This window comes from Ranitomeya imitator, chromosome 6, assembly GCF_032444005.1.
Source record: "Ranitomeya imitator isolate aRanImi1 chromosome 6, aRanImi1.pri, whole genome shotgun sequence".
NCBI lineage: Eukaryota > Metazoa > Chordata > Amphibia > Anura > Dendrobatidae > Ranitomeya > Ranitomeya imitator.
This window is the reverse complement of record NC_091287.1, coordinates 168179197-168467554: the sequence shown is the minus strand read 5'-3', so window position 1 is coordinate 168467554 and position 288358 is coordinate 168179197. Positions and strand designations below refer to the sequence as shown.

The following is a 288358-nucleotide window of genomic DNA, read 5'->3' as shown; positions in this document are numbered from 1 at the left end:
ATGTGAATGCCGATGCATTGTCCAGGATGCCCAACTTGCCAGAAACAGGAGAAGACTCGGAAGCACTTGAAGAAATAGATTTGCCAGCTTTCCACCACCCCAAGGCCACTCAGCATTCCCATCATGTGAGGAACGGGCGCAGGGACAGGCAGGACACCACGCTGAATCCCCTGCCCCACCATGGATGGGCAGAGACCCAGGACAGTGACCCCGTGGTCCGTCGGGTGAAAGAGCTCCTGACGCAGGCAGGTTCACACCCTGGCCCGGATGATCCACAAGAGACGCAACAACTGTGGAAGGGGAGAGGCAAGCTGTTTATCTACAATGGTAAGCTGTGCCGAAGAAGCATCGACCCACGCACCCATGAGTTGGTATGGCAGATAGTAGTCCCAAAGCAAGATGCGCCAATGGTTCTAGAAGCGTACCACGATGGAGCAGGACACTTCGGATGGAGGAAGTTGGAGAGTCTGCTTCATGGAAGGTTCTACTGGGTTGGCATGAACAAAGCCATCGAAAAGTGGTGTCGAGAGTGTGGCCCATGCAGCCTACGCAGGAGGGACCGTGACAGCCAAAGGGCTCCTCTACAGCCCATAATCACCAAACGACTGCTTGAACTGGTCGCGCTAGATCATGTGAAGCTAACACCCAGCCGGTCAGGCTATGTCTACGCCCTAACCATCGTGGACCACTACTCTAGATTTCTGGTAGTTGTGCCTGTCAAAGATCTGACAGCAAGGACCGCAGCCAAAGCCTTCCAGCAGTACTTCTTTAGACCACACAGGTACCCAGAAAAGGTACTGACTGATCAAGGACCAGCCTTTGAAGCGGAAGTGTTCCAGGAATTCTGCAATTTATACGGGTGTAAAAAGATCAGAACAACGCCGTATCACCCACAAACCAACGGGATGTGCGAAAAGATGAACCAAGTGGTAATCGACTTACTGAAGACCTTGCCTGTGGAGGAATGGAACTTATGGCCAGCAAAGTTACCCGACTTGGTAGACATGTATAACCACATCCCAGTGAATTCCATCAACTGTACCCCAGCATACCTGATGAGGGGAAGATCCAGCAAATTACCTGTTGATCTAGACATAAATAATAATCTTTATTTTTATATAGCGCTAACATATTCCGCAGCGCTTTACATTTTGCACACATTATCATCACTGTCCCCGATGGGGCTCACAATCTAAATTCCCTATCAGTATGTCTTTGGAATGTGGGAGGAAACCGGAGTACCCGGAGGAAACCCACGCAAACACAGAGTGAACATACAAACTCTTTGCAGATGTTGTCCTTGGTGGGGTTTGAACCCAGGACTCCAGCGCTGCAAGGCTGCAGTGGTAACCACTGCGCCACCGTGCCGTCCTAACCCCAGAAGATACCTCGCCAGATGCAGATTGGGATACAGAAAGACAGCAAAGGTATCGCAACGTACAGGAATGCGTGGAAAGAAGTCTAGCCCAAGCCAGACAAAAACAAGAAAGGTACTGTCATTTAAACAAGCAACCCCTGGGGCAGAGGGCCAACCCCCAGGGGTAGGATGACTAGGCCCACAAAACTGGAGAGCCAAGTACATTGGAGGATGACCTGTTCTCCCCATTGTGGTCGACGGTATCCCCATGAACGCTCTGTTTCAACCGGTACCCAGGTGACAACTATGCCTTACATCATTTATAAAGGTTATTGGGAGGACACCGACATTACTCGTGGCCCTGATGATGATTTCACCATAGTAGTCAGTAACGGTCAGCCATTGCCACAAGTGGGGTACAAAGAGGTCACCATTAAAGTGGGGCGGGTAGAATTGAAGGCCCAAGGAATTGTGATTGTTGATATTGACCGACGTTAATGTAACCCCATGATGACCATTGGTACTAATGTCATAATAAATTGTCTTGCAGAGGTGTTCGAAACTCTGTCCAACTTTGGCCTAAAGGTAAAACCGTCCAAATGTCATCTATTAAAGCCCAAAGTGCAGTACCTGGGCCATGTGGTGAGCGCTGAAGGAGTGGCCCTAGACCCTGACAAGGTCACTGTGATCAGAGACTGGCCGAAGCCAAGCAACCTCCATGAAGTCTGGCAGTTCCTTGGGTTGGTAGGCTATTACAGAAGATTCATCAAGGACTTCACCAAGAAAGTTGCGCCATTGCAAGACCTGTTAGTGGGTCAATCCAAGAAAACCAAGGGTAAGAATACCCCATTTGACTGGAACGATGGACTGGAGGGATCCTTCACTTGTTTGAAGTTGGCGCTGATGGGAGAAGAGGTACTGGCCTACCCTGAATATGACCAACCGTTTGTGCTGTATACGGATGCCAGCAACATGGGACTGGGAGCCGTATTGTCCCAGGTCCATAAAGGCAAATAGAGGGTAATTGCTTACACCAGCAGGAAACTTCGTGCCACTGAAAGGAACCCTGACAACTACAGTTCCTTTAAGCTGGAGTTCCTCGCCATCGTTTGGGCAGTGACGGAGAGGTTCAAGCACTACCTGGCCTCAGCAAAATTCACCGTCTTCACGGACAACAATCCACTGACACACTTGGACACAGCAAAACTTGGTGCCTTGGAGCAGAGGTGGATGGCCCGGTTGTCCAATTATGATTTCATCATCAAGTACCGGGCAGGGCACAAGAATGTGAATGCCGATGCATTGTCCAGGATGCCCAACTTGCCAGAAACAGGAGAAGACTCGGAAGCACTTGAAGAAATAGATTTGCCAGCTTTCCACCACCCCAAGGCCACTCAGCATTCCCATCATGTGAGGAACGGGCGCAGGGACAGGCAGGACACCACGCTGAATCCCCTGCCCCACCATGGATGGGCAGAGACCCAGGACAGTGACCCCGTGGTCCGTCGGGTGAAAGAGCTCCTGACGCAGGCAGGTTCACACCCTGGCCCGGATGATCCACAAGAGACGCAACAACTGTGGAAGGGGAGAGGCAAGCTGTTTATCTACAATGGTAAGCTGTGCCGAAGAAGCATCGACCCACGCACCCATGAGTTGGTATGGCAGATAGTAGTCCCAAAGCAAGATGCGCCAATGGTTCTAGAAGCGTACCACGATGGAGCAGGACACTTCGGATGGAGGAAGTTGGAGAGTCTGCTTCATGGAAGGTTCTACTGGGTTGGCATGAACAAAGCCATCGAAAAGTGGTGTCGAGAGTGTGGCCCATGCAGCCTACGCAGGAGGGACCGTGACAGCCAAAGGGCTCCTCTACAGCCCATAATCACCAAACGACTGCTTGAACTGGTCGCGCTAGATCATGTGAAGCTAACACCCAGCCGGTCAGGCTATGTCTACGCCCTAACCATCGTGGACCACTACTCTAGATTTCTGGTAGTTGTGCCTGTCAAAGATCTGACAGCAAGGACCGCAGCCAAAGCCTTCCAGCAGTACTTCTTTAGACCACACAGGTACCCAGAAAAGGTACTGACTGATCAAGGACCAGCCTTTGAAGCGGAAGTGTTCCAGGAATTCTGCAATTTATACGGGTGTAAAAAGATCAGAACAACGCCGTATCACCCACAAACCAACGGGATGTGCGAAAAGATGAACCAAGTGGTAATCGACTTACTGAAGACCTTGCCTGTGGAGGAACGGAACTTATGGCCAGCAAAGTTACCCGACTTGGTAGACATGTATAACCACATCCCAGTGAATTCCATCAACTGTACCCCAGCATACCTGATGAGGGGAAGATCCAGCAAATTACCTGTTGATCTAGACATAAATAATAATCTTTATTTTTATATAGCGCTAACATATTCCGCAGCGCTTTACATTTTGCACACATTATCATCACTGTCCCCGATGGGGCTCACAATCTAAATTCCCTATCAGTATGTCTTTGGAATGTGGGAGGAAACCGGAGTACCCGGAGGAAACCCACGCAAACACAGAGTGAACATACAAACTCTTTGCAGATGTTGTCCTTGGTGGGGTTTGAACCCAGGACCCCAGCGCTGCAAGTTTGCAGTGCTAACCACTGCGCCACCGTGCCGTCCTAACCCCAGAAGATACCTCGCCAGATGCAGATTGGGATACAGAAAGACAGCAAAGGTATCGCAACGTACAGGAATGCGTGGAAAGAAGTCTAGCCCAAGCCAGACAAAAACAAGAAAGGGACTACAACCAGCATGCTCCTGCAATTCCCTTGTCACCAGGTGAACAGGTGCTCAAACGGAAAAGGAGACTACACAAACTTGACGACCAATGGGAAGCAGAACCATATACCATCCTGCCATCTAACTTTGACAATACAAAGGTCTGTCTCATCAGCAAAGATGGAGGAGAAACTTCGACAGCAGTATCCAGAGACCACCTCAAAGTATGCCCTGATAAGTTGAGAGATAGAGAAACAGATCCAAGAACATCTCCGCCCGTGGAAGAGGAGAAGGCGATACACACTGTTCTTGGAGATTTTCCCCAGTCTTGGACTCAAATAAATCAGGCCATCGTGGTACCTGTTTTGACGTTTCGTCAGCCGAAACCGCCGGAACCAACTGTGATGCCAGATCATCTTGAGCCAAGAGAGACTCTGCACCAACAGATTCCAACAGCCGATATGATCCCAGCCAAAACTCGACAACAGCAGACTCCAACAGAGGACGCCATGCCAATGGTTGAATCGGCAAGTCCACCCTCTGCTATCGGTGAATCTGCCATGTCTACAGTTAATAGAAGCAGTCCTGAGAGCTCCAGCATACCAGTGCTACCTAGACTCACTAGAAGTGTAGCCAAAAGACAGTGCACTACACCAGCAATAGCAAGCACAGCAGGTCACTAGCAACCCCTGTATTGCGGAGGTCTACACGTAGCACCAAAAATCAAACCACAATTCGCTACTTGGAAATATTAATGGTTGCTGCTGTTTGTTTGGAAATATCTGTATATATATCTTTGTTACAGGTTAAAAATGGACAATGGAGTAATGGACAGTGAATTACTCAAAAACTTTCATTATACTTTTAAAAGGGATCCCTTTGTTTACCCGGGATCCTTGTTGTTTCAAGTTTGCACTCACTGAACTGGAAGTCATGAACTGTGCATGACCAAGACTTTTGCGACGTTCAAGTGTCCTCACCTCCCCTAAAGGGAAGCACCACTTTTATACAAGTTGTTTATAGCATTTAAAAATTGCATGTCTTTTGCTAACATGTATTGTTGTTCTTCTTTTCCCAGTCCTGGAGTACTGGATTTAACAGGGGGGAGTGCGGCGCCCCAGTGTCCTGGTCGTCGCAGTGATGTCATTATCCTTCCAGGGGGGAAATTATGTCATGTTTGAAGGCAATGAAAGACAACCACGTTCAGGTATCACACACATGCAACATGTTCACACTCCAGACCAGAAGAGGGAGCTCTAAACCTGTTTAGGGTGAGCTCCCCGACTTACATCCTGATCTGGAGGGAAAAGGAGTGCAGTTCCTGTCAGGCAGTGAGAAGGAGAGGAGCTCTGCTGGCATGACGTGCTGCAACTCCTGGGAAAAGACACTAAAAGGTGACCATACTGCAGAGAGTGTGCAGGACAGCAGAGCACAGGAGAGAAATACCAGAGGGAGATCAGCCAGGAACAAGCTACTCCTTTGAGGCGCAGAAGCCGGTAGCCAGAAACAACGAGGGAGCAACTGTCTCTAAGCCTTGCTCCAGAGACCGGCAGGACAGTCAATTCCAGGTTGGCTGCCCGACCTTTATACCTAAGAAGACACGGTGGCAACTTATGGTCAGGTCAGGGCGTCTCTAGGGTCCCTATAAACAAGCCCCTGGCCATCAGTCATACGGATTTGTCCTATCCACACTATCTGGGGCACAGAGAGGAAGAAATAATATAGAACATCTACAAGAGTTGTGAGGACCTTACCGAGGAGCTCAGCAGGGAGGTACTACAACACACAGGCGCTAGAAGGAAGGCTACTGATTTCCACCTGGATAAGGGGACTCTGGAATTGCCTTCAGACTGACCGGACTCTGCCTGCCCTGTCATCTGGTGCTCTGGGCTGAGGATACTATCTGAAGTCTTCAGTAAACAAGGTAAAAGACTGCAAACCTGTCTCCTCGTTCTTTACTGCACTTTGCCAATATATAAACTCTTTTACTGGACACCCCTGAGGGCCACGGACCGGGTCAGCCACCGTGACATCCCCCGGGTGCCGAGTACCCGATTGCCCTACTCTGGGGGCGATCCACCGGCACTTGCGATATTCACCTATTCCTGTTCCACCGCTGTGCGCCACTGTGTCTTCCGGGTTTCTGCAGTGACTGTTCAGGCAGAGGGCGCGCTCTAAACATGCCATTGCGCCCTCTAACCTGAACATCACAGCCAGAGGACGTGGAAGACACAGCCCGGCGGTGAATCGCATGGCTCACCCTCCCCATCATACTTACCCTCCTGGAATGGTCTCTGCACTTCCCTGCTTTGTCCTGGGGCCTGCAGCTCTTTCCAGTGCTGAGCAGTCACGTGGTACCACTCATTAAAGTAATGAGTGGTAACTATGGGAGTGGAGTCGCGTCCATATTCATTACTTTAATGAGTGGTGCCACGTGACCGCTGAACACAGGAACAAGCTGTCATGCGCCAGAGACCATCGGAGAAGCGGAGACCGTGCCAGGACGGGGTGAGTATAATGTGACAGCCACCACTCCTGTCGCTCCCCCTCCCCTGCCGACCCCCTGGGACAATGACTCGAGTATAAGCCGAGAGGGGATGAAAATCTCAGCTTATACTCGAGTATATACAGTATTTTGTGAATTTTTTTGTAACAGTTTTAAAACATTTTTTACCTTTTTAACTTTTTTACTTAGCCCATGTATGGGAATACAATTTTTATTTCTCTTATCACTGGTTTTATGCAATGCAATACACATGTATTGCATTGTAAGGGACATGACAGATTTAGGCTATGTTCACACTGGAGGAAGAGAGGAGAGACAGATAATCCAAGCTGCTTTAATTCTCCGTCAGGACTTGGCAGCTATCCACGCTGCCAAACCTACTAATACCTGGTTTAAAAACAACAGTATCACTGTGCTTGCTTGGCCAGCAAACTAGTCAGACCTTAACATTGTCAAGAGGAAGATGTCAAGAGGTATTGTCAAGAGGAAGATGAGAAACACCAGACCCAACAATGCAGACGAGCTGATGCTGCTATCAAAGCAATCTGGGCTTCCATAACACCTCAGCATTGCAACAGACTGATCACCTCCATGCCATGCCGCATTGATGCAGTAATTGATGCAAAAGGCCAAGTACTGAGTACATTTACTGAATATACGTTTCAGTAGGCCAACATTTGAGATGTTAAAATCATTTTTTCAAGCTGGAGTTATAAAGTATTCTAATTTACTGAGATTTGGGTTTTCATTGTCTGTAAGCCATAATCATCAACATTAAGAGAAGTAAACACTTGAAACACATCACTTTATTTGTAATGACTCTATCTAATATATGAGTTTCACTTTTTGTATCGAATAACTGAAATAAATTAACTTTTTGATGATATTCTAATTTTGTGAGATGCACCTGTATAAGATGTGCCAATTCTGGCACTTAACCTTGCTCTTCCCACTTGCCCTGTAGAACTGGCACGTGGGGTAATAGTTGATGGGGTACTGTCAGCTTTATATTGTCAGGTAACATAAAGCCCACAGGTTTATAATGGAGAGGCATCTGTAAGATGCCCCCGCTACCAACACCATAGTCATATTGAAAAAAAACCAAACAGAATAAAGATATTTAATTGAAAAAATGACACAGACTCCTTTCATAAATCTTAATTATACCAAACTTACATCTCCCACTCCAGTAATGCCATTGTCCCCTACAAGAGAATTAAAATAAAAGACAATTATATCCCTCACCTGTCCTTTATCCTGTCCCATGCCGTAATCCATGTCTGGGTGATAAACAGTTTTTAACCTGGGTGGTGCCAAAATGTGACTGTCCAGTCAAAGAACCACGGGGGAATGAGCTGCTGCGAGCGCAGTATTAGTGACTAGCATTTACGTCACTGAGGCTGCGTTCCTAGCTGGGCTGAACTGCGGTGACCTCGGTGAGATCCCCGCTAGCACCATGAGAAAGTCTCACGGTGCAGAGGTGAATAAACCGCAGTTCACTAGGAGAATTGCACTGCGGTGAATTTGAACTGCGGTGAACTCGCCTCTGCACTGCAAGACTTTCTCACGGTGCTAGCGGGAATATCGCTGAGGTCACCGAAGTTCATCCCGGCTTCGAATGCAGTCTCAGTGATGTCACCCCTAGTCACTGATGCTGTGCTCATAGCAGCTCATTCACCAGTAATTGTCAACCTGGATGGTGGCATCATGGCACCATCCAGGTTGAAAACTATTTATTCCCCAGACATGGATTACGACGTGTGACAGAATGACGGAGAGATGAGGGATATTGTTGTTTTTTATTTTTGTTTTATTACAGGAGACGAGGGATTCAGTGGAATTAGGCGTTAGGCGAGTATAACTGTGTTTGTTATTGTTAAATAAAAAAGTAAAAGTGTGTTTTGGTTTATTTCAAATAAAAGACGTTATTCTGGCTGTGTCTTTATTTACCAGATAACTATAGGATTAGTAATGGATAGGTGTTTTATAGACGCCTCTCCATTACTAATCAGTTGGCTTGATGTCACCTGACAATACAAAGGTAACATCAACCACACAAATATGAACCCCACTTGCCACCAGTAAAGGGCAAGTGGAAAGAGGCGGGGAAAGCACCAGAATTGGCACATCTAATAAATGCGCTGCGGTGGCTGCGGGCTGCTATTTTTAGGCTGGGGGTTCCAATATCCATGGCCACTTACCAGCCTGAGAATACGAGCTCCCATCTGTCTGCTTTAGCAAGGCTGGTTGTCAAAAATGGAGGGACCCCATGCAGTTTTTTTAAAACTATTCATTTAAATAATTAAATTATGGCTTGGGAACCCGTCTATTTTTGATAACCAGTCTTGCAGAGGGTTGCAGCAGCCAGCTGTGAGTTTTGCCAGGCTAGTTATCAAAAATACAGGGGAACCCACAATGGTCTTTTTTATAATATTTATTTACAGCGCAGAAGACGGATGATGAATACTTCCATCAGCCGCTCCTGCACTCACTGTTATTAGCTGCAGCAGGCCTGGGCTGATGGGAGCAGTGGTCCCATCAGCTGACACCAGTGATCGGAGGTATACCTCCGATCACAGCTGCTGGCATTGATGGTTGCACCGCCGATCAGAAGCTGTGCTTGCCTGTGGCCGGCGTTCATAGCAAATTATCACTTCTGCTACACAAATCAAGGCTGAAGCCCTGCTACATGTGTCACAGGCAATCAGAAGATCACAGTTTTTAGTCTCCTAAGGGAACAATAGAAACAAGTGAAAAGTAAAACTATTTAAAAAAAAAAATATATATATATATATATATATATATATATATATATATATATACAGTTAGGGCCAGAAATATTTGGACAGTGACACAATTTTCGCGAGTTGGGCTCTGCATGCCACCACATTGGATTTGAAATGAAACCTCTACAACAGAATTCAAGTGCAGATTGTAACGTTTAATTTGAAGGGTTGAACAAAAATATCTGATAGAAAATGTAGGAATTGTACACATTTCTTTACAAACACTCCACATTTTAGGAGGTCAAAAGTAATTGGACAAATAAACATAACCCAAACAAAATATTTTTATTTTCAATATTTTGTTGCAAATCCTTTGGAGGCAATCACTGTATTAAGTCTGGAACCCATGGACATCACCAAACGCTGGGTTTCCTCCTTAATGCTTTGCCAGGCCTTTACAGCCGCAGCCTTCAGGTCTTGCTTGTTTGTGGGTCTTTCCGTCTTAAGTCTGGATTTGAGCAAGTGAAATGCATGCTCAATTGGGTTTAGATCTGGAGATTGACTTGGCCATTGCAGAATGTTCCACTTTTTGGCACTCATGAACTCCTGGGTAGCTTTGGCTGTATGCTTGGGGTCATTGTCCATCTGTACTATGAAGCGCCGTCCAATCAACTTTGCAGCATTTGGCTGAATCTGGGCTGAAAGTATATCCCGGTACACTTCAGAATTCATCCGGCCACTCTTGTCTGCTCTTATGTCATCAATAAACACAAGTGACCCAGTGCCATTGAAAGCCATGCATGCCCATGCCATCACGTTGCCTCCACCATGTTTTACAGAGGATGTGGTGTGCCTTGGATCATGTGCCGTTCCCTTTCTTCTCCAAACTTTTTTCTTCCCATCATTCTGGTACAGGTTGATCTTTGTCTCATCTGTCCATAGAATACTTTTCCAGAACTGAGCTGGCTTCTTGAGGTGTTTTTCTGCAAATTTAACTCTGGCCTGTCTATTTTTTGTATTGATGAATGGTTTGCATCTAGATGTGAACCCTTTGTATTTACTGTCATGGAGTCTTCTCTTTACTGTTGACTTAGAGACAGATACACCTACTTCACTGAGAGTGTTCTGGACTTCAGTTGATGTTGTGAACGGGTTCTTCTTCACCAAATTAAGTATGCGGCGATCATCCACCACTGTTGTCATCCGTGGACGCCCAGGCCTTTTTGAGTTCCCAAGCTCACCAGTCAATTCCTTTTTTCTCAGAATGTACCCAACTGTTGATTTTGCTACTCCAAGCATGTCTGCTATCTTTCTGATGGATTTTTTCTTTTTTTTCAGCCTCAGGATGTTCTGCTTCACCTCAATTGAGAGTTCCTTTGACCGCATGTTGTCTGCTCACAGCAACAGCTTCCAAATGCAAAACCACACACCTGGAATCCACCCCTGACCTTTTAACTACTTCATTGATTACAGGTTAACGAGGGAGACGCCTTCAGAGTTAATTGCAGCCCTTAGAGTCCATTGTCCAATTACTTTTGGTCCCTTGAAAAAGAGGACGCTATGCATTACAGAGCTATGATTCCTAAACCCTTTCTCCGATTTGGATGTGGAAACTATCATATTGCAGCTGGGAGTGTGCACTTTCAGCCCATATTATATATATAATTGTATTTCTGAACATGTTTTTGTAAACAGCTAAAATAACAAAACTTGTGTCACTGTCCAAATATTTCTGGCCCTAACTGTATATACGTTCAAATCAGCTCCTTTTGTCTCATTCACAATAAAGCAATAAAAAATACACATATTTGGTATCACCTGTTCAAAAAACCCCGGTCTATCAAAATATATAAGGAATTAATGTGATAAGTAAATGGCGTAACCAGAAGAAAAATCAAAACAGTGTTTGGTTGCAGCAATATTGCAATAAAATACAATAAAAGGTGATCAAAACATCATATCTATCCAAAAATGGTATCAATAAAAACTGCACACAGAAAATAAGCCCTCACCCAGCCCGAGATCCTGAAAAATTGAGATGCTATGGGTCTCAGAAAAAAAAGTTTTTACAAAGTTGGATTTTTTTTCGCCATTTAAATAAAATATAACCTATAGATGTTTGGTATCTGTGACCTTGTAATGGCCTGGAGAATCATAACGGCGGGTTAGTTTTAACATAGTAAAAAAAAAAGACAACATAGTAAAAAAAAGGACAACTGTGGAATTGCACTTTTTTGCAATTTCACCGGACGTGGAATTTTTTCCCCATTTTCCAATACACTGTATGATAAAATTACTGGAGTAGTTCAAAGATACAACTTGTCCAGCAAAATAAAAGCCCTCACATGGCCATATTGATTGAAAAATAAAAAAAAGTTATGGCTCTGGGAATAAGAGGAGCAAAAAACGAAAAAGCAAAAGCAGAAAATCCCAAGGTCGTGAAGGGGTTAACTTTGACAATAATGATACCATATTTATATAATTTTTATGTTTAACTACTTTTCCAAGATTATAAAAATTGGGGAAAAAAAGTGGTTTGTGTTGATATATTTGAGACTCATAAGTTTATTTTATTTAAAAAAATGAGCCTCTATTCATCATTGTTTTTGCACCAAGTTTATTAGGGCTTTAGCGACAATTTTACAATAGTTTTTCAGTCTTTATCATTCTCTGGGCTTGTTTGACAACATTGGGGTGGTTTTCATTATCCATATATTTTGGATAATTTATCATTTGCGACCTCTTAAAATGTAGCTAAATTTTTGGGCACTAGTACTCCAATACAAGTGGAGTACAAAATCTGGCCAGGAGAGACCAGTCTATTGGTGCTTACATTTTACAACGGAAAGGAGACATTGGATGAGGGTAGAAGCAGGAACGCATAAGATAGTGTGACGCCCAGGAGACCGGGATACCCAGCACCGGACCAATGGAGTCTGTCTCTTGAGGGGGATGTCACGGGTGGCTTGACCCGGTGCTGTGGCCTCAGGCAATGCACAATGTAAGGGGTATCATGAGGGGACAGGCACTTACTTGATCAGCAGCAGGTTCTCCCAGCGGTGACGATCCCGATCCTGGATAGATGGCTATTGTCCAAATGAAAGACTGAAGCACTGAAACGTTTAACCAGTTTACTTTAACATAAAGGGATTTACAACCAGTCCTGTCACCGGAGTCTGTATGGGAACTCTGAGTTACTTTGACCCTGCCGGGGTCTTCGCCTCTTATTGTGCGCAATTTCTGTGTGGCCCTGCTGCTGTATGTGAACTGGCTGCCGGCCCAATCTGTCCCCTCCGGGTCCTGGTTCGACGGGCAACCCGAGTCCTTTTATCGGCTTACCCCCTCTGGGAGTACCGCTGAACTCTGTATCTGTTGCTGCGTCCGGCCCTAGTGAAGCTGATATCACCTCACGTTTTTCCGGTTGCTGTATTATATATAATGAATACAGCCACGGATCCGGTATCCGTCTTTGCGCCTGTTCTGGGTAGTGATTAATGCTACCCGGTTCTCACAATGTCCTTTTTCTCTAACCCTCTTCTCCTCAGGCCGGTGATTTAGGCCTGGTAACAGTCACAGGGCTGTTAGATATTCAACTGTATGACCTCTCACTTTCAGCTCCTTGGCCCAACTGCCATTTCTTCTCTCAGACCAGAAAGGATTAAGGGGAGTCTCTGGAGCTCCCCCTTCTGGCCGGAGGTGGTAGTGCAGTTTTGCTATCCTAATATTTGTGTTTAGTGTCAGTAACTATTTTTGTGGCAAATACCCCTAGGGGTGCCACATTCCCCCTTAGTTAAGAACAGTACTCCGGGACTGTGGGACGATAACATTTTGAAATAACAATTAATATGTACAGAGTCTTAAAAATGAAAAGTTACAAAAAACCACTCAAGGAAACAAAAATAGAGTTCTGTAAAAAGTCACTTCAAATAGCGTCCATTAATACAGTTCTACCCTTGAAGGTACTCAATAGAAAGTCTAAAGAAAGTTCAAAAAGAGCAAAAAGCAAAGTTCAAAAAGCAGTCTTTCCGGAGCTTTGATTTAGTGCCTCCGGGCTGATAACAAGTTCAAGAATATGCAAGAAGTTCATACAGACAAGTCTCTGTAGGTACTGGGCTTAAACGTTGCAGACTGATAACAATGACTATACTACATTTTCTGTTTAACTATATACGGCATAACATATATACAATTCACATTATGAGCTTTATAGTTGGTAATCTGCATACCTGGCCGGTAATTGACCCTGGGTACTACGCTGTGATCTACGTAATAGCGGTATCTCTTCATGTGGAGTACTACTGTCTACTGCGGATGTAGTATCTGCCCGCCCTGCTAAAGATAATTCCACGACTATGGAGTTGGCAAGTCCACCGTGAATGGGATTACTCTGACCAGGAATCTGTTCTTCCTGGCCTGGAACCTCCTGTAGTACGGGGTCAGCCTCCTCCTGTCTTGGGACTTCTGGTATTGGGTTCGGTGTTGGGTAAAAGGCCACCATGGGAACCACTACTCCACCATGGTATGTTAGTAGGGTTTTGGGAAAGTCTCCTATACAGGTGTGATACATTTCCTCTTCTTTTTCCTTTACTGGTTGGACCTGCATGGGTTGAATAACTTCTGGTTCTGGCTGGACAACTTCTGGCTCTTTCAATGCTTCCGGACATAATTTAAGATTGTCTCTTGACACTAGTACAGATGTTAAGCCTCCGTTTTTGCTAATGAGACACATTTTAGGATTATCCATTCTTGTTGGTAAAACTGTGTAGGGTACGGCTTCCCACTGATTGTCTAGTTTATTGGTTCGACGATTTCTCTTGAGCACTTGGTCACCCGGTCTTAATGGGGTCGCTAGAGCATTCTGGTTGAAAGTTCGCTCTTGTCTTTCTCTAGTTTGCTGAAGGCTTCTTTCCACACTCTCTTGCACTTGGCGATACTGCTTTTGCCGTATGATATCCCAATTGGAGTTTTGAACTTCTGCGTCTGGTTTCAGAATTCCCATTTCTAGATCAATTGGTAATTGGCCGGGTCTTGCACGCATAAGGTAAGCTGGGGTGCAGTTGGTGGAGCTCACCGGGACATGATTATACAGATCCACCAAGTCAGGCAATTTCTCTGGCCATTGATTCCTTTCTGTCTCAGGTAAAGTCTTTAGTAGGTCTATTACAATATGGTTCATCTTCTCGCATAAGCCGTTTGTTTGTGGATGATAGGCCGTCGTCCGGATCTTTTTGCAACCATACATATTACAGAATTCTCTGAAGATCTCTGATTCAAAGGCTGTACCTTGGTCGGTGAGAACCTGTTCCGGATATCCATGGGGTCTACAAAAGTACGTTTGGAATGCTTTGGCTGCTGTTTTTGCTGTCAGATCTTTTACGGGTACTACTACCAAGAAGCGTGAATAATGGTCCACGATGGTCAAGGCATAGACATAGCCGGACCGGCTTGGTGTCAACTTCACGTGGTCCATGGCTACAAGTTCAAGTGGTTGTTTGGTGATTATGGGCTGCAGTGGTGCTCTTTGGTTCTTTTGATAGTTTCTTCTGAGGTTGCACGGGCCACAATTTCTGCACCACTGTTCGATTGATTTTCTCATCCCGACCCAATAAAATCTTTCTCTTAGAAGTACTTCTAACTTTTTCCAACCGAAGTGACCAGCACCATTATGGTAAGCTTCGAGGACCATCTTGACATCTTGTTTAGGCACGATAATCTGCCAAACCAATTCATGTGTTTTCGGATTGGTGTACCTTCTACAGAGCTTCCCTTGATACAGGAACATTTTGCCTCTCTCTTTCCAGAGTTGATGCGACTCTTCTGGGGCATCCTCATCGGGATATGCACTTTGCTCAGTTAACAGTTCCTTCACCAACTTCACAGCCGGATTGCTGTCTTGGGTGTCAGCCCATCTATGGTGTGCTAACGGATTAAAATTCACCTCTTGTTGTTTCTGATAGGTACTTGACTGATGATGTTTTGCCTTGGGATGACGGAAGGCTGGTAGTTCAATTTCTTCAAGCTCCCCTGTTTCTTCTTCTACATCTCTCAAGTGTGGCATCCGGGATAGGGCATCGGCATTTCCATTCTTGCGACCTGCTCGATACTTGATCTTGAAGTTGTAATTAGATAACCGGGCTATCCATCGCTGTTCTAACGCACCTAATTTGGCTGTGTCCAGGTGGGTCAACGGATTGTTGTCAGTATAGACAATAAATTCTGCAGCAGCCAGATAGTGTTTGAAACGTTCAGTCACAGCCCAAACTACTGCCAGTAGTTCCAATTTGAAGGAGCTATAATTTTCTGGATTTCTTTCAGTAGGCCGGAGCTTTCTACTTGCAAAGGCGATGACTTTCTCCCGACCTTCTTGCTTTTGTGACAGCACCACTCCTAGTCCCACATTACTGGCATCGGTGTAGAGGATGAAAGGTTGATGGTAATCTGGGTATGCCAGAACCTCTTCTCCGGTTAGTGCCTTCTTTAGTTGTTCAAAGGAGTCTTCCCTTTCATCGTTCCACTGAAAAGGAGGGTTTCGGTTTGAAGGCTTCTTCGTCTGCCCTACCAAGGCGTCTTGCAAGGGTGCTGCCAATTTGGTAAATCCTTTTATAAATCTGCGATAGTAACCCACCAATCCCAGGAATTGCCTCACTTCTTTTGCGTTGGTAGGTCTTGGCCAATCCCTTATGGCGCTTATTTTCTCGGGATCCGGTGCTACTCCCTCCGAACTCACGATGTGTCCCAGGTACTGTACCTTTGGCTTGAGAAGGTGACATTTGGATGGCTTGATTTTCATGCCATACCTGGATAAGGCTTCGAACACTTCTGCCAGGTCTATTAAGTGTTGTTCGTAAGTCTTTGAGTAGACGATCACATCATCTAGGTACAGGAGGACGGTCTCGAAGTTCTTGTGTCCGAGGCAGCATTCCATCAGCCGCTGGAAGGTACCGGATGCGTTGCAGAGTCCGAATGGCATGCGATTAAATTCACATAGACCCATTGGTGTGGTGAATGCCGTCTTTTCCTTATCTCTCTCAGCCACAGGGACTTGCCAATACCCGCTTGTTAAGTCTAAGGTGGAAAAATAATTAGCAGATTTCAAAGCAGTCAAGGACTCTTCTATCCTAGGCAAGGGGTAGGCGTCTTTATGGGTGATGTTATTAATCCGCCGGTAGTCTACGCACATTCTCATGGTTCCGTCCTTTTTTTTGACAAGCACTAGAGGGGCCGCCCAGGGGCTACAGCTGTCTCTTATTACCCCGGCCTGTTTCATTTCCCTCAGCATATCTTTTGCACATTGATAGTGAGCGGGCGGTATGGGTCTATATCTTTCTTTTATTGGGGGATGGTCACCTGTGGGGATTGTGTGTTCTACCCCTTCTATCCGTCCGAAGTCCAATGGGTGTTTACTGAAGACTTGTTCATATTCCGTCACTAGCCTATACACCCCTTGTTTTTGATGGGTAGGTGTTGAATTTATGCCCACGTGTAGCTGTTGGCACCAATCCTCCATTTCTCCATCTGAGCCATTGCCTTCCACCTGACAGGTTGGTTCTAAGGGCTCAATGGTTGTGATGGCATTGTTGTCAACAGTATATAGCTTTGCCATTGTAGCATACCTTGGCAAAGTGACCTCTTCCTCTCCACAGTTCAAAAGTCGTACCGGCACTCGTCCCCGGTGTACCTCGACTATCCCTCGTGCTGTGAGTATAGTGGGCCTGCTGTCAGTGTACACTGGTTCTATTAAGGCTTGATAATCTCGTCCCTTAGTACCAATGGCTGCTCTACACCATACCAGCATTTCTGTTTTTGGTGGGATTACAATAGACGTTGAATCACTTACCCTCACACTGCCGATTTCTCCTCCTGCAACTTCTACCTGTTGCCTTAACATCAATACTTTTATTTCCCTCCGGAGAACTCTCTGCTGGCAGGATTGGGCAGTTTCAGCAATTTGCTGTAAGACAGAAATGACTTCGGAAAAGCAGTTCTCTAACACATTCATTCCTATCAATACAGTTGGTTCACAGTTCCGCCGGTCAACATCAACAACAATTATACCCTGTTTCTTCAATTCTACTTTACCAATCTTTATGGTCATCTCCCTGAATCCTAGTTTCGGCACCAACTTACCATTACTGGCCCATATATCTAGTTCAACATCAGAGGGCCCTTTATCAATATCTGTATCAGCCCAGTACCTCTTATAAAGGATATACGGTATAGATGAAATCTGGGAACCTGTGTCCAGCAAAGCGTTGAGGGGCATTCCGTCCAGCACGATAGGGATAATGGGTCGTCCTCCGATGTACCTGTCGTGCCAGGGTGTTGGGCCTTGAAAGTTCCTTCCTGTGAAGCGGCCCGCATTCCCAGGGGATTCCCGTTTAAATCACAATCTCGTGCAAAGTGGCCTGGCTGCTGGCAACGGCGGCAAATGGGCTGTCCATCCGGTTGGTAGTGGTCGCGGGGTCGTCCTCTCCATGTCGGGTATCTCCAGGGTCTCATCCATGGAACACCTTCTCTACGGTTTGACAACTCCATCTTGGGTCCTCTCATCTCCTGCATGGCTTTAGCCATTGAAGCAACAACATCAGTTAAAGAGTCAAGCTTTTGTTGAAGAGCCTCATTAGTACTGGGTCCCAGGGGCTTAGCAATGGCCCCGGACATAGCTGATGTCACTGGCACTCCCTGTTGTTGAGGTGCCTCTGCCATAGGTTGCGCAGGATCCTGATCCCGAGGTGCCTCTGCCAGCTGGAGACGTATAGCGCTCTCCTTTAATTGAGCAAATGTCAATTCAGGGTTCTTAAAAACAAGCATGCTCACATGCCCCCGGTGAGAAGGGGTGTAGAGTCCCTCCATAAATTGATCTCTTAGCAGTTTATCCGCTCCGGTGTTAAAAATGGGTTCAGCCAGTGTAAGTGATTTAAGGGCTTCCTGCAGGTTTAAGGCAAAGTCTCTCACGCCCTCATTAACTTTTTGTTTGCAATTAAAGAATCGTATTTTAGCTTTGCTGCTGGCAGTGGTTTCAAATGTAGCTTTTAATCCAGCAAATATGCGTTCAACAGTGCCTTTTAGATCAGCTGCCCATGCTGTGACTTCTCGCTTAGCATGGCCACTTAACTGCATCATCAGGAGACTAACACGCTGAACTTCACCCACAGGGAACATGTCAAAATGGACCAGCATCTTTTCTCTGAAATCGTCAAGGGTATTAGGCTCACCTTCATACATTGGAAGCCACGGGCCACCTGGGGTATATGGCATCAGCACCGGCATGATGGGCGCCACTCCTTGCACCGCTGCGCTACCAGACGCTCTATCGACACTCTGTCTTTCAGCTGCATTAGCGCCGCCGGGTGCTGCGGCGTCTCCGTGCTGCGACATACTGTGCCCCCTTAGTTAATCCGGATCCTTCCGGTCCTCCGCTTCCGTCGGGATAGTGTAGATTCGTTCCGCTGTGCAGCAGGATTGGTTTTCCCCTTGCTCTGACGTCAGAGCGCTCAGCTTGGTGCCGCCCACAATGACACGCCCCCTGCTGCTCCCGCCCGCCGCGCGCTCTGTAATGGCGGATTCTGAAGTTTTTCAGTTAGACTGGGGCTCAGGTAATGGCGTAGCTCAATTAACAGTCTCGCGCCTAACGGTTATGAGGTGATTACCTCAGGGGATGGCGGCCATCTTTACTCCATTATAACCAATGGGGAAAAGTCACTTTCAATAGTTTTTAATGGGAAATGGAATTTTCTTTAATAAAGTCAATTTTCACGATTTTTCATCCAAGTTTTCAAAGTTTTGGGCTCCAATCACGGCACACAATACCCGGTATATGGGCTGGCTCTATCCTGTTCGTGACGCCAATTGTGACGCCCAGGAGACCGGGATACCCAGCACCGGACCAATGGAGTCTGTCTCTTGAGGGGGATGTCACGGGTGGCTTGACCCGGTGCTGTGGCCTCAGGCAATGCACAATGTAAGGGGTATCGTGAGGGGACAGGCACTTACTTGATCAGCAGCAGGTTCTCCCAGCGGTGACGATCCCGATCCTGGATAGATGGCTATTGTCCAAATGAAAGACTGAAGCACTGAAACGTTTAACCAGTTTACTTTAACATAAAGGGATTTACAACCAGTCCTGTCACCGGAGTCTGTATGGGAACTCTGAGTTACTTTGACCCTGCCGGGGTCTTCGCCTCTTATTGTGCGCAATTTCTGTGTGGCCCTGCTGCTGTATGTGAACTGGCTGCCGGCCCAATCTGTCCCCTCCGGGTCCTGGTTCGACGGGCAACCCGAGTCCTTTTATCGGCTTACCCCCTCTGGGAGTACCGCTGAACTCTGTATCTGTTGCTGCGTCCGGCCCTAGTGAAGCTGATATCACCTCACGTTTTTCCGGTTGCTGTATTATATATAATGAATACAGCCACGGATCCGGTATCCGTCTTTGCGCCTGTTCTGGGTAGTGATTAATGCTACCCGGTTCTCACAATGTCCTTTTTCTCTAACCCTCTTCTCCTCAGGCCGGTAATTTAGGCCTGGTAACAGTCACAGGGCTGTTAGATATTCAACTGTATGACCTCTCACTTTCAGCTCCTTGGCCCAACTGCCATTTCTTCTCTCAGACCAGAATGGATTAAGGGGAGTCTCTGGAGCTCCCCCTTCTGGCCGGAGGTGGTAGTGCAGTTTTGCTATCCTAATATTTGTGTTTAGTGTCAGTAACTATTTTTGTGGCAAATACCCCTAGGGGTGCCACAATAGCACAGTGACAATGGGATAATTGCAGGTTTTCAGGTTGCTTCTGAACTCTCATATAGTGGTGGAGGGTCTTGGGAAGTGTTAAGCACAAAGATAATTGTACGTGTTCGTACAACCCCTAAGGTACTTGCACCTGTTCCAGGAGGAGGGTTAAAAATTCTTGTTAGTCTTGCTGAAACATACACAAAGGTATGTTGTATGTTTTAGGTTCTCAGGGCCAAAACTGCTGACACACTCCCTATGAGCTTTAAGGATAACACATGTTGAATCAGCTTGAACAAAGGCATACAGTGGGTACGGTAAGTATTCAGACCCCTTTAAATTTTTTACTCTTTGCTTCATTGCAGGCATTTGGTAAATTCAAAAAAGTTATTTTTTTTTCACATTAATGTACACTCTGCACCCCATCTTGACAGAAAAAACAAATGTAGAAATTTTTGCAAATTTAATGAGTAAGAAAAACTGAAATATCACATGGTCATAAGTGTTCAGTCCCTTTGCTTAGACACTCATTTTTAAGTCACATGCTGTCCATTTCCTTGTGATCCTCCTTGAGATGGTTCTACTCCTTCATTGGAGGCCAGCTGTGTTTAATTAAACTGATAGGACTAGATTTGGAAAGGTAAACACCTGTCTATATAAGACCTCACAGCTCACAGTGCATGTCAGACCACATGAGAATCATGAGGTCAAAGGAACTGGTGAAGGAGCTCCTGGACAGAATTGTGGCAAGACACTGAACTGGCCAAGGTTATAGCAGAATTTCTGAAGTACTCAAGGTTCCTAAGAGCACAGTGGCCTCCATAATCCTTAAATGGAAGATGTTTGGGACCACCAGAAGTCTTTCTAGACCTGGATGTCCAGCCAAACTGAGCAATCGTGGGAGAAGAGCCTTGGTGAGAGAGGTAAAAAAGAACCTCAAGATCACCGTGTCTGAGCTTCAGAGATTAAGTAGGGAGATGGGAGAAAGTTCCACAAAGTCAACTATCACTGCAGCCCTCCACCAGTTGGGCCTTTATGGCAGAGTGGTCCGATGGAAGCCTCTGCTCAGTGCAAGACATATGAAAGCCTGCATAGAGTTTGCTAAAAACACATGAACTACTCCCAGACTATGTGAAATAATATTTTCTGGTCTGATGAGACGAAGATAGACCTTTTGGTGATAATTCTAAGAGGTATGTGTGGAGAAAACCAGGCACTGCTCATCACCTGCACAATACAATCCCAACAGTGAAACATGGTGCTGGCAGCATCATGCTGTGGGGGTGTTTTTCAGCTGCAGAGACAGGACGACTGGTTGTCATTGAAGGAAACATGAATGCTGCCAAGTACAGAGATATCCTGGATGACAACCTCTTCCAGAGTGCGCTGGACCTCAGACTTGGCCGAAGGTTCAGCTTCCAACAAGATAATGACCCTAAGCACACAGCTAAAATAACATTGGAGTGGCTTCAGAACAACTCTGTGACCATTCTTGACTGGCCCAGCCAGAGCCCTAACCTAAACCCAATTGAGCATCACTGGAGAGACCTGAAAATGGCTGTCCACCAACGTTCACCATTCAACCTGACGGAACTGGAGAGGATCTGCAAGGAAGAATGGCAGAGGATCCCCAAATCCGGGTGTAAAAAAACTTGGTGCATCATTCCCAATGGCTGTACTAGCTCAAAAGGGTGCTTCTACTCAATACTGAGCAAAGGGTCTGAATATTTATGACCATATGATATTTCAGTTTTTCTTTTTTAATAAATTTGAAAAAATTACTAGATTTCTGTTTTTGTTCAGTCAAGATGGGGTGCAGAGTGTACATTAATGAAAAAAAAGGAACTTTTTTGAATTTACCAAATGGCTGCATTGAAACAAAGAGTGAAAAATGTAAAGGGGTATGAATACTTTCCGTACCCACTGTATGTATTCTTGATCATGAACTTAATCGGTCACACGTGACTTTGATCCTTGAGTAGCCATGACTGCCACTAATAAAGGGACAAATAAACCCACACCTGCCTAACAACTGCGACCTGGCAAGTGGAAAAAGTAACTAGATTGTAATCATGTGGGACTCAGGTTAGGAATGATTCACCTGCCCACATGAGAGGGAAGCTATCCAGATTTTCTACATGAGTCTCTGTTGTTCAATGTGAAAAGCGGTTGTGTTCTAAAATAAGTAGTTGAAACTACCTTTCCCTTAAATATATGGTGCTACTATCCACTATTAGGTCCATTAGAATGGCCATTATGTAAATGAATACCTATAACAAGCTGTTGAATTGAAACTGATAGCCATGGACAATTAAAGATCTGAGGTATGCATTATTAAAATGGTAGTTATCTCCATACTCCCAGAAGAACAATTATATTTTATGGTTTGTAGTCAGTAAAATACCACAGAGCTTTCAGTATCCTTTAGGGATGCACTATCTTTTCTGGGCCAAAGGCCACACTGTCAGATTGAACCAATCCCAAGAGCCATAATAAAATTTAAAAGGATGTTAACAACTGAGAAATTTAAGGCATATCAAAATATATTCCATATATAGGTTATAACTGCCAGTTCACCATTTTTTTTGCCGCAAGCGTCGGGCGCAGAAAACGCAACAAGTTGCATTTTTCTTGCGTCCAAATTTCGGCAAAAAATGACGCATGCGTCGCAAAACGCAGCGTTTTTGCATGCGTTTTGGTGCATTTTTATTTGCGTTGTGCGTTGCGTCGCTGACGCAGCGGCGCACAACGCAAATGTGAACGTAGCCTTAGGAGTCCAACCTCCCAAGAGAATGTGGTCCACTACTACCATTCACAGCAGTCCAGTAGGAAAGAGACCAGGCATGTGGCTCCTGCCACTGTAATGTATGTGAGTAGCTGAAACTGCTGTAGCCTCACTGTTCCCATAAAGTCTTATGCAGTTATCTCTCCACCTTATCCACTCTTCCAGACCTGTTTTCTGTTCATATATGAAGTCCAACAGCTGACTGCACAGTGCACCATAAGGCTATGTGCACACGTATAATGGTCCACTGCGGATTTTTCCGCAGTGGATTTGATAAATCTGAAAGGCAAAAACGCTGCTTTTTTGCTGCAGATTTATTGTGGATTTACCGCGGATTTACCACAGTTTTTCTGCGGATTTCACTGCAGTTTTACAACTGCGGTTTTCTATAGGAGCAGCTGTAAAACCGCTGCGGAATCCGCAGAAAGAAGTGACATGCTGCGGAATGTAAACCGCTGTGTTTCCGCGCGTTTTTTTCCGCAGCATGTGCACAGCATTTTTTGTTTTCCATAGGTTTACATTGTAATGTAAACTCAAGGGATACTGCTGCGGACCCGTAGCTGTGGAAACGCTGCGGATCCGCAGCGTTTTCCGCATCGTGTGCACATACCCTTAAATGGAGCTAAACTGACAGGACAAACTATGCACATAGCCTTCTAAGGCCAGTCTTACACGTTCAGATAATTCCGGTACCGGAGAAATCGGTACCGGAGTTATCCGTGTCCGTGTGCTCACGTGGCACATCAGTGTGGCACACGTGCGGCAGCCGTGTGCCGCCCGTGTGCCGACTGAGGACCACACGGACCGTGCAGGAGATAGTGCTACAGTTAAGCGCTGTCCCCTGCTTTTGGTGCTGATGCCGGCATTCATTCCTTCTCACCAGCAGCGTTCGCTAGAGAGAAGGAATGAAAAATCAAGTTTTTTGTTTTTTTTTTAAATAAAGTTTGGGGTCACCTCCCGCCTCCCACCCCCCGTGCGCCCGCCCGCTTGCAGAGAAATACTCACCCAGCTCCCGCGATGTCTCCTCTCAGCGCCGGCATCCTGTCCTGTGTGAGCGGTCACGTGGTACCGCTCATTACAGTGATGAATATGCGGCTCCCCCCTATGGGAGGTGGAGCCGCATATTCATCACTGTAATGAGCAGTACCACGTGACGCTCACACAGGACAAGCTGAGGCGCTTAGAGGAGGCATCGCGGGAGCTGGGTATTTCTCTGCTAGGGGGCATGTGCGCGGGGGATAGGGAGGGGTAGGAGGCATTAGATGACCCCCAAGCTTTATTTTTAACAAAAAAAACTTGATTTTTCATCCCTTCTCTCCTGCAAGCGCTGCTTTCAGCCGAGCAGGACAGAAGGGATGAATGCCGGCTTCAGCACCACACACAGGGGACAGCACCTACTGTAGCGCTGTTCCATGTGGTCCTTAGGCGGTACACGGATGGCACATGGACAGCATCCGTGTGCGGTACGTGTTTACATGGACCCATTGACTTTAATGGGTCCGTGTGATCCGTGCGCTCCCATGAACACTGACATGTCTGTCTCCGTGTTTTGTAAACGGACACACGGTCCGTGAAAAAACGCTGACATGTGCAGAGACACATTTATTTTAATGTGTCTACATGAGTCAGTGTCTCTGGTACATGAGGAAACTGTCACCACACGTACCGGAGCCACTGATGTGTGAAACCGGCCTAAGGGATATAGCCCTTGTAAAAGTAGCATCTTTAGTGTTCAAATTGCTGACTTCATTCTACAGAAACTGAAATTTAATTAAACATGCCAATTAAAGGTGCTCGTTACTGGTGGTCACATAATTTGGCAAATTTATAAGCTAAATAACTTATTTTGTAAGTATATTCTATATAGCAGTAATGCAGTTTAACTTTCATATATTCAAAATTTGCATAACTCTTATTATATACAGTGTATTTCTGTATTCTTTTGTACGCTTGCTTTATTTAGTTAGCAGGTGTTGGTGAGTTTTTGTTTATTTTCCCTAATTAGGTGCTTGTTGCACAAGCTACACCTGTCAGTCACCAGTGATGTACAGTTGTGTGAAAAAAGTGTGTGCCCCCTTCCTGATTTCCTATTCTTTTGCATGTCTGTCACACTTAAATGTTTCAGATCAAAAAATAATTTAAAATATTAGACAAAGATAACACAAGTTAACACAAAATGCAGTTTTTAAATGAAGGTATTTATTATTAAGGGAAAAAGAAATACAAACCTACAGGGCCCTGTTTGAAAAAAGTGATTGCCCCTAAAATCTAATAACTGGTTGGGTCACCCTTAGCATCATCAAGTGTAAACAAGCGTTTTCAGTAACTGGCAAGGAATCTTTTACAACGCTGTGGAAGAATTTTGGCCCACTCATCGTTGCAGCATTGTTGTAATTCAGCCACATTGAAGGGTTTCCGAGCAATGAATCAGGTCATGCCACAGCACCTCAATCTGATTAAGGTCAGGGCTTTGAATAGGCACTCCAAAGTCTTAATTTTGTTTTTCTTAAGCCATTCAGAGGTGGACTGGCTGGTGTGTTTTGGATCATTGTCCTACTGCATAACCCAAGTACATTTCAGCTTGAGGTCACAAACAGATGGCTGGATATTCTCCTTCAGGATTTTTTTTTGCAGCAGAATTTATAGTTCCATTAACCACAGTTGTCTTCCACGTCCTGAAGCAGCAAACAGCCCCAGACCATCACACTACCACCACCATATTTTACTGTTGGCATGGCGTTCCTTTTCTGAAATGCAGTGTAACTTCTACACCAGATATACTGGGACATACGCCTTCCAAGAAGTTAAACTTTTGTCTCGTCAGTCGACAGAGTATTCTCCCAAATGTCTTGGGGATCATAAAGATGTTTTCTGGCAAAACTGCAACAAGCATTTATGTTCTTATTGGTTAGCAGGGGTTTTCGTCCTTGAACTCTGCAATGCAGGCCATTTTGCCCAGACTCTGTCTTATGGCGGAGTCATGAACTCTGACCTAAACTGAAGAATGTGAGGCCTGCAGTTCTTTGTATGTTATTGTGTGGTCATTTGTGACCTTTTGGATGAGTCATAACTGCTAAGCACATAAGTGAAAACACAGTGTGCACAGTCACTATATGGTGCATAGACTAGGTTCCCAGACCATCAATACAAATAAAAAAGAAGTCTAGCACTCATCTTCAGCAAACGTGGAATAATTTATTTGTAGCACTTGAAATGTTTCAGTCCAAAGGGACTTTCATCAGTCACGTGCTAATGATAGCCAGTAGGGCTATGTTCATGGGAAAAGAAACAGTACCCAATCAATGTACAAAGACGCCGCCACTTTATAGGGCACAAAGGATAGGAGTAATATAACTTAGGCAGAGTGCTAGTATGGTGGGGCGATGACCACCTATAAAGTAAAACACCTGCAGTCTGAGGATGATGGTAACAGGAGAAAGAGAGGCACGACCTCCAGACATGGAATCCACCGCAATCCACTTTAAACAGTGTGAGGGCTTCTGTGGGGGTTAATATATTTTTTGGGGGGGAACAGTGGGGCCATCATTATGGTGTGTTGAGGGAGGATCTAAATTGATCCTTCACGGTTGACTCAGTGATTTCCAAATTAATCTACAGGGCGTTGCCGGCAACTGAAAATGACCAGACGGAGACTCGTGCCTCTGTATGGGGGATCGAGTAGATCTCTGGGCCCCCGTTTATTGTGTATGAGTTTTCATAGTCATAGAAATTATATTTCAACCAATCAGCATAAGAATACGCTCACAGTTCTTAACCTATAAGAATACAGGAAAAACTTAACCCATGAGGATACAGGAAAAATGGAAACTACAGATATGGTCGTGTCTTTTTGGCATAAAAAAGATATTAACAGATGCCTCAGTCTTATATAGCGATACACCCACGAGTCTCTTATCTGGCTCGAGTAAGAAAACTCAAGGTCTTTATACCAATTATAAACCATAGCCTAGTTGAATAACAGGCTTGTGAAAAACAAGATAAAATTACTTCATGGCAGCTGTAACCTTCTATATAATTAAATAACATAATTTATCTTTGACCAACAAGAAAATGGAGTCAAAGCACAAAATGGAGAATCTTTCATAATTTGTTCCTTCACATTTCCCCCCTAGATAAATTTTGTTAATTAATGTCCAGCATCAGAGGTACTATCCCAAGCTATAAGCTCGAGGGGTACTGGTCTTCACATGACTGGTGCCATGTTACCAGCCATGGCTGTTGCGGCGTACCCGTCCCCCCTGTATACTAGAATTTACGAATAACAATTGTTGATGACGGTGGTGGGGATCTTTTGAAGATAGCCATACGCTTGGCTTAAACATCTTCATCTGGTAACTTTGTGAAATCGGTGTAGAGAAGAGCAGGGGTGGCAACGCTTTTGGTTTCATCATTAGTTGTCTTGGTGCAGAATTTCCTAATACATACAGAAATACACCAAAGAACAAGTTTTAGTATTACATACATGACAAGGATAAAGGCAGCGATATGAAACAAACTTTGCAAGATTCCAGCTATCCAGCCGCAAGTCCCTCAAACCAATTGGCTGGATTAAGAAAGGAGAAGGTGTCTGCCCACCAACTGTCCTTATTACAGTCATTGTCTTTATCATATTGATCTCTGAGTCTTTGAATGTCTTCTAACTTTAACTTTAGAGTACTATTGGGTTCTATATAATGACAGCATGCGGGTCCAATAACCTGACACATACCACCCTGTGCTGCTGTTAAGTAGTCCAGTACTACAGTATATTGATTAGTGACTATGATAAGTTGGTTTTGGACAGCAACAGTAGTATAAAGTATATCCAATATATCCCAAATTTGATCATCTAGATAGTCTGTAGCCCTAAGCAATTTATCCCACCTTTGTGTAATCATACGGTAAATGAAAATAGAACTGAATTTTATTGGCTACACCCATCTGTACTACTAATCTTTCATGATATTGTACAAACTTATTATTCAAGGATATTGGAGAATTTAGGCTGTCCCATGCGGTTACCAATATTATTATATGGAAATACGTAAAACTAAAACATTATGTCCCCTTATTTGCTACTAGTCTGTTTGATCAGCTTGCAGTGCGATGCGTGGATCCATGTCGGCCTTCCTTCCAGCTTTACTGACATAGGAGTAATGAGGAGGACTTGGTAGGGACCGTCATACAAGGGTTCTAGTCCGTGTTTTCTGACATAGCTTTTCACGACCATAAAACCACCAGGCTTCAAATTGTGACAAGTGTCTGTTTCTGCTGAATCTGGAAGGGAAGAATAAACTAAAACATGGGCGTTAGCAAGATTTTTACTAAGCTGAATAACATATTGAACAGCACGGTCAGTTTCTTCTGATAACTACTGAGGCTGGGAATTTGCAACCGAGGGCCTAGCGCCAAACAATATTTCATTAGGGGACAGGCCATGTTTTGCAATAGGGGCAGTACGAATGTGTAAGAGCCCTGGCCATGGAGCCGTAGTCTCCTGCATCATTTTGGTCAATGTGCCGTTCAGCCTCTTAACTTTCCCACTAGATTGTGGATGGTACAGAGTATGAAGGGCTACAGTGGATCCAAGCATTGTCAGAACCTCCTGATACACATGAGAAGAAAAGGCCGGGCCTTAGTCACTTTCATCAACTTCTGGAACACCATATCTGCATATAACTTCCATCACCAGTTTCTTTGCTGTGGTCTTTTTGCAGTCATGTTGGTAACGGGGAATGCTTCCGGCCAATTGGAGAACATATCGACAACCACCAGACAATATTCATACCTTCCAGACTTAGGCAACGTGATGTGGTCCACCTGGAGCCTTTGGAAAGGATAGTCGGGCTTAGCAAGATGCTTTGGGGGTACACGTTGAAGTTGACCGGGATTGCAGGTCTGACAGATATTACATGCACGGTTGAGTGCTGCCAGGACTGTAGAAATACCTGGAGTCCAGTAGAATTTTTGTACCAGGGCTAGGGCCTGGTTTTTTTTCCTCAATGTGTGGGCCCATGTGCCCACGTGGCAATAGCAGGGTACATCCGCTTAGGGAAACACACAAGTTGGTCCTTTTTCCAGAGACCATTGTCCATACGTGCTCCATCAGCTTTCCACTGCTTCACTTCTTCCTTTGGAGACATTCTCTGCATCGTCATTAAGCGGTCTCGCGAGGTCCGACAGAAGACCTCAGTCTGTTGTGGATCATCAGGTTCCTGTAGAGTCAGTGTTTCTTGTAACTGTTTACGCTGAGAGCGTGTGGTCACCATAGTTGGTATGGTCTGTTCAACGGGTAGGAGAGCAGCAGCTTTTACTTGCATATCCACAAAGGTGTTGCCAACAGTCTGTGGACTGTTCCATAGTACCGTGCTCCTTAACTTTGATAATGGCCACCTGAGTAGGTAATTTGATTGAGTCCATGAGGGTTTTAACAGCTTCAGCATTCTCCACTGGAGTCCCGGCAGTAGTAACAAACCCTCGATTGGCCCATAGGGCTCCGGAATCATAAGCAATATCAAATGCATACTGTGAGTCCGTGTATATATCAGCCCGCCTGTCTTTGGCCAGAACACATACAGTAGACAGAGCCTGAAGTTCTACTTCTTGTACTGACAGTGAGGGAGGGAGTGCAGCTCTGGGCAATACAGTATCTTCCGTAGTAACAGCGTATCCGGTGTGGAATCTGCCAAAATCATCACCATATCTTGAACCGTCTTTCAGGGCCTTGTAGAGAGGTTGCATTATGCGGGATGCGTCCGGTATCCACTGACAACAATAAGTACATAGTCCAAGAAAACGCTGGAGTGCAGTCTCATCTTTTGGGAAAGGAAGGGAGCTGACAGCTATTTTTCTTTCTTCTGTGAGGTGTCTGGCACCCTGGAGATAGTGACCCAAAAATATCACTTGACCAAGGCAGAACTGAAGTTTCGAGGCCGAAACCCGACAGTTCAGATCTGCCAGATACTTGAGGAGGCTAACAGTGGCAACAATGGCTTTCTGCTCTGTCCATACACACAAGAAAAGATCAGCCACATACTGAAGCAGCGTGACATAGGGGTGATTTAACTGCCAGGGTAAAAGACACTCGCCCATATTTTTTTTTCAAACTGATTGGGACTGTTTTTTGGGCCCCTTGTGGCATAACTGTCCACGTCAATTGTCGTCCCTGATAAGTGAATGCAAACAGAAACTGGCAATCTGGGTGTAATGGAATGTTGAAGAAGGCATTGGCGAGGTCGATGACTGTGAACCAAGCAGCGTCTTGAGGTATCTGGGACAAGAGAGTATGTGGATTAGGCACCACCGGAGTTTCTAGAACAGTAGCTGCATTAACTGCCCGTAGATCTTGTAGTAGCCGGTACACAAGGGGTTGGCCGGGTGGGGTCTTTTTCTTAACGAGAAACAAAGGCGTGTTACATGGGGAAACACAGGGTACCAAGGCACCATTATCGAGTAACGTTTGTATTTGACCCTTGAGGCCCCACTCCTGATCATGTTTCAAAGGGTACTGATGGACTTTGGGAAAAGGGGCACCAGGTTTGAGAAACACTTTTACTGGTTCTACAGGCATTATTGGGGGTGAATCTGGGCCTATCAGGGCCATCATAACCGTGGAAAGGACGTGTAAAATACAGATCTCATTATGTTCATCTGCATAGGGGTTATATACCGTAAATACCATTTGTCCATCATCTTGGAATTGTATTCTGGAGCGGAACTGTGATAATAAATCTGCCCCCAGTAAATTTACCGGACATGAGGGAGAGATTACGAACTGAGCAGTAACTTCAGGGAAAGGTCCCACAGGGATGGGTTTTGTGAGAGTATATTCATTGGGTCTGCCATCTACTCTAATTAAAACAAGCTCTTGATCTGAGAATTGACATGGCGAGGGAGATTCCCAGACATAGGGTTAAAAAGGGATATTGGAGTATGAAACTGGATTTATGTAAGGTGGGAGGAGGTCAGGAGCTGGAGTCTGGTGGGCCACTGATAAGGAATGGAGCTGCGTCCTTGCAGCTGTGGGGGGGAGGGGGGGGCTGAGATTGGAGCAGAAATCGCTGCAGCTACTGATTTAACCTCTAATTTCACTGCTGATACAGAATGGGTTAAGTTCTTCTGAAAACTTTGCATTACTTTTAATGCATCATCCGGAGTGGAAGTCTCAATATCGGGTCTGACTGACATTATTGCCTCTTTCAATTCAGATTTAAGGCCGGACATCAAAGCTACTGCAAAAAGGTGTGAATGGGCTTTATTATACAGTGAAAACCCCAGATCTTTAAATACTACCATAAGACGCCCATAGAACTTCTCAGCAGTCCAGGATATATTGGTGCCTTGGGGTTAAGGGGCATAGGGCTTACAGTCGGGAGAAGAGGCTTAATTTCCTGGGGAGGGATCATATTACCTAAAAGGGAGCCCCCCTGTTTCAGATTTTTATTTTTAATTATTTGTCTTTCTAATACATTACCCTCAATCACTTTCTCAGTTCCTTCTTGTACCACAAACATCCAGTTTTTGCCATAGTAATAGACAACTTTCCTTTTTCAACGTAACAAAAATAAATCAGAATTCACTTTCTCTGTTAATCCTTAATTTGCTATATATCAACCACTCAACTTGAAGCAGGCAAATCTTTTACCAATCTTTCAATTACACTGATAACCAAACAATCTCTTTCAAGTTTCCTTCTAAAACTAGGCACAATATTTTACCTTAAACTTACAATATTTCTTTCTACTTCAATACAATATTGTACTATTGCTTTAAATAAAGCACAGATCTCCCAGCACATACTACACAAGGATAGAAAATTCAGAGAGGATGCAGCTTTGTGCCCCCTCCATACCAGAAACACAGAACAGATAACAACATCACAGCATTCCTCAACACAGAAAGAAAGCAATAGCGCAGCTGTTTGACCTACCCCTCCCATCGGATATTTTGGAAATCTACACACAGAAGCAGAATACAGCAGTTCTCAGACTTAATTAATTTCTACAAAACCTTCATCACACAATTCATATACCAGAACACCTTAGAAAAACCAATGATTGAGAATATTTTCCTCATCTTTGGGCTAACAATATCAGATTCAACACACAAATTCAAAGTCTTCTCTAACTTCCATGGAAACATGATTCTCCTTTAGAGCTAAATATCCTTACTTTGTCGTGCATAGTACCAGAGCGGCCGTATATAGTCTATTTCACTAGGTTTACCTGTCCCCCGCTGGGACAACCCATAAACGCGGTACTCAGTGAAAGGAGGAGGGCGTCTTAGACATTCCCTCCGGATACCTCTGGATATATATATTGTATACTTCTATATATTCCTGAGTTACGCATCCTACCCAATCTTCGATCACCTCACCGCGCCTGATTCTAACAATGATCAGGAATTCAGGATATTTTGACTATAAAGAGAATTACATCACTGGTCAATCCGGGGTATCCGTTCCTTATGAGGTACGGTTCGAGCACTGGGCTCCCAACGGAACTACACCTCTGTATGATTCCACCCAAAAATCACCCCACCATCGGGGACAAACCTTAGATCCTCTTTGCAGCACAAACACAGGAAAACCACACCAAACGGCCAGTCTGGAAAGTATAACTGCCAACTTACCGTGGTTGTTGTGGGGGATGATCAGTCCCAATTTTCCAGTGCCTCTGTCCGGTCCGAAGGTCCTTTGTCTGGTTGTCCTCCGGGGGGCAGAGGCGTTCCTGTTTGGGGCCCCACGTTGGGCGCCAAGCTGTTGAGGGAGGATCTAAATTGACCCGTCACGGTTGACTCAGTGATTTCCAAATTAATCTACAGGGCGTTGCCGGCAACTGAAAATGACCAGACGGAGACTCGTGCCTCTGTATGGGGGATCGAGCAGATCTCTGGGCCCCCGTTTATTGTGTATGAGTTTTCATAGTCATAGAAATTATATTTCAACCAATCAGCATAAGAATACGCTCACAGTTCTTAACCTATAAGAATACAGGAAAAACTTAACCCATGAGGATACAGGAAAAATGGAAACTACAGATATGGTCGTGTCTTTTTGGCATAAAAAAGATATTAACAGATGCCTCAGTCTTGTATAGCGATACACCCACGAGTCTCTTATCTGGCTCGAGTAAGAAAACTCAAGGTCTTTATACCAATTATAAACCATAGCCTAGTTGAATAACAGGCTTGTGAAAAACAAGATAAAATTACTTCATGGCAGCTGTAACCTTCTATATAATTAAATAACATAATTTATCTTTGACCAACAAGAAAATGGAGTCAAAGCACAAAATGGAGAATCTTTCATAATTTGTTCTTTCACAGGTGCATTAAGAGAAGTGCTGTTATTGTGCCAAACAGCAGGTTCAAACCCAGACTCACAATCTGGGCTGATTAAAACATCTCTCAGCACAATGTGTGCTGGAGCATGCTTCTCAGAGTCTTACATCACTAGGGCTTTGCATCTCAGGGACACATACCTCTCGTTCACGACCTGTCCAGCTGCCACCTTACAGGATACAGATGGCAGCAGCAGTTCAGTATTAGGGTGACAGCAGGATGAGGAGTTTGTGCAGGTTGAGAATAAATGGGGACGGTGCTGGAAATGTGAGAAGTCAAATGTGTTTTTGTTGTAATTATTATTATTTATTTATATAGCACCATTGATTCCATGGTGTTGTACATGAGAAGGGGTTACATACAAATTACAAATATCACTTACAGGTAGCAAACTAACAATTACAGGCTGATACAGAGTGGCAAGGAACCTGCCCTTTCGAGTTTACATTGTACAGGATGGTGGGGAAGGAGACCGTAGGTTGAGGGTTGCAGCAGCTCCGGTGTTGGTGGGACGGTAGCTCCAGTAGTGGTGAGGAGGCAGCGGGGTCATTGCAGGCCGTAAGCTTTCCTCAAGAGGTGGGTTTTCAGGTTCCATCTGAAGGATCCAAATGTGGTTGATAGTCGGACGTGTTGGGGCAAAGAATTCCAGAGGATGGGGGATATTCGGGAGAAGTCTTGGAGGTGGTTGGGTGAGGAGCGAATAAGTGTGGAGGAGAGAAGGAGGTCTTGGGAGGACCGGAGATTACATGAGGGAATGCACTGCCCCAGGGTCCTGGTCGTTGCAGTATTATAATTCTCCTCTAGGGGGGAGTGATGTTACATTTGGAGGCAGAGAAGGACAACCGAATCCAGGTATCACAAACATGCAACACATTTCACACTCCAGGCCACCAGGGTGAGCTATGCTCCTATTTATTAGGGCACTCTTCACACTTAGGTAAAACTGGTTGCCTGGAGAGGAAGTTAATAAAGGCACGAATGATTGACCTCATGGAGACCAAAACATCCAACACCGCGGAGACACCATCATGTGTTTCTCAATGCAGTGATCCAGAACACTGCCCCCAAATATGCAAATGCATGTAGAGGAGCTGCGGAGACACCATCACGTGTTTCTCAACGCAGGCAGTGAATAGCCAGGCCTTTCCCCGGGAAGGAACAACCAAGGGAAGGGCAGCATCCAATAAAGGAAAACACCCAATAAAGGAAAACCACCTATGCCAAGCATGGTATCCATCCACAGACAGCTGTTCCGAAACAGCTGTCTGTGGATGGATACCATGCTTGGCATAGGTGGTTTTCCTTTATTGGATGCTGCCCTTCCCTTGGTTGTTCCTTCCCGGGGAAAGGCCTGGCTATTCATTGCCTGCATTGAGAAACACGTGATGGTGTCTCCGCAGCTCCTCTACATGGAGAGGAAGTTAGGCAGTTGCTGGCTGAGCTTCGCTCAGGTAGTTGGTCCCTCACAGGGGTGGGAGCCTGACAGAGGCCTAGACAGAAGGACACGGGGCTGTGCCTGCCCTAAGTGTGGCAGTTCCTAAGAAAGGACATAAAAAGAGAACTGTATTGTAGAGAGGGTGAAGAAGTCATAGCAAAGCAGTGGATACCAGGAGGAGTTCTGCCCTACACAGGCTGCCTCCTTCTGAAGCGCAGGATCCCGGTAGCCGAAACACAGAGGGAGCAACAGTTCTTTATGCCTTGCTACAAAGACCGGCAAGACAGCTAATTTCACGTTACTGAACCGCCCCTACACCCAGGAGGCAAGGTGGCACGGCTTAGAGGCTGGGGCATGATAGAGTCCCTGTAAAACGCCTCAAGCCACCGGTCATACGGGTTTGTCCTATCCATCTGGGGGACAGAGAGAGAGAGAGAGACATAACATCTACAACATCTGTGAGGACCTTATGAGAAGCTTAGCAGTAAGGGACTACAACACCGCAGCGCTAGAGGAAGGCTACTGATTTCTACCTGGACAAGGGGACTCTGGATTTGCCTCCAAACCGACCGGACTCTGGCACTCTGGACTGTGGATGCTGAAATCTTCATTAAAAGGTAGAGACTGCAACCTTGTGTCCTCGTTCTTCACTGCACCTCTCACCATCCACCATCTACACACTGGGAAGCCCTGGGGACATACTTCACCTGTGGGAAGGTATACCATCTAGCTGCCATAACATCACCCCAGCGAACCCCTTAAAGCAGCGTCGGTCACCCTGACTGAATAGCACAGGTGGCGTCATGAACATTTCCCCTTGAAAGACCTTTCCCTTTTACATGGACGTCCCAGGGTCACGGACCGGGTCAGTCACCGTGACATCCCCCTGTGAACCGAAGAACCCGGTACCGAGTACCCCACCGCCCTTTGGGGTGCTCCAGGAAGATATCGGGAGATTAGCTCAGAGATATATGGAGGAGACAGGTTATGGATGGCTTTGTAGGTCAGTATTACTGTAGTAATTTGAACTGGATACTCTGAGGGAATGGGAGCCTGTGAAGAGATTTGCAGAGGGGAGAATCGGAGGAGTAGCGAGGAGAGAGATGAATTAGTCGGGCAGCAGAGTTAAGGATGGACTGGAGAGGTGCAAGGGTGTTAGCAGGGAGGCCACAGAAAAGGATGTTGCAGTAGTCAAGGCGGGAGATGAAAAGGGCATGCACAAGCATTTTAGTACAGGTCCTTCTCAAAAAATTAGCATATAGTGTTAAATTTCATTATTTACCATAATGTAATGATTACAATTAAACTTTCATATATTATAGATTCATTATCCACCAACTGAAATTTGTCAGGTCTTTTATTGTTTAAATACTGATGATTTTGGCATACAACTCCTGATAACCCAAAAAACCTGTCTCAATAAATTAGCATATCAAGAAAAGGTTCTCTAAACGACCTATTACCCTAATCTTCTGAATCAACTAATTAACTCTAAACACATGCAAAAGATACCTGAGGCTTTTATAAACTCCCTGCCTGGTTCATTACTCAAAACCCCCATCATGGGTAAGACTAGCGACCTGACAGATGTAAAGAAGGCCATCATTGACACCCTCAAGCAAGAGGGTAAGACCCAGAAAGAAATTTCTCAACAAATAGGCTGTTCCCAGAGTGCTGTATCAAGGCACCTCAATGGTAAGTCTGTTGGAAGGAAACAATGTGGCAGAAAACGCTGTACAACGAGAAGAGGAGACCGGACCCTGAGGAAGATTGTGGAGAAGGACCGATTCCAGACCTTGGGGAACCTGAGGAAGCAGTGGACTGAGTCTGGTGTGGAAACATCCAGAGCCACCGTGCACAGGCGTGTGCAGGAAATGGGCTACAGGTGCCGCATTCCCCAGGTAAAGCCACTTTTGAACCATAAACAGCGGCAGAGGCGCCTGACCTGGGCTACAGAGAAGCAGCACTGGACTGTTGCTAAGTGGTCCCAAGTACTTTTTTCTGATGAAAGCAAATTTTGCATGTCATTCGGAAATCAAGGTGCCAGAGTCTGGAGGAAGACTGGGGAGAAGGAAATGCCAAAATGCCTGAAGTCCAGTGTCAAGTACCCACAGTCAGTGATGGTGTGGGGTGCCATGTCAGCTGCTGGTGTTGGTCCACTGTGTTTCATCAAGGGCAGGGTCAATGCAGCTAGCTATCAGGAGATTTTGGAGCACTTCATGCTTCCATCGGCTGAAATGCTTTATGGAGATGAAGATTTCATTTTTCAGCACGACCTGGCACCTGCTCACAGTGCCAAAACCACTGGTAAATGGTTTACTGACCATGGTATTACTGTGCTCAATTGGCCTGCCAACTCTCATGACCTGAACCCCATAGAGAATCTATGGGATATTGTGAAGAGAAAGTGGAGAGACGCAAGACCCAACACTCTGGATGAGCTTAAGGCCGCTATTGAAGCATCCTGGGCCTCCATAACATCTCAGCAGTGTCACAGGCTGATTGCCTCCATGCCACGCCGCATTGAAGCAGTCATTTGTGCCAAAGGATTCCCGACCAAGTATTGAGTGCATAACTGAACATTATTATTTGATGGTTTTTTTGTTTGTTATTAAAAAACACTTTTATTTGATTGGATGGGTGAAATATGCTAATTTATTGAGACAGGTTTTTTGGGTTATCAGGAGTTGTATGCCAAAATCATCAGTATTAAAACAATAAAAGACCTGACAAATTTCAGTTGGTGGATAATGAATCTATAATATATGAAAGTTTAATTGTAATCATTACATTATGGTAAATAATGAAATTTAACACTATATGCTAATTTTTTGAGAAGGACCTGTAGATTGACAGCTGAGGAAAGGATGTATTCTGGAGATATTTTTGAGCTGGAGGTGGAAAGAGCTTGGATGTGCAGTTTGAAGGACAGGGTAGAGTCAAGGGTTACTCCGAGGCAGCGGACTTCTCTTCTCTGTAATCTCTGCAGACATTGGTCTAGGCCAAATGGAAAATATGTGAAAAATGAATGACTCCATCAGAAAGAAAGTCATCTGTAAATCACCATCTATGATTGTACTGTAATAACTTGTATGTTCTGCAGGACTGGTATCTACTACTATATGGTCATCAAATGGCAGTAGTATCAGTGTGCCACCATAGTTGTGATCAGGATTACAGGTTAGGGGCCCACTCAGATGATTCACCCTACCCCGAGCTGAACCCCCAGCTATGCCTCTCAGCCCTGCTTTTTTGTCTTGGACGCAATGACAACTGAAGATTGGTCTACAGCTTACGTGGACAATATCATCAAGAGGTCTTCACAAGAGGACATGAAAGTGTCCCACAACCCATTTTTCAACATGACAATGCCAGGCTCCTTGTGCTACTGTGAGCAGCCTGTATGATTTAACTGTGCTACTATGGCCTCCATCATATCCAGATTTGTCACCCATCGTGTAGATGTCTTTTGTCAGCAATTAAACAGGGAGATTCCAGCAGATCATCTTGGATGCTTTGGGTGACCAAAAGCATTCAGTATGGCAGAACATTCCTCAGACAACTATTAATAACCTTTTTGATAGCATACCAATGCATGTAAGTGTTTGCATTTCTTCGTGTGGCGCTAATACTTAATATATAATCACTGTCAACTTTTCCATCTTAAGGTTGCAATTTCAATGTTCAGGAGTGTGTATACTGCAACACCACACTGCTGCAGTATATGGTGAAAAACACAGTATCCTATGTGCACACTCTGTGGTTGGAATTCAGGGGGGCATTCAGCATGCCATGTTCAACAATGACATAGCATGTTCAGCTAATGGGATCTGATGCATGCAAGCATCGGCAACTGCACCATTTAGAAGCCACTGTTACAAATCGACAGCGGCATTTAAATGTTTAAGAGCAGCAATCGGTTTTAGCTTCGACAACTACTGTTAGACACAGATGTCTGCTATTTAATGTAATCTACATCTACAACGTGTTGTGGGAGCTCAGCTACTGAGCCCTCTCTCCAGACAGGCAAGCCATCAATGACATACCTATACGTAATTTCTTTTAACCCCTTCCTGACATGAGCCGTATATATACTCTGCTGCAGGAGCTGCATTGCCACAAAGTGAAGTATATTTACTGCGCCGCTATTTCTGATCACGGCGCTGCATCGCCAGATACCGACTTAAGATGGCTGTAGGCCATCCCTGCACGTCTCACCGTGGGGCTGTACCCCCCCCCCCCCCCCCCCCCTGCGTCGGCCCCTTTAGGAGGAAAACCAGGAGAGGGGGCAGGAGGAGGAAGAAATACCAGCTTTGACCACAAGAGAAAGCATCCTGGACATTAATGATATTCCTGCTGTTTCTCAGATCATTAATCTGACAGACCATTCATTGGACGCTGCTGCTGTTTCTGTCCTGTCTAAAGGTTTGGGATTTTGTTTACCTGGTGATTTTGATTTCATTGATTTTAAAGTTGATATGTTTAAAGGTACCGTCACACTGAACGATATCGCTAGCGATCCGTGACGTTGCAGCGTCCTGGCTAGCGATATCATTGAGTTTGACAGGCAGCAGCGATCAGGCCCCTGCTGTGCCATCGTTGGTCGGCGCAGAAAGTCCAGAACTTTATTTCGTCGCTGGACTCCCTGCAGACATTGCTGAATCGGCGTGTGTGACGCCGATTCAGTGATGTCTTCACTGGTAACCAGGGTAAACATCGGGTTACTAAGCGCAGGGCCGCGCTTTGTAACCCGATGTTTACCAGCGTAAAAGTAAAAAAAAAAAAAAAACACTACATACTTACCTTCCGCTGTCTGTCCCCGGCGTTCTGCTTCTCTGCACTGTCAGCGCCGGCCAGCCGGAAAGCAGAGCACAGCGGTGACGTCACCGCTGTGCTTTCCGGCCGCTGTGCTTACACAGTGCAGAGAAGCACAGCGCCGGAGGACAGACAGCGGAATGTAAGTATGTAGTGTTTTTATTTTTTTTTACTTTTACGCTGGTAACCAGGGTAAACATCGGCCCTGCGCTTAGTAACCCGATGTTTACCCTGTACACATAGGGTGGTGGGCACCATCCATGCAAAATATTGCACTAAAAGATGGGGAGGGGGGGGGGGGTCAACCCGAGCTTGACTGATTAAGTACAACCAAACAAAAAAGAAGAAACAGCATCAGGCTATATAGCAGGGACCACCACTAATATAATACACATGTAATTTTATTTGTCAACCAAAAAAACACACAAACATTTTGCATAGTGTGCCTATTATCTGTATATCTTGCTTACCTCATTCACCATGTCCAGGGGTGGCGGTTCCTTTTTTGGTACCCATGATTCATTTGAGTTGAGGTTTTAAATGTTTTTAATTGTTGGTGTTTGTGTGTTTTTTTGGTTGACAAATAAAATTACATGTGTATTATATTAGTGGTGGTCCCTGCTATATAGCTTGATGCTGTTTCTTCTTTTTTGTTCCGATGTTTACCCTGGTTACCAGGGAACCGGCATCGTTGGTCGCTGGAGAGCTGTGTGACAGCTCTCCAGCAACCAAACAGCGACGCTGCAGCGATCGACATCGTTGTCGGTATCGCTGCAGCGTCGCTTAGTGTGACGGTACCTTAAGACTACTAGGAAGATACATTTATGTAAAACCTTTGCAAACAGCAATAGTTAATACTGCTATATGCTGCGGGGGCAGTGTTCTATACAACGTGGCTGCTATATACTGCGTGGGCTGTGCTATATATTACGTGGCCAGTGTTATATACTGCGTGGGCTGTGTTATATAGTACATGGCTGTTATATACTGCGTGGCCACTGTTATATATTGCGTGGCCTGTATTAACGCATCGGGTATTCTACAATATGTATGTATATAGCAGCCACATAGTATGTAGCACAGGCCACATAGTATTTGTCTGCTATATACTACATGGCTCCTATATACTATGTGGCTGCTATATACATACATAAATACATATTCTAGAATACCCGATGTGTTAGAATCGGCCCACCATCTAGTACAGTGGTCCCCAACCTTTCTGACCTTGAGAGCCACATTCAGCTTAGAGGGTCGTGAGCTACATTCAGCACTGAGAGGGTCGCGAGCCACATCCAGCTCCCACCCTGTTCAAAGTAGTGTCTACCAAAGCCCCCATTAGGCTAGGTTCACATTGCGTTTACAGCAGCCCGTTCAACACATATACGTTAACGGGCCACTGTAAACGCAAGTGCCGGTATGGCAGCATGCTAGCGCAGATAGGTGACGGAGCCGGAAACGCTGCAGCCCGCGTCTCGGGGTCCGTCACTCAATGATGGCACATGGCTAGTGCACGCCCATTATGGGTGTGCACTAGCGATGCGGCCGACATTGTATTCATTGGCGGCGTTAACGGACTACGCTACACCGCGTTATGCCGCAGTGTAACGTAGTCCGTCTAACGGACGAGATGAACGCAATGTGAACCCAGCCTTACAGGTATAATGATAAGCAAAGCTTTTCCACAGAAATCACTCCAGAGCAGTACACTGAGATCCAGGGGTTCCCACAATACCTCCATTCAGTATTCTCCCAACACACTGTCACATCCATCTTTGAGCACCTCCTCTAACAGGTAGTACAACCCTCCAGCGTACCTAAAACATCTCTAAACCCCTAAGACCAGTAAATGTACATCCAGATCTGCAATTCTGTGCAGGGCTACTCACAAAATTCACCATTTTGAGATGTGCTTTTCATACCTGTTTGCTAGACCAGGACCTAATGCATCAAGCTGACAGACAGTCGCGATCCACAATTCATGGGTCCGCGAGCCACATGTGGCTCCCGAGCTACAGGTTGGGGAACCCTGATCTAGTATATATATATATATATATATATATATTAGTATTTCAATATTTTCATATTGTAGAGGTATACACTGGGTCATAAAAGGACAGTGCAGAGATATTAAAACTGGAATATATAAGAATAAATGGGAAAAATATACGTACATCTCATTTTGATGGCAGTTCCCACTGGGGAAGTTTATTTTGGTTTCTAATTAGTAACGGGCATCAGAAAAACACCCTTGCACAAAAATTTAGTGACTTTTGCATCAAGGAATACATTTACCCTGGTCTTGTACTGATTATGGATGTTGAGGATGAGGATAACACCAAACAGACAAAATCAGGAAGCGGATAGCCATGTGTGGTTGGGATAGAGGTGCATGACAATACACCGCCACAAAAAAAAAAAAAGACATTGTATTAGAGGTTATGTTTCGCTGTTTTCACTTGGTGGTGTACAGAAATCTTGCCCACTCCAGCCCTTGTTCATTTTTATAAGAGTCAGCCTGTCAGCATTTTCAGTTGACAGACGGATGCGCTTATCTGTTATAATTCCACCAGCGGCACTAAAAATCCGCTCTGACAGAACACTAGCAGCAGGGCAGGCCAGGACCCCCAAGGCGTAGAAAGCCAGTTCATGCCACGTGTCCAGCTTGGATACCCAATAATTATAAGGAAAAGAATTTTCCTGTATGTTTAAAAACCTATTTTACCTCACAAAAAGAATCAGCTGTGATCCCCTGCTGTAATGTCTGTATTCTCTTTTGCTGCCTCCCCTGCTCAGGAGCCGTGGTACGATCAGACCATGTCCCTGTAGGGTCAGACACAGCCATTACACAGTGCACAGCAGGGGCACATTTATAAGATTATCTCAGCACAAGAACATTTTATTTGAACATCCAATTGTGAAATTTATTATACCAATATCTAATTAAAATGTACTTTGTTTCTGGAAAAACCCCTTTCATCATGCAAAATGTTTCTGCAGTCAGCCATTCTATTACAAGAAAGAAAAAACAAAATTCATAACAAAACATAAATCTTTTATTTTAGAAGCACAAAGATGAATACAAGCATTGTATCAAAATAAAGAATCCATATAATCCTCCAAAATCCCCATCATGAAGATATGGAAAACAATTCTCCACTTCACCCTTGAAGAGGCCTAACAAAAAATATAAATAAAGCTGCGGTAACTTGTTATGCTTCACAATCCATTTATACCTCGGGGCCTTCTCCTCCAGGTACAAGCTGAAGAGGAAATACAGACGTTAGTAAGAAAACCATATACAATGCAAACAGATGCATCTATTCATGTACTGTGCGTAAGTTATTACTTTTTCTATAAATTATATGGAAATTATTCAAGTAAAACAACTGCCATACAGAGCATCAAATGAGAGAGCATTATTTGTAGTTTCTGGTCATTTCATTTACTGCAAGCAAGTGCCAAATTTATAAAGCGATTCTTTTATTTTTATAGGTTGGGCAGCGATTGCAATCAGGTGAAAACCTGTATTTACCACAGTTAGGTATCATTCAATTATCTGACATTTTATAGGGAACCTGTCACTTTGGTAAACCCCATTTACCTGCAGATATAGAGATAATCTGTAGATAAGTAGTACTGCATTGCTCTCTGGCTGCCTTAATAAAAAAGTGGCTACTGGGGAAAACTAACTTACCGTATATACTCGCGTATAAGCCGAGATTTTCAGCCCATTTTTTTGGGCAGAAAGTCCCCCTCTTGGCTTATACTCGAGTCATACCCAGGAGTCGGCATGGGAGGGGGAGCTGTCTATTTATACTCACCTACTCCCGGCAGCTTCTTCCTGTACTGAGCGGTCACATGGTACCGCTCATTACAGTAATGAATATGTGGCTCCACCTCCCATAGGGGTGGAGCCGCATATTCATTACTGTAATGAGCGGTAACGGTGACTGCTCAGAACAGGGAGAAGTTGCAGCGCCGGGGAAGCCAGGGACCGCGCCACGAGCAGGTGAGTATAGCGGGGAGGGGAGCGCTGCGCGATATTCACCTGTTCCTTGTTCCAGCCACTGCTCCGTCTTCTGCAGTGACGCTCAGGTCAGAGGGCGCGGTGACGTGGTTAGTGTGCTCCCTCTGCTGAACGTCAGTGCAGAAGACGCTGAAGATGGAGCGGCGCCGGAACGAAGTCAGGTGAATATTGAAAGTGCCGGGAGCCTGAGCGACGGAGAGGTGAGTATGTGATTTATTTATTTTTTATCGCAGCAACAGCAAATGGGGCAAGTGTCTGTATGGAGCCATAACGTTTGTGCAGCACTGTATGGGGCCATATCGTTTATGCAGCATTATATGGGGCCACGTTTGTGCAGCACTATATGGGGCCATAACATTTGTGCAGCACTATATGGGGCTATATCGTTTGTGCAGCATTATATGGGGCTATATCGTTTGTGCAGCATTATATGGGGCCATATCGTTTGTGCAGCACTATATGGGGCCATAACGTTTGTGCAGCACTATATGGCGCAATTATCTTTATGGAGCATCTTATGGGGCCATTATTAACCTTTATGCAGGATTATATGGGGCATATTTTAATATGGAGCATCTTATGGGGCCATCATAAACTTTATGGAACATTATATGGGGCTCCTGATTCAATATGGATATTCAAAAACACTTAACCTACTGATGTCTCAATTAATTTTACTTTTATTGGTATCCATTTTTACTTTTGACATTTACCGGTAGCTGCTGCATTTTCCACCCTAGGCTTATACTCGAGTCATTAAGTTTTCCCAGTTTTTTGTGGCAAAATTAGGGGGGGGGGGGGGGTCGTTTTATACTCGGGTCGGCTTATACTCGAGTATATATGGTATTTCTTCCCAGGTGCTGCCCAATTTCAGTCTTGAGGGAGTGAGTGCAGCCATCGCTCACTATACTGTAAGCCGGCTAGCAGACTGACATATTGCTCTGCAGCAAATCTGTGCACAGCGAGTTATCAAGTAAAGTCCTGGGGTGTGCTACTTTCACTTTCCAGCATTTTACATCAGGATTAGGCTGCCGTCACACTAGCAGTATTTGGTCAGTATTTTACATCAGTATTTGTAAGTCAAAACCAGGAGTGGGTGATAAATGCAGAAGTGGTGGATATGTTTCTACTATACTTTTCCTCTAGTTGTTCCACTCCTGGTTTTGGCTTACAAATACTGATGTAAAATACTGACCAAATACTGCAAGTGTGACGACAGCCTTAGGCCGGCATCATACTAGCGAGTTTTACGGACGTATGAGCGCATAAAATACGTCCGTAAAACACGCATTACACACGGCCCAATTATTCTCTATGCCCCTGCTCCTATCTGCCGTATTCTACTGATCCGTATTATACGGCTTTCTACGGCCGTAGAAAATCGCAGCATGCTGCGTTTGTCACCGTATTGCGCAAAAAAAAAAAAAAACCCACCAATGAAAGTCTATGGAAGTCAGAAAAATACGGATTACACACGGACCAGTAGTGTGACTTGCGAGAAATACGCAGCGGTGTTAGAGATAAAAGCCGTCAATTCAGCGCTGGTGTACAGTAAAATCACACTGACAGCTTTAGCTTTAAAGCCAGTAATTCAGTTGCCGGCTTTTGCTTTCTCCTTCCTAAACCCGACATGATGTGAGACATGGTTTACATACAGTAAGCCATCTCATGTCCCCATTTTTTTTGCATATTCCACACTACTAATGTTAGTAGCGTGTATGTGCAAAATTTGAGCTCTGTAGCTATTAAATTAAAGGGTTAAATGGCTGAAAAAATTGGCGTGGGCTCCCGCGCAATTTTCTTCGCCAGAGTAGTAAAGCCAGTGACTGAGGGCAGATATTAATAGCCTAGAGAGGGTCCACGGTTTTTGGCCCCCCCCCTGGCTAAAAAACATCTGACCCCAGCCACCCCAGAAAAGGCACATCTGGAAGATGCGCCTATTCTGGCACTTGGCCACTCTCTTCCCATTCCCCTGTAGCGATGGGATATGGGGTAATGAAGGGTTAATGTCACCTTGCTATTTTAAGGTGACATTAAGCCACATTAATAACGGAGATGCGTCAATTATGACACCTATCCATTATTAATCCAATAGTAGTAAAGGGTTAAAAAAAACAAACACATTAAAAAGTATTTTAATGAAATAAACACAAAGGTTGTTGTAATATTTTATTGTTCTCTCAATCCACCTGAAGACCCTCGCTCTGTAACAAAGAAAAAATAATAAACCAACAATACACATACCTTCCGAAGATCTGTAACGTCCCACGATGTAAATCCATCTGAAGGGGTTAAAATATTTTACAGCCAGGAGCTCTGCTATAATGCAGCTGTGCTCCTGGCTGTAAAACCCCGGGGAATGAAGGTAATGTAGGTCAATGACCTATATTTACCTTCATTCGCGGTGATGCGCCCTCTGCTGGATGTCCCTCGAGCGTGGGAACTTTCCTGGAAAGCTCCCAGGCTCGAGTTCATATGAGGACAACCAGCAGAGGGCGCATCACCGCGAATGAAGGTAAATATAGGTCATTGACCTACATTACCTTCATTCCCCGGGGTTTTACAGCCACGAGCACCGCTGCATTATAGCAGAGCTCCTGGCTGTAAAATATTTTAACCCCTTCAGATGGATTTACAGCGTGGGACGTTACAGATCTTCAGAAGGTATGTATATTGTTGGTTTATTATTTTTTCTTTGTTACAGAGCGAGGGTCTTCAGGTAGATTGAGAGTAGAATAAAATATTACAACAACCTCTGTGTTTTATTTCATTAAAATACTTTTTAATAATGTGTTTGTGTTTTTTAACCCTTTACTACTATTGGATTAATAATGGATAGGTGTCATAATTGACGCATCTCCGTTATTAATGTGGCTTAATGTCACCTTACAATAGCAAGGTGACATTAACCCTTCATTACCCCATATCCCACTGCTACACAGGAATGGGAAGAGAGTGGCCAAGTGCCAGAATAGGCGCATCTTCCAGATGTGCCTTTTCTGGGGTGGCTGGGGGCAGATGTTTTTAGCCAGGGGGGCCAATAACCATGGACCCTCTCCAGGCTATTAATATCTGCCCTCAGTCACTGGCTTTACTACTCTGGCAGAGAAAATTGCGCGGGAGCCCACGCCAATTTTTTCAGCCATTTAACCCTTTAATTTAATAGCTACAGAGCCCAAATTTTGCACATACACACTACTAACATTAGTAGTGTGGAATATGCAAAAAAATGGGGATATGAGATGGTTTACTGTATGTAAACCATGTCTCATATGTCGGGTTTAGGAGGGAGATAGCAAAAGCCGGCAACTGAATTACCGGCTTTAAAGCTATCTCGCGCTGTATGAAAAATTAATATATATATATATATACACATATATGTGTCTACTGAGATATATATATATATATATATATATATATATATATATATATATATTTTTATGATTTTTTGAGCCCATGGATACATTGTAAATCCGTATGTTGGTTTTGCAAGCCTGCGAGAAAAACACACAGTACGGATGCCATACGGATTACGTACAGAGGATGCCATGCGCAAAATACGCTGACACACCCTGCCTACGGAGGAGATACGGACCACTATTTTGGGGACTTTTATGCGTATTACGGCCGTAATATACGGACCGTATATTTATACGCTGAGTGACGCCGGCCTTAGTCTGTAAAAAAACAGGAATTAACACAAACATGGAAGAGGTACAAGACAATAAAAAAAATAAATAATGATTTCGGTCACCTACCATTGTTATATTGTTTCCATTTAGCAGAATTTGATCTAGCTTTGTAATCCGTCGTCCTTCAGGTGTGATCTCACTAAAGCAGAAGAGAAATACACACATTATTAAGTCAACAAGTATCATTTCTTGGTGAACTCAACCCTATCTAGAAAATCTAATTAGAATCTATAAAGAAAACTGAACACGTAGGGCCATCCACAAGGGCCAGATAGGCTAGGCTTGACTTTCTTTACATTGTGGACACTGCTGTAGAAATACTGTAGATTTATCATATATCACATTGCAAAGGCTGTGGATGCCTATATACATAAAGGGTCCAGCAGGCGTGGGCCATAAAAGGCCTTTCTATGTGTACACAGTAGAATTTGTAAGTTAAAGGGGGTTGTCCACTGCTTGAACATCACCTTCTAAAACGCAGTATTACACCATGTAAAAAAAAAAACACTAATAAAATGAATCCCCAGCACCATCGTCACCGGTCATTCTTGCACTGAGTATCTGTTTTTCTTGGTTTAAATTTTACAAGTGGGAACACTGAATTTAAGAAGAGGATGTCCAAGTAGTCAACAACCATTTCAACTTCCAAGGCTTCCATCTACGCTAACAATAATATCCTGATAAACAATGGCCAGTGAAAAAAAAAAGATACATTTTTATTATACTTACAATTCTGTGACATCTTCTAGGACCATATCTGAACAGTAGAGTTAAGGAAGCATGGTAACAAAGGCAAAAAAACCAACTGTGGAAGCATTTACTACTATTAATATGCACTTATTAGTAATAAGTCAATAGACAGCGACTCAGATCTTCTTGCGGTCATTTTTTATATTTTTAAATCCAGATAGCTGCCGTTTAAGTTGCGAGGGTCCACTGGTGACTGATCAATGACCAATAAATACAAGCCCAGACACATCACCTATGTTACGAAAGGCAAGAGAAAGTCCAGAGAAGGTTTCTGAGTTTAGGACTCCTTCACAGACAGGATACCTGCAGGGTTAGTAGACGCTTGTATAATAACACATTTGCTTGCTTTTACTTTGTAGCATTTAAAACATTCTTTTTATTCCTTGAGGGGTCATTTTTATATTTTTCTTTTTTTGCCAAAGTAAAACTGAAATTAAAAGCAAAGAGGAAAAAAAAATCCTCCAAAATATTCAAGAATTAAACACTGAAAAAAATGCTGTGTTAATTCTTGAATTTTTGGACGATTTGTATTCCTTTTTTTGCGGCTTTGCTTTTAATGTTAGTGTTAGGACTTGCAAGTGCGAGGACCCTTGACATGGGTGGCGAGCTTGCATATCTTGGCCAAAATATCAACAGATACCTCATATGTTATGTATATTTTTTGCACGTCATTTTTCAGGGTGCAGCCAAGCCTAGCATATTTGACCTTGTAAACTTTCCCCTATGGCTTCCATTCCTTCTATAATGCTCTCTTCCCCAAATAAATTATGTACACTCACCCGCCCATCTATGTGATGTAAAAGGAAATAGGATTCACTGGACTTGGCCACCTTCAACCATGGCCAATACGGACACGGGCTTACCCACTGAGCCGAACACGGATACACTGACCATTCTACAGCAAGCAATGATGTTGTGTTCCGATACCTCTCCATCCTGGCCAGCATTAACATTTCCACTTATTGGTGCTACACTAGCTTTGTGTGCGCGTTTGTTTAAGTCGCCAGTGTGACGCCAGCCTTAAGCTACAAGTCTGCAGTGACTGACTGACTTGTGTATCCCCACATCACGTTCATTGCCCGCTGTGAGGCTTTTCACATACTGGCCACAGGACCAGCGGTCATATGACTGCAAGTATATGATTCGCACACACTCACCCACATTCTGACAAGATGGGTGCAGCCTTGTTCAATACAAGCGTATTGTGCGAGGCTGGAAACAGTCTGGTTGGAATGCGGCCGTGACTACGCTAATGGCATACTTAGTGACGTGATCGCCGCTCCTGACACCGGAGAATCCTCACAGCTAGTGCAATGTGAGGAGTCACAGAGGGATGTCACACTTGTTTTAAAGAATTGGCAAACTTTGAGGCTGGGTTCACAATTCCATATTTGTGATATAAGATAGTAAAAGAAAAACGTTAATAAGTGGCGGATCCATCACAGGACAAAACCTAAGGGTTTAGCACTCGCTCCTAGATAACCAGGTGCTATACCCCGGCTGACAGCCGCCCGGCCTGGGTGCAGCAGCAAAGGATTTCGAATTTTGCTTAAAAACCACTGGTCTGTGCCGCACATGGCGCGGCGGCGATCACTGGCAGCCTGTGGCACAGAACGGTCATATTAGCGGCTGTTCTGTGCATATGGAGAGTGCGGTGACTGGCGCTACATGGAACCATCATAGCAGCGTGATGCCATAATCCCACTAGACAGCCAGCACTGGAATGTGTCCTTACACACAGGGGGGCGCCGCCCCAGTCACTGACCCCAAGATCACACATGGTAGCAGAGGATGCTGACAAAGTCATCGAAGCCCAGCAGCGTGCCCACAATCTCCTTGTCACTCTTCATCACGATGTGTATACGGGATCCTATACACTTATCCACCAGCTCTATGGAAACACAAAGGGAAGGTTGGAAATCGGTGCGTAGTCTACTAAACAACTACAAGTCCCAGCATAGCTTCAGTCTACAACCATGGCGCTTACGTACCGAGCGGCAGTAGCTGTGACGGGTTGGTGGTGACGTTAGCCGCCATTTTCACAGACGCTCGTACGATCACCCAGATTCTTTTCGTAACTGTCCGCCTCCAAGCACTACGAGCAATCAACCACCGAGACTATAATCTGCGCAGGCGCAGTGACGAACGCTCAGGCCTGACTAATCAATCGCATCCAGCATCACAATATGACGTATCCAGTGGGCGGAGCTTTCCTCTTGCACGTCACGCCGCAGGTGATAAATAGAAGGGACGGTCGTCGTATTGCCGTTCGGTTGACCGCTTGGCGGCGTTTTGTGAAGTGGACGCTGAAGAACTTCAGTAGACATTTATTACACTTTATGAGGGGTCTGCTACAGGTTCATGTACTGTGGACCTGCGCCCGAAAATCACAACATTTAGAACAAATGCTGTGTGAAAAACACATGCTGTGTGCTCGATACCACAACCTGAGGGAGGGCGGCTGCTCGCCTCTCCTAGCTGTAGCCGTATAGCTATCGCACTACAAAATGGCCGCCCGTGCAATACCGCAGTGGAAGGGCTGATGGTGCAGCTTCCAGCTACTGCTCACAGCTGCACACAGAAACCCCGAACACGTGGCCAGTGGAGGAACCATAGATGGGCCAAGCCTTGATGAGATGTGTTCTGACACAAATACCACAATTTGGCAAATACTGATTACATTGATTTTTTTTAAAGATTTTCTCAACATTGGGCGTTCCAATAGGCCTTACTTTGAAATGTGTTATCGCAAATGGACATTGCTGGTACGTCTTGGCGATTATACTAGCACAGGTGCAGCTGAGTGACAACCACGCTCCTGCCTCCATAGCCAATGCCCAAACCCTTCTGGCTGTGTAACTCGGCTAAAAAATCGGATTGCACTCTGACTAGTGTTGTTCTATCATTGTGTGTTCATCTGCGTTTTTAATTTCAGCTCAGATCGGACTGGAAAGAAGTTGCAGCATGCTGCGATTGTAATCAGAAATCGGATCGCATCCCACAATAGAAGTCAATGGGTGCAAGAAAACAATTGCACAGCACTTGCACCATGCAAGTGTCCAGTTTTTACACACCGATCACATTAAAGGGAATCTGTCACCTCATTTTGCTGCTATAAACTGAGGCCACCGCCATTAGGGGCTTAAAGGCCCCTTCACACATAACGATATCGTTAACGATATCGTTGCTATTTGTGACGTAGCAACGATATCGTTAATGAAATCGTTATGTGTGACAGCGACCAACGATCAGGCCCCTGCTGGGAGATCGTTGGTCGCTGAATAAAGTCCAGAACTTTATTTCGTCGCTGGACTCCTGCTGACATCGCTGGATTGGCGTGTGTGACACCGATCCAGCGATGTCTTCACTGGTAACCAGGGTAAACATCGGGTAACTAAGCGCAGGGCCGCGCTTAGTAACCCGATGTTTACCCTGGTTACCATGCTAAAAGTAAAAAAAAACAAACACTACATACTTACCTACCGCTGTCTGTCCTCCAGCGCTGTGCTCTGCACTCCTCCTGTACTGTCTGTGAGCCGGAAAGCAGAGCGGTGACGTCACCGCTCTGCTTTCCGGCTCACAGACAGTACAGGAGGAGAGCAGAGAAGCAGAGCGCAGCGCTGGAGGACAGACAGCGGTAGGTAAGTATCTAGTGTTTGTTTTTTTTTACTTTTAGCATGGTAACCAGGGTAAACATCGGGTTACTAAGCGCGGCCCTGCGCTTAGTTACCCGATGTTTACCCTGGTTACCGGCATCGTTGGTCGCTGGAGAGCGGTCTGTGTGACAGCTCTCCAGCGACCAAACAGCGACGCTGCAGCGATCCGGATCGTTGTCGTTATCGCTGCAGCGTCGCTTAAGGTACCTTCACACATAACGATATCGTTAACGATATCGTTGCTATTTGTGACGTAGCAACGATATCGTTAATGAAATCGTTATGTGTGACAGCGACCAACGATCAGGCCCCTGCTGGGAGATCGTTGGTCGCTGAATAAAGTCCAGAACTTTATTTCGTCGCTGGACTCCTGCTGACATCGCTGGATCGGCGTGTGTGACACCGATCCAGCGATGTCTTCACTGGTAACCAGGGTAAACATCGGGTAACTAAGCGCAGGGCCGCGCTTAGTAACCCGATGTTTACCCTGGATACCATCCTAAAAGTAAAAAAAAACAAACACTAGATACTTACCTACAGCCGTCTGTCCTCCAGCGCTGTGCTCTGCACTCCTCCTGTACTGTCTGTGAGCCGGAAAGCAGAGCGGTGACGTCACCGCTCTGCTTTCCGGCTCCCAGACAGTACAGGAGGAGAGCAGAGAAGCAGAGCGCAGCGCTGGAGGACAGACGGCTGTAGGTAAGTATGTAGTGTTTGTTTTTTTTTTACTTTTAGCATGGTAACCAGGGTAAACATCGGGTTACTAAGCGCGGCCCTGCGCTTAGTTACCCGATGTTTACCCTGGTTACCGGCATCGTTGGTCGCTGGAGAGCGGTCTGTGTGACAGCTCTCCAGCGACCAAACAGCGACGCTGCAGCGATCCGGATCGTTGTCGGTATCGGTGCAGCGTCGCTTACTGTGAAGGGGCCTTTAATGTGAAGGGGCCTTAACTACAGCACTCTGTAATGCTGTAGATAAGCCCCCGATGTATCCTGAAAGATAAGAAAGACAAGTTACATTATACTCACCCAGGGGCGGTCCGCGTCCGATGGGCGTCGTGGTCCGGGTCCAGCACCGCCCATCTTCATGCGCAGATGTCCTCTTCCTTGCTTCTGTGGCGGCTCCTGCGCAGGCGTTATTCTCTGCCTTGTTGAGGGCAGAGCAAAGACCTGCAGTGCGCAGAAGCCGGGAAAGGTCAGAGAGGCTCGGCGCCTACACACTGCAGTACTTTACGCTGCCCTCAACAGGGCAAATCAGAACACCTGCGCAGGAGCCGCAACAGAAGCAAAGAAGAGGACGTCATCGCATGAAGATGGGAGGCGCCGGACTTTCAACGCCCATTGGACCCGAACCAGGACTGCCCCTGGGTGAGTATAAGGCTTCTTTCACACTTCTGTCTTTTTAGATCCATCACAATGCGTCGTTTTGGGAAAAAAACGCATCCTGCAAATGTGCCCGCAGCATGTGTTTTTTTCCCATAGACTTGTATTGCCGACGGATCGCGACGTATGGACACACGTGGCGTCCGTCGTGCACTGGATGCGTCGGTATTTGGCGGACCGTCACAGCGAAAAACGTTCAAGGGAATGTTTTTTCGTACGTCGTGTCCTGCATTTTAAACTGCGCATGCCCGGCCGTAACTCCACTCCCTCCTCCCTGGGAGTTTTCTATGGGCAGCGGACGCGTTGAAACACTGCGTCCGCTGCCCACGTTGTGCAGAAAATCACCACTGTCCGTCGGTACGTTGCTCCGACGCTTTGTGAAGCCTAAGGCCTCTTTCACACTTCCGTCTCTTTTTCCGTCACAATGCGTCGATTTCTGAAAAAAACGGATCCAGCAAATGTTTCTGCTGGATCCGGTTTTTTCTCATAGACTTGTATTAGCGACGGATTGTGACGGATGGCCTTCCATTTCATCCGTCGTACACTGGATCCGTCGTAAAATCGCTGTACGTTGGGCGGAGACAAAGCACATAGAAACTTTTTTGTGCACGTCGGAAAATCGGCAACGACAGATCCTGCACCGTCTGTCATTGGCTATAATGGAAGCCTATGGTCGCAGGATCCGTCACTGTGTGTTAACCCCTATCTGACCTCGGACGGGATAGTACGTCCGAGGTCAGATCCCCTGCTTTGATGCAGGGCTCCGCGGTGAGCCCGCATCAAAGCCGGGACATGTCAGCTGTTTTGAACAGCTGACATGTGCCCGTAATAGGCGCGGGCAGAATCGCGATCTGCCCGCACCTACTAACTAGTTAAATGCGCTGTCAATCGCAGACAGTGGCATTTAACTACCGCATCCGGCCGGGCGGCCGGAAATGACGTCATCGCCGACCCCCGTCACATGATCGGGGGTCGGCGATGCGGCTCCATTGTAACCATAGAGGTCCTTGAGACCTCTATGGTTACTGATCGCCGGTAGCTGTGAGCGCCACCCTGTGGTCGGCGCTCACAGCACACCTCCATTTCTGCTACATAGCAGCGATCAGCAGATCGCTGCTATGTAGCAGAGCCGATCGCGTTGTGCCTGCTTCTAGCCTCCCATGGAGGCTATTGAAGCATGGCAAAAGTTAAAAAAAAAGTTAAAAAAAATGTGAAAAAAATAAAAAAAATATAAAAGTTTAAATCACCCCCCTTTCGCCCCAATCAAAATAAATCAATAAAAAAAAAATCAAATCTACACATATTTGGTATCGCCGCGCTCAGAATCGCCCGATCTATCAATTTAAAAAAAGCATTAACCTGATCGCTAAACGGCGTAGCGAGAAAAAAATTCGAAATGCCAGAATTACGTTTTTTAGGTCGCCACGACATTGCATTAAAATGCAATAACGGGCGATCAAAAGAACGTATCTGCACCAAAATGCTATCACTAAAAACGTCATCTCGGCACGCAAAAAATAAGCCCTCAACCGACCCCAGATCGCGAAAAATGGAGACGCTACGAGTATCGGAAAATGGCGCAATTTTTTTTTTTTAGCAAAGTTTGGAATTTTTTTTCACCACTTAGATAAAAAATAACGTAGTCATGTTAGGTGTCTATGAACTCGTACTGACCTGGAGAATCATAATGTCAAGTCAGTTTTAGCATTTAGTGAACCTAGCAAAAAAGCCAAACAAAAAACAAGTGTGGGATTGCACTTTTTTTGCAATTTCACCGCACTTGGAATTTTTTTCCCGTTTTCTAGTACACGACATGCTAAAACCAATGATGTCGTTCAAAAGTACAACTCGTCCCGCAAAAAATAAGCCCTCACATGGCCAAATTCACGGAAAAATAAAAAAGTTATGGCTCTGGGAAGGAGGGGAGTGAAAAACGAACACGGAAAAATGAAAAATCCCAAGGTCATGAAGGGGTTAAAAGCAGGAATCCAGCGACGGGTTCCATCTTTTGAAATTGAGCATGCGTGGAAGAATTTCCAGGGAAATTCTCTCTCGCTCTCTCTCTCTATTGATGCTGTCTATGCCTATAGATCTTTTATTTTTTTTTATTATTTTTAACATTATATCTTTTTACTATTGATACTGCATAGGCAGCATCAATAGTAAAAAGATGGTCACACTTGTCAAACACTATGTTTGACAAGTGTGACCAACCTGTCAATCAGTTTTCCAAGCAATGCTACAGATCGCTTGGAAAACGCTACGGATCCGTCAAAAAAACGGATCCAGTGCATCAGTTTTATACAATCTGCACAGGATCCATCTTTTCAACATTTTGACGGATTGTGACTGTAAAAAACAGAAATATTTGGCTTATCTACAGCATTACAGAATGCTGTAGATAAGCCCTTAATGGCGGTGGCAGCAGTTTAGAGCGGCAAAATGAGATGAAAGATTCCCTTTAACATCTCTGCGGAAAGGTGGAGAATATTGTTGTTTTTTATTTTAACTCTTTTGTAAAAGACAATGGCATCGGGGGAATGGTTGAGATCGTAAGTATAGTTTACGGTAATTAAGATTTATTATAGGGAACCTGTCACCCCCAAAATCGATGGTGAGGTAAGCTCACCGTCATCAGGGGCTTATCTACAGCATTCTGTAATGCTGTAGATAAGCCCCCCCGATGTAACCTGAAAGAGGAGAAAAAGAGGTTAGATTATACTCACCCAGGGGCGGTCCCGCTGCGGTCTGGTCAAATGGGTGTCACAGGTCCGCTCCGGCGCCTCCCATCTTCATTCCATGACGTCCTCTTCTGGTCTTCACTCCGTGGCTCCGGCGCAGGTGTACTGTTGTGATAGGCAATTCAGTATCACAATGGACATAGCGGTCAGAGCACATACAGTGATCTGACAATAACCCAAAATAATAGAACGAGCTCTGAGACGTGGGAACTCTGCAGACCGCAATCCCTAATCCTCTCCAAACAACACTAGAGGCAGCCGTGGATTGCGCCTAACTCTACCTATGCAACTCGGCACAGCCTGAGAAACTAACTAGCCTGAAGATAGAAAATAAGCCTACCTTGCCTCAGAGAAATACCCCAAAGGAAAAGGCAGCCCCCCACATATAATGACTGTGAGTTAAGATGAAAAGACAAACGTAGGGATGAAATAGATTCAGCAAAGTGAGGCCCGACTTTCTTAACAGAGCGAGGATAGGAAAGATAACTTTGCGGTCTACACAAAACCCTAAAGAAAACCACGCAAAGGGGGCAAAAAGACCCTCCATACCGAACTAACGGCACGGAGGTACACCCTTTGCGTCCCAGAGCTTCCAGCAAAACAATTAGACAAGCTGGACAGAAAAAATAGCAAACAAATAACAAAGAAGAACTTAGCTATGCAGAGCAGCAGGCCAGAGGAATGATCAAGGGAAAAACAAGTCCAACACTGGAACATTGACAGGAAGCATGGATCAAAGCATTAGGTGGAGTTAAGTAGAGAAGCACCTAACGACCTCACCAGATCACCTGAGGGAGGAAACTCAGAAGCCGCAGTACCACCAGCCACCAGCTCCCAGAGAGAATCAGCCGAAGTACCACTTGTGACCACAGGAGGAAGCTCTGCCACAGAATTCACAACAGTACCCCCCCCTTGAGGAGGGGTCACCGAACCCTCACCAGAGCCCCCAGGCCGACCAGGATGAGCCACATGAAAGGCACGAACAAGATCTGGAGCATGGACATCAGAGGCAAAAACCCAGGAATTATCTTCCTGAGCATAACCCTTCCATTTAACCAGATACTGGAATTTCCGTCTTGAAACACGAGAATCCAAAATCTTCTCCACAATATACTCCAATTCCCCCTCCACCAAAACCGGGGCAGGAGGGTCAACAGATGGAACCATAGGTGCCACGTATCTCCGCAACAATGACCTATGGAATACGTTATGTATGGAAAAAGAATCTGGGAGGGTCAGACGAAAAGACACAGGATTAAGAACCTCAGAAATCCTATACGGACCAATGAAACGAGGTTTAAACTTAGGAGAGGAAACCTTCATAGGAATATGACGAGAAGATAACCAAACCAGATCCCCAACACGAAGTCGGGGACCCACACGGCGTCTGCGATTAGCGAAACGTTGAGCCTTCTCCTGGGACAAGGTCAAATTGTCCACTACATGAGTCCAAATCTGCTGCAACCTGTCCACCACAGTATCCACACCAGGACAGTCCGAAGACTCAACCTGTCCTGAAGAGAAACGAGGATGGAACCCAGAATTGCAGAAAAATGGCGAAACCAAGGTAGCCGAGCTGGCCCGATTATTAAGGGCGAACTCAGCCAAAGGCAAAAAGGACACCCAGTCATCCTGATCGGCAGAAACAAAGCATCTCAGATAGGTTTCCAAGGTCTGATTGGTTCGTTCGGTCTGGCCATTAGTCTGAGGATGGAAAGCCGAGGAAAAAGACAAGTCAATGCCCATCCTACCACAAAAGGCTCGCCAAAACCTCAAAACAAACTGGGAACCTCTATCAGAAACGATATTCTCTGGAATGCCATGCAAACGAACCACATGCTGGAAGAACAATGGCACCAAATCAGAGGAGGAAGGCAATTTAGGCAAGGGTACCAGATGGACCATCTTAGAAAAGCGATCACAGATCACCCAAATGACTGACATCTTTTGAGAAACGGGAAGATCTGAAATAAAATCCATAGAGATATGTGTCCAAGGCCTCTTCGGGACCGGCAAGGGCAAAAACAACCCACTGGCACGAGAACAGCAGGGCTTAGCCCGAGCACAAATCCCACAGGACTGCACAAAAGTACGCACATCCCGCGACAGAGATGGCCACCAAAAGGATCTAGCCACTAACTCTCTTACCAAAGATTCCAGGATGACCAGCCAACACCGAACAATGAACCTCAGAGATAACTTTATTCGTCCACCTATCAGGAACAAACAGTTTCTCCGCTGGACAACGATCAGGTTTATTAGCCTGAAATTTTTGCAGCACCCGCCGCAAATCAGGGGAGATGGCAGACACAATTACTCCTTCCTTGAGGATACCCGCCGGCTCAGATAAACCCGGAGAGTCGGGCACAAAACTCCTAGACAGAGCATCCGCCTTCACATTTTTAGAGCCCGGAAGGTACGAAATCACAAAGTCAAAACGGGCAAAAAACAGCGACCAACGAGCCTGTCTAGGATTCAAACGCTTAGCAGACTCGAGATAAGTCAAGTTCTTATGATCAGTCAATACCACCACGCGATGCTTAGCTCCTTCAAGCCAATGACGCCACTCCTCGAATGCCCACTTCATGGCCAGCAACTCTCGGTTGCCCACATCATAATTTCGCTCAGCAGGCGAAAACTTCCTGGAAAAAAAAGCGCATGGTTTCATCACTGAGCAATCAGAACCTCTCTGCGACAAAACAGCCCCTGCTCCAATCTCAGAAGCATCAACCTCGACCTGGAACGGAAGAGAAACATCTGGTTGACACAACACAGGGGCAGAAGAAAAACGACGCTTCAACTCTTGAAAAGCTTCCACAGCAGCAGAAGACCAATTGACCAAATCAGCACCCTTCTTGGTCAAATCGGTCAATGGTTTGGCAATACTAGAAAAATTGCAGATGAAGCGACGATAAAAATTAGCAAAGCCCAGGAACTTTTGCAGACTTTTCAGAGATGTCGGCTGAGTCCAATCATGGATGGCTTGGACCTTAACCGGATCCATCTCGATAGTAGAAGGGGAAAAGATGAACCCCAAAAATGAAACCTTCTGCACACCAAAGAGACACTTTGATCCCTTCACAAACAAAGAATTAGCACGCAGGACCTGAAAAACCGTTCTGACCTGCTTCACATGAGACTCCCAATCATCCGAGAAGATCAAAATGTCATCCAAGTACACAATCAGGAATTTATCCAGGTACTCTCGGAAGATGTCATGCATAAAGGACTGAAACACTGATGGAGCATTGGCAAGTCCGAATGGCATCACTAGATACTCAAAATGACCCTCGGCGTATTAAATGCAGTTTTCCATTCATCGCCTCGCCTGATTCGCACCAGATTATACGCACCACGAAGATCTATCTTGGTGAACCAACTAGCCCCCTTAATCCGAGCAAACAAATCAGATAACAATGGCAAGGGGTACTGAAATTTAACAGTGATCTTATTAAGAAGGCGGTAATCTATACAAGGTCTCAGCGAACCATCCTTCTTGGCTACAAAAAAGAACCCTGCTCCTAATGGCGACGATGATGGGCGAATATGCCCCTTCTCCAGGGATTCCTTCACATAACTGCGCATAGCGGTGTGCTCAGGCACGGATAAATTAAACAATCGACCTTTTGGGAATTTACTACCAGGAATCAAATTGATAGCACAATCACAATCCCTATGCGGAGGTAGGGCATCGGACTTGGGCTCATCAAATACATCCCGGTAATCAGACAAGAACTCTGGAACCTCAGAAGGGGTGGATGATGAAATTGACAGAAATGGAACATCACCATGTACCCCCTGACAACCCCAGCTGGACACCGACATGGATTTCCAATCCAATACTGGATTATGGGCTTGTAGCCATGGCAACCCCAACACGACCACATCATGCAGATTATGCAACACCAGAAAGCGAATAACCTCCTGATGTGCAGGAGCCATGCACATGGTCAGCTGGGTCCAGTATTGAGGCTTATTCTTGGCCAGAGGCGTAGCATCAATTCCTCTCAATGGAATAGGACACTGCAAGGGCTCCAAGAAAAACCCACAACGCTTAGCATATTCCAAGTCCATCAAATTCAGGGCAGCGCCTGAATCCACAAACGTCATGACAGAATACGATGACAAAGAGCAGATCAAGGTAACGGACAGAAGAAATTTTGACTGTACTGTACCAATGGTGGCAGACCTAGCGAACCGCTTAGTCCGCTTAGGACAATCAGAGATAGCATGAGTGGAATCACCACAGTAGAAACACAGCCCATTCAGTCGTCTGTGTTCTTGCCGTTCAACTCTGGTCATAGTCCTATCGCACTGCATAGACTCAGGTTTAATCTCAGGTAATACCGCCCAAATGGTGCACAGATTTACGCTCACGCAAGCGTCGACCGATCTGAATGGCCAAAGACATAGACTCATTCAAACCAGCAGGCATAGGAAATCCCACCATGACAGGGCTTAAGGGCTTCAGAGAGACCTTTCTGAATATAGCTGCCAGTGCAGATTCATTCCATTGAGTGAGCACGGACCACTTTCTAAATTTCTGGCAATATACCTCTATCTCATCCTGAGCCTGACAAAGAGCCAGCAAATTTTTTTCTGCCTGATCCACTGAATTAGGCTCATCGTACAGCAATCCAAGCGCCAGGAAAAATGCATCGATATTACTTAATGCAGGATCTCCTGATGCAAGAGAAAATGCCCAGTCCTGAGGGTCGCCACGCAAAAAAGAAATGACGATCCTAATCTGTTGAACTGGGTCACCAGAGGAGCGAGGTTTCAAAGCCAGAAATAGTTTACAATTATTTTTGAAACTCAGAAATTTAGTTCTATCTCCAAAAAACAAATCTGGAATAGGAATTCTCGGTTCTAACAAAGAATTCTCAACCACAAAATCTTGAATATTTTGAACTCTTGCCGTGAGCAGATCCACACATGAAGACAGACCTATAATGTCCATTGCTACACCTGTGTCCTGAACCACCCAAATGTCTAGGGGAAAAAAAAGGCAAAACACAGTGCAAAGAAAAAAAAATGGTCTCAGAATTTCTTTTTTCCCTCTATTGAGAATCATTAGCACTTTTGGCTTCCTGTACTGTTGTGATAGGCAATTCAGTATCACAATGGACATAGCGGTCAGAGCACATACAGTGATCTGACAATAACCCAAAATAATAGAACGAGCTCTGAGACGTGGGAACTCTGCAGACCGCAATCCCTAATCCTCTCCAAACAACACTAGAGGCAGCCGTGGATTGCGCCTAACTCTACCTATGCAACTCGGCACAGCCTGAGAAACTAACTAGCCTGAAGATAGAAAATAAGCCTACCTTGACTCAGAGAAATACCCCAAAGGAAAAGGCAGCCCCCCACATATAATGACTGTGAGTTAAGATGAAAAGACAAACGTAGGGATGAAATAGATTCAGCAAAGTGAGGCCCGACTTTCTTAACAGAGCGAGGATAGGAAAGATAACTTTGCGGTCTACACAAAACCCTAAAGAAAACCACGCAAAGGGGGCAAAAAGACCCTCCGTACCAAACTAACGGCACGGAGGTACACCCTTTGCGTCCCAGAGCTTCCAGCAAAACAATTAGACAAGCTGGACAGAAAAAATAGCAAACAAATAACAAAGAAGAACTTAGCTATGCAGAGCAGCAGGCCACAGGAATGATCCAGGGAAAAACAAGTCCAACACTGGAACATTGACAGGAAGCATGGATCAAAGCATTAGGTGGAGTTAAGTAGAGAAGCACCTAACGACCTCACCAGATCACCTGAGGGAGGAAACTCAGAAGCCGCAGTACCACTTTCCTCCACAAACGGAAGCTCCCAGAGAGAATCAGCCGAAGTACCACTTGTGACCACAGGAGGGAGCTCTGCCACAGAATTCACAACAGTGTACTTTGTCTGCCCTGTTGAGGGCAGAGCAAAGTACTGCAGTGCGCAGGCGCCGGGCCTCTCTGACCTTTCCAGCGCCTGCGCACTCCAGTACTTTCCTGCTGAGGGCTGATGTTTTTAGCCTGGGAGGGCGCTCATAGCAATTAAATGGATCAAAGAATTCAAAAAGGTGAAAGACACGAACAGTCTAAGGTCAAAAGCCTCCTTTTTTGGACTCCTAGTCCCTCATATGACCCTGGTACCCTGAAATATTAGAGTGAGGGTAGGTCCGGTTACATTTTCCTTTTTCTTGTTCTTTTCCACAATTAATGGATAATACTTATGGCACGTTTTACTCACTTTTCCATCACAATTTTGTTGGTTGTACTGTTGAAATTCTCACTGCAGCGATGCTATTGTCATTACAGAGATATGTCTATAATGGTTGTGACCCCTTCGACTATTCTTGAATAGGGTCTCCCTGTATTGGATACCGTTGAACTATTGTAGCGTTAACATGTTATTCAATTGTTCTCCATCTGACCTGCAATTTTGTATATACTTTATTTATATTATGTTCATTTTGTTCTTTTGTCTCTAGTACATTGATGAAGGTCTTTATACAGACTGAAACGTCTACTGTATGTACTCTACCTCATTAAATTTTTTTCACCGCATTAACAATTTGTGTGTGCCAAGTTTATCTTAAATTTATTACGGCTTGGGCACCTACTTGAGCATTACTCTTTAGTAGTGCCTACGTTATTTCATCTAAGGTCAAAAGCAAAGACAAATTATTTTTGGACTGGGAAATTAACCCCTGATAGACACCGATTAACCCCTGATAGACACCTGTTCGGCATTCAAAGCTTCCTCTTTCAGATTCTGCAGCGAACATTTTAATAGACAGAGCAGCGACATGGTTATGCTCATAATAGCGTCATCAGCGCTCACCATCTAGGTGCAGTACTCAAAGTTTTGAAGAACCTCACATAGGTCAGCGATCCACACCCACTTGGCAGTTGGTAGGTGTGGGGGCTGAGTGTTACTCTGACGGGCATTGAGAAGCTGGAATTTAGAGAATTCCAGCATGTGGGCAGGTCACAAATCACTCAGTGATGAAGCAAATTAAAGCGCTGCTGCAGTGAAGCTAGACCGGCGAGATGACTTTCGGAAATGTGCTCTGACACGGCGTACCTTGGCAAGTAGATCATGTAAGTCAGCGTATGCCTTCAAAAAACGCTGTACAACCAAGTTCAGCATGTGGGTCATGCATGGAATGTGTACCAGCTTGCCGACTTTAAAGCAGCCACCAAGGTACTCCCATTATCGCACACAACCAGACCTGGTTGGAGGTTCAGCGGGGTGAGCTACTGATCGGTCTATTCTTTTATCCCTTTCAACAGCTTGACTGCATTGTGAGCTTTATCACCTAAAAAGATGAATTTCAGCAGAGTGTGCGGCTGCTTCGCCAAGCAGTGCAGCAGATATCCCAGCAGAGGAGGAGGAGGAGAGACAGGAAGTTGAATACGAGGAGACTGAAACTGTGCTGGAAGTTGGGACCACTATTCTTGGTGTGGGTAAGATGCAGGGCCGTATTTAGAGTTTCTGCTGTCCTAGGCACTTTTTGTGCTGCCTCCTCCATTGGTGAGTATGACTAATGCAGACACTGTCGGCAGGGACTTAGGCTACTTTCACATCAGCGATTTTTACCATTTGCGGCAGATCGGGCAGTTTTTCTGCATCTGACACATAACGCATCACTTACGGCAACACTGCTTTCAGCCTCATTTATTCCCTGTGGGACTTGCGGACATGTGCCGCACTTGCGGTTTTGCCGCGATCCGGTAAATGCGGTACTTGCAGCAATGGGAAAAAAATGCTGCTACCAGTGTTTTTTTGTCTCATCGTAAGTGCAAAACCGTAAGTGCTGCACATGTTCGCAAGTCCCATAGGGAATGTGTAAGGGGTCCAAATCTATGTATATGCCCATGTAGCTCTATCAAAGACAATTCCAGCAATATTTTTACATGTTCAGTCCATTCATCTGAAATCGGTTTGCATACATATGCAAGTGAGGGTCTAGATCTGTTACTCCAGCTCTATACCCGGTCAGTGCCACCTCTTCCTGATCGACTTACAGCCCTTTTTTCCAGAAGGAAACACAGCATAAAGGCTGTCAGTGAAGCAAAAGTTGTCACTGCGGGAAATAGAGCTGGAGCGATAGAGGGTTAAGATCCACCATAGTCTTTAGGCATTATTTATATATCAATTGAAATGCTGATTTCTGAATAAGGGAGAAAGGGACTGAGCATATGAAAGGTATTTATGTATTTGAAAGAGTTTGAGTTGGTCTTTGAAAGAGCTACATACGTGCACATATAAAAAGTTTTAAGGGGTGAAATCCTGCAGACAGACTGCCTTTAAGTATATAATTCCACGTGTGTTAATTCATAGTTTTGATGCCCTCAGTGTGAATGTACAATTTTCATAGTCATAAAAAATACAGAAAAATCTTTAAATGAGAAGGTGTGTCCAAACTTTTGGTCTGCACTGTATATATATATATATATAAAATAGTAATTAGCAATAAACCATAATATTAACATACAACAAGAACTAGTACAATTGTAAACTTTCTTTTTAACCTTGCTTATCTTCAAAAACGTGGTGAAAATAAATAATCAAAATTAACAAAAATATCGAGCAAGAATCAGTGCAGTTGGTAATAAGGAAAGTAACTGTGCATTTTGCACACATCTTTGCATTCTGTGAAGCAGATGTTTAAAACTTCTTATGGCGTGCTCTTTGGGCTGCAAAATGGTCAATGATTTTGTCATAATTCAGCGACCTTACAAGATCACTTTCAATGGCCAACATTGCAAGAGCATTGAGGCGATCTTCACGCATGCTAGACCTCAAATAATTTTTTATTCACTTTAATGCAGAAAACGAGCGTTCTGCTGAACAGTTAGTTGCTGGTGTGCACAGAAACATTCTCAAAGCAATATCCACATTTGGATAAATGTTATGAAGGTCGTCTTTACGAATTTTCTTAAGGATACTCAAAGAAGAGTTATATTCTTCCTCCAGAGTCAAAATGTGTCCACGCAAGTGTAGGCATTCTTCAGCAAAGTCAGTTGCCTCAATGTCTGTTTTGTAAATCTCTCCAAGTTGTTCAGCTGCTTCCCTGATAGCAGAAGCTTCTAGTTTGGTCAACTTTGGCAGAAATTAAAATTTTTCAAAAAACTCCTCATAGGCTGACTTTCTCCGTTCCAGTTCCGATATTAGATTGTCACAGATGACAAAATAGGTGTTTACACGGAAATCTTTTTGTAGGCCTTCTTGACTTTCCGTAGTGTTGCGCTTCCTTTTCCTGAATCATATTCTTTCACACTTGATTTAGCCATGGTACTCGACTCAAATGTGTCAAACATCTCCCTGATCTGCTTCACAAACTGCACAAGAGAATCATACAGTTCTATTACTAAACATATATCTATATCTATTTGTTGTAATTTGCGACTAACAGCTTGAAATCTTTCCAAAATGGAACCCCAAAAGTGTGCCATGAATACTGTTTCAAGTCGTTGTAGTTGATTAAGTAGCCCATCAGCGGAACATCGTGTAGCAGCCTTTTCACAGTTGTCTTCTGAGATTGCAGACAGTGCTTTTAATATTTGCTCAAAGTCCTTGTTTAAACTGTGACAGGCCTCCTCACGAGCAGACCAGCGTGTCTCTGACAATCTTTTTACAGTTAAAGTTCCTGGATCTGCAGATAATTCTTTTTGTAAAATATCCCACCGATTTGTGGAGGCTGTGAAAAACACATGTAAGTGCTGTAAAAGTTCAAAGAAAGAACACGCTTCCTTACAGCTCTCAGCTGCACATGTACCAATTAAATTCAGGGAATGTGCAGAGCAGGGAATATAGACAGCAAGTGGGTTAATTTGCTTAATTCTTGCTTGCAGACCACTGTAGTGACCAGAGACGTTGTTGGCATTGTCATATGACTGCCCTCGACAATTTCTGATGTCCAAGTCAAAATGCTTCAGAGTGTTAATGACCGCTTCTGTCAGCCTTTCTGATCGATGTCCTGAATTTGGTATGAAGAGTAGAAAACGTTCCATAGGTGTCCCATCATCCTTGACATATCGTATTATAAAAGCAAGCTGGTCAACATGTGAAATATTAGGAGTTGAGTCCACACTGATTGAGAAATATTTCTCAGTTTTGATCTCTTTGATGATATTTTTGGTGACTTCATCAGCCATCACATTGATAAATTCTTCACATGTGGCAAACGATAGGTATGATGTCTTTCCTTTAACCGGGTTCCCAAACCGAGTTATACGATCAGCCAGGAAAGGGTCATACTCTGCTATGACTTCGAGAAGCATTTAAAGTTCCCACTATGTTTGGAACCAAAGTGGTCATTACTCCCTCTGAAGGCAAGTCCGTGTGTACCAAGTGCCCTTACCACAGACACAACTCTTTTCAAAACATTTCTCCAATAATTTATTTCACAAGTCAATTCCTCAGTAAGCAGTTTATTTATTTTTCCCAATGTGCTTCCCCGTGTATGAAAAGCAAGTACACATGTTTTATGTTCCATTGACCGCTCATGTTCATTTAGTCTTGTGCCACTATTTTTCCAGTCATTAAAACCAACTAGTGCAATAGCTGCTTTGCCACCAAATAGTCGACATGGGGCACAAAAAAGCCTGCCAGTACTTTCAGAATATACCAGGTAGGGACGTGTTTGCTTTTCATCATTCACTAGCTGTTTTTCAAACATATTTTTGGTCAGCAACCTGTACTTGGTGCCAGTTTTCTTGAGTTGCAGAAGTCAGCATCCATGTTTTGATTAAAGCTATTGATAGCCACATAATCTCTTGTAGCATTATTTAGCAGCCATTCTGCGGGATCATTACTAATCCCTGGAAGTACAGCCGATTCATTTACGCTTGAAACATCTTCTGCAGGAGGGTCAGTCTCCTAATGAGCACTGGAACTCCAAGGCTCCTGTCTGGTATCTTCACTGACATCAATAACTTCTTCTGTTATTTCTGGCAGAGTGCTACTTGTGCTAGGTGTTCCAGGCTTCGAAAAAAAAGCATCAATTTTTACGGCTTTTTCTGTCTCTTTTGCAGTTCGCAAAGTCTTTTCCTTAGCACGTTTACGATACTCGGCCCCGCTCAGTTTTTTCCTGCCATCGCTCATTTTGGAATAATAAAATTTCACTAAAGAAAAAAAAAGATGTATTTGTTGGATGCTATGACACTGAGATATATAGCACTACAGTAAAGACTAGCACACAGAGGAAACCACAGAGTAAAAAAAAACAAAAAAAAAACACGCAAGATAATTAAGTTTTCCACGTGAGCCCAATTGAAGAAAAAAATATTGAGGATGTTCGCCATTATTAAACAGCCATAGGTTTCAAGCAATATGGGAAAAAAAGGGATCACTCTGCTGCCAAAAAATGTTGAATAGTGCAAGGCCTAGGACAAGGTATGAAATACAAGGTAGGAAGATTGCCTTGCGCTGGCGTGTACTTCGGAGGACTCAGCATGAACTTCAACCCAATATTGTGGCCAGCATGCAGCCAGCGGTTAATGAAAGGGTGAATCAAACACCTGAAAACCCCGCCCATATGACCGCAAACCTGTCCTGCCAAATTCAGGTGACAGGTTCCCTTTAAAGCTGCTGGTGTCTCTGGAGTCTGTGAACGCCAAGGTGCAGGATTCTCCAGAGGTTGCAGCTGTGCATAAACCTACTGTTCAGCTGCCCCTAACATACCCCTGCGGGTGTATGAGCTGTACGGTCTGGGTCCGGGCGCATGCGCAGTGCGCATATTGAAGCTGGCCCGTACACCTGATAAGCTCCCACAATGCACCGGACCGGAACTTATGTCCGTCTGTGCATCATACTATGAGGAGATGGGAATTTCAACATAGGGGGCGAGAAGAGAAGGAATGATGACGCCCAGCGGGGCGTGATAAGAGCAGTGAGGGGGAGAGAATGGAGACTGCCCATCCCAGTCTACGCCGTAACCTGGAGCCCTCATTATCATAGGAATATGTAAGTTAATAAGATGTTTTTCTAAAGCTTTATAGCGCAAACCGTGCTGCACATGTACACAAGGAGAACACACTTTGATGTCCTCCGGGTGCACGGCTGGCCGGCTGGGAAGTAGCGCTAATGAAAGCTGCTCTCCCTGGCGGCTGGTGCTGAACACGTCTGTCATTTTTCTCTCCTGCTCTGCCGCCAAGCTGGGAAGAATGAATGAATGAGAAACTGACCTGCTGTGACCTCTGGACCGTGGGAGGATGCAAGAGATGAGGTCACTGTGACAGAGCTTGAACTGCCGTGACCTCATCTCTTGCATTATCACATGGTCCGGAGGTTACAGCAGGTCAGTTTCCCATTCATTCTCCTATACTCACGCTGATCGCGGCAGAGCAGGGAGAATGGATGAAAGCCGGCTTCAGCACCAGCTGCCGGGGGACAGCGCTTACTGTAGTGATTGTTCCCCGGCAGCCATCCGTGTGGTCCTGATGCAGCACATGGGCGGCACACAGACACTGATATCAGGACATGTGAAACTGGCCTAAGCTAAAAATCTAAGATGGTGGGAGGTAGTAACCATCAAAACAGCAGCTCTGGGAGTCAATTCTGACATCCTGCAAAGAAATGCAAGCATAAACTATCCAAAAACTCAAGAGTTCAATAAATGCAAAAATAGTGAAGGTGATATGAAAGAAAGGTGATATGTTAACTTGTAACTTGGCCTGTTTAGGCTGCTTTCACACCATCATATTTTCCATTTTGATAGAATCGTTGAATTTCCAGTACTCCCTGGACAGGCAATGATCTATGCCAACGTATGTCCACCGACCGTATTTTAACAGATCTGTCATCAGTGACCAGAGATAGGGCTGGGAGGAGGAGCTGTACCTTGCTTCTGAGCATGCTCAGTACAGCAAAACAGATCTGTTTCTTTCACAGATCTGTACAGATCCGTCTCCATAGACATCCATGTTATTTGACTCAGAAAGCTACGGATCCGTGTCTGTCCGTTTGTGTAGGCGTTTTTCAAGGCAGCCCAAAACCGGAGCAGTCTCCGATTCTGGGTGCAGGAACAAAACTGACACAAATAGATCAATTACAAAACTGACACACATTGATGGCCATAGAGGACCAATCCGTGCCCATATGGATACATGGGAGGCCAAAACTGATCCGTGCCTATCCGTTTTAAAACGAATAGATACGTTATTGAAATTTAGCAGTGTGAAAGCACCCTAAGATGTTTTTGATTGAAACAGTATTTGAATTCAGTAAACGTGGCCTCTTAGACAGTGGAAACACACGGTGTGAGATGCATGCGAGATACTTGTACGAGTCTTGCATGACTCCCCTGGGACGGGTGCAGGAGGGAGCACGTCAGCTGTATGTGTTTCTATGCAGCTGAAGCACTCCCGTCCAGAGAGCCTGCAGCTTTCCCGTGTGAGACATGCGAGTATCTCGCATGCCTCTCAGTCCGTGTTTCCAGCCTTAAAGGGCCACTGTCACCTGAATTTGGAGGGAACAATCTTCAGCCATGGAGGCGGGGTTTTGGGGTTTTTGATTCACCCTTTCCTTACCCGCTGGCTGCATGCTGGCTGCAATATTGGATTGAAGTTCATTCTCTGTCCTCCGTAGTACATGCCTGCACAAGGCAATCTTGCTCAGAGCTGTCATCAAATACCTCTGCTTGAAAAAAATGACTACCAAAGACATACACAGCGACTTGGTGGAAACATTGGGGGACTCTTCTCCTCCATATTCCACAGTTGCACGCTGGGCCAAGGAATTTAAGCTGGGAAGAACATCGACGGAAAATGAACATCGTGAAGGACGCCCATCCACGTCCCTCAATGAAGAAAACGTGAAAAAAGTTGAAGAAGTTGTATTGGCAGATCGAAGAGTGACTATCAGGCATGTAGCTGAGGTCACAGGGATCTCATATGGCAGTATTCAAAGAATCCTTGCAAAAGAATTGCATATGAGAAAGGTCTCCGCGCGTTGGGTGCCAAAAATGTTAACCGACGAACAAAAGAAGAAACGAGTTGACATTTCAATAGCAAATCTCGAAAAGTTCCAAGCAGACAAGGAAAATTTTTTGTCACGTTTTTTGACCATGGACGAGACCTGGATCCACCACTTTGATCCCGAAACTAAACAACAATCGATGACATGGAAACGAGCCAACGAACCGACGCCGAAGAAATTCAAAGTGTCAAGCTCAGCAGGGAAGGTTATGGCGTCCGTTTTTTGGGACGCTGAAGGAATTATTATGGTGGACTATTTGGAGAAGGGAGCCACTATTACGGGCTCCTACTACGCAGAACAAATAAGAAGATTGCGGGAGGCTATCAAGGAGAAAAGGCGCGGCAAACTGCGGAATGGAGTGCTGTTTCACCAAGATAACGCGCCGGCTCACAAAGCTGCTGTTGCCATGGCTACCATTCAAGAAGCGGGCTTTGAACTGGTGGAACACCCCCCCTATTCACCAGATCTAGCCCCCAGTGACTTCTTTCTCTTTCCTCGGCTCAAGGAACACCTCCGGGGCAAGAAATTTGACGACAATAGCGACATGATAACCGCTGTTGGGGATTTTTTTGAGGGTCAAGATCAAGAATTTTTTCGAAGGGAATTCTAAGTTTAGAAAAGAGATGGACTAAATGTATAGACTTGTTAGGAGACTATGTAGAAAAATAAATTTATTTTTTGACTATATTCATTGTGTTTAGTATTGATTATCATTACTTTTGGATCGCCCCTCGTACATTGAAGCCTTTGTCTGCCATCCAACCCACAACATCCTCACACTTGTCTGGGTTAGTTAGTGGTGTAGTGCGATGACTATATTTTGACAGGAACCTAGAAGGAGATACAGTCACCTTCGGATCTGTCACACGGCCTTGGCGGGCGCCACCACATCTCTTAATGTCACCCTTTCCCATCTTGAAAGCATTATGCCTATAAAACAAAAAAATACACAACTGGTAGATAAAGATACAATATTTTTTAAAACAATAGAAAATTTGGATTTTTTTAGATCGCCCTGCTGACTCACTCTAAATGAGGAGTAATGAAGATTATTGCCCCTGCTAAATTGTCACGTACCATTATCTCTACCTGGATTGCGCCAGTCGCACAATTGCTAGATAAAGATACTGTATTTTTTAAACCAATAGAAAATTGTGATTTTTTTTCAATTGCCTTGCTGACCCACTCCAAATGCGGAGTAATGAAGATTATTGCCCCTGCTAAGTTGTCACGTAAGATTATCTCTACCCGGTTTGCACCAATCGCACAAGTGCAAGACAAATGTTAGGTATTTTAAGTATTAAACGAATAATATTATTTAGCAATTAGATTTTAAAATGGATGTTACTATATGCTGCCGCTGAGGAATACTTTTTTACGGTAAACAAAATGTATACATTGGCTGATACACAGGAATATTATGCAGCTCCCAAAAATGGTTTTGTATATGCTGTTACTACCTAATATTATTTTCCTCTACAAATAGCTGATTTTTATATTTTGGTAGTGGATGAAACCTTCCCTATTTCACCCTAATCCCACAGTCTGTTCCTAATACTAAACTATACAACACAGTGGAAAATAGCAGAGATCTGCAGCATGCACTTGCAACGATGAGAACACCCAGGTGTCTACCTTTCACCCTCCATCCTATTAAATCTCTCCCTACTTATATCCCCACCTAACAAAAAAGTAATCTCTTCACAATCTTCAGCTCCTAAAATTGCTTTATGGAATAAATAACGCTAACTATAACCTCCCATCACTCTCCCTACTCTCCTTTCACTCTCCTTATGCTGAAAATACGCTCCCCCTATGCTATTTCCGGCTGCAATGTGTGCAAGATGGCGCTGGCAGCCTTTAAAAAGTCTCTATAATGCTGGAAGGCCAGCCAATCACAGTAATGCCACACCAAAGATGGCTCCGACATTACTGTGATTGGCAAACCAGTCCAGCATGTTCATTGGCTGCCTGAACACCATACTATTTGTGTGATTAACGAATAGTGCCGAATGTATTCATTCATCATTAATCACTACATATCTTTAATCCTCATAGTTAAGTTTCTTGAGAATAAAGTCTAAATTCTCATAGCTTTCCTTCAAGCGCACAGAATGCCCTAGTGTCACTAAAGCACACTTGCTACCATTGTGCAGTTGCACAGCTTTCAGACTTTTTTTCCTGAATGAATCAAAGTCTCCACTTGCTCACATTGTACTCAATGTTACATTTTTCCATCATATATCGAATATAATGCAGCCCCCTCATATAGTATAAGGCAGCCCCTGCATATATATGGTAGCCCCCCTCATAGAGCATAATGCAGCCCCCCATAGAATATAATGTAGCCCCTCCATAGAATATAATACAACACCCCATAGAATGTAATACAGCCCTCCCCCATAGAATGTAATGCAGCCAGCCCCCATAGAATGTAATGCAGCCAGCCCCCATAGAATGTAATGCAGCCAGCCACCCATAGAATGTAATGCAGCCAGCCCCCATAGAATGTAATGCAGCCAGCCCCCATAAAATGTAATACAGCACAGCCCCCATAGAATGTAATGCAGCCAGCCACCCATAGAATGTAATGCAGCCAGCCCCCAGAGAATGTAATACAGCACAGCCCCCATAGAATGTAATGCAGCCAGCCACCCATAGAATGTAATGCAGCCAGCCCCCATAGAATGTAATACAGCACATCCCCCATAGAATGTAATACAGCCATCCCCCATAGATTGTAATGCAGCCAGCCACCCATAGAATGTAATTCAGCACAGCCCCCATAGAATGTAATACAGCACAGCCCCCATAGAATGTAATGCAGCCAGCCACCCTGTTGTGAATTCTGTGGCTGAATTCACTCCTGTGGTCACAAGTGGTACTGCAGCTTCTGAGCTTCCTCCCTCAGGTGTTCTGGTGAGCTCGTTGGCTGCTTTGTTATTTAACTCCGCCTGATTCTGTCTTCCTTGCTCCTTGTCAATGTTCCAGTGTTGGATCTGAGCTTCTGGATCTTTCCTGTGGCCTGCTGCTCTGCTTAGATAAGTGCTTCTTTGATTTTGTTGCTACTTTTTCTGTCCAGCTTGTCAATTCGTTTTGCTGGAAGCTCTGAGACGCAAAGGGTGTTTCGCCGTGCCGTTAGTTCGGCACGGTGGGTCTTTTTGCCCCCTTTGCGTGGTTTTTTGCTTTAGGGTTTTTTGTAGACTGCAAAGTTCTCTTTGCTATCCTCGCTCTATCTAGAATATCGGGCCTCACTTTGCTGAATCTATTTCATCCCTACGTTTGTCTTTTCATCTTGCTAACAGTCATTATATGTGGGGGGCTGCCTTTTCCTTTGGGGTATTTCTCTGAGGCAAGTCAGGCTTGTTTTTCTATCTTCAGGCTAGTCAGCTCCTCAGGCTGTGCCGAGTTGCATAGGTAGTGACAGGCGCAATCCACAGCTGCCTTTAGTTGTGTTTAGGATAGGTTCAGGTATTGCGGTCTACAGAGATTCCACGTCTCAGAGCTCGTTCTATTGTTTTTGGGTTATTGTCAGATCACTGTGTGTGCTCTGATTGCTGGCACACTGTGTCACTGGATTGCCTACATAACAGTACAAGGAGCCAACCTAATGATTCTCAATAGAGGGAAAAAAGAAGTTCTGACATCATTTTTTTTTCTCAGCTCTGTGTTCAGTCTTTTTTTTCCCCTAGACATTTGGGTGTTTCAGGACACAGGTGTGGACATGGATATTCAGGGTCTGTGCTCTTCAATGGATAATCTCGTTACAAATGTACAAAGGATTCAAGATACTATTGATCAGAAATCTATGTTAGAACCAAGAATTCCTATTCCTGATTTGTTTTTTGGTGATAGAACTAAGTTTCTTAATTTCAAAAATAATTGTAAGCTATTTCTGGCCTTGAAACCTCATTCTTTTGGTAATCCTATTCAACAGGTTTTGATTATTATTTCTCTTTTGCGCGGCGACCCTTAGGACTGGGCATTTTCTCTTGCGCCAGGAGACCCTGCATTGAGTAATGTCAATGCGTTTTTCCTGGCGCTCGGATTACTTTACGATGAGCCTAATTCAGTGGATCAGGCTGAGAAAAATTTGCTGGCTTTGTGCCAGGGTCAGGATGATATAGAAGTATATTGTCAGAAATTTAGGAAGTGGTCAGTACTCACTCTGTGGAATGAATCTGCGCTGGCAGCTTTGTTCAGAAAGGGTCTCTCTGAGGCTCTTAAGGATGTCATGGTGGGTTTTCCTATGCCTGCTGGTTTGAATGAGTCTATGTCTTTGGCTATTCAGATCGGTCGACGCTTGCGCGAGCGTAAATCTGTGCACCATTTGGCGGTATTGTCTAAGATTAAACCTGAGCCTATGCAGTGCGATAGGACTATGACCAGAGTTGAACGGCAAGAACACAGACGTCTGAATGGGCTGTGTTTCTACTGTGGTGATTCCACTCATGCTATTTCTGATTGTCCTAAGCGCACTAAGCGGTTCGATAGGTCTGCCGTCATTGGTACTGTACAATCCAAATTCCTTCTGTCCATTACCTTGATATGCTCTTTGTCATCGTATTCTGTCATGGCGTTTGTGGATTCAGGCGCTGCCCTGAATCTGATGGATTTGGATTATGCTAAACGTTGTGGGTTTTTCTTGGAGCCTTTGCGGTGTCCTATTCCGTTGAGAGGAATTGATGCTACACCTTTGGCCAAGAATAAGCCTCAATACTGGACCCAGCTGACCATGTGCATGGCTCCTGCACATCAGGAGGTTATTCGCTTTCTGGTGTTGCATAATCTGCATGATGTGGACGTGTTAGGGTTGCCATGGCTGCAAACCCATAATCCAGTATTGGATTGGAACTCTATGTCGGTATCCAGCTGGGGTTGTCAGGGGGTACATGGTGATGTTCCATTTTTGTCTATTTCATCATCCACTCCTTCTGAGGTCCCAGAGTTCTTGTCTGATTATCAGGATGTATTTGAAGAGCCCAAGTCCGATGCCCCACCTCCGCATAGGGATTGTGATTGTGCTATCAATTTGATTCCTGGTAGTAAATTCCCTAAAGGTCGATTATTTAATTTATCCGTGCCTGAACACGCCGCTATGCGCAGTTATGTGAAGGAATCCCTGGAGAAGGGACATATTCGCCCATCGTCATCACCACTGGGAGCAGGGTTCTTTTTTGTAGCCAAGAAGGATGGTTCGCTGAGACCGTGTATTGATTACCGCCTTCTTAATAAGATCACTGTTAAATTTCAGTATCCCTTGCCATTGTTATCTGACTTGTTTGCTCGGATTAAGGGGGCTAGTTGGTTCACTAAGATAGATCTTCGTGGTCCGTATAATCTGGTGAGAATCAGGCAAGGAGATGAATGGAAAACTGCATTTAATACGCCCGAGGGTCATTTTGAGTATCTAGTGATGCCGTTCGGACTTGCCAATGCTCCATCTGTGTTTCAGTCTTTTATGCATGACATCTTCCGTGAGTATCTGGATAAATTCCTGATTGTTTACTTGGATGACATTTTGATCTTCTCAGATGATTGGGACTCTCATGTGAAGCAGGTCAGAATGGTTTTCCAGGTCCTGCGTGCTAATTCTTTGTTTGTGAAGGGATCAAAGTGTCTCTTCGGTGTGCAGAAAGTGTCATTTTTGTGGTTTATTTTTTCCCCTTCTACTATCGAGATGGATCCGGTTAAGGTCCAAGCCATCCAGGATTGGACTCAGCCGACATCTCTGAAAAGTCTGCAAAAATTCCTGGGCTTTGCTAATTTTTATCGTCGCTTCATCTGTAATTTTTCTAGCATTGCCAAACCATTGACCGATTTGACCAAGAAGGGTGCTGATTTGGTTAATTGGTCTTCTGCTGCTGTGGAAGCTTTTCAGGAGTTGAAGCATCGTTTTTGTTCTGCCCCTGTGTTGTGTCAACCAGATGTTTCTCTTCCGTTCCAGGTCGAGGTTGATGCTTCTGAGATTGGAGCAGGGGCGGTTTTGTCACAGAGAGGTTCTGGTTGCTCAGTGTTGAAACCATGTGCTTTCTTTTCCAGGAAGTTTTCGGCTGCTGAGCGTAATTATGATGTGGGCAACCGAGAGTTGCTGGCCATGAAGTGGGCATTCGAGGAATGGCGTCATTGGCTTGAAGGAGCTAAGCATCGCGTGGTGGTATTGACTGATCATAAGAACCTTACTTATCTCGAGTCTGCCAAGCGCTTGAATCCTAGACAGGCCCGTTGGTCGTTATTTTTTGCCCGCTTCGATTTTGTGATTTCGTACCTTCCGGGCTCTAAAAATGTGAAGGCGGATGCTCTGTCTAGGAGTTTTGTGCCCGACTCTCCGGGTTCATCTGAGCCGGCGAGTATCCTCAAGGAAGGAGTCATTGTGTCTGCCATCTCCCCTGATTTGCGGCGAGTGTTGCAAAAATTTCAGGCGAATAAACCTGATCGTTGTCCGGCGGAGAAACTGTTCGTCCCTGATAGGTGGACTAGTAAAGTTATCTCTGAACTTCATTGTTCGGTGTTGGCTGGTCATCCTGGAATCTTTGGTACCAGAGAGTTAGTGGCTAGATCCTTCTGGTGGCCATCTCTGTCACGGGATGTACGTACTTTTGTGCAGTCCTGTGGGATTTGTGCTAGGGCTAAGCCCTGCTGTTCACGTGCCAGTGGGTTGCTTTTGCCCTTGCCGGTCCCAAAGAGGCCTTGGACACATATTTCGATGGATTTCATTTCTGACCTTCCCGTTTCTCAAAAGATGTCAGTCATTTGGGTGGTCTGTGATCGCTTTTCTAAAATGGTCCATCTGGTGCCCTTGGTTAAATTGCCTTCCTCCTCTGATTTGGTGCCTTTGTTCTTCCACCATGTGGTTCGTTTGCATGGCATTCCTGAGAATATTGTTTCTGACAGAGGTTCCCAGTTTGTTTCAAGATTTTGGCGAGCCTTTTGTGGTAGGATGGGCATTGACCTATCTTTTTCCTCGGCTTTCCATCCTCAGACTAATGGCCAGACCGAACGAACCAATCAGACCTTGGAAACATATCTGAGATGTTTTGTTTCTGCAGACCAGGATGATTGGGTGTCCTTTTTGCCGTTGGCTGAGTTCGCCCTTAATAATCGGGCCAGCTCGGCTACCTTGGTCTCTCCATTTTTCTGCAATTCTGGGTTCCATCCTCGTTTCTCTTCAGGACAGGTTGAGTCTTCGGACTGTCCTGGTGTGGATTCTGTGGTGGACAGGTTGCAGCAGATCTGGACTCAGGTAGTGGACAATTTGACCTTGTCCCAGGAGAAGGCTCAACTTTTCGCTAATCGCAGACGCCGTGTGGGTCCCCGACTTCGTGTTGGGGATCTGGTTTGGTTATCTTCTCGTCATATTCCTATGAAGGTTTCCTCTCCTAAATTTAAACCTCGTTTTATTGGTCCGTATAGGATTTCTGAGATTCTCAATCCTGTGTCTTTTCGTCTGACCCTCCCAGACTCCTTTTCCATACATAATGTATTCCATAGGTCGTTGTTGCGGAGATACGTGGCACCTATGGTTCCATCTGTTGAGCCTCCTGCCCCGGTTTTGGTGGAGGGGGAATTGGAGTATATTGTAGAGAAAATTTTGGATTGTCGTGTTTCTAGACGGAAACTCCAGTATCTGGTTAAATGGAAGGGTTATGCTCAGGAAGATAATTCCTGGGTTTTTGCCTCTGATGTCCATGCTCCAGATCTTGTTCGTGCCTTTCATGTGGCTCATCCTGGTCGGCCTGGGGGCTCTGGTGAGGGTTCGGTGACCCCTCCTCAAGGGGGGGGTACTGTTGTGAATTCTGTGGCTGAATTCACTCCTGTGGTCACAAGTGGTACTGCACCTTCTGAGCTTCCTCCCTCAGGTGTTCTGGTGAGCTCGTTGGCTGCTTTGTTATTTAACTCCGCCTGATTCTGTCTTCCTTGCTCCTTGTCAATGTTCCAGTGTTGGATCTGAGCTTCTGGATCTTTCCTGTGGCCTGCTGCTCTGCTTAGATAAGTGCTTCTTTGCTTTTGTTGCTACTTTTTCTGTCCAGCTTGTCAATTCGTTTTGCTGGAAGCTCTGAGACGCAAAGGGTGTACCGCCGTGCCGTTAGTTCGGCACGGTGGGTCTTTTTGCCCCCTTTGCGTGGTTTTTTGCTTTAGGGTTTTTTGTAGACTGCAAAGTTCTCTTTGCTATCCTCGCTCTATCTAGAATATCGGGCCTCACTTTGCTGAATCTATTTCATCCCTACGTTTGTCTTTTCATCTTGCTAACAGTCATTATATGTGGGGGGCTGCCTTTTCCTTTGGGGTATTTCTCTGAGGCAAGTCAGGCTTGTTTTTCTATCTTCAGGCTAGGCAGCTCCTCAGGCTGTGCCGAGTTGCATAGGTAGTGACAGGCGCAATCCACAGCTGCCTTTAGTTGTGTTTAGGATAGGTTCAGGTATTGCGGTCTACAGAGATTCCACGTCTCAGAGCTCGTTCTATTGTTTTTGGGTTATTGTCAGATCACTGTGTGTGCTCTGATTGCTGGCACACTGTGTCACTGGATTGCCTACATAACACCACCCATAGAATGTAATGCAGCCAGCCCCCAGAGAATGTAATACAGCACAGCCCCATAGAATGTAATGCAGCCAGCCCCCATAGAATGTATTGCAGCCAGCCCTCATAGAATGTAATGCACCACAGCCCCCATAGAATGTAATGCAGCCAGTCAACCATAGAATGTAATGCAGCCAGCCATCCATAGAATGTAATGCAGCCAGCCCCCATAGAATGTAATACAGCACATCCCCCATAGAATGTAATGCAGCCAGCCCCCATAGATTGTAATGCAGCCAGCCACCCATAGAATGTAATTCAGCACAGCCCCCATAGAATGTAATGCAGCACAGCCCCCATAGAAGGTAATGCAGCACAACCCCCATAGAATATAATGCAGCACAGCTCCCATAGAATGTAATACAGCACCGCCCCCATAAAATGTAATACAACCAGCCCCCATAGAATGTAATGCAGCACTGCCCCCATAGAATGTAATGCAGCACAGCCCCCATAGAATGTAATACAGAACCACCCCCATAGAATGTAATACAGCCAGCCCCCATAGAATGTAATGCAGCACTGCCCCCATAAAATGTAATGTAGCACAGCCCCCATAGAATGTAATGCAGCACAGCCCCCATAGAATGTAATGCAGCACAGCCCCCATAGAATGTAATGCAGCCCCGCCCCCATAGAATGTAATGCAGCCCGCCCAATAGCCCCACAATCCAGTTATCACTCAGTGATATATTTCAAAAAAACAAACACTCACCTCTCCTCGTGCCCAGAGCTGCTCTGGGCTCCGGTCTCAGCAGCTGCAGTCTGCCCGGTCACACAGCAGGTGTGCGATGATATGACGTCATCGCGCACCCGCAGTGTCAGTGCCAAGCAGAGCAGGGGATGATGGGAGAGGGAGTGTCAGCAGACACTCTCTCCTCCATCATTGCATTCAACTGTACCGGCATCATAGACACCTGTATAGTTGAATGCGGCGGCGTTGGCGGAGGGTGAGTCAGTGGTGGCAGGGAGGTGAGGCCGAGGGGGGGGGAGTCGGCGCTGGCGAGCGGCCCATGACCAGTCTGGCCCTGCACTAGAGCACCGTCTTGAGAAAAGTAAAGAAGGAATTCCTTTTCTCTGCTTCTGTACCATTAAAAACAGGCACCAGGAGCTAGTGCGGTGCCCCAGGGTCCTGGTCGTCGCAGTGGTATTGCTTTCCTCTCGGGGAGAGTGATGCTATGTTTGGAGGCAAAGAAGGATAACTGCATCCAGGTACCACAAACATGCAACACATTTCACACTCCAGGCCACCAGGGGGAGCTCTTGCTCCTATTTATTAGGTCACTCCCCACATTGGTAAAACTGCAGGGAAAGTTAGTCAGTTGCTGGCTGAGCTCCGCTCAGTTAGTTGGTCCCTGGCAGGGGTGGGATCCTGTCAGAGAGCGAAGGAGAAGGACATGGAGCTGTGCATGCCCCCAGAGCTGCAGCTCCTAGAAAGAGACATCGAAGGCAGAATTGTATAAGTCCAAAATGAAGAAAAAACAGAAGTGCACTCACCGGTCCTGAAACACTCCAATCCTTTATTTAGAACATGTGCAGGTGACAACAGGGAGAACGTGGACAGAAAGGACGACGGCCGTTTCGTGCTGCCGCGCTTATACGTGTCCTGATGTCGAAAGGAAATGGGAAAACACCCTTTATCTGCCACAATCAAAGGGAAACTCCCACCTGACGACACCATGAAAGTAAAAAACCCACCCACCAACAAGTGAATGACTAAATAATTAAAGGGAACCTGTCACCTGAATTTGGCGGGACTTGTTTTTGGTCATATGGGCGGAGTTTTCGAGAAAACCGGTCCCGCCAAATTCAGGTGACAGGTTCCCTTTAAACATATTAATACAAACAAATATGAATTTAAAGTTCACTTCAAAATTTGGGGGAGATGTCCTGGAATTCCTGAATGTTAAGCTGGTAGTGCAAGAAGGTAAAATTCACACAGAAGTTTTTCGGAAACCGTCAGCGTCCAACTCGCTATTGCACTATAGTAGTGCTCACCCCATTATACGAAACAGGCTCTACCGTACAGCCAATTTTTGAGGGTGAAGAGGACTAATAGTAAATTAAGTGGGTTCATAAAACAATCACAAGAATTGTACACAAGGTTTGAGAAGCGCGGCAGTGCGAAACGGCCATCGTCCTTTCTGTCCACGTTCTCCCTGTTGTCACCTGCACATGTTCTAAATAAAGGATTGGTGTTTTTCAGGACCGGTGAGTGCACTTCTGTTTTTTCTTCATTTTGGACTTATACATTACTGAAACAGTGCACCCGAGTGTCCTTTTACTAGGCATATACGGCACAGTAGTGGCAAGTAGCTGTGGAGATTTTGGGTTTTCAAACAGTAGTGGTGCCGTGTTATCTTTTCTTCATTTTTCATATTGAAGGCAGAATTGTATTGCAGCGAGCGTGCAAGGAAGTCGTAGCAAAGGAGTGGATATCAGAAGGGGTCCAGCCCTACACAGGCTGCCTCCTTCTGAGGCGCAGAAGCCCAGTAGCCGGAACACCGAGGGAGTAACGACCTTTATGCCTTGCTCCAGAGACCGGCAGGACAGCTATTTTCACGTTACCTGTCCGTCCTACACCCAGGAGGCACAGTGGCACCCCTTAGAGGCTGGGGCATGATAGAGTCCCTATAAACCGCCTCAAGCCACCAGTCATAAGAGTTTGTCCTATCCTATCCGGGGGACAGAGTGAGAGACATAACATCTACAACAGTTGTGAGGACCTTATGAGAAGCTTAGCAGTAAGGTACTACAACACTGCAGCGCAAGGGAAGGCTACTGATTTCCACCTGGACAAGGGGACTGTACCTGCCTCCAAACCGGCCGGACTCTGCCTACCCTGTGATCTGTTGCTCTGGACTGTGGATGCTGAAGTCTTCAGTAAAGGTAAAGAGACTGCAACCCTGTGTCCTCGTTCTTCACTGCGCCATTCACCATCTACACACTGGGAAGCCCTGGGGACATACTTCACCTGTGGGAAGGTATACCATCTAGCTGCCATAACATCACTCCAGCGGACCCCTTAAAGCAGCGTCGGTCACCCTGACTGAATACCACAGGTGGCGTCACGAACATAAACTTTATCCCTTTAAAGACCTTTCCCCTTTACACGGACATCCCCGGGGCCACGGACCGGGTCAGCCACCGTGACATCCCCCTGTGAACCGCAGGACCCGGTACCAAGTACCCCACGGCCTCATGGGGGCGCTCTAAACTTTGGCTTCACAAACAGGATCTACTAAAGCCTGAAAAACCGGGTCATGTGCGCCTAGAGACTGTGCCTAACCATGATTTGTGCTAAAAGGCTGTGTGACTAACGGACTGCGATATACCACCAAAAATTCCCGCCAAAACCGCCGCCAGTACAGCACCATGTGGCGTGCAGGAGGAGTGGGGCGTGTCATCGTGGGCGTAGCCTGGAAGAATGGCGCGAAAGGGGAACCAGCCCCTCACAGATACTATGTCTGATAGATATGCCCATCAACAAGAAAGATCCGCCTCCTGGTTTGGGATGGTGGGGGGAGAAGAAGAAACCGCCCTCCAGAAGAGGAGGAGCAAAAACAACAGGAAGATGCCGGGCAGAACATGGTTGGCAACATGGCGAGCGAAGGTCGCCCGGAGGAGGGGGAGAGAACCCGCAGCTGTCCTGACCAATGGTAACGGAGCAGGACCCTGCCAAACTGTAAGAACCCGGAGGTTCTTGGAGCAGAGGAGGAAGAGCTGTGTCGTCAGCTCCGGAGCTTGTGGTATTGTGTGACCGCCAGCAACGAGGAGCAGTGATGCAGCCAGCCGCCGGAGCCCCAGCTTGCAGAGGAGGAGGTCAGCACTGGAGACACAGCAGCAGTGGGTAAGACCACTGACCCTGCCCCGGTAGCTGACAACCCGACCCTGCTGGTAGCAGTTGACGCCCCACCACTACCATCTGGTCCGGTGGGCAGCCGTCCGGAAGGGGAAAGGCCCCTGGAGACCCCAGGTGCTCCATTGCAATCCATCGGAAAGGAAGAGGATATACCAGGGGAGCGGGTGACCTTTAAGTGTACCCCCGCTGTTACAGACCTCATCGGGTTCCCGGAGGAGGCCCAGCCAGAGGAGGGGAGTCGGGAGGCATACCAGCGCCAGCGGACCCTCCGACGTGAGTAGCAGGAGAGGGAGGTAGAGCGCCAACGTCAGGCGGCTCGCGAAAAAGACTTGCTGTCCAAAGCTCGGGCACGGCAGATGGGTCGCGAAGACTGGGGACCGCAGCGATATGGGACAGTTGTTAAATTTTGCCTTAACTCTGGCTGGGGTTTCATAAAGGAACCGGATCTTTACCCCGAGGTTTTTGTAAACCGGCGAAACGTCGAGTCACATTTGATGGACGGACACCCAGATAAAGACCTTCACCCTGGTGACCGCATTACGTACACTCGCCATTGGGGGGAAAAAGGGTGGTTCGCTCTGCATGTGTCCAAAGCAGATCAAAGCCTAGACCATCGCCACCTTGTGATAGAGAAACATCACCACCAGTGTCACCGTGCTATCCACTAGCACCTTTACCAGAACAGGTGACCCTTGAACCGGTCACCATGTGTTCTAAGTGCACTCAGACTACTGTGATGCGGAGAACTGTGAGTACTCAAACTCCCATTAAAAGTACAGACGCTTTGTGCGTGGCACCTGGTGGCTCCTACCCAAAGGGACTGCCTCTGCCAGTATAACCTGCTGAACTGTTGCAGTAATTTAGCAATTTGAACTGCCTGTAAACAGTTAACTGTTTGCCTTTTGCTGCTTAAAACCCGACCAGGGTTATTCTTAAAGTGGTCCTCAGTTCCAGGAGGATCCTATGTTTGCACAAGTTTTGCACCTGTTTGCACGAGTTGCTTAAAAGAACATTTGAATCATGAACTGTGCATGATCAAAAACTGCCCATTGTATATAGTTTGCACCTTCTTAAAGGTGCTTCCTACTGGTTTTACAAAAGGAAGCTTTTACAGAGACTGCTTCCAAGAGGGACTGCTGCTACTCTTGTTATGAGAACTGCTTTATTTTTCAGAGACCTGAAGAAAAACCCATTTGTATTGATATAGAAGGGTTAATAGTTGCCTTTAACTACCTTGCCTTTAAGTGCTTTTTTGCCTCTAAGTGTTAGAATTACTAGAATCTGTTGACTCAGTAGTCTGACGGTCTCCTCTTCAAGGAGACTGTACTTCTTATCATGTATGTTCTCAGTATGTTCCCAATAGTCAGTACAACATATTCTGGGTTATGGTAAATAAAGTATGACCCTGGGTGATGGTGGGGGGCTACATGAGTTACATTGAAATGCATTATGTGTAAATGGTATAAAACATTGCTTCTTGCTCTATTACTTCAGATAAAAGTGACTTGCTCACAGGATATGTGTGAGGTGTCTTTTTGTCTCCAAGCGCTTGTCAATTAAGGGCGTAATTTCACAATTCGGCCTCCCTGGTGATCTAGCTATCTGACTAGGTCAGAGCAAAAACAGCTACAACAGTTTTGGCGCCCAACGTGGGGCCGTGCAACCAGCCGACTCGGAATCCGTATGTGGGAGCAACCTTGGAGATTGGACACGCAAAACACAGCTGCAGCAAGGTAAGAAAATTTATTCTTACACTGTTTTGCACTGCAATCTCTTTTGGATCTCTCCAGACCTCTGGGTAAAGGCTGTGAACACGGTTCAAAGAACCTACTACATCACCAGTGAGGTTTTGTGTTTTGTCTGTTTATGTCCGTATAAGAGTTGAATAATTGTTATCTGTAATATTTGTCAATATACCCATTGGTTGTGTATTTATGTAGTACAGAGCTGGGATAGACTCTGTACAGTGCTGTTGTTTTGGTCATCTTGGATTGACAATACATTATATGAAGCTGTATTTTGTATTAGGGCCGTGGTTTTTAGTGTTTGGCCTTTAGTGTTTCAGAGTGTCAGTGGACACTGCTGCAGTTTTTATGTGGAGTTGTGTTAATTCCAAGGTGCAAAATAGGCAGGCTGTGTGAACTTTGTATGTATGTCTTATGAGAACCTCTGAATGAGATGACAGGTGAGTGATTGAGTATAAGGGATAAATAAATAAATCCCTGATTGATGAGGGGTTCCGTTAGGTGTGGTCCTCTGTATGTGACAAAGGACATTATTCATCTCAATCTGAGCTGAATCAGGCGGAGTAACTGAGATAAGGGATTTTTAATTCTGTTTTGAAAAAAATATATATATATATATGTATATATATATATATATAGATAAATAAATCCCTGAATGAGCACATATGAATGAGGAAGGAGCACAAGAGGGACCATTCTGTCAAGATTGCAGAGGAGTTTTAATTGTAGTGAGTCAAGGGGCAGAGCCCTACAGAATTTGTTCATGGAATCCTAATATTGTTACCTTTCCAGTTCTTGTGCAAGACCCAGGACGGGTGCGTTACAGATTTTTTAATCTACATCTGAGATTGAATGAATTGAGTAATGATATAGCTCATATTATATGTGGCATGACATTGGAAAGTTTCCTGGAAGAATTTGGCCAAAAAAGGGCAAGGCGCGGCTTCTCACATTATACAGTTATTTATCCTTACAGTGAAGTTCCGTGGTTTCCAGCTCCACAGGAGGATGAGGGTTTTGAGGAAACAGATTCAGATTCTGATTAAAATCTAAGAAGTGCTGCATGCTTTTACTGTGTAAGGGACACTAAAATTCTGAAATTCTGATTGAAGCTGGAAGTTAGCCGCAATTGTTTGTGACTTCCTTATCTCTACGAAATAGCTGATGGGAGGGGTAAGCTGAGCCCCTGCGCGACTTGCTTGACATTTCTCCCTTTTGTGCTTTGGGCCAGAGGAAGGGGGGTCCACATAACTGCATTCTAAAGTTTCTCTGTCTTTGGTTTAGTACACGCTGAAAGATTTGTGTTTAAAGCAATAAGTACTGTAGGTATTGAAGAAAAAAAAAAAAAGGGAATGTTGTACAATTGAAGTTGGAATTTGAAAGTGAAAGAATTGTGTCTATTTTAGAGGAAACCTGTGAGTGATTGAAGAAAGATTGGTAAAAGATTCTCCTGCTTCAAGTTGAGTGATTGATATATAGCAAATTGAGGATCAGCAGAGGAGGTAGCCAACTGCACGGCTGATGTAATAGGTGGTGTAACCTGCTACAGTCAGCCTACGGCAAATTGGTGGTGTAACCTTGCCGTTCCATGGAGCTGTGCTAGCCAGCTGATCTACCGAGTGGTAGGTGGTTAACCTGCTCGCTAGAATCCTTTAGGTCTACCGAGTGGTAGGTGGTTAACCTGCTCGCTAAACCTTGACACTCACTCTGACTTGTCACGTGTTGCAACCCTGGTTTAAGGCAAGGCACACTAATAAAAGGGCATTTTTAGAGGTGAGTGTCTGAGCGGATAAGTTGAAGCCATGGGCAACTTATTCTGTGTGCAGTCAGGGCCCCCAATGGGATCCAGAACCGCTATAGAGATTGTAAAAGACAGAGAAGGAAAGGAAGCAGTAAAAGATGTGAGACCAATATTGAAAAAGGCAAAAATGCCGGAGTGTGGATGTTTGAATGTACAAAAATGGCACAGTTTCAGAGAAGAGAATAGAGGTTGGATAAAGGACAAGGGGAGAGAGCAACAAGTGAATAAATGGTGTCGTGTGGCAGAGGAAATGCAACAGTATGGAAGTAGAGAGACTACAGTAGGACATAAGGTGTATTATGACTGTTTTGACCCACAAAAATCTATGACTGCTAGTGCCCCACTTCTGTATAATCAGAGACCGAGACAAGACAGATGGGATTGTAAACCCTGTGGTCAGCCAAACCCAGATTGGAGAAACACTTGTATGACCTGTGCTGCAACCCGACCTAAGCCAATTGCATTAAATCCTGTTCGGACAAGGTCACATGTTGTGACAGAGGAAGCTGACTCAGTAGAAGGAGCACTGACCTTTGGAGAGGAAGCTGACAGTATCCCTGAGGGAGAGGAAAATGTAGAACAGCATGTCTCCCCCATAGAACATCATCCAGTCATCTCCTCCACCAGACCCATCACCAGAGAAGCATCCACATCAAGACCTAGGAGGGTAACTAGAGTGAGACAGATACAGGAATATTATCCCTGGAGTCCATCTGACCAGTTGGCTATGCTAAAGCAGTTACCCAACCCTGAAATCCAGCCTTTTCCATTTTACAGACAAATAAAGGAAATACAGCGGGCATATGAGTGCACCTGGGCAGACCTAGAGAGCTTGGTGAGTTCAAAGGCAGGTGACGTACTAGGACACATAATTAAGACACATACAGATGTGGCAAAAGAACAAGCATGGGGCATGGATGATAAATCTGCACGGTCTGGAGAAACGTACTGTGAGTCACTAAAACAATGGGCGACAGTGAAACAATCAGAGCAGTCTGTACTCCTGACTGACGTGACACAGCAAAAAGGAGAGAGTGTGGAAATGTACTTTGGACGGTTACAGCTAAAATGGGTAGACATGGGGTACAGTCCAATGAACCCACTTGATGTTAAAATACTGGTAAATGCATTCATTGACGGTATGACCAAAGGGTTACGAGACGCAGTACAGACAGCAAGGCCTGAATGGAGAAATGTAGATCCAAAAGACCTTTTAAAGGTTGCTAAAGGAGTTGAACAAACCAGGACCGCAAAACGACCTGTCATGTATGCTGGAGCACAGGGAAAGCAGTGGAGACGCAGTAAAGGACCTAGGGATTTAGAAACAGTTAAGTGTTATAACTGTGGAGAGAGTGGGCACTACGCCAACCATTGTAGAAATCCTACAAAGGAAACTAAGCAGACCAATCCTCCACCCCCTTCATCTTCAGACTAGGAAACTGGCAACCCAGTGACAAGTGTGTGCCCTGTTCTTGTCCCCTCCGGACCTGGTCCTTCCTTAATGACCACCATAACAATGCCGGGAGGGAAGGAGGCAGAATTTTTGATTGACACTGGGGCAGCCGGGACTGTGGTGCACAAGGACTTGATAATGCCAGACTTGATTACTAACGAGACGGTGGAATGTGTGGGGGTGGAAGGACAAGTGACAGAAGCCCTAATGACTAAACAAATAAGACTAAAATTACGGGACAGCCAAGAGGTGCTTACAAAACTTATTGTTAGTGACAATACCCCTATGAACTTGCTGGGAGCAGATGTACTGAGCGCTATCCAGGCCACCATACAGTATTCCCCTGAAGGAATTACAGTCACAAGTCCCCTCTCAGAAAAGCACTTATGTAAGATTGCAGCAATGGTGTATATGACAAAAACAGTTACAAAAGTAACACCTGACACCAAAGTGTCTGAAGATGGGGAAATGAGTCAGATACCAGACACAGTTTGGGCAAGGGGGAAAACTGATGTGGGTCGACTGCCCATTCCCCCTGTCATGATTAAATTGAAAGAAGGAACCACTCCTCCTTGCTTAAAGCAATACCCTTTGAGCCTAGCTAAATCAATGGCCCTGAGCAGGGATATCGAAGAGTACGTTAAGGCAGGGGTTCTGGTGCAAAGATCTTCCCCCTGCAACACCCCTTTGTATCCCATTAAGAAAAAAGGACCCAAGGGTTCCCCTGACACTTACAGAATGGTTCATGACTTGAGGGCTATTAATGAGGTTACAGAGAGTATGACCTCAATTGTCCCTAACCCACACACCTTACTGTCACAGATTCCAGCGACTTCAAAATGTTTCACAGTTATTGATTTGGCAAATGCATTCTTCTCTGTACCACTGCACTCTGACTGTCAGTATCTTTTTTCTTTCACTCACGAAGGTAAACAATACTGTTGGACGGTCCTCCCACAAGGGGGAAAGAACTCCCCAACCATCTATTCAACAGCGATGGCAGGGATTCTTGAGCAGTGGCAACCACCTCATCCACAGATTGCACTATTACAGTACGTGGATGACCTCTTGCTTTGCTGCCCAGACCAGGCATCCTGCGAGGAAGCTACAGTTTCCTTGCTGTGTTTTTTGGCAGAAAAGGGTTGCAAAGTCTCACGTGACAAACTACAGTATTGCAAACAAAAAGTGACATTTTTAGAACATTGTATTGCTGAAGGTACAAGACACCTGACTGAAGACAGAAAACAGGCAATACAAAATCTCCCTTTACCCAGGTCACACCACCATCTACGTACCTTTCTAGGTTTGGTGACCTACTGTAGGCCTTGGATAAGGTCTGCTTCACAAATGATGCAACGACTTTATGACTGTTTGCCATCAGATCCCTACAATCTCACTCAAGAAGCAATTGACTCCTTCCACTCTCTCAAGCTGCTCATTGTGTCAGCCCCGGCCTTAGGCATTCCAAACTATGATCAGCCATTTTTCTTATTTTGCACAGAGCAGGGTGGACATGCTACCGCAGTACTGACACAACAACATGGAGAAAAACAGAGACCAATAGCATACTAATCAGCACAATTAGACCCAGTGATCAGAGGGTCTCCTACGTGTGTCCGTGCAGTTGGAGCAGCTGCATTACTACTAGGAAAGGCATGTGAGATCACGCTGACTTTTCCTTTGACAATTTATTCCCCACATGACATCCATGCCATACTCATACAAGTTCAACCAAAACATTTGTCCATGGCCAGACAACTGAGACTTGAATGTGCTCTACTGATTCCTGAATATGTCACCCTCAAAAGATGTAATGTTCTGAATCCAGCCACCCTCCTGCCTGTGGATTCAGAAAAGGGGGAACTGGTGACAATTTTAGCAAGTGAGGAAGAGTATTTTGACATGACACATGAACATGACTGCATAGAACTGATGAGTCAGGAGACAGTGGGTTTTGCACATGTTCATGAGAGACCTGTTCCTAATGCAGATTTTGAGTTTTTTGTAGATGGCTCCAGATACCACCAGGATGGGCGATTCTACACTGGATATGCAGTAGTATCCTCACATGAGGTAATCCGAGCTGAACCACTCCCTCCTCACATGTCGGCACAGGAGGCAGAGTTGAAGGCACTCACTGAGGCGTGTAGAGCTGCTGCAGGTAAAGTCGCTAACATTTACACAGATTCGAATTATGCATGGGGAATAGCCCATGATTATGGTCCTATCTGGAGAAGCAGAGCATTTCTTACATCAGCCGGTAAGCCCATTAAAAATGCAGAACTGGTGAAACAATTGATGGAGGCATTGATGTTACCAGTCCAGGTTGGCATCGTCAAGGTAAAAGCACACACGAACGGTAACTCTGTGGAGATAGAGGGCAACAGAAGAGCGGACGAGGCTGCTAAAGTAGCAGCAAGGCGGCCTAGGGAACAGTGGACGGTGGCGGGGAGTCAACGTATTCCAGCCACACTGAGCCTGGATGTCCTGAAATCCCTCCAACAACAAGCCTCCCCCTCAGAGAAAGAACAATGGGGGAGAGCAGGAGCCGAGCTGAACTCGAATGGAGTATGGGAAAATAAGAATAAATTGTGTCTACCAAGGTCCCTGTTCCCAATCATGGCGCAAGCAACACATGGCCCCACTCACGCATCCAAAAGTCACATGTGTGCCATAGTAAATGCCTTCTGGATCGCTCCTGGTTTCAGTTACGCAGCCACAAAGCTCGTACGATCATGCCTCATCTGTGCACAGCACAACCCTGGAAAAACAGTAAAAGTCCCTAAGAAAGCGACACCCAGGCCTCTCTACCCGTTTCAGAGACTGCAGATTGACTACATACAGTTACCAAAGGTAGGAGTGTATGAATACGTCCTAGTATGTGTAGATCTCTTCTCTGGTTGGCCGGAAGCCTATCCGGTAAAATCTGCAAATGCTAAAACTACTGCAGACAAACTGATGAAAGAACTGATCTGCAGGTATGGTGTCCCAGAAACCATAGAGAGCGATAGGGGCACACACTTCACAGGAGAAATAATGAGGGAAGTCATGCAGGCCCTGGGAGTACAGCAAGCATTTCATACACCGTATAGACCACAAAGTAGTGGGAAAGTGGAGAGACTAAACGGGACACTTAAGCTGAAAATTCAAAAGGCCATGGCAGATACAGGAAAGAGCTGGGTGGAGTGCTTGTCTCTTGCACTCTTTTCAGTTAGACACACTCCAAATAGAAAGACAGGCTTGTCTCCTTTTGAAGTCCTGTTTGGTAGTGCCCCAAAGACTGGTCTATACTTCCCACAGGTGCTACAAATGCAGCACGGTGCTATGACAGCTTATGTCCAGGCCTTGCAGGAAAGACTTAATGTGGTGCATAAACATGTGTTTTCATCCATTCCAGATCCTAATGAAAGTGCAGATGTGCATCAGCTGAATCCCGGTGATTGGGTGGTTATACGCAGACACGTGAGAAGGAGCCTTGACCCACGATTTGACGGCCCTTTCCAAGTCCAGTTGACCACATCCACCTCAGTAAAACTTGAGGGAAAGCCCACCTGGATCCACGCCAGTCACTGCAAGAAGGTCCTGTTACCAGCAGAATGACTGTTCTTCTAATCACCTTGCTGGCAGTGACAGGATTACTGCACTTTACAAAGACACAGGATGAACTTTTTAATGTTGACTGGGACAACAAGCTTATTCGACATCATGCTCTGCTTATAAAGGACATGGAAGGGCAGAAACCAAAAGACTGTTGGATCTGCACACACAGCCCAGTATCTGCAAGGACTATGCCATACTTAGCCTTACCTCTGGAGCCATGGCAGGTACTGACTCCACACTGCATACACAATGAGACTTGGACTCAATCCCGGTTTTGGGGAAAAGATGTGCCCCGTGATATATCTGCCTCATTGACTATAATCGGGTGGACTGCTAATCCCTGGTTTCAGTTTAATATAACTCGGCCTAAGGTTCAAATGTGGTGGCGGGAGTATGATTCAGATGTTGGAAATGTGGTCGCCAGGAGAAGGACTGAAATCCCTCGTTCTGACCCCATTCCCAACGATGGACTATGGTTCAGTCTTCAACACGCTGGAGCAAATACCTGTGATGAGAACAATGATTGTTTCCGTATATACACTCATGATCAAACACGAGTTAATGAAACAGTGTACCAAGATGGTGTTAAAGGCTGTGGAGCAGCTATGAGTAAAACACTAAGGAAAGAAAGGGGTAAATGTACATATGGTATAAGCGGAAAACAAATGAATAATACTTGGTGTGCCCATAAACCTATGTTGGGACTTTTGAGTTTATACCAATGTATACAGACACCTGGTCACGTTTGTGTTCTCCCAGAAGGAGTATTCTTGGTGTGCGGACATCGTGCATACAGGTGGGTGAGCCCAGACATAAGAGGGGTTTGCACTCTTGCCAAACTAACACCAGCCACCTTCATAGTTCCACATAGTAAAATAGACACCGCTGCGGTCCCAATTCACACCTTGTACAGAAGGGCTGCAGACAATAAGCCCCGGTCAAGTGGTAGACCGCATTTAGTAGAAATGGGAATAACAAATAAAATATTCAGTAGTATACTAATATACCCCTTCATAACACAAATGTGGGATAAATTAGTGGAGGCTACTGACTATCTGGATGATCAGATTTTCCAGATTCTTGAGGTTCTTAATGAAACTAATACAATACAGAGACAATTAATCATAGTTACTAACCAACATACTATAGTGCTAGATTACCTGACAGCAAAGGAAGGAGGAATGTGTCAAATAATTGGTCCCTCCTGTTGCAATTATATTGACCCTGCTGGCAATCTCCAGATCAGGGCCAGTATAGATAAAATAGGTGAACTTAGAGACCGATGGTTAAACCAACACAGTGCAAACAGAGACTCCTGGTGGGGGAACACATTCTCCTTTTTAAATCCTGCAAATTGGTTTAATGGCCTAGCAGGATGGATTTCTGGCATTATACAGACTTGTATGCAAATTTTGTTGCTTTGCTTATTGTTTTATGTAGCCGTAAAAGCGCTAATATATGTATTACCTAAGCTATGGAATAATGTATGTGTAGAGAAAAAAAACTCTAAGGCTGAACCTTCTGTAGTGTATCATAGGCCCCGTATGGCCACTGCTGTTGGGGAAGTTGAGTGTCCACACTGAGGGTGGATGGGGAAGCAGGTAGGAAGTCCCCTTGTGGGTACTAGACCCATGAGACAGTAGCTCCTTTGTGGACCTCGGCTAACCCCATAGCAGAGGTTATACCATTTACAAAAGGGGGAAATTGATATAGAAGGGTTAATAGTTGCCTTTAACTACCTTGCCTTTAAGTGCTTTTTTGCCTCTAAGTGTTAGAATTACTAGAATCTGTTGACTCAGTAGTCTGACGGTCTCCTCTTCAAGGAGACTGTACTTCTTATCATGTATGTTCTCAGTATGTTCCCAATAGTCAGTACAACATATTCTGGGTTATGGTAAATAAAGTATGACCCTGGGTGATGGTGGGGGGCTACATGAGTTACATTGAAATGCATTATGTGTAAATGGTATAAAACATTGCTTCTTGCTCTATTACTTCAGATAAAAGTGACTTGCTCACAGGATATGTGTGAGGTGTCTTTTTGTCTCCAAGCGCTTGTCAATTAAGGGCGTAATTTCACAATTCGGCCTCCCTGGTGATCTAGCTATCTGACTAGGTCAGAGCAAAAACAGCTACAACAGTGTGGCAGAATTCCGGGTTGGCATGCACACCTTGTAGCCCACCGAAGGCCAACGTTGGGGGTTAATAACGGGTCCCTCGCTTCGTTCCTGTTGTTACCGTATTAATATTTTGCACTAGCTCAGAAAGGAGACTTGAGTTTGCCCTAAATAGGGAATGTGAATTATTGCACTTTGCCAGATTAGACTTAAATATAGAATTATGTTTTACATAGCCGATAGTATGTAGCTGGTATTATAGAGCACTTTTGAATAAATTGAAGTAAAATGCAGTGAGCCCGAGGGGGTTGATAGACTGTTCTGCACTTGAATACAGAAAAATGCTTGATTTGCTTTTTAAGGTTTAAAGATAGTATACCCGTGAGGGTCATTGTATTTCATAGTTAGTTAACTGTTGCACTGTTCCGTTAGATTGTTCATAGGAGCAGGTCCGCGTTGTTATGCAACGTTCAAGAGTCCTCACCTCCCATAAAGGGAAGCACCAGTTATATTAACTTGTTTCATTGCATTCAAAAATTTGTGTGTCTTTTGCTAACCTGTAAACGGAGGTTTTCTTTTCCCAGTCCGGGAGTGCTAGATTTAACGGGGGGGGGGATAACTGCATCCAGGTACCACAAACATGCAACACATTTCACACTCCAGGCCACCAGGGGGAGCTCTTGCTCCTATTTATTAGGTCACTCCCCACATTGATAAAACTTGTCGCCTGTAGGGAAAGGTAGTCAGTTGCTGGCTGAGCTCCGCTCAGTTAGTTGGTACCTGGCAGGGGTGGGATCCTGTCAGAGAGCGAAGGAGAAGGACACGGAGCTGTGCATGCCGTCAGAGCTGCAGCTCCTAGAAAGAGACATCAAAGGCAGAATTGTATTGCAACGAGCGTGCAAGGAAGTCGTAGCAAAGGAGTAGATATCAGAAGGGGACCAGCCCTACACTGGCTTCCTCCTTCTGAGGCGCAGAAGCACGGTAGCCGGAACACTGATGGAGTAACGACCTTTATGCCTTGCTCCAGAGACCGGCAGGACAGCTAATTTCACGTTACCTGTTCGTCCTACACCCAGGAGGCACGGTGGCACCCCTTAGAGGCTGGGGCATGATAAAGTCCCTATAAACCGCCTCAAGCCACCAGTCATACGGGTTTGTCCTATCCTATCCGGGGGACAGAGAGAGAGACATAACATCTACAACAGTTGTGAGGACCTTATGAGAAGCTTAGCAGTAAGGGACTACAACACTGCAGCGCAAGGGAAGGCTACTGATTTCCACCTGGACAAGGGGACTCTGCCTGCCCTGTGATCTGGTGCTCTGGATTGTGGATGCTGAAGTCTTCAGTAAAGGTAAAGAGACTGCAACGCTGTGTCCTCGTTCTTCACTGCGCCATTCATCATTCACCATCTACACAGTGGGAAGCCTTGGGGACATACTCCACCTGTGGGAAGGTATACCATCTAGCTGCGATAACATCAACCCAGCGGACCCCTTAAAGCAGCGTCGGTCACCCTGACCGAATACCACAGGTGGTGTCACGAACATAAACTTTATCCCTTTAAAGACCTTTCCCTTTTACACGGACATCCCCGGGGCCACGGACCAGGTCAGCGACCGTGACATCCCCCTCTGAACTGCAGGACCCGGTACCCCACGGCCCTATGGGGGCACTCCACTTGCAGTTTATTTTACTTTAGTTTATAGCTTAAAACTCCCTAGTCCCTGACTAAATCACTTAATTTGAGTTGTGAAAAAGCTGTGGCTCCTTCTAACTGCATGAAAATCTTTTTCAGAATCCTGCTCAAAGAATATGTGCACACGTTGCGGATTTTTCCACACTGAATCAGCATCTCTTGGCAGAAAACGCAGGTGCGTTTTTTATGCGTTTTGTGTGGATTCGATGCATATTTGATGCATTTTTTTATGCATTTTTTATGCATTTTTTAAATCGTTTTTGAAAGCTAAATAAAGATTTATTATTTTACAAAAAAAGATTTGTGATGTCATTTCTTGTCCAACCTCCTTTTTTACATTTGTCCAACCCACATTCCATTACACACAGATAGATAGAGAGAAGGAATGAGATAGGTAGAAGGAATGAGATAAATAGATAGATAGATAGATAGATAGAATGTGAAAGAAGGAATGAGATAGATAGATGATAGATAGATAGATAGAAGGAACAAGATAGATAGATACTGTAGATAGATAGATAGATGATAGATAGATCTATAGATAGAAGGAATGAGATAGATAGATCTATATATAGTTAGAGATATAGATAGATCTAGATATATCTATGCATAGATATAGATAGATATATGGATAGTTAGATAGATATATGGATAGATATACTGTATCTATGTATCTATCTATAAATTTATAGATAGATATATCCATAGTTATATCTCTAGATATATCCATAGATATCCATCTATAGATATCTCTATAGAGATATCCATAGATAAATAATAGCAAGGCTTTTTTGAACAAAAATGGGGAAAAATGGTGTGGGCTCCTGCGCAATTTTCCCCCAGAGGGGGAAAGCCGATGGCCAGGGGCCAATATTTGTAGCCTGGGAAGGGGGTAATACCCATGGCCCCTTCCCAGGCTATGAATATCAGCCAGCAGCTGTCTGCATAGCCTTTACTGGCTATTAAAATAGGGGGACCCCCCAAAAAATGACATGGGGTCCCCCTATATTTTATAGCCAGAAAGGCTACACAGACAGCTGCAGGCTGATATTCATAGCCTAGGAAGGGGCCATGGATATTGCCCCCCCCCCCCCCGGCTACAAATATCAGCCCGCAGCCGCCACAGAAATGGGGCATCTCTAAGATGCACCAATTCTAGCACTTAGCCCCTCTCTTTCCACTCCCGTGTAGTGGTGGGATATGGGGTAATAAGGGGTTAATGTCAATTTGCCATTGTAAGGTGACAGTAAGCCTGGTTAATAATGGAGAGGTGTTAATAAGACGCCTATCCATTATTAATCCTATAGTAGGAAAGGGTTAAAAAAAGACACAGCCAGAAAAAAGTATTTTAATTTTCTTAATTTCACCAAACTTACAAGCACGCCTAATTCCTGCGACGCCCTTGATCGCCTGCAAAAAATAAAAAATAATAAACCAACTGTATACTCCCTTTCTGCCATTGTCCAATTAATAACGAGTGTCCCACGACGATCTCCCCTATAGAACAGTGATATCGAGTGATGTCACCGCTCTATAGGGCCTCCAGTGACACACTGACAGGACACAATGGTTCCTGCAGTGCATAATAATAATAATAATCTTTATTTATATAGCGCCAACATATTCCGCAGCGCTTTACAGTTTAACAGTTTCAAACACAAAAGTCATAAGTAACAACGTTAACAATACAATAATTAAAGCAAAATAAGACGACCCTGCTCGTGAGAGCTTACAATCTACAATGAGGTGGGGGAGATGCAAAGTACAGGTGTGTATTTACAGTGATGTATTTACAATCATGGTCCAGCCATCTTCAGGGGTTGGGGAATAGATGGGTATAGTGAATGGGCTACACACACACACAAACATAAAATGACTTTGCATCACAGTGCATCACTGAAGAGGTTACTTGAGTTCATTGCTCTCACTTTATGGCAATGCTGCGTGGGAATTTTTCCATGCAGCAGTGCCGTAAGTGACAGTATGAACTTTACTGTACTCACAGCGGAGGGATACAGTGAAGAAAGATACCTTCCGTCATTGTATTGCTGGAGCCCCTAGAGAGCGGTCACATCAGCTGATGTGTCAGGTCTCCCCGGGAGATCGTCGTGGGACAATCGTATTATTTGGATTACTGCGGACACAGGGAGTATATTGTTGGTTTATTATTATAATTTTTTTTCAGATGAGCAAGGGCTTCGGGATCAAGGTGATTGGTGAGTATGTACTCTATGTTGTATGTACTGTATGTACTGTCTGTACTGTATATGTGTGTATGTGTTGTTGTTTTTTACATTCAACACATTACCTGGATGATGGGACTACTACTGTCCCATCATTGGCTAATGTGTCAATCACTGTCACTGTAGCAGGCATAGCCTGCACACACACACACTGACACAGCCCCGCAGACCCCCGGACAGCCACAGCAGACCCTCGCACAGCCCCACAGACCCCTGGACAGCCCCACAGACCCCAGGACAGCCCTGAAGACTCCCGAACTGCCCGCAGACCACAGGACAGCCCCGCAGACCTCCGAACAGCCACGGCAGACACCCGCCTAGCCCTGCAGACCCCTGGAGAGCCCCGCAGAATCCCGGACAGACACACGGACAACCACGGCAGACCCACACAGCCCCGGCAGACCCCCGCACACCCAAGGACAGCCCCACCAAGCCCACACACAGCCCCACAGACATGCAGACCCTGCCCGCACACACAGACACACACATAGCTCCGCCCACACACTTCCCTCCTCTCGATCTGCAGCCTTTCATCCACAGCAAAACCGCAGATCTTTTTTACATCTGCGGTTTTGCTGCGGATGTGCCTGACTCAATGCAAGTCAATGGGTGCTGAAATACTGCTGATCCGCCCAAAGAATTGACATGCTGTGGAAAATACATCGCTGCGTTTTCGCACATTTTTTTCTGCAGCATGTGCACAGCGGATTTGCTTTTACATAGGTGCTACCTGCTACTATAAAACACATAGTAAACTGCTGCAGATCCGCAACGTGTGCACATAGCCAAAATGCTCTGAATCTTCTTAATGAGGTGTATCTTTAAGTTTAAGAGGTGAAGGGACAGGTATTCCTGAACCTTGAGGCACCCAGAGAGAATCACTGATGGGAGGCCTGGGTATATAATTTCCTTCTTATTTTTAAGGTTGAATCACTACACGTTCAAAAGTAGCAGTCATCACTATGATTTTGCGGTTCCCTCCAGATCATAGGCACACCAAAATTAAAGCTCTCTTTCATCCGTTTAGACCACTGTCATAGTTCTTTTACACAAAGAGAACACCCTACATGTGGAGCCCACCGTGTCCTGATCACCTAGTTTTCTAACAAAGTCCGTAAAGTTTCTTTGTTGTTTTTTCATTACAAAACAACTGCAAATGTAGAAAAAGTTGTCGGGTGAATTACAGCACCACTTTGTAGCCATTTCAATCACGTTACTGTATATAAAAATCACTTCTTACTTTTCAAACAATTTTACCCTTGCAGACCTGTGTAATCGATCTCAGGTTCATATTAACAGAGATTTGGGGGAGGTAATCCTAACCTTGTGTTGCATTTTAACCCCTTTCTGCCATCGGACGTGCTATCCCATCCATGTGACCTGGGACTTAATTCCCATGGATGGGTTAGTACATCATTCGTGATCAGCCGCACACACGGGGGGAGTGCGGCCGATCGCGGCCGGGTGTCAGCTGATTATCACAGCTGACACCTGGTACAAAGTGCCAGGAGCAGTCACGGACCGCTCCCGGCACTTTAACCCCCGAAACACTGCGATCAAACAAGATTGCAGCGTTCCGGTGGCATAGTGAAGCATCACGGAGGGAGGGCGCACCCTGCATGCTGTCCTGAGACCCTCAGAACAATGCGATGTGATCTCGGTGTTCCAAGGGTCTCCTCCCTGCAGGCCCCCGGATCCAAGATGGCCACGGGGTCCTGCAAGGAAGTGGCTTTTCATTGTCTGCTGAGAGCAGGACCTGAGAAGCCTCCTTCACTGCCTGTCAGATCGCTGATCTGACACAGTGCTATGCAAAGTGTCATGTGCCCAAAAATGGTACCAATAAAAACGGCAACTCGTCCCACAAAAAACAAGACCTCGCACAACTCCATGGGCCAAGATATGGAAAAATGATAGCTCTCAAAATGTGGCAATGCAAAAAAAATTTTTGCAATAAAAAGTGTCTTTTAGTGTGTGACAGCAGCAAAACGTAAAAACCTGCAATAAGGTCTCTTTCACACGTCCTGATATTTACGGTACAGAAGATGTCAGCGTCCGTGTGTGTAATACATGTGGCATGCATGTGCTGCATCAGTACCACACGGACGGTGCCAGGGAAGAAGCATTACAGTAAGCGCTGTTCCCTGGTGCCGGGTGCTGAACACGGCTCTCATCATTCTTCCCTGCTGTGCCTGCGATCGGCGCGAGCAGGGGAGAATGATGAGAGTTACATTTAAGTGATAAAAGAGCAAGTGGCGTCTGATAGGACTGTTACTCCCATCAGCCTATCCCTGCTGCTGCTAATAACCGTGACAGCAGGAGCCGCTGATGGGGGTATTCATCAGCTGGCGCATGCGCCATAAATAAATAAATTAGTGAAAAAAACAGCATGGGTTTCCCTGTATTTTCTATAACCAGCCAGGCAAAACTCACAACTGGGGGCTGCAACCCTCAGCTGTTAGCTTCAGCAAGGCTGGTTATCAAGAATAGAGGGGTCCCCACTCAGTTTTTTTTTAAATTATTTACTAAAATCCTTTACTAATTAACCAACTGCTAATGTTTCTGGATTGTCTAATATTTAAATAGCTCGGTGCTAATACAGAATCTTGTGTGGAAGCACGTTTTGAAACCACCCTAGAGCCCTTTTTTGAGAATAGGTGCTATATTAGGATGTTTTGCCAAAACCACTTTCATGATAATGCATTGGTTTTGCATATTTGAAAGGAGGACCCTCAGAATCAAGAAGTCCTCTGGTGACCCACATGTTCTTCAGTCCGACACTGTTTATGAACATCTCGTCCTTCAGTGCCGAAGTTATCATTTCACTATATCGACATATGTCTTTCTTCTGGGCACAAAACCCACACAGTTGAGCAGACCTTCTTCACTGTCCTAATAGGGAGTCTGTTAGCATGTTTCTGTTCCCTAACATGAGCAGCATTTTGTAGGGGCAAAGACCATGATTGCAGCAATGTGTCACTTGCTGTGCTGCTTGTTGTAGTTTTGATGAAATCACTTTTAACCCCTTTACCCCCAAGGGTGGTTTGCACATCAATGACCAGGCCAATTTTTACAATTCTGACCACTGTCCCTTTATGAGGTTATAACTCCGAAACGCTTCAACGGATCCTGGTGATTCTGACACTGTTTTCTCGTGACATATTGTACTTCATGATAGTGGTAAAATTTCTTTGATATTACCTGCGTTTATTTGTGAAAAAAACGGAAATTTGGCGAAATTTTTGAAAATTTCGCAATTTTCAAACTTTGAATTTTTATGCAATTAAATCACAGAGATATGTCACACAAAATACTTAATAAGTAACATTTCCCACATGTCTCCTTTACATCAGCATAATTTTGGAACCAATTTTTTTTTTTGTTAGGGAGTTATAAGGGTTAAAAGTTGACCAGCAATTTCTCATTTTTACAACACCATTTTTTTTTAGGGACCACGTCTCATTTGAAGTCATTTTGAGGGGTCTATATGATAGAAAATACCTAAGTGTGACACCATTCTAAAAACTGCACCCCTCAAGGTGCTCAAAACCACATTCAAGAAGTTTATTAACCCTTCAGGTGTTTAATAGGAATTTTTGGAATGTTTAAATAAAAATGAACATTTAACTTTTTTACACAAAAAATTTAATTCAGCTCCAATTTGTTTTATTTTACCAAGGGTAACAGGAGAAAATGGACCACAAAAGTTGTTGTCCAATTTGTCCTGAGTACGCTGATACCCCATATGTGGCAGTAAACCACTGTTTGGGCGCATGGGAGAGCTCGGAAGGGAAGGAGCGCCGTTTGACTTTTCAATGCAAAATTGACAGAAATTGAGATGGGACGCCATGTTGCGTTTGGAGAGCCACTGATGTGCCTAAACATTGAAACCCCCCACAAGTGACACCATTTTGGAAAGTAGACCCCCTAAGGAACTTATCTGGATGTGTGGTGAGCACTTTGACCCACCAAGTGCTTCACAGAAGTTTATAATGCAGAACCGTAAAAATAAAAAATCATATTTTTTCACAAAAATTATATTTTTGCCCCCAATTTTTTATTTTTCCAAGGGTAAGAGAAGAAATTGGACCTCAAAAGTTGTTGTCCAATTTGTCCTGAGTACGCTGATACCCCATATGTGGCAGTAAACCACTGTTTGGGCGCATGGGAGAGCTCGGAAGGGAAGGAGCGCCGTTTGACTTTTCAATGCAAAATTGACAGAAATTGAGATGGGACGCCATGTTGCGTTTGGAGAGCCACTGATGTGCCTAAACATTGAAACCCCCCACAAGTGACACCATTTTGGAAAGTAGACCCCCTAAGGAACTTATCTAGAGGTGTGGTGAGCACTTTGACCCACCAAGTGCTTCACAGAAGTTTATAATGCAGAACCGTAAAAATAAAAAATCATATTTTTTCACAAAAATTATATTTTTGCCCCCAATTTTTTATTTTTCCAAGGGTAAGAGAAGAAATTGGACCTCAAAAGTTGTTGTCCAATTTGTCCTGAGTACGCGGATACCCCATATGTGGCAGTAAACCACTGTTTGGGCGCATGGGAGAGCTCGGAAGGGAAGGAGCGCCGTTTGACTTTTCAATGCAAAATTGACAGGAATTGAGATGGGACGCCATGTTGCGTTTGGAGAGCCACTGATGTGCCTAAACATTGAAACCCCCCACAAGGGACACCATTTTGGAAAGTAGACCCCCTAAGGAACTTATCTGGATGTGTGGTGAGCACTTTGACCCACCAAGGGCTTCACAGAAGTTTATAATGCAGAGCCATAAAAATAAAACAAAATTTTTTTCCCACAAAAATTATATTTTAGCCCCCAGTTTTGTATTTTCCCTAGGGTAACAGGAGAAATTGGACCCCAAAAGTTGTTGTCCAATTTGTCCTGAGTACGCTGATACCCCATATGTGGGGGGGAACCACCGTTTGGGCGCATGGGAGGGCTCGGAAGGGAAGGAGCGCCATTTGGAATGCAGACTTAGATGGAATGGTCTGCAGGCGTCACATTGCGTTTGCAGAGCCCCTAATGTACCTAAACAGTAGAAACCCCCCACAAGTGACACCCTTTTGGAAAGTAGACCCCCTAAGGAACTCATCTTGATGTGTTGTGAGAGCTTTGAACCCCCAAGTATTTCACTACAGTTTATAACGCAGAGCCGTGCAAATAAAAAATTTTTTTTTTTCCACAAAAATTATATTTTAGCCCCCAGTTTTGTATTTTTCCAAGATTAGCAGGAGAAATTGGACCCTAAATGTTGTTGTCCAATTTGTCCTGAGTACGCTGATACCCGATATGTGGGGGGGAACCACCGTTTGGGCGCATGGGAGGGCTCGGAAGGGAAGGAGCATCATTTGGAATGCAGACTTAGATGGATTGGTCTGCAGGCGTCACATTGCGTTTGCAGAGCCCCTAATGTACCTAAACAGTAGAAACCCCCCACAAGTGACCCCATATTGGAAACTAGACCCCTCAATGAACTTATCTAGATGTGTTGTGAGAACTTTGAACCCCCAAGTGTTTCACTACAGTTTATAACGCAGAGCCGTGAAAATAAAAAATCTTTTTGTTTTCCCACAAAAATTATTTTTTAGCCCCCAGTTTTGTATTTTCCCAAAGGTAACAGGAGAAATTGGTCCGCAAACGTTGTTGTCCAATTTGTCCTGAGTACGCTGATACCCCATATGTGAGGGTAAACCCCTGTTTGGGCACACAGGAGAGCTCGGAAGGGAAGGAGCACTGTTTTACTTTTTCAACGCAGAATTGGCTGGAATTGAGATCGGACGCCATGTCGTGTTTGGAGAGCCCCTGATGTGCGAAACAGTGGAAACCCCCCAATTATAACTGAAACCCTAATCTAAACACACCCCTAACCCTAATTCCAACGGTAACCCTAACCACACCTCTAACCCTGACACACCCCTAACCCTAATCCCAACCCTATTCCCAACTGTAAATGTAATCTAAACCCTAACCCTAACTTTAGCCCCAACCCTAACTGTAGCCCCAACCCTAACCCTAGCCCTAACCCTAGCCCTAACCCTAGCCCTAACCCTAACCCTAGCCCTAACCCTAGCCCTAACCCTAGCCCTAACCCTAGCCCTAACCCTAACCCTAACCCTAGCCCTAACCCTAGCCCTAGCCCTAACCCTAGCCCTAGCCCTAACCCTAGCCCTAACCCTAGCCCTAACCCTAACCCTAGCCCTAGCCCTAACCCTAACCCTAGCCCTAACCCTAGCCCTAGCCCTAACCCTAGCCCTAACCCTAGCCCTAATGGGAAAATGGAAATAAATACATTTTTTTTTATTTTTCCCTAACTAAGGGGGTGATGAAGGGGGGTTTGATTTACTTTTATAGCGAGTTTTTTAGCGGATTTTTATGATTGGCAGCCGTCACACACTGAAAGACCCTTTTTATTGCAAAAAATATTTTTTGCAATACCACATTTTGAGAGCTATAATTTTTCCATATTTTGGTCCACAGAGTCATGTGAGGTCTTGTTTTTTGCGGGATGAGTTGACGTTTTTATTGAAAACATTTTCGGGCACGTGACATTTTTTGATCGCTTTTTATTCCGATTTTTGTGAGGAAGAATGACCAAAAACCAGCTATTCATGAATTTCTATTGGGGGAGGCGTTTATACCGTTCCGCGTTTGGTAAAATTGATAAATCAGTTTTATTCTTTGGGTCAGTACGATTACAGCGATACCTCATTTATATCAATTTTTTATGGTTTGGCGTTTTTATACGATAAAAACTATTTTACAGAAAAAATAATTATTTTTGCATTGCTTTATTCTCAGGACTATAACTTTTTTATTTTTTTGCTGATGATGCTGTATGGCAGCTCGTTTTTTGCGGGACAATATGACGCTTTCAGTGGTACCATGGTTATTTATATCTGTCCTTTTGATCGCGTGTTATTCCACTTTTTGTTCGGCGGTATGATAATAAAGCGTTGTTTTTTGCCTCGTTTTTTTTTTTTTTTTCTTACGGTGTTTACTGAAGGGGTTAACTAGTGGGACAGTTTTATAGGTCGGGTCGTTACGGACGCGGCGATATTAAATATGTGTACTTTTATTGGGTTTTTTTTTTTATTTAGATGAAGAAATGTATTTATGGGAATAATATTTTTTTTTTTTTTTCATTATTTTGGAATATTTTTTTTAATTTTTTTTACACATTTGGAAAAATTTTTTTTTACTTTTTTTCTTTGTCCCGGGGGGGGGGGACATCACAGATAAGTGATCTGACAGTGTGCACAGCACTCTGTCAGATCACTGATCTGACATGCAGCGCTGCAGCCTTCACAGTGCCTGCTCTGAGCAGGCTCTGTGAAGCCACCTCCCTCCCTGCAGGACCCGGATCCGCGGCCATCTTGGATCCGGGGCTGGAGGGAGCAGGGAGGGAGGTGAGACCCTCGCAGCAACGCGATCGCATCGCGTTGCTCCGAGGGTCTCAGGGAAGCCCGCAGGGAGCCCCCTCCCTGCGCGGTGCTTCCCTGCACCGCCGGCACATCGCGATCATCTTTGATCGCGGTGTGCCAGGGGTTAATGTGCCGGGGGCGGTCCGTGACCGCTCCTGGCACATAGTGCCGGATGTCAGCTGCGATAAGCAGCTGACACCCGGCCGCGATCGGCCGCGCTCCCCCCGTGAGCGCGGCCGATCGGCTATGACGTACTATCCCGTCCAGGGTCAGATAAGCCCAGGGCACCTCGACGGGATAGTACGTCTAAGGTCACAGAGGGGTTAAAAAGAGTGATTCTTTTAATAATTGCAGCCTGCATCCTAGTAAATGACACATCGCTGGATTCAGGGTCCTTTGCCCCTATAACAGGCTGCTCTTAGATCAGAGGACAGAAACCTCTGTTGGTACCATCAGAAAAGATTTTTTAAAACAAACATTACACTTACCTTCCTCTGCTCTCTTGGTAGTGTCCTGCTACGGTGCCAGCAGCTGCCGGCTTACTCACCAGAACCGTTCATCGCAGAGAACGGTGAGTATTCATTCCTCTTCAGTAGCGCACAGTGTCAGCCGGAGCCTTCCTGCTGCTATCGGCGGTCATGTGTGCCGATACTTAAGAGAAATGAATATTCTGAATATCATTTTTTTTTAAGTATCGGCACACGTGACCGCTGCAGCAGCTGGGTGACACTGCGCGCTGCTGAAGAGGAATGGATACTCACCGCTCTCTGCGATGAACGGTCCCAGTGAGAATTCTGGCAGCTGTGCTCTACTTGTGTCCCTGCCATGCTTGCTGCTAAACAGCTGCTGGCACCAGAGCAGGGCGCTGCGACTGCAACGGAGCGGAGGAAGGTAAGTGTAATAGTTTTTTTTTTTTAATCTTTCCTGATGGGGCTATGCATACCAGGAATGGGATGGGGCCTATTATAAAAGAAAAGGATGGGACCAATCATACCAGGAACATGATGGGGCCATTTATACCAGAAAAAGGATGGGACCAATCATACCAGGACCTTAATGGGGACAATCATACCAGAATTAGGATGGGACATATCATACCAGGAACGGGATGGGGCCAATTATACCAGAATAAGGATGGGACCAATCAAACCAGGACCGGGATGGGGACAATCATACCAGAATAAGGATGGGACCAAACATACCAGGACCGTGATGCGTCAATCATACCAGGATAAGGATGGGGCCAATCATACCAGGACTGTGATGGGGCTGTGCATACCAGGACCGGGAAGGTGCCAGTCATACCAGGATAAGGATGGGGCCATTCATACCAGGATAGGGATGAAGGGCCATGTGTATCAGAATAGGGATGAGGGGACCATATATACCAGGATAGGGGATATTGAATACAGAATTGACCATTTTTTGGTTCAATTTTTTTTCCTAATTTCCTCCACTAAAACCTAGGTGCGTCTTATAGTCCAAAAAATACGGTAGTTGTGTGCCAAAGCTACTAGTTTAGTCTTGGCCTCTATAGCATCAATGTTAAAATGAATTCTCTTACATATGTATTTTAGAACAGTCTGGAATGCTTCAAGTTCACCTGTATGACAAATTCTAACAAGACGATTCAAATCTTTAGTAAGCTGGGCTCCATAAATAATTTCTTGGACTTCATTGTGCTTATGTTCCTGGTTTCAGATGTAAGATGCCCAAGTGAGGCAGTCATGGGCGAGCTTCTGTTCCCACTCGCTTTGGCATCCTACAAACATCTCGTGTCTCGGTTCCGGCTCCGGCATGCTGCTGTGTGAGGTGCATCACACTTAAATTTAGGGCTGCAGGCCTTTACTTCTTCTGAGTCTAGTAATCCCTCTTCAGCATGGCGGTGGTAATAGCGGCTCCTGAGAAGCTCCCACTGCATAGTACCTGCCTGCTGAGTGACAATCTCTGGCATCTTCTCTTCACCGGTGTCTCCGGATGACCACACAGGTTGCTGAAGTCCCAGTTACTCTGTGCCAATTCCTACAGGAAACCTTCTGCTTCACTCCTCGCTCCTCACGTGTCACAGAGAAAATGGCACCAGACGCTTTATGATGGCCCGCTTCCTGTCTGTCTTGCCCCGCCTATTTTGGGGCCAAACTCTTGACTCGACCATGGCGTCACACCACACTCCGCAGCTTTGCCTTCAGCTGCGCTCCCTTCCATTACATTCTTTCACTCTGTGGGCCACGCCTCACACTGCGCCGCACCCTCCTCCGGAATGTACCTCCTATTCCGGGCTGACCTATGGCCACTGGACCTGTCCTCCTTCGGGCCATCATTCCTGGGGGCTAAACATCTTTTTGCACTCTCGGGTGCCGTCCACGCACACAATAGACGGCGCTTCTTCTCTTCACCGCTGCCATCGCCATCTTGAATCCATGCTTCAGGCTGCCATCTCAGGCCACATGTTTTCCGGCGCTCTTCCATCTGCGCCATAAAATACATCTTCCCCCATTTGTTCGTGCAAGGCACTCGCATCCTGAAGACTACACCAAATGTAAGATGCCCAAGAGAGGTAGTCGTGGGCGAGCTTCTGTTCCCATTCTCTTTGGCATCCTATAAGCTACTCGCCTCTCAGTCCCGGTGTGCTGCAGTGGGTGAGGTGCATCACACTTAGGGCTGCAGGCCTCTACTGCTTTTGAGTCCAGGAATTCATCTTCTGGAACCAGGGCAGCAATTAATCCAGGAGACACGAGGTTCATAAAAACAACCAAACTTTTACTTGGTGGATAACAGTATATACAGTATTTACAGGCAGTTGTAGAGGATAAGGCCCAATGGGTTGTCATCTTTCCCACAGGTACCGGAAACAACTTTAGCCCTGGCTCTCAGTATAGGTAGCATGTCCCTCTCACTGGCTTTCCTAGCCCTAGGGAGTCTTCTTCACCACTAGTAGTATATCCAAATTCAAATACCTTCTGCCCCATGTAGTCTGAGTCCATCTTTCCCTGTAGCTTCATAAGCTGTGTGTGCCTCAAGTACCCGATGTCCATCTCAAGGTTGCACCAAGCCACTTAGACGGAGTCACACGGAAGAGTAATTTCGGTACTCCACTGCCCTGAATATTAGGCCAACACTGTCCCTAGCAGCCTCTTGTCCTAGGTCCGCTACTTTACTCACTGCTGAAGACACAAAAGAGAATAGTAAAACCAAAAACACTCAGTTTGAAAAAAATTGCAGTAATCCGCAAGTGCTAGTAAAAGATGTAAAAAACAGGGTATTTGGTTGATACGTTTTTTGCAAAAAATGTATACTAAGCTGCTCTACCAAACTTCACGGTATACCCATATCAGAGCAGTCCTAACTAATGTATGCAATCCCTATCTGATGTATTTAAAAACCTGATCATCTGTATATTACCTGTGTGAACAGGGTTCAGAGAGGAAAAATCCATGTGTGCATACAGAGTAGAACAGCTTTTGTGCAGATAGCCCACGAGGAGTCCACACACTGTCTGGCCCTGCCATTTCCTGGACTTGCCACTAACACTCAGTTCCCACCCCTTCTCCCCCAAACTGGGCTGACTGTTAATCCTTAACTAACTCCATGCCTGTTGTGTTATTGGGAAAACTTCACTTACATTCTAGACAGTGACATCTTATGACCATTAGTTATAATTGCAGCCCACAGCGGAATTACAATTGTTATAACAAGAAAACATATCAGGAACAAAACGTTATTCACATTCTACACCACAATAGCATTGATGTCTTCAAGGAGATTACGGCAGCTAGTCCATCTCCTTACACAGAAATGTAGATTTCCTGGTTCATCAGTAGCTGGTTCGAGTTGACATTTTTTTTATAACAAGTGCTTTCTGACCAAGAATGCTTATTTGCAATATGATAGATAACAGACTGCCATCTCTTGGTTAGTTGAATTATATATTTTTTCATGTTTTAACTGACCACCAGAAAAGTTTTATTATTTTGCTTATCCAAAGAGTAATATCAGCACATTGTTTTGTTGGTATCTTATGTCAGTTTTTTTCTTCAAAGATTTAGCACAATGCCACACACCAAATTGATGAATGATTTCTGTTTTTTGTTTTGTATTACTTTTCCGATACTAAACATGCTGTCTCTTACCAGTATAGCTAAGACTGCTGAGACCTAGCAGACAAAGAGAACCCAAATATTCCCATGCTATGAATACAAGAAGGAGATTTAACAAAAAAAAAACCTTTAATGGATGGAGATCGGTCATAGCCCAAAACCAATGCCGCATGTTAACGTTAAATCGATCTCTACTTACGAGGGAGAGGCAGGAATTGAAAACGAATAAGGGTGTTTCATTACTGTTCAAAGAATTGTGATGAATAAATAAATGCTCACACGAAAACTGAATAAAACAAAAATAATTTACTTAACAAAAGATAATAAATATAAACAATCACTCAAAATAGCACATAATCAATACATTACATTGGCATGGTAGGAGTTCATCACTGATCGTCCAGAAAGCAAGGGAGCCCAACCACATGTCTATTCTCTTTTCCAATCTGTGTCTCCGTCCCCTGTCTCAGGAATACCTCACATTTATATCTTAAAACTGACCATGCAAATTGTCTCTCCAGAGAGGAAGAGGACTAGAACTCTAGTGCCACCTATTGGAAGTAGTAATCCTAACAGTCAATGTCGACCCTTTAACGAGCCTTGTCACATGACTTAGGATAATAGCCAAACCAGAATCTCAATTTGCAGACACTGTGCTTCGGGGTACTGCCCCTCGTCAGTGCAAAGTGGAGATCTGGTTTGGCTGATTGAGAGGCGTCTGACCGGGATCCAAGAAGTATCATTTCTCCTTGTGGAGAGTGACATGATAAGCATGTCTAGGTGAGGAGACTTAAAGCCGCAATGCTTAAAACTGACCATTCATTGTTATCTGAAGGCTTTGATCTATACCCTGGTATCCCAGTGTGACACCTCCTTCAGGCCAAATAGATAAGAACTCCCCACCTGGCATCTCTCAGAGCTTAACAAGTATCTGTCTAATTAACATTTACATGATACTTTTTCTTGGGACAAGTCCATTCCATTGGTTCTCATCCATGAAGATAAGTGTAAAGTGTACACTAAATCAAAATTACTAGTCATTAACTGACAATAAATGAACCAGTCATTTAGCTGGTTCATTTACATTCCTTTGTTTGGTAACCATCTGGAACAATTGACATATCGTTGAACAAGTTTCAATTACCTTTTGCCAACTCCATACAGCAAGGCTATACTATATATTATATATCAAAACTGATTGAAATCAATATCAATATCTCTATAATTCATATTAATTAATAGGAGTGTTGAAATTATTATAAAAATATAGCATACTACACAAAGGGGTAAACTATTTTCATGAGAGAAGAATGAATAACGCAGTTGAAGGACATGTAATTATTAACGAGAGTCAAAGGGCAAATTGGACTAAGAATGGAAAACAATGGTACCCAAAAACCAACTCCAGATGGGTCAGTTTTTGACCTACGATTATGAGGACCACCATCACAGAGGGAGACATCATCATGGTGAAGTCTGTTAGGTGTATATTTTTTTGATAAGGAAACCAATTCACCAAAGCGTAAGGCAACAAAGAATGCAAGGCCAAAAGCTGCAGAAAAAAGCAGTCTAAAAACGATGCTGGCCTGTTCCCAGCAAAATTAAACAACCTCTTGGCCCATGCCTTCCCCGTGCCACAGAAGATCTCCCCAAGGCCATCACCTAATTTCCAGTATTTCCCACATGGAAGATGGGCACAGACTGGGCATTGGGACGCAGTTCTCTGAACTTCTACCAATCAAAATGGAAGAGAGATTCAAGGATGGCATTATTAAACCCAGATGCAATGGTGAGTCCGAAACAGATGTTAAAGACCAGACATTTTAGTACTAGAAATCTAGTTAACGTGATCACAGGGTGGGAATAGGATGCTAGATGATTAATAGAGTGGAATATGCTCATCTGGTCCATCCAAAAGCATATTTTTGTCTCGCATCAAAGGACTCCAGGTAGTAATTGCTGTAGCAATAGGCAATAACTCCAATAGTGTAAGATTTTTAGTGAAAAAATGCTCCGGTCAAGGTTCAGCACACCACTGATGTCCAAAAATTATGCCGAATCCAACATCAGAAAAAAAGAGATATTTCCTCATTAATTACCTCCAGAGACTGGTAATAAGTGTAACAGTTATAGGTCAACAGAAATTCTTTCCAAACTAACAAATCAGCATGCAGAGGCGGGTTTGGGGGGAGGGGAGTGTAAGGGTTGGCGGATTGCACTAAATAAAATAAACAAAGGAACGCAATCGCAACCCAGGGTCCATCGTGCAGAGATGGAAAACTGCTGCTAGTGTACAATGACGGAATACATGGCGAGGGATTACCCGTACACACTGAGTTGAACGCCACTCAGTGTGAACAGCACATGAACTGAACTCGCACACAGAAACGAAACTGATGCTCTGCAACTGGGCTGTGTCACTCGCACACAGAAACGAAAGAGATGCTCTGCAACTGAGCTGTGTTACTTGTACACAAAAACAAACAGATGCTCTGCAACTGAGCTGTCTCACTCGCACACAGAAACGGAGCAGATGCTCTGCAACTGAGCTGTGTCACTGACACACAGAAACAAAAGAGATGCTCTGCAACTGAGCTTTGTCACTCGCACACAGAAACGAACAAATGCTCTGCATAATACATTAACTAGGGTTGTGCTTGCTCTGGAACTCTACTGTGCTGAACCTGAATGGGAGACCGGCGAGGCAGACAAGGCTTATAATCTACACTGTGCAGCAGGAGAATCCTTGGTGTCTAACAGGGGGTATACATATCCTAAAGTGAGGAAGTTCAACACCCTTAGAGAAAGCGACAAGCGTCTTGAAAAAAAACTATGACAATAGGCATCAAATCACACTGAATCAAATGTGTTTATTCACAAATCATGAATTCAGCTGTATAGTCATTGCATGGTATGTAACCCATATATTTATTGTTCTCACCTGGAAAAGACGTATGAACTTTAGAAAAAACACAACTCATAGAAGCGCCTTTTAAATGTAAAACAGACATCGTCCTCTCTCCTGCATATACCCCTTGTCACCGCAGTAATGTCCTACTTGATAGATGAAAGGATGTTATTAAATATGGAGGTATAAGATCTCAATAAGTGCTGAGTAACCTGGTGTCTGAAAACGTCTCTTTTCATAAGCTGGGATTGGTCGTCTGTTACCGCTCCCCAATGTGCCGTGAATCCATGCTGTAAAAAACCTGTAAGCCATTTTGAGGCACCTTCTGTTCTCATTATTATCTTGTACACCCTATGCTGTCCTCATACACATTAGCAGGGTGTGCAATGAGACATGTAGCTAAACCCTCATGTTCTTTAAGAAAAAGAGGCTGTAAAGTTGTAACCTTCTTTTATTGCTTGAAGATGTGACAGGAAAGGGTGAAACTATAAGATGCAATAACATGAGCATTTCAGAATATATAACTGTACAATGCATAGAATACAGATAGTCTGCAATACACAGCAACATGAGGTAATATACAAGGTGATGATTACCTATTTAAAGGGAATCTATCACCTCATTTTGCCGCTATAAACTGCGGCCACCACCATTAGGGGCTTATCTTCAGCATTCTGTAATGCTGTAGATAAGCCCCAGATGTAACCTGAAAGATAAGAAAAACAAGTTAGATTATACTTACCCGGGGGCGGTCCGTGCGGTCTTGTCCGATGAGCGTCACAGGTCCGGGTCCGGCGCCTCCCATCTTCATGCGATGACGTCCTCTTCCTTGCTTCTGTTGCTGCTCCTGCGCAGGAGTACTGATTTGCCCTGTTGAGGGCAGCGAAAAGCATTGCAGTGCGCAGGCGCCAGGCCTCTCTGACCTTTCCCGACTTCTGCACACTGCAGTACTTTCCTCTGCCCTCAGCAACGCAGAGAATAACGCTTGCACAGGAGCCGTGACAGAAGCAAGGATGAGGAAATCATCGCATGAAGATGGGAGGTGCCAGACCCAGACCTGCGACGCCCATCGGACCGGACCGCCCCCTGGTGAGTATAATCTAACTTGTTTTTCTTATCTTTCAGGTTACAACAGGGCTTATCTACAGCATTAGAAAATGCTGTAGATAAGCCCCTAATGGCTTTGGCCACAGTATAGAGCAGCAAAATGAGGTGACAGATTCCCTTTAATACATCAAACATTCTTACAAACACAGGACTGTAACATAGATAGTAAAGGCACAGATGATTGGCCTCGGGGAGACCAAAACATCCAACACCGCGGAGACACCATCACGTGTTTCTCAACGCAGTGATTCCAGAACACTGCCCCCATCCCTTATGGGAAATATGCAGATGCATGTAAAGAAGCTGCGGAGACACCATCACGTGTTTCTCGACGCAAGCAGTGAATAGCCAGGCCTTTCCCCGTGATGGTGTCTCCGCAGCTTCTTTACATGCATCTGCATATTTCCCATAAGGGATGGGGGCAGTGTTCTGGAATCACTGCGTTGAGAAACACGTGATGGTGTCTCCGCGGTGTTGGATGTTTTGGTCTCCCCGAGGCCAATCATCTGTGCCTTTATAGCCTTTTTACTAGGCACTGCTCCTAATAGCCAGATTCCTACTCCACACTGATGAGGGGCAAAAACCCCGAAACAGCTGTCTGTGGATGGATACCATGCTTGGCATAGGTGGCTTTCCTTCATAGGATGCTGCCCTTCCCGTGGTTGTTCCTTCCCGGGGAAAGGCCTGGCTATTCACTGCTTGCGTCGAGAAACACGTGATGGTGTCTCCGCAGCTTCTTTACATGCATCTGCATATTTCCAATAAGGGATGGGGGCAGTGTTCTGGAATCACTGCGTTGAGAAACACGTGATGGTGTCTCCGCGGTGTTGGATGTTTTGGTCTCCCCGAGGCCAATCATCTGTGCCTTTATAGCCTTTTTACTAGGCACTGCTCCTAATAGCCAGATTCCTACTCCACACTGATGAGGGGCAAAAACCCCGAAACAGCTGTCTGTGGATGGATACCATGCTTGGCATAGGTGGCTTTCCTTCATAGGATGCTGCCCTTCCCGTGGTTGTTCCTTCCCGGGGAAAGGCCTGGCTATTCACTGCTTGCGTCGAGAAACACGTGATGGTGTCTCCGCAGCTTCTTTACATGCATCTGCATATTTCCCATAAGGGATGGGGGCAGTGTTCTGGAATCACTGCGTTGAGAAACACGTGATGGTGTCTCCGCGGTGTTGGATGTTTTGGTCTCCCCGAGGCCAATCATCTGTGCCTTTATAGCCTTTTTACTAGGCACTGCTCCTAATAGCCAGATTCCTACTCCACACTGATGAGGGGCAAAAACCCCGAAACAGCTGTCTGTGGATGGATACCATGCTTGGCATAGGTGGCTTTCCTTCATAGGATGCTGCCCTTCCCGTGGTTGTTCCTTCCCGGGAAAAGGCCTGGCTATTCACTGCTTGCGTCGAGAAACACGTGATGGTGTCTCCGCAGCTTCTTTACATGTAGCATAGATAGTGACTCACCAACTATGCTTAGAGCCGGCTGCTTACAAGGAGCATGCACAAAAAACAGTGATCTGGTTTCTCATACAGGAACAATGGCTGCTGTTCCCTTCACAGTGTCATAATAATAAGACCACAATGGAACAGGAGCAATCCCACAGTGCCCTAGGAACTTCCCATAATACATTGCAAACTTAACTAAAATGTATACATCAAAACCGCCAGCAGATGGAGATGTTACAGTCATGGCCAAAAGTATGGACACCCCTGCAATTCTGTCAGATAATACTAATTTTCTTCCTGAAAATGATTGCAAACACAAATTATTTGGTATTATTATCTTCCTTTAATTTGTCTTAAATGAAAAAACACAAAAAGAATTGTCCTAAAGCCAAATTGGATATAATTCCACACCAAAAATAAAAAAAGGGGGTGGACAAAAGTATTGGCACTGTTCGAAAAATCATGTGATGCTTCTCTAATTTGTGTAATTAACAGCACCTGTAACTTACCTGTGGCACCTAACAGGTGTTGGCAATAACTAAATCACACTTGCAGCCAGTTGACATGGATTAAAGTTGACTCAACCTCTGTCCTGTGTCCTTGTGTGTACCACATTGAGCATGGGGAAAAGAAAGAAGACCAAAGAACTGTCTGAGGACTTGAGAAACCAAATTGTGAGGAAGCATGAGCAATCTCAAGGCTACAAGTCCATCTCCAAAGACCTGAATGTTCCTGTGTCTACCATGCGCAGTGTCATCAAGAAGTTTAAAACCCATGGCACTGTGGCTAACCTCCCTAGATGTGGACGGAAAAGAAAAATTGACAAGAGATTTTAACGCAAGATTGTGCGGATGTTGGATAAAGAGCCTTGACTAACATCCACACAAGTTCAAGCTGCCCTGCAGTCTGAGGGTACAACAGTATCAACCCATACTATTGGTCGGCATCTGAATGAAAAGGGACTGTATGGTAGGAGACCCAGGAAGACCCCACTTCTTACCCCGAGACATAAAAAAGCCAGGCTGGAGTTTGCCAAAACTTACCTGAAAAAGCCTAAAACGTTTTGGAAGAATGTTCTCTGGTCAGATGAAACAAAAGTAGAGCTTTTTGGGCAAAGGCATCAACATAGAGTTTACAGGAGAAAAAAAGAGGCATTCAAAGAAAAGAACATGGTCCCTAGAGTCAAACATGGCAGAGGTTCCCTGATGTTTTGGGGTTGCTTTGCTGCCTCTGGCACTGGACTGCTTGACTGTGTGCATGGCATTATGAAGTCTGAAGACTACCAACCAATGTTGCAGCATAATGTAGGGCCCAGTGTAAGAAAGCTGGGTCTCCCTAAGAGGTCATGGGTCTTCCAGCAGGACAATGACCCAAAACACACTTCAAAAAGCACTAGAAAATGGTTTGAGAGAAGGCACTGGAGACTTCTAAGGTGGCCAGCAATGAGTCCAGACCTGAATCCCATAGAACACCTGTGGAGAGATCTAAAAATGGCAGTTGTGAGAAGGCACCCTTCAAATATCAGGGACCTGGAGCAGTTTGCCAAAGAAGAATGATCTAAAATTCCAGCAGAGCATTGTAAGAAACTCATTGATGGTTACCGGAAGCGGCTGGTCGCAGTTATTTTGGCTAAAGGTTGTGCAACCAAGTATTAGGCTGAGGGTGCCAATACTTTTGTCTGGCCCATTTTTGGAGTTTTGTGTGAAATTATCAATGTTTTGCTTTTTGCTTCATTCTCTTTTGTGTTTTTTCATTTAAGACAAATTAAATGAAGATAATAATACCAAATAATTTGTGTTTGCAATCATTTTCAGGAAGAAAATGAGTATTATCTGACAGAATTGCAAGGGTGTCAATACTTTTGGCCATGACTGTATCTTACAATATAAAAATATAGGAAGGATTAATACAAACAGAAAAAGCATTGTCTGTGATAACTGAGACCCAAAAAAATAACTAAACTTTTTAGAGAGCAATTATATTGCTGGACAGAACACACCCGACTCTTGGAATTTGTTCATATGCATTCAATGCTATTTGTACAGTTTCTTGATGCTGACAAAAGAAGTTAAAAAAAATTCATGCCCAGTGATGCATGAGAAATCAAGAATATACGCTTCCACATTAGAGACCTTCCTTCAGCAGATGTTCTTCAAGTTAGTGGACATAATGATACAGTGAGAACAGGATCACCAGTCCAGACCACATATCTTCGATGAATCACGACCGCCATGATTTTCCCTTAATCGTTTGGTTAGAAAATATTGCTGTCAATAAATGAAACAAAAGGTTAACTGCTATTGAACTTGAAAAACTTTGCTGAGGCTAGGTTCACAATGCGAAAAAAAACACCATAAGAGGAAAAAAACCTCCACTATTCTTGACAAAAAATGTATTTTTTTTTGTCAAGAATAGTGGAGGTTTTTTCCTCTTATGGTGTTTTTTTTTTAGAGTAGGACTGGCAATACGTAAGGACCCTTGGCGTGGGTTGCCAGCTTAAATATTATGGCCATAATACCAACCAATACCTTACATACATTGTTATGTTTTTGGGCACGTCATTGTTTCAGGGTGCAGCCGGGCACTAGATGGCTCTGTAAACTGTGGCAGGATGCATTATAGCAATGGCTGGCCCGCTTTATGGCGTCACTAGTAGGGCTTGAGCCATATGCTCTGAATTTCTGTGTGAATATGCCACATACAGATTATTTTGCATAGGTGTGCCAGGCGGCCAAATCCTGATTGTAGGCTGGCTGCATTATCGGTATTATTGCACCTGTGCATCTGTCATCCACCATCTTAACTTGGGTCCGCTGCTCTTTGGTTAGTGTAATTGTTTGGAGGCCTTGGACAGGTAAGCATCTTTGCCTGTGTACTGGTTTTTTTATTTATTTTTTTTTAGGTTCACAATGCGAACATGCACCTAGCTTTCAGTATATCTTACATATACTGTAACATCGCCATTAGTGATGAGCGAGTATACTCATTGCTCAGGTTTTCCCGAGCACACTCGGGTGACCTCCGAGTATTTATGACTGCTCAGAGATTTAGTTTTCATCGCGGCAGCTGAATGATTTACAGCTACTAGCCAGGCTGAGTACATGTGGGGATTGCCTGGTTGCTAGGGAATCCGCACATGTAATCAAGCAGGCTAATAGCTGTAAATCATTCAGCTGCCGTGATGAAAACCAAATCTCCGAGCAGTCATAAATACTCGGAGGTCACCCGAATGTGCTCGGGAAAACCCGAGCAACGAGAGCCCCTGATGTGCCTAAGCAGTGGAAACCCCCAACAAGTAACACCATTTTGGAAACCAGACCCCTCAGGGAACTTATCTAGATGTGTATTGGGCACCTTGAACTCTCAGGTGCTTCACAGATGTTTGTAACGTTGAGCCGTGATAATAAAATAAAAATCACATTTTTCCCACAAAAATTTTTTTTGCTTCCAACTTTGCATTTTTATAAGGGTAACAGGAGAAATTTCACCATACAATTTGTTGAGCAATTTCTCCTGGGCATGCATTGCCGATATCATATGAGGGGTAAAACTACTGTTGGGGCACTCAGGACGGGAAGAAGCACCATTTGACTTTTTGAATGTAAAATTTGCTGGATTAGTGGATGCCATGTCGTGTTTAGAAACCCCCTACAAGTGACACCATGTTGTAAACTCAAGGAACTTATCTAGATGTGAATTGAGCACCTTGAACCCCTAGGTGCTTCAAAGAAGTTGATAACGTTGAGCGTTAAAAATAAAAAAAATCTAATTTTTCCCACAAAAGTATTTTTTAGCTCCAAATATTGTATCTTCACAAGGGTAACAGGAGAAAATGGACCCCAAAATTTGTTGTGCAATTTATCCTTAGTTCACTAATACCCCATATGTTGTAAAAAACTACTTTTGAGGCTCAGTGCAAAGCTCAGTAGGGAAAGAGCGTCATATTACAGTACTGGTTGGAGGGTGCCATGTCACATTGGCAGAGCCTCTGTGGTGCCAGAACAGCAGAACCCCCATAAGTGACCCCATTTTACAAACTAAACCTCTCAATGAAATCATCTAGGTGTGCAGTGATCATATTGACACCACGGGTGTGTGACAGAATTTTATACCATTGGGTGGTGAAGAAGAAATAATTTACATTTTTACCACCAAGATTGTGTTAGCCCCAAGTTTTACATTTTTATACTGGGAAATGAGTAAAAATTACACCAAAATGTGTACCACAATTTCTGCAGAAGGTAGAAATACCCCATATGTGCCTGTATAGTACAGCTTTTGCCACACAGTGAGACTCGGAAGGAACGGAGCGCTATTGCCTCCTGGATCGCAATTATTCCTAGAATAGTTTGCAGACTTCATATACAGGGCCCCTAAGTGCTAGAAAAACAGAATACCCACTCAAGTGATCCAATTTTAGAAATTATACGCCTTTGGGAATTTATCTACAGGTGTAGTGACGATTTTAACTCCATGGGTGTTTTCCAGAAACAAGCAGTAGTGGATGTTGCTGATTGAAAATTGCAAATTGCCATTGTAGTGACCAGTACGTTATAGTGACAAGTATGTTATGTCCCTCTCATGCTTCTGGAGACACGCACCTGAAAATTTGGCGGGCTCTGATCACTTTAGAAATGCCAAACATGGGTGCTAAATGTGATTTAGGCACACTAGGGCTCAGAAAGGAGGGGGGCATTTGGATTTGGGAGTGCAGAATTTGCTGGATTTCTTTTAGGGGGGTGAGGAGCCATTTCTCTTTTCCAGAGCCTTTGTGCTACCAGTAACGTGGAAGCCCGGCATTTCCGTTAACAGATGACAAACCTGAGTGGGGACTTGCTTTTTTGTGGATTGAGTATAAGCTTTTATTGCAAACATTTTACATAACTTTTAAGATCACATTTATGTGGAGATCTATGCTGAGCACTTTCCTTGGGGTTTCCATCTAAATCTCCAAGTGACATGATTCAAATGAAACCCTGAGGGATCCATTCACTATAATGAGGCAGCAGAGTTACTCTGGACTTCATCTGACCTCTGTTCAGTGTTGTCCTTTGCTGAAGTGCACAAAACTGTCGTCAAGTGCACTTTTATGCAATCCTAAAAAGACGGATACCACTGGATCACAGGTCCTATGGCTTCCACAGTGCCTCCATCTGCCTCATTATAGGGAATCTTCCGCCAGGGGTTCCATCTGAATCACGTATTTCTGAGATATACATGGAAAACACGGTGTAAGCACTCACTTCACGTCATTTCCTTTTAAAGGATATCCGACGTGTATACACATGACCAAATATATAAATCTTACAAATTCAAACAAATTAGTGAAATATTAGTGAATGTGACATATTAATAAATAATCCAAATGCAGACATACATCTCTAAAGGTTACTATAATTTTCCTCATTTATATATATATATATATATATATATATATATATATAAATATTAATATTATTCCTCAAATGGTCTATTTAATTAATACTTCAACCTTTCAAATTTATTATGAACATATGCTTCATTATAATAAGACCGACATATCAAGCCTATCGTTTAAACCAATTGACCCCTGGGCATTAGTATTCAAAATCCATCTAGCTTCTTTTTGTAATAAAAGTTTATTTTGATCGCTTCCCTGTGGGGGGGTATTTCATGATCTCTATGCCGGCAAAATTAAACAGATCAGGATTTCTGAGATATACATGGAAACCATGGTGTAAGCACTCAACGTAGAGTGAAGGATAAATGTGAGCCGTGCCTTACTGCGATCTTTGGAAGGCAGAATGGAAAAAATCAATAGCAAGTGAAGAATTAGTATTATTTATTTTTTTACGCAGTTCCGTGTACAGTATAACTAATATGTCGACTTTACTCCATGTCGGTGCCATTACAGCGATACCAGATTTATATGGGGTTTGTATGGTTGCTGCGGTCACACTAAAAGGCGCTTTTTATTGCAAAAACTAGTTTTTGCATCCCCATATTTTGAGAGCTATAATTTTTCCATATTTTGGCCGACAGAGTCATGTGACTGCTTGTTGTTTGCGAGATGAGTTGATGTTTTTATTGGTGCCATTTTCGGGCACAAGACATTTTTTGATCGTTTTCTATTCCAATTTTTGGGAGGTAGAATTAATAAAAATCAGCAATTCAGGAATTGTTTTTCATTTTTTTCTTAAATACTTTTCCGCGTGTGGTAAAATTGATAAGGCAGCTTTATTCTTCGGGTCAGTACAATTACAGCAATACCCAATTTATATTGTTGTTTTGGCACTTTTACACAATAAAACTATTTTATAGATAAAATAACTATTTTTGCATCGCTTTGTTATGAGACCTATAACTTTGTTATTTACATTTGTCTTTTTGATCGTGTTTTATTGCACTTTTTGTTCATCAATATGATAAAGAATAGTTTGGGCATTTTTTTTAATTTTTTTATGGTGTTCACTGAAGGGGTTAACTAGTGGGACAATTTCATACAGTGGGTTTGCGCCGGACGTGGTGATACCAAATATGTGTACTATTTATATATACAGTGAGGAAAAAAAGTATTTAGTCAGCCACCAATTGTGCAAGTTCTCCAACTTAAAAAGATGAGAGAGGCCTGTAATTGACATCATAGGTAGACCACAACTTTGGGAGTCAAAATGAGAAAACAAATCCAGAAAATCACCTTGTCTGATTTGGCAAGATTTATTTAGCAAATTATGGTAGAAAATAAGAACCGTATATACTTGAGTATAAGCTGAGATTTTCAGCCCAAATTTTTGGGCTGAAAGTGCCCCTCTCGGCTTATACTCGAGTCACGGTGGGTGGCAGGGTCAGCGGGTGAGGGGGAGAGGGCGCTGAGGCATACTTACCTAGTCCCGGCGATCCTGGCGCTCCCCCTGCAGTCCCACGGTCTTCGGGTGCTGCAGCTCTTCCCCTCTTCAGCGGTCACGTGGGACCGCTCATTAGTAAAATGAATATGGACTCCACTCCCATAGGGGAGGAGCCGCATATTCATTTCTCTAATCAGCGTTAACGGTGACCGCTGATAGAGGAAGAGGCTGCGGCACCGAAGACCAGCTGTCCGGGAGAAGGAGCGGGATGCCGGGAGCAGGTAAGTATTACATATTCACCTGTCCACGTTCCACACGCCGGGTGTCGCTCCATCTTCCCCGCGCCGCTCCATCTTCCCGGCATCTCTCCGCTCTGCCTGTGCAGGTCAGAGGGTGCGATGACGCATATAGCGTGCGCGCCGCCCTCTGCCTGATCAGTCAGTGCGGAGAGACGCCGGGACGGGACGCTGAGGAGCTGCAAGCAAGAGAGGTGAGTATGGCATTTTTTTTTTATTGCAGCAGCAGCAATGGCACAGCTTTCTATGGTACATTAATGGGGCAATAATGAACAGTGCAGAGCACTATATGGTACAGCTATGGGACAAAAATGAACGGTGCAGAGCACTATATGGCACAGCTATGGGACAAAAATGAACGGTGCAGAGCACTATATGGCACAGCTATGGGGCAAAAATGAACGGTGCAGAGCACTATATGGCACAGCTATGGGGCAATAATGAACGGTGCAGAGCACTATATGGCACAGCTATGGGACAATAATCAACGGTGCAGAGCACTATATGGCACAGCTATGGGGCAATAATGAACGGTGCAGAGCACTATATGGCACAGCTATGGGACAATAATGAACGGTGCAGAGCACTATATGGCACAGCTATAGGGCAATAATGAACGGTGCAGAGCACTATATGGCACAGCTATGGGGCAATAATCAACGGTGCAGAGCACTATATGGCACAGCTATGGGGCAATAATGAACGGTGCAGAGCATTGTATATGGGGCACAGCTTTATATGGAGCATCTATGGGGCAATAATGAACTGTATGGAGCATTATATGTGGCACATTTTTATATAGAGCATCTTATGGGCCCATCATGAACTGTATGGAGCATTATATGGGGCTCCTGATTCAATATGGATATTCAAAAACACTTAACCTACTGATGTCTCTATTAATTTTACTTTTATTGGTATCTATTTTTATTTTTGACATTAACCGGTAGCTGCTGCATTTTCCACCCTAGGCTTATACTCGAGTCAATAAGCTTTCCCAGTTTTTTGTCGCAAAATTAGGGGGGTCGGCTTATACTCGGGTCAGCTTATACTCGAGTATATACGGTATTTTGTCACGTAAAAACAGGCAAGATTTCTGGCTCTAACAGACCTGTAACTTCTTCTTTAAGAGACCTGTAGTAATAGCACCTGTTTGAACTTGTTATCAGTATAAAAGACACCTGTCCACAACCTCAAACAGTCACACTTCAAACTCGACTATGGTGAAGACCAAAGAGCTGTAAATGAACATGGAGCGCCCCCAGACACAGGGCCACACGTTTCGGTACCGGGCCTCTCTGGTTCGGTTCTGAGGCTGTCACGGTGGCTAGACCCGGTCCGCGACCCTGCTAAGAGGCGTCCAATGAAAGTAGTATTGCAGTCTGTCAGGGGTTCGTGACGCCACCTGTGGTGTTCGGTCAGGGTGACCGACGCTGCTGTGGGGTCCACTGGGGTGATGGAATAGCAGCCGGATGGTATACCTTCCCACAGGTGAAATAAATCCCCAGGGCTTCCCAGTAGTGTGGATGGAGATGGTGTGAGGTGCAGGCAATAACGAGGACACAGGGTTGCAGTCTCTTTACCTTTTACTGAAGGCTTCAGTACACTCAGTCCAGAGCACGTTGTACCGGGCTATCAGAGACCGGCCGGTCCGATGGGCACATCCAGAGTTTCCCTCGCAGATGGAAATCGTTGCCTACCAATAGCGCCTGTGTGTTGTAGTCCTACCCTGCTGAGCATTCGGAATAGTCCTCACAACTGCTGTTCTAGTTCGTTCATTCTCTACAGCTTTCTCTCTCTCTCTCGTTCTTTGGTTCCAGATGTTGCTAGTTTCTAACGTCCCCCAGATATAGTATGGCTAGGACGCCACCCGTTTGACAGGAAGGCTTGGAGGTCTTCCGGGACCCTAGAGACGCCCCTCTCCCAATGTTGCCCCCTATGTCTTCGTAGGTGTAAAAGGTAGACAGCCAACCTATGATCAACTGTCCAGCGGAATTTGAAGTAAGGCCTGAAGTCAGTTACTCCTACGGTGATCCGGCCACCGACTACGCACCTCAGTAAGATGTTGCCTTCCTCTCTCGGCACGACTCTTACTGGCTCTCCTTTGTGCTGATCTCGTTTACACTGTTCCACAATATTCTTCCCCTCTTGTCTCTTTCTTAGGATACCGCCGCAAGGTGTGCAGGCGCGGTTCCGTTCCTTTCTGTTCTGTTCGCTAGGCGCCTGCCAGGTTCCCACGCCTGACAGGGACCCCCCTGTGTCTTCTCCCCGCAACACCCCCTGCCACGGGATGTTGCCTGGTTCCAACCCAGTCAGCTTCTGACTAACTTCCTCCCCAGCCCCTAGTTTTACCAGTGTGAGGAGTGGCCCAATAAATAAAGCCTTTTTCTCCCCCTAGTGGCCGGAGTGTGAAGTGTAATGTGTTCTGGTGATACCTGGTCAGGAGAACTCCTTAGTGCCATCGGACGTATCGCTACTGGCCTTGGGGCCATACTGCAACGACCAGGTCTCTGGGGCGCTGCAAACACCAGAAATAAAATTGTAGCCCTGCACCAGGCTGGGAAGACTGAATCTGCAATAGGCAAGCAGCTTGGTGTGATGAAATCAACTGTGGGAATAATAATAAGAAAATGGAAGACATACAAGACCACTGATAACCTCCCACGATCTGGGGCTCCATGCAAGATCTCACCCCATGGAGTCAATATGATCACAGGAATGGTGAGCAAAAATCCCAGAACCACACGGTAGGACCTAGTGAATGACCTGCATAGAGCTGTGACCACTGTAACAAAGGCTACCATCAGGAACACACTACGCCGCAAGGGACTCAGATCCTGCAGTGCCATACGTGTCCCCCTGCTTAAGCCAGTACATGTCCGGGCCCGTCTGAAGTTTGCTAGAGAGCATTTGGATTATCCAGAAGAGTATTGAGAAAATGTCATATGATCTGATGAAACCAAAGTAGAACTGTTTGGTAGAAACAAAATTTGATGTGTTTGGAATAGACGGAATGCTAAGTTGCATCCAAGGAACACCATACCTACTGTGAAGCATGGGGGTGGCAACATCATGCTTTGGGCTGTTTCAATGCAAAGGGACCAGAATGACTGATCCGTGTACATGAAAGAATGAATGGGGCCATGTATCGTGAGATTTTGAATTCAAAGCTCCTTCCATGAGCAAGGGCACTGCTTCTGCACTGCAGAGCATCAGATCAGCGTCTGACAGGCAGGGAAAGAGGCGCCTCAGCTCCTGCTCTTAGTAGGATCTGAGAAGCCACCTTCCCTGAAGAGCCCTGCAGCCAATTTGCTGCTGGGGGTCACCATGGAGACCATCAGCACAACACGATCACAAATTGGCTCCATCTTGATAACCTAGAGAATCATAGTGGCAGGACAATTTTAGCATTCAGTGAACATGGTAAAAAAAAAAAACCAAACAACAATTGTGGAATTGCACTTTTTTTTGCAATTTTACCGCACTTCAAAATTTTCCTGTTTTTCAGTACATGATATGGTAAAACCAACAGTGTAGTTCACAAGCACAACTCATCATGCAAAAAAACAAGCCCTCACACAGCCATATTGATGGAAAAATAATAAAGTTATGTATCTGGGGAGCACAAAACGAAAAAACCCAAGGTGGTGAAGGGGTGAAAAGTGGGTCCCATGTATGCCTCAACCTCCATCTTGAGAGTGCACCCAGTCAAAGTAAAATGTGACTTCAGCATCCAGTGGTGGTCAGCTTTCTTTATTATGGCATCACATAATACAAAAACAATATCAAGGTTTCGACCACTAGTATAAGCTAGGGTATTTGTGAAGTTTGACAAAGACCCAGCCTATACTATAGGTTGAAAAGTTGCAGTTTCTGCATTTTTGCTGTCATAATATAGCACGTTGACCATCACTGGATGCTGAGGCCACTTACTTTACTTGGGTTTTGCTTGGGGAAAACGGATCATCCCGCCTTTTGCATCTACACAGTCAGGTTTGTTTGCAGTCTCAACACCACTATTGTTAGTGTACATTGTCGACGCTCGACAATGTGCACTGACAGTATGCACAAACTCAGTGTGGACTGGGCCTAACCTCTCCACAAAAGAGACTGCTTTTGTAAACTTACTTGTCAAATTCTGGATGCTAGGGGACATGGCCTGGTCGAGCATGTGAGAGGCCACATCGCGGAAGAGCTTGGGGACAGCTACCTGCATATTACTCCACTGGACCCCCTAATATCCAAAAATTGAAATAATACTTACTCGACAGTCCTCTGCATCCTGAAGTGACCTGTCATATAAGCCACAATGAGGCACTGAGGCCAAAGTATGAAAAAAAGAGCCGCTCACAGTCCTGCCCTGAAGCATCTCATTAACTGAAAACTTTCTAAAACTGATGTGGATTTCTTCAACCCAGATATTTTTATCAGTGTAACGGCGCCAACCTGACAATGCCTGTAGTTTACTTAGCAAAATCCTGCTGACAAGTTTGCTTTAAAGATAAAATTGCTCACAGTCATCTAGATGGTAGTTACCGTAAAGTCACAGAGATCTGATATGGTCGTGGCACATAGGAGCCACGGTTCGGGATAGGGGAAACATCAATGTCTTCAGGATCCTTTTCACATTTGAGATCAAATTTCTGTAGCAGATATGTAAGGAACAAGAAAATTTCCATACGTGCAAGTCCTTCACCAAGACAAACACGCTTCCCTGTAAAAAGAATACATAGGTTTTTTGCATTTTTCAAATCCAGCTACATCCCCAAAACATGGTGTCTGTATTGTACCGTATTATGAAAGTACTGTATGTTAATTCAATTTTCTATAATTTTGTATGAATCTGTAATTAACCCCTTTGAGAACTAGCCTGTTTTCACCTAAATGATCAGGCCAATTTTTACAATTCTGATCACTGTCACTTTATGATGTCATAACTCTGGAATGCTTCAATGGATCCCGGTGGTTCTGAGAATGTTTTCTCGTGACATATTGTACTTTATAAGAGTGGTAAAATTTACTTGGTATGACAATTTTCAAAATTTTAACTTTTATGCTCTTAAATCAGAGTCATATCGCACAAAATAGTTAATAAATAACATTTCCCACATGTCTACCTTACATCAGCACAATTTTGGATACATTTTTTTTTTGTTAGGACGTTATAAGGGTTAAAAGTAGACTAGCGATTTCTCATTTTCACAACAAAATTTGCAAAATGTTTTTTTAGGGACCACCTCCCATTTAAAGTGACTTTGAAGGCCCTATATAACAGAAAATACCCAACAATCACACCATTCTAAAAACTGCACCCCTTAAGGTACTCAAAACCACATTAAGGGTATGTGCACACATCCGGATTTTTAGCGTTTTTTTTGCGGAATTTCGCCATAAAAACGCTATAAATCCACTAAAAAAAAACGCTAACATTATGCATCCTATCAATTATGATGCATTCCGCATTTTTTGTGCGTATGTTAGCGTTTTTTTCCGCAAAAAAACCGCATACCGCAAAAAATCCGGACATACTCTATCTTTTTGCGGATTTTCTGCGGATTTCCTATCAAAATGGACATTCCGGAAACATCCGCAAAAAATCCGCGTCAAAAACGCGCAAATTCCGCGAGAAATCCGCACAAAAAAAGCACGCGGATTTCTGGCAGAATTCTCCGGATTTTGTCAGGAAAAAATCCTGACGTGTGCACATACCCTCAAGAAGTTTATTAACCCTTCAGGTGTTTCACAGGAATTTTTGGAATGGGGAAGGAAAAAATTGCAAATTGTCTCTTCAGAGAGGAAGAGGACTAGAACTCTAGTGCCACCTATTGGAAGTAGCAATCCTAACAGTCAATGTCAACCCTTTAATGAGCCTTGTCACATGACTTAGGATAAACGCCAAACCAGAATCTCAAATTGCAGACACTGTGTTTCGGGGTACTGCCCCTCGTCAGTGTAAAGTGGAGATCTGGTTTGGCTGATTGAGAGGCGTCTGACCGGGATCCAAGAAGTATCATTTCTCCTTGCAGAGATTGACATGTTAAGCATGTTGAGGTGAGGAGATTTTAAGCTGCAATGCTCCTCTGGGAAATATGCAAATTAAAAATAAACATTTACTTTTCTTTCACAAAAATTTTCCTTTAGACCTAATTTTTTTTTACTTTCACAAGGGTGACAGGAAAAAATGGACCATACGTTTTGTTGTGCAGTTTCTCCTGAGCATGCCGATACCCCATATGTGGGCGAAATCTACTGTTTGAGCACACCGCAGGGCTTGGAAGGGAAGGAGCGCCATTTGACTTTTTGAATGTAAAGTATGCTACAATAATTAGAGGTTGTCATGTTGCTTTTGGAGAGCCCCGGATATGTCTAAACAGTGGAAACCCCCAACAAGTGACCCCATTTTAGAATCTAGGCCCCTTATGGAACTTATCTAGATATGTATTGCGCACCTTGAACCCACAGGTGCTTCACAGAAGTTTATAGCGTAGAGCTGTGAAAATAAAAAAAAAATCTATTTTTTCCCAAACAAATCTTATTTAGCTCCATATTTTGCATTTTCATAATGGTAACAGAAATAATTGCTCCATACAATATGTTGAGCAATTTCTCCTGTGTACACTGATACGTGGGGAAAAACCACTGTTTAGGCACATGGCAGGGCTTGAAAGGGAAGGAGCGCCATTTGACTTTTCGAATGCAAAATTTGATGGAATAATTAGCAGACGTCATGCCCCGTTTGAAGAGCCCCTGATGTGCCTAAACAGTGGAAGCCCCCCACAAGTGACACTATTTTGGAAATTAAACCGCTTTGGGACCTTAGCTAGATGTGTATTGAGCACCATGAACCCCCAGGTGCTTCACAGAAGATTATAGCATAGAGCCGTGAAAATAAAAAAAATCTAATTTTTCCTACAAAAATCTTTTTTAGCTACAAATTTTGTATTTTCACAAGGGCAAAAGGAGAAAATGGACCCCAAAGTTTGTTGTGCAATTTCTCTTGAGTTCATCGATACCCCATATGTGGTCAAAAACTATTTTTGAGGCACAGTGCAAAGCTCAGAAGGGAAGTAGTGCAGATGTACTCCCCCCCATAAGGGATTCCATTTTGGAAATGATAACCCTTTGGAAATTTATCTAAACATGTAGTGACCATTTTGTCTCCATGGGTGTTTTCCAGAAACAGGCAGCAGTGGATGTTGCTGAGTGAAAATTGCAAACTGCCGTTGTAGTGGCCAGCATGCTGTAGCGACCAGTACATTATGCTCAGCTCATGCTTCTCATCACTACAGAAATGCCAAACATGTGGGTTCTAAATGTTGTTTAATGAGAGTCAGTGATGAGCGGTTATATAGGAGCGCTTAGGAAGCAGGCCAGGGGGAAACAGAATGTCAGGTCTCCACCGCAGCTCCAGCCGAGAACCTCCAATGGAGGATGGGAGCAATGAGACAATGATAAATGGTCTGAGGAGCACAGTAAAGAGACACAGACGAGAGATGGGGTTAAACCACAACGAGTTTCAACGGAGGATCTGTCTTCATCAGGTGGATGTTGTTTAGGTACACTGGGGCTCAGAAGGGAGGGGGCATTTGGATTTGGGAGCGTAGAATTTGCTGAATTTCTTATGGTGTGTGAGGAGCCATTTTGCTTTTCCAGAGCCTTTGTGCTACCAGTAAGGTGGAAGCCGCCTATATTTCCATTAACAGATGACAGATCTGAGTGGGGACTTGCTTTTTTTGTGGATTGAGTGGAAGCTTTTATTGGGAACATTTTCCATAACGTTTGGGATCACAGTTATCTGGTGCTCTATGCTGACCACGTACTCTGCTGTTTCCATCTAGATCTCTGCGTGACGTGATTCAGATGAAACCCCCGATGGATCCATTCACTATAGTGAGGCAGATCAACACAACAGTAACACCCCTAGGTCCTAAATACATATGAAAGTTCAATTAAAGGATATATATATATATATATATATATATATATATATATATATATATATATATATATATATATATATATATAGTAAATAGCCCCGGAGCTCTGTAAAGAGAGTGGAAACCACTCAGGGTGAGGAAACCAAACCCTAAAGCAATGGATAGCCATAAAAGTCCAGACAAGCAATGTTCAGATAGACTAGGGGGTGTTTCCCCCTCATGAATTTTGAGCATATATAACTATATAATTTTCCTGGATGATATTATTTATTATTTAATTTCTTGGCAGTATCTTTGAGGATTTTTGTGCTCACCTCTATTTTAATTCTCATATTTTTGATTATCCCCCTTTCTTTGGGTCCGCCGCTTGCAATATTGGTCTTAGGCTACTTTCACACATCAGGTTTTTCGCCGCATTCCGGTTCCGGTGTCGCGCCGCAGATCCGGCTTATTTTGTGAAAACTGGATGAGACGGATCCGGTTTTCTGCCGAATCCGGATTTCAGATCCGGCAGAAAACTGGATCCGTCTCATCCGGTTGTCATCCTTTTCGTTCGTTTTTCCATCTGTTTTTTGATGGATCCGGTTTTTAAAAACGCCCCCTGACAGGCTAAAAATGTGATTGGCCCTCTTAAAACTATATATACAGTGTTCCTACAGGCCATCAGTGACAGGTTTGAGAGGAGCAAGATAAAGAGCAAGATGGACGGCATTATTGCGAAGATTCTGCAGAACAACTTGGATTTCATCATGGAGGCGAATCGATTGAAAACAATTGTTCTTGAGAAGGAGCGAGAGAGACAGTGCATCATGCGTCTGCGCCGACGCCGTTTGTGTATCCAACCCATCACGGCACAGAGAATGACGCAGGGAGTCTTTTCTACTTTATACATGGAGCTACGAGGAGACCCAGAGAAGTTTTTCAGCTATGTGCGGATGAAAGTGGAGAACTTTGATGTATTGGTGGGGCAGATAGAACATCTAATAAGAAGGAGTGATACATATTGCAGATTGTCCATTACACCGGCTGAGCGTCTGATTGTCACTCTTAGGTAAGCATTCTTTTTGGATGTACTCTTGTAGCGCACTTTCATTGATTGATATTTTGAATTTGCAGTAATTTCTGCCTTGCTTTTGTTCACAGATTCCTAGCTACTGGAGAATCCCTGTCTTCACTACATTTCCAGTTCAGACTGGGAATTTCAACCATATCTGGAATAGTGAGGCACATTTGCCATGCACTGTGGGACTCTCTGCACGATAATTTCATTCCACATCCCACAATGCAGACATGGTTGGAAGTAGCAGACAGATTCCAGGAAGTGTGTCAGTTTCCCAATTGCTTGGGCGCGGTGGATGGGAAACATATCCGTATCGTGAAACCGGCTGGTTCTGGATCCGAGTATTTCAACTATAAAAAGTACTTTTCCATCGTGCTGATGGCCATCACCGATGCGGATTACAAATTTGTAGCAGTGGATATTGGGGCGTATGGCCGCTCAAATGATTCACAAGTTTTCAAACTGTCTTCTATGGGGCGGCATTTGTATGGACAAACCTTTCAATTCCTCCTCCCAAGACCACTGCCTCAAACCTCTGAGCCACCAATGCCTTTTGTTTGTGTTGGGGATGAAGCCTTTCAGCTTTCAGAACATCTTTTGAAACCCTATTCCAGCCGTGGTTTAAACAATACTAAAAGAATTTTCAACTACCGACTCACACGTGCACGGAGAATGGTGGAGTGTGCGTTTGGGATCTTAACCGCCAAATGGAGAGTTCTCCTGACATCTATTAACTTAAAGACAGACCCTGTGGATGAGGTAGTGAAAGCTTGTGTTGTCTTGCACAATTATGTGTTATCCAAGGAACAGATTTCCATTGAGGACCAGTCTGAACAAACCACCTTGGCTGATTATAGCAACCAAACGTATAGAAGTTCTGCCACTGTTTTCAGAATTCAGGATAAATTTGCAGAATATTTTATTTCACCTGAAGGAAGAATAGACTGGCAGGATGAGAGAGTTTGAACAATTTGTCTTTTTCCTTGTAACAAGTATTTTACCTTTTACCGAAGTTGTGTACCTGTTTGGTTTTACCTTTTACCGAAGTTGTGTACCTGTTTGGTTTTACCTTTTACCCAAGTTGTGTACCTGTTTGGTTTTACCTTTTACCCAAGTTGTGTACCTGTTTGGTTTTACCTTTTACCCAAGTTGTGTACCTGTTTGATTTTACCTTTTAACCAAGTTGTGTACCTGTTTGGTTTTACCTTTTACCCAAGTTGTGTACCTGTTTGATTTTACCTTTTAACCAAGTTGTGCACCTGTTTGGGTTGTACCCAAAGTATTTTACCTCTGACCAATAAACCTTGTTTAACCAAAGTTTATCTATACCTTATAAAGAATAAATACAAAATAGCTGTAAACAACACAGTTCTATTAATTTTTTTTTTTAAATAACAAAAACAAACTTTTATTTTGAAACACAAAAATAAACTTTATTTTGCAGCACACAAAACTATAGATTGGAATAAGTCGGGGTGGAGATAGTGCTGGAGGGGCTGTCAGCTAGGGACACTTTGACAGTTGGAGTGTGGATAGAGGAATGTGTTGGTGGTGGGGAAGGATCAATAGGTAGTCGTGAAGGAGTAGAGAAGGCAATTGAGCGGGTGGACAGGAAAGTGGGATTGGGGTAGGAATTTGGTAAGATGGAGGGGTGTAGGTGATGTTTTGGGAGAATTGGGAGGCAGAAGCAGTGATGGGTGGAGAATAGGGTTGGGAAGGAGGTGACAGAGGCTGTTGGTAGTGGGCAGGGAGAGGAGGCACAGATGAAGTAGATGGGAAGTGGTATGGGTCGGGATCATCATATTGGTGGGAAGGGGCACGGGCGGGAGGCTGGTAGTGTGGCTGGTGGGAAGGGGCACTGGAACGCTGGAAGTGTTGTGGCTGGTGGGACGGGACACGGGCACGATGTGGGTGATGGTGAGGTTGGTGGGATGGGGCACGGGCAGGTTGGTGGTATGGGTCAGGAGGATGGTAGTGGCTGTAGTGATGGACAGTGGAGGAAGGGGGGGCAGTTGCAGCATGGGTGGCTAGAGTCTCTGCTTTTGAGGCAATGAGCGCTAGTGTCGACTGGCAGGATTCCATTACTTGCATCTGCTGAGAAGTAGATAGTCTCCATTTGCTCAAGTACCGACTGGAAAAAAGTGTTGTTTGGTGACTGTCTTGCCTCTGAACGCATCGTTAACAGAAGTGTATGCATCTCGAGTATACTTTTATTTATTAAATTAAAACCTGCAGCCATTTGCTCGGACAAAACTTTCAGACAGTTCTGGAAGGATGCGTTCAGGTGTAAGAACTCGGGCGCATAATTATGTACCTGACCCCTCTGCCAATGGCGCCCCAATGCTACAGGTGTACTAGAGGTGGCAGCAGCAGAGGAGTGGGGTACAGGAAACGCTATATCCTCACCAGCAGATACATGCAATGGAACTGGCCAGAATGCTCCAGCGCTCGTGGATGGGACAGAGGGCTCCGATGTATGGGAAGGCTGGGAAGGTGCAGAGTGGGAAGGTGCAGAAGGGCCGGCACTGTCAAAGTGTCCCTCGGTGGCGGCCCCCTGAGGGATCGCCCCAGATGGATTCAACTGTGCTGCAGGCTCCTGAGTGCGGCCGACGGTGCTGTGGAACAAACGAGAAAAAAGAAACAATTAATATACTGTAATTGCATGGCCCTGGCTGAAAGAGCAAAAGAGGGTTAGACATGTAAAACATTGGTTATTATCACATGTGGTGGGTAATATTTACCTTCGTGTCAGCATCGTTAACCTGAGGAATGACAGGGCTTGAGCATACTTGTATTTGCTCCTGCGTCCTCCAGATCCACTCGGGGCCCGCATTTCTTTCTTGAACTCCTTCTTAAAGCGATCCCTAATCGACCGCCACCGTTTGACAATCATCTCACCTGTTAAAAAAGGAGAAACACAACTTGGTTAGAGAAAATACTTAGAATGCATCAAGAAAACTGAACAGAGTATACTTACGTTCTTGATTCTGGGCCTGAACATCGAGGTCCTCCCACTTCGCTATAAGCTCTTGGCAGACTTGCTCCCAGAGTCGCCGGGTCACGATGATATCAGCATGGCGGCGGTCACCCATGTTCCACAGCGGCTCCCTGTCTCGGACAAGATCGATGAGGAGGTCAATATCGAGGCCGACCTCCTCACCGTCAGAATCAGGAGCACGCTGTGAAGCCTGTTAAAAGAAAGGGAAAAAAATTTAAACTAAATTGTAAACAACATAAAGAATAAACCTTAAAATAAATTAAAAAAACATATATGCTTACACGATGACGGCCGCCATGACTCTCACGCCTACGACCCTGGGAGCCCCTGGGAGGACCTCCGGATTGAGCACCACAATCCGAGCCCTAGAAGAGAAAAAAACATAACAATTATGTGCTTGTATGTAGCCTTTTTATGTGTAGTGTGCCATGTGATATCTATAATGATAATTTTTTATGTGTTGTGTGATGTCTGAATTTATCAGTTTGTATGTGTTGTATTCTATCTGTAAGTATCTTGTGTTGTTATGTGTTGTGTGTAGTGTGAGGTTGTGGTTCCGTGATACATGAAAGAAACATACCAATTGTGATCCCGCTCCAGGTCTTTCTCCACATCTTCCCTCTTCTACGGGGAGCACCTCTTGGACTGTGGCAGCAGCTTCAGCAGCATCCTACAAAGATGAAAAATGGCAAAATACATTAATATATACACATACATACACAAATACACACACACATACACACACACACACACATACACACACATATATACACACACATACATACATATGCAGTGCCCCAGGGTCCTGGTCGTTGCAGTAATGTCGTTCTTCCACCAGGGGGAGTGATGTTACGTCTGAAGGCAATAATGGAGATCACCTTACCAGGTATCACAAACCACACAACACACTTCACACTCCAGGCCGCCAGGGGGAGCCATGCTTCTATCTATTAGGGCACTTCTCACATTTAGATAAAACTGGTAGTCTGGACAGCAGAGAGAGAGAGAAGCTGGCTGGAGAGAGAGGGAGCCAGAGGCAGACTGAGGTCTGCGGAGGATGAGGGTCCATGGACCTGCGCCTGCCCCATGTGCGGCAGCATCCTAAGAAAGAGACATCAGAAGAGAATTGTCTTGTAGTGAGTGAGAAACGAAGTCATAGCAAAGGAGAGGAAACCAGAAGGAGTTCTGCCCTGTAAAAGGCTGCCTCCTTTCTGAGGCGCAGAAGCCGGTAGCCAGAACACCGAGGGAGTAAGGATCTCTATGCTTTACTTCAGAGACTGGCAGGACAGTCAATTCCACGTTGGCTGCCCGACCTTACACCCAGGAGGCATGGTGGCAACTTGTGGGGGCCGGGGCGTGATAGAGTCCCTGTAAAAAGCCTCAGGCCATCAGTCATACGGGTTTGTCCTATCCTATCCATCAGCGGGACAGAGAGAAAAAGAGACATTACATCTGCAATAGTTGTGAGGACCTCACCGAGAAGCTCAGCAGGGAGGGACTACAATACACAGGCGCTAGAGGAAGGCTATTGAATTCCACCTGGATAAGGGGAACTCTGGATTTGCCTTTGGACCGGCCGGACTCTGCCTACCCTGTGATCTGGTGCTGGCTGGGCTCTGTGGCAGGTTATAGCTGGCTGGCCTCTGTGGCAGGCCTGTGGCTGGCTGGGCTGTGGCAGGTTATAGCTGGCTGGCCTCTGTGGCAGGCCCGTGGCTGGCTGGGCTCTGTGGCAGGTTATAGCTGGCTGTCCTCTGTGGCAGGCCCGTGGCTGGCTGGGCTCTGTGGCAGGTTATAGCTGGCTGGCCTCTGTGGCAGGCCCGTGGCTGGCTGGGCTCTGTGACAGGAGAGCTGGCTGGGCTATGTGGCAGGTTATAGCTGGCTGGCCTCTGTAGCAGGCCCATGGCTGGCTGGGCTCTGTCGCAGGTTATAGCTGGCTGGCCTCTGTGGCAGGAGAGCTGGCTGGGCTCTGTGGCAGGAGAGCTGGCTGGGCTCTGTGGCAGGTTATAGCTCGCTGGCCTCTGTGGCAGGCCCGTGGCTGGCTGAGCTCTGTGGCAGGTTATAACTGGCTGGCCTCTGTGGCAGGAGAGCTGGCTGGGCTCTGTGGCAGGTTATAGCTGGCTGGCCTCTGTGGCAGGCCCGTGGCTGGCTGGGCTCTGTGGCAGGTTATGGCTGGCTGGCCTCTGTGGCAGGCCCATGGCTGGCTTTGCTGTGTGGCAGGTTATAGCTGGCTGGCATCTGTGGCAGGCCCATGGCTGGCTGGCATCTGTGGCAGGCTATAGCTGGCTGGCCTCTGTGGCAGGAGAGCTGGCTGGGGTCTGTAGCAGGAGAGTTGGCTGGGCTCTGTAGCAGGAGAGCTGGCTGGGCTCTGTGGCAGGAGAGCTGGCTGTGCTCTGTGGCAGGTTATAGCTGGCTGGCCTCTGTGGCAGGCCTGTGGCTGGCTGGGCTCTGTGGCAGGTTGTAGCTGGCTGGCCTCTGTGGCAGGAGAGCTGGCTGGGCTCTGTAGCAGGGGAGCTGGCTGGGCTCTAGCAGGAGAGCTGGCTGGGCTCTGTGGCAGGTTATAGCTGGCTGGCCTCTGTGACAGGCTCCGCTCCAGGCTTGGCTGGCTGGACTCTGTGGCAGGGTCCGCTCCAGGCTTGGCTGGCTGGGCTGGGCTCTGTGGCAGGTTTATAGCTGGCTCCGCTCTCTGGCTCTTTTGTCAGGTTCTTCAGTCTTGGCAGGGTAGGGGCTCTCTGGCTGGCAGTATGGCTGGAAATGAGTGAGGGCCTCAATGGCATTGCTTTATATATGTGTCCTGTGGGCAGGCCCATAGTGTCTGAGCATGCTCAGTGTAAAAAGCCGAATCAGGCTGCCGGATCCGCCTTTTTACGGATCCGGCGCGATCCGGCGTCCATAGACATACATTGTAGCGAAAAAACGGAAAGGCCGGATCCGGCAAAAAAACGGAAGGAACACTGGGCCATCCGCCGCAATCCGGCGCTAATACAAGTAAATGGGGGAAAAACCGGTTCCGGTTTTTATTTTTTCCAGTTCCGGTTTTTCTCCAAAGAGCCGGATTTAGCCTGAAACAAAGAACCTGATGTGTGAAAGTAGCCTACTGTTTGCCACTATTGTTGAATAAAGTTATATCATTTTTTATCTGAACATTCCTTGTCTGGACTTTCATGGCTATCCATTGTTTTAGATTGTTTTACTATAGTGAGGCAGCAGAGTTACTCTGGACTTTGTCTGGAATCTATTCTTTGGTTTCCTTTTTTTTCAGACGTGCACAACACTGTGACCGACAGTTTTGTGCATCCTAAAAAGATGGACAGACCCCACAGTGCCTCCATCTACATCATTATACGGAATCTTCTGCCAGAGGTTCTGTCTGAATCACATATTTCAGAGAACACGGACACCCCGGTGTAAGCACTCAGCGCAGAGCGCAGGATAAATGTGCGCTGCACCTGTGATCTTTGGGAGGCAGAATGAAAAAATCAGGAGTATGTGAAGAATTAGTTTTATTTATTTTTTACGCCATTCCTCATGCAGTATAAGTTATTAGGCTTTATTCTTTGGATCGCTGCGATTACAGCGATACCAGATTTACTGTATATAGAGTTTTTATGTTGTGCTGCTGTCACACACTAAAAGACGCTTTTCATAGCTAAAACTATTTTTTGTATTACCATATTTTGAGAGCTATAATTTTTTGATATTACGGCAACAGAGTCATGTGAGGACTTGTTTTTTGCAAGACGAGCTGACGTTTTTATTGGTATCATTTTCGGACACATGACAATTTTTGATCACTTTCTATTCCGATTTTTGGGTGGCAGAATTAACAAAAACCAGCAATTCAGGAATTGTTTTTTTTTTGTATACCGTTCCGCATGTGGTTAAATAGGTAAGACAGCTTTATTCTTCAGGTTAGTACGGATACAGCAATACCTCATTTTTATCATGTTTTGCCTCTTTTACACAGTAAAAACTATTTTATAGAAAAAATACATATTTTTGCATCGCTATATTCTGAGAGCTATAATGTTTTTATTTTTCTGCTGTGGCTTATTTTTTGCGGCACAGGATGACGTTCTCAGAGGTACCATTTTTATTTACATCAGTCTTTTTGATTGCGTTTTATTACACTTTTTGTAAAATGATAAAGCAGTGCTTTTTGCCACTTTTTTTTTTTACAGTGTTCACTGAAGGGTTTAACTAGTGGGACTTATAGCCGGTCGTTATGGACGTGGCGATACCAAATATGTGTACTTTTATTGTTTTTTTTTTATTTACATAAATAAATGTATTTATTGGAGAAATATGTTTTGGTTTTTTTCTTTATTTTAGGATTTTTAAAAAATATATTTTTACACATTATAATACTTTTTTTTTTACTTTATTACATTGTCCCAGTATGGGACATCACTATATAATGTCAGATCGCTGATCTGACACTTAGCACTGCTGAGTATCAGATCAGCGATCTGACAGGCAGGGAAGGAGGCTTCTCAGATCCTGCTCTCAGCAGGCTCTGACAAGCCGCCTCCCTGCAGGACCCAGAAGGACCCCGTGGCCATCCTGGTGCCAGGGGTCTCCATGGAGACCATCAGAACAATGTGATCTCATCACATTGTTCTGAGGGAAGCGCACAGGGAGCCCCCTCCCTGTGCAATGCTTCTCTATGCCGCTATCACTACTGACAGTGGCATCAGAGGGTTTAAATGCCCACGATCGGTGCTAGCACTGCTGCGTGTGTCAGCTGTCACATACAGCTGACACCCACACGCGATCGCCGCTGTGATCGCGTCACCATACTAGTACTTCTCTGGTCACAAATGCTTCTCCCGCAGAGCAGTACTAGTATGGCGAAGGTTGCAAAGGGGTTGGACTCAGGTACTAGGCTAAGGCTACACGGTGACAAAAATTGCACAACAGTGAAATCGCACTGACGCATTTCAACATTGAGTGCAATGATTTCCTACGGGGTTGCAAATGTTTCCAAATTTCTGGCAATGGTCACAACTCACAAGCAACTTACTCGCCACAAGCTTCAATGCACATCATACGCAACATGCCACTCACTTGCAAAGATGTGTTTGTCACGTGACTTTTCTGAGAATTGCTGTCGTGTGACATGATGCCGTGTGGCTTTATCCTTATGGCTGCACAAATTCTGTACTTGAATTTAGACAAAATGTAGATAGAAGATTGAAAATAGACGCTCACAGCTCAATACCTATTGAGAATGGGATAAAAGCTTCCAGTTTCTTCAGGTTGCCTTGCTCATCTAAGAAATGTCCTGGATCAAATATATATGGATCCCTAAAATATTTGGAATCCTTTAATGCAGACGTTATCATAGGAAACACAGTCACACCCTATGGAACAAAGATAAAACATACCTGTTAACATATCTTTCAAAAACTTAAGATGAAGTGTCATTTCCTTGATAAAAGCACTGACAACTTTGCAGCGTTTTTGAAAGCTGCAGCGTGTAAATTCTTTCTGTGTTTTTTCAGTCAAAAAATGCTATGGTATTATTACGGCATGTTCACAGTATTTTTGACGAATAATACCAACTTTAGTAAACATATACTGTAGACAATAAACATGAGATCACCACCCCAAAAACACATAAAAAATGCATGAAACGCGCATTTGTATTGGCATGAGCGCAGGTTTTAGGCTGCAAAAAAATGCAGAACAAACGTGTGTGAACATACCCTTGTGCAAACTCAAGACTTATGTAATGCAATAGAAGACTCAGGCACTGACCCCACTGAAAATGCTATATCGTAAACTAGTGAACACTGCTATTTGGCTGAACGTGAAAGCAAGTAACCTATTTTTTACCAACTATCAGACCTAAGAAAAAAATGTTAAATTTATAGTTACAAGTTCTGCCTCGGTTTGGATTTCTGTAACCTCTGACCTTTGGTATATGGTATCCTCTAAGGACTGTATCCTGATTGGTTGCTCGGGGTACTCCTAAAGGTGCAATATCTGTAAATCTCTGGATCTCATGAATCACTGCATCGGTAAATGGCATTTTTATCCAATCTTCTACTGAAGGGCATCGTGAGCTTCCAATGATATGGTCAATCTCTTCCTGCATTTTTTCTGTGGAGTATTAAGAACAATAATATTATGATATTTTACGAAAGATACATCTGAACTGTATATAATTCACAGAAGTAATTTCTTTGCTAAATCAGTTGATAGGAAAGGGCAGCTACGGGGAATTAATATCACACACTTCTGATCACTTGAGATTAGTGATGAGCAAGCACTAAAATGCTCGAATAATCAAATCAAATCGTAATGCTCGCCCTGAGTAATGACTATAATGGAAGTCAATGGGAAACTTGAGCAGGTTTCTGGCAGGTTTCTGGCAGCCCTCCCACACACAGTCTGGAGGGGGTATAAAAATTGCTGAAAACTATGCAAACAGCACTGAAATGGCATGGGAACAGCATGGGGAAGACCCCTGGAAGCATCTCTGAATCCCAGGTCGCTGCTGGGAACCATGTTGTCAGATTATTACGTGACTTTTACGGACTGACAATAAAACATACAAAACCACAGTTAAAATGAATTTGAGTGGAAAAAAATGTCGAGAAACATTCTTTACAGGATAATGACTTGTATATAAGACAAAATAAATGAGAGGGAAAAAAATGCTCATGCACTGCTTGGGCTGTTAGGTATCAAGTTCCTGCCACTGCACAGGGGGAATCTCAAACCATGTCCGCTGCGGTCTCCCATTCTCCTCCAGCCACAGTGGAACCTGCTCAGCAAAGATGTCAGTCCCAATGTCTCGCTCAAGCTGATACTGTTGCAAATTGTTACTGCTGTCTTTCCAGGCTCTGCCTTTGTAGCTAGCACTGATCAGCAGCGAGCAGCCCTTTCTGGGATCAAGTCCTGCTTTTCCCATACTGAGGATGCCCACGGGAAGTATTCCCATTGGAGGTCGGGGGTCACATGCTCAGGTCCTGTTGCGGCTACTATTGGACCATCAGGAAGGTCCTGAAGTGCTACTGCTATAAAAGGTTTGCATGGCCGATCGGCCATGCGCTAGTGTAAACTTGCTAATGTGTGTGTGTGTGGATGGTCGATGGATGAAAGCTCCAAATCATTCCCATCCCTAGTGTTGTTGCCTGCTTTTGAATGGTGGAAGCTACTTAGCACCATACAGTGCTACTCTGCACCTCCAGCACACAATTCAGCGTCTCTCAGCAGCAAACGCCAGTGCGGCGCCGGGCGCTTAGTGTGCTTTTCTGGCCCTGGTTAGGGTGGTTAGTGGCGCCCACCAGAGCACTCTTGTGCGGTAAATTATTAGTTCAGTTCTATTCCTGACACCACAGTAGCGGTGTCGAGCGTAAGAGGTCTAGAGGAACTCTTTCCCCGTGCCTTGGGACAGAGTTCTGTGACTCTTTACTTGCGCTCACTGTGCGGTATTGCGGCCCTGTGACGCAACAGGGTTCGCTTCCTTCATATCGGGTGAAGCTAACCCGTGTGTGTATTCACATTATACTGCCATCTAGTCCGCCATTACTGAGCAGCAGGTGTCCTTTCTGCACGGTGGACCCCGGACTGCGAACGCACCTCATATCCTCTCTAATTATTATTTGGTCCTAACATTACACTAGCACCAGGGTCTGGCTAGTAATGGCGGATGAACAGCGACTGCAGCAGTAGATCCAGCAGCTGGAGGGCAGGTTGGCGGCTCTCGAGCGCATAACCTCAGCTGTGGATGTTACCGCAGTAGCTGTTCAGACTGCTAGCGTGGCTGCAGCCACTTTGTCCACTGCCACCCCTGTTCCGAACTTATCCCATCTCCCGCTGCCAGATAAATTCTCTGGTGATAGCAAGTCTTGTAGGGGATTCGTGAACCAGTGTGTGATTCAACTTGAGCTCCTGGCTGCACGTTTCCCCTCAGAGCGGGCTAAAGTGGAATTCATTATATCTCTCTTGTCGGACAGGGCGTTCGAGTGGACTACGCCGCTGGGGGATCGCGACGATCATGTGGTGCACAGTGCTCTGCAGTTTCTGAGCACTCTGAAACAGGTCTTTTTGGGACCCCAAGTCACCCATGATACGGCGCTCCAACTGCTGGCATTGACACAGGGTTCATCCATGGTCAGTCATTTTTCCATCCACTTCCGGACTTTAGCATCTGAGCTGGAGTGGCCGGATAGAGCCCTTATCCCTGTATTTTTGAGGGGGCTGGCTGACCATGTGAAGGACGCCTTGGCCACTAGGGAGATTTCTGCCACACTGGAGGAGCTAATATCTATATCTACCAGCATCGACCTTCGATTTAATGAGCGAAGGTTTGAGCTAGCCCAGTTTAGGCAGAGGTTTCGGCTGGCTCCCACATTCGCCAAACCTCTGGGATCTCCGGTCCAGGCGTCCGAGCCATATAAGGCTGTAGAGGTGTCATGAGCGGGGTCTAAGTCCCGGACCGCTCGTGCACTCAAGGTCTGTCCTGTCTTCCAGCAGTTGGGACATTATGCCAGGAAATGTCCCCAGCGGTCGGGAATACGTCAGCGTCTAGTGGTAGTAGGAGGAGGTACACTGGACACGGCGTTTTCCCCCAAATTGTCCTTGAAGGGGACAATTACCTTAGGCCCATCCACTCATACGGTAGAGCTTTGCGTGGATTCTGGGACAGAGGGCAACTTCATGTCTTCTGTCTTCGCCCAATGGCACGCAATACCTCTGGTGATGCTTGCCAAACCAGTGACCGTACGAGTGGTAAATGGGTCGACACTGCCCTCACAGATAACACACCAGACCATCCCATTTACTCTTTCCATGTCGCCATCCCATCAGGAGATTATCTCTTTATTTGTCATTCCTGAGGTCCTGTTAGGGATACCTTGGCTACGGTACCACTCACCTCTTATAGAGTGGTCCACAGGCAGAATTTTTCGATGGAGTGAATCTTGTGAGGGTAGACGTCAGAGGGGGTGCATTCAGGTTGCTACTATTGAGGTACTCACAGATCTTTCCTCTCTCCCCAAGCACTATTGGCCCTATGCGGACTTGTTCTCTAAGAGGGCAGCGTAGACCCTTTCACCTCGCCGCCCCTCTGACTGTCCTATTGACCTCTTGCCTGGTGCTGACCCTCTCTGGGGTTGAGTCTATCCGTTATCTCTCCCGGAGACGGAGGCAATGTCTCAGTACATCCAGGAGAATCTGGCAAGAGGATTCATTAGGAGTAAGTGTCACCCTCAGGGGTTGGGTTCTTCTTCATGCAGAAGAATGGAGAACTACATCCATGCATAGACTACAGGGGTCTTAACGCCATCACCGTTAAGAATAAGTACCACTGCCCCTGATATCTGAGCTCTTTGATAGGCTTCGGGGAGCAGGGGTATTTACTAAACTAGATCTGCGGGGTGCTTACAACCGGATTCGTATCCATGAGGGGGACGAATGGAAGACAGCTTTTAACACCAGGGAAGGGCACTATGAATACCAGGTGATGCCCTTCGGGCTCTGTAATGCCCCAGCCATTTTCCAAGACTTTGTGAATGATATGTTACGGGATATGCTCTCCACCTCGGTTATAGTCTATCTGGATGATATTCTCATCTACTCTCCAGATATAGACTCCCACCGGAGAGATGTTTGCAAAGTCTTTGACCTCCTACGGGCAAACTCCCTCTATGCCAAGTTGGAGAAGTGTGTGTTTGAGCAGGAGTATTTGCCTTTCCTGGGCTATATCATCTCGGCCCAAGGATTGGCTATGGAACCCGCCAAGCTACAGGCTATGATGGACTGGCAGGAACCCCATTCTCTCAGAGCGGTGCAGCGCTTTATGGGGTTCATCAACTATTATCGCCAGTTCATTCCCCACTTCTCAACTTTGGATGCCTCTTCCGTCGGTGCTGGAGCAGTCCTCTTCCAGAAGGATGCTCAAGGTCGGAAGCATCCTTGCTTCTTCTTCTCCAAGACCTTCACACTGGCAGAGAGGAATTATTCCATTGGGGATAGAGAGTCACTAGCCGTGAAGTTGGCTTTTTCGGAGTGGAGACACCTCCTGGAGGGGGCTCACTTTCCCTTCCAAGTTTTCCCCAACCACAAAAATTTGGTGTATTTGCAAACTGCCCAGCGGCTAAACTCTCGCCAGGCGAGATGGTCCCTCTTTTCAGTGATCTACTGTATACTCAGGTGCTTCTTGAAGTATGTGTGGTGTTATTGTCCTGCTGGAAGATCCATTACATAGGATGCAAATCCAGCTTTCTGACCCCGGGCACTACATTGCAACCCAAAATCCCTTGGTAATCATCTCATTTCATGATGCCTTGCACACAGTCAAGGCATTCAGGGCCAGAGACAGCAAAACAAATCCAAAATATCTTTGAACCTCTACCGTATTTGACTGTAGCTAGTAGCTAGCTACTGTGTTCTTGTATTTGTAGGTCTCATTCCATTTACAGTAAACAGTAGATTCATATGCTTTACCAAAAAACTACATCTGTCCAGAAGACGACTGCTGGCCCGCTAAATATAGTGGAGGCTGCCTGCTTGGTCTCTATAAATTGTCAGGGCTGCCTTTTGGCCCTCCAAGTTTTAAACTTTACAGCATTAATATGAAAAAGAATATTTGCCCACCTCAGATGGATAAATTATATTGCAATAGCAATCGCCCTCCAAAAATACGTAGTGAGGGCTGGCTGCTGGCCCTCTATAATTACAGTGAGGACCACCAGGTGGCCCTTTGAGGATAGTGAGGGCCACCTGCTGGCCCTCTAACAATATTAAGGGCCGCCTGAAGGCCCTCTACAAATAGTGATGCCCTCCTGATGGCTTTGAAAAAAAAATTGTGACTTTCAGAGTTCCTCCTTCATAAATTAAACAAAATGTGTCTGATCATGTCTCACATGCCACATGGCGAGAAAAAAATACATTTCCTGTTCAATGTTTTTTCACCATTGAAAGCAATGCAAATCTGCAAAAAAAAGCAAAATCACTGTGTGTGAATAATTAGAGAGGATATGAGGTACGTTCGCAGTCTTGGGTCCACCGTGCAGAAAGGACACCTGCTGCTTGGTAATGGTGGAGTAGATGGCAATATAATGTGAATAAACACACGGGTTGGCTTCACCTGGTATGAAGGAAATGAACCCTGTTGCGTCACAGGGCCGTGATACCGCACAGTGAGAGCAAGTAAAGAATCACAGAACTCTGTCCCAAGACACGGGGAAAGAGTTCACTAGACCTCTTACGCTCGACACCGCTACTATGGTGTCAGGGATAGAACTGAACTAATAATTTACCGCACAAGAGTGTGTACAATGCCGCTCTGGCAGGCACCACTAACCACCCTAACCAGGCCCAGGAAAGCGCACTAAGCGCATGGCGCTGCACTGGCGGTTGCTGCTGAGAGATGCTGAATTGTGTGCTGGATGTGCAGAGTAGCACTGTCTGGCGCTAGGTAGCTTCCACCATTCACGAGCAGGCAACAACACTAGGGATGGGAATGATTTGGAGCTTTCATCCATCGACAGGCATACATCCACACACACACATTAGCAAGTTTACACTAGCGCATGGCCGAGCGGCCATGCAAACCTTTTATAGCAGTAGTGCTCCGGGACCTTCCTGATGGTCTAATAGGAGCCGCAACAGGACCTGAGCATGTGACCCCCTACCTCCAATGGGAAGACATCCCATGGGCATGCTCAGTATGGGAAAAGCAGGACTTAGTCCCAGAAAGGCCTGCTCGCTGCTGATCAGTGCTACCTACAAAGGCAGAGCCTGGAAAGACAGCAGTAACCATTCACACAGTATCAGCTTAAGCCAGATGCTGGGACCAACGTCTCTGCTGACCAGGTTCCACTGCAGCTGGAGGAGAATGGGAGACCACAGCGGACTTGGTTTGAGATTCCCCCTGTGCAGCGGCAGGATCTCAACATCTAACATTACCCCTCCTCCTTGGGCCTCAATACATTCAAAGGCTGCAATGAGCAGCGGAGCCCGAATGTGCTCCACAGGTTCCCAGCTTCTGTCCTCTGGGCTGTGACTCTTCCAGTCCACCAGACAGTATTTTTTGCCATGTACCACATTGCACCCCAAGATAGAGTTCACCTCGTACTCGTCCGTGGACAAACCCAATGTCCCAGCAGATGACTGGGAAAACCGGAACATATAGATGGGTTTTAAGAGTACATGAAAAGTGTCGGTGATACCTAGGTGTGGAGGAAGAGCCAAATGGTAAACCACAGGGTTAACCTGTTCCAGAACCTTGAAAGGGACTATGTAGTAAGGCGCAAACTTAGTGGACTCAAATCGCAGCCTGACGTTAAGGGCGGAGAGCCACATTAAGTCACCAGGAGCAAAGGTCGGAGCGGGGTGCCGGTGTGCATCGGCAGAAACCCTCGTTCTCTCCTTGGAGGCCCAGATAGCATCATGTGTGTGGTCTCAAATGTCACGTGCCTCTACCGCCCAGTCTGCCACCCTAGAATCGGTGGATGACACGGGCATGGGCACAGGGACATGCGGATGCTGGCCATAATTAAGAAGGAATGGGGTCTGCCCAGTGGATTCGGCTACGGCGTTGTTCAAAGCAAATTCCACCCATGATAGCAATTCCACCCATGATTTTGTCAGGCATGCCATGTAGACGGAAAGCATGTTTAATGAACAATGCCGCCAAGGCCCGTGCAGAAGGTTACCATGGAAGTGGCACCAAGTGCACCATTTTAGAAAAATGGTTGGTGACTACCCAGATAACGGTGCAGCTGTGAGGTTGGGTAAGCCGACCACGAAGTCCATCCCGACCATCTCCCAGGGCATGTCTGCAACCAGCAGGGGGTAAAGTGGCCCAGCAGGCTGTTGCCGAGGAGACCGATTCTTGGCACAGGAGACACGCCCAAATATAGTCCCCAATGTCACGGGCCATATGCGGCCACCAGTACGTCCTCGTTAGAAGCTCAGATGTCCTTTTGGTCCCAAAATGTCCACCCACCATGGCCCAAGAGAGAACCTCCGGTCACAAATTAGATGGTACGAAAGTCTTGCCTGGGGGCACAGACTCCAGCGAAAGCGGAGCCACAGTTCTCAGGCTCTCTGAAGGGACAATAAGCCAAGGCTCCTCCTCTAATGGCACTAAGGAGCGGGAGAGAGCGTCGGCACGAGTGTTCTTCTCCCCAGAGAGAAAATGGAGGGTAAAATGGAACTGGGAGAAGAAAAAACAAATTGCCAATGAGTGCAATGAAAAAAGCAGCAACTATTAAAATTTATAAAGCAATAATCCCTGATTAGATTCCGGTAATATGCTAAACCTACTGCCACACCTCACCTTCACGAATTGCAGATAACAGCAGTATTATTGTAGAATATACAAGGGATTTGAACCACTCATAAAAAATTTTATCTTGTACTAGGCAGAAACAAACTGCAGAGTACAGATCACCGTAAAAAACATGATTAGTCAATGAGTGCATGGAAAAAGCAGCAGCAAGGCTTAGAAATTATAGAGCAATAATCCCTGACTAGATGCCTGTTATACGTTATAACTACTGCCATACCTTACCCTGCAGGAATTGCAGATAAGAGCAGTATTATTGTAGAATATAGAAGGAATTGAATCGGTCATGAAAAGATTTTTTGTTGTACGTGGCAGCAACAAACTCTGGAGGAACGCAAGCACTGCTGCCAGCTTTGATGAATTTCATAGCACAGATCACCATAAAAAAACATGAATCTGTCGATGAGTGCATGGAAAAAAGCAACAGCAAAGATTATAATTTATAAGGCAATAATCCCTGACTAGAAGGCTGTAATACATTATCCCTACTACCACACCTCACCATAGACTAAGTGTAAATAAGAGCGGTATTATTATAAAAGAATAGAATCTAATTGAATTAGCTCTGAAAAAAGTGATAAGTTTAATATAGCAGCATCAAGGACTGTTATTTCATGAACCCTGAGGGGAATATAGTGTAGAGTTTCGCATCTACTCAACCTGATATGGAGGAGACCAGGAACTTGTGCACTTACTGTACAAACTTTCCTGTCCCATCTGTGAAATCCTGTAGGAAGTATGAAAATTCCCTATGTGACAACCACCTGACAGCACACAACAAGGCAATGGATCATACTGTATATTACCCACTGGCTCTTTTCGTTTACAAAAATGTTCCTTCAAGTAGAAGATGGAGCCTCAGAAAAGCATTTTTTTTTCAAATTACTAAGGAGTGAGTCTCTTACACTGGTAAGTATATTCACTAAGTGCAAGGGATGCCAAAAATTAGAAGGAGGCATTTTAATACTTTTTAAAGAGACGTAGTGGAGGGTCTCAGAAAACATTTTTTTTTCCTATTATTAATGAGTGGGTATCCTATGCACTAAGTGCATGGGGTGAAAAACATTTATCCCTGGGTATACATATGTATATCAAAGAATATACGAGGTAGGCCTCTAAAAATTGTTAATGCGGGCATCATAAACACCCTTAAAAAATTTATAGAGAGAGTACCATGATCACCCTGTTGATATGGTGGTGGAGGAGGAGGAGAATGACACACAAAAAAACAAAATCCTGAAGCGTATACCCATGTTTGGGTGAGAATGGGTGCATGGGAATAGACCAAGAAAAAAACTACACTGAATTTGAGTTAATGTTCCACTGCAGTCATCTGGTGGTGTAGAGAAATCTGGCCCAATCTAGCCCTTGTTAATTTTGATGATTCAGCCTTTCGGCATTTTCAGTTGACAGGTGGATGCGTCTATTGGTTATAATGCCCCCAGTGGCACTAAAAACCCACTTTGACAAAACTCTATCGGCAGGGTAGGCCCGGACCTCCAAGGTGTAGAGAGACAGTTTCATGCCACGTGTCTAGCGTGGATACCCAATAGTTGTAAGGCACAGAGAAATCATGGAGGATGCTGGAACCGTCAACAAGGTACTAATTCAGCATCTTCCAAAACTGTTCCCTCCTCAAAGTACCCTTCACTTTAAAACCCTATCAGCTTGTGTGCATTTATGTTTCACCTACCTCACTCACCACCACTGAAACAAGGAGGACACCTGCAATTTTAGATTAGTCCTCCTCACTGTCAGCTCCCTGTCCCACTGGTGAAGAGTTCTGCTGCAGCTACAGAGTAAGGCCGGCATCACACTAGCGTGTTTTATGGACGTAAGAGAGGTGCTGAAAATACGGATTGCATACGGTACAATGCTTCTCTATGCCCCATCTCCTATCAGCTGTATTTTACTGATCTGTATTATACGGTCTTCTACGGCCGTAGAAAATCGCAGCATGCTGCGTTTGTCACCGTATTGCACAAAAAATACGCCAAAGAAAGTCTATGGGGGCGAGAAAAATACGGATTACACACAGACCAACAGTGAGACTTGCGAGAAATACGCAGCGGTGTTAGAGAGAAAAGACGGCAATTCAGTGCGGTGTACAGTAAAATCACACTGACAGCTTACAATAGAATAGGTAGAATAAATGTGTACACATAGAATAGGTATATATATATATATATATATATATATGTCATTGAGACACATATAGATATATATATATTAATATTTCATCCAGCGCGAGATAGCTTAAAAGCCGGTAATTCAATTGCCTGCTTTTGCTATCTCCTTCCCAAACCCGACATTATATGAGACATGGTTTACATAAAGTAAACCATCTCATATCCCCATTTTTTTTGCATATTCCACACTACTAATGTTAGTAGTGTGTATAGTATGTGCAAAATTTGGGCTGTCTAGCTATTAAATTAAAGGGTTAAATGGCAGAAAAAATTGGCGTGGGCTCCCGCATAATTTTCTCCGCCAGAGTAGTAAAGCCAGTGACTGAGGGCAGATATTAATAGCCTGGAGAGGGTCCACCGTTATTGCCTCCCCCCCCCCACTGGCTAAAAACATCTGCCCCCAGCCACCCCAGAAAAGGCACATCTGGAAGATGCACCTATTCTGGCACTCGGCCACTCTCTTCCCATTCCCGTGTAGCGGTGGGATATGGGGTGATGAAGGGGTAATGTAGTTACCTTCAGTTGCGGTGATGCACCCTCTGCTGGATGTCCTCATATGAACTCGAGCGTGGGAAAATATTCAGAAAAGTTCCCAGGCTCGAGGTCATATGAGGACATCCAGCAGAGGGCGCCTCACCGCGAATGAAGGTAACTACAGGTCATTGACCTACATTCCATTCATTCCCCGGGGTTTTACAGGCAGGAGCACAGCTGCATTATAGCAGAGCTCCTGCCTGTAAAATAATTTAACCCCTTCAGATGGATTTACATCGTGGGACATATCGACGGAAGGTATGAGATATTGTTGGTTTATTATTTTTAATTTGTTACAGTTCGAGGTGGATTGAGAGTGGAATAAAATATTACAACAACCTGTGTGTTTATTTCATTAAAATACTTTGCAATATTGTGTGTGTTTTTTTTAACCATTTCATGCTATTGGATTAATAATGGATAGGTGTCATAATTGATGCCTCTCCATTATTAATCTGGCTTAATGGCACCTTACAATAGCAAGGTGACATTAACCCTTCATTACCCCATATCCCACCGCTACATGGGAATGGGAAGAGAGTGGCCAAGTGCCAGAATAGGCGCATCTTCCAGCTGTGCCTTTTCTGGGGTGGCTGGGGGCAGATGTTTTTAGCCAGGGGGGGGGGCAATAACGGTGGACCCTCTCCAGGCTATTAATATCTGCCCTCAGTCACTGGCTTTACTACTCTGACGGAGAATATTGCGCGGGAGCCCACGCCAATTTTTTCCGCCATTTAACCCTTTAATTTAATAGCTAGACAGCCCAAATTTTGCACATACACACTACTAACGTTAGTAGTGTGGAATATGCAAAAAAAAGGGGATATGAGATGGTTTACTGTATGTAAACCATGTCTCATATCATGTCGGGTTTAGGAAGGAGATAGCAAAGCCGGCAATTGAATTACCGGCTTTTAAGCTATCTCGCGCTGGATGAAATATATATATGTGTCTCACTGATTATATATCTATATCTAGATACATATGGCAAAACAAACCTCCAAGAATTGTAAAAAAAATCTTCTTTTTAAAAGTAGAGATAGAGTGGGCATAGCTCAACCCAACATTCAAGCATATTGTGATGAAGCAAATGTTATTTTACTGAGTAAAAACTGGCTTCTGAAAAATAATAAACACAATTGGGTGGTCTTGGAAGAGGATCTAAATGGAAAATATTACATAAACTCTCTATGAGCAACATGTCCACTGTATCATTGGAAAATATCTCCATAACTATCTTCCATACAATTTTCTCTAAATTTCGATTAGGGAGATGGATTGAATTGGGAATAAGTGATTGTTCTTCTTTATTCACAGGTGAAAACAAAAATTACTATAATAAATATTCAAGCATTAAAATCCACACATGGCTTACCAGAGGAGGAACTCCTCAAATTAATAGACCTCAGAAAATTCATAAAGAATAAGCTAACACTTCATCTTGTCCTTCCAAGAGCTATTTCCATATTATTGAATAATCCTTTATCCGACTTAGATAGATCTAAACAAAACAATTTCTCAGAAAAGACTGAAAGAATTGTATCCAGATTATTCCGATCTTTGTTGGGGAGATTGTAGAGGTAATATTAAGCATATTTTTTGGACTTGTTCAAAGATAAAACCTTTATTGAAAAAGATATATAATTTACTAAATGAATTAGGGAAACAAAAAATATATACTGTATGTCCTCACAACTTTCTCTCTTATCCCTAGAAGCAGACTCCCTTTACTAGAGAAGACAAACAAATCTCTTTGCATGTTTCTGCAATTTCCAAATTACTCATCGGAGCGAAGTGTAAAGATATAACTGATAAAATCACAACACATAACATGTTTGAACTAGCCTTAGCACTTAAAGACAATTGTCTTCCAAAATATGATTCCAAATGGTTTACACAGAATGCATCTTTTTCTTCCATTGTGGAGTCCAATTTGTATGACATTTCTCGATTGTCAACCAGTTAAAGGGAACCTGTCACCCCCAAAATGGAAGGTGAGCTAAGCCCACCGGCATCAGGGGCTTATCTACAGCATTCTGTAATGCTGTAGATAAGCCCCCAATGTATCCTGAAAGATGAGAAAAAGAGGTTAGATTATACTCACCCAGGGGCGGTCCCGCTGTGGTCCGGTCCGATGGGTGTCGCGGTCCGGTCCAGCGCCTCCTATCTTCATCAGAAGACGTCCTCTTCTTGTCTTCACGCTGCGGCTCCGGCACAGGCGTACTTTGTCTGCCCTGTTGAGGGCAGAGCAAAGTACTGCAGTGCGCAGGCACCGGGCCTCTCTAACCTTTCCCGGCGCCTGCGCACTGCAGTACTATGCACTACCCTCAACAGGGCAGACAAAGTACGCCTGTGCCGGAGCTGCGGCGTGAAGACAAGAAGAGGACGTGATCGTAAGAACATGGGAGGCGCCGGACCGGGACTGCCCCTGCGTGAGTATAATTTAACCTCTTTTAATTATCTTTCAGGATACATTGGGGGCTTATCTACAGCATTCCAGAATGCGGTAGATAAGCCCCTGATGCTGGTGGGCTTAGCTCACCTTCCATTTTGGGGGTGACAGGTTCCCTTTAAAACGTGTAAATATATAACTTTGATTTTTCCTTAGTTGTCTATATTGATTTTCACACCCTACCTTTATCCTCTGTCTAATTCTTTTCCATGGTTTAATCTTTCCTTACCCTTCTTTATCGTTTGCTTATATAGGCAATCACCCTTTACCTTTTCCACCATATTTCTTTTAATTTTTCTTCACCTTTTCCATTTTCACTTTTCCTTCTTATTCTTTTACATTTCTCCTTTCTTGCCTCCCTTACATCCTTTTCCTAAATTTTCCTTCCATTCCTTTCCTTTTCCCATTCTTACCTTTTCCCATTCTTACCTTTTCCCTTTATCCCTCCTTCTTTCCTAATCTTCCCCTTTAGGGCTATTTGGAGACTTGTAATTCCTTTATTCTACTTAAAATATCAATATTAACACTATGTGTATTGTTCTACATATTTACTTATTTTACATTGGTCTCCCCTTCGTACCCTCCATATGTTTGTAAACATTTTCCCCTAATAAACAATTATTTTAACAAAAGTGCATGCACTATATGCACCATAAGGCAAGTGGATAGGACTATGTGACCCACACAGTATCAAAACCAAGAGAAGTTCAAAAAAGTCAGAATCATTTGGACTTTTTGCAACTTGTTTGCCGGAGTCGCAGTACCTTTTGAGTTGCAATGCGACCACATTCACTTGCACTATGCTGTGATATAGGAATTGCATACAGCAATCTCTGGTAGCCCCAGTCTTAAGCAGGGATCAGACAAGTGTATGAAAAATCATTCATTCTTATCCATACTGTCATCCTTATGACATACGTACGACATCCGTTTTTATACATAAACAGTTAAAAAAAACGTACAAAGCCAAGTTCAGTTTTCTATGGACTTGTAAAAAATGGATGCCATGTGTTTTACACACAGACCATTGAAACTACCCCATTCACCTGCATCGGTCCATGTACTGTCCGTATGTTATCAGTTTTGCATACCGACAACACAGAGACATAAAATGTGCTCATCTGAAAAAGCCCTTAAGCTGATCAAAAGTGAGCTTTTTGCCCTTTATTCCACAACAACTATAATGATGCCAATAAAATGCCTGGTTGCTTACTTGTAATGTCTGGATACTTTAGTAGGATAATGATAGCATATGTCAGCGAGGTGCTGGTGGTCTCTGTTGCAGCCAAAAACAGGTGAATCAGATTGACTATTAGATTGTCATAGGTAAATTCTGTAGTTGGATTGCCTTTTTCCTGAGAAGAAAATAGTAAGATTTATCACTAGTTTTATATTGTCGTGTGTACAAATTTATTTTATAAAATTCAGACGATATACAGCTCTGGCAAAAATTAAGAGACCACCACATCAAAACCCTGTCATGGGCAGCCCAATCTCCAGACCTGAACCCCATTGAAACCCTCTGTAATGTAATCAAGAGGATGATGTATAGTCACAAGCCATCAAACAAAGAAGAACTGCTTAAATTTTTGCGCCAGAAGCAATGTGAAAGACTGGTGGAAAGCATGTCAAGACGCATGAAAGCTGTGATTGAAAATCGTGGTTATTCCACAAAATATTGATTTCAGTAGTATTGCTGTTTCTAAATGATTACGAACTTGTTTTATTTGCATTATTTGAGGTCTGAAAGCACAGTTTTGTTCTGTAATTTTGACCGTTTCTCCTTTTCAGAAAAAAAATACAAAATTTATTGGTTGGAAATTCGTAGACATGTTGTCAGAAGTTTATAGAATAAAAGAACAATTTACATTTTACTCAAAAATATACCTTTATAAAGAGAAAAATCAGACAACTGAACACTTTGCAGTGGTCTCTTAATTTTTGCCAGAGCTGTATATGGTGTTGAGTCCAAGACATTATATTGCAGCTCCACGCACTAATATAATTGCACTGCCCATTCTAGCACACTGTCAGCTAAGATAGAAGAGGAGATGAAGGATGCAGAGGATTGGGAATCTAGATTAGGTGAGTTTAGGCTTCTTTCTTTTTTATTTTCATTTACTGTTACCCTTGGAATTAGATGGTGTGGCATCATACTGTGTGTAAGGTACTGTGAAGGACATCATACTGTACAGTATAGTTAGCAACTTTACTGTATGGAAGGATGTGGGGCCATCATACTAAATGATGTGCCGTGTTGACCACCATACTCAATGGTACGTTGTGGCGGACATTATTGTTAGGGTTGGCGGATTGCACTAAATAAATATAATGCAATAGTGCAATCGCAACCCGGGGTTCACCATGCAGAGATGTTAAACTGCAGCTAGTATGAACAATGGCAGAACACACAGCGAGCAATAGCTAGCTCACACTGAGTTACACGTCACTCAGTGAATGGTACACAAGGTTGTGTCACTCGCACATCGCAACGGAAAAAATGCTCTGCAGTAAAGCTGTGTCACTCGCACACAGTAACAGAGCAGGTATGGCACTAAACATGATCCCTGTTAACCTCACATGAGATCGAAAGCCACACACGGGGTAAATAGCAAACAGTGGTCACACAGGCAGCCAAAAAACTCAGCCAATTCCTCTCCGGAGGCGCCGGAATTCTATCTTCTTACCGCCGACCCTGAGCACATGCTGACATAGACTACACTGCTACAATGACTCATACACACATGTACATGGTTGATACTAGAGCACGAGCATGCGCCTCTGAGAGCTTTTTATATGTAAAGCTCAAGTCCAGTCGGATAGGACCTTGCTTGTGGACCAATCCGGAGCTGCCACATTACCAGAGCAGCTGACGACCGACCACCAATGAGACATCGCCACATCATAAGTATGCTCAGTAGGGTGATTTCTGGACTCAAGTCTCCAGAACATTCGCTCGTCGCCTACCACTGGTTACAATAGCCTTGGATGAAGAGCCAGCAGTAACCAGACGAATAGCACGAGCCTCAGCAAAAACGCTGGAACCGATGTCTATGCTCAGCAGCAGCCGCAGTGGGCAAAGCTGGATGGGAGACCGCAGATGCAGGCAAGGCTTGGGATCTACCCTGTGCAGCTGGATAATAACAGCGCCTAACAATTATACTGTGGAAAAAGGGCTATGAGGGATATCAAACTGTGTGGGGGGTTGTGAGCGACATTAAACTGTATGGGTGCGGTGGCTGACAAATTGTATGGGGGGTCATCATACTGTATGGAGAACCATGGGTGATATATTGTATGGAAGGCTGTGAAAACAAATTGTGTATATGGGCTGTGGGGGCTATCATACTTTATGGGGCCATCATACTCTGTGGGGTGTTTTGGAAAACATTACACTGTATGCATACATACATACATACAGTATAAATACTGTATGTATGTAGTGCTGTGGGGACATTATACTGTATTTAGTGCTGTGGGGGACATTATACTGTATGGGGGTCTGTGGGGTACATTATACTGTATGGGAAGCTCTATAGGAGGCTGTGGTGGACATCATACTATATATAGGGGGCCTGTGGGGGATATCATATAGTATGTGGGGCTGTAGTGACAATTCTGTATAGGGGGATGTTGTGGACATCATACTGTATATGGGTGACTAATGTGAATATCATACTGTAGATGGGGAATGTAGTAAACAGAAATAAAGAGAAAATTCCAGCTCGACGAGGCGTGAAAAGTAAAAACTTGATACTTTATTCACTTCATGTCAGAAGCAGAGGATGAAACATCAGCACAATACAATAAAAACACTATCTACGCATTTCAGGTGACAGGGCACCCTTAATCATGATATCAATGATTAAGGGTGCCCTGTCACCTAAAATGCGTAGATAGTGTTTTTATTGTATTGTGCTGATGTTTCATCCTCTGCTTCTGACATGAAGTGAATAAAGTATCAAGTTTTTACTTTTCACGCCTCGTCGAGCTGGAATTTTCTCTTTATTTCTGGTCTCTTCACGCTTGACACAGCGTCTCCGTGCTCCGAGCCTTCTGGGATTACTACTATGGTGAGCTGGACTTCCCCTTTTTTTCCTATCGAATGTAGTAAACACCATACTGTGTGGGGACTGTGGTAACCTACCGTATTTTTTGGACTATAACACACACTTTTTTTCCAAAAAATTTGGGAGGAAAATGGGGGTGCGTCTTATAGTCTGAACACAGGCTTACAAGGGGGTTGCGGCAGTGGTGTAGTAGTGTCCCTTCATCAGGGTACCGGCAGTGGCAGAAGTGTGGCGATGCTGAAGCTCGGTGTTGGCGGTGAGGAGTGCGGAGTGCATCATTGGTTTCCCTATGGCCAGCTTCCTGAAGCCGTGGGCCGCTGGAGGCGGCGTGTGTACAAATTGAGATCTTGGCTGGGAATCTCACGCTCCATTTTCCTGGGGCTGTGGGCTTCAGGAAAATGGTTGCCGAAGGCCGAGCATGCGCAGATTGAGATCTCGGTGGCCCTCGGCTTCAGGAAAATGGCTGCTGAGAAACCATGATGCAATCGGCTCTGCTCACCGTGGACACCGGGCTGCAGCATTGCCACATTTCTACCACCGGCATTCTGAGGAAGGGACCTTGCTCCATGCAACGCACTCTGCTCTGCCTCACCGCCGACACTGGACCCACAGCATCGCACCGCTGGGATACCCCAGGGCCATATTTAGATTTTATCCTGCCCTAGGCACTTTTAGTGCTGCCTGGCCCGTTGGAGAGTATGACACTATTGGCAGTGACTTCGGCAAAAATTGCTGATATGAAAGTAGCCTTTTGCAGTAGAAATGGCAGTTTTTCCGCATTTGCCAAGTAACAGATCACGTACGGCAAGACTGTGTTCAGCCTTATTAATTCCCTATGGGACTTGCGGACATGTGCGGCACTTGTGGTTTTGCCGCAATCCGGCAAATGTGGTACTTGCAGCAATGGAAAAAAAACGCTGCTAACAGTGTTTTTTGTCTCACCGCAAGTGCAAAACCGCAAGTGCCACACATGTCCGCAAGAAGCCATCACTACCTGTCCCTGCACCTTGCTAGCTCATCCCTAACCATCCCTCTCTGACCTAAGGCTATGTTTACACGTTGCGGATTAGGCTTAGGAATTTCTGGTGCGGATTCTGCCTCTCCTGGCAGAAAACGCACCTGCGGATTTGTCGGGTTTTTTTGTGCGGCTCCGCAGCGTTTTTTGTGCTGTTTTTGCTGCGGTGTTCTTGCGGATTTGCTGTTTTTTACCCCTGCGGTTTTCTATAATGGAATAGGTACAAAAACGCTGCAGATTCACAAAAAAGAAGTGACATGCTACTTCTTTTAAACCGCAGCGTTCCCGCAGCGGATTTTCCGCAAAGTGTGCACAGCATTTTTTTTTTCTCATTGATTTACATTGTACTGTAAATCAATTGCGGATCTGCAGCGTTTCTGCACCTCAAAAAACGCTGCAGATCCGCAACGTGTGCACATAGCCTTAAACTGCACTATAAAGCTTTAGAAAAACAATTTATTAACTGACATATTCCTATGATAATGAGGACTCCAGGCTACGGTGTAGACTGGGATGGGCAGTCTCTGGGTCTCCATTCTCTCTCTGTGCACACCCTCAGTCCCTGCCTCACTGCCTGTGCTGCACTGTGTACAGACATACCTCCACCGGACCTGGTAATCACCTCTTGCAGTAGCATACCGGCAGAGGTGTATCTAGGTTTTCTGGCACCCGGGGCAAGAATTCATTTTGGCAACCCCCCCACCACAAGGACATATGAGATTTGCACACTTAGTTATATACCCACAAGCTCCTCTCCCAAATGCTCTCAATATTCAGTGAAAAACTGAGAGAAACAGGAAGAGAAGCTCGTTGTCACAGGACCACAAGTATGAAAATCACATATGTGTGAAGTGTCCATGTGATGGCTACTGGAACCTGCAGAGCTGAATCCTGACATCACAGCTTCTGAATTCTCAGAACTAATGAACTGCACACTTTTAGGATTCGCCCGTGCCAGTGGACAGTCGTGTCAGCACAAGCATGTGATTTGTAAACCTCTGACCACATTCCGACTAGACGTGCCCGGCCTCACTCAGTTCATTTTCATTGAGTGAGGCCACACATGTCTAGTCAGCGCCTGACTGCATGTTTGTAAGTCGCCAGCATGAGAGAATCCTGACAGCGTGCAGTGCGCACTGTGAGAATTCAGAAGTCTGCAGTCACAAAGAATGACTACACACTCAATACAAATCTGGACATTCCCTTAAACCCCTTAACTCCCGGAGCTTTTTTTGTTTTGTTTGTTTTTCGCTCCCCATATTTCCAGAGCCATAACTTTTTTATTTTTCTGTCAATATGGCTATGTGAGGACTCATTTTTTGCGGGACAAGTTGTGTTTTTGAACGATACCATTGGTTTTACTATGTCGTGTAATAGAAAATGAGAAAAAAATTCCAAGTGCAATGAAGTTGCAAAAAAAGTGCAATCCCACACTTGTTTTCTGTTTGTCTTTTTTGCTAGGATCATTAAATGCTAAAACTGACCTGCCATTATGATTATCCAGGTCATTACAAGTTCATGGACACCAAACATGTCTAAGTTCTCTTTTATCTAAGCAGTAAAAATAAAATTCCAAAGTTTGCAAAAAAAAAAAACATTGTGCAATTTTCCAAGACCTGTAGCATCTCCATTTTTCGTGGTCTGGGGTTGGGTGAGTGCTTATTTTTTGCGTGCTGAGCTGACATTTTTAATGATACCACTTCTGTGCAGATCAAAACATAATTCTGGCGTTTTGATTTTTTTTCTCGCTATGCCGTTTAGGGATGAGGGTAATCCTTTTTTTTTATTGATCAGGCGATTCTGAACCCGGCGATACCAAATATGTGTAGGTTTAATTTTCTTTTTATTGTTTTATTTTTATTGGGGCAAAAGTGGGGTGATTTGAACTTTTATTTTTTATTTTTTTTCTATTTTTAAACACATTTTCTTCCCATTTTGGAATGCTTCAATAGCCTCCATGGGAGGCTAGAAGCATTCACGACTCAATAGCCTCTGCTACATAGAGGTGATGCACAGATCACCTCTATGTAACTGAATTACAGCATTGCTATTTTGCTTATTGCTTTTATCCTAAGTCATATTGCAAGACTCGTTAAAGGGTTGATTGTGACTTGTAGGATCACTACTTCCAACAGGTGGCACAATAGATTTCAAGTCCTCTTTTTCTCTGAAGAGGCAATTTGCATATTAAATTTCCCAGAGCAGCATTGCACGGCGAATAAGCCTCCTAACCTTGACAAGCCAGAGCTGGTATGTCACTCTCCACAAGGAGAAACCTTAGACCTCAGTCCAGAGCCTCTCACCTAGCCAAATCAGTTATCATATTTTGCACTGGTGAGGGCCAACAGTCCAAAACACCGTGTCTGCGAATTGAGATACTGATTTGGCTTTTATCCTAAGTCATATTGCAAGACTCGTTAAAGGGTTGATTGTGACTTGTAGGATCGCTACTTCCAACAGGTGGTGCTATAGAATTCAAGTCGTCTTTTTCTCTGAAGAGGCAATATGCATATAGAATTGCTATGAACGCCGACCATAGGGTGGTGCGCGCTATAGTATGCCGGCCCCCACGCCATAGGGTGGTGGCGCGCTATAGTGCCAGCCCCCGCGAGTGGACCCCCGCCTGCTTCAGGCACTTGCGATACTTACCTCTCCCGGTTCCAGCATCTTCCATCCTCTGTCTGTGACATTCAGGTCAGAGGGCACAATGACGTCACCAGTGTGCATCCTCTGCCTGAGCAGTCGCAGCACAGAGCAGGAAGACGCCGACAGTGAGGAGTCCAGAGCAGAGCAGCGTCAAGCAACGAGAGGTATTTCATTTTTTTTTAATATTTGGAGCAATATATGGGGACCATCAGAAGGGGCCCATATAAGAAGCATTATATGGGGCTAATTCTATATGGAGTATCTTATGGGGCCAATAATATAGGGAGCATCTTATGAAGCCAATTCTATAGGGAGCATTATATGGGGCGAATTTAATATGGAGCCAATTTAATATGGAGCATCTTATGGGGCCAATTCGATATGTAGCAGTATATAGGGACAATTACATATGGAGCAATATATGGGGCCAATAATATATGAAGCATCTTATGGGACTAATTATATATGGAGCATTATATGGGGCCCATTATACATGGAGCATCTTATGGGGCCAATTAATTTTGGAGCATTATATGGGACCCATTCTGTATGGAGCATCATATGGGGCCTATTCTGTATGGAGCAATATATGGGACTCAGTATACTGTATGGAGCCGATCATATACTGTATGGAGCATTATATGAGGCCCATTATATATGGAGCAATAGATGGGGCCCATCATATACTGTATGGAGAATTATCTGGGGTCAGTTCCGTATGGAGCAATATATGCAGCTCATTCTGTATGGAGCACTCTGTGGTGCCCATTACACTGTATGGAGCATTATATGAGGCTCATTATTCTGTATGGGGCATAATATTGGGCTCATTATTCTGTTTGGAGCAATATATAGGGCTCATTATTCTGTATAGAGGACTATGTGGTGCCAATTATACTGTATGGAGCACTATATGGGGCCATTATACTCTATGGGGCAATATATGGGGCTCATTATTCTGTATAGAGGACTATAATGTCCGGATTCTGAGCTAATGTAGAATGTACAATAGATATCACTCATGTAATGTAAGAAGTAAGTGAAATCTTTGGCATTGTACTAAACCTATATTTCTCTGCCATATCGGTGCATTATGAATTGTGGTATGTGCTAAAGGGGCCTACCGGGACTCTTTCGCCCAGGGCCCATGAAAACCTGGAGCCGGCCCTGTCAACAACCATAGAGGTCTTCAGGAGACCTCTGGTTGTGATGTCAATGCAGCGATGATGGGGGTCAGTGGTGCGCGTATTTCCGGCCGCGCGGCCGGCAACACTTGTTAAATGCCGCTTTCAGCGATTGACAGCGGTATTTAACTAGTTAATGGACGCAGTGGATCGCGATTCCGCTCACTCCCATCGCGGGCACATGTCAGCTGTTGAAAACAGCTGACATGTCGCGGCTTTGAGGTGGGCTCACTGCCGGAGCCCACCACAAAACGGGGGATACTGCCAGCTGACGTACTATTCCGTCAGCTGGCAGAAAGGGGTTAATGCTAACATAAATATAAACATGAGAATTATTATCACAAATAACATTTACATCCAGGTTCCTTATAGATGGCATCATCTCTGGAGTCATTCTCTTTCTTTTCTTCATCTTGTCCAGACCCCATGATGAGTTTTTTCATCCATAGCTCATCTCTGCAGACTTCCATCGTCCCCACTCTTTTGCAGAAAATCTCCACATGATGCCTTTACAGATAGAAGTGTCATTATAATAATCCTGAATAAAAAATTACCCCTCACTATATTGTCTGCACAAAATATGACCCCCATACAGTCCCTCTTATGGAAATGCTCTTTACACTGACCTCTTCTTTCCATACCGGCTCCCTCTTCACACTGTCCTCTCATACTGTGTCCGCCCTATAGGGCCCAGTATTTATACTGTACTCTCATCACACTCCCCCTCCTTGGTATACTGTCCCCTCCTGGCTGTGCCCTTACACTGTCCTGAGATCTCGGGAGACGAGATCTGAATCTGAGCATGCGCCAACCAGCACAGAGAGCCCCGACTTATACGCCGGAAAATACGGTAACCAGATCGGTAACCGAAAGCAGAAAAAAATGAAGAATAGCAAAATTAACAGGGTTTTTTGGTTGCTACAATACCACAAAAAATGCTTTAACAAGTAATCAAGCAATTTTTATCATAAAATGGTATCAGTAAAAACATCTCACTCTGCAAAAAATAAGTAGTCACACAGCTCCATAGACTGAAAAGTAAAAATGTTACATCAGAATTGCGTTTTTTCTTCACAATTTCCCCCCACTTGGAATTTGTTTCCTGTTTTCCAATACACTACGTGGTAAAATGAATGGTGTCATTCAAAAGTACAACTCGTCTCAAAAAACAAGCCTTCATATGTCTATGTAGTCTGAAAAATAAAAAAAGTTAAGGATGTGGGAAATGGGGGAGGGAAAAGAGCAAAAAATGGAGATAGTCCATCTGATGGAGAGGTTATACAAGCATGATTCATTATTTGTATGAGATATTTCATTAATTAGTGATGATATTTCTTCCCATAGTCAATTTGAACCAACTACAAAAACAACACTATACCTATAAACATAAATTTTCTCATAGTGCCTTCTAAAAATCCCGAAAGCATCCTAAAGTTAGAAGCAGAAAAGGCATACTCCATCTTTCCAATAAGGATATCAAATTTAAAGTTCTCCTACTTGTATCTGTTGTTGTCTGGATTCTGCAAAGCTGATTGAGTCGATGTGTAAATAATGTCAGGCAAATTTTTTGAACTTTAATGTTGATATCTGTATTAATCAGTTATATTGGCCTGTTGATGATTGATGTACAGTAGGATCTCTTTTTGATTTAGGAATTAAGGTAAGGTTAGGGAAAAAAATCTTCACAAGAGGCATAATTTAATAATTTGGTTAACCCCTTGACAACCGTCGATATAAGTAAAAAAGGCGGCCGTTAACAGGTCTAATTCCCTCATTGCTACGGCAATCGGGAATAACAAAAACCGCCACCCTGTGACGGAAATTTCTACAAGTGACAGTTGTACATGACAGCTGACCCTCTGTGACATAAGCCCTGGACGATTTTGCAGCCGCTGAGGGCCAATTAACCTTTTAAATATCGCTGTCAATTGCAACAGTGGTATATAAGTGGCTAAATGGAGGTTAAAAGACCCCTTATAGTAGGATCAACCCCCTGCATATGACCGTAATTATGGGTGCTATGGTACCCTGAGGTCATCTGATGACTCCAGGGTAAGGTGCTCTATGAGATCCAGCTATACGCTGGGTCTCACAGGTTCTGTCAATGAGTCACTGACAGGTCTCAGGCACTGCAGTACATGAGTACTACAGGGCATGAGACCAGGTATCATAGTAAAAAATATACATGTCCCACAGTGAGACTTAAGGTACCGTCACACTCAGCGACGCTGCAGCGATATAGGCAACGAGCCGATCGCTGGAGCGTCGCTATTTAGGTCGCTGTAGAGACATCAAACACAGCAGCTCCTGAACGATGCAGGAGCGATCCTGTGACGTAACGGCGACTCACTTATCGTTGTAGCTGGTTGTTGGCTCCATGTAAAACATTGCTGGCATCGTGGCTTTTGCTGTCAAACATGACGATACACGCCGACCTGACGACCAAATAAAGTTCTGGACTTCTAGCTACGGCCAGCGATGTCACAGCAGGATCCTGATCGCTGCTGCGTGTCAAACACAACGAGATCGCTATCCAGGACGCTGCAACGTCACGGATCGTTGTCGTTCTCGTTGTAAAGTTGCTGAGTGTGAAGGTACCTTTAGTGAAAAAGTTAAATAAAATGTGTAAAAAAGTTAAACAAAATACAAAAGCACATGAAAAGCTGTTTTGCCACTTAAAACACAGCGCTTGTGATAAAACAAAGATAAACAAAAATAAGTACACATAACTAGTATCGCTTTGGCTGGAATGGCTTGTTCATTAAAACTGTAAAATAAAATAAAAAAATAAAAAATGTCACTTTTTCATCATTCTGACACAATTTTTTTTAATAAAAAGCTATCAAAAAGTCATATGTAAAAAAAATGGTAGAAATAAAAACACCAAACCGTCCTAATTTGGCTCAAGTGGAAAAAATAAAGTTACAGTTCTCAGACTATCATGATGCAAAAACACCACATTTTTGTAAAATATTTTTAGTGTATAAAAGCAGCAAAGCATAAAATAAATATAAATCTGGTATCGATGTAGTCGTACTAACTCTACGAATAAATAGGTCACTTTTACCACACAGTGAGCAGAGCAAAAAAATAGATAAAAATAATTCCTCGATTGTTGATTCAGGGTTAATGTCAGCTGGGATTTATAAAAAAATACAGCAGGCATCAAGACCTGTGGTTGGTAATGGAGAGGTGTCTACCAGACACCCCCATTACGAACCCAGTAGTCAAAAATTAAAAACACACTTTTTAAAAAAAAAACACTCCACAACACTATCCCTGGTTCACTAATTTATAAAAAAAAAGCCATGCAGGTTTGCCATAGTATAAGTAATCCGCCGTAGTGCACCGAATCCGAGGTGGTCCACAAATCGCTTCCTGAAAAAGATAAAAAGAGAGAGAAAAAAACAGGCCACTGTCCTCCGTTCACCAGTTTATTTGAAAAAATGTACCCACGCAGGTCTGATGGAGCACAGCATTCCCCAAATCTGGCCTCGGCCACTGTGAATAGCAGTCACCGCTCATCGGAGTTGCAGGCTCCCGCAGAGCTCTGCGATACCCGGCAAATCTGAACAGTGGTGATGTCAGTATCAATACTGCTCATCAGAGTAACCGGGTCTCACAAAGGGTAGTGTGACTCGCCGATTCTGAGAAGTATAGTTATTAACATCACCGCCATTCAGAGCCCAGAGGCTCTCGCGGAGTGCAGCGGTAGGCTGCAACTCTGATGAATTTAGTGAATCCTGCATTGAGCAAGGGATTGGACTCAAAGAACAAGGAGGTCCCTTCCAACTCTAACATTGAATGGATTCTTAAACACCCTTTAGTGCCACATGAAAGGCACAGGGTGCGTGTCTCACCAGAAGCACAAGTTTGGCACAACATTTGGGGGTGCTACAATATATGGGGACACAATCTCTGGGCACTAAACTGGCACATTTGCAGTTCTATAGAATAAAGCATAGCATGGATGTTACAAAATAGTCATTGCAGCTGTAGCTCAATTCATTGAGAGATGCAATTTCTACAATGGGGCCACTTTTAGGGGTTTTCTGCTTTTCTGGCACCTTAAAGGCAAATGTTGTCCGCAAACTATTCCAGCAAAATCTTTGCTTCAAAAGCCAAATAGTGATCCATCCTTGTCTACCCTGATGTGTGGCCAAACAGTAATTTCTGATGACATGTGGAGAATCACCGCATTCTGAAAAAATTGTGCGATAAATTGTGGGGTCCAGTTTCACCTATTAACCCTTGTGTAACTTGACAAATTTGCAGCAAATACAAAAATCACATTTTCACCACTAAAATGTTATATTTCCACATCCTAATGTTATAAAATTAATGTTATAAAATTCTGTGATGCACCTGTGAGTTCAAAATGCTCACTACACCCCTGGATAAAATCTATGAGGGGTGTAGTGTCAAAAGTTATTACCATATGAAGTGACACTGGTCAGATTTAAAAAATTTGGCTTCACCATTAGTTAAATTAGCCCGGTCACTAAGCCAATCTTGCTGCCCTTTTTGTGTTTCACGGTAAAGTCTGTTGTGAATGCCGCTCTTGGGCTCCCTCCGGTGGTTGTAAGTGGCACTTTTGTGAGTTCTGCTCTTGGGCTCCCTCTTGTGGTTTCTAGTGGTATGGCTGCTCCTTGGAGTTAGCTGTCATCAGCTGCCTCCACTTATCGTCTCTTCTGCTCGGCTATTTTGGTCTGGCTCTTTCTTCAGCCAGTGCCACTTGTAAATGGTTCCTGGTTGGATTCACATCTCTTTGGAGTTCCCTGTTACCCTGACCAGTTCAACTAAGCTAAGTTTTTGCTTGCTCTTTTCTGTCCATAGATTGTGGACTTGTCCATTCTGTGCTTTCTATGTTTGTCCAGCTTATCAGTGTGAATTAATTCTGTCTTGCTGGAAGCTCTGGGAGGCAGATTTGCCCTCCACACCTTTAGTCGGGTGTGGAGATTTTTTGTAAACTCTGCGTGGATTTTTGTAGTGTTTTATACTGACCGCACAGTATTCCATCCTGTCCTATCTATTTAGCTAGACTGGCCTCCTGTGCTCATCCTGGTTTCATTCTGTGTATGTCTTTTCCCTCTCCACTCAGTCATTATTTGTGGGGGGCTAATCTATCCTTTGGGGATTTTCTCTGAGGCAAGATAGTTTTCCTGCTTCTTTCTTTAGGGGTAGTTAGCTCTTAGGCTGTGACGAGATGCCTAGGGAGAGTTAGGAGCATTCCACGGCTACTTCTAGTGTTGTGTTGAGCTTAGGGACTGCGGTCAGTACAGTTACCACGTCCTTCAGAGCTCGTTCCATGTTGCTCCTAGACCACCGTATCATAACAAAAGTCATACTGTTGGACGGCAAGGCTCCAGCATAGCAACCTTCCGTTGGTACTAGAAACAGTGTGCAGCCAGCTCAGGGGGTAGTGGTCGGTCACCACGGTGAAGGCGCGTCCATACAGGTAGGGCTGCAAATGTTGCAGGGCCTAAACCATGGCCATACACTCCTTCTCGATGGTGGAATAGGACACTTACCTCGGCAGAAGCTTCCAGCTCAGGTACAACACGGGGTGCTCTTGGTTCCCCGAGTCCACCTGGCTGAGCACACCACCGAGGCCTAAATCACTGGCGTTGGTCTGTACCAGGAAAGGCCGACTACTGTTGATGGCTTTTAGCACCAGTGAACTGCTCAGGGCTGTTTTCAAAGCCTGGAAAGCCACCTCACAGCCGTCTGTCCAGTTGACTGTTTTAGGTAGCTTCTTCCTGGTGAGGTCCGTGAAGGGTTTTGCAAGGCTTCTATAGCTCTGTACGAAGCGCCTATAGTACCCTGCAGTGCCCAGGAAGGACATCACCTTGGTCCACTTTCCACTTTCCCAGGCTCGGGCCTCATGGTGCCCCAGGTAGTGGACTTCGCTCATGGCTATCTGACACTTTCCCGGCTTGATGGTCAGGCCCGCTTGGTGAATTGTACGAGGCGGAGGTGTTCAGGCAACTCAATAACAAAGATTGTTACCGTAAACTCGACGCCTTACCCACTTCAGTGTTCAAACTTTAATTGATCCACCTTTTGGATGAAGGATTGGAGAGTGGCGCTATTAACAAAAGAATGGGGGAAGCCTTACTTCCGGATTTCCCGGTGGTGCCCACCTTTTATATACTCCCTAAGGTTCACAAGGACCCTCGGTGCCCACCGGGGAGACCCATTGTTTCGGGCATCGGGGGCCTTTGTGAACCTGCATGTAGATTTGTTGATTTTTATTTGCAGAGGTGCGTGGAATCACTCCCGTCCTTCGTGAAAGATACTACCGATGTGTTGAGAAGATTTGATGGCCTCACATTGGAGGATGATATGTAGTTGGTGACTTGCGACGTGGAGTCCCTTTACACGTCGATTGACCACAGCCACGGGATGCGGGCAGCCCAATTTTTCCTTAATATGACCAATTTGGGTACTGAATTGATCCAGTTCATACTTAATCTCTTCCATTTTATACTTACCCACAATTATTTTGTGTTCAAGGACCGCCCCTTCCTACAGCTCCAGGGAACGGCAATGTGCGCCCTCATATGCAAACCTGTTCCTGGGGCTGTGGGAGAGGGATACGGTCCTTGACACACCTGGTCATGGCTCCGTCATCTCGTGGATGCGGTACATCGACGATGTTTTGTTTATCTGGCAGGGCTCCATGTTGCAACTCGAGCAATTCCTCAATCTTCTCAACATTAACATTCTCAACATCAAATTGACTTGGAAATTCAGTCAAACTAAAATAGATTTCTTAGACTTACAAATTACCAAATCTGAAGATGGTACCGTTTGTACGGATATCTTCAGGAAGACCACGGCACCAAAGCTTTACTACATTTTGCATCCTCACATCCGCCAAAATTGAAGAGCTCCATCCCTACGGGACAATTTTTACGAGCTCGTCGTATTTACTCAGATGATGCTATCTTTCATAGACAGGCTAAAGATCTGGAGGGAAGATTCAAAAATAGGGGATATCCGAAAAAGGACATAGCAAGAGGTTATTCTCGAGCTTTGAAAGAAGATAGATCTAATCTCCTAGCTAAACCCCCTAGAAAACAAATGTCACCGACCGATTTATGTCCAAGATTTATTACTAAGTTCAATTCAAATTGGATGGAAATTAATCAGATCTTTAGAAAACACTGGCCTGTTTTGTTGACTGACAGAGATTTGCAACATCAACTCACACCTTATCCTTCCATCACTTGGCGGAAATCTCAGACCTTGAGTGATGCACTATGTAGTAGCCATTATATACCTCCTAGAAACAATCCCTTCTTCAAAAACAGTAAAGGACCTCCGTGGGGATGTTTCCCTTGTGGTAATTGTTCTGCATGTCACAATATCATAAGAACGAAGGAATTCTCAAATGCAAAGGGCGACAAGACATTTAAAATTGTACATCATATCACATGTAACACCGAAGCAGTGATATACCAAATGAGTTGCCCTTGTGGCCTCATATATTTTGGGATGACGACCAGACCATTTAAAATTCGGATCCAAGAACTACACTAATTACACTAGACCACATATATCCATATCTGGTGTTATAATTGGGGAGATGGCACATGCCTGTCCATACTAATCCCCCATTGCTAAATATCACCAGTATCTATACTAGACCCCACAAAAGTAGATACGAAAAAGGTATACTAATTATAACACCAGATGAAAAAAACGGTTATTATCTTACCATTATGACAACAAGGTGAGATTGTGCAGTTCTCTGTTTTTCTTTCACGCATCGTCTAAGTGGTCATTTTTTTTACCTAAGCCAGCAATATTTGTTTATCCATAGGACATATGTGGTTTAGTGTAAATGACTTTTGAGGTGAAAGTTTATATTTTTCCGTACTGCTAAGAGGTCTAGGACCATACATTTTGAGGCCTGCGGTAGGTCAGTTTACAGGAATCTCATGATTGGGAGGTCTGTAGCAGTCCGGTTCATTGGTATTTTTGTATTTTGGCTTTTCTCTTCCTGAAAGGTGATATACTGTTTGTCCTAGGTGTTCCTCCTAGGAGAGACTGAAGATGGCAATGTCATCCAGGTACGCCACCATGTGCTTCTCCAGTCCCTGAAGCAGGAGGTTGACCATCCACTGGAACGTGGCTGGGGCATTCTTCATGCCAAATGGCATGACTGTGGAATCGTACTGTCCAAAGGGGTGATAAAGGCGGACTTCTCCTGCGCCTCGGAGCTCAGGGGAATCTGCCAATATCCCCGACTCAGATCCATTATGGACAAATATTCCACACCAGCTAACCGTTCAAGCAGCTCCTCAATGCGTGTCATTGGGTGCGCATCCGAGGCTGTGATGGCATTGAGCCCCATGTAGTCCACGCAGAACCGGGTGGTCAGATCCTTCTTTAGTACGAGGACTACAGGTGAGGCCCACGTGCTTTTGGACCTTTGAGTCACCCCCAGCTGTAACATCTCATCGATCTCCTGGCGCATAACCTGCTGCACCTCGTCAGAGATCCGATAGGGTGTTCTCCGTAGTGGGGCATGATTCCCGGTGTCCACCTCGTGGACCGCTAACTCAGTCCTTCCAGGTCTGTTGGTGAACACGGCCCGGAAGGGTTCCAGCGTGGTCTGCAACTGCGACCACTGGGGTTCGGATAGCAAGTTGCTTACCTCCGCGTCCTCGGTGGACCCACTGGTCTTGGCTTGGGCCAGCATATCCAGGAGGGGGTTTTCGGGCAGGTTGCAGACCGGTAGGATGCAGGCTTCACGTTCCTGATGAGACTTCATGATATTGACGTGGATGACATTCCGTCTACCCCGAGCGTGGTCAAGCATGACCATGTAGGGGACTGGGTTGAGCTGTTGGTGGACAACGTACGAGCCTTCCCAGGCTGCCTGAAGCTTATCCTTCGGTACGGGGAACAGCACCCACACCTTCTGACCCACTTTGTAGGTCCGTTCCCAGGTGTTCTGGTTGTACCAGTGCTTCTGATCAGCCTGGGCCTGCGTATGTTGTCATGCACCAACTGCGTCAAGGTCTGCATTTTGTCATGGAAGCACATGCCATACTCCATGATGGTCACTTCTGAAGGGTTCGGCTCTTCTTCCCAGGATTCCCTTACCAACCTAAGGGGTCCGTTGACTCACCTGCCGAACAGGAGCTCGAAGGAGGAGAACCCCGTCGAGGCCTGCGGAACCTCTCGGTAAGCGAATAGCATGTGTGGGAGGTACCGCTCCCAGTCGCATCCTTAGGTCTCAAACAGCATGCGTAACATCTATTTAAGGGTACCATTGAAGCACTCACACAAACCATTGGTCTGGGGGTGATACGCACTCGATACCAGACACTTCACCTGCATTTTCTTACAGAGAGCCTGCGTTAGGCGAGACATGAATTGGGTCCCTTGGTCGGTAAGCATCACCTTTGGGAAATTCTACCAGTGAAAAGATGGCCAACAGTGCATCCGCTACCTTATCTGCCCTAGTTGAAGACAGAGCCACTGCCTCTGGGTACCAGGTAGCGTAGTCTACCACAGTGAGGACGTATTGCTTTCCAGAGCTGCTGGGGACGGCCATTGGGCCCACAATGTCCACAGTGATTCTCTGGAAAGGCTCCTCTATGACTGGCAAAGGGATCAGGAGAGCCTTAAGAGCAGGCCCCGCCTTCTTCACTCTTTGGCAGGTGACAGGAGCGGCAGTAGTTTGTCACATCTTGCCCCATCTTGGGCCAATAGAAGTGTTGAGACAGCCGGGCCTTAGTTTTGCTGATCCCCAAGTGTCTAGTGAGTGGGATCTCATGGGCAATCCGCAACAACTCACCCCTGAATTGGTACAGGACGACCACCTGTCTTTCCCTCAACCACTCCTTTTGGGATTGACTGGGAACTATCTCCCGGTATAACCTTTCTCGTTCCCAGGACACCCTCCCCTCATCAGTCACGGAGATGGGCGTCTTGGCAAGGTGTCTCAAATTCTCCAGGCTCACATCTGAGTGTAGAGCAACCTGGAACTCCTGGCTGGAGGCAGCCAGAAGTTACGTCAGGGTCACTTCCCCACGGGAACCCTCTGGGACCTGCTCTGGGTCCATCTCTAGTTCAGTCACCCCTGTGACTGAGGAGGGTCCGGAAGGCAGAATGTTATCTGCGTTCGGGCACTCTGACTGCAGATGAAAGCAGATACGTAGGCTGGCTCCCTGGTGATTTCTACAGACCCATCAGCCAGCGCTGCTATGGGTTCTACCTCCCCATCCACCCCCAACATCTCAGGAGCAGTGCTATATATGGGGCAGTTACCTTCCTCGGTGGCACTGGTCAGTTACATGGCATCACCTTCCTCAAGGTTCCCATGCATCTCCCCATCGCTTGCTTCTGTTAGGGGTTCCTCAGCCATCCCACCCCGCAGAGTGACGTGGCTGAGCACTCCTGCACCTGTAGACACATCATCCTTAGGAAATAAATGGTTAGCAGGTAAAACATGCACATTGTCATCATCATCATCAGTATGAAATAAATCACTCTCAAGTAACGCATGCAATTTCCCGTCACTATCATCAGCATTAGCATCACCCTTAGCATCTGATTGGTTAGGGGATCATGAACGTAATATGCAAGCATTCTCCCCAAATCCGGCACCTCAATCTATAAACACCAGGGCCATTGGCAAGTGACAGCGGATGCCCCCAATCCAGGTGACAGTCAGAGTTTTCTCCAGAATAATCTCTTCAGAGGCCGCCAGTTCGGGTCGGATGAGGGTTCGTTCAGCCCCAGTGTCCTTCAGGCCTTTAGCGACATACCCCCTATGGTGATGTGCTGCATGTTGTCACAGACCCTCCCAACCGCCTCACCCACCAAAAGAACTGCCGCATTAGGCCCTGGCCAGGGGGTTCTTCTGCTTCTCCTGACAGCTGGCACTGATATGCCCAGTTTTATTGCAGGCAAAACACTTGCTAAGGCCAGTGGCAGGTATGGTGTTGGCAAAGGGGACAGGGCCTCCGGTGAGTCGGCTGGCAGGGGCACTGGGGTTGGTTGCAGGCTTATCCCCTCTCCAGCCGGCAGGAACTGGCTTCTGCACTTTCGATTTACGGTTGGCCTCATAGGCCTCGGCAATCTGCGCTGCTTTATCTGCATCTTTGGGCTCTCTGTCCATCACGAACTGTTGCACCTCAGCTGGGCAAAGATGTAGAAGCTGGTCTTTGATCATCAGGTCTTGCAGATGCTCAAAGGTGGTCACTGGCAGTCCTTGGATCCACTGGTGAAAGTGGGTCCTGAGTCCATGCAACACATCGCTATAACTGTCGTGTGGGCCAGGTTCGAGGTTCCGGAACTTTTTGCGGTAAATCTCAGGAGTCAGTTGGTACTTCTTTATCAGGGCCTGCTTGATGGCCTCATAGTCTTCATCTTGGTCTGGCGGGAGAGAAGCAAAGCTTTGCCTTTGAGCCCTGGGGTTAGGTATCGGGCCCATTCAGTCTCAGGCAGCCGGTACTGTCTGCAGGCTTTCTCAAAGGCCCTCAGAAAAGTGTCCACGTCTCTGTCCTATTACATCACAGGAAAGTGCTCTGGCCGGAGTTAAGGGGACTCGCTGCCCCGGGTGGTGGATGGTACGGCCATCTTCAGTTGATGGGCCATCCGAGCTCAGGCCTCCCTCTCGGCTCTCTGCGCCTCCAGTTCGGCTCTCGCTGCCTCCCGCTCGGCCCTCTCAGCCTCTTGGAATTGCAGGATAAGCTGCAGACGTCTCTCTGGATCATCTGAGGAGCAGTGTTGCAGAGCCATCTGCAGGTGGCGGTCCACGTTACTCTGGTTGGTAGTAGGGCCAGCATTCAGCGGTTGGATCTCGGCCACAGCACCACCTGCGCTGGTGCTGGCTTCTGCATCCGCTGGGCTCTGAGGATGGGCTTGGTCTGCTTTAAATCGCACCAGTTCTGTGACCATGTGGGCCTTGGTTTTGACAGCCATGGGGGTCCAGGCCATGGTACGTGCGTATTCCAACAAGAGTGTTCTTATGCTGCTTGGTGTACCAGTGCTTTCCTTTTGCGGCCATCATTGCCAAATAAAAGATAGGATAGAAAAACAAAGAGAAAGGGAGGGGGTAATCGCTTTACACACTATTGTCTCAGGACTAGTAAACACTGGTTTGTTCTCCAAAACTTTTTGTGCAGGATCCTCGCAAGAACTATGCAAGTTTTTAGTGAGAGGAATGATTGCTCAATCCCAATCTCTAATGCTCTATTATCCCACCGCTCTGCCACCAATATGTCATGAACCGGGGGTATTTGGTTGCCCCAGTTCTTTCTTCAGGGATTTATTTATATCCTACTTCCCAGTTCCAGTTTGGAACTTGCACCTCTCTGGAGCCCCCCTTACCCTCAGGTTAGTCAGGGAACTGCACATAGGATAATTAGCCACCAGAAAGGCTGCCTACTATGTACTGGCTATTGGGATCACACTGCAGTGAGGACAGTATAACTATTCCCAGCCGCAAGCAAGCAATACACTTATAAACCCGTTTCCGTCACTGCCAGTTTCCTCAAAAGCGCAGGACACTTCGCTGCCACCAGCTCCTATTACTATGATTAATAGCGGGTCAGGAGCCAACCCAATCAGTAGTGTAATTAGTTCAGAGGATGTTGCGGGTATGTTTTAGAACAAGGAGAACAGAGCTAGTAAATATTATAACTTTTACTCCAAAACGATTAAGCAGTGTTTACAAAAAGTATAAAAAATGATATTACAAGATGAGATAATTATAGTATGTACAGATCGATTACAAAATAAAAGGGATTAAAGATTAAAATAAACTTACATTTGTCTTATGTCATTCCATGGTAAGCCATGCAGCAGGGAGGAGGAGGAGCATATGTATTAATGCATCAGAACAGATTGCAGAGTATCTGTTAGCTCACTTCCTGGGCAAAAGCTACTGCTAAAATGAGATCCCATATTTTATACCCTCTGCAAGTGACATCACTGAGGGGCTCGATATGCCCCCTTGGAAAGGTATGAAAAACTTCTAATAGCTCATAGACATCCTAACTCGGTCTGTGAGGCTCGTAGATGGACGACCAAATTACCATTTTCCTCAGCATGATATTGGTGTTCATTTAATTCCAAACATGACTTGGCTATGTGCCTCGGTTAAGCAGTAATGCGTTTCTCAAATTCTGCCAGGCGCTGAGCTTAGAAAAAGCACCCCTATATCGCTACTTGGGGTCTAGTTATTTCATCTTGAATAACTTTTTTGTACGCACATGGAGCAGATGGCTGCAGACAAAGAGCTGGTGTCTGCTAATTAACACATTCTTGAGGGAGGGGGAAAGGAGTATAGGATTACACACACAGGCAGAGAGAGAGAGAAGGAGGGGTGGAGAGGGGGAACAAAGCTGCAGTGTGTGTCTGCAAAACCAAATGAAGTAGCAGAGCTCAGTGTGCGCACAATAAGAGGTTACGTGATATTTCCCTACAATGTTGGTTTATTATTTTACATTATTTCTAGGAGACAAGGGCATCGGGGATTGGGCGTTAAGGTGTGTATAATTTTTTTAAAGCATTTTATTTGAATATGTATGTAATTTTACCTTTTTTTTTAACTGTGAACACAGGCTCCGGCAGATGAGACTACATCTCCCATCAGCAGCACCTGCTGTCACTGTTATCAGATGTAGCCCGATGGGAGCAGTAGTCTCATTGACTCATGCCTGTGGGTGACAGTCAAAGCTGCGGAGTCACGCTGACATCTGCCAGCATGATCCCGCAGCGCTCTGACCAACAGTATGTGGTAGCATTACCGCGGGTCGCAGTCACAGCAGCGGGGTCACGCTGACATCGGACAGCATAATCCCGCAGCACTCTGACCGACGCTCTTACCGATAAGACCCACCACACTGGTGTTTCCCACGTTGTCACACAGATGGCTGCGTAGGAATCACCACAGGAAGCCGGTAAAATGCAAAACAAAAACTCAGCAAATCCGCAAACATTTTTATACATGCGTTTTTGCTGTGGATTTGACTGACTCGATTGAAGTCAATGGGTTTAGAAACGCTGCAGAAATGCAAAGATTATTGACATGCTGCAGAAAGAAACACACTGCAAATAAGCACAGAAGTTTACTGATCATGTGCACAACACTTCAGCATTGCCATTGAATAAGCTTGCATAAGGATTCCATAACGTTTTGGCCTTTTTTCGAGCAGCACAAAAGTTCCAAAAACGTATCAAAAATGTTCACAAGATTTTCTCTCCTTCCCTTCTCATATTAAACTTCGGTTTTGTAGCTGTAGTTGCTCGATATTAACAAGCTTTCCACAAGGGCCGTCCCCTTGCATTGTTTAGATAAACCGTTGATGACTCGTATTCTGCCTACATGCCTTTCAAGGGCTGCGTCCCTTGCATCACTCTACGTTGAGTTGAATTGTTATTACTTTTCAAAGTTTTTTGTGTCATGTGCTGTATTTGCCCTCCCCTATTTCCCTTTATTCTTATCCTTCCCCCCTCCCTTCCTCCCCTCCTTTCATTCCCCCTCCCCCCTCCCCCCTCCAGGTTAAAATTCAAAATCCCAATAAAGTTCTTTGGGAAAAAAAAAAATGCATTGTGTGCACATAGCCTTATACAGTATATTCAAGACCTTCTTTACATGCAGTAAATGGTGAGTTGGGTAATTGCAAATAATATTGGGTTAGTAATGGCAATTTTATAGTTTACTTATTAAACTTATTTATTAAATTTTGATTGTGTTGCATGGTAGTGCAATCATTTTTTAAGTTCTAACATTTTGAATAGTGAAAAGCAAAGACATCTGGAATTTCTTTTGGGTGTATACAAACTGTTCTGTCATTTTTTTAACCATATGAATTATTATTTTGAATCTTGGTGAACCTGTTTTGTGTGTCCAAATCTGCGCTGCTGATAAAGATGAATGGCACCATTCATCTTTATCAGCAGCGCAGATTTGGACAAATACACCCTGTTTCTCCATTAACCTCAGTTCTCTGGAACCGTGTCCTGCAGCAGCTGATCCATGCTTTTTACATGTTTCTTAGTTGCAACAAAACAAGGTGAGTGTACCTCTCCCCGGTGCAACCCATGTTTTTAACCAGTTAAAACCCTATTTGCGCTTTATTTGCTCTCCAGATTTTCTACTTCTAATTTTGAATCTTAGATGCTTAATTTTTCTAGCCATTATGTTTGAGGGTTCATATAATTTTATGGTTATTTTATTTATTAAGTTTTGGTTTGGTTGCACGATAGTGCAAACTTTTTTTAAGTTATAACATTTTGAATAGTGAAATGCAAATACATCTGGAATTTCTTTTGGGTGTATACAAACGGTTCTGTCATTTTTTTAACCACATGAATTCTAATTTTGAATATTAGATGCTTAATTTTTCTAGCCATTATTTTAAAGGGTTCATTTGTCCAGGTATGATAATTGGATTTTATTGTATTCTTCAAATAAAAGTACTTTGGGATGTTTTGGGTTGTCATTGTGATTTAAAAAGGGAAACACACTAGTTTGACAATAAATGGCTTCACCCAACCACTAACCATGAGTGGAGAAAAAGTTTTGATGTTATCGTTCATATTCTCTGAAAAAAGGCTAATAAAGCAAAAATTCTGCCTGGGTATGTAAACTTTTGAGCACAACTGTATAAATACAATCTTACAGCCAAACCCTCCTTTTTAGCAGCTGCAAAATTATACAAGTACCTATATGTAACTCTGAGATTAGACGAGTGATTAATCAATACATATTTTATCAATTGCAGCAAGACCTTGTGGAACAAACTATTTTATTTTGATACAGATATCCTCTAGACATAAACAAGGGTAATGAAAAAATCAATGCAACATTACAAAAAATGTGTGTAAAAAGATCTTCAACAACCTGTCCCAACCCCTTCTAGCTTAAATAGATACTGAAATGTTACACCTTTGATACAAACTTAAAAAAGTACTATTTTATTTCATTCAACCAATCTTACCTGACTCATTTTTATAAGAAAACAATCAATATAATCTCTTGGACAATTCTCATCCATTGTTCCTTCATGTGATTTCACTTTTTCCATAACATACTTTCTCAATTTGTCAAAGTTTTTGAAAAGTCTGGTGTGCGGGCCAGGAAAGTGTTTCAACAAGTTTGGAGCTAAATCAAATATCTATGAAAAAATAAGTGGTCTTGATTAGTTTGTACCAATCATGCATGCTTTTTATATTAATATACAGTTGTGCTAATAAGTAAAGATGAGCGAGTGTACTCGTTGCTCGGGTGGCCTCCGAGCATTTGTAAGTGCTCAGAGATTTAATTTTTGTTGACGCAGCTGCATAATTTATGGATGCTAGCCAGCCTGAATACTTGTGGGGGTTGCCTGGTTGCTAGGGAGTCCCACATGTATTCAAGCTGTCTAGTAGCTGTAAATCATGCAGCTGCGCAATGAAAACTAAATCTCCGAGCACTCACAAATACTCGGAAATCACCCGAGCAATGAGTATACTCGCTCATCACTACTAATAAGTTTACATCCTCTGGGCAGAATCTCTACCATTTTTTAGGAAACAAGTTATCATGGAAAACACGACTGTTATTTTAGTTTCAACTTTTTTGCAGATAGCATTAAAAATAACATAGGTGACAGATAATATGTAGTACAAGGATCCCCTCCCAGGGGAAATGTATCAGACTGTAAAGAGGAAGAACATTGTCCTTGACTTAATATGTTTAGTTATACAAAACAAATACATGACAATATAAACTCAACTGTGTGGTAATAGGTAAAAGAGGGGAATGAAGGGGTGGTGCAGTACCTTAGGTAATAGAAATGAGGGCTAAGTCGAAACAATCTAAAATTCGTGTAGATCTAAAGTCATATCCAGCGATTAGTGGTGTCTGTGTTATATGTTATATACATAGTAACATAGTAACAGTTATTAAGGTTGAAGGAAGACTTTAAGTCCATCTAGTTCAACCCATAGCCTAACCTAACATGCTCTAACATGTTGATCCAGAAGAAGGCAAAAAAAAACCATGTGGCAAATAGTAAGCTCCACTTTGGGGAAAAAAATTCCTTCCCGACTCCTCATACGGCAATCAGACTAGTTCCCTGGATCAACGCCCTATCAAGGAATCTAGTATATATACCCTGCAACATTATACTTTTCAAGAAAGGTATCCAATCCCCTTTTAAATTTAAGTAATGAATCACTCATTACAACATCATATGACAGAGAGTTCCATAGTCTCACTGCTCATACAGTGAAGAACCCGCGTCTGTTATTATGCCTAAACCTTCTTTCCTCCAGACGTAGAGGATGCCCCCTTGTCCCTGTCTCAGGTCTATGATTAAAAAGATCATCAGAAAGGTCTTTGTACTGTCCCCTCATATATTTATACATTAAAATAAGATCACCCCTTAGTCTTAGTTTTTCTAAACTAAATAGCCCCAAGTGTAATAACCTATCTTGGTATTGCAGACCCCCAGTCCTCTAATAACCTTGGTCGCTCTTCTCTGCACCCGCTCTAGTTCAGCTATGTCTTTCTTATACACCGGACACCAGAACTGTGCACAGTATTCTAAGTGTGGTCGAACTAGTGACTTGTATAGAGGTAAAATTATGTTCTCCTCATGTGCATCTATGCCTCTTTTAATGCATCCCATTATTTTATTTGCCTTTGTAGCAACTGCCTGACACTGACCACTGAACATGAGTTTGTCATCCACCCATACACCCAGGTCTTTTTCATTGAGAGTTTTGCCCAGAGTTTTAGAATTAAGCGCATAGTTATACATCTTATTACTTCTACCCAAGTGCATGACCTTACATTTATCCCCATTAAAGCTAATTTGCCAATTATCAACCCAAGCTTCTAGTTTACATAAATCATCCTGCAATATAAAATTGTCCTCCTCGTATTGATTACCCTGCAGAGTTTAGTGTCATCTGCAAATATTGAAATTCTGCTCTGAATGCCCCACACAAGGTCATTAATAAATATGTTAAAAAGAAGAGGGCCCAATACTGACCCCTGTGGTACCCCACTGCTAACCGCGACCCAGTCCGAGTGTGCTCCATTAATAACCACCCTTTGTTTCCTATCCCTGAGCCAGCTCACATATTTTCCCCTATCCCCATTACTCTCATTTTATGTATCAACCTTTATATATCAACCAATATAGATATTGACATTATTCTGGAAAAATCTTTTTCAGTCTGAGATTGGATCCATGGGTCCCAAATACATCGGAAGACACCAAGAGAATCGGATCTGATGGCTTCAATTTTTTCATATAACATTATTAGATTTATCCGTCTCTTCACCTGTTTTATCGACAATGTATTGGTTTTCCATTGTCCAGCTATGTGATTTCTTGTTTCCATGGTCATAAAATTGATAAGACGACAAGTTTTATTATTGGCGTTGATTGGTCTGTCACCTAAAAGGAGTACAGTCGGTGTGAGGGTCATTTCCTTTTTTAGGATGATGTTAATTCATTTTATTACATCTTTCCAAAGGAATTTCACTATAGGTCATGTCCACCAGGTGTGAAGTGTATCTCCCAAGACAACACATCCCATGAAACATTTATCTGAAATTGTAGGATAGATCTTGTGTAGGTAATTGGGGACGTGAAGAGTTCTATGAAATAATTAAAGAGACATTTCGGTAAGCAAAATCTAATTGCTTTCTTTTACAATGTTTTCATAACATTTATACCATCTCTGTGGTGAGAGGGTGATTTGTAGGTCTTCTTCCCATTGCTCCATGTTTTTAACTTCAAGGTTTTTTTGGGTTGATTAAATGCAGTGTAAAATTGTGATATTAGGCCCTTTCCCAGTGGGTCATATAAGCATTTCAATTCGAAATCAGTTGGTGTATTGATGGTTAAGGTTTGTAAGAAATGAAATATTTGTTCTAGTCTGAAAATTTCGGACACTGGTACTTGGCATTTCATAGTGAATATTTGTTTCGACATTAATTTAAAATGTGTTGTGAAGCGCTGCAATCTAGTTATCTTATTCTGTTTCCACCAAGTATGGTTCCTGGAGGCTACACCCGGGGGCAACATGGGATTATCAAACAGTCTCAAAAGCAGTGGTGTGAGATTGCAGAGCAGGTTGAAACCTGTTTGCTTTCCATAGGTGCTATGAATGAGATATGTATGGTGAATGTGTAGCCAGGTCGTTTGGTAAGGTCCAGCGGCACAAATCAGACTCTCTAAGCAGTAGGGTGCTATATGAGTGCTTTCTATTTGAGGCCAGAGGGGTGTATTCTGTTCTGCATTTACAGCTGCAAGTTGGACTATCTGGGCCACCTTGTAATAATGAGTAAAATTCAGTAATGAGACACCCCCTTTTCTTTGTGCCTGAGTAAAATTTGTTGTGATAGACGTGGCTTTTTGTTGTTCAATAACACAACACCTATAATGTACCCTACGGTGGTTAGCCGCACAACAAATATCCACCTATAGAAAGAGGCACCACACATTGATAATAAAAACCACTTTTTGACCCCTGGACTAAGCATTTCATTGCGAAATTGCGAAACGCGCGTCGGGTGTGGTGGACTCCTGGCCCTTCCTCCATTACTTGGTAAATATGTGTTGGTGGCCTTTCATACTTAGACTACATGCTTATTCCTATGTATGATGTTCTGTAACCAGTACCTATTAATTTACCACGCTATATATAGCTGTTAAAAATTCACCATGCCGATTTTTGTAATGTGAGATATCTGGACATACCAGTGTATATATATATATATATATATATATATGCATATCTTTGTAAATTGTGCTAGTTGTCTACCTTTATTCTGTGTCTGTTACCCCTCACCTGTTGCCTATTTAGGCTTTTTTATGGCCATTTATGGTCTTTTTTTTATATCAATAAAGTGTTTTTTATTATCAATGTGTGGTGCCTCTTTCTATAGGTGGATTTTTGTTGTTCAATATAAAACACAATATATGCGAATGGATCATTTTAAATGTCATTGAAGGTATCAGAATTGGCAGTGAACGAAACAAATACAGAAATTTGGGTAGTGTTACCATTTTTACTGAGTGGACTCCCCCCAAAAAGGAAAGAGATGGGAAAGACCATTTGGATAGAGTTTTCACTAAGTTTTGTAATAGTGGGGTATAGTTATGTTTAAATAAAGTAGTTTTGGATGGTGTGAGATTGATTCCCAAATAGGTGATGTATCGCTTTGTATGTTGGAAACGGAAATTAGTTAGAATTGAATTTAGGACTGTCGGAGGGGTATTGAGAAACATAATCTCGGATTTGTCAACATTGACCTTTAGTCCTGATATTTCCTCAAAGTGTTTGAGGGTTTTAATAAGATTTGGCAGGGATACATGAAGGTTCGTTAATGTTAGTAAAAGGTTGTCAAGACTGGTGGAACGCACCAAATATTAATTAGAGCGGATATGAGGTGCGTTCACAGTCCAGGGTCCACCGTGCAGAAAGGACTCCTGCTGCTCGGTAATGGCAGACTAGATGGCGGTATAATGTGAATACACACATGGGTTAGCTTCACCCAGTATGAAGGAAGCGAACCCTATTGCGTCACAGGGAAGCGATACCGCACAGAGAGCGCAAATAAAGAGTCACAGAACTCTGTCCCAAGATATGGTGAAAGAGTTCCTCTAGACCTCTAAGGCCATGTGCACACGTACAGTATTTTTCGCGTTTTTTTCGCGTTTTTTCGCTATAAAAACGTGATAAAAACGCGAAAAAACACTTCCATATGCCTCCTACTATTTACAATGTATTCCGCATTTCTTGTGCAAATGTTGCTTTTTTTCCGTGAAAAAATCGCATCGCGGAAAAAAAAGCAACATGTTCATTAAATATGCGGAATTGTGGGGATTCCGCACACCTAAGAGTGCATTGATCTGCTTACTTTCCGCATGGGGCTGTGCACACCATGCGGGAAGTAAGCAGATTATGTGCGGTTGGTACCCAGGGTGGAGGAAAGGAGACTTTCCTCCACGGACTGGGCACAATATAATTGGTTAAAAAAAAAGAATTAAAATAAAAAATAGTCATATACTCACCCTCGATGTCTTCCCGCCTATCTGCGCTGCATGCTGCCGCTTCCATTCCTATAGATGGTCTGTGAGAAGGACCTGCGATGACGTCGCGGTCCTGTGATTGGTCGCGCGACCGCTCATGTGACCGTGACGTCATCGAAGGTCCTTCACACACACACCATCTAAAGGAACGGACGCCGCTGAGGAGATCTGCTGTATGCGGGTAAGCATAACCATTTTTTTTATTTTTTTTTATTTTTAAACATTCCATCTTTTACTATTGATGCTGCATAAGCAGCATCTATAGTAAAAAGTTGGTCACACTTGTCAAACACTATGTTTGACAAGTGTGACCAACCTGTCAGTCAGTTTTCCAAGCGATGCTACAGATCGCTTGGAAAACTTTAGCATTCTGCAAGCTAATTACGCTTGCAAAATGCTAAGAAAACCGCAAAAAAAACGGGAAAAAACGCAAAAAAAAAATGCGAGCAGGAAACAACACTGGGGATGGCAATGATTCGGAGCTTTCATCCATCTACAGGCATACATCCACACACACATTAGCAAGATTACAGTAGCGCATGGCTGAGCGGCCATGCAAACCTTTTATAGCAGTAGCGCTCCGGGACCTTCCTGATGGTCCAATAGGAACCGCAACAGGACCTGAGCATGTGACCCCCGACCTCCAATGGGAGGTCATCCCATGGGCATGCTCAGTATGGGAAAAGAAGGAATTAGTCCCAGAAAGGCCTAATTGCTGCTGACCAGTGCTGGCTACCAAGGCAGAGCCTGGAAAGGCAGCAGTAATCATTCGCACAGTATCAGCTTGAGCCAGATGCTGGGACCGATGTCTTTGCAGAGAAGGTTCCACTGCAGCTGGAGGAGAATGGGAGACCGCAGTGGACATGGTTCGAGATTTCCCCTGTGCAGTGGTGGGAACTCAACACCTAACATGCCCCCTCCTCCTTGGGCCTCGCTATGTTCGAAGGCTGCAATGAGCAGAGGAGCCTGAATGTGCTCCACAGATTCCCAGGTTCTGTCCTCTGGGCTGTAACCCTTCCAGTCCACCAGATAGTATTTTTTGCCATGTACCACCTTGCACCCCAAGATAGAGTTCACATCGTACTCGTCCGTGGACAAATCTGATGTTCCGGCAGATGACTCGGAAAACCGGGACATATAGACGGGCTTTAAGAGGGATACATGAAAAGTGTCAGTAATACCTAGGAGTGGAGGAAGAGCCAAACGGTAGACCACAGGGTTGACCTGTTCCAGAGCCATGAAAGGGCCTATGTAGTGAGGCGCAAACTTAGTGGACCCAACTCGCAGCCTGATGTTACGGGTGGAGAGCCACACTAAGTCGCCAGGAGCAAAGGTCGGAGCGGGGCGTCGGTGTGCATCAGCAGAAACCCTCATTTTCTCTTTGGAGGCCCGGATGGCATCCTGTGTGCGGTCCCAAATGTCACATGCCTCCATCGCCCAGTCTGCCACCCTAAAATGGTGGATGGCACGGGCATGGGCACAGGGACACGCGTATGCTGGCCATAATTAAGGAGGAATGGGGTCTGCCCGGTGGAGTCAGCTACGGCATTGTTCAAAGCAAATTCCGCCCATGATAGCAAAGATGCCCAGTCATTTTGCCTGGCGGAAACAAAATGTTGCAGGTATGTGACCAGAGTCTGGTTGGCCCTCTCTACCAACCCATATGTCTCGGGATGGTATGCAGAAGAGAGATTCAGTTCAATGCTGAGTAAACGACAGAGCTCTCTCCAGAACTGAGATGCAAATTGGGGACCCCAGTCACTGACAATTTTGTCGTCAGGCATGCCATATAGATGGAAAACATGTTTAATGAACAATGCCTCAAAGGCCCGTGCAGAAGGTAACCGTGGAAGTGGCACCAAGTGCACCATTTTAGAAAAATGGTCGGTGACTACCCAGATAACGGTGTAGCTACGAGACTTGGGTAGGCCCACCACGAAGTCCATCTCAACCATCTCCCAGGGCCTGTCTGCAACCGGCAGTGGGTAAAGTAGCCCAGCAGGCCGTTGCCGAGGAGACCGATTCTTGGGGCAGGAGACACACGCCCGAAAATAGACCCAACGTCACGGGCCATATGTGGCCACCAGAACGTCCTCGCCAGAAGCTCAGATGTCCTCTTGGTCCCAAAATGTCCACCCACCCTGGACGAGTGAGCCCAAGAGAGAACCTCTGGTCGCAAATTAGATGGAACGAAAGTCTTGCCTGGGGGCACAGACACTAGCAAAACCGGAGCCACAGTTCTCAGACTCTCTGAGGGGACAATAAGCCGAGGCTCGTCCTCCTCCTCTGATGATACTAAGGAGCGGGAGAGAACGTCGGCACGAGTGTTCCTCTCCCCGGAGAGAAAATGGAAAGTAAAGTAGAAGCGGGAGAAGAACAGGGACCATCTGGCCTGGCGAGATTTTAGCCGCTGGGCGGTTTGCAAATACACCAAATTTTTGTGGTCAGTGAAAACTTGGAAGGGAAAGTGAGCCCCCTCCAGGACGTGTCTCCGCTCCGAAAAGGCCAACATCATGGCTAGCAACTCCCTCTCCCTGATGGAATAATTCCTCTTCGCCGGTGTTCAGGTCTTGGAGAAGAAGAAGCAAGGTTGCTTCCGAACTTGATCATCCTTCTGGAAGAGGACTGCTCCAGTACCAACGGAAGAGGCATCCACCTCCATGATAAATGGTTCATCAACATTGGGGCGATGTAAAATGGGAGCTCCAGCGAAGTGTGACTTGATAGAGAGGAAGGCCTTGGAGACCTCCACCGACCACAATTTTGGATTGTGAGGGCAACCAGGGGAGCTACCAAAGTTGAGAAGTGGGGAATGAACTGGGGATAATAGTTGATGAACCCCATAAAGCGCTGCACCGCTTTGAGAGAATGGGTTCCTGCCAGTCCATCACAGCCTGTAGCTTGGCGGGATCCATAGCCAATCCTTGGGCCAAGATGATGTAGCCCAGGAAAGGAAAAAAATCCTGCTCAAACACACACTTCTCCAACTTGGCATAGAGGGTGTTTGCCCGTAGGAGGTCGAAGACTTTGCAAACATCTCTCCGGTGGGAGTCTATATCTGGAGAGTAGATGAGAATATCATCCAGATAGAATACAACTGAGGTGGAGAGCATATCCTGGAAGATATCGTTCACAAAGTCTTGGAAAATGGCTGGGGCATTACAGAGCCCGAAGAGCATCACCAGATATTCATAGTGCACGTCCCTGGTGTTAAAAGCCATCTTCCATTCGCCCCCCTCACTGATGCGAATCAGGTTGTAAGCACCCCGCAGACATAGTTCAGTAAATACCGATGGAAGATGAAGAAAAAGTGTATACTCCAGCTTCTAAAATCTTGAAATGCTTTATTGGTGCATATAAATATAGCATGATTAAAATCCTTGCTCAAAGGTGGATGCAGTCATGAGGATAGACAACGCGTTTTGATCTATGCGATCTTAATCATGTCTAACAGCATATGAGCATTGCCAGTATTCATAGTACTAAGAAACCAATCACTATGAGTTTCACAGTCACATGACTGAGAAGTCGCAGGTCCTACCATGTAACTATAAAACTAAATATAAATGAATAAAAACTATTTAACAATAATGATATAATATTTCGTTTTTCTTATTTAAACCTAACGGTGATCTCGTTTGTAAAGTGTATATCCAATACGCCTCCCTAGTTAGGAGGCGTCTTTTGATATCCCCACCACAATTTGAGCATTTAACCAATTCTATGTCCTGGACAGACATCGCTGCAATGTTAGCTCCGTGGCAAGTAGCAAAATGTTTGGCAACCATAGATACATTTCTATTACCTCCGTTAAAATTACTTGAATCTCTTATATGTTCAGAGATTCTCGTTTTGAGCTTTCTAGTGGTACATCCCACATATGAAATTTTACACTGTGTACAGTTGATCTTGTATACCACATTTTTAGAGTGGCAATTTATAAAATCTCTAATTTTATAACTTTTAGAGTTATCATAATTAGTGAATGTATTGCCTAATTGGCTAGATGCACATGTGCTGCATGCAATAGTGCCGCATTTATAGAAGCCTTTACATTCCAACCACGTATTAGATTTATGTTTGGATGTGTATTGACTTGGAGAAATTAAAGCTCCTATGGTTGGGGCTCTTCTGGCTACTATGTTAATGCCATCATTTAGTATATTTGACAAAATATCATCCTGTTCTAAAATAGGTAGCCGTTTCTGTATAATCGATTTGATCTCATTGAACTGGGAACTATACTAAATGCAGACATATGGTTTATTTTGCTTAACTGCCCTACTTTCTTTAGATTTAAAATTAAATTTTAATAGATTTTCTCTATCTTTTTTATCCACCATATTTCGGGCTCTTTTTAGGCACCATTTAGGATAGCTGCGCCTATCAAGTCGTGTTTCCAAATTGTCAAACTCTCTTTCTCTGTCTATTGTTTTACTGCAATTTCTCTTGAGTCTAGTAAATTCTCCCACCGGTATGGATTTAATTGTGTGGGAGGGGTGACTACTCTTGGCGTGTAAAACCGTATTTCCACTCATGGGTTTGATATGCATTTTGCTGTGAATAGATTTACCGCACTCACCCTCCAGTTCTAGATCAAGGAACGATATACACTTTTTGTTGTGCCTGTGCGTAAACCTAATACCAAAATCATTACCATTGACATATTCCATGAATTCCGGTATGGCAGACACATCGCCCCCCCAAATTATGAGGGTGTCATCAATGTATCTGCCATACCACAACAAATGATCAAGAAACGGGTTATGAACAGAATATATGTACACAGATTCGAAAAAACAGCAAAATAAGGCAGAGATGCTTACCTGCCTAGGCCTCAAACAAATGCACTATCAGGATGCAGTGGACCCATGTGGTTAAGATAGAAAAAACACAGGTGCAGCATAACCGATGAGGCAGCCACTCTCGACCTGCCAAACTAATGGAGGGGGTGGCTGCTTGGCACATTGCTGCACATAAAAGGCATAAATGTATCTATGGTTGCCAAACATTTTGCTACTTGCCACGGAGGTAACATTGCAGCGATGTCTGTCCAGGGCATAGAATTAGTTAAATGCTCAAATTATGGTGGGGATATCAAAAGACGCCTCCTAACTAGGGAGGCGTATTGGATATACACTTTACAAACGAGATCACCGTTAGGTTTAACCCCTTTCTGATCTCGGATGGGATAGTACGTCCGAGGTCAGAAGCCCCGCTTTGATGCGGGCTCCGGCGGTGAGTCCGCATCAAAGCCGGGACATGTCAGCTGTTTTGAACAGCTGACATGTGCCCGTAATAGGCACGGGCAGAATCGCGATCTGCCAGCACCTATTAACTAGTTAAATGCGCTGTCAAATGCAGACAGCGGCATTTAACTACTGCATCCGGCCGGGCGGCCGGAAATGACGGCATCGTCGACCCCCGTCACATGATCGGAGGTCGGCGATGCTTGTACATTGAAACCATAGAGGTCCTTGAGACCTCTATGGTTACTGATCGCCGGTAGCTGTGAGCGCCACCCTGTGGTCTGCGGTCACAGCACACCTGATTTTCTGCTACATAGCAGCGAACAGCAGATCACTGCTATGTAGCAGAGCCGATCGTGCTGTGCCTGCTTCTAGCCTAACATGGAGGCTATTGAAGCATGGCAAAAGTAAAAAAGAAAAGTTAAAAAAAATGTGAAAAAATATAAAAGTTTAAATCACCTTCCTTTCGCCCCAATCAAAATAAATCAATAAAAAAAATCAAATCTACACATATTTGGTATCGCCGTGTTCAGAATCGCCCGATCTATCAATTAAAAAAAGCATTAACCTGATCGCTAAACGGCGTAGCGAGAAAAAAATTCAAAACGCCGGAATTACGTTTTTTTGGTCGCCGCGACATTGCATTAAAATGCAATAACGGGCGATCAAAAGAACGTATCTGCACCAAAATGCTATCATTAAAAACGTCATCTCGGCACGCAAAAAATAAGCCCTCAACCGACCCCAGATCATGAAAAATGGAGACGCTCCGAGTATCGGAAAATGGCGCAATTTTTTTTTTTTTTTAGCAATGTTTGGAATTTTTTTTCACCACTTAGGTAAAAAATAACCTAGTCATGTTAGGTGTCTATGAACTCGTACTGACCTGGAGAATCATAATCGCAGGTCAGTTTTAGCATTTAGTGAACCTAGCAAAAAAGCCAAAAAAAAAACAAGTGTGGGACTGCACTTTTTTTGCAATTTCACCGCACTTGGAATTTTTTTCCCGTTTTTTAGTACACGACATGCTAAAACCAATGATGTCGTTCAAAAGTACAACTCATCCCGCAAAAAATAAGCCCTCACATGGCCAAATTGACGGAAAATTTAAAAAGTTATAGCTCTAGGAAGGAGGGAAGTGAAAAACAAACACGGAAAAACGAAAACTCCCAAGGTCATGAAGGGGTTAAATAAGAAAAACGAAATATTATATCATTATTGTTAAATAGTTTTTATTCATTTATATTTAGTTTTATAGTTACATGGTAGGACCTGCGACTTCTCAGTCATGTGACTGTGAAACTCATAGTGATTGGTTTCTTAGTACAATGAATACTGGCAATGCTTATATGATGTTAGACATGATTAAGATCGCATAGATCGAAACGCGTTGTCTATCCTCATGACTGCATCCACCTTTGAGCAAGGATTTTAATCATGCTATATTTATATGCACCAATAAAGCATTTCAAGATTTTAGAAGCTGGAGTATACACCTTTTCTTCATCTTCCATTGCTGCACGTCTTGGTCAGGACGATATCTCCGTGCTCCTTCGGTCTGTCGGTGAGCTGGCTGTGGCTTTTTAGCCTTATTTTTCTATATATTTAGTAAATACCCTTGCTCCCCGAAGCCTATCAAAGAGCTCAGATATCAGGGGCAGTGGGTACTTATTCTTAAAGGTTATGCCGTTAAGACCCCTGTAGTCTATGCATGGACGTAGTTCTCCATTCTTCTGCACAAAGAAGAACCCAGCCTCCACGGGTGACACTGACTTCCTAATGAATCCTCTTGCCAGATTCTCCTGGATGCACTGAGACATTGCCTCTGTCTCCGGGAGAGATAACGGATAGACTTGACCCCGGGGAGGCTCAGCACCAGACAAGAGGTCAATAGGACAGTCAAAGGGGCAGTGAGGCAGAAGGGTCTCCGCAGCCCTCTTGGAGAACACGTCTGCATAGGGCCAATAGTGCTTGGGGAGAGAGGAAAGATCTGCGGGTACCTCAGTAGTAGCAACCTGAACGCACTCCCGCTGACATCTACCCTCACAAGATTCACTTCATCCCAAAATTCTGCCTGTGGATCACTCTATATGAGGGGAGTGGTACCGTAGCCAAGGTATCCCTAACAGGACCTCATCAATTCCCTCAGGAATGACGAGTAAAGAGATAACCTCCTGATGAGATGGCGACATTGAAAGAGTAAATGGGATGGTCTGGTGTGTTATCTGTGAGGGCAGTGTCGACCCATTCACCACTCGTACGGTCACTGGTTTGGTGAGCATTACCAGAGGTATTGCATGCCGTTGGGTGAAGGCAGAAGACATGAAGTTGCCCTCCGTCCCAGAATCCACGCCAAGCTCTACCATATGAGTGGATGGGCCTAAGGTAATTGTCCCCTTGAAGGACAATTTGGAGGAAAATGTCACTGGGTCTAGTGAACCTCCTCCTACTACCACTAGACGCTGACATTTTTTCGACCGCTGGCATAATGTCCCGACTGCTGGCAAACCGGACAGACCTTAAGTGCACGAGCGGTCCGGGACTTAGACCCCGCTCATGACACCTCCACGGCCTCTTATGGCTCGGATGCCTGGACCGGAGATCCAAGAGGTTTGGTGAATGTGGGAGCCAGCCGAAACCTCTGCCTACACTGGGCTTGCTCCAACCTTCGCTCATTAAAATGAAGGTCGATGCGGGTAGATATAGTTATTAGCTCCTCCAGTGGGGCAGGAATCTCCCTAGTGGCCAAGGCGTCCTTCACATGGTCAGCCAGCCCCCTCCAAAATACAGGGATGAGGGCTTTATCCGGCCACTCCAGCTCAGATGCTAAAGTCCGGAAGTGGACGGAAAAATGACTGACCATGGATGAACCCTGTGTCAATGCCAGCAGTTGGAGCTGGTGTCATGGGTGACTTGGGGTCCCAAAAGGACCTGTTTCAGAGTGGTCAGAAACCGTGGAGCACTCTGCACCACATGATTGTCGCGCTCCCACAGCGGCGTAGCCCACTCCAACGCCCTGTCCGACAGCAGAGATATAATGAATCCCACTTAAGCCTGCTCTAAGGGAAAACGTGCAGCATGGAGGTCAAGGTGAATCGCACACTTGTTCACGAATCCCCTACAAGACTTGCTATCACCAGAGAATTTATCTGGCAGCGGGAGGCGGGATAAGGTTGGAACAGGGGTGGCAGTGGACAAAGTGGCTGCAGCCACGCTTGCAGCCTGAACAGCTACTGTGGTGACATCGACAGCTGAGGTTGTGCGCTCGAGAGCCCCCAACCTGCCCTCCAGCTGCAGGATCTACTGCTGCAGTCACTGTTCATCCGCCATTACTAGCCAGACCTTGGCGCTAGTGTATTGTTAGGATTGGCGGAACGCACCAAATAATAATTAGGATATGAGGTGTGTTCACAGTCCGGAGTCCACAGTGCAGAAAGGACACCTGCTGCTCGGTAATGGCGGACTAGATGGCGGTATAATGTGAATACACACACGGGTTAGCTTCACCCGTTATGAAGGAAGCGAACCCTGTTGCATCACAGGGCCGCGATACCGCACAGAGAGCGCAAGTAAAGAGTCACAGAACTCTGTCCCAAGATACGGGGAAAGAGTTCCTCTAGACCTCTTACGCTCGACACTGCTACTGTGGTGTCAGGGATAGAATTGAACTAATAATTTATTGCACAAGAGTGCGTAGAACACCGCTCTGGTGGACACCACTAATCACCCTAATCAGGGCAAGGAAAGCGCACTAAGAGCACGGCGCCGCGCTGTTGGTCGCTGCTGAGAGACGCTGAATTGTGTGCTGGATGTGCAGAGTAGCACTGTCTCACGCTAGGTAGCTTCCACCATTCGCGAGCAGGCAACAACACCAGGGATAGGAATGATTCGGAGCTTTCATCCATCTACAGGCATACATTCACACATACACATTAGCAAGTTCACACTAGCGCATGGCTGAGCGGCCATGCAAAACTTTTATAGCAGTAGCGCTCCGGGACCTTCCTGATGATCCAATAGGAGCCACAACAGGACCTGAGCATGTGACCCCCGACCTCCAATGGGAGGTCGTCCCATGGGCATGCTCAGTATGGGAAAGGCAGGACTTAGTCCCAGAAAGGCCTGCTCGCTGCTCATCAGTGCTGGCTACAAAGGCAGTGCCTGGAAAGGCAGCAGTAACCATTTGCACAGTATAATAATAATAATAATCTTTATTTTTATATAGCGCTGACATATTCCGCAGCGCTTTACAGGTTGCACACATTATCATCACTGTCCCCGTTGGGGCTCACAATCTAAATTCCCTATCAGTATGTCTTTGGAATGTGGGAGGAAACCGGAGTACCCGGAGGAAACCCACGCAAACACGGAGAGAACATACAAACTCTTTGCAGATCAGCTTGAGCCAGATGCTGGGACTGATGTCTTGGCTGAGCAGGTTCCACTGCGGCTGGAGGAGAATGGGAGACCACAGTGGACATGGTTTGAGATTCCCACTGTGCAGCGGTGGGAACTCGACACCTAACAAAGGTCATCAGCAAATAGGCTAACCTTGTATTCATGTTTGCCGATTGTTTGGCCCGAAATGCCTGGGTGTAGGTGAATCTTTTGGGCTAGAGGCTCCATGACCACAGCAAATAGAGCAGGGGAAAGGGGGCACCCTTGTCTAGTTCCCCTTTTGATAATTATTGGTTCAGGACAAGTCAAAAGCAATTTTAAGTAAGCCACCGGGTCGCTATAGAGGAGTTTAGGTGAATCAATTAGTTGTTGCGAAATCCCCATTTTAGTCATAATGGTGAATAGGTATGCCAAGATGACAGTGTCAAAGGCCTTTTCTATGTCTAAAGCTAGTAGAATTAAGGGTATTTTTGCGTATGTTTTCTGGGGCTTGTCTTGTTGGTATGAACCCAACTTGGTCTCTATGGGCCAAGCTGGGCAGGCACTTATTGATCTTGTCGGCTATAACAGCAGAGAAGATTTTAAGGTCCAAGTTTAATAAGGATATAGGCCTGTAATTTTTCATGAGTAGAGGGTCTCTCTTTAGTTTTGGGATGATGGAAACATGTGCTGTATAAAATTCCGGGGACATTGCTTGACTTTTAAGCATACTATTGCAGCATGCTTGAATGTGCTTAGCTAAAATATTCTGGAATTTTTTATAATGTAGGGCGGTCAGCCCATCAGGGCCTGGGGCTTTCCCTGTTTTTAATCATTTGATGATGGACATAATTTCCCCCTCAGTGATGGGGAGTGTATGGTAGCAGCAAAGTCTGGGGTCAGTGATGGCAGAGAAACACTAGCTAGAAGTCATACAATTTAGTTGTGGAGAAATTTATGGTATCAGTGTATAATTTTTGGAAAAACTTTTGGAATGCTTTATAGATTTTGTTTGGATTGAAAGTATTTTTTCGTTTGTGTGCTAGCATTCGATCCATTTTATTAGAGAACCGATAGAAAGTAGCTTGGGTCCACCTAATTGCCCATTCAGTGCGGATGGTCAATAGAGTATTTAATTTAAGTTAACAATGATTCATTCAGCCTCCATTTGTAAAGACTAGCTCAAATTTAACCCCTTTCTGACATTAGACGTACTATCCTGTTGAGGTGGGCTGGGCCCGTATGACCACCGACGGGATAGTACGTCATATGCAATCAGCCGCGAACACGGGGGGAGCGCGGCCGGGTGTCAGCTGACTATCGCAGCTGACATCCGGCACTATGTGCCAGGAGCGGTCACGGACCGCCTCCGGCACATTAACCCCCGGCACACTGTGATCAAACATGATCGCAGTGTTCCCTGCGGTATAGGGAAGCATCGCGCAGGCAGGGGGCTCCCTGCGTGCTTCCCTGAGACCCCCGGAGCAACGCGATGCAATGCAATGTTATAGTGTAAAAAAAAATATTCACATGTGTAAATAAATGTAAAAAAAATCCTAAAAAAATAAACTTCTTAAATGTGGTTTTGAGCACCTTGAGGGGTGCAGTTTTTAGAATGGTGTCACACTTGGTTATTTTCTATCATATAGCTCCCTCAAAATGACTTCAAATGAGATGTTGTCCCTAAAAAAAATGATGTTGAAAAAATGAGAAATTGCTGGTCAACTTTTAAGCCTTATAACTCCCTAAAAAAAAAATTTGGGTTCCAAAATTGTGCTGGTGTAAAGTAGACATGTGGGAAATGTTATCTATTAAGTATTTTGTGTGACATATCTGTGTGATTTAATTGCATAAAAATTCAAAGTTGGAAAATCGCTAAATTTTCACAATTTTCCCCAAATTTCCGGTTTTTTTTCACAAATAAATGCAGGTAATATCAAAGAAATTTTACCACTATCATGAAGTACAATATGTCTCGAGAAAACAATGTCAAAATCACCAGGATCCGTTGAAGCGTTCCAGAGTTATATAAAAGGACAGTGGTCAGAATTGTAAAAATTGGCCTGGTCATTAACGTGCAAACCACCCTTGGGGGTAAAGGGGTTAAATACTGATAAGACACTATCATGACCTGACCACGATGAGGCAATGTGCCTAGAGTATTAGAATGATGGTTTATTTTCTGAATTGGTAAGTATCCAGTCTATCCTAGAATATGTATGATGAATTCTAGAAAAGTAAGTGTAGCCTCTCAATTCATGATGTGATTCTCTCCATGTGTCAAACAGAGAGTGGGATTTGAGAATATTTTGAAGTATATTTTTTTCTCTCTTGGGTATATCCAATCTTTTATTATAGGAGCTATCGAGCACTGCATCTATGGTTAACCCCTTTACCCCCAAGGGTGGTTTGCACGTTATGGACCGGGTCAATTTTTACAATTCTGACCACTGTCCCTTTATGAGGTTATAACTCTGGAACGCTTCAACGGATCCCGGTGATTCTGACATTGTTTTCTCGTGACATATTGTACTTCATGATAGTGGTAAAATTTCTTTGATATTACCTGCGTTTATTTGTGAAAAAAACGGAAATTTGGCGAAAATTTTGAAAATTTCGCAATTTTCCAACTTTGAATTTTTATGCAATTAAATCACAGAGATATGTCACACAAAATACTTAATAAGTAACATTTCCCACATGTCTAATTTACATCAGCACAATTTTGGAACCAAAAATTTTTTTTTGTTAGGGAGTTATAAGGGTTAAAAGTTGACCAGCAATTTCTCATTTTTACAACACCATTTTATTTTAGGGACCACATCTCATTTGAAGTCATTTTGAGGGGTCTATATGATAGAAAATACCCAAGTGTGACACCATTCTAAAAACTGCACCCCTCAAGGTTCTCAAAACCACATTCAAGAAGTTTATTAACCCTTCAGGTGCTTCACAGGAATTTTTGGAATGTTTAAATAAAAATTAACATTTAACTTTTTTTCACAAAAAATTTACTTCAGCTCCAATTTGTTTTATTTTGCCAAGGGTAACAGGAGAAAATGGACCCCAAAAGTTGTTGTACAATTTGTCCTGAGTACGCTGATACCCCATATGTGGGGGTTAACCACAGTTTGTGCGCATGGCAGAGCTCGGAAGGGAAGGAGCGCCATTTGACTTTTCAATGCAAAGTTGACTGGAATTGAGATGGGACGCCATGTTGCGTTTGGAGAGCCACTGATGTGCCTAAACATTGAAACCCCCCACAAGTGACACCATTTTGGAAAGTAGACCCCCTAAGGAACTTATCTAGAGGTGTGGTGAGCACTTTGACCCACCAAGTGCTTCACAGAAGTTTATAATGCAGAACCGTAAAAATAAAAAATCATTTTTTTTTCACAAAAATTATCTTTTCGCCCCCAATTTTTTATTTTCCCAATGGTAAGAGAAGAAATTGGACCACAAAAGTTGTGGCACAATTTGTCCTGAGTACTCTGATACCCCATATGTGGGGGTAAACCATTGTTTGGGCGCATGGGAGAGCTCGGAAGGGAAGGAGCGCCGTTTGACCTTTCAATGCAAAATTGACAGGAATTGAGATTGGACGCCATGTTGCGTTTGGAGAGCCACTGATGTACCTAAACATTGAAACCCCCCACAAGTGACACCATTTTGAAAAGTAGACCCCCTAAGGAACTTATCTAGATGTGTGGTGAGCACTTTGACCCAATAAGAGCTTCACAGAAGTTTATAATGCAGAGCCGTAAAAATAAAACAAAATTTTTTTCCCACAAAAATAATTTTTTAGCCCCCAGTTTTGTATTTTCCTGAGGGTAACAGGAGAAATTGGACCCCAAAAGTTGTTGTGCAATTTGTCCTGAGTGCGCTGATACCCTATATGTGGGGGAGAACCAGCGTTTGGGCGCATGGGAGGGCTCGGAAGGGAAGGAGAGCCATTTGGAATACAGACTTAGATGGAATGGTCTGCAGGCGTCACATTGTGTTTGCAGAGCCCCTAATGTACCTAAACAGTAGAAACCCCCCACAAGTGACCCCATATTGGAAACTAGACCCCCCAAGGAACGTATTTAGATGTGTTGTGAGAACTTTGAGTCCCCAAGTATTTCACTACAGTTTATAACGCAGAGCCGTGAAAATAAAATAAAAAATTTCCCCTCAAAATTATTTTTTAGCCCCCAGTTTTGTATTTTCTCGAGGGTAAAAGGAGAAATTGGACCCCAAAAGTTGTTGTCCAATTTGTCCTGAGTGCGTTGATACCCCATATGTGGGGTGAACCAGCGTTTGGGCGCATGGGAGGGCTCGGAAGGGAAGGAGCGCCATTTGGAATGCAGACTTAAATGGAATGGTCTGCAGGCGTCACATTGCGTTTGCAGAGCCCCTAATATACCTAAACAGTAGAAACCCCCACAAGTGACCCCATGTTGGAAACTAGACCCCCCCACGAACTTATCTAGATGTGTTGTGAGAACTTTGAGCCCCCAAGTGTTTCACTACAGTTTATAACGCAGAGCCGTGAAAATAAAAAATCTCTTTTTTTCCCACAAAAATTATTTTTTAGCCCCCAGTTTTGTATTTTCCCAAGGGTAACAGGAGAAATTGGACCCCAAAAGTTGTTGTCCAATTTGTCCTGAGTACGCTGATACCCCATATGTTGGGGTAAACTCCTGTTTGGGCACACGGGAGAGCTCGGAAGGGAAGGAGCACTGTTTTACTTTTTCAATGCAGAATTGGATGGAATTGAGATCGGTCGCCATGTCGCGTTTGGAGATCCCCCTGATGTGCCTAAATAGTGGAAACCCCCCAATTATAACTGAAACCCTAATCCAAACACACCCCTAACCCTAATCCCAACGGTAACCCTAACCACACCTCTAACCCAGACACACCCCTAATCCTAATCCCAATCGCAAATGTAATCCAAACCCTAACCCTAACTTTAGCCCCAACCCTAACTGTAGCCTTAACCCTAACCCTAGCCCTTACCCTAGCCCTAACCCTAGCCCCAACCCTAACCCTAACCCTAACCCTAGCCCTAACCCTAACCATAGTCCCAACCCTAACCCTAGCCCTAACCCTAGCCCTAACCCTAGCCCTAGCCCTAACCCTAACCCTAGCCCTAACCCTAGCCCTAATCCTAGCCCTAACCCTAGCCCTAGCCCTAACCCTAGCCCTAGCCCTAGCCCTAACCCTAACCCTAGCCCTAACCCTAGCCCTAACCCTAGCCCTAACCCTAGCCCTAGCCCTAACCCTAACCCTAGCCCTAGCCCTAGCCCTAACCCTAACCCTAGCCCTAACCCTAATGGGAAAATGGAAATAAATACATTTTTTTCATTTACTTTTATAGCGGGTTTTTTAGCGGATTTTTATGATTGGCAGCCTTCACACACTGAAAGACGCTTTTTATTGCAAAAAATATTTTTTGCGTTACCACATTTTGAGAGCTATAATTTTTCCATATTTGAGTCCACAGAGTCATGTGAGGTCTTGTTTTTTGCGGGACGAGTTGACGTTTTTATTGGTAACATTTTCGGGCACGTGACATTTTTTGATCGCTTTTTATTCCGATTTTTGTGAGGCAGAATGACCAAAAACCAGCTATTCATGAATTTCTTTTGGGGGAGGCGTTTATACCGTTCCGCGTTTGGTAAAATTGATAAAGCAGTTTTATTCTTCAGGTCAGTACGATTACAGCGATACCTCATTTATATCATTTTTTTATGGTTTGGCGCTTTTATACGATAAAAACTATTTTATAGAAAAAAATAATTATTTTTGCATCGCTTTATTCTGAGGACTATAACTTTTTTATTTTTTTGCTGTTGTCGCTGTATGGTGGCTCGTTTTTTGCGGGACAAGATGACGCTTTCAGCGGTACCATGGTTATTTATATCCGTTTTTTTGATCGCGTGTTATTCTACTTTATGTTTGGCGGTATGATAATAAAGCGTTGTTTTTTGCCTTGTTTTTTTTTTTTTTTTCTTACGGTGTTTACTGAAGGGGTTAACTAGTGGGCCAGTTTTATAGGTCGGGTCGTTACGGACGCGGAGATACTAAATATGTGTACTTTTATTGTTTTGTTTTTTTTATTTAGATAAAGAAATGTATTTATGGGAATAATATATATATTTTTTTTTCATTATTTAGGATTTTTTTTTTTTTTTTTTTTTTTTTTTTTTTACACACTTGGAAATTTTTTTTTTTACTTTTTTACTTTGCCCCAGGGGGGACAATACAGATCGGTGATCTGCCAGTTTGCACAGCACTCTGACAGATCACCGATCTGTCTGAGAGCAGTGCAGCGTTACCAAGTGCCTGCTCTGAGCAGGCACTTGGTAAGCCACCTCCCTCCCTGCAGGACCCGGATCCGCGGCCATTTTGGATCCGGGACTTACTGCAGGGAGGGAGGTAGGAGACCCCCGGAGCAACGCGATCACATCGCGTTGCTGCGGGGGTCTCAGGGAAGCCCGCAGGGAGCCCCCTCCCTGCGCGATGCTTCCCTGCACCGCCGGCACATCGCGGTCATCTTTGATCGCGGTGTGCCGGGGGTTAATGTGCCGGGGGCGGTCCGTGACCGCTCCTGGCACATAGTGCCGGATGTCAGCTGCGATAAGCAGCTGACACCCGGCCGCGATCGGCGGCGCTCCCCCCGTGAGCGCGGCCGATCGCGCTGGACGTAATATTCCGTCCTTGGGAATTAAGGCCCACCCCACATGGACGGAATATTACGTCCAATGGCAGAAAGGGGTTAAAGTCTCCCCTCCCTATGATAATGTCATATGTAATGGAATTCAATAGTCTCGTAATCAATTTGATGGTTTTCATTTGCATCGTCGGGGGCGCATAGCAACTGATTAGGCAGATTTGTTTAGTTTGTACTGTTCCCCAAAAGTATTATGTATCTGCTTTCTTTATCTGAAATCGTACCCTCTTGTATAAATGGGAAGGAGTTATGTAGGAAAATAGCTGCTCCTCTCCTTTTTTATCACAAGAGGCTAGAAAAAAGTTTCAAGTATGATTTGTGAAAGTATTTGGGAGATGCATTATTGGCGAAATGGGTTTCTTGTAGAAATAAAACATCAGGAGAATGTTTTAAGTAGTCGATAAAAGCGCATTTTCTTTTTAACGGGGAGCTGAAACCCCGCACATTATGTGATAGTGTTCTATACATTTGTAGACATCAAAGGGGATCTAATTATGATAACTGGTCTGAAGGCATGTGTGGAAGACTGACTCACATCAACCACTAACCTGTTTACATGCTTGGTACTTATCAATCTTGGGTTACTTGAGAGTGGGGGAAAAGGGATAGAAAGAAACAGGAAAACATGGAGAACAATTACAACAATTAACCAGAACATGGGCTAAAGTGTTTTAGTCCATTAACAGGGGGACCAATAACAGTAATAGCCCGAAGTGGAGGAACATAATTACTCCAAAGGCACAATACTCTCCAGATGTAAGAGAACAGCCCAATTTACAGTCAGTTATATAATATATCATGCATAAGTATCATTTTAGCTAAGTCTTTTGCATTTCAATTGCTCCCTGTACCCAACCCAACATCAAGTGGTCTACGTGAGCCGTTGGATAGGGCCTCAAGGGGTCGTTTTTCTGAAAGGTTGTGGTTTATTGGGCCTTGCACAGCCAACCTCTATACAGTCTCTGTGTGGTCTTTGCTTTCGAGGGATACCTGCTTTTTCAAGTGCCCTTTTGTCTTTTTCTTGATTTTTGGGGAAGTAGGTGGAGTTGTTATGAGTGAAAATTAGAGCATGTGGGAATCCCCATCTATATTTGATGTTTGCTCTAATTAACGCCATAGTTGCGTCCTTCGTAGCGTTCCTCCACACTAAAATCGCCGGGGAGATATCAGGGTATAGAGAGCCAGTGTCTGCGACCCCTGGTAGGTTAGTTTTGTTGCGAGCTGCTGCTAGTATCAGGTCTTGCCTCTTTGTGATGTAGTTTAAGGACAAAGTCCCTTGGAGATGCATCCGGTTTGGGCCCACCTAGCGCCCTGTGTATTCTTGTTATACGTAAAGTGTTGGGGGTCTGCTTGGGAAAAAGTGCATCAAATAGGTTCAAGATCAGCTCCATTAGATTGGTATTACTTTCTGGCAATCCCTTGACTCTGATGTTGCCTTGCCATGATCAATTCTCCAGATCCTCACATTTAAGCTCCAGGAATTCGATTCTGGCATCCTGCTCCTGTAATTGCTGTCTGTCACATTTGGTGGCATCAGCAGTGTCATCCATTCTTTTCTCCAGATCATTGGTTCTCTGCGCAATATCTTGGATTTGTTGTGTGAAGTTGTCCATAGTCGTTGATAACTGTTTTATGAATGGTTGCTAAGAGTTATTCCATCGTCATCGGTATCATATTTGTTGATGGAGTCCCGTCAGCCTGTTGTGTCCTCTGGGAAGGACTTTTGGAGCCTAATGAGGTTGATTGTGACGATGACATGTTGGAGCTTGTTGATTTTGTGCGTTGAGATAATAAATGTGAAATCGATCTAGTATTAGGGCTGTGTGTTTTTTTTTGGACGCATTAATTAAAGACCACGCTGCTCTTGCACCTCTAATTTTGGAGGCTTGCTATATTTTTGAGTGCATGATTGTGCCCAAGGTGCAGAACCTAATGCGTCATAGTTATAACTCACCAGGGCTGCCCTCCTTGTTTTAGTTTGGTAACTTTTGGAAAAAGCTTAATAATCTGCTTTAATAAAAGAAAAGGAGGTGCTTCATAATAATGCCATGTGACACCTCCAATAATAGCCTCAAGGATATATGCTTGTATTCATTAAGCGTAATATGTATGCACTTATAATAATATCTGGGATGAGCAGACTCTTCAAGCATACACTAGGTGTCAGCAGAGTTCTACTATATTAGCTCTAATGGATGTTAAAGTCTTTTCTGATCATTTTAATTGTAATTGGTCCAGAGTGCTGCTATTACCCCCTAATAGTTATTGGAAGAGGGGAGCTGCCAGGTACCTTCAACTCAGGGGTCCTGAGAATCTCGTCTCCGGTGGCAAACGGTGGGGAAAGCGGGGAGGGAGAACCGCGATCCACTGCAATGAGAAGAAACCGTGAGTCTCCCACCGGCAGGAGTCCCTCCGCTCCTGCAGGGGAGCAGGAGAGAGGAAAGAGACGCCGGAGGTGAGCAGGGGAAGCCCAGTAGTGCTTAGCACACCAGAGTTCAGCAGGAGGTAATGGGGCAAGTCGGAGTGGGTAGAGGGAGGGAAGAGGGGAAGCCCGATGCTTCTATTAGGTGGTACCTCCGTGTGGTGTAAGCGACCGGTCTTAGTCCGCCGTCAGCTGCAGCCTCCTGGGGTAGTAAGATGGCGCCTGTCTTCTCCCGGCTGGGTCCTCACACTCTGTCCAACCGCTCAACCAGGGGTGACGAGGGTTGACTGCACTGCCGTGGTGTCATCTTCAAAGAGTGTAGGGTGAGTTCAGACTGACTCCAGGTCAATTTGTAGCAGAGGGCTCACTTATTCCTTAGTTTTTCCTTAATTTTGTAGGAACTTTCGTCAGCCACGTCTTGTCCCCTGTGCAGCCAGGCCACGTTCCCTGTTATGATCTGGTGACCTTGGAGCTGCATGAGAACTTTCACTGGAGAAGGTGGCCACTATACTGACCGCAATCCTGAACTTAACACCGCAACTAGAAGTAGCCGTGGAGTGTACCTAACACACCTAGACACCTCGTCACAGCCGGAGGACTAAATACCCCTAAAGATGGAAATTGGAATACTTTTTTGCCTCAGAGAAAATCCCCAAAGGATAGACAGCCCCCCACAAATATTGGCGGTGAGTCGGAGAGGAAAAAACATACACAGGCAGAAAAACAGGATTTAGCACAGGAGGCACTCTAGCTAGATAGGACAGGATAGGACAGAGTTCTGTGCGGTCAGTATTAAAACCCTTCAAAATCATCCACAGCAGAATATACAAAAAACTTCCTACATTCAACTAAAAGATGTAGGAGCGTAAATCTGCAACTCCAGTGAATCCTACAATCAGAGCAGGAATAAAACTGAAACAAGCACACAGCAGTGTGCCACAGATGCAAAAACCAAACACTTATCTTTGCTGAATTTGGCAGCAAGCAGGAGAAGCCAGAAAGTGATCCAACACTTCACAAGGAACATTGACAACTGGAAAGGGCTAAAGGATCCTGCACACCTAAATATCCCAGTCAGAATTGTAATCATCCGATACACCTGGCCAGGACTGCGAGTCAGAGACAACTGCATTCCCACCTACAACCACTGGAGGGAACCCAAGAGCAGAATTCACAACAGTTCCCCCACGACTGTTATTTTAATGTGTTCCAGATACAGTACTCAACCTCTCAGAACAGCACAATAATTAAGCAAACCATAGCAATAAAAGAAATGCTAATATGGGTCTTCTCAAATGTTTATTTAACCCCTTGAGGAACAGATATTCTTTGGCCTTAAGGTCCACATATTTGTTTGCGTTTGTCACCTTCCAGGTACCATACATTTTTTATTTTTCGGCAATGTAATTGAATAAAGGACTGTTTTTTCTAGAATTAATTGTTTAACTGGTTAAAATCAGCAGTCGGAGCACAGCTCTGGCTGCTGCTTTTAGACACAGATGATGGCTATCTATTATAGCTGGTATCATACTTGTGTGGAGAAAACCCCGCAATCATGTACATGAATGTGATAATTCATTAAGAAATTAAACCATGGACAATTTTTTAGGGTTTGATTTAAGTCACACTGAAGATCAATGTTAGGCCTAATTGTTAAAGCAACCACCAGCTCTTCGTGATTGCACTGCATGGAGCAATGGCGTGGAAGAGGTAACAATCTTACTCTCTTGCACCATTTCATTTAGTGGTTGCTATTGACTGCAGCATGCACAGAGTTAATTGATCACATCACACACTGATAGCTCTCCATTTTCCCTGCTACAACTATGCTGGTAGACAGTGGTACCCAGGTACGGACTGGGGCTGAAATTCAGCCCTGGCATTTGAAATCACACAGGCCCATGTTGTCCTCGTCCCCATGAACCAGATGGGATGTATTACTAATATTACCCTGGATGGAGATTTTTTACAAGCCAAATATGTCTAATGATACCCATGGCCTATGGGGTAAGTGACAGAGTCAGCAACTTTGTGCTCCATCACAGCTCTTAACAGTATGGGTATCTTGAGAACACCAATTCTGTTAACAACGTAACAGACAAGGCAGCCCATGACCAGACAGGCCCTTCTGGCATTTGCCAGAATTGCCAGATGGCCAGTCCGGCCCCCTGTGACCACAATCTCGATGTGAATAATCATTGCCTTTTTAAGTGCTAATAAAATGTAGCACATCCAAGGCAGTAACATGAAAAGGCAATGAGGTGACAGTATGTGGTTAAAGGGAATCTGTTAGCAGAATTTTACACATCAAACTATTTATATACCCATATAGCTCTTTCCCAGACATGTCCAGCAATATCTTTACAAAGCCAGTCTGTTCTGCTATTACTGAGAAATCAGTGTTTGAATTGACAGGTAAATGAGGCTTAAAATCTATTTGTAGATCTGAGACTCTGCAACTCCAGCTCTATTCCCTGCTCAGCGCCACCTCCTTCTGTTTGATTGACAGCCTCTATGCTGTGTGACTTTAAGCAAAGGAGTCATCAGTCAAGCATGATAAGGCGGCGCTGAGCGGGAATAGAGCTGGAGTGATGACAGATGCATCTGATGCAAAGCCTCATTTGCATATCAATTGAAACACTGTTTTCTTAATAATGGATGAACAGACTGGTCACGTAAAGTTATTGTTAGATTTCATTTTAAAATATCCACATGCATATATAAATTGTTTGGGTTGTGAAATCCTGCTGCCAGATTCCCTTTAAGATATGATTTGTACTCTTCGCAACATGTAAGTACTTTTGTGGTAGGGAGGATATACCCAGAATATATTGTTGGCAGAATTACAATGTCAATCTAAGCTGTAGTTGAATAAAAGCATTGCATTACAGATATACCTGCACTTTGATCACGGGTTTTAAACATTAAAAAACTTAAAAACAGTCTAGGGCTTTGTTGTGATTTTGGCAGTGACTCCTGTCACGTAACTAATATTCTATAGATTTTGCTGCTACATTGCAGAGCAATACAAGTGAATGTGATCACACTGCGACCCAGAGGGCAGTGCATCAAGCAAGTTGCAAAATATCTGATGCCGTTGGACCTCTTTTGCGAACTACTTAGCAGAATTGCACTTAACCTCAAACCTAGAAAATTTTGGTCACCCATAAGGTGTCTCACAATAGTCATGGTGTAGCCATAAAAGAATGATGTCAAAAACAAAAATTTTGCAAACCTGCTCAAAAAATGAACTAATGCCTTTTAATGTTGTGCAAGGAATATGATTTCAGAATAGACCTTAAATAATTGGTACAATAAAATAGGCAAATTGTTAACACTAAAGCAAGCTTGGAAAATCATAGGTATCAAAACAGGAATGGCTTATAATGTACAAATATAGCAGTAATACAGTACCATATATGATACAAAAATAAGTAATATTTAAGTACAATATTCACATGACTGTATGTTAGTAACATACAGGGCACAAGAGTTACTGTTTAAGTCTTAATGTATGTGTGCCTACAAAGACAGCTATCAGTTACTGATAGGACAGCCCATTGGACCAAAAATCCCAGAAGGAGAAGAGGTTCAAATGATGAAAATACAGATTATACTGAATCTTTTCTGACAAAACTGTATATTAATCTACTCAGATCCCCCAGCCCAATATCATGATGCCGGCAGAGGGAACTGCATTTTCATGATGACAGGTTCTCTTAAATGTATACATTACTAACCTGAGCCCATGATGATGTCACACTCTGGAAAGTTTCCTTCATAAGAGCAAGCATGTCTAAAAAATCCTTATCTTCGTAATCATAACGATCTTCAAAGACAATGGCGCAAACAACATTAGACACACCCAACGTGATTAAAAAGGTGGGATCAAAAAATGTTCCTATGAAAGCATAAAATACATCTACTTAAGTGTGGCAAAGAAAATACACGGCCGGTATAAAATGAGATAAAGTCAAAATTGTCAAAATAAAAAAAAAAATTCTCATACCGCTTCTTTTCTCGAATTCTTCTCCTAAACACCTTGCTTCCTCTTGTACACGTGCCTCCAGACTTCTCTTTCCCATTCCAAAATTCCTTAAAGTACTTAAGGTGAACCGCCTCATTTGCCTCCATCTCTCTCCATTAGTAAAGATCAGCCCTATATCATAAAGAGATTGAATACACTCTTCTAGGAAATTAGATTTTTCTGGTGTCGTATAAACTTACCATGACCTTTGAAGACCATCTCCGGAATTGCAAGTCTTGGTCGATCACTGAACACTTCAGCATTATCAAGAAAAGCTTCTCTCACCACGTCATAACCATTCAGTATCAATACCTTCTTAGGTCCTAAATATGCCATGGAGACTGGGCCATATTTTGATCCAAACTAGAAAATAAATATTCCTTTGAATTGGGACAATTTAAGACATTAAAAATAATGTTAAATAGCTGCATGTAATTGTATTATATCACATCATTAATAGTAACCAGTGCTGTGACAAGGGGTAGCCAAGGAAGGCAACCGACCAGGGCACCACCTTCGATTGGATGCAGTTTTCCTCAATAAACTAGCACTGTATTGTAAACTACGTTGAATTTACTGTGCATAACTGTTGCACTTCACTGTATGTGAACACTGAAAAAGGAATGTGTAATGCAGAAAGAGAGGAATGTTGGCCAATGAATGCTTTCCCATCAGAATGATGAAAGCGCTCACTGACTTGTGTCTTTGTCCTCCTGCACGTTGTGCTCCAATAGTGACTATTCCTCTATAAGCTTAGCAGACCACTGTACCTTTCTTACTCCAGGAACTTCAGTGTGTCAGGTCAGAGTAGAGGACAACAAAGGAGGACTCACTGCACATGACAACATGGCAGGAGCAGTAAGGCTGCTTTCACACATCAGGTTTTTGGTTTCAGGCTAAATCCGGCAAATTTTCTAAAAAATGGATCCGGCGTAAATTGTGAAAAACTGATGCACCGAATCCGTTTTTTAGCTGGATCCGGCTCTCTGTACTGCGCATGGTTTTTCTTTTTTTGATTCAAATAAATTTTTATTAAGAATAACAAGATAAATGACATGTTACATTCTTATTTTCAATACAAAGCTTTTTTCCCCCCTTCAAACATTCACCTTCAATCCCACCACCCCCCAACCCCACCCAACAAAGCAGCTCACCTTGGTTAGCACTTCCATCATTAGACCAATATACTATCTAATCCCTCGGCCAATAATATAAGCCACATTTAACATTACCATTAATTAGGAACCTTAATTAACTCTCCCTCTATAATACCGCACACGCAGCAGGACCATCTGGTTTAAATGACAAAGTCGACATGTCGGTTTTCTTATAAAAGTGTCTCAATCTTGGTTTCTAAAAGCTGTATTCGGTTTATTTGTAGTTCTCAGCATGTGCTATTTTATTATTGTTGTTTTTAATACCATTTTGTTTTAAATGTAACACTGTTTATGTTTGGAGTCCAGGGGGAGGAGTCTGGGATCCAGATGGGTCTATAAAACTCCTTCCTGTTCCACTCAGCATTAGGACCCGTTGAAGTGCCGTAGAGCACGAAACGATCGTTGTCCGTGGCTGACTCTATCCCTCCCTGCTATCCGTTTGTTTATATGTCCTAATAAAGTGATATTCACCGCAACAGGGTAAGTGCGCGCCTACTTTTTCTTTTTTGCCATTTGGATTCTGCACACATTTTTCCTGGCAGCAGCACCCCGTTGATTCAGGTGTAAAGGATTCATACAGCCAGTATCACTTTCTGTGGTGCTAGACCGATATTATAATACGGTCACTGAGTTGGACCTTTGAGCAGTGCGGATGTGTGTTTTCTCTACTATTGGACTTTGCATTTTGATTTTCTTTGTACACACTACCAGCACGCTTGGTCGCTCACACCCTTGCACCAGGTGATCATTAACAGACTTTTGCTTGTTAGCACTGTTCGGATCTCCATAGCTATGGAGCCCGAGGCTGTTTCCTTATCACATGGACTCCTAGCAGGGAGGGAAAATGTGGATGCTTATTTTTCTGAATGTGAACTACACGACAACGTTTTTTCACTTAGCACAAAGACGCTGGAACACAAACTATTTATGGCCGCAGAAAGAGAGGTAAATTTGTTTTGGACAAATAATTCTTTGAAGTCCTACATGGAGTGCGGTCGAGTACCGCGAGGACTGCGTGTCATAAAAGAAATGGCTCAATATAAAGATAATGTATCCTTCATTAAAGAGTGGGAGAAAATCTTACTACAATGCTCCCAGGAATTACTCCGCCTCGTGTTGAAGCAAAACATTATTAATTATGAAGCCACTAAAGCCGAACTTACTAAAACTAAAGAAGAATTGAGAACCAGGTTGTCTGACACACAATGGTCAATTATTGACAAAAAACTGGATACAAAACTGGTCATTTTGCAAAATGAGATAAAGCAAAGGAAAAGAGACAAATTTATAAGAGACAAAATTGATTTTGAAACAGACAGAATTTTTACTTGGAATAAAGGCAGCCTATCAGAAGGCCATCGCAGATCCCGCAACAAATGGAATCAGAACAAGGGACAAGGACGTAACAAGTCCCTGTTTAAAAAGAACAAAAATAAAAAAGATTACCTTACAACAGACGCAGACTCAAGTGCTACCGAGGATCCTTGTACATCTAAAAACCAAATGCCATTGCCACCAGCATCTATCTCAGGTGTTTCCCCTTTAGACGCAGGACGCGCCGAGGGGGTAGGAGAAATGGCAGAAGAAACTCCAAAAAAAAGGCGGCAAGTTTCGTGGCGGCCAACGAAGTAGCGGTTGTTAATTTAACCCCACGAACCTTGAGTGAAGCACATCTGTCGGTGTTGTCCAAAGGATTGAATTTTTGTATAGCAGAACCATTTAATCTGGTAGATTTTAAAATCGACCTTTTCAAGGCGGTTCGCAAGATCCATTTGTTTAAGTCGTTTTCTGCAGTTAGTAACCATGCCACCCCCCGTGAAGTGTTCCCAGGTGAGTCACCTTGCCATGTGGGTCCCCTGGGCTTTTTTGTCACAGAGGACCCATTTGGTGATGTGCGGGAAGAGACCCGTGACCTTTTGGATTCTATGAGCATTACTCCGGTTTCTGCAAGTCATAAAGATAAAGTAACTGCACCTTTTACTGGAGGTAATAAATCTACCTATATGCCCCCAGTAGCCCCAGGTAATCTTGTAGATGTTTTCCAATCGCAGGTTTTAAAAGACATGGAGGCTTTAATATATGAAAAGCCCATAGAAAACCTTCTTTTAAAGGAAAAACAAGCTTTGGGTGAAATACAGGGCTGGTCTGATGTGATTGTCCGTAGTGCGGATAAAGGTGGCAACGTGGTGCTGCTTACAAGAGAATATTACAAAACAGAGGCATTGAGACAGTTGTCAGATGATACAACGTATTTGAAGCTTAAGGGGGACCCTACGGTAAAATTTAAAAATCTCTTGCGTTCGTTGCTAAGAGATTTTGTGGATAAAAAGGTGTTTTCTTGTAAACAGGCTGAAAAGCTACTACCGGATTTTCCGAGACGCCCACATTGGTATCACATACCGAAATTACACAAATCAGTGGAAGCCCCCCCTGGCCGTCCCATAGTGTCAGGGGTTGGTTCGTTAACTGAGCCTATCTCCTCTTATATCGACTGGCTGCTGCGCCCCCTGCTGTTGGATGTCCCTTCGTTTATTAAAGACACGGGAGACTTTCTGAATGTGATTAAGGATTTTGAATGGCAGGAATCATATGCTCTGACTTCGATTGATGTCGAAAGTCTTTATACACGTATTCCACAAAAGTTGGGGGTGGAAACAATTAGAAGCATTTTGGAGAATACTCCCACTGGTCATGACACTGTGGAGTTCATTTGTGATGGACTCTCGTTCATTTTAGAACACAATGCTTTTTCTTTTGACGGCCAGTGGTACCTGCAGACGGTGGGTACCGCTATGGGTACCCCCGTCGCATGTACCCTGGCAAACCTCTTTCTTGCGAGGTTTGAGGAGGAATATATTTATTCCAACAAAAACCCATTTCTTCGACATATCAAGCTATATGCTAGGTATGTGGATGACATGTTCATGGTGTGGGATGGGCACCAGGATGTCTTCACGGAGTTCGTGAGGTACCTGGGGACATCCAATACCATGAACATGGGGTTTACCTCGCAATTTGGAGGCACCAACTTGGTCTTTTTGGATGTCCAGTTATGCATTGAGGACGGGGGGATCTCCACTAGAGTATATCGTAAACCCTCGGCATGTAATTCTTTATTACATTATAACAGTGCTCATCCGCCATACATGAAGGGATCTCTGCCCTATAGTCAACTTCTTAGGGTTAAGAGAATCAATAGTGATCCTGCAGGTTTTGCGCAGCAGTCAGTCGATTTGATTGGAAGATTTAAGAAACGTGGGTACCCCCCATCTATTTTAAAAAATGCCTACGATAAAGCAGCAGCCACGGATGTTTCCACCACCTCCAAAAAAAGACAAAAAGAAGAAAAAAAGTTTGTCTTCAGTTTCAAGTTTGGCCCTCTTGACAACCACATCAGAACCGTCATACGTAAAAATTGGTGTATTTTACGTCAAGATACTGACCTCAAAGAAATAATAGATAGGGGACCTCTCTTTGCTAGCCGTCGCAGTACAAACATTAGAGACAGCATAGTCCGCAACTGCTTTGTCACTACCAAAAATAATTGGCTCACAGATAGTATCCCTAAAGGCAACTTCACATGCGGGGGTTGCAACTTCTGCAAGTACCATCATACAGGTAATAGAATTAGAGTAGGTCATATCCAGCACACTGTACGGGACTTTATTTCTTGCAGGACTACCCATGTCGTCTATGTTCTTTTTTGTCCGTGCAGACGCTTCTATATTGGCAAAACCTTCCGCCCACTGTTTGTTCGGATTAGGGAGCATTTTTACTCCATTAGAACAGGGAAAGGAGCTCCAAGGTTAATAGACCATCTACACACTTGCCATGCAGGAGATGCCCAAGTACTAAGATTTGCGGGTTTGGAGCGGGTCTCGTTGCCTGAGGGAGGAGGGGATTTGCGCCGCCTCCTGCTGCGCAGAGAAGCCAGATGGATCCTGCGCGCAGACGCAGCAGGACCATCTGGTTTAAATGACAAAGTCGACATGTCGGTTTTCTTATAAAAGTGTCTCAATCTTGGTTTCTAAAAGCTGTATTCGGTTTATTTGTAGTTCTCAGCATGTGCTATTTTATTATTGTTGTTTTTAATACCATTTTGTTTTAAATGTAACACTGTTTATGTTTGGAGTCCAGGGGGAGGAGTCTGGGATCCAGATGGGTCTATAAAACTCCTTCCTGTTCCACTCAGCATTAGGACCCGTTGAAGTGCCGTAGAGCACGAAACGATCGTTGTCCGTGGCTGACTCTATCCCTCCCTGCTATCCGTTTGTTTATATGTCCTAATAAAGTGATATTCACCGCAACAGGGTAAGTGCGCGCCTACTTTTTCTTTTTTGCCATTTGAATCCGTTTTTTAGCTGGATCCGGCTCTCTGTACTGCGCATGGTTTTTCTTTTTTTGATTCAAATAAATTTTTATTAAGAATAACAAGATAAATGACATGTTACATTCTTATTTTCAATACAAAGCTTTTTTCCCCCCTTCAAACATTCACCTTCAATCCCACCACCCCCCAACCCCACCCAACAAAGCAGCTCACCTTGGTTAGCACTTCCATCATTAGACCAATATACTATCTAATCCCTCGGCCAATAATATAAGCCACATTTAACATTACCATTAATTAGGAACCTTAATTAACTCTCCCTCTATAATACCCCTATCCCATAGCAATCCACGGAGACCACATTTTATTGAACATTTCGATTTTCCCTCTTTTTTTTATAAAACCCCTTTTCCAGTGTCAGGCCCTGCTTCACATACTGGAGGAACTCTCCTCTTGACGGCGGTTCTTCCCTAATCCAATTTCGAGCTATTACCTTCCTAGCCATGTATAACAATCTGGCAATAGCTATCTTCAGGTTGTTATCCACTCCAATCTCATCCACGCATCCCAACAAGCACACTATAGGATCCCTTGGCACCTTACATCCATACGCACCTTCCATACGACTCAAAACTACCACCCAAAAAGCAGCCAGTCTCGGACACGTCCACATCATATGGAGTATATCAGCATCTGCAGTTTTACACCTCGGGCATTCAGAATCATCACGCAAACCAGCCTTATATAGCACCATCGGTGACTTATAAACCCTGTGTATCACATAGAGCTGTGACAGTCTATACGGTTCACTCAGTGACAATCGTGGGACCCATTCTAGTACCGACTCCCAAGTCTCATTCTCCATTGGACCCAGATCCCTTTCCCACTTAGCTCTCGCCATTATTGGAAACCCCAATAGGAAAGTGTGCAACAGATCTTTATACAAAGTAGATATGACTCCCCCAGTAGTCCCTTCATTACACACATACTCTAGTACTATATCCCTCTGAATTCCAATACCTCCGTTTCTACTCTGAGCTCCAAAAGCATGCCTCATCCGCAAATACTGAAATTCCCCCACAGTCCCAAGACCAAATTCCGCCTGTAATTGGGAAAATGATTTCAATTCACCTCGCTCAATTATTTGATACACGTATTGAATCCCTTTGACTTGCCATTCTGTCAGTACCCCCAGTGCCTCAAACTCCTGTAAGTTGCTGTTATGCCATAGCGGTGAGAAGCTAGTCAAATCCGTGACCCCCCGTATATGTCTCAGCCTACCCCACAGCCTGCGTATCAACAACACAGTCGGGTATAATTTCCCCAGAGCCCCCAGGGATCCATCCTCCAAACATTGTACCACTGGCCTTCTTTTTGTCACCACTTCCATCAGCCGCTGTACCGCCCCAGATGACCCTTCATGCGCCCTGCCTTTTAAATGCTGACTCTGGGCTGCAAGAAAATATATTTCAGGGTTAGGCAATGCCAATCCCCCATCTTCCTGGGGTCGCTGAAGTGTCTCCAGTTTGATACGCGGATGCTGTCTCCCCCATATCAAATTCCTGAACAGAGAGTTAATCTGTCTAAATCTCCCACGTGGTATCCAAACTGGCGCATTATGAAGAATATACAGTATTTTTGGCATCAAAATCATTTTAATAAGATTCACCCTACCTACCACAGATAAATGCAGTTTAAGCCAAGCATCCGCTTTCGCTTTAAGAACACCTAAGATTGGAGTCAGATTTCTATGTATATAGTCAGTAACAGGCATAGATACCCATATTCCAAGGTACTTAAATTGGCTAGTCACCTCCAGTCGCCCATCCTATAGTGGCTCCCCACCATCATCATCCACCTTAAACAAGACAGACTTACTCCAGTTTATACTAAGTCCTGACACCGATCCGAAACGCTCAATAATCCCAATGGCTCCCTCCAAGGACGTACCCGGGTCAGCCAGAAATAGCAGAATGTCATCCGCATACAACGCCACCCTTTCTTCAATCATCCCATATTTAAACCCAGTCACCTCATCAGACCGTCGAAGCTTAGCAGCCAGTGGTTCCACAGCCAGAGCAAACAAAAGAGGAGAGAGCGGACACCCCTGTCTCGTCCCTCTAGCCAGTTGTATGCTCCGTGATAACTCCCCATTTACCCTAACCCTAGCCATCGGCATCGAGTACATCAGTCGAATCCAGGATATGAACTGTGGTCCAAACCCCATACTCCGGAGCACCTGCCAGAGATATCCCCACTCCACACTATCGAACGCCTTATGAGCGTCTAAAGATGCAATAACTCTCTGGCCACAGTTGTTGGATCTGAGTTGCAAATTCATATACAGCCTTCGTAAGTTGATCGCAGTGGACCGATCAGGCATAAAGCCGGACTGGTCTGAGTGCACCAGGCCGGAAATAACACTTGTCAACCTCATCGCCAACACCTTAGCCAGAAGTTTAACGTCTGTAGTAAGCAAGGAGATTGGCCGATATGAATCCGGCTGTGTCGGGTCCTTCCCCTCCTTAAGAATCACCACTATTATGGCCTCCCGCATAGATGCCGGTAGACGACCGCCACTCCTAGCCTCCTCCAGAAGTACCCTTAATTTAGGGATCAGCACTTCCCCAAAGTTTTTATACATTTCAGCAGGAAATCCATCTACGCCAGGTGCCTTCCCATTAGCCATAGACTGCAGTGCCCGACCCAACTCCTCCTCCGTGATGGGAGCTTCCAAATCTTCTCTATCTATGTCACTCAGCCTTGGGAGCTCCAATTCCTCAAGGAACGCCACCGTGTCCTCCACCGACCCATCTACCTGAGAGGAATATAGGTCCGCATAAAAATCCGCAAAAATGTGCGCATGGTTTTTCAATAAACACCAGTGACCCAAAGCCACTGGAAGTCATGCATGCTCATGCCATTACACTGCCTCCACTATGTTTTACAATGGTTGTGTTTTGCTTTGGATCATCAGCTGTTCTGTCCTAAGTATGCTTTTCCAGTACTGGGCTGGCTTCTTCAGATGCTTTTTCACAAAATCTAATCTGGCCTTTCTATTTTAAAGGCTGATTAATGGTTTTCATCTTGTGGTGAACACTCTATAATTGCTCTCATGAAATCTTTTCTTTATGGAAGACTACAATACTGAAACAACTACTTCCTTGAGACTGTTCTTCACTTGAGTGGATTTTGTGAAATAGGTTTTCTTCACCATAGAAAGGATTCTGCAATTATCCACAACTGTTGTTTTCTTTAGACTTCCAGGCCCTTTTCAGTTATGTTAAATATGCTTATTTCGTATATTTATTTAATCAGGACTCTTTACCAGATGTCTCATAAAAAATGTAGTGGTTTATTGGATTGTCCACCAAAAAGCATCATTGCAGCAAAACATAAAATATGTGAATTAGTTACGATGAGATTGTCTATTTGTCCATATCAAAGTTTTTCCCCATCTTTCCTGAGATTCTGAATGGTAAATGGCATCTCTCTCTGTCATCATGAAACACATGGCTAACTCACATACCAGCTGTTCAATCCGTCTGTGTGGATTCTGAAGTCCGTAGAGAGTGAAGGAGAAGGCCCAAATGACAGCCCCCACCCTCCTATGAGCCTTGATTACCGTATATACTTGAGTATAAGCTGACCCGAGTATAAGCCGATCCCCCTAATTTTGCCACAAAAAACTGGAAAAACTTAATGACTTGAGTATAAGCCTAGGGTGGAAAATGCAGCAGCCACCGGTAAATTTCAAAAGTAAAAATAGATACCAATAAAAGTAAAATTAATTGAGACATCAGTAGGTTAAGTGTTTTTGAATATCCATATTGAATCAGGAGCCCCATATAATGCTCCATAAAGTTTGATGGGCCCCATTAGATGTTCCATATTAAAATATGCCCCATATAATCCTGCATAAAGGGAAATAAGGGTCCCATAAGATGCTCCATAGAGATATTTGCCCTATATAGTGCTGCACAAACGTTATGGCCCCATAAGATGCTCCATACAGACACTTGCCTCATATAATGCTGCACAAACGTTATGGCCCCATAAGATCATCCATACAGTCACTTGCCCATATAGTGCTGCACAAGCGTTATGGCCCCATAAGATGCTCCATACAGTCACTTGCCCCATATAATACTGCATAGGGGTTTTGGCCCCATAAGATGCTCCATTCAGTCACTTGCCCCATTATAGTGCTGCACAAGCGTTATGGCCCCATAAGATGCTCTGTACAGTCACTTGCCCCATATAGTGCTGCACATGCGTTATGGCTACATAAGATGCTCCATACAGGCACTTGCCCCATATAGTGCTGCACAAGCATTATGGCCCCATAAGATGCTCCGTACAGTCACTTGCCCCTTATAGTGCTGCACAAACGTTATGGCCCCATAAGATGCTCCATACAGTCACTTGCCCCATATAATGCGGCACAAGTGTTATGGCCCCATAAGATACTCCATACAGTCACTTGCCCCATATAGTGCTGCACAAGTGTTATGGCCCCATAAGATGCTCCGTACAGTCACTTGCCCCATATAATGCTGCACAAACGTTATGGCCCCATAAGATGCTCCATACAGCCACTTGCCCCATATAGTGCTGCACAAGCGTTATGGCCCCATAAGATGCTCCATACAGTCACTTGCCCCATATAGTGCTGCACAAGCGTTATGGCCCCATAAGATGCTCCATACAGTCACTTGCCCCTTATAGTGCTGCACAAGCGTTATAGCCCCATAAGATGCTCCGTACAGTCACTTGCCCCATATAATGCTGCACAAACGTTATGGTCCCATAAGATGCTCCATACAGTCACTTGCCCCATATAATACTGCACAAGCGTTATGGCCCCATAAGATGCTCCGTACAGTCACTTGCCCCATATGGTGCTGCACAAGCGTTATGGCCCCATAAGATGCTCCGTACAGTCACTTGCCCCATATAGTGCTGCACAAGCGTTATGGCCCCATAAGATGCTCCGTACAGTCACTTGGCCCATATAATGCTGCACAAACGTTATGGTCCCATAAGATGCTCCATACAGTCACTTGCCCCATATAATGCTGCACCAGCGTTACAGCCCCATAAGATGCTCCGTACAGTCACTTGCCCCATATAGTGCTGCACAAGTGTTATTGCCCCATAAGATGCTCCGTACAGTCACTTGCCCCATATAGTGCTGCACAAGCGTTATGGCCCCATAAGATGCTCCGTACAGTCACTTGCCCCATATGCTTTTGCTGCGATAAAAAAAAAATCACATACTCACCTCTCTTCGCTCAGGACCCTGGCACTTTCAATATTTACCTGCTCCTCGTTCCGGTGCGGCTCCGTCTTCAGCACTGACGTTCAGCAGAGGGCGCGCACTGACTACGTCACCGCGCCCTCTGACCTGAGCGTCACAGCCATAGGACGCTGAAGACGGGGCTGCACCGGAACAAGGAGCGGTAAATAGCGCGCAGCACAGTGCAGTTCTCCCCTCCCCGTATACTCACCTACTGCTGGCGCGGTCCCTGCACGTCCCTGCTTCTTCCACCGCTGCATCTTCTTCCAATATTGAGCGGTCACAGTTACCGCTCATTACAGTAATGAATATACAGCTCCACCTCCCATAGAGGTGGAGCTGCATATTCATTGCTGTAATGAGCTGGACCATGTGACTGCTCAGTACAGGAAGAATCTGCAGCACTGGAAGAAGCAGGGACATGCAGGGACCACGCCAGGAGTGAGTATAATTAGACAGCCCCCGCTCCCCCTCCCCTGCCAACCCCTGGGTATGACTCGAGTATAAGCCGAGAGAGGGACTTTCAGCCCAAAAAAATGGGCTGAAAATCTCGGCTTATACTCGAGTATATACGGTATATATGTCCCATAGAGCACGTGTTCTCTCTATATGGTGTTAACTTTTACTCTGAGCTAAATATACAGGAATAGCTAATGTAATGTCAGCGAGACTTTCCACTAGGGAAGAGATTGTCCATTTGTTCCCCATCTTTCCTGAGATTCTGAATGGTAAATGGCATCTGTCTCTGTCATGGAGTAGAAGTCACCAAGAAGCACATGGCTACCTGCTGTTCATTCCATCCGTGTGAAGTCTGTAGTCCGTAGAGAGTGAAGGAGAAGGCCCAAATGACAGCCCCCCCTCCTAAGAGCCATGAATATATATGTCCCATAGAGCACGTGTTCTCTCTATATGGTGTTAACTTTAACTCTGAGCTAAATATACAGAAATAGCTTTTTGTAATGTCAGCGAAACCTTCCACGAAGCTCAGTACAGTAATTGAGTGTAATAATAATTCAATAATTAATATTTAACATGGTCACAAAAGGGTGGGGCCCAGAACGGGGGTTAATCATCCCCCCAACACATACTAGCAAAAAGAAGTGCTAACATTAACCCCGATACCCCCGATTGGCCACTTGGATTAAAGGGGACATATATTTCATACATTTCTGACACAAGTAAGCTTAGATAAAACTAGTGTAGCTAAGCTGTTTATTAACCCCTTTCTGGCATTGGACATACTTTTCTGTCCATGTGACCTGGGACTTAATTCCCATGGAGGAATTATTACAGCTGACACCAGGTACTAAGCGCCAGGAAAGGTCACAGACCGCTCCCATCACTTTAACCCCGAAACACTGTGATCAAACAAGATCGCAACGTTATGGTGGCACAGAGAAGCATCACGCAGGGAGGAAGCTCTCTGCGTGCTTCCCTCAGACCCTCGCGATGTGATTGTGTTGTTCTGAGGTTCTCCCTGCCTGCAGACCCCCAGTTCAAAGATGGCTGCGGGGTCCTTCCGGGTCCTGCATGGAGGTGGCTTCTCAGTGCCTGCTGAGAGCAGGCATCGGCAAGCCTCCTTCACTGCCTGCCAGATCGCTGATCTGACACAGTACTGTGCAAAGTGTCAGATCAGCGATCTGACTTTATACAGTGATGTCCCACGTTGGGACAATGTAAAAAAGTTTAAAAAAAATTATACTGTGTAAAAATATATTTTTTTAAATTCCTAAATGAGGCTATGTGCACACGTCAGGATGTCTTGCAGAAATTTCCTGAGCAAAACCGGACATTTTCTGCAAGAAATCCGCATGTGCTATTTGCGTGCTTTTCTCGCTTTTTTGTGTTTTTTTTGCGTTTTGTTTCAGAGGTTCACAATGCAATAATATAGTGGGAAAGCCGCAAAAAATACGCTAAATTAATGATCATACTGTGTTTTTTACCGCGATGTTTTTTTCACGGAAAAAAACGCAACATATGCACAAAAATTGCGGAATGCATTCTAAATGATGGGATGCATATGTATGCGTTTTTATAGCGAAAAAACGCAAAAAATCTGGAACATGTGCACAAAGCCTATAGAAAAAACTAAATATTTTTCCAATAAATACATTTCTTTACGTAAATTAAAAAAAAACAACAAAAGTACAGATATTTAGTATCGCTATGTCGGTAACAAGCCGACCTATAAAACTGTCCCACTAGTGAACCCCTTCAGTGAACACCGTAAAAAAAAAAAAGAAGCAAAAAATAATGCTTTTATCAAACAAAAAGTGGAATAACACGTGATCAAAAAAACAGATATAAATAAACATGGTACCGCTGAAAATGCCATCTTGTCCCGCAAAAAAAGAGAAGAAATAAAAAAGTTATAGCCCTCAGAATAAAGCGATGCAAAAATAATAATTTTTTATATAAAAGTTTTTATTGTATAAAAGCGCCAAAACATAGAAAAAGATATAAATTAGGTATTGCTGTAATCGTACTAACCCGAAAAATAAAACTGCCTTCTCAATTTTACCACATGCGGAACGGTATAAATGGCCCCCCCCAAAAGAAATTCATGAATTGCTGTTTTTTGTTCATTCTGCCTTCCAAAAATCATAATAAAAAGCGATCAAAAAATGTAATGTGCCCAAAAATGGTACCATTAAAAACATTAACTCGTCCCGCAAAAAACAAGACCTCACATGACTCTGTGGGCCAAAATATGGAAAAATTATAGCTCTCAAAATGTAGTGATGCAAAAACTATTTTTTGCAATAAAAAGCATCTTTTAGCGTGTGACAGCTGCCAAACATAAAAACCCACTATAAATAGTAAATCAAACCCCCTTTTCCCACCTTAGTTAAGGAAAAAGAATAAAATAAAAAAAGTATTTATTTCCATTCTCCTATTAGGGTTAGGGTTGGGGCTAAATTTAGGGTTAGGGTTGGGGCTAAAGTTAGGGTTAGGATTGGGGCTAAAGTTAGGGTTTGGATAATGTTTACGGTTGGGATTAGGGGTGTGTCAGTGTTAGAGGTGTGGTTAGGGTTGGGATTAGGATTAGGGATGTGTTGGGGTTAGGGGTGTGTTGGGTTTAGGGTTGTGCTTAGGGTTGGGATTAGGCTTAGGGGTGTGTCAGGGGCTCTCCAAATGCGACATGGCGTCCAAACTCAATTCCAGCCAATTCTGCGTTGAAAAAGTCAAATGCGTTAAAAACTTTAGTGAAACACTTGGGGGTTCAAAGTTCTCACAACACATCTAGATAAGTTCCTTGGGGTGTCTAGTTTCCAAAATGGCATCACTTGTGGGGGGTTTCTACTGTTTAGGCACATCAGTGGCTGTGCAAATGCAACATGACGCCCGCAGACCATTACATCAAAGTCTGCATTCCAAAACGTCACTACTTCCCTTCCGAGACTCGATGTGTGCCCAAACAGTGGTTCCCCCCACATATGGGGTATCAGTGTGCTCAGGACAAATTGCACAACAACTTTTGGGGTCCAATTTCTCTTTATGGAAAAAAATGATTTTTTTGTTTTCACGGCTCTGCATTATAAGCGTTAGTGAAACAATTGGGGGTTCAAAGTGCTCACCAAACATCTAGATAAGTTCTGTGGGTGGTCTAGTTTCCAAAATGGGGTCACTTGTGGGGGTTTCCACTGTTTAGGCACATCAGGAGCTCTCCAAATGCGTCATGGTGTCCGATCTCAATTCCAGCCAATTCTGGGTTGAAAAAGTCAAACGGTGCTCCTTCCCTTTCGAGCTCTGCCATGTGCCCAAACAGTGGTTTATCCCCACATATTGGGTATTGGCGTACTCAGGACAAATTGCACAATAACTTTTGGGGTCCAATTTCTCTTGTTACCCTTGGGAAAATAAAAAATTGGGGGGAAAAGATCGGACTGTGCTCTGGGGGCCATCCTCTCACAAAGAACAGGAGACAAGGGTCTGTTACATCCATGTGCTTTTTTTTCTCATAGAGCTTCTAGCCATTAATGCTGCATTTAAGGAATGGAGGCACCATCTGCAGGTGGCAGCACAACAAGTTATTATGCTCACGGATCATCGCCATCTGGAATTTTATAGATCTGCTAGATGTCTTTCTCCACGGCAGGCTTGTTGGAGTCTATTTTTGAACCAATTTAATTTTGTCATGTTGTACCGCCCAGGGTCATGTAATGGGAAAGTGGATGCTTTGTCCCGAATCCATGCCATGGATTCCGTACCTGGGACCCCGTCCAAGACCATCTTGCCTGCTGCCAACTTTGTTGGAGTAATTCAGAATAAGGAATTATGGAAGACCATCAAGGAGGCCTATGATGCAGACCCATTTCTCGACAACTCGACTGCTGAAGTGAACTTAGCTCCCAAAAACGGTAAGTGGGTCTGGGATCAACATTTATACTTTCCGGAGGCCATAAAGTTGCAGGTCCTCAAGTTTGTCCATGACTCCAAGCTGGCTGGTCATTGAGGGGTACAGAGGACACAGAAGTTCCTCTGCCATTTTTTTGGCGGCCTACCTGTTTGAAAGACGTGAAGAGCTACGTTATCTCTTGTGAGGTATGTGCACGCTTTAAGACTCCTTTTGTATCACCTACTGGAATGCTACAACCAATAGCCGTCCCCTCTCACCCTTGGGGGTCTATTTCGATGGACTTTATAGTAGAATTGCCCACCTTTGGAGGAAAGAATTCTATTCTGGTGGTTATAGATCGCCTTACTAAAGCTGCCCACTCCATCCAGTGTACTGGTCTTCCCTCTGCCAAAGAGACGGTAGATCTGGACATCCAGAAAGTGTTCCGGACGAGATAATCTCCGATTGGGGAGTGCAATTTACGTCCAGGTTCTGGAAGGGATTCTGTTCTGTGCGTGGTGTTAATGTTTGTCTGTCTTCTGTGTATCATCCTCAGACTAATGGGCAGATGGAGCAGACTAATCAGACTCTGGAACAGTATCTAAGATGCTTTATCTGCCATTCGCAGGATGACTGGTTGAAGTTGCTTCCGTTAGCAGAATTTTGTTGCAACAACTCTCAGAGTTCATCTACTAAGGTAACACCCTTCTTTGCTAACCTGGATTATCATCCTAGTTGTTAGCTCTGTGCCCACCCGGTACCCCGCTACTCACGTTGTCCCTCCTTCTTCAGTGTCCCAGGGTGCTACTGGACGAGGTCCATGTGGGACATTGCTCTTCGCACATGCGCTTTAGGATGCGGCAGCGCACATCGCCGGCACTTTATAGATCAGCGTTGTCCTGACCCAGAAGCACCGCTTAGCCACTGGGGCAGGGTCAACAGGTATATCAGGCTGTCTCCTCTTAGTGGAGACTAATAATTATTATTACTCCTTACCAGTACTTAGGTACCCTCTGTGCATTTCCCTGTGCCAATGTCTACCCCGTGGTTACCCACTTCTTCCTCTTGTCTCTTCTACAACACCTGTCTCCTCATCTCCCTCCAGTGGCCTCCTGCATCCTCTCCTTCCCCTGGGTTCCTCAGTCCTCGGATCCAGTCCCCTTGCTTCTTCTCCTGTCCAGCACTTCATAGAAGTCTGTCTGCTTCCCATCCAGATCTTTTTCTCTGTTCTTTTAGTTTTCACGGTTCTATGTACAGTATTTCTGTTCCTTTCCATTGCTCTAGTTCCCTATGAGCCACCCTCTTGGTACTGGCTGTTGAGATATTTGATTCCCCTGGGCCTGCTCCTAACTATCCCTGTATAGGGGTCGGTTTCACCTGGATAACTCACCCAGGGGAGGTTCGGTATCACGACCCAGAGGGTCCACTCTAGGAAGCTCGCCTCTCCAAGATGTCACAGACTAATCAGGCCATGGGCTCTGCCGATGCAGCTTTCTCTGCTCAGAAAGAATTGGCCTTTTTGCGTCAGAATCAAAATCGTATAATGTCCTTTATGCAGTCTATGTAGTCTAGACTGTCTTCTTTACAGGCCTCTGACCCGGTAACTGCCTCTCAGCTTGCTAGCGTTCAGCAGGCTTTCATAGCAGTGTGGCACGCAATTGCGCATGCTGAGCTATATGACCTCTGTGGATGACCGTTTGTACCATCTACAGTCTGCCGCCACTGCCTCAGCCCAGGCTCTATCCCATGACTCTGATTCTGTCTCTGTTCCGCATCCTCCGCCTCGCCTTGGGAAACTAACTAGGTATAGTGGTGATCCCCAACTTTGCAGAGGCTCTCTGAACCAGTGCTGCCTACACATTGAACTGTTACCCCAGCAATACCCCACCGACCGGGCTAAAGTGGTGTTCATAGTCTCTCACCTGGAGGGAGAGGCCCTGGCCTGGGTAAATCCTCTATGGGAGCATGATGACCCCATAGTTTCTCTACTGCTGACTTTCTTGGATACTTTTCATAGTTTTTGATGAACCGGGCCATCTGGCTTCCACTACTGAGTCACTCCTTAATCTTCACCAGTGTGCTCTCACGGTCGGCCTGTACGCTATTCGCTTCCGTACTTCGTCCTTCGAGTTGGGATGGAATAATGAGGCATTGGTCGGAGCCTTTTGGCGTGGACTTTCAGGCAAAAAAAACGGATGAACTCGCAGGTTGGGATACTCCAACTTCTTTGGAGGATCTAATCTCTTCAGCCATGCGCATTGATCAGCGTTTCCAGGAGCGCTCTCGAGAGTCTGCCAGAGAGAAAATCTTTCAGACAGTCTCCTTCCTTTCTCAGGCCACTCAGTCCACGACCAACCGTAGCTTCCTCGGGTTCCGCACAGGAACCGATGCAAATGGATTAACTCAAAATAGCGGAGCAACGCCAAAGAGAGAGTCTCGCTCAAGGCTTGTGCCTCTACTGCGGAGGAGCTTCTCATTTACACTGTTCCTGTCCCGAGAGGCCGGGAAACTCTTCCACCTAGGACAGATAAGAGAGGCCTAGCTAAGTGTGTTTGACACTTCTCTACCCCTTACCTTGTCTGTCCTAGTGATCCTTGGTCAGAGACACTACCCTGGGGTGGCTTATGTGGATTCGGGCGTGGCAGGGAACTTTATCAGGCTTGAAGAGGTTAATAGACATCGGATTCCTGTTATTACCCTGAAGAGTCTACGTCTGATTGCCTTGGTGGATGGTAAACCCCTGCAAGAGACTGTCACTATGGGTACAGAGGAGGTGGTACTGCAAGTGGGGGCCCTGCATCAGAAGATAGCCTTCTACGTGCTGCCTAACGTGTCTCATGCACTGTTTCTCAGTCTTCCCTGGTTAAGGGTGCATGAGCCAGTCGTCGATTGGCACTCAGGTGAGGTCCTTCGTTGGGGACACTCTTGTCATGAGCGATGTCTGCTGTCAATCTGCCCAGCAAGATTTCTACGGCCTTCTTCTGTTCCCCCTGGGCTGCCTTCCACCTACTGGTCATTTGCGGATGACTTTGACAGGAAGGAGGCAGAGAGCTTACCTCCACATCGACCATATGACTGCCCGATTGAGCTAATCCCCGATACTACTCTTCCTAGGGGTAGGATCTATCCACTGTCTCTTGCTAAAATCTTGGCCATGTTTGAATATATCCAGGAGAATCAGGCACCAGATTCTTCTTTGTCAAAAAGAAAGATGGATTTCTTTGTCTTTGTATAGACTACAGAGGTCTGAATGACATCATGGTCAAAAACAAGTATCCTCTGCCACTCATTCCGGAGCTCTTTGACCATTTAAGAGGGGCCCGGATTTTTTCCAAACTAGATCTTCATGGTGCTTACAATCTGATCTGTATTGGCTCTGGGGATGAGTAAAAGACTGCCTTTAACACGTGGAACGGTCATTTCAAGTATTTGGTGCCCTTCGGTGTCTGCAATGCTCCTGCAGTATTTCAGGAGTTTGTTAACGATATCTTCTGGGACCTGCTATATCTTGTGTCATGGTGTACTTGTATGACATCCTCGTTTTTTCTTCAGATCTTTCTTCTCATAGGAGAGACGTTTGTCTGGTACTGCAACGTTTGAGGGAGAATCGCCTTTATGCCAAGATCGAGAAGTGCATTTTTGAACAGACTTAATCCTTACCTTTTTAGGGTATATTATCTCCGATTCTAGATTGAGGATGGATCCCAAGAAACTGTCCACCATTCTCAAATGGCCGCATCCTATTGGAGTTAAGTCTATCCAACGGTTTGTTGGCTTTGCAAATTATTATAGACAATTCATTCCTCATTTTTCCACGATAACCAAGCCCATCTCTTCTCTCATCCTCAAAGGAGCGAATCCCAATGTCTGGACCTCGGAGGCCGAGAACGCCTTTCTGTCCCAGAAGCAATCCTTTGCGGTAGCTCCAGTGCTACATCGTCCAGAGGCCTCATTCTTGAGGTGCATGCCTCCTCCACGGGAGCCGGTGCAGAGCTTTCTGAAAGATCTTTGTCTGGTCGGTTAGTCACCTGTGCATTTTTCTTCAAAGTGTTTTCTACGTCAGAATGTAATTACTCTATCGGAGACCATGAGCTATTGGCCATAAAGTTGGCCCTAGAAGAGTGGCGATATCTGCTCGAGGGAGCTGTTCACCCTTTTATAATCTTCACTTACCATAAGAACTTGGCCTATATCCGATCTTCTCAGAGGCTCAATCCCTGGCAAGCTAGGTGGTCACTATTTTTCACCCGTTTTGACTTTTAGCTCCAATTCCTGCCAGGCAATAAGAACGTCATAGCTGATGCGCTGTCTAGGTCCTTTCAGCCATCCGATGCAGAAGAACCCTCGCATACTATTGATCCTACCAAGATCATCACAGTGGTTCCCTTAAATCTTGTTACTCCACTGCCAGGTAAGACCTATGTGCCTGAGGAGGACAGAGAAAGGGTGTTACATTGGGGACAGTACTCTCTACCTTATCTCTTGCTACCATTGGTGGTCCTCACTTCACCAAGATGTTGAAGAATTCACTGCTTTTTGTCCTTCCTGTGCCAAGAATAAAGTTCCAAGATGTTTACCCTCTGGACTTTTGCTTCCTCTTCTGGTTCCAACGGTTCCCTGGCAACATATAGCCATGGATTTTATCACCGACCTTCCTCGTTCTTCTGGTTGCACAGTTAGTTTGGTGGTCGTGGACCGTTTCTCTAACATGGCTCATTTTGCTTCTCTAGCTGGTCTGCCTTCAGCCTCTGAGATAGAGAAGATTTTTATTCGTCATATCTTCAGACTTCACTGATTCCCTCAACACATCATGCCTGACCGAGGCATTCAGTTCACTTCCCGGTTCTGGAGAGCTTTTTGCAGACTTATGGACATGTCCTTGAATTTCTCCTCTGCTTATCATCCTCAAACCAATGGTTAAGTGGAGCGAACTAACCAGGTTCTTACGCCTTACCTTCGACATTTTTCCAACATTCACCAAGACGACTGGGTCGACCTTCTTTCCTGGGCGGAATTTGCCTATAATAACCACTCCAGCGAGTCCTCTACTAAGTCACCTTTTTTTGTTGTCTTTAGGCAACATCCTGTGCCAGCAGCTGACTCTTTATCTGTGGAATTTCCCAAGATTTGGAATGAGACCAAGGGAACACTTGAGAGGGCTTGTAGTCGGATGAAAAAACATGCTGATAAATGGGGCTTGGACTCTTCTCCTTACCTCCCTGGCAATAAGGTTTGGCTCTCTTCCAAGTACAGTACAGACCAAAAGTTTGGACACACCTTCTCATTTAAAGATTTTTGTGTATTTTCATGACTATGAAATTGTACATTTACACTGAAGGCATCAAAACTATGAATTAACACACGTGGAATTATATACTTAACAAAAAAGTGTGAAACAACTAAAATTAAGTCTTATATTCTAAGTTCTTCAAAGTAGCCACCTTTTGTTTTGATGACTGCTTTGCACACTCTTGGCATTCTCTTGATGAGTTTCAAGAGGTAGTCACCAGGAATGGTCTTCCAACAATCTTGAAGGAGCTCCCAGAGATGCTTAGCACTTGTTGGCTTTTTTGCCTTCACTCTGCGGTCCAGCTCACCCCAAACCATCTCGATTGGGTTCAGGTCTGGTGACTGTGGAGGCCAGGTCATCTGGCGCAGCACCCCATCACTCTCCTTTTCGTCAAATAGCCCTTACTCAGCCTGGAGGTGTGTTTGGGGTCATTGTCCTGTTGAAAAATAAATGATGGTCCAACTAAACACAAACCGGATGGAATAGCATGCCGCTGCAAGATGCTGTGGTAGACACGCTGGTTCAGTATGCTTTCTATTTTGATTAAATCCCCAACAGTGTCACTAACAAAGCACCCCCACATCATCACACCTCCTCCTCCAAACTTCACGGTGGGAACCAGGCATGTAGAGTCCATCCGTTCACCTTTTCTGAGTCGAGCAAAGACACGGTGGTTGGAAACAAAGATCTCAAATTTGGACTCATCAGACCAAAGCACAGATTTCCACTGGTCTAATGTCCATTCCTTGGGTTCTTTAGCCCAAACAAGTTTCTTCTGCTTGTTGCCTGTCCTTAGCAGTGGTTTCCTAGCAGCTATGTTACCATGAAGGCCTGCTGCACAAAGTCTCTTCTTAACAGTTGTAGAGATGTGTCTGCTGCTAGAACTCTGTGTGGCATTGACTTGGTCTCTAATCTGTGCTGGTGTTAAACTGTGATTTCTGAGGCTGGTGACTCAGATAAACTTATCCTCAGAAGCAGAGGTGACTCTTGGTCTTCCTTTCCTGGGGCGGTCCTCATGTGAGTCAGTTTCTTTGTAGTGCTTGATGGTTTTTGCCACTGCATTTGAGGACACATTCAAAGTTTTCCCAATTTTTCGGACTGACTGACCTTCATTTATTAAAGTAATGATGGTCACTGATTTTTCTTTACTTAACTTTTTTCTTGCCATAATACAAATTCTAACAGTCTATTCAGTAGGACTATCAGCTGTGTATCCACCAGACTTCTGCACAACACAACTGATGGTCCCAACGCCATTTATAAGGCAAGAAATCCAACTTATTAAGCCTGACAGGGCACACCTGTGAAGTGAAAACCATTCCCGGTGACTACCTCTTGAAGCTCATCAAGAGAATGCCAAGAGTGTGCAAATCAGTCATCAAAGCAAAAGGTGGCTACTTTGAAGAACCTAGAATATAAGAAATATTTTCATTTTTTTCACATTTTTTTGTTAATTATATAATTCCACATGTGTTAATTCATAGTTTTGATGCCTTCAGTGTGAATGTACAATTTTCACAGTCATGAAAATGCAGAAAAATCTTTAAATGAGAAGGTGTGTCCAAACTTTTGGTCTGTACTGTATACTATATAGAGTCTAGTGATGAGCGAACGTGCTCGCGACTACTCGTTACTCACCCGAGTATCACCATGCTCGATGTACTCGGCGAGCACCGAGCATTTCTGGGATTATTCGGCGGTAACTGGTGTCTCCACCCAGCATTTTTGGCGGACTTTAGAGACCCAATCACGATGCAGGGATTGTCTGCCAGGCCATGAAACGCCGCAGCCATTTTTGTTGTGGTCGTGCAGTGATTGGCTTGGCCGCACAGCATCATCGTGAGTATAAGAAACCTGGTTCCGCCCTGCTCGCTGCATTCTGCTCCGGATTCAGCGACAGTAGGGAGAGCTGCTGCCGTGATAGGGTCAGAATCGTGGTTTTTAGAGTTAGTGTAGGTCTGCAACGCTTACATCCACAACTCCTGTGAAACCAACAGTCCTTTTTAGGGCTAATTCGTGGGTCCCGATATTGAAGCGCTAGGTAGGCAGGGCACAGCATATCCACATCAGTGCAAGGCCTGCAGGCACTGTATGTGCATCCATTTTTCCCACTGCATCCCTCCCAAAGCTCCATAACTTTCTGCTGCTGCAGCTTCTTTACTATATACCTAGTTGCATTTTTTTTCAGAAAATCCCTCCCCCCCCAAAAAAAAAAATATACAGTGTGTTCTGTCAGACTGAGGCCTGTTTAAAAAAATCATAGTTTTGTCAGGCATACGTAGCATAGTTGTGTGTGCTAGCCTTGTGCCACTTTTTTTTTTTTTGCTGTTTTAAATTCAACAAAAAAAGGCCTCATATATCGGCATGCTCCAAGGTTTTGCATTTTAGGCTGTTTTGCCACTGTTTTTGCTGCCTGTTACTCTAATTATACACAGCACTATTTAGCCTAAAAAAATATAAAAAGGCCACATATTTGCCAGTGTGGTATTTCCGTGACAGCTCTCATATATCTGCATGCTCCAAGTTTGAGCATTGTAGGCCATTTTGCCACTGTTTTTGCTGTCTGTTCCTCTAATTATATACAGCACTATTTGGCATTTCTAAAAAAAAAACAGGCGACATACAGTATGAGTTTCACTTTTTGTATTGAAGAACTGTTATAAATAACAGCCTATACAGAAATTAATTTGGATATTTTCAAATTTAGGGAGACTGATATTTTTTCAGTGTTTTTTTCTGAGAAAGGTATCTTTTAACATAGTTAAATATACCAATATTTATGTCATGAAGTTTATTGCTGCTAATATCATTTTTTTTTTCTAAAGCTGGAAGCATATTTCGAAAGTTAGAGGTTATATCTGGGACTTTTCCAAAAATAAAAAATTTACCCAAAAACTGAAAGGCAGGTAATTGCTACTTAACTGCCTGTTGTGCACAGCGAGTTCTCCCGTGGCACAGAGTGGACACACACTGCTCCTGCCGGGAATTTAGAAGCCTCTGCTGACGTCACATCAACAGAGAAGAGGCCTCTTTTCTTCTCTGCTCTGTCGACGGGACAAGACTTCCGGCGTCATTCTGATTGACAGCCGGAGCTCAGCTGCCTAACTGGGGAGCTAACTGTTAGGCTACTTTCACACTAGCGTTAACTGCAATCCGTCCCAAAAACGTCTTTTTCCCGAAAAAACGGATGCGTCAAAAAACTGCAAAACGTATGCAACGAATACAGCATTTCGACGGATCCGTCGCAAAACCGTCGCAAATCCGATAAACGGTTCCGTTGAAATGCTGGATGCGTTGCATACGTTTTTTCCATCCGTTGCATACGTTTTTACGACGGATCCGTTTTTAAAATGGGAGGCACCAAAATTTGATTGGCTACTGGAAACTAGGGAAATCTATATACTGACTGTATTTACAGCACATCTTTGAGGGTTTTAGTTTAGTGGCAATGATGGATGGTGTAATTGGGAGGATTTCGAGTTTGGTTACTGAAGTTATATTTGAGACGAATCGCCTGGATATCATAGTGCGGGAGAAGGAGGCGGCAGCAGAAAGACGGATGATGCAACGGAGAAGGCGACGATTCTGGATACATCCAATCAATGAGCTGCGGATGACCAGGGGTGTCCAGTCCACTCTCTATCTGGAGTTGCGGTGCAACCCCCAAAAATTCTTTAGTTATGTACGGATGAGGATGGAACATTTCGATTATTTGGTTGGAAAAATAGAGGATGTCATCCAAAGGCAGGACACAAGGATGAGGCTTGCCATCACACCGGCGGAGCGGCTCATGGTGACACTGCGGTAAGCATTTTTTCTTTATGTCATTGCTCATATTGAATGTGAGTACATGCTGCAGAGAATACTGCGCTGACACATTGCGCCGCATTTACTGTAGCATGTCATTTGTTGGTTTATGTGAGGCCATTCCACTTGTTTTTTTTTCTTGTGTCATTGGTCATATTGAATGTTATTACATGCTGCAGAGAATACTGCGCTGACACATTGCGCCGCATTTACTGTAGCATGTAATTTGTTGGTTTATTTGAGGCCATTCCACTTGTTTTTCTTGGTTGATGGTCTGTGCAATTTTTTTTTACATTTTTTTTTATTTTTCCCTGCAGCTTCCTAGCTACGGGTGAGTCTTTGACTTCACTCCATTTCCAATTCCGGCTGGGGATTTCCACTATTGGCGGAATTGTGAAGGACACATGTCGTGCGATTTGGGACACTTTACAGCTGGAGTATATCCCACAACCAACAATGGAAATCTGGATGAGAAGTTCCGAACAATTTGAGCGAATGTGTAATTTTCCAAATTGTGTTGGTGCTGTGGACGGCAAACACATTAGGATTGCAAAACCGGCAGGAACAGGATCAGAGTACTATAACTATAAAAAATACTTCTCAATTGTACTCATGGCTATTGCTGACGCCAACTGCCGATTCCTTGCTGTGGATATAGGAGCGTATGGCCGGTCCAACGACTCCCAAGTGTTTAAAAACTCTCCGATGGGTCGCTGCCTGTATGGAGATACATACAATTTCCCGCCAGCAAGACCGCTCCCAGGAACCAGTGAACCAGCCTTGCCCTATGTGTGTGTAGGTGATGAAGCCTTTCAACTGTCGCCGCACCTACTGAAACCATACAGCAGCCGTGAATTACACCGCACCAAGCGGGTATTTAATTACCGTCTTACCAGAGCAAGAAGAGTGGTAGAGTGCTCTTTCGGTATTTTGACAGCAAAGTGGAGAGTTCTGCTGACGGCAATAAAACTGGATACAAAAACTGTAGACGATGTTGTCAAGGCATGTGTGGTGCTCCATAATTTTGTTATTTCAAAGGAGCCCGTTACCTTGGATGACGAACAATTGGAGACATCCTTGTGGGATTACCGAAGTGCCTCTGTTCGCTCCACCGGTTCTGTTACTAGGATGAGGGAACAGTTTGCTGAATATTTTTTGTCACCTGTTGGGCGGATTCCATGGCAAGACATAATTGTGTGACTTTTTTTAAATTTTTTTTCTTTTTTTTTTCCAAAATTTTTTGGTAGCAACTGCCACAAAAAAAAAAAAAAAAAAAAAAAACAGTGTGTGTGGTTTGCTTGCTAATATAATATAAAACCATTTTGTTAAACCTTGAAAACGTCTGGTGTTTCTTTTCACTTAACCTTTCATATTTACCTTAATTAATGAACACACACACACAGTCGATTGTAAACCAGAATTATGTTTATTTCAAAAAATATATTTTTTGTGGGTAATTTTCCCACACTATTTTTTTTTTTGGTAATTTAAAGAACCTTTTTTTTTTTGGCAAAAAAAAACTATGTACAAGTACATTCCAGGTTCACAGGTCCTGGTATTGTTGGGTGGAGTAACTATGGGAGGAGGGGCTGGAAGGTTGGACCACGTCAGTAGGTGGGATTGGGGAAACCCTACCTGTTGCGTCTGTAGTGGAAGGGGGGGGGAAAACAGGAGGCTGACCAGAGGGGTGTTGTGTTGGGGTAGGTGGAAAACTTACTGGGGAAGGAAAGCTGGGCAAAGATGAAGAAAACACGGGTGAATACATTTGGGTTGTGGGCCGGGTTGGGTATTGGTAGTGATGTTGATATTGAGAGTGATGTGGATATTGGGACTGGCGGTGATATTGTGGGGCATGGTGTTGAAATTGGGACTGGGATGTGTGGGGAGGTGTGGGGGTAGATTGGGGTTCGTTAATTACCTTCAGCAGAGCGTTATGGCAGCTATTCATTACCCGCATCTGCTGATCAAAAGAAAGCTTTTCCATGCTCCTGAGCATGGACTGAAAAAAAAGATTGGCTGGAGCTTGACTTACATCTAAATGCAGTCTATCCAAGCGACTGCTGATTTCATGGTGGTTTTCACTCATGCGTGATTGCATCATGCTGAAACCAGCAGTCACTTGTTCTCCCAAAATTTTAAATGAATTTTGGAAGCCTGCATTTAGATGCAAGAACTCAGGAGCATAGCTCCTTTCCTGACCCCTCTGACGCTGCCGCCATGAACCTACCGGTGGTGTAGAGGTGGCAGGGTCAGAGGGGTGGGGTAAAGGGAACGCTATCTGTTGACCATCAGATGCGAGTAAGGAAGGCTGCACTCCACTGGTAGAGGCGGATGAAGTGGAGGGGACAGAGGGGTGAGAGGTGTGGGGCCTACCGACGTGGTCCCCGGTGGCGGACTCAGGAGGGATCGCTTCAGAGGGTGCAGAGGTAGATGCAGGCGCACGGTGGCTGGAGTAGGTGCTGTGAAAGAAAAAAAAAAAAGTTAATATATTGATATGAAAAAGGCCGGACTGAAACAAAAGTTTTGTGATTAGACAGGTTCTTACTGTGATGTTGAATACTTACACTCTACTCAGCATGGTTTCCCTCAGGAAGGAGAGGTTCGGGCCATATCTGTACCTCCTCTTCTTCCTTGCTGCTGAGCCACTCGGGGCCTGCATCTCCTCGTTAAACTCCCTCTTAAAGCGATCCCTCAATGACCGCCACCGCTTCCTAACCTTGGTACCTGTGAAGACAGGAATGAAGAAAAAAAAAAAATATTCGTAAATGCAAGACATTACATTCAGCTCAAAACATCACTGAAAAGTGAATACTTACATAGTTTGCTCTGCTGCTGTGGAAGAAGGTCCTCCCACCTCGCAAAGATGTTCCGGCATACTTCCAACCAGAGCCGACGGGTGACACTGGTATCAGCATGCCTGCGGTCAGCCATGTTCCACAGTGGCTCCCGTTCACGAACCTCCTCGATGAGGGCTTCAATATCGATATCTGAATCGTATTCGGGAGCACACTGTGAAGCCTGTTAGAACAAAAAAAAAAAAAAGAATTAAAAATTAGTAGACTGAAAGCAAAAAATTAACAATTGAAGCCCCACAAAAAACCGACTCACTGATGGCCGACCGCGGCGTCGAGTCCGCCGACTCTGGGAGCGCCTGGGAGAACCTTCATGCTGTGCTGGACGTTCAGCAGCACCAGCAGCAGCAGCAGCAGCAGCAGCAGGAGACTGAAATAAAGGATAAAAAAATTAGCTTTAATGTATGTATATGTTTTCTGTGTTACGTTATATATGAAATTCTGTTTTGTGTACGGTGCAGTGTGATGTGTGAAGCAAGTGTTTCACCACTACTTACACTTGGTTCCTCCTCCACTTCGATGTCTCCACCCGTCTCGGTCCCTTCCGACAGCTCCTCATCGGATTCTGATTCCTGTTTAAACATAATAAATGCATGTAGTGACTCAAAATGATGTAAATTTAAAAAAAAAAAAAAAAAATTTTTTTTTACTTACCGATACCTGCTGTTGCTGTGGAGGAGGGCTGCCGGAAGAGGACATTGTGTGGCTGTGGTCCAGGTGGCTGTGGTCCAGGTGGCTGTGGTCCTGGTAGGTCTGTAAGTTAAAAGACACTTGCAATCTGCTCTACACATTGAAGTAGCAGATTTGGAGTCTTCAAAACTTACTTTTCAGATTTTCTGGATGTGGGCCAGGTGGCTGTGGTCCAGGTGGCTGTGGTCAAGGTGGCTGTGGTCCAGGTGGCTGTGGTCCAGGTGGCTGTGGTCCAGGTGGCTGTGGTCCTGGTAGGTCTGTAAGTTAAAAGACACTTGCAATCTGCTCTACACATTGAAGTAGCAGATTTGGAGTCTTCAAAACTTACTTTTCAGATTTTCTGGATGTGGGCCAGGTGGCTGTGGTCCAGGTGGCTGTGGTCCAGGTGGCTGTGGTCAAGGTGGCTGTGGTCCAGGTGGCTGTGGTCCAGGTGGCTGTGGTCCTGGTAGGTCTGTAAGTTAAAAGACACTTGCAATCTGCTCTACACATTGAAGTAGCAGATTTGGAGTCTTCAAAACTTACTTTTCAGATTTTCTGGATGTGGGCCAGGTGGCTGTGGTCCAGGTGGCTGTGGTCCAGGTGGCTGTGGTCCAGGTGGCTGTGGTCCTGGTAGGTCTGTAAGTTAAAAGACACTTGCAATCTGCTCTACACATTGAAGTAGCAGATTTGGGGTCTTCAAAACTTACTTTTCAGATTTTCTGGATGTGGGCCAGGTGGCTGTGGTCCAGGTGGCTTATGCCGGTCAGTGTGGTCCCTACTCTATCTGCAATATAATAAGTATAATGGATTGAAAGTTAGACCAAAGCAGAAATAGGTAATGATTACCACTAAACACCATGTTAAAATGAGAAAAATATGTGAACACCCAAACCCAAAAACTGGTGCACGTTATACCATTCTTTTCCATGTCCCAAAAACAAAAAAAGGTAAACTGTGAGACACCTTTAAAAATATTTTTATGTTTTAAAAAAAAAACAATTACCTCCCCGAAATAAAATTTCAAAGGATAACCTTTATTAAAAAATGACCACTCAAACAACTCTGTATTGCATGTGTAACCATTGGTACATACACCTGATTTAAATTTACCTTTAAGAAATTATACTACGGACAATTTTTTAAGAAACATTTTATTAATATATAATTTTTTTTTTTTTTTTTTTTTTTTTAAATCACAATGGAGCAGAAATGCTCTTTATTTTAAAATACAAGTACATCGAATGGGAATGGTTAAGTAAATTTAAAAAAAAAAAATATAACCTCAAGCTGCAGACCATTAGACTTTGCAATAATACATCCATTTTAATAAACAAAAAAAAATAAAAGTTGCACAAAACACTATACTAAAGGTACTGTCACACTAGACGATATCGCTAGCGATCTGTGACGTTGCAGCGTCCTCACTAGCGATATCGTCCAGTGTGACACGCAGCAGCGATCAGGCCCCTGCTGTGATGTCGCTGGTCGGGGAATAAAGTCCAGAACTTTATTTGGTCGCTGGACTCCCCGCAGACATCGCTGAATCGGCGTGTGTGACACCGATTCAGCGATGTCTTTGCTGGTAACCAGGGTAAACATCGGGTAACTAAGCGCAGGGCCGCGCTTAGTAACCCGATGTTTACCCTGGTTACCAGCGTAAAAAAACAAACAGTACATACTTACATTCAGCTGTCTGTCCCCTGCCGTCTGGTTCCTGCACTGACTGCTGGCCGGAAAGTGAAAGTGAAAGCACAGCACAGCGGTGAGTCACACAGCGATGACTCACCGCTGTGGCTGTGCTCTGCTTTCACTTTATGGCCAGCATTCAGTGCAGTAACCAGACGGCAGGGGACAGACAGCTGAATGTAAGTATGTACTGTTTGTTTTTTTACGCTGGTAACCAGGGTAAACATCGGGTTACTAAGCGCGGCCCTGCGCTTAGTTACCCGATGTTTACCCTGGTTTACCGGGGACCTCTGGATCGTTGGTCGCTGGAGAGCGGTCTTTGTGACAGCTCTCCAGCGACCAAACAGCGACGCTGCAGCGATCCGGATCGTTGTCGGTATCGCTGCAGCGTCGCTAAGTGTGACGGTACCTTAAAGGTACCGTCACACTGAACGATATCGCTAGCAAACCGTGACGTTGCAGCGTCCTGGTTAGCGATATCGTTCAGTTTGACACACAGCGGCGATCAGAATCCTGCTGTGATGTCATTGGTCGCTGCAGAAAGTCCAGAACTTTATTTCGTTGCTGGACTTTATGTAGACATCGCTGAATCGCCGTGTGTGACGCCAATTAAGCGATTTGTTCACTGGTAACTAGGGTAAACATCAGGTTACTAAGCGCGGCTCTGCACTTATTAACCCGATGTTTACCCTGGTTAACAGTGTAAAAGTAAGAAAAAACACAAACACTTCATACTTATGTTCCGCTGTCTGTCCCTCGGCGTTCTGCTTCTCTGCCCTGTATAAGCACAGCGGCCGGAAAGCAGAGTGGTGACGTCACCGCTCTGCTCTGCTTTACGGCTGGCTGGCGCTCACAATGCAGAGAAGCACAGCACGGGGACAGACAGCGGATATTTTTTTTTTTACCTTTTTTTTTTTTACTTTTACACTGGTAACCATGGTAAACATCGGGTTACTAAGCGCGGCTATGCACTTAGTAACCCCATGTTTACCCTGGTTACTGGCATCGTTGGTTGCTGGAGAGCTGTCTGTGTAACAGCTCTCCAGCGACCAAACAGCGACGCTGCAGTGATCCGGATTATTGTCGGTATTGCTGCAGCGTCACTCAGTGTGACGGTACCTTAATTAGTAAATACATCAAAAATCAATATTAACCAATATGGCATTGACAAATGCACATGCAACCAACAAGACGCACACAAACATACCTGCAAGCCGAGTCATAACGCAAGCATAACACATGAACAGTCGCAATATTGACGAAGGCATAATAAGGTGCAGGCACGTGAACACATACATACAAAAGCACACAGCAGTACAAAAATAAACACACACACCCACACACACACACACACACGGCCATCAGTCCTCTGGCTGGAGCTTGATATCTTCACAGTGGCAGGCCTCACGGTGGATCTGGACTGTAGCATGGCAATGGCTGTTGCAGGATGACGGCAGGCCTCAGGTTGGATTCAGGTTTTATAAGCTCTTGCTATAGTCAGTACGTCATACACAAATGCGCACACACACACACACACACAAATGGCAATATACTCACACTGTTGTAGTGTGTCTGGTCCTTGCTGCCAGGCTGGGCTCTTGGTGTCCGGCTGGGCTCTTGGTGTCCGGCAGGGCTCTTGGGGTCCAGGCTGGGCTCTTGGGGTCCGGCTGGGCTCTTGGTGTCCGGCAGGGCTCTTGGGGTCCAGGCTGGGCTCTTGGTGTCCAGGCTGGGCTCTTGGTGTCCGGCAGGGCTCTTGGGGTCCAGGCTGGGCTCTTGGGGTCCGGCTGGGCTCTTGGTGTCCGGCAGGGCTCTTGGGGTCCAGGCTGGGCTCTTGGGGTCCGGCTGGGCTCTTGGTGTCCAGGCTGGGCTCTTGGTGTCCGGCTGGCTGGAGGCTTCTTCTTCTCTCTGAGTCTTGCTGGCATATGTGGGGGTTGAAGGCCCAGACCAGGTTTATATAGATTTGGGGATGTCTGGCCATTTAGATAAAAACACCTGTTTCTGAGCATGCTCAGTAGAAAAAAACGTATTGCAGCGCTGCATTGCGTCGTACGACGTGTCTCGACGCATCCGTCGCTCATAGACTTTCATTCTAGCAAAAGACGCATGCCGACGAATGCGCCGAGACACGTTTTATTGGCGGAGACAAAAAACGTTACAATCTTCTTTTTTCCAGACGACGTGTCGCCTCTTTTCGACGCATCCGTCGAAAGACGTATACCGACGAATGCAAATCCGTCGCAATACGTCGCCAATACAAGTCTATGGGGAAAAAACGTATGCAGCAAAATATTTTGCTGCATACGTTTTTTCTGCAAAACGACGCATTTTAACGTATTGCAGTTAACGCTAGTGTGAAAGTAGCCTTAGTCAGAATGTTTATGGAAGTCCCACCCTGTCGAGTCAGCAGAGGCAGATGAATCCCCGGAAGGAGCGGTGTGTGATGGCTCTGTGCGGGAGGGGAGAACGGTGCTATGCACAACAGGCAGGTAAAATGCAATTAACTGCCTGTTAGTGCTTAGGTACATTTTTTGTATTTTGAAAAGTCCCAGATACACCCTTTATGGTTAAAGAAAAGCCAGTTACACTTTTTGGATGTGACAAAAAGAGGAGGTATCATTAACCCTCCGTCACATACAACTGATCTGACAGGCGCTTCTCTTTTACTTTCATTTCTCCTTCCTCACCAGATTGTGAGGAAACCCCCTCCCTCCAGGTAGTCTCCTGTCTCTTGAAGGTCTGTGAAACCTGATATCACAGTTGGATTTCAGAGCTTCAGGGGAGAGGATATAGCTGCACAGATCTCTCAGGCTCATTGTATGTGAATACGTCACATTCAGTAAGGTTGGTATTTTATGTTTTTATTCATCACAATAGTTTATTTAGCTTGTTTTATGAATGTATAGCACAAAATGTGAGGATATTTCATAGAAATAAGGGAGATTTTATAAAAGAAAGTGTGCTGCTCAGGCATATACAGTAGTTCCCTAACATATTCCTTCTCTTGCTTCAGATTATCTGCTGAAATGGAGAGGAAAATGTACAATTTATCCAAACAACTTGATGTTGAGGAAGTAACAAACATGCTGTTAGATGATAGAGACCTCACACTGAATGAGGATTTAGGAGAGGAAAGTGAGATTGATTCTCATGATGAGGTGGAAGAATGTGTCCTGGATTCTGAAACAGAGCAAGATGGTGACAGTGGTGAGGATGAAGAAGTTGGATCATATTATATTGGAAAAGATAAAAATACTAAATGGAGCAAGAAGCCATTCCAGAAAAAACGTAGGGAACCTTTAAACATTATTACTCACCTTCCTGCAGTAATAGGAACTGCACGTAATGCAAAAACTGCAGTTGAATGCTGGAACAGTATATTTACAGATGACATTCTGGACTCTATTGTCACATATACCAACCAATATATAGACATTATAAAGGACAAGTACATCTGCAACAGAACCATCAAGCCCACAGATGAAATAGAACTGCGTGCTTTTTTTGGATTACTGTACCTTGCAGGAGCTTATAGGGCAAATAGACAAAGTTTGGAGGAACTTTGGGGTAAAGATGGGGATGGAGTTGAAAAATTTAGCCTTGTTATGTCCATAAACAGATTCAAGATTCTAATTCGTTGCCTTCGGTTTGACGACAGAACTACCCGAACCGAACGCAAAACACATGACCGACTTGCTACAATTCGTGATATATTTCAAAGATTTGTTGTAAACTGTAAACAAAGTTATTACCCTGGAGAGAATCTCACTATTGACGAAATGCTCCCTGGTTTTCGTGGTAGATGTGCCTTTCGTCAATATATTCCATCAAAGCCAAACAAATATGGAATAAAAATGTATGCCCTTGTTGATGCTAGTAAGACCTACACTTACAACCTGGAAGTTTATGCAGGAAAACAACCAGAAGGTCCTTACTGTGTGAGCAACAAACCCATTGATGTTGTAAAAAGACTGGCTGAACCCTTATTTGGATCGGGTCGCAATATTACAGCTGACAATTGGTTTACAAGTTGTGATCTGATTGATTATCTGAAAATTCAGAAGCTGTCGTATGTGGGAACTGTAAGAAAAAAACAAAAGGGAATTGCCGCCACAGTTTGTAAGTGTGAAAGAGAGACAACAGTACAGCAGTATGTTTGCATTCCATAATGGAAAGGCTTTAGTTTCCTATGTACCACATGCCAAAAAAATCGTACTTCTTCTATCAACACTTCATGATGATGCTGCCATCGATCCTGGAACTGGGGCAGAAAAAAAACCGGAGATAATTACATTTTACAATGCCACCAAAGGGGGTGTGGATACAGCAGATCAGATGTGCTCCACTTTCAACGTCAGCAGAAACATCAAACGCTGGCCAATGGTCATATTTTTTGCTATGTTGAATTTGGGTGGTATAAATTCACAAGTAATTTATCTTGAAAACAAGCTTGAACCACTCCGTAGACGATTGTATCTGAAAAAATTGGCCCATGAACTAGTACTTGGAGAGCTACGCAGGAGAAGCGTGAAAACAATCGGTATCCCCTCTCGCCTTCAAGTTCAGCTCAAAAGGTTCCGTCCAGAAGATGATGGTGAAAAGTCACCATCTGCACCACCTCACAAAAGAAGGAGATGCACCACCTGCCAAACGGAAAGCGGAACCAGAAGGCTTTCAAATTATGAATGTCTCAAATGTCATAAAGCAATTTGCCTGACACATGCAAAAATGGTGTGTAATTCTTGCTATTTGCTCTGCAAGTGTGACTTTTCTGGGGAAACCTCAGCATCTACTTCTGATTGAATATGTTTTTAATAGTACTTAAGGTACCTTAAAATTAAGTTTGTGTTCAAAAATTTTCTTTGTACATTTTTTTGAGAGAGTCGAACTGGGGACTATTTGGAGGGAGTTTTGAAAAGTTTGTATTTCATAGTTATTAGTTTTATGTTAAGTAAATGTTTTTTTTGCAACTGATTATGTGTAGTCTCTTTTATTACATCCCTATGAAGGTCACTGATCACTTTTAGAGCACTGAAATTGCAAACATTAGATATTATAGGTATTTTTCCAGCAGGCGCCTGACAGGCACATTGTATGTGAACTCGTTAGTCCGAATATTGTATGTGACGGAGGGTTAAAAAATATGCCATATGTGCTGATAGGTGTAAATTACAGATTTTAGAGTTTCATTCATCAGTCAAACAGGCATTCCACTAACAGAGGCAAGCCACCCAAAAGCTATAGAGCTACTGAGATCACCCACTTCTCCTGGCATTAGTTGAACATGAAGTTGGGAGAATTTGTACTGTGTGTACCCCCTTCAATGAACAGGAGCCATTGCATCTTAGTGTTTATACCGAGGAAACCTCTGTAACTTTCATTGGCCTTCCATAACATGATTATGGAAAAGAGATTGACTGTTTAATCGCAGCTGGAGGCCCATCAACGGGTCTCAATTCAGACTGTCACTATGGAGCCACCTGATTTCTATTTACACCCTCTGAAAATAGTCTCCATTATAACGACTGGAGCTCCAAGTTCTCTGAACAGACAGAGTAAATGGTAGTTTTCTGGCTACTTACAGGCAGTACAAGAGGGAACAAGTAGCACCCTGCAGTAGTGGCTACCTTATGGACCCTTTTTGCATCCATTTCTAATACATCTGGCAGCGTCTGCTCTTATTAAAAGGATTTCTGATGCCTCAGTAGGATAACTACAATAATTTTAACAAGATATAGTACATGAATGGGAGAATAATTTTAGAAGGAAAGGTTAGGTTTATACAGTGATTGGTTGTGTTTTTTTCCACCCAAAGGCAATAGTGAATTCTTTATGGGTAAATAGAAGAGGACATTTTTTTCCAATTTAGCAGAGATTGGCTACAAAAAATAAACATTTCTTTTTCAAGAAGGAACTGATATACATGATACTGGGAAACCTGTAGCTGTATGGATTCCCATCCCTTTAGACAGTATGATGTTTATGTTAATACAAATCTATATGCCAACATATGGTCATCCATGTTGTCGACATAGCCTAATAAAATGCATCACTATCATATACATCTTCAGAACTTTCCACCTCTAGAAAAGCTATTTGCATGCTAACAGGGTGATAATTTGCATTTAAATAATGATTAAATCATACCTGGTTGGCTTATTGTAAGATAATAAACTTCTATTCTCCCTGCAGCCGCTCACTTCCAGTATATTGTGAGGCACAGGGAGCTGTTAGTCTCCGCATACTATACTATGAGCGTGCTGTAGGCTTTTCCCGCCACATTGACAGCCTAATGTATGTACAGAGGTTCCCTTTAACATGCTCTTCGGTACAATATTAGAAGTAACAAACCTCTATCACTGCATGTTTGATGGTAATGCAGTAAGTAGAACAACTTGAAGCCACAAATCATAGCATTTCATACAAGCACAACTTGATTGCCTCCTTAGAATGATGAATGTTGTGGTTCTTTTCTACAATTGATTGAATACCAAATTATTCTATAAACTGACCTTGACAAACTCTTCTACAATGTTCTTGAAATCAATCTGTAGAAGATTCCCCAGGAAAGGTAGTGGAGTAGGTCCTGGGGGAAGTTTGGATTGTTTTCCTTTTCTTTTGACCCACAGGGTCATCAGGAATGTGAGCATGAAAATAAGCAAAACAGTTCCACAGCCAGGAAGCTCCATATCTGCTGCACAAGCTGTGATTCTGGCTTTCTATGTACTGTGCACAGTAATTCTGGGAGGTTACAGTGCAGTGCTTGTGTAATGTAGCCATACGTCACTATCTGCATGGGAGAAGCCCTTCCCCTATGTAGCAGCAACAAAATGAGTACAATGGAGACTGGATTCTAAGGCTATGTGCACACGTTGCGGATTTTGCTGCGGATCCGCAGCGGATCTGCAGCTGCGGGACCGCAGCAGCTTTCCATGCATTTACAGTACAATGTAAACCTATAGAAAACGCAATCCGCAGTGCCCATGCTGCGGAAAAAAAGCCCGGAAACGCGGATTTGTGCGGATTCCGCAGTGGTTTACACCTGCTCCATAATAGGAATCCGCAGGTGTAAAACCGCAGGTGGAATCCGGACAAATTCTGCATAAAAACCGTGGTAAATCCGCGGTAAATCCACAGGTAAAACGCAGTTCCTTTTACCTGCGGATTTCTGAAATCCGCTGCGGAAAAATCCGCAGCCCTCAAAAATACGTGTGCACATACCCTCAATCTTTCTGGAAGTTGTACAAAGTGTCTTACAGCAGGCACAGAGTTTAAAAAAAACAGGGACAAAAGACCGTGGCATAAAAACTGTAGTGTGAATGTGCATGTCTTCCCTTCTTTGTCTGTACTAAAAGTTGTTTTTTAACAACCTGCAGATGGGGCTGAACACTGAAAGGTAATAACTGCTTTAAGTAATACATCAGTTACATAACGTTGCATAATGAGTGCACGTCTACCCCGCAAAACACACACATACACCAATCATGTACAGTAACATTTTAATTATACAACAGTATTATGGCAACATTTGTTGTGTCAGTCACATATTCATATTTAGGCAAGGGCCACACTTGCAAATACTTATTTTCCACCATAATTTGCAAAATAAATCTTGCAAAATCAGACAAGTAACAGTAACATAGTAACATAGTTAGTAAGGCCGAAAAAAGACATTTGTCCATCCAGTTCAGCCTATATTCCATCATAATAAATCCCCAGATCTACGTCCTTCTACAGAACCTAATAATTGTATGATACAATATTGTTCTGCTCCAGGAAGACATCCAGGCCTCTCTTGAACCCCTCGACTGAGTTCGCCATCACCACCTCCTCAGGCAAGCAATTCCAGATTCTCACTGCCCTAACAGTAAAGAATCCTCTTCTATGTTGGTGGAAAAACCTTCTCTCCTCCAGACGCAAAGAATTCCCCCTTGTGCCTGTCACCTTCCTTGGTATAAACAGATCCTCAGCGAGATATTTGTATTGTCCCCTTATATACTTATACATGGTTATTAGATCGCCCCTCAGTTATCTTTTTTCTAGACTAAATAATCCTAATTTCGCTAATCTATCTGGGTATTGTAGTTCTCCCATCCCCTTTATTAATTTTGTTGCCCTCCTTTATACTCTCTCTAGTTCCATTATATCCTTCCTGAGCACCGGTGCCCAAAACTGGACACAGTACTCCATGTGCGGTCTAACTAGGGATTTGTACAGAGGCAGTATAATGCTCTCATCATGTGTATCCAGACCTCTTTTAATGCACCCCATGATCCTGTTTGCCTTGGCAGCTGCTGCCTGGCACTGGCTGCTCCAGGTAAGTTTATCATTAACTAGGATCCCCAAGTCCTTCTCCCTGTCAGATTTACCCAGTGGTTTCCCGTTCAGTGTGTAATGGTGATATTGATTCCTTCTTCCCATGTGTATAACCTTACATTTATCATTGTTAAACCTCATCTGCCACCTTTCAGCCCAAGTTTCCAACTTATCCAGATCCATCTGTAGCAGAATACTATCTTCTCTTGTATTAACTGCTTTACATAGTTTTGTATCATCTGCAAATATCGATATTTTACTGTGTAAACCTTCTACCAGATCATTAATGAATATATTGAAGAGAACAGGTCCCAATACCTGTGGTACCCCACTGGTGACAGCGACCCAGTTAGAGACTATACCATTTATAACCACCCTCTGCTTTCTATCACTAAGCCAGTTACTAACCCATTTACACACATTTTCCCCCAGACCAAGCATTCTCATTTTGTGTACCAACCTCTTGTGCGGCACGGTATCAAACGCTTTGGAAAAATCGAGATAAACCACGTCCAATGACTCACCGTGGTCTAGCCTATAGCTTACCTCTTCATAAAAACTGATTAGATTGGTTTGACAGGAGCGATTTTTCATAAACCCATGCTGATATGGAGTTAAACAGTTATTCTCATTGAGATAATCCAGAATAACATCCCTCAGAAACCCTTCAAATATTTTACCAACAATAGAGGTTAGACTTACTGGCCTATAATTTCCAGGTTCACTTTTAGAGCCCTTTTTGAATATTGGCACCACATTTGCTATGCGCCAGTCCTGCGGAACAGACCCCGTCGCTATAGAGTCCCTAAAAATAAGAAATAATGGTTTATCTATTACATTACTTAGTTCTCTTAGTACTCGTGGGTGTATGCCATCCGGACCCGGAGATTTATCTATTTTAATCTTATTTAGCCGGTTTCTCACCTCTTCTTGGGTTAGATTGGTGACCCTTAATATAGGGTTTTCATTGTTTCTTGGGATTTCACCTAGCATTTCATTTTCCACTGTGAATACCGTGGAGAAGAAGGTGTTTAATATGTTAGCTTTTTCCTCGTCATCTACAACCATTCTTTCCTCACTATTTTTTAAGGGGCCTACATTTTCAGTTTTTATTCTTTTACTATTGATATAGTTGAAGAACAGTTTGGGATTAGTTTTACTCTCCTTAGCAATGTGCTTCTCTGTTTCCTTTTTGGCAGCTTTAATTAGTTTTTTAGATAAAGTATTTTTCTCCCTATAGTTTTTTAGAGCTTCAATGGTGCCATCCTGCTTTAGTAGTGCAAATGCTTTCTTTTTACTGTTAATTGCCCGTCTTACTTCTTTGTTTAGCCACATTGGGTTTTTCCTATTTCTAGTCCTTTTATTCTCACAAGGTATAAACCGCTTACAGTGCCTATTTAGGATGTTCTTAAACATTTTCCATTTATTATCTGTATTCTTATTTCTGAGGATATTGTCCCAGTCTACCAGATTAAAGGCATCTCTAAGCTGGTCAAACTTTGCCTTCCTAAAGTTCAGTGTTTTTGTGACTCCCTGACAAGTCCCCCTAGTGAAAGACAGGTGAAACTGTACAATATTGTGGTCGCTATTTCCTAGATGCCCGACCACCTGCAGATTTGTTATTCTGTCAGGTCTATTAGATAGTATTAGGTCTAAAAGTGCTGCTCCTCTGGTTGGATTCTGCACCAATTGTGAAAGATAATTTTTCTTGGTTATTAGCAGAAACCTGTTGCCTTTATGGGTTTCACAGGTTTCTGTTTCCCAGTTAATATCCGGGTAGTTAAAGTCCCCCATAACCAGGACCTCATTATGGGTTGCAGACAAGGTGATTTTCTGGATTTGTTTTCTCATTTTGACTCTCATAGTTGTGGTCTACCTATGATGTCAATTACAGACCTCTCTCATCTTTTTAAGTGGGAAAACTTGCACAATTGGTGGTTGACTATCATTTTTTTCCCCACTGTACATAAGGGGTTGTACGCTCCAAATCGATAAGTCTACAGTCACTCTGTGTGACTGCAGACTTATGAATCCTCCCAACACACGCACTGTGCACTGTGGGAATTTGCCGATTTCTGAATGGGGACCGGAAGGCATAGCTCCCAACCATCCCGTATCACATCACGTCAGGGCAAGTCAGAGCTTTTGTCCCAGCTTCTGATACTAACCTCTCTCTGACATCTTCATCAATCCGTAGCTTCTCCTCTTCAGGGCAGGGCCACTTCTCTCTGCTCACTGCATAAATTAACTTATACATTCACTGCTTTTTCGCCTGTGAAGAGAACTCACCAGGACACAAACTCACTTCTACACGTTCACAAGCTGCAGCTCTACCAATAATGTAGATAGGAAAATGTAATCTCCTTTTCAGGCAATGAATCTATGAGTAGAAATGCATTAATTTGCTGTGCAAGTCCAAATGAGTATGCCGATACCCCATATGTGGGGTAAAACTACTGTTTGGGTGCATGGAAGGGCTTGGAAGGGATGGAGTGCTATTTGACATTTAGAGCGCAAAATTGGCTGGAATCATTAGCAGAGAGCCCCTGATGTGCCAAAACAGTGAAAACACCCCACAAGTGACCCCATTTTGGAAAACAGACCCCTCAAGGAATGTATCTCGATGTGTGGTGAGGACCTTGAATCCCCAGGTGCTTCACAGAAGTTTACAACATAGAGCCATGAAAATAAAAAATCACATTTTTCCTACAAAAATCTTTTAGCCCCTTTTTTTATTTTCACAAGGAAAAAATGGACCTCAATATTTGTTGTGGAATTTCTTCTGAGTACACCGATACCACATATGTGGGGGAAAACTACTGTTTGGGCGCATGGCAAGGTTTGGAAGGGAAGGCGTGCCATTTGACTAATTGAATGTACAATTTGCAGAAATCATTACTGGATGCCATGCATTTGGAGAGCCTCTGATGTGCCTAAATAGTGGAAACCCACCACAAATGACCTCATTATTTTTTTTAAAGTAGACCCCTCAAGAAATGTATTTAAATGTGTGATGAGCACTTGGAACCTCCAGATGCTTCACACAAATATATAACGTAGAGTTGTGAAAATAAAAAATATAATTTTTCCACAAACATATTCTTTTAGCCACAATTATTTTATTTTCACAAGGGTAAGAGGAGAAAATGGGCCCACAAATTTGTTGTGCAATTTCTCCTGAGTATGCCGAAATCACATATGTGGGGGAAAACTAGGAAGGAGCACTGTTTGACTTTTTGAAAACAAAATAGCTAGAATCAAAAGCGGATGCCATGTCGCGTTTGGAGAGCCCCTAAGGTGCCAAAACAGTGGAAACCCCCTCACAAGTGACCCAATTTTGAAATCTAGACCCTTCAAGGAATGTATTTAGATGTTTGGTGAGCACTTTGAGCCCCCAAGTGCTGCATCGAAGTTTATAAGGTAGAACCATGAAAATAAATAAAAAATTCTAATTTTTTTCCACAAAAATGTTCTTTTAACCCCAAATTTTTTATTTTCCCAAGGGTAACAGGAGAAAATGTACAGTTTTTTTGTGCAAATTCTGCTAAGTGCTCCTATATCCATATGTGGTCAAAAACTATTTTTGAGTTGCAAAATACTGCCACCTGATGAAGACGGAGCTGTTCCGTCGAAACGCGTTGTGGATTTCAATAAACAAAGAAACTTTTAATCCTTTCATCTGTGTCCTGTGCGCTTCCATGTGACCGGAGTATTTTGCAACTTACAGTTTATTCCTCTCCTGAGGCACCCGGCAGGAGCTGCATCGGACCTTTCTCAATCAACATCTCCCCTGACCGCCAGCCTGGCGCTCCGTTAGCCTGTCCTTTCTGTATCTATTTAAAACTATTTTTGAGGCACAGTGCAAAGCTCAGAATGGAAGACATGCCATATTGGAGTTCAGAATTTGTTGGAAATGGTTTAAGGTAGTGATGGGTCATTCGCGATGGATTCGGTACAAAGAGCCATCTCCCTGCTGTAAACAATGGGATCCAGTACCCCAGTGAGAGCCAGTAATTTCTCTGAATGGCTCTCACTGGGCATAAAATCCCTGTGTCTGGCAGATGTATCTCCGCCCATCGGAACAAAACTCCACCTACTCATCAATTTAATTGGTTACTAGGAAGTGGGTAGAGTTTCTGCCATAGGTGGGTGGGGTTTCTGACCTGTGAACACTTATTTAATAGGGATCCATGTAGGATCCAAAAAGAGTCGGCTCTTTTGGTGAGCAGAGCCATAAGAGCCGGGTCACCAAAAAGAGCCAAACTGCCCATCACTAGGAGGTGCCATGTCACATTGACAGAGCCCCTGAGGTGCCAGAACAGCAGAAACCTTGCATAAGCAATGTCATTTTACAAACATGTGCCTCACAGAAATTTATACCATTGGGCGGTGAAGAAAACATTATTTAATTTTTACCGCTAAAATGATGTTTTAGCACAAAAATTTTCATTTTTATAAGGGCTAATAGCAAAAAATGCACCAATACTCAACATGTAATCAGGAATTATTTTTCAGTCACAGTGCAAAGCTCAGAAAGGAAGAAGAGCCATATTATAGTGTAGATTTTACTGTTACAGTTTGCGGTTGCCAAGAGCCACTGGCAGAGCCCCTGAGGTGCCAGAACAGCAGAACCCCCTATTAGTAACACCATTTTACAAATTACAGTGATCATATTGACTCCACTTGTGTGTCATAGAATTTTATACCATTGGGCAGTGAAGAAAAAATAATTACATTTTTACCCCCAAAAATGGTTTAAGCCCAGATTTTACGTTTTCACATGGAGAAATGGGGAAAATGGCACCAAAATTTGTTCCACAATTTCTTCTGAATCTAGAAATACCCCTTATGTGGCTGTACAGTACCACTTAGCCATACAGAGAGACTTGGGAGGAACGAAACCCTATTTGCCTCCTGCAGAGCAGATTTTTCTAGAATAGTTTGTGGACTCCATATACAGAGCCTCTAAGTGGTAGAAGAGCAAGAATACCCCCCTCAAGTGACCCCATTTTTGTAATTATAACCCTGACAAACATGTGGACTCTAAATGTGGTTTAGGCTCATTGTGGGACTCATAAGGCTAGGGTCACATTGCGTCAGTGCAATCCGTTTAGCGCTAGCGGGTTGCGCTAACGCAATGTTTTTAACGGGGCCGCGTCCCGGGGTCGCGGTAACATCCCCGCTCTCGCAGATCCCCGATCTGCGAGAGCGGGGAACGGACCGCGGGCGCGCCTCGGACGCTGCGCCAGGAAACACCGGCACGTCGCTAGCGCGTGCCGAACATGGCAAGCGCTAGTGCTGCGCGTTCCCATTGCCGTGAATGGGCGCGCTAACGGACGCGTTGCACGGCGTTAATTTCGCCGTGCAACGCTGTCCGTTAGCGCGTTCCCATTAACGCAATGGGAACCTAGCCTAAGGGAAGGGGCATTTGCACTTGGGAGCACAGAATTTGCTGAATTTCTTTTAGAGGGGGCGAGAAACCATAGTGCTTTTCCACTGCCTTTTTACTACCAGTAACGTAGAAGCTTTCTATATTTCTATTAACAGAATACAGACCTAAGTGGGGACTTGCTTTTTTGTGGATTGAGTTGAAGCTTTTAGTAATATAGTAATATAGTTATTAAGGTTGAAGGAAGACTTTAAGTCCATATAGTTCAACCCATAGTCTAACCTAACATGCCCTAACATGTTGATCCAGGCAAAAAAAAACACGTGGAAAAGAGTAAGCTCCACACTGGGGAAAAAAATTCCTTCCCGACTCCACATACGGTAATCAGACTAGTTCCCTGGATCAACACCCTAACAAGGAATCTAGTATATATACCCTGTAACATTATACTTTTCAAGAAAGGCATCCAGTCTCCCCTTAAATTTAAGTAATGAATCACTCATTACAACATCATATGGCAGAGAGTTCCATAGTCTAACTGCTCTTACAGTAAAGAATCCGCGTCTGTTATTATGCTTAAACCTTCTTTCCTCCAGACGTAGAGGATGCCCCCTTGTCCCTATCTCAGGTCTATGATTAAAAAGATCATCAGAAAGGTCTTTGTACTGTCCCCTCATAGATTTATACATTAACATAAGATCACCCCTTAGTCTTTGTTTTTCCAAACTAAATAGCCCCAACTGTAATAACCTATCTTTGTATTGCAGACCCCGCAGTACTCTAATAACCTTGGTCGCTTTTCCCTGCACCCGCTCTAGTTCAGCTATGTCTTTCTTATGCATCGGAGACCAGAACTATGCACAGTATTCTAAGTGTGGTCGAACTAGTGACTTGTATAGAGGTAAAATTATGTTCTCCTCATTAAAGCTCATTTGCCATTTATCAGCCCATGCTTCTAGTTTACATAAATCATCCTATAATATAAAATTGTCCTCCTCTGTATTGATTAACATGCAGAGTTTAGTATCATCTGCAAATATTGAAATTCCCCTCTGTATGCCCCTACCCGAGTTCAGTTTTTGTCCCCTTTTTGAGTATTGGCACCACATTTGCTATACACCAGTCCTGTGGTAAGACCCTGTTACTATGGACTCTTTAAAGATTAAAAATAATGGTCTATCAATGACTGTGTCACGGTCAGATGTGGCCCCGCCCATAGACGCCCCCAAGCCGACCACCCTCAGAAGGCATGGGGCGCGCGTCCCCCGGGGACACAATACGGGCCCTTTATACCGCAGAGGGGACCCGGGCCTACCCGATCTAGGGGAGGGCAGAGACCGGGGTTCTGTGGCAGCTGAGCATGTGGCAAGGAACGAGACACGTAGGACTTGATTACACCGCACAACTTCAAGTATAGAGAAAGTAATGTTTACTAAAGTCACACAGTACATAAACCAAAACATGACGATGTCAGGCTCCCGATTCCACACCTCCAGAAGGGTACCACCCAGTGGACCCCAAGGCACCAACGGATCACTGAGGCACACATAGGCAGGACATCAGGACACAGGCAGGACATCAGGGTACATGAGGACATCAGGACGCAGGCAAGACATCAGGATACAGACAGGACATCAGGACATCTGGACTCAGGAAAGACCTCAGGACATCTGGACACAGGCAGGGCATCAGGACACAGAAATACTGGAAAGACATCTGGGACACTGGTGTGGCAGCCCAGGTCATTAGCTGGAGCTGGGACACTGGTGTGGCAGCCCAGGTACTCAGTTACATCAGGATATTGGACACAGGGAGGATATCAGGACACAGGCATGGTTACCGGCAGACATCAGACAGAAGTCGTTTGGTTCCGGACATCCGACACGACCTACAGGGATCACCAGTCATCAGGCTCCAAGCTCCAGGCCGCAGTCATCAGGTTCCAGACTGCAGTCGTCAGGCTCCAGGCATCGGACCTAGGAAGGAACTCAAGTGTGATGGTGCAAGCACCGCCGTACTGGACGTGAGCCAGACGGGGTTAACACCGCATGGTAGTCAGAGCACAGAGTAGTAGATGCTCAGCAGAAACACCGGTTTCAAGAGACTCATAGTCACTGGGAGTGAGGCTCCAGGTGTAGGGGGATTCCAGGAACATAATCACAGCAGACACGGTTCAGACAGGTTCAGGTACAGGACAGGATCAAGGATTTGGGCCTCGATATACCCCCTCGAGGACAGGTGCCAGAACAGGACAAAACAGGAATCAAGGCAAGGACTTTGGTACCAAAACATAGAGAGGAGAGGTGCAGGAACACAAACACACATAGCAAAGTTCAGGAGCTTTGAGATTGGCTCAGGCCCCACCCATAGGGCAAGGGAACTTTATATAGGAGCTGCCCCTCAGTAATCGGCTAGGGACAGCATTTCAAGTACACACCCTAACCCTGATAAAAGCAGGGGAGGTGTGGCCACACACGCCCTAAGCACAAACAGAAACCATTACAGCACAAACAGTGCAGTAACTGAGGCTCAGGGCACCTGGCTGAGACTGCAAGCACTGATACTGACTGATGTGGAAAGTCATGCACTACCTGCAAATGACCTCGCAACCCGCGGACAGCCTCCACAGCAGAAACCAGGGACCACAAATGAGAAAGGTCATGCAATAGAAGAGACCTAACCACCATGTACGGCTGCACAGCAGAGCAGGGAACTGAAAAGGCTCCATCCAGGTAACAGCCAACAGTATCCCAGCACAAATTAGGGGGAAAAGAGTAAAGGGTTAAAGCAAACATATGCATTGTCATGCCGAAAACAGACAGAACGGCATGACAGACTGTACTTAATTCCTGCAGTACTCGGGGGTGTATCCCACCTGGGCCCAGAGATTTGTCAATTTTAGTGATTTTTAGACGCCGATGTACAGTCATGGACAAAAATTTTGAGAATGAGACAAATATTAATTTTTTCCAAAGTCTACTGCTTCATTTTTTCTAATGGCAATTTGCATATACTCCTGAATGTCAGAGTGATCAGCTTAACAGCAATTACTGTACTTGCAAAGTCAATATTTGCCCAGAAAATGAACTTTAACCCCCAAAACACATTTCAACATCATTGCAGTCCTGCCTTAAAAGGAGCAGCTAACATCGTTTTAGTGATTGATCCATTAACACAGGTGTGGGTGTTGATGAGGACAGGGCTGGCGATCAATCAGTCATGATTAAGTAAGAATGACATCACTGGACACTTTAAAAGGAGGCTGGTGCTTGGTATCATTGTTTCTCTTCAGTTAACCATGGTTATCTCCAAAGAAACACGTGCAGCCATCATTGCACTGCACAAAAATGGCCTAACAGGGAAGAGTATCGCAGCTACAAAGATTGCACCTCAGTCAACAATCTATCGCATCATCAAGAACTTCAAGGAGAGAGCTTCCATTGTTGTCAAAAAGGCTCCAGGGCGCCCAGGAAAGACCAGCAAGTGCCAGGACCGTATCTTAAAACTGTTTCAACTGAGGGATCGGACTACCAGCAGTGCCGAGCTTGCTCAGGAATGGCAGCAGGCTGGTGTGAGTGCTTCTGCACGCACTGTGAGGCGGAGACTCTTTGAGCAAGGCCTGGTTTCAAGGAGGGCAGCAAAGAAGCCACTTCTCTCCAGAAAAAACATCAGGGACCGACTGATATTCTGCAAAAGGTACAGGGAGTGGACTGCTGAGGACTGGGGCAAAGTCATTTTCTCTGATGAATCCCCTTTTCGATTGTTTGGGACATCCGGAAAACAGCTTATTCGGAGAAGAAGAGATGAGCGCTACCACCAGTCTTGTCTCATGCCAACTGTAAAGCATCCTGAAACCATTCATGTGTGGGGTTGCTTCTCAGCCAAGGGAATCGGCTCACTCACAATCTTGCCTCAAAACACAGCCATGAATAAAGAATGGTACCAGAATGTCCTCCAAGAGCAACTTCTCCCAACCGTCCAAGAGCAGTTTGGCGCCCAACAATGCCTTTTCCAGCATGATGGAGCACCTTCCCATAAAGCAAAGGTGATACCTAAATGGCTCATGGAACAAAACATAGAGATTTTGGGTCCATGGCCTGGAAACTCCCCAGATCTTAATCCCATTGAGAACTTGTGGTCAATCATCAAGAGACGGGTGGACAAACAAAAACTAACAAATTCTGACAAAATGCAAGCATTGATTATGCAAGAATGGACTGCTATCAGTCAGGATTTGGTCCAGAAGTTGATTGAGAGCATGCCAGGGAGAATTGCAGAGGTCTTGAAGAAGAAGGGTCAACACTGCAAATATTGACTTGCTGCATTAACTCATTCTAACTGTCAATATAACCTATTGGTACTCATAATATGATTGCAATTATATTTCTGTATGTGATATAAACATCAGACAAAAACTAATAAAAACCAGAGGGCAGCAGATCATGTGAAAATATAGTTTTGGTGTCATTCTCAAAAATTTTGGCCATGACTGTAGTTCCTTCTGGGTTAAGCAGGTGACATTCAATGGGGAATTTTTGTTATCACTGATCATATTGTCTGCCATGGAATTTTCTTGTGTAAATACTGATGAAAAAAAGTCATTTAGCATATTGGCTTTTTCCTCCACCATTTCACCCAGACTATTTTTAAGGGTGCCAACACTATCATTTTTTAGTTTCTTACTATTTACGTAGTTAAAGAATATTTTGGGATTATTTTTACTCTCTCTGGCAATGAGTCTCTCTGTCTCAATCTATGCTGCCTTGATTTGCTTTTTGCAGAATTTTTTTAATTTTCTGTATTTATTTAATGAATCATCTCAACCTACTTCCTTTAATTCTCTAAATGCCTTCTTTTTGTCAATTATTGCACCCCTTACAGCTCTATTTAGCCATATTGGTTTCCTCCTATTTCTAGCATGTTTATTCCCATACGGCATATACTGTGCACAGGTCCTATCCAGGATGCTAATAAATGTCTCCCATTTTCTTTGTGTATTTTTATGTCTTAGGATATCGTCCCAGTTAATTGCACTAAGATGATCTCTCATCCGTTGGAAATTTGCCCTCTTGAAGTTTAGTGTCCTTGTAACCCCTCTACTACACATCTTATTAAAGGATACATGAAAACTTATTATTTTGTGATCACTATTCCCCAAGTGACCCCCAACCCTTATATTTGCTATGTAGTCTGGCCTGTTGGTTAATATTAGGTCTAGCAGTGCCCCCCTTCTTGTTGGGTCCTGAACCAGTTGTGAAAGGTAATTGTCTCTCATAGTTGTCAAAAACCGATTACCTTTGCTGGAACTGCAGGTTTCTGTTCCCCAATCTATTTCACGGTAGTTGAAGCCCCAATAATAATGACTTCTCCTTTAGTCGCAGTTTCATCTATTTGCTTTATGAGGATATTCTCCATTGCTTCCATTATTTTTGGAGACTTATAACAAACCCATATCAGTAATTTTTTTTTTTCTCCTCCCCTTATCTCCACCAACAGGGACTCTACATTTTCATTAGATTCACCTATATTATCACGCAGGATTGGTTTTAAGGATGATTTTACTTATAGAGACAACCCCTCCACCTCGCTTATCCGTTCGGTCATTTCTGAACAGACTATAACCCTGCAAGTTAACAGCCCAGTCATGACTCTTATCCAGCCATGTCTCAGATATCCCCACCATGCCATAATTATGCTCCACCATTAATTCTAATTTGTCCATTTTGTTGGCCAGGCTTCTGGCATTAGTATACATACATTTTATGTATCTCTCTGCACCTCTATTCTTTCTTCTATCTGCACTATCTTCCCCTCCTATAAAATGAATACCCTCCCCCCCCCCCATTCCCTAGTTTAAACACTCCTCCAACCTTTTGTTGGGAACTTTCTACATAACATTTTGGATCACATTTATCCTGTGCTCTGCACTGAGCACTTACATCAGGGTTTCCATCTAAATCTCCGAATGACGTTCTTCAGATGAAACCTCCCCAAGGGATCCATTCACGATAATGAGGCAGCAGAATTACTCTGGACTCCGACTGGCTTCTGTTCAGTGGTATCTTTCTTTTCAGAAGTGTGCAAAACTGTGCTCGACTGCACCTTTATGCACACCTAAAAAAATACATGCCACTGGATGATAGGCCAGATGGCATCCACCGTGTTTCCATCAGCCTCATCATAGGAAATCTTCCATTGGGGGTTCCGTCTGAATGACATATTTCAGAGATTTATATTTGACTCCTCGTGCTTTTCCTAATGACTTCCCTTTCTTTTCTGTACCTTTTCTGCCATAATTTGTAAAACATTTTCAATAAAAACATTTTGAACAACAAATTAGCCTTTATGAATATTTTTTACTACAGGCCAAAATATACTTATTAAAATATTTTTATATGAACAGTAAATCCTATAACACGTGATTAGTTATTACTCCAAGTACAATTAGTTTTTATCAATGGTTTGTGACAATATTGTCAGTGCATTTTATCCTATTGTTTTTTTTATTTATTTATTTTAGGGGCCTAATAGGAGTGCATTGGTTTTTTTTAACTTGCCACTAATAGGTCTATTGAGACAAAGATTGCATTCAATAATGTTGTGAAATACATGGCCCAGTTCATGGTGAGCTGTTGTATTCTATACAATAGAAATCTCAGAGAATTCTGGAACAGCGCATGGAGGTGCACACCACTCTTCAAACACTTCAGATACATGGAGAGGCATGTTTTTAATGTTTACTCTGTTTTGATATTTATCAACTTTTATAAATTGTTTTAAAATAGAAGGTATATTTAGGTAAACTTTTATTGTAAAATGTATTACTAATAATAAAAAATTATGACAATCTTTCAATAACCATTGCATTATATCCAGGCTGCAGCTGCACATATATTTTAGTACATTGGTCAGTATCATCAGTATCATGATCATTAATGATATGTCCCTAAAGAGATGTGAATACCAAACTGCTTGAGATATCTTTTATAATAGTCGTTAATGGGTTACATATATATCTAATTTATAAGTTTTCATGTTTCATGTTTAGGTTTCTTGTATAAGACAAAAATGTACCCAAGGGTCAGTAACAAGATTACTGAATTATTTAAAAGTGGAGTCACGAAGAAATGAGAAATTAAAAAATGATTAGATAAGTTTGTCCGTCATGAACTGTTTGTGCGACAGGAATTTCCAATGGACTAAAGAAGAAGATTTTTCTCTACCATGAAATATATGGATAATATAGTGAGACAGTCTACCAAAGAAGGAAGAAGTTTGGTTATTGACCAGAACACTGTGCTAGAGCTGGTTTCCCACTGGAAAGAAGAAAATCTGGAATGAATACAGATTGCATTGTCGTAGTCATAGTGTTAATGAGGAAGGCAAAACAACAAACAAATTTCTTCTTGACATTGGTATGGTCAACCCTCGTAGGGTGCCTAACCTTTTCCAGCCGCCCGGACCCGAAGATTCCCCCCCTCCCCCTTTAAACCCATAAACGACACCAAAGCCATTGTTGGATAAATTTGGCCACAGCAGCCTTTATTAAACAAACAAAATTAACATTACATAAATAACCATGAATAAATAAATCGGGGGTGGGTCCTTGAAGCTTGAAATCTGGCGATTAAACAAACCGTAACAAACAGTGGACGAACCAACCGTAACTAACTCCCAGCCGTTACCCCCTGGCCCAGGAGCACCAAATCACCCCGAAGGGTGCCATCGTCCACTGAACCCCTGAGGATCAAGCCACCGCTGGGCCAAATCCCCCCAAAATCACCAGACCAAATAACCACCACATAAGACCAACTGAGGAATCCATATACCCACGGACCCCCAAGCGCAATTTAGCACCAATTTCAAGGACCCCTCCCAACCGCCACAATGAGGGTCTCTTGACCCCTCAAAGACCCGAGACCCCACCACACCGAATTGCCATGGTCCTCTCGATACCTTGCTGTAAACCGAGTGCCCATAAATCAATACCCACAGCGTTTAGGTGCACACCGTCACCCAACAAAAATTCCTCGTCCCCGTCCTCCAGCTCCACATGCCGCACCGCCACTCCCCCATTCCGCTGTACAAAACCGGACACAGCTTGATTAAGTTTGATCCGAGCCTTATTAATCTTAACAAACGATCTCGCATGGCGCCAACACCTGCGCGGCACGATATCCGACCAAACCACCGTTATACCGCTATAAGCCAACCACAAGCGTAAGAGGTCATGTTTAATGTCCCTTACCAATTCCTGGAAAGGACGAACACCCAGATCGTTGCCTCCCGCATGGAGCACCAGAATGTCTGGAGGCCTGTCAAGCTGAGCACTGTTGTGCACCTCCTGGCTGACCCTGCTCCACTCCATGCCCCGGAAACCTAACCAACGAACGACCGCCACGTCCCGATGGAAACCGAGCTGCCGTCCGTCTCGCCGCATATCGGCCCGTCGAGCGCCCCAATGGCCATAAGAATGTCCCAATATCCAGACCAAGAGGGGTTTGGCACCTACAACAAAAGAGAAAACTTAACATTGAACACTGCACAAACAACACTCTAAACCCCGTAACGACCCCCAGCCCTTCAGGGCCGAATGTAACTCCTGTTTGACTCCCATCTCCCGATTCTCTGCACCACCTTGGGCAACAAACCACCCGAAGCAGCCTCAGTCGCTGCCCCGATCTGAAAGGAATGCGAGGCAAACCGAGACGTGTCCAAACCCTTCAGCGCTAAGCCCTGTCTAAAAACCGCTACGAACTGAAACTTTGACAAAAATGAACCATCTACATGGCACAACAAAGGACCAGACCTCACCGGTTTGAAACTAAGGAACACCTGCAAGCAAGAATGGGGCACATCAACGAATTAACCACTGCCCCCCAGCACCACCCTTTGACCCCTCCCCAGCTGATCCGTTTTTGACCGCCGAATCCAGAAGTCCAAACGGCCATTAGCCAGTAAAACGTCCTTAGCCAGCAAACCTCCACGTCTGCACCTGCTCGGAGCCACCAGCTCCCCGATCCGTAACGCCCTGAAAAAGGCTAAGGAAAAAGCCAAGTGGAAAAGAGCAATTTCAAAATCCGAAACACAAACTTCCGGCAGCCGCTCCCCCAATGATTCCAACATCTGGAAAGAAACCGGGCGTCTGCGGTCCCCTACACCACTCTGTGTCGACCAAACCCCTTAAACGCCTGCCAGACCAAAAACACTTTAGTCAAATCCCTAAGCCCTCTAAGTTTAAAGCTGAAAGCCAAACCTGCACAAATACGCCCCGCCTTTGCGGCGGACCAGCCCACCCTAGCCCCGTTACTCAGCCACAACAATAAGGCGCCCACCCGATCTTACGCAGAACCTCCACCTTGGCAGGATTCCAACCACCCTTCCCATGCTCCCCATACCAACTGATAAGTGGCCCAAGTGCTGGGAGCCAAGGAAGCCCGTATCAATTGGTCTGCTGCCCTGAGACCAGAGTTCCGGTGGGCAATCCAAACCCAGTTCCTCTGCCAGCAAACGAAATCGATCCCACTGCAAACGAGACAATAAGTCAGCAATGGAATTCTGAACCCCAGGAACATGAGTGGCGGTAACATGCGCATTCAAAGACAGGCAGGACAACACTAGCTGCCGCAAAACCCGAATCACCGGAGGTGAAGAGGCTGATAGGCTGTTGATATCACACACCACGCCCATATTGTCGCAATTAAACCGGATTTTCCTATTACGAAACTCAGACTTCCACAAGTGCACCGCCACCAAATTGAGAAAGATCTCCAGCAAAGTCACATTTTTTACCAAGCCGTTCGTGAACCATTCAGCTGGCCACCTAATGTCGCACCATTGTCCTCTGAAGTAGGCCCCAAAACCTACACCGCCAGAAGCATCCGTAAACATATCCTACTCCGTGTTAACCACAAAATCCTCCATTAGCAAAGACCTACCATTGTAATCTGCCAAAAATCGATCCCAAACCTCCAAATCAGCCCTGTGCTCAGCTGTTAGATGTACAAAATGATGTGGCGCGCTAACCCCGCTCGTGGTGGCAGCTAGTCTACGGGAGAAAACCCTCCCCATTGGAACAATGTGGCACGCAAAATTCAATTTACCAAGCAGTGACTGAACCTCATGTAACTGCAACTTCTTCACATGCCTCGCCCTTGCGACCTCAAGCCGTAAAGCGACCACCTTCTCTTCCTGTAACTGAAATTCCCGGTTCACTGTGTCGATAACAATGCCTAAGAAGGAAAGGCACGTACAAGGCCCTTCAGTCTTGCCCGGAGCCAACAGCACACCAAAGAGCTCTGCCACCCAACAAACTGACCGCCAAATGAATTCACAGCACCTGGAATCCGCAGGACCAATGCACAAAAAGTAATCCAAGTAATGGATAACGGAATCAAAACCCGATGTGTCCTGCACGACCCACTCAATTAAAGAACTAAACGCTTCGAAGTATGAACATGACAAGGAACAGCCCATCGGCAAACATCTGTCCACAAAAAACCCGCCGTACCAAAAACACCCGAATAACCTCGAACTCTCAGGGTGAACCGGCAGCAAGCAGAAAGCGGATTCAATGTCCGTCTTCGCCAAAAGCGCTCCCCTACGACAACAACGAACCCAACGGGCTGCCTCATCAAACGACGTGTAAACGACAGAGCAGAGTTCAGGGTCAATCCCATCATTGACGGATCTACCCCGGGGGTACGACAAATGGTGAATCAGCCTGAACTTTTTAGGTTCTTTTTTAGGCACAACACCCAACGGGGAGACCACCAAATCCACAAAAGGGGGGTCCTGAAATGGCCCCAGCATTCTGCCCAATACAACCTCCTTTGACAATTTCTCGGTGACCACACCAGCATATTCCTCAGCCGACCTGAGGTTTTTCAAAGACCGGGGAAAAACAAAAGGGGGAACCGGTATCTTAAAACCATCCTGAAAACCAGACCGTAAGGGTATGTTTCCACGTGCAGGAAACGCTGCGTGTCTGACACTGCATAGAGCCACAGCGTCAGACACGCAGCGTCCAGATGTTACAGCATAGTGGAGGGGATTGAATGAAATCCCGTCTCCACTATGCGTGGTAACACGCACGCGGCGGCCCTGCGACTCTGGACATGCTGCGCGTCTTTTCAGATCGCAGCATGTCCATATATCTTGCGGCGACGCTGCGTCGCCGCAAGATATAGCACAGGGCCCTATGGTGGGGAGCGATGATCCCGGATGTGTGCTATGAACACATCCGGCATCATCGCGTCCCAGAAAGGGGGCGGGGCTTACCGCAGAGCGGCTAAGCCGCTCCGACGATACCGCCGGCCATCCTGAAAGTGGACACATACCCTAACAGTTTGGCCCCTTCCTGTCAGGGTACCTACTTAGATAAGGGGCCATCGCGCCCAGCTTCACCGGCGTCACCCCCTTTTGAATTACCGGATTCGGTCTTTGATTTGTTCTTTTTAAAACATCTTGCGGCACCATGGGAGGAACCACTGCAGTGCGAACACACGTGCTTAAACCGGCACGTAGAGCCGAATATGCAATGGCCCTCATTAAATTGCCAGCATAAGCCATACTTCTGCCCCCCGCCCCCCCCGACTGACTCCCGGACCCCCCAGTGGTCCCTTGAGATGCGGACTGGCCGGTGCCCCCAGCCCCACCCTGAAAGGGTTGGCCCAACCGTGTGGGTGCCATCACCCAAAGCCATAAGCCAATATCCTTTTGATCCCAACGTATAGCCGGCCGTATCGCCTTTCTCTGCCTGAACTGCTCGTCATATCGCAGCCACGCCTGACCCCCATATACAAGGTGCGCTTCGCCAATCGAATCCATGTAGCAGAACAGGCCAGAGCAATTCTCAGGCGCTTTCTCACCCACTACACTGGCCAGGATAGCAAATGCCTGCAACCAATTCACGAAAGTCTGCGGTATAAGCCGCCACCTACGCTTCTCTTCCTCTTCCTTCTTGCTCTCATCCTTTTTCCAAATTAAACTTTTCTAGTGGGAGAAGGAATTAGATTTCCACATAATCGTCCTTCCAAATCTTTTCCCTCACTTCCTTCTTCAAATGAACCCCAAGCGGGCCCTCGAAGCAAACGTACACTTCGCCATGCGCCCTGTCATCTAAATGAATCCTGCATTCCTTCCCTTTCTCAGTCTGCACCGATACTGACACTGGCCCAGAAGCACTGTTATGCGCCAATAAGCCCCAACCCGAAAACATGTGCCCGGCTTCCCGCAGCCCTACCCATGCAGCCAGCTGACCAGGCATTGACCTGCCACTATCCCAACACGCAATCAACTCTCTTACATTACCCAGCAACTCTGTTATGATCAGGCGGCCTTGGAACAACATGAAAAAACCTTCGCTGGAGTAGTGGTAACTATACAGACCGCTAACCCTGAACTTATCACCGACACTAGAAGTAGCCGTGGGGTGTGCCTATCCAGACCTAGACACCTCGACACAGCCGGAGGACCAATTATCCCTAAAGATGGAAAATAGGAAAACTGACTTGCCTCAGAGAAGACCCCCAAAGTATAGGCAGCCCCCCACAAATAATGACGGTGAGTAACTCCAGCGAATCCAACCAGACTGAGAAAACAACAGGACAGTCAAAGCTGGAACAAAATAGAAACTATGAACCGCACGAAAAAAATAGACACACAGCCTGTGAGCCTAAGAAGAAGAATCAGACACTTATCTTTAGCTGAAATGGCAGCAGGCAGGAGAGGCCAGGAGAGAACCATTACTGGCAATAGAACATTGACAACTGGCAGGGGCTAAAGAGTCCTGCAGAGCTAAATACCCCAGTCAGCTCTGCAATTAGCAGATACACCTGTTCAATCCTGCAGTCCAGGCACAACTGCATTACCATCTACAACCACCGGAGGGAGCCCAAAAGCAGAATTCACAACAGTACCCCCCCCCTTGAGGAGAAGTCACCAAACCCTCACCAGAGCCCCCAGGCCGATCAGGATGAGCCCGATGAAAGGTACGAACCAAATCAGCGGCATGGACATCAGAGGCAGAAACCCAAGAATTATCCTCCTGGCCATAACCCTTCCATTTGACAAGGTACTGAAGCTTCTGCCTCGAAAAACGAGAATCCAAAATCTTCTCAACAACATATTCCAACTCCCCATCGACCAACACAGGGGCCGGAGGATCAACAGAGGGAACAACGGGCTCCACATATTTCCACAACAAAGATCTATGGAAGACATTATGAATAGCAAAAGAGGCCGGAAGCGCCAGGCGAAAGGACACCGGATTAATAATCTCAGAAATCCTATAAGGACCAATAAACCGAGGCTTAAACTTAGGGGAAGAAACCTTCATAGGAACATGACGGGAAGATAACCAAACCAGATCCCCAACCCGAAGCCGGGAACCAACACACCGACGACGGTTAGCAAAACGTTGAGCCTCCTCCTGAGACAGCACCAAATTGTCCACCACATGAGCCCAAATCTGCTGCAACCTGTCGACCACAGAATCCACACCAGGAAGGTCAGAAGGCTCAACCTGCCCAGAAGAAAAACGAGGATGAAAACCAAAATTACAAAAAAAAGGCGAAACCAAAGTAGCCGAACTAGCCCGATTATTAAGGGCAAACTCGGCCAATGGCAAAAAAGCCACCCAATCATCCTGATCAGCAGACACAAAGCATCAGAAATAGGTCTCCAAGGTCTGATTAGTTCGCTCAGTTTAGCCATTTGTCTGAGGATGAAATGCAGAAGAAAAAGACAAATCAATGCTCAGCTTGGCACAAAAGGCCCGCCAAAACCTAGAAACAAACTGGGAACCTCTGTCGGACACAATATTCTCCGGAATACCATGCAAACGGACCACATGCTGAAAAAACAACGGAACCAAATCAGAAGAAGACAATTTAGGCAAAGGCACCAAATGAACCATCTTAGAGAATCGGTCACAAACAACCCAGATAACCGACCTCCTTTGGGAAACAGGAAGATCGGAAATAAAATCCATAGAAATATGTGTCCAGGGCCTCTCGGGGACCGGCAATGGCAAAAGCAACCCACTAGCACGGGAGCAACAAGGCTTGGCCCACGCACAAGTCCCACAGGACTGCACAAAAGACCGCACATCACGCGACAAAGAAGGCCACCAAAAGGACCTACCAACCAAGTCTCTGGTACCAAAAATACCAGGATGACCAGCTAACACAGAACAATGAACCTCAGAAATCACTCTACTAGTCCATCTGTCAGGAACAAACAATTTCCCCACAGGACAACGGTCAGGTTTGTCAGCCTGAAATTTCTGAAGAACCCGTCGTAAATCAGGAGAAATGGCAGAAAGGACCACCCCTTCCTTCAAAATACAGACTGGTCCCAAAACCTCAGGGGAATCAGGCAAAAAACTCCTAGAGAGGGCATCAGCCTTAACATTCTTAGTACCAGGAAGGTACGAGACCACAAAATCAAAACGAGAAAAAAAACAAGGACCATCGAGCCTGTCTAGGATTCAACCGTTTGGCAGACTCGAGGTAAATCAAATTCTTATGGTTGGTCAAGACTATAATGCGGTGCTTAGCTCCCTCAAGCCAATAGCGCCACTCCTCAAACGCCCACTTCATAGCCAACAACTACCGATTGCCGACATCATAATTGCGTTCCGCAGGCGAAAATTTATGGGAAAAGAAGGCACACGGTTTCATCAAGGAACCAACAGGATCCCTCTGAGACAAAACGGCCCCTGCTCCAATCTCAGAAGCGTCAACCTCAACCTGAAACGGAAGAGAAACATCCGGCTGGTGCAACACTGGAGCAGAAGAAAAACAACGTTTAAGTTCTTGAAAGGCAGAGACAGCCGCAGAGGGCCAATTCGCCACATCAGCACCCTTCTTAGTCAAATCAGTCAAGGGTTTAACCACGCTGGAAAAATTAGCAATGAAACGGCGATAAAAATTAACGAAACCCAAAAATTTCTGAAGGCTGTTCACGGATGTGGGCTGAATCCAATCATGAATGGCCTGAACCTTAACCGGATCCATCTCAATAGATGAGGGAGAAAAAATAAAGCCCAAAAAGGAAACCTTCTGCACCCCAAAAAGACACTTAGACCCGTTCACAAACAAAGCATTGTCACGAAGGATCTGAAATACCATCCTGACCTGCTGCACATGAGACTCCCAATCATCGGAAAAAATCAAAATATCGTCCAAATATATGATCAAGAATTTATCAAGATAACTCCGGAAGATGTCATGCATGAAGGACTGAAAAACAGATGGAGCATTAGAGAGTCCGAATGGCATCACAAGGTATTCAAAATGACCTTCGGGCGTGTTAAACGCAGTTTTCCATTCATCACCCTGCTTTATACGAACAAGATTATAAGCCCCCCGAAGGTCAATCTTAGTAAACCAACTAGGTCCCTTAATCCTAGCAAACAAATCAGAAAGCAAAGGCAAGGGGTATTGAAACTTGACCGTGATCTTATTTAAGAGGCGATAATCAATACAGGGTCTCAAAGAACCATCTTTTTTAGCAACAAAAAAGAACCCCGCTCCCAAGAAGATGAACGAATATGCCCCTTCTCCAAAGACTCCTTAATATAACTCCGCATGGCAGTATGTTCAGGTACAGAAAGGTTGAAAAGTCGACCCTTAGGAAACTTACAGCCTGGAATCAAATCAATAGCACAATTGCAGTCCCTATGCGGTGGAAGGAAACTGGACTTAGGCTCATCGAATACATCCTGAAAATCAGACAAAAACTCCGGAATTTCAGAAGAGGGAGAAGGGGCGATTGACATCAGAGGAACATCATTATGAACCCCCTGACAACCCCAACTACTTACAGACATGGACTTCCAATCCAAAACAGGATTATGGACCTGCAACCACGGGAAACCCAGCACGACAGCATCATGCAAATTATGCAACACCAAAAATCGATAATCTTCCTGGTGGGCTGGCGCCATGCGCATGGTCACCTGTATCCAAAACTGGGGCTTATTTTTAGCCAAGGGTGTAGCATCAATGCCCCTTAAAGGAATAGAATTCAGCAAAGGCTGCAAGGGAAAACCACAACGCCTAGCAAAGTCAAAGTCCATCAAATTCAAGGCGACGCCTGAATCCACAAACGCCATGACAGAAAATGATGACAATGAACAGATCAAGGACACAGATAACAGAAATTTAGGTTGTACAGTACTGATGGTAAATGAACTGGCGATCCTTTTTGTCCGCTTAGGGCAGACAGAAATGACATGAGAAGCGGCGCCACAATAAAAACACAACCTGTTGAGACGTCTGAAACCTTGTCGTTCCGTTTTAGACAGAATCCTATCACACTGCATAGGTTCAGGAATTTGCTCTTAGGATAACGCCATAGCGCGCACAGTTCTGCGCTCCTGCAAGCGCCGGTCAATCTGAATGGCCAAAGACATAGAATCACTCAGATTGGAGGGTGTGGGAAACCCCACCATAACATCCTTAACGGATTCAGAAAGACCCTTTCTGAAAATTGCCGCCAAAGCATCATCATTCCATTTAGTCAGCACAGACCATTTTCTGAACTTCTGACAAAACAATTCAGCCGCCTCTTGCCCCTGAGATAGGGCCAACAAGGTCTTCTCAGCTTGATCCACAGAATTAGGCTCATCATACAATAACCCCAATGCTTGAAAGAAAGAATCAACATTAAGCAAAGCAGGATTGCCAGATTCCAGGGAAAATGCCCAATCCTGTGGGTCACCACGCAGCAGGGATATGATGATTTTAACCTGCTGAATGGGATCACCAGAGGACCGGGGTCTTAATGCAAAAAACAGTTTACAGTTATTCTTGAAACTCAAAAATTTGGATCTGTCACCAAAAAATAAATCAGGAGTGGGAATCTTTGGTTCTAAAGCAGGAGTCTGAACAATATAATCTGAAATACCCTGTACCCTAGCAGCAAGCTGAGCCACACGAGAAGCTAACTCCCGAACATTCATGCTAGTACTAGGTTCCTCAGCCACCCAGAGAATAAGAGGGAGGAGAAGACAAAACAGGCTGAGGAAAAAAAAATGGCTCAAAACCTTTCCTCCCTTCTTCTGAGATGCAATTAACTCATTGTTGGCCAGTTGTACTGTTATGATCAGGCGGCCTTGGAACAACATGAAAAAACCTTCGCTGGAGTAGTGGTAACTATACAGACCGCTAACCCTGAACTTATCACCGACACTAGAAGTAGCCGTGGGGTGTGCCTATCCAGACCTAGACACCTTGACACAGCCGGAGGACTAATTATACCTAAAGATGGAAAATAGGAAAACTGACTTGCCTCAGAGTAGACCCCCAAAGTATAGGCAGCCCCCCACAAATAATGACGGTGAGTAGGAGAGGAAAAGACACACGCAGGCGGAAAACAGATTTAGCAAAGGAGGCAACTTCTACCTAGATAGGGAAGAATAGTACAGGATACTGAGCGGTTAGCACAAAAAACTACAAAATATCCACAGCAGAAAAATACAAAAACTCCACCACCTAACTAAAGGTGTGGAGAGTATATCTGCAACTCCAGCGAATCCAACCAGACTGAGAAAACAACAGGACAGTCGAAGCTGGAACAAAATAGAAACTATGAACCGCACGAAAAAAATAGACACACAGCCTGTGAGCCTAAGAAGAAGAATCAGACACTTACAGTTAGGGCCAGAAATATTTGGACAGTGACACAAGTTTTGTTATTTTAGCTGTTTACAAAAACATGTTCAGAAATACAATTATATATATAATATGGGCTGAAAGTGCACACTCCCAGCTGCAATATGATAGTTTCCACATCCAAATCGGAGAAAGGGTTTAGGAATCATAGCTCTGTAATGCATAGCGTCCTCTTTTTCAAGGGACCAAAAGTAATTGGACAATGGACTCTAAGGGCTGCAATTAACTCTGAAGGCGTCTCCCTCGTTAACCTGTAATCAATGAAGTAGTTAAAAGGTCAGGGGTGGATTCCAGGTGTGTGGTTTTGCATTTGGAAGCTGTTGCTGTGAGCAGACAACATGCGGTCAAAGGAACTCTCAATTGAGGTGAAGCAGAACATCCTGAGGCTGAAAAAAAAGAAAAAATCCATCAGAGAGATAGCAGACATGCTTGGAGTAGCAAAATCAACAGTTGGGTACATTCTGAGAAAAAAGGAATCGACTGGTGAGCTTGGGAACTCAAAAAGGCCTGGGCGTCCACGGATGACAACAGTGGTGGATGATCGCCGCATACTCAATTTGGTGAAGAAGAACCCGTTCACAACATCAACTGAAGTCCAGAACACTCTCAGTGAAGTAGGTGTATCTGTCTCTAAGTCAACAGTAAAGAGAAGACTCCATGACAGTAAATACAAAGGGTTCACATCTAGATGCAAACCATTCATCAATACCAAAAATAGACAGGCCAGAGTTAAATTTGCAGAAAAACACCTCAAGAAGCCAGCTCAGTTCTGGAAAAGTATTCTATGGACAGATGAGACAAAGATCAACCTGTACCAGAATGATGGGAAGAAAAAAGTTTGGAGAAGAAAGGGAACGGCACATGATCCAAGGCACACCACATCCTCTGTAAAACATGGTGGAGGCAACGTGATGGCATGGGCATACATGGCTTTCAATGGCACTGGGTCACTTGTGTTTATTGATGACATAAGAGCAGACAAGAGTAGCCGGATGAATTCTGAAGTGTACCGGGATATACTTTCAGCCCAGATTCAGCCAAATGCTGCAAAGTTGATTGGACGGCGCTTCATAGTACAGATGGACAATGACCCCAAGCATACATCCAAAGCTACCCAGGTGTTCATGACTGCCAAAAAGTGGAACATTCTGCAATGGCCAAGTCAATCTCCAGATCTAAACCCAATTGAGCATGCATTTCACTTGCTCAAATCCAGACTTAAGACGGAAAGACCCACAAACAAGCAAGACCTGAAGGCTGCGGCTGTAAAGGCCTGGCAAAGCATTAAGAAGGAGGAAACCCAGCGTTTGGTGATGTCCATGGCTTAAGGCAGTGATTGCCTCCAAAGGATTTGCAACAAAATATTGAAAATAAAAATATTTTGTTTGGGTTATGTTTATTTGTCCAATTACTTTTGACCTCCTAAAATGTGGAGTGTTTGTAAAGAAATGTGTACAATTCCTACATTTTCTATCACATATTTTTGTTCAACCCTTCAAATTAAACGTTACTATCTGCACTTGAATTCTGTTGTAGAGGTTTCATTTCAAATCCAATGTGGTGGCATGCAGAGCCCAACTCGCGAAAATTGTGTCACTGTCCAAATATTTCTGAGCTATACTCACCAGGCTGCGAGAGAGCTGTGATCCCTCCTGCCGCCGAGCGTGCGTCCGTCCCGTCGATTGATGACCTCGAGACTCCCCCAGGACCCTCCGGGAGAGGAGGTCTGCTGATCACCGTCCTCACGGATCCCGCTGATGATGATGCTGAGGGCCCGACCTCCCTGGAAACAGAGAGTCTGTTGCTTGTAGGTGAGCCAGCGGGCCCATGAACTGGGGCGTCCCTGCTGAATCCGGACCCCCTGCCCGCTCCACGATGCGGAGAGGGATGCAGAGATCCAACGCCAGCACTCCTGTGCTGACGCGCGCCAGGAGCACCATCTGCTGGCAGGTCCAGCGACCCCGTATCCACTGGGGTGCCACCTGCTGCTGCATCGGTCGCGGGACTCCACCGCTGACTCCGTCCTGGCGACGTAGCAGGACGCCTGCCAGGTGGGCTACCCCGGCGGCCTGCTGTGACATCTCTGGCCTCCACTGCAGCCCCAGCAGCCCCAGCGAGCGCTGACTCCGCCCCCGGCCAGGCCGGTGGATTCCTCCCAGCCCGGGACCTGCTGGGGCGCTTGGATGCAGGCGCCCGGCCTGGAGGGTCCCTGGAGGGGCTCCTGCGCCGGCACTGAGGCCTAGATGGGACATCTGGCGATAGCTGCTCCGAGGGACGTACCTGACGGGACCGCCGAAGCCCTCCAGGATCCGCGGCCACCAAACCGCTTCCGCCGCCGATGATCCCCGCCACCTGGGCTTCAAGCCAACCCGGCGGCTGCCTCTCTGCCGCCTGCCGGAGGGACTCCAGGACCTGCGCTACCGAGGACATGGTAAGTGGAGCAGCGAGGAAGACTACTCGCTGCGCTTCAGAGCGGGAAAGTGCCCCGCTCCACCCCCATTATCCCTATAAACCACCCTCCCATTACCATAAACCCACCTTCCTAAGATGACTCATTCCCACCCCTTTTTTTTCCCCAACCCGTCATGTCGGCCTCCACTTAGCGCCGCATGGGGGATGGGCGCCTGCTCCAGCCTGTACTTTGTTACAAGTAAAATTGTCCCAAAAAATTGAAGGTGAAATATAGTAACAGCATCACGCTCATAAATGCTACATATCACACAACTAAATATGCAATTCCACTTTTTTCCTATGTGTAAGAACAAATGTCTGTTATATGGTTGTTGGTGCTTTTGTGGTACAACAGGAAAATACTAATAGCGTCAAAGAGGCATTACATATATTTTGTGAATGGAATTTGATGTGGTCACCAGTTTCTTTCATGGTGGACTTCTGTTTGGAAGAAACAAATGCCATAAGTATAGTATTTGAAGATGTTTCTCTACACAATATGCATATTACCCATGTCAGCAGCGATAGGTCACACAATAATATTTTAAGTACATGGGTAATGTGTGAAGCCATTCCCCCCAGAAAAAGACATTAGCGACGAAAAGCGTGTCGGGAACCTGGTAGTCACCTCCGTTAGTGGTAACTTCTTACTTCATATATATTTTGATCTTATTCTTTACCATGTCACAATATGCTAAAAGGATTGTTAGGCTTACTTCTTATCATGTCCAGACTCACTAACTGTGATATTTACATTGCCTCTTTGGACTATGCTACGTTGACTTTCTCGTGGTTCAACAGGAAAATAGCAATAGTGTAGAAGAGGCAGTACATATATTTTGTGAATGTAATATGGAATGGTCACTGTCATAGAAAATATTAAGATGAACCACCTCTTCTCTCTTTTCCAGTAGGAACAAAAGCTGACATTCTAAGTCTCTTAGATGAAGAATCACACACTTAACATAGAGAAGTAGGAAATTATGTATAGCTGGGAAATAGCAAACCTAATTAAAATGCAGTCAGCTCCTTTCTTTTGAAACAAAGAAATGCATACATTTGGCAAAATTAATCAGGGAAAAAAAAATTGTACATTGACGGGAACATGAGATAGGCGGAAAACATGCAGGGTATACAACTGTTTCAGGAAAACTGAGAAGCCTTAAAAAATGTTATTCTAATAATATTTTTATAATTTAGTTGTGTTCTTGTGATATTCTCCCACTATTAGACACTGACATGACACTGACATGAGACCTCCTGACGAAGGACTGCGTGTCTGAAACGCGCGTCGGGGTGCACATTACCTTGCCGCTGGCAGCCTGGGAACATTCCCCTGACTTATTGTAAGTAATTGGCATCTCCATTGCATCTGTACATAGCACTTTTTATTCAATTAGTTCTCTTGCTTGTATTTTGCACAAAATGTTCCCTCGGTGGTGATTAATCTGTCGCACACAGCACTTTACTTTGTTATATTTTCACTATGATCTTTTGTGATTTTTCGTGAGATTTTTTAAGGTTTTTTTTGTGATATTGATGCATATCCTTATATATCACCGGCACACACTGGTTTTTATATATATATATTTTTTATTTACCCCTGGTGTGCATACGTGATAGACTGCCATCTTACCCTGTGGTATATTGTGAGGATTTGGCTTGCCTTGTTATTTGCGGCTTGAATTGTGCACATTTTCTTGGAATTTATCTATATATTTTAAAAAAATTATATATATTTTTTAAATGTTTGTCACTATTGCTATTAAATAAATAAAAATTGATTTTTATACTACAAATATTCTCTGTCACGTTCTCATTGGTTCGGGATTCTGTGTTGGGAGCTCTGTTCTTAACATAGAGAAGTAGGAAATTATGTATAGCTGGAAAATAGCAAACCTAATTAAAATGCAGTCAGCTCCTTTCTTTTGAAACAAAGAAATGCATACATTTGGCAAAATTAATCAGGGAAAAAAATTGTACATTGATCGGAACATGAGATAGGCGGAAAACATGCAGGGTATACAACTGTTTCAGGAAAACTGAGAAGCCTTAAAAAATGTTATTCTAATAATATTTTTATAATTTAGTTGTGTTCTTGTGATATTCTCCCACTATTAGACACTGACATTACATTATGTGATTTCCGCAGTGAAAAATCCTGGAGTGAATGGATTCATAAAAAAGACCATGGAGTTTATAGCAAAAGAAAGGAGATCCTGGCCTTTCTACAGAGTGTAGCCCTCAGTACCAAAAAAGAGGATAATGAGTTGGCACTGACTACTTTACAAAACAGCTATGCTGGGGAAAAAAATGTTTCAAATTATTTTAATTTTTCTGTAATTTTTATAGAAAAAAAATGATATTTTGCAAACATTTGTATAAATCTTTTTTATGTCTTAACCAACCTAACGACCCCAATACGCATTAAAACGGCAGTCGTTAAAGGTTCTTTTCCCTCATTGCTGATCAGGAACAAAAGAACAGCGTCACCCGGAGGCGGGGATTCCAGCGGGTGTCAGCTTGACATGACAGCTGACACTCTGCAGTATCGGATCCGATCAGTTTTGCGACAGATCGGGATCGATTAACTCCTTAAATACCACTGTCAGTCGCGACAGCTGTATTTAAGTTGTTACAAGGGGTCACAATAAGCTGGGTCTCACAGGTCAGTGAAACACTGACTGCTCTCATGCACTGCTGTATATGAGTACAACAGTGTACTTGTGATCAAAGCAAAAATTATACATGCTCCACAGTAGAAAAGTGGGAAAAAAAAGTGAAAAAAACACAAATCACGAAAATTTGTTTTGCCATTCAAATGCAGTGTTTCTGATAAAACAAAAATAAACAAAATAAGTACACATAAATGGTATTGCAATGTCTGGAACGACCAGCTCTATAAAACTGGCACGTTATTTATTCAGTTTGGTGAACACCAGAATTTTTTTTTTAAAAACACCAAAAATGTTGCTTATTCATTATACTGACTAGCAAAAAAGTGAATAAAAAGTGATCAAAAAGTCATATCTATGTGAAAAAAAATTGTACAAGTGAAAACGTCACACAAAAAACAAGCCTTATTGGCCCATTCAGCAAAAAAATAAAAAAGTTACAGCTCTCAGAATATGATGATGTAAAAACAAATTTGTTTTGCTAAAACATTGTTTTTAGTGTGTAAAAATAGCAAAGCATAAAAAAAAATAGAAATTTGGTATCGCTGTAATTGTACCAACCCAACAAACAAGTCTTGTCACTTTAACAGCACAGGGAACAGCGCAAAAAAAATAAAATAAAAATAATAACTGAATTGCGGGTTTTTGTTCATTCTATGTCTGAAAAATTTGAATAAAAAGCGACCCAAAAATATTATGTACCCCAAACTTGTATAAAAAAAAAATCCGCAACTCGTCCCGCAAAAATAAACCCTAATTTATCCCGCACAAAAGCAGCTCCCACTCAGGTCCATCATCCTTCACTGGAACTATAGGGAGTTTCCACTTGACTGCTTAGAACAAAGACTAAGGAAAAGCGGCATGGCTCCCGACCACTCAAATAAAATCCAGTGAATTCTGCACTCCCAAAGCCAAACACCCACCCCCTTCTGTGCCCCACTGTGCCTAAACCATACTAAGCGGCCACATATTTGGCATTATTGTAACGGTGAGAAGGCACTTGATTTACGGGTGCATTTCACCATAAGCACAAGCTGGGCACAATGTATGGGGCACTACAATATTTGGGGGCTCTACACTGTATGGGGACACAATGTATGGGCTCTAGAATGGCAGATTTGCAATTCTACTGAAAAAAAGAGCCTGGCGTGGATATTATTATGTTATATTTTGTGGGTAAAATGTGATTTTTTTTATTTTCACAGCTCTCCCTTATGTACTTCTGTGAAGCAACTGGGGGTTCAACATGCTCAACACTCATCTAGATACATTCCTTAAGGGGTCTAGTTTCCATAATGGGATCACTTGTGGGGGTTTCCACTGTTTAGGCACATCAGGGGCTTTCCAAATGCGACATGACATCCGCTCTTGATTCCAGCCATTTTTAGTTTCAAAAAGTCAAACGGTGCTCCTTCCCTTCCGAACCCTGCCGTGCACCCAGTGGTTTTCCTCCACATATGGGGTCGTGGTATACTCAAGAGAAATTTCACAAAATATTTTAGGTTCCATATTCTCCTCTTATACTAGTGATGTTTTAGAGTGTTTTTTTGTTTGTTTGTTTTTCGTGATTCCATAATGTTTTCCTCAGAATTGAGTGACTCCATAATTTTTCCCTATGCTTGGTTAAAAAAAGTAACCATTACTGACTACCAACATTTTTTGTTCTTGATTTCTTAGTGTTTCTTAAAGCCAGAAAGTTGCCATTTGAAATTACTTTAGTTTTGTGCCATGTCTGTGATCTGCCTTTTTTCTACAAAATTAAACAACTGAATGAACATCCTCCAAGGTCAGTGATTCCATAATTTTTGCCAGGAGTTGTAGTACGTTGGTCAGTATCATCATAATTAATGATATATCCCTAAAGAGGTGTGGATAACAACTGTTTGAGATATCTTTGCTAATGGGTTACAAATATATCTAACTTATAAATATAAACCTATAATGTTCTAGGCTGTGGAAGAATGACCAGTATCAGATAACTGGTTAACCATAATGCCCAGAAGTCCACGACGAAAGAAATAGAGGTATTGGCAAATAATAAATGTATGTTTATTCAAATATCAAATGTACATCAAATACTAAACATATAAATGCATAATAAATGAACAAAGAATGGTGAGTGAAAAGAAACAGTTAAGAACTGGCCAGCACAAATGGATGGAAGGAAGGTGCTGGCTCAAGACACAAAAGAATCCGTGCACCCTTATTACAGCACTGGCACAAGCTATATGGTCATTGCAGAATAAATAGTTGATAAATATATATATAAGAAGAAAGAAAAATCTATGAGACAGACCCGGACAGATGATCAGTCAGTCCAGGGTAAATACCTAGAAATGATTAGACTCCGATTTTTCACAAGACCAAAAGCGTGTAATGTGCCCCAGGCAGCTAAAAGCATGTATGTATATCGCGCTTTATGATGCCATATTACCTTGGGACATGTTGATGGTAAAGTGCCGATGTGCTGTAACATGTCTGTTTCACGTCTAGGTTTCTTGTAGAAGAGAAAAAGTGGATCCAAGAGTCAGTGACAAGATTACTGAATTATTTAAAAGTGGAGTCACAAAGAAGCAAGACATTAAAAAATTATTACATCATTTTGTCCTCCATGAACTGTTTGTGGGACAGGAATTTCCAATGAACTCAAGAAAAAGATTTTTCCCTACCATGAAAGATATCTATATATATAATTGTCTAAGGGGTGCTTCCGTCTTTCTGTCCCGGAAATCCCGCGTCGCTGATTGGTCGCGGCAGCTGGCTTTCATGGCTGCCCCGACCAATCAGCGACGGGCACAGTCCGATTAGTCCCTCCCCTAATCCCCAGCAGTCAGTGCCCGGGGCCCGCTCCAGAATCCCCTCCAGTCACCGCTCACACAGGGTTAATGGCAGCGGTAACGGGCCGCAGTGTAACACTCCGTTACCGCTGCTATTAACCCTGTGTGTCCCCAACTATTTACTACTTATGCTCCCTATGCAGCATCATTAGTAAAAATATGTCATGTTAAAAATAATTTAAAAAAAACAAAAAACCTGCTATACTCACCATCCGCCGCCTTTCCCGCTCCTCAGGGCGCTCCGGTGACTGATCCATGCAAGCGGCAGGTTCCGGTGCCAAGAATTGTATGCGACAAGGACCTGCCATGATGTCACGGTCATGTGATCACGACGTCATCACAGGTCCTGCGCTCATACCAGCCCTGGGACCGGAAGCTGCCGCTTGCAATGGAGCGGTCACCGGAACGTCCCGAGGAGCAGGAAATGCGGATGGTGAGTATAGCAGGACTTCAATGGGCCTTCGGAAGGTGATTATATGTTTATTTTAAGTCTCTATATTACGTGGCTCTGTGCTGTATACTCCGCCGCTGTGCAATATACTACGTGACTGGGCAATATACTACGTGGCTGGGAAATATACTACGTGACTGGCCAATATCCTACGTGACTGGGCAATATACTACGTGGCTGGGCAATATACTATGTGGCTCTGTGCTGTATACTCCATCGCTGTGCAATATACTACGTGACTGGGCAATATACTACATGGCTGGGCAATATACTACATGACTGGGCAATATACTAAGTGGCTGAGCAATATACTACGTGGCTGGGCAATATACTACGTGGCTGGGCAATATACTACGTGACTGGGCAATATACTACGTGGCTGAGCAATATACTACGTGACCGGGCAATATACTACGTGACTGGGCAATATACTACGTGGCTGAGCAATATACTACGTGACTGGGCAAGTTCCTGATAGTATCTAATTTGTTCATTGTTTTTTTGTCCAGCTGGATATCATGATTTTGTCTTGCTAGCTGGAAGCTCTGGGATGCAGAGTGGCATCTCCGCACCGTTAGTCGGTGCAGAGGTCTTTTTTGCACACTCTGCGTGGTCTTTTGTAGTTTTTTGTGCTGATCGCAAAGCTACCTTTCCTATCCTCTGTCTATTTAGTAAGTCTGGCCTCCCTTTGCTGAAACCTGTTTCATTTCTGCGTTTGTGACTTTCATCTTTACTCACAGTCAATATATGTGGGGCTGCCTTTTCCTTTGGGGAATTTCTCTGAGGCAAGGTAGGCTTTATTTTCTATCTCTAGGGCTAGCTAGCTCTTAGGCTGTGGTGAGGCGCCTAGGGAGCGTCAGGAGCGCTCCACGGCTATTTCTAGTGTGTGTGATAGGATTAGGGATTGCGGTCAGCAGAGCTCCCACATCCCAGAGCTTGTCCTGTGTGAGTTTTAACTATCAGGTCATTCCGGGTGCTCCTAACCACCGGGTCATAACACCGACAGATCCAAGAGCGAACTGAACCAGTACAAGAACATTGACAGCTGGCATGGAGTAACGATCTGAGTGGAGTTAAAGAGAGCAGCCAGCCAAGGAATAAACCACGTCACCTGTGGAAGGAACCTCAGAAGCAGCAGCTCCACTCACAGCCACCAGAGGGAGTCCATGGACAGAACTCGCCGAAGTACCATTCATGACCACAGGAGGGAGCTCGATAACAGAATTCACAACAATTACCCTCTACAACCACCGGAGGGAGCCCAAAAGCTGAATTCACAACAGTACCCCCCCCCCTTGAGGAGGGGTCACCGAACCCTCACCAGAGCCCCAAGGCCGATCAGGATGAGCCCGATGAAAGGCATGAACCAAATCAACGGCATGGACATCAGAGGCAGAAACCCAAGAATTATCCTCCTGGCCATAACCCTTCCACTTGACAAGGTACTGAAGCTTCCGCCTCGAAAAACGAGAATCCAAAATCTTCTCGACAACATATTCCAACTCCCCATCGACCATTACAGGGGCCGGAGGATCAACAGAGGGAACAACGGGCTCCACATATTTCCGCAACAAAGATTTATGGAAGACATTATGAATAGCAAACGAGGCCGGAAGCGCCAGGCGAAAGGACACCGGATTAATAATCTCAGAAATCCTATAAGGACCAATAAATCAAGGCTTAAACTTAGGGGAAGAAACCTTCATAGGAACATGACGGGAAGATAACCAAACCAGATCCCCAATCCGAAGCCGGGAACCAACACACCGACGACGATTAGCAAAACGTTGAGCCTCCTCCTGAGACAGCACCAAATTGTCCACCACATAAATTCAAATATGCTGCAACCTGTCGACCACAGAATCCACACCAGGAAGGTCAGAAGGCTCAACCTGCCCAGAAGAAAAACGAGGATGAAAACCAAAATTACAAAAAAAAGGCAAAACCAAAGTAGCCGAACTAGCCCGATTATTAAGGGCAAACTCGGCCAATGGCAAAAAAGCCACCCAATCATCCTGATCAGCAGACACAAAGCATCTCAAATAGGTCTCCAAGGTCTGATTAGTTCACTCAGTCTGGCCATTTGTCTGAGGATGAAATGCAGAAGAAAAAGACAAATCAATGCCCAGCTTGGCACAAAAGGCCCGCCAAAACCTAGAAACAAATTGGGAACCTCTGTCGGACACAATATTCTCCGGAATACCAAGGAAACACACCACATGCTGAAAAAACAACGGAACCAAATCAGAAGAAGGCAATTTAGGCAAAGGCACCAAATGAACCATCTTAGAAAACCGGTCACAGACAACCCAGATAACCGACATTCTTTGGGAAACAGGAAGATCGGAAATAAAATCCATAGAAATATGTGTCCAGGGCCTCTCGGGGACCGGTAATGGCAAAAGCAACCCACCAGCACGGGAACAGCAAGGCTTAGCCCGCGCACAAATCCCACAGGACTGCACAAAAGAACACATATCCCGCGACAAAGAAGGCCACCAAAAGGACCTACTAACCAAGACTCTGGTACCAAAAATCCCAGGATGGCCAGCCAACACAGAACAATGAACCTCAGAAATCACTTTAGTAGTCCATCTATCAGGAACAAACAGTTTCACAATAGGACAGCGGTCAGGCTTATCAGCCTGAAATTCCTGAAGAACCCGTCGCAAATCAGGGGAGATGGCAGAAAGAATCACCCCTTCCTTCAAAATGCTGACCGGCTCAAGAACCCCAGGGGAATCAGGAAAAAAACTCCTAGAGAGGGCATTCGGCTTAACATTCTTAGTACCAGGAATGTACGAGACCACAAAATCAAAACGGGAGAAAAAAGGGACCATCGAGCCTGTCTAGGATTCAGCCGTTTGGCAGACTCGAGGTAAATCAGATTCTTATGATCGGTCAGGACCACAATACGGTGCTTGGCCCCCTCAAGCCAATGTCGCCACTCCTCAAATGCCCACTTCATAGCCAACAACTCCTGATTGCCGACATCATAATTGCGTTCCGCAGGCGAAAACTTCCAAGAAAAGAAGGCACACGGTTTCATCAAGGAACCATCAGAACTCCTGAGACAAAACGGCCCCTGCCCCAATCTCAGACGCGTCAACCTCAACCTGAAGTGGAAGAGAAACATCTGGCTGACGCAACTCAGGGGCAGAAGTAAATCGGCGTTTAAGCTCCAGAAAGGCAGAAACAGCCGCGGAGGACCAATTCGTCACATCAGCGCCTTTTTTGATCAAATCGGTCAGAGATTTAACGACACTGGAGAAGTTGGCAATGAAACGACGATAAAAATTAGCAAAGCCCAAGAATTTCTGAAGGCTCTTCACAGATGTGGGCTGAATCCAATCATGAATGGCCTGAACCTTAACCGGATCCATTTCTATAGATCAGAGGTCCCCAACTCCAGTCCTCAAGGCCCACCAACAGGTCATGTTTTCAGGATTTCCTTTGCATTGCACAGGTAATGCAATTATTACCTGGGCAAGACTAAGGAAATCCTGAAAACATGACATGTTGGTGGGCCTTGAGGACTGGAGTTGGGGACCCCTGCTATAGATGAGGGAGAAAAAATGAAACCCAAAAAAGAAACCTTCTGCACTCCAAAGAGGCACTTTGACCCCTTCACAAATAAAGCATTATTACGGAGGATCTGAAATACCATCCTGACCTGTTTCACATGAGACTCCCAATCATTGGAAAAAAATCAAAATATCATCCAAATATACAACCATGAATTTATCAAGATAACTCCGAAAGATATCATGCATGAAGGATTGGAACACAGATGGGGCATTAGAGAGTCCGAATGGCATCACAAGGTATTCAAAATGGCCTTCAGGCGTATTAAATGCAGTTTTCCATTCGTCACCCTGCTTGATACGAATAAGATTGTATGCCCCTCGAAGGTCAATCTTAGTAAACCAGCTAGCCCCCTTAATCCTAGCAAACAAATCAGTAAGCAAAGGCAAGGGATATTGAAATTTGACCGTGATCTTATTCAAGAGGCGATAATCAATACAGGGTCTCAAGGAGCCATCCTTCTTGGTAACAAAAAAGAACCCCGTTCCCAACGGTGAAGAGGATGGCCGAATATGCAATTTCTCCAAAGACTCCTTAATATAGCTCCGCATGGCGGTATGTTCAGGCACAGACAGGTTGAAAAGTCGACCCTTAGGGAACTTACAACCTGGAATCAAATCAATAGCACAATCACAGTCTCTATGCGGTGGAAGGGAACTGGATTTAGGCTCATCGAATACATCCTGGAAGTCAGACAAAAACTCAGGAACTTCAGAAGAGGGGGAAGAGGAGATTGACATCAAAGGAACCTGATCATGAACCCCCTGACAACCCCAACTAGTCACAGACATGGATTTCCAATTTAACACCGGATTATGTAGCTGCAACCATGGAAAACCCAGCACAATATCATCATGCAAATTATGCAACACCAGAAAACGACAATCTTCCTGATGGGCTGGCACCATGCGCATGGTCAGCTGTGTCCAAAACTGAGGTTTATTTTTAGCCAACGGTGTAGCATCAATGCCCCTCAAAGGAATAGGGTTCTGCAAAGGCTGCAAGGGAAAACCACAACGTCTGGCAAATTCTAAGTCCATTAAGTTCAGAGCGGCGCCTGAATCCACAAATGCCATGACAGAAAATGATGATAATGAGCAGATCAAGGTCACAGATAACAGAAATTTAGGTTGTATAGTACTGATGGCAACAGAACTAGCAATTCTCTTAGTACGCTTAGGGCAATCAGAAATAACATGAGCAGAATCGCCGCAGTAAAAACACAACCTATTCTGACGCCTGAATGTTTGACGTTCAGCTCTAGACAAAATCCTATCACACTGCATAGGCTCAGGGCTCCGCTCAGAGGACAACGCCACAGTGTGCACAATTTTGCGCTCGCGCAAGCGCCGATCAATCTGAATGGCCAGAGACATTGAATCACTCAGACCAGCAGGCGTGGGGAACCCCACCATAACATCTTTAATGGATTCAGAAAGACCCTTTCTGAGAATTGCCGCCAAAGCATCCTCATTCCATTTAGTCAGTACAGACCATTTTCTAAATTTCTGGCAATACAATTCTGCCGCTTCTTGACCTTGACACAGGGCTAACAAGATTTTCTCAGCCTGATCCACAGAATTAGGCTCATCATACAACAACCCCAATGCCTGAAAGAACGAATCAACATTAAGCAAAGCAGGATCGCCAGATTCCAGGGAAAATGCCCAATCCTGTGGGTCACCATGCAGCAGAGATATGATGATTTTAACCTGCTGAATAGGATCACCAGAAGACCGGGGTCTTAATGCAAAAAACAGTTTACAGTTATTTTTGAAACTCCAAAATTTGGATCTGTCACCAAAGAACAAATCAGGAGTGGGAATCTTAGGCTCTAAGGCAGGAGTCTGAACAATGAAATCTGAAATCCCCTGTACCCTAGCAGCAAGCTGATCCACCAGAGAAACCAACTCCTGAATATTCATGTTAATACTAGACTCCGTAGCCACCCAGAGGTAAAGAGGGAGGAACAGACCAAACAGGCTAAGGAAAAAAAAATGGCTCAAAATCTTTCCACCCTTCTTCTGAGATGCAATTAACTAATTGTTGGCCAGTTGTACTGTTATGATCTGGTGGCCTTGGAGCAGCATGAGACGTACTCTGAAGAAGGTGGTCCCTGTACTGACCGCAAACCCTGAACCTAGCAGCACAACTAAAAGCAGCCGTGGGGGGTACCTAACACTCCCTAGACCCCTCGACACAGCCTAAGATCTAACTACCCCTAAAGACAGAAACAGGAAACCTATCTTGCCTCAGAGAAAATCCCCAAAGGATAGATAGCCCCCCACAAATATTGACTGTGAGAGGAGAGGAAAAAACATACGCAGATATGAAATCAGATTTTAGCATAGGAGGCCATACTAGCTAAAAAGAAAGAATAGAACAGAGTACTATGCGGTCAGTATAAAAACACTAGAAAAATATCCACCGCAGAAAATACGGATCACCACATCTGAACTAAAGACATGGGGGGTATATCTGCATCTCCAGAGAAATAGCTAGACTGCAAAAAATCCAAGCTGGACAGGACAAAAACATGAAAATGCACAGAACTATAAGGTCCACTGCAGGTGGACAGCAAAAACAAAGCCAGGAGTTATCTTTGTAGAAAAGCAAAGCAAACTGGAGAGACCAGCAGGGAAGTGAATCCTTCAAGAACAATGGACAACTGGCGCTGACTAAAGGATCCTGCAAAGCTATATACCCCAGTCAGTCCTGCAATTAGTAGATACACATGTCCACTCCTGCAATCCAGGCCCAATTGCATTACCCTCTACAACCACCGGAGGGAGCCCTAAAGCTGAATTCACAACAACTATGTGGCTGGGCGATATACTACATTCACTGGGCAATATACTACGTGGGCTGTGCAATATACTATGTGTCTGGGCAATGTACTACGTGGCTGGGCAATATACTACGTGGTTGGGCAATATACTATGTGGCTGGGCAATATAATATGTCACTGGGCAATATACTACGTGTCTGTGCAATATACTACATGGCTGGGCGATATACTACGTCACTGGGCAATATACTACGTGGGCTGTGCAATATACGTGTCTGGGCAATATACTACGTAGCTGTGCAATATACGTCACTGGGCAATATACTACATGGCTGGGCAATATACCACATGGTTGGGCAATATACTATGTGGCTGGGCAATATACTACGTGGTTGGGCAATATACTATGTCATTGGGCAATATACTATGTCACTGGGCAATATACTACGTGTCTGGGCAATATACTACGTGGCTGGGCGATATACTACGTCACTGGGCAATATACTACGTGGGCTGTGCAATATACTACGTGTCTGGGCAATATACTACGTGGCTGGGCAATATACTATGTGGCTGGGCAATATACTACGTGGCTGTGCAATATACTACGTGGACATGCATATTCTACAATACCCGATGCTTTAGAATCGGGCCTCCATCTAGTAGGTATATAAACGACTGGTTTAACCATGATGTGGATCTGTCAAAAAATTCATACATGCATAAATGGGAGAGTTAAATATTTCACTTCCTCGTGAGGTATGGGAAGACATATTGTCTTCCACTTATGCATCAACTCTATCTATGTCTTTACAAGAATCACACTTTAAAGTCAACTCATGCTGGAATTATACTCCTGCCAGATTAGCGCATTTTCACTAAAATAACTTGTCTGTGTGGGAGGAACTGCGGTTTTCGTGGAGACCTCTTACACACGTTTCGGAGTTGTCCTAAGCTAATTTCCCTGTTGTCCCAAACCTCTACGATCATCGACAAAATAGCAGGTAAAGCAATCACCCTAATTCCTCAACTGACTTTGCTGTCCCTTGAGCTTATTAGACCTCAGCCCAGAAAAAAGATATTTAATTATCCACATTCTGCTTGTGATCAAAAATGTCATTGCTTTTGTTTGGAAAAACCAACTTCCTCCCACTTTCTCTGACTTAGTGGAGAAAATCTCCCTTCATAGGTTGTGCGAATTAAAATTCGCCCTAGACAACAACCAACTTGTCAAGTTCTCTGAGAAAGTCTCACTGGGATAATATTTACCCTTAAACTTATTCGAATTGTACCTTAAAGGGACTCTGTCACCTGAATTTGGAGGGAACAATTTTCAGCCATAGAGGCGGGGTTTTCAGGTGTTTGATTCACACTTTCCTTACCCGCTGGCTGCATGCTGGCTGCAATATTGGATTGAAGTTCATTCTCTGTCCTCCATAGTACACGCCTGCACAAGGCAATCTTGCCTTGCCCAGGCGTGTACTATGGAGGACAGATAAGGAAAGGGTGAATCAAACACCCGAAAACCCCACCTTTATGACTGAAAATTGTTCCCTCCAAATTCAGGTGACAGAGTCCCTTTAACACCTATGATTACTCCACATTGTTGTTATTTGATTGTTACCAGTCTTGTTTGGTAACACTGTTTTTGCTTCAAAAATCCCCCCCTCCTTCCTTCAACCTTTTCTTTGTTACACCCCCTACACCCTTCCCCATCCCAAACCTATTTGCAACGGCAAATCTCACCAATTCTATGTATGTTACACTTTAAATTTAAATAAAAATCACTGGAAAAAGAAAAGTCAGGTCATCTGAAAATTATTCTAGGACTTGATCAATCACATACCAAACTACTATTCCAACAAATTCTCGTCCACGTACCCACGTCTGTACGCTCTAGAGTGTGGACCCCATAAATGTTCTTGAAAAGTCAGGTCATCTGAAAATTAATTCTAGGACTTGATTACTCACAAACATTTTTGACCATTTATCTAACTTTGACTGTTTTACGACTGTCTTGCTACACAAAACTTTTGCTTCCATTTATATTACTTATATTTATGTTGGTGATATGGGCATGATCATTTTATTGGAGGGTCTCTAATAATGAAGTTTGTCCTTATACACTATGGGCTTTACTTTATGGTTCTTGCCGAACGTCTGGTACCAGACAATACTTAATGGTTTCTGTAGAGAATTGGTTGTTTTGTACATATAGCGGTTCCTACCTTGGCAGGTGGGAGCTTGTTATGTGTCTGCCATTCGAGCCCTGCTGATGTTCTTTCATCTTTGGAACAAACTCAGCTTTGCCACATAGTTGGCTGCATTTTCCTCCACATTTTGCCCTTCATTCCAGTACTGTTTATTTTTCATGCTACAAAATACGCAAATGTCGGACAACAGTTTTGTTAGCAAGACCAAATTTTATAACCAGCCAATGTGTTTTTAGGAGCATGCTTCCCTCTGTAATAATTCCTGGAAGGATTTTCTTGTTTGCTCAATGTCTCTGGTCCTGGAACTTCAATTTTACCCTAAAGACCAAATGGTGTGCGTCTATTATTATAGGCAAAGCCGTCCAGCACTCACATCAGTGTGCAATGCGAGGATGCGATTTTCTCGCATATAAGCATCCGTGTGACATCCGTATGACATCCGTATGGCGAGATTTTCTTGCCGGCTTGCAAAATGGCCATATAATGGATCCATGGGCTCAAATATTCGTGAAAACATATGTCAGTGACACACATATCTCTCTGTGTTCATCATCTCATTAAATACATTTACATTGGACCAGCTTACTTTTCCTGAAATTGCCTGCGCCCCCAACAACCAATGTGCGAAAGTTTCGCACAGGCCAACTAGTATTGGATATATTTCTGAACACATAAAAACTAGTGCAATAAAATTTGAGGTGTATTCCTCAGAACGTACAAAAGAGACAGTGAAAAAAATGAAAATTGTAAATATTCAAACTTGTCTTGCATCAACTGCATAAAAATGGTGGTATCAAACGACTCACTACCTCCCTAGACAAATAGATTAGAGTGTACAATTTATATAAAAAAAAGACATTTATGGAGGATTTCTGTTGCTCTTGAACCACACATGCTCTGCAAATATGACATTCTATTTCAAACAAAGCTAAATTTGTCATATTTTGACACTTCCTGTCCGAGCCCTGCCATTTGTCCAAACAGAACTTTTTGGCTATATATGGGATATCGCCACACCCATAAGTGGGTAACAAATTGTGGGGTCCATTTTTTGTGTAAACACTGACAAAAGTGAGAAATTCAGGTCTAAAACAAGATTTTTGTGAAAAAAATGAACTTTTTCAATACGAGGACTTATTGTTGTCAAATTGTTTGTCGTACTTGTGGGTTCAAATTGCTCAATATACACCTGGATAAAATCTTTTGAGTTGTGTACTTTCCAAAATGGGGTCAGTTGTGAGGGGTTTCTGCTGTTTAGGCACATCTCCAAACCCGACATGGCATCCGCTCTCTCAATTTTGAGATTAGTCAAACGGCGCACCTTCCTTTCCGAGTTCCGCCGTGTGCTGTGCCCAAACAGTGGTTTACCCCCACATAAGGGCTCTCAGCATACTGGGGACAAATTGCTCAACAACTTTGGGGGGTTTATTTCTCCTGTTACCTTTAGGAAAATAAAAATTTGGGGGCAAAAAGATCATTTTTGTAGAAAAAATATGATTTTCTATTTTCATGGCTTAATGTTATAAACTTCTGTGAAACACCCTTGGGGTTCAAAGTGGTCACCACACATCTAGATAAGTTCTTTGTGGGGGTCTAGTTTCCAAAATGGTGTCACATGTGGGGGTTTTCACTGTTTAGGCACATCAGAGGCTCTCCAAACGCAACATGCCGTCCGATCTCAATTACAGCCAATTCTGCGTTGAAAAAGTCAAACAATGCTCCACTCCAAGCCCTGCCATGCGCCCAAACAGTGGTTTACCCCCACATATGGGGTATCAGCATACTCAGGACAAATTGCACAACAACCTTGGGGGGGACAAAAGTCATTTTTGTGGAATAAATATATTTTATTTTCACGGCTCTATGTTATAAACTTCTGTGAAGCACTTGGGGGTTCAAAGTGCTCACCACACATCTAGATAAGTTCCTTGGGGGGGGGGGTCTAGTTTCCAAAATGGTGTCACTTGTGGGGGGTTTCCACTGTTTAGGCACATCAGGGGCTCTCCAATCGTGACATGGCGTCCGATCTCAATTCCAGCCAATTCTGCGTTGAAAAAGTCAAACAGCGCTCCTTCCTTTCCGAGCTCTGACGTGCGCCCAAACAGTGGTTTACCCTCACATATGGGGTATCGGCGCATTCAGGAGAAATTGCACAGCAAATTTTGTGGTTCATTTTCGCTTTTTACTATTGTGAAAATAAAACAATTGGTTCTGAAGTAAAATGTTTGTGAAAAACAGTTAAATGGTCATTTTTTCCTTCCACATTGCTTCAGTTTCTGTGAAGCACATAAAGGGTTAATAAACTTCTTTAATGTGGTTTTGAGCACCTTGAGCTGCAGTTTTTAGAATGGTGTCACTTTTGGGTATTTTCTGTCATGTACACCTGTCAAAGTTACTTCAAATGTGATGCGGTCCCTAAAAAAAAGGTTTTGTAAATTTTCTTGTAAAAATGAGAAATCGCTGGTTAACTTTTAACCCTTATAACTTCCTAACAAAAAAAAATTGTTTCCAAAATTGTGCTGATGTAAAATAGACATGTGGGAAATGTTATTTATTGACTATTTAGTGTGAACCCGCTCTCTGATTTAAGGGCATAAAAGTTAAAAGTTTGAAAATTGTTTGCTACATGTCTGTTTTTTCATAAATAAATGCAAGTTTTATCGAAGAAATTTTACCACTAACATGAAGTACAATACATCACGAAAAAACTGTCTCAGAATCAGCAGGATCCATTAAAATGTTCCAGACTTATACCCCACATAAAATGACAGTGGTCAGAGTTGTAAAAATTGGCTTGGTCATTAAGTAGCAAATTGGCTCTGTCACTAAAGGGTTAAATCAGCACCATTTGTAAAATGTTGCTTTATTTTGTTAGCATTTTAAGAGGTTTAAAAATGTAGCAACAATTTTTCCTTTTCCCAAGGAAATTAACAAAATTATTTTTTTAGGGATCTAGCCAGGTTTGAAGTGACTTTGGGGGTCCTATATATTGGAAACCCCCCAAAAGTTATACCATTTTAAAAACAGCACCCCTTGACATATTGAAAACTGCTGTCAGGTAGTTTATTAGCCCTTCTGGTACTTTTCAGGAATTAATGCAAAGTGGCATGACAGGATTGAAGTGTATTTTTACCACCTAAATTTCGGTAACTTCTGAACAGGTCACTATAGCCGGGAGACTCTGAGGCCGCTATTTGCCTGTGAATTGCCATGACAAACATCAGGACCACACAATCATGATCTCAGGGAGCCCATGAGGATAAAGAGGAAGCCCCCACACTCTGTTAACCATTTATATGATGAAGTCACTATTGACAGCAGCATAACACCTATAGATATGAGACAGAAACCAATGATTTAAGATTAAAATATAAATTTTATTAGAAACACAATTTCGCTGAAACGAAACTTGCGTTGGGCCGTGCGGGCTTATCATCAGGGTATGTCTGACCATGGAAACATTTCATATGACTACATATTGGTGCACTTTGTAACTATTTGATTTTATTTATATCCTTGTTTCCCTCCTTTATTTACTGTGCACGGCACTTTATTATATTTATTTTGGGGGTATATTATCTATTTATAAAGTTTACTTATGTACATCGTTCACTTTAAATGGATACTTTTCCGACATATGCACTTTATATTGAGTTATTAACACGCAGTGCAATGCGATTTATTTGGTGCACTCTAGAGGTACTTTATTATTAATCATTTATTTATTTAGACTTTTCTGGGTAAATTTGACTTTTTTGTCACTGCATTTATTTTTTTAGTATTTATTTGCAATATTAACTCTGCTACATGCACTATGTTCACTTTATCCCTTACTTTTCCACATGGAATATACTATGAAATGTGAACAGTGCAATATAAGCAAAATTACCTCAATTTTTTATCATTTATGGTGAGATTTCCATGCTCATCATATTATCTGATTCCCTTAATAATTAATTATTCAAAATTAATTGACATGCCCTTGTATGATAACCTGCATTCTACTGCCACCTGGTGGTCCTTTCCTTAATTTTAAACCGTTATTATTGTGTTTATAATAAAATTTATATTTTAACCTTAAATCATTGGTTGTTATCTCAGATCTATAGGTGTTATGTATTTATAGTCACAAAGAGAAAAGGAGTTTGTAGCCAGCTCACCGGTAAATCACCGCAGGTGCACGGAACTCCGCTGCAGGAAGACGATCCAATCATCAGAGAAAAGAAAAAAAAAAAGTTGAATTCCAGCTCCTTAAAACATGACGTTTATTGTATCCAAATAAAAAATCCAAATGTCCATGGTGTGCAACCTCCCACCGGTAAGTGCCTGGGATGACAGAGATAAACGGCTACGCGTTTCGATCGGAGTGATCTTTATCAAAGCCATACCTGGATCAGGCAGCTTCTCCTACTTATAAGGAGGCTCACCCAACCAGATCATTCATTTGAGTCACATGGCAATTTGACAGGTCCTTTCATCTAAAATCATTGTTCTATATGTAACAACATAACAAAAATAAAGGATTAAAATCACATTCAGCAATAATGTAACATAACTTCATGTCTTTTATTCAATCCTGTTGGGACACAGGTGTTCAATTGGAAAATCCAATATGCTTCTCGTGTGAGAAGCCGGCGTCTAATGTCACCACCCCGACTAGGGGTATTAACCCGTTCTATGCCCTGAACCTGAAGAGTGACAGTGCTGCGTGCATGGTGCCTAACAAAATGTTTGGATGCTGCTGATATATTCCTGTCATTATTCTGAGTGTTACCTATGTCATATAAGTGTTCCCTAATGCGTGTTTTCAATTTTCTGGACGTACAGCCCACATACGACAGGTTACACTCTATACATTTGATTTTGTATACCACATTGCAAGAATTACAATTGATGTACTGCTTTATATCAAATTTGATAGTTTCATCCGCATTATAAAATGTCTTTTCAATACTGGCGAATTTACATGTGCTACAATTTCGTGTGCCACACCTGAAAAATCCTGGATAATTTAACCAGGTTCTGATGGATTTATTTTTGGAGCAGAACAAGCTAGGGGCTATTTTATTACCAATGGTCGGGGCTCTTCTCGACACCACATTAATGCCAGAATTTAGTATGTTATACAGCTGCGGATCTTCATATAAAATAGGTAAATATCTGTTGACAATATCTCTAATTCTAGCGAACTGCGGGCTATATTGAAAGCATATGTATGGCTTTTGTTCCATTTGTAAATTTCTATGCTTTTGTGCTGTAACTAGTTCTTTACGATCTTTTCCTGCTACTATTTTTTTGGCCCGATTAATTGTCCATTGAGGGTATTGTCGATATGTTAATTTATTTGCTATTTGCTCGATTTCACCCTTGAGATCTTTTTCTGAGCTGCAATTCCTTTTAATCCTGGTGAACTCACCCACCGGAATTGATTTAATTGTATGCCTGCTATGGCTGCTTTTGGCATGCAGTATTGTGTTACCCCTCACTGGCTTGTGATGTGTTCTGGTGACGATATTTGAATCTATTTGCCCCGTGAGCTCCAGATCTAGAAATGATATACTTTTGCTATCTGCCCTATGCGTGAATCTAATATTGTACTCATTCTGATTCAGGTACTCCATGAAGCGCGGTATGGCAGACACATCACCCTCCCATATCATGAGCGTATCATCAATGTATCTGCCATACCACGCCACATATTCCAAATACGGATTGTTCACGGAAAAAACGCACTCCATCTCCCAAAAGGACATAACCAAATTAGCAAGGGAGGGAGAGTATTTCGCACCCATGGCCACTCCAGCTTGCTGCATATAAAATTGATTATCAAATGCAAAAAAGTTACTAGTGAGCAAAAAATGTATTACCATCAGCAGATATTCAATCAAATCCTCAGAATACTGACTGAATTTGACAAGGTGATATTGGATCGCTCTTATTGCTAGATCGTGCGGGATGCATGTATATAAAGATATAACGTCGCAGCAGAGCCAGGAATAATTTTTTTGCCATATCTTACCATCAAAAATACGTAATACCTCCTTAGAGTCTTTTATATATCCAGGGGAACGTTTTACAAGTGGCTGGAGGAGAGAGTCTACCCATTGACAGAGTCTTTCATTGCAGGACCCGATTCCAGATACTATGGGTCGCATTGGGGGAATCCCCTCTTTTTTATGTATTTTAGGGACCCCATATATTATAGGAGTGACTGGACATTCAACTATTAGATATTCCATTTGTGTTTTAGTTAATACCCCCAGATCGAATCCCTCCTTGATAATGACATCTCTCTTTTTAATAATTTCTTGTGAGGGATTATTTGTTAGTTTCTTATACGTGATTTGATCAGATAATAGTTCCAGCATTTTTTTCTGATAGTCCACTGTGTCCAATACCACTACCACCCCTCC

At 44.4% G+C, this 288358-nt stretch overlaps 5 protein-coding genes across 6 annotated transcripts; 1 reads left to right on the top strand and 4 right to left on the bottom strand.

The window, feature by feature from the left end:
- Positions 1 to 42477: 42477 nt before the first annotated feature.
- LSM5 (LSM5 homolog, U6 small nuclear RNA and mRNA degradation associated) lies at positions 42478 to 50062 on the bottom strand. The gene is made up of 5 exons (XM_069730293.1): positions 49907 to 50062; positions 49711 to 49806; positions 47895 to 47922; positions 47232 to 47304; positions 42478 to 42706 (listed from the first exon to the last, which is right to left on the bottom strand). Exons 1-5 carry the CDS (start codon positions 49950 to 49952, stop codon positions 42674 to 42676), a joined length of 276 nt encoding a protein of 91 aa, XP_069586394.1. The 5' UTR covers positions 49953 to 50062; the 3' UTR covers positions 42478 to 42673.
- Positions 50063 to 113456: 63394 nt separating this feature from the next.
- Positions 113457 to 240281, bottom strand: LOC138642238 (cytochrome P450 2C20-like). 2 transcript variants are annotated; one of them, XM_069730289.1, is made up of 10 exons: positions 240072 to 240281; positions 204334 to 204496; positions 204116 to 204265; positions 203847 to 204007; positions 176247 to 176423; positions 152574 to 152715; positions 138797 to 138984; positions 138101 to 138242; positions 125424 to 125601; positions 113458 to 116034 (listed from the first exon to the last, which is right to left on the bottom strand). In XM_069730289.1, exons 1-10 carry the CDS (start codon positions 240246 to 240248, stop codon positions 116022 to 116024), a joined length of 1491 nt encoding a protein of 496 aa, XP_069586390.1. In that variant the 5' UTR covers positions 240249 to 240281; the 3' UTR covers positions 113458 to 116021. The 2 variants fall into 2 exon arrangements, with proteins under 2 accessions (XP_069586391.1, XP_069586390.1); XM_069730290.1 differs by lacking the exon at positions 176247 to 176423 and having other exon boundaries at positions 113457 to 116034.
- On the bottom strand, positions 131331 to 133752 carry LOC138642240 (uncharacterized). Its single transcript, XM_069730292.1, has 5 exons — positions 133463 to 133752; positions 133164 to 133247; positions 132862 to 133072; positions 132626 to 132782; positions 131331 to 132499 (listed from the first exon to the last, which is right to left on the bottom strand). The coding sequence occupies exons 3-5, from the start codon at positions 132974 to 132976 to the stop codon at positions 131845 to 131847; spliced, it is 927 nt and encodes a 308-aa protein (XP_069586393.1). The 5' UTR covers positions 132977 to 133072; positions 133164 to 133247; positions 133463 to 133752; the 3' UTR covers positions 131331 to 131844.
- LOC138642239 (uncharacterized) lies at positions 227678 to 229581 on the top strand. The gene is made up of 2 exons (XM_069730291.1): positions 227678 to 228352; positions 228673 to 229581. The coding sequence occupies exons 1-2, from the start codon at positions 227997 to 227999 to the stop codon at positions 229553 to 229555; spliced, it is 1239 nt and encodes a 412-aa protein (XP_069586392.1). The 5' UTR covers positions 227678 to 227996; the 3' UTR covers positions 229556 to 229581.
- On the bottom strand, positions 229776 to 231960 carry LOC138642237 (uncharacterized). Its single transcript, XM_069730288.1, has 6 exons — positions 231862 to 231960; positions 231705 to 231779; positions 231464 to 231577; positions 231172 to 231373; positions 230920 to 231079; positions 229776 to 230814 (listed from the first exon to the last, which is right to left on the bottom strand). Exons 1-6 carry the CDS (start codon positions 231904 to 231906, stop codon positions 229899 to 229901), a joined length of 1512 nt encoding a protein of 503 aa, XP_069586389.1. The 5' UTR covers positions 231907 to 231960; the 3' UTR covers positions 229776 to 229898.
- Positions 240282 to 288358: the final 48077 nt, after the last annotated feature.

Bases quoted from the DNA above. Each gene is read 5' to 3' on its own strand.
- LOC138642238 (XM_069730289.1), bottom strand. From the start codon at position 240,248: ATGGAGCTTCCTGGCTGTGGAACTGTTTTGCTTATTTTCATGCTCACA. The intron at 204,497-240,071 runs GTCAGTTTATAG...TTTATTTTCTAG, and splicing joins TTGTAGAAGAGTTTGTCAAG to TTTGGATCAAAATATGGCCC. The intron at 176,424-203,846 runs GTTAGTAATGTA...ATTTTTTCATAG, and splicing joins TGACATCATCATGGGCTCAG to ATATTTGATTTAGCTCCAAA.
- LOC138642239 (XM_069730291.1), top strand. From the start codon at position 227,997: ATGATGGATGGTGTAATTGGGAGGATTTCGAGTTTGGTTACTGAAGTT. The intron at 228,353-228,672 runs GTAAGCATTTTT...TTTTCCCTGCAG, and splicing joins CGGCTCATGGTGACACTGCG to CTTCCTAGCTACGGGTGAGT.
- LSM5 (XM_069730293.1), bottom strand. From the start codon at position 49,952: ATGGCGGCTAACGTCACCACCAACCCGTCACAGCTACTGCCGCTCG. The intron at 49,807-49,906 runs GTACGTAAGCGC...GTGTTTCCATAG, and splicing joins GTCACAGCTACTGCCGCTCG to AGCTGGTGGATAAGTGTATA. The intron at 42,707-47,231 runs GTAGGTGACCGA...TTTCCTCTTCAG, and splicing joins ATGGAAACAATATAACAATG to CTTGTACCTGGAGGAGAAGG.
- LOC138642237 (XM_069730288.1), bottom strand. From the start codon at position 231,906: ATGTCCTCTTCCGGCAGCCCTCCTCCACAGCAACAGCAGGTATCG. The intron at 231,780-231,861 runs GTAAGTAAAAAA...ATGTTTAAACAG, and splicing joins CACAGCAACAGCAGGTATCG to GAATCAGAATCCGATGAGGA. The intron at 231,578-231,704 runs GTAAGTAGTGGT...CCTTTATTTCAG, and splicing joins AAGTGGAGGAGGAACCAAGT to TCTCCTGCTGCTGCTGCTGC.
- LOC138642240 (XM_069730292.1), bottom strand. From the start codon at position 132,976: ATGGGTGACCGCCGCCATGCTGATATCATCGTGACCCGGCGACTCTGG. The intron at 132,783-132,861 runs GTAAGTATACTC...CTTTTTTAACAG, and splicing joins TCAGGCCCAGAATCAAGAAC to GTGAGATGATTGTCAAACGG. The intron at 132,500-132,625 runs GTAAATATTACC...TTTGTTCCACAG, and splicing joins TTAACGATGCTGACACGAAG to CACCGTCGGCCGCACTCAGG.